Here is a 288,358-nt window from a genome sequence, read left to right as displayed (position 1 = left end):
AGATTTCAAGTAGGCCTCAAATACCACAAACTAGTTATTTTCAGAATGGCAAATTTGGGAATGCTTTTTCAACCCAGAACAAAAAGTCTGCTTTTACGGTCACTACAAATAACTTGACCAGCTAAAACTGTGCAGATTTGGTTGAATAGAAATGTCAGGTCTATTTTTTAGGCGCTGGTTGACAGGCTCAACTTGCCCCTGATGTAATATATGGCCAAAAAATAACCACACTGATGATGGTTAAATGCACTTCGGTGACACAGGCTCAGCCTGCAGCTGATGTAGGATATAGCACAAAATAACCACACTATCGATGGTTAAACACACTTGGTGATAGCTCGTGCTGGCGCATCACAAGTCACAAAATGGCTGCCGATCACCCCAGAAAAAAAGTGATCTAAAAACGCTCTGGGCAGCCTCAAAAAAGTGAGCAAGTCAATAATAGCACTTCAATGATCCACAGCTGCAGATCGATCACAGAATGAAGTCTTTTGGAGGAGTTAATCTGCCTAATCTCGCCCTAACGTCGCAGCTGCAACCTCTCCCTATACTGATCATAGCAGAGTGACGTGCGGCGCTAGGTGACTCCAGCTTAAATAGAGGCTGGGTCACATGGTGCACTGGCCAATCACAGCCATGCCAATAGTAGGCATGGCTGTGATGGCCTCTTGGGCCAAGTAGTATGACGCTTGTTGATTGGCTGTTTTGCAGCCTTTCAAAAAGCGCCAAGAAAGCGCCGAACACCGAACCCGAACCCGGACTTTTACGAAAATGTTCGGGTTCGGGTCCGTGTCACGGACACCCCAAAATTCGGTACGAACCCGAACTATACAGTTCGGGTTCGCTCATCCCTACCGCTGATATCATTCAATGGGCATCCTGTCACAACGCCGGGGGGTTCATGTGACCCCCCCGTATCGGCGTCAATTCAGACCTGCGGTTTGCAGCGCTTTCTGCAGTTTCTGATCCCCGCGGTCCCTGACCGCGGGGATCAGAAACTTTAAAATGCCCAAAGTATTGATTTTTCACCCCCCCTGCAACCCTGAATGATTTTTTTGCCGGCGGGTGGTGCAGGGGGTGGGGGGGTTACAGGTGGTGCGGGAGGCGGGCGGTGCGGCAGGCGGGATCGCTATCCTCCGCCCGCCTCCTCTTGAATATTCATTAGTGTCCAGTGGTTATACCAGAGTTTCAGCACATTGCTGACACTCTGGTATAAACGGCTGACATCTGTGCTGTGATGTCAGCCGTTTAACCCTTTCCATACCGTGGTCCGTACGGACCGCTGTATGAAAAAGGTTAACAGTCAGGGAGCTCCCTCCCTCTCCCATCGGGAGGCTGCTGTGCCTTTGCAGCCCCCAGACAGGATAAGGTCACAGAGGGAGGGAGCCCCTCTCCTTACCCTTCCCTGTATGCTCAGTTGTGGCAAAATGGGAAGGTTCCCATGGCAACAGGACGCCTTCGCAGGCATCCTGCTGTCTATGGTTCTGAACAGATCTGTGCTAAAGGCATAGATCTGTTCAGACAAAGTGTAAGTAAAATACAGTACAATACTCTATATAGTGTACTGTACTGTATTATACAGACATCAGACCCACTGGATCTTCAAGAACCAAGTGGGTCTGGGTCAAAAAAATTTAAAAATAAAAGTGAAAAAAGTAAAAGATAAAAAAAAAAACATTTATCACTGAATAAAAATTAAAAAAATAAAATACACCACACATATTAGGTATCGCCGCGTCCATAACAACCTGATCTATAGAAAGGTCATGTTACTTTCCCCACACGGTGAACGCCATAAAAATAAAAAAATAAAAACCATGAGAAAATTGAAATTTTGCCCACCTTACTTCCCAAAAAAGGTAATAAAAGTGATCAAAAAAGTTGCATGTACGCCAAAATAGTACCAATAAAACCGTCATCTTATCCCGCAAAAATCATACCCTACCCAAGATAATCGCCCAAAAACTGAAAAAACTATGGCTCTTAGACTATGGAAACACTAAAACATGATTTATTTATTTTTTAAATGAAATCATTGTGTAAAACTTACATAAATAAAAATAAAGTATATATATTAGGTATCGCAGCGTCCGTATCGACCGGCTCTATAAAAATATCACATGACCTAACCCCTCAGGTGACCACGGTAAAAAAATAAAAACGTCACAAAAATCTTACGTCACAAAAAGTGTAATAGCAAGCGATCAAAAAGTCATATGCACCCCAAAATAAAACCGTCATCTCATCCCACAAAAAAATGAGACCCTATATAAGATAATCGCCCAAAAACTGAAAAAACTATGGCTCTCAGACTATGGAGACACTAAAACATGATTTTTTTTGTTTCAAAAATGAAATCATTGTGTAAAACTTACATAAATAAAAAAATTGTATACATATTAGGTATTGCCGCGTCCGTGACAACCTGCTCTATAAAAATACCACATGATCTAACTTGTCAGATGAATGTTGTAAATAACAAAAAAAAACGGTGCCAAAAACAGCTATTTCTTGTTACCTTGCCTCACAAAAAGTGAGCAACCAAAAATCATATGTACCCTAAACTAGTACCAACAAAACTGCCACCCTATCCCATAGTTTCTAAAATGGTGTCACTTTTTTGGAGTTTCTACTCTAGGGGTGCATCAGGGGGGCTTCAAATGGGACATGGTGTCAAAAAAACCAGTCCAGCAAAATCTGCCTTCCAAAAACCATACGGTGCACCTTTCCCTATACGCCCTACTGTGTGCCCGTACAGTAGTTTACGGCCACATATGGGGTGCTTCTGCAAACTACAGAATCGGGGCAATAAATATAGCATTTTGTTTGGCTGTTAACCCTTGCTTTGTTACTGCAAAAAATGGATTAAAATGGAAAATTTGCCAAAATATCTAAATTCTGAAATTTTATCACCATTTGCCATTAACTCTTGTGGAACACCTAAAGGGTTAACGACGTTTTTAAAATCAGTTTTGAATACCTTGAGGGGTGGTTTCTATTATGTAAGCCTCACAAAGTGACTTCAGACCTGAACTGGTCCCTAAAAAGTGGGTTTTTGAAAATTTCAGAAAAATTTCAAGATTTGCTTCTAAACTTCTAAGCCTTGTAACATCCCCCAAAAATAAAATATCATTCCCAAATTGATCCAAACATGAAGTAGACATATGGGGAATGTAAAGTAATAACTATTTTTGTAGGTATTACTATGTATTATAGAAGCAGAGAAATTGAAACTTGGAAATTTGCAATTTTTTAAAAAAATTTGGTAAATTTCTTATTTTTTTCATAAATAAAAATGAATTTTTTTTACTTCATTTTACCAGTGTCATGAAGTACAATATGTGACGAAAAAACTATCTCAGAATGGCCTGGATAAGTCAAAGCGTTTTAAAGTTATCAGCACTTAAAGAGGACCTTTCACCGATTATGACAATGTGAACTAAGTATACAGACATGGAGAGCGGCGCCCGGGGATCTCACTGCACTTACTATTATCCCTGGGCACTGCTCCGTTCTCCCGCTATGCCCTCCGGTATCTTCGGTCACAAAGTTATGGTAGGCAGAGTCTGCCCTTGTTCTGCTGTAGCGCTGGCCAATCGCATTGCAGAGCTCACAGCCTGGGAGAAAATAACCTCCCAGGCTGTGAGCTCTGCGCTGCGATTGGCCAGCGCTATAGCAGAACAAGGGCAGACTCCGCCTATCATAACTTAGTGACTGAAATCTCCGCCTACTATAACTTACTGAGCGAAGATACCGGAGGGCATAACGGGAGAACGGAGCGGCGCCCGGGGATAATAGTAAGTGCAGTGAGATCCCCGGCCGCCGCTCTCCATGTCTGTATACTTAGTTCACATTGTCATAATCGGTGAAAGGTCCTCTTTAACCGCTTCATGTCCGCCCATAGGATATAAACGTCCTATGGGTGGACGTCTATTTCTGAAAGCACGTTTTAGAACGTCCTTTCAGAAATAGCAGCTGCACGCTAATCGTGCAGCTGCTGATCGGGTTGCCCGCTGTCAGTGACAGCAGGGCAACCCTAAGACAAGGCAGGGACAGTGCCCAGGTGTCCCTGCCTTCCGGATCGCTGCAGACCCAGCGCTCACCGAGCTTCTTGTTCCGGCCCGGCGGTCATGTGACCGCCGTGACCGGAGTGTGCAGGAGCTGTGTGAGGTCTCTCAGAGACCTCGATCAGCCCTGCTCTGAGGCTGTACAGCGCTGGATTGCTGCTGTACAGCCTCTCTAGGGGTGTATTTGTCCTGTAACTGGGGCTACTATGTCAGCCCCAGTTACAGGAGAAATCAACTGTGAAAAAAAATAAAAAAAGTGAAGTAAATGTCCCCCAGAGGTCTTGTATGACCTTATGGGGGACGAAAAGTGTAAAATAAAAAAAATTAAAATAAAAGGTTGAAAATAAAAAATAAAAAAAAAATTTACATGTAAAAAAAAAAAAGTCCCCAAGTAAGGAATGAAAAAAAAAAATTTAAAATAGAAAAAATTAAAAAAAGTATACATATTAGGTATTGCCGCGTCCGTAAAAACCAGCTCTATAAAAATATCACATGACCTAACCCCTCGGATGAACAACGTAAAAAAAAAAAAAAATGTGTCAAAACTAGCAATTTTTGTCACCTTGCATCACAAAAAGTGCAACACCAAGTGATCAAAAACGCGTATGTCCCACAAAATAGTACCAATAAAACCGTCACCTCATCCCGCAAAAAATGAGCCCCTACATAAGAAAATCTCTCAAAAAATAAAAAAACTATAGCTCTTAGAACATGGAGACACTAAAACATAATTTTTTTGGTTTCAAAAATGCTATTATTGTGTTAAAGTGAAACAAATAAAAAAAAGTATACACATTAGGTATTGCCGCGTCCGTAAAAACCAGCTCTATAAAAATATCACATGACCTAACCCCTCGGGTGAACACCGTAAAAAAAAAAAAAACTGTGTCAAAACAAGCAATTTTTGTCACCTTGCATCACAAAAGGTGCAACACCAAGTGATCAAAAACGCGTATGTCCCACAAAATAGTACCTATAAAACCGTCACCTCATCCCGCAAAAAATGAGCCCCTACATAAGAAAATCTCTCAAAAAATAAAAAAACTATAGCTCTCAGAACATGGACACATTAAAACATAATTTTTTTGTTTCAAAAATGCTATTATTGTGTAATACTTTAATAAATGAGAAAAAGTATACATATTAGGTATCGCCACGTCCGTAACGATCTGTTCTATAAAAATGTCACTTGACTGAACCCCTCAGGTGAACGCTGTAAAAATAAATAAATAGAAACTGTGCTAAAACAACCAATTTTTTGGTCACCTTGCCCCATAAAGTGTTATAATGAATGATCAAAAAATCATATGTACCCAAAAATAGTACTAATAAAACTGGCACCTTATCCCCTAGTTTCCAAAATGGGGTCACTTCTTGGGAGTTTCTACTGTAAGGGTGCATCAGGGGGCTTCAAATGGGACATGGCATCTAAAAACCATGTGGAGTTCATTTTCTTCTGCGCCCTGCCGTGTGCCCATACAGCAGTTTATGACCACATGTGGGGTGTTTCTGTAAACCGCAGAATCTGGGTAATAAATATTGAGTTTTGTCTGGCTGTTAACCATCGATGTGTGAAAGAAAAAAATTGATTAAAATGGAAAATCTGCCAAAAAAAAATTTGATCTCCATTTTCCTTTAATTCTTGTGGAACGCCTAAAGGGTTAACAAAGTTTGTAAAATCGGTTTTGAATACCTTGGGGGGTGTAGTTTCTACAATGGGGTCATTTATGGGGGTATCCACTATGTAGGCCCCACAAAGTGACTTCAGACCTGAACTGGTCCTTATAAAGTGGGTTTTGGCAATTTTCTTATAAATTTGAAGAATTGCTTCTAAACTTCTAAGCCTTCTAACGTCCTAAAAAAATAAAATGACATTTTCAAAATGATGCCAACATAAAGTAGACATATGGGGAATGTTAAATAATAAATATTTTATGAGGTATCACTTTCTGTTTTAAAAGCAGAGAAATTGAAATTTAGAAAATTGCAAATTTTTCAAATTTTTGGGTAAATTTGGGATTTTTTCGTAAATAAAGGTGAAATATTTTGACTCAAATTTATGATTATCATGAAGTACAATGTGTCACGAGAAAACAATCTCTGAATGACTTGGATAAATAAAGGCGTTCCAAAGTTATTACCACATAAAGTGAGATATGTCAGTTTTGCAAAATTTGGCCTGGTCAGGAAGGGGGCAAATGGCCCAGATGGAAAGTGGTTAAAGTGACACTGGTCAGATTTGCAAAAAATGGCCAAGTCCTTAAGGTGAAATAGGGCTGAGTCCTTAAGGGGTTAAAGAGGTTGTCCAGGATCAAACTCATTTTTTTTTAAAAGTAGCTTACTCACCATTAGTAGCCAAGTTTATGTTCCCAAGATGTTTTTAGGTAGCTTTTACACTGCTGCATTGCTCCTACAGTCCCCAACAGACTGTTTACATATCTGTTTATGTATGCCATGTCCCAATGCAGCTCAGCAGCAGGCGGTTTCTACAGTGTAAGATCACCTCCCTGCATCTGCCCCCCTCATACATATTCAGCCTCCTGCACATTATTCACTCCTCCATAGATCCGCCCCCCTCTTACATATTCATCCTCCAGCCTCATATTCCTCCCCCATAAACTCCTCCTTGCAAATGGCCCCTCATGATTCATGTCCATTTCTTGCCCCCCCATGTGCCAATATCATAGTGCCATCCTCTCCCCCTGCCCCCTAATGTGCCAGTATCAAGTGCCTCTCTCCTCCCCCCTCCATGAGCCAGTATCATGGTGCCAATAGCCCCCCCTCCCCCTCCCCAGTGGCAGTAAAGTAACAGTCCGGTATTTAAAAAAACAATAAACACTTTTATACTTACCTCCATGTCAGCGATGTGATGCAGGCCTCTTCCGGCCTGTGTTCCCACCAGCCTCTAGTGTTGAAGATTTGGTGCTCGTGTTCTTATTTAGCCTTTCTTTCAGAAAAGTTTATGCTGGGATTCGAACTCACAACCTTTCACATCTTTCACATCAGAGGTAAGGCACTTACCCACACAGCTATTAGAGCTGTATAGCCTGACCCCTACTGTAGATAACTTTGTACATCCATACACATTACAGCTGCCCCAACACACCCAGCTCTGCTACATCCATAGTATGGATGTACACTAGGTATCAAAGTTATCTACAGTAGAAGTCTTATTTATTTTTATTTATTTTTAAAGTAACTGGCTATACAGCTCTCATAGCTATGTGGGTAAGTGCCTTGCGTCTGATGTGAAAGGTCACGAGTTCGAATCCTAGGAGAAACTTTTCTGAAAGACATGCTAAATGAGATTTAAATACACCAGGGTCTCGTAGCTCACAGTGTGTGTGCTTTGTGTTGCTGCCTCAGCCTGTCAGCTGCGTGCCGCTCGCTCTGTGACTGTGACAGTGAGGGCCGGGTGGCAGCCGGGCTGCGTGGCACACAGGCTCAGCGGGACAAGTGTAAGTTAGCAAGTTAATTGTTTTCCGCCCCCCCTTCTCTGCGCCCTCAAGCCGCTGCTTGGGCTGTCTTATGATAGAGCCGGCCCTGCTAACACTCTCTCTGCAGATGTTAGCGGCTCCAGGGCAGCAGGAGCAGGAGCGGAGGAATATCGGATCGAGGACAATGGTGGCCCATACATGAGGGGGGATTTATTTGATGACCGGCACTGGGGTACATATGAGGGGGCTTTTTATTTTATAAAGGGAACTGGGGGAACTTACTCGCTTTCAGGCAGCGATCTCCACTCTGAGTGGAAATTGCAGCCTTAAACCAGCATTTTTACAGTACCACACTCCAATTGGTTGGTCTGCATAGACCAACCAATTGGAGTGAGCGTGGGCAAGGGTCCACTCTGATTGGTCCCTTGTTGGCACCCGGGTGACGTCACCGGACTGGAGGGGGCGGAGCTTAGCGGGATCTCGGCCAGGCTAGTTACCGCCCCTCCAACACTTTTGCATAATTAGCTAGGCTGGCAGTGACGTCACAGGGCTCCCTGAGCAGCGGAAGAGGAAGCTTTCCTCCTCTGCAAGGGACCCGGTACATCACTGAGTGAAAGAAAACCTTCACTTCCGGCAGAGAATTTATTGGAGCAAAAGGGGGCATTAGAAGTAAGTTCATCAGGTAGGACATGGGTGTTGTTGATGTGTGTGACACTGCAGTACTATAGGACAAAGGACCCAAATCCCAGACAACCCCTTTAAGTCTGCCAGATGGCTGACAACGTCGGAAAAAACATGCAGAGTAGCACAAAACTGTGAGTCCAACATTTTCTTCTGACAGTATTTAGTAGGGATGAGCGAACCCGAACTGTATAGTAATTTTGCGGTGTCCGTTACACGGACCCGAACCCAAACATTTTCGTAAAAGTTCGGTGTTCGGCGCTTTCTTGGCGCTTTTTGAAAGGCTGCAAAGCAGCCAATCAACAAGCGTCATACTACTTGCCCCAAGAGGCCATCACAGCCTTGCCTACTATTGGCATGGCTGTGATTGGCCAGTGCAGCATGTGACCCAGCCTCTATATAAGCTTGGGTCACGTAGCGCTGCACGTCACTCTGCTGATACAAGTGTAGGGAGAGGTTGCAGCTGCAACGTTAGGGTGAGATTAGGCAGTGATTAACTCCTCCAAAAGACTTCATTCAGTGATCGATCTACAGCTGTGGATCATTGAACTGCTGCTATTCAATTGCTCAGTGTTTTAAGGGTGCCCAGAGCGTTTTTCAGTCACTTTTTTCTGGGGTGATCGGCGGCCATTTTGTGGCTTGTGGTGCGCCAGCACAAGCTGCCACCAAGTCCATTTAACCATCAATAGTGTGGTTCTTTTTTGCTATATCCTACATCAGGGTCAAGCTTTCATCAAGTGCATTTAACCATCAATAGTGTGGTTATTTTTTGGCCATATACTACATCAGGGGCAAGCTGACCTTGTCACCCAAGTGCATTTAACCATCAATAGTGTGGTTATTTTTTGCTATATCCTACATCAGGGTCAAGCTTTCATCAAGTGCATTTAACCATCAATAGTGTGGTTATTTTTTGGCCATATACTACATCAGGGGCAAGTTGAGCCTGTCACAAAGTGCATTTAACCATCAATAGTGTGGTTATTTTTTGGCCATATACTACATCAGGGGCAAGTTGAGCCTGTCACCCAGCGCTTAAAAAATAGGCCTCACATTTATATTAATCCAAATCTGTCATTACTGTTTTAGCTGGTCAAGTTATTTTTAGTGACCGTCAAAGCACAGTTTTTGTTCTGGGTTGAAAAGCAATTCCCAAATTTGCAGTTCTCAAAATTAGTGGTTTCTGCTGTATCAGGCCTACTTTAAATCTATCCCTAAAAGGGTATATTAGATTCAAGGTGCTGATAGGGTAATTCTCAAAAACTTAACACACACGCTACAGTGCAGATCCAAGTCTAATTCTGTGATTAAACGTATACCTGTCACCCAGCGCCTAAATAATAGGCCTCACATTTATATTCATCCAAATCTGTACTGTTTTAGCTGGTCAAGTTAGTTTTACTGTCCGTCAAAGCACAGTTTTTGTTCTGGGTTGAAAAACAATTCCCAAATTTGCAATTCTCAAAATTAGTGGTTTCTGCTGTATCAGGCCTACTTTAAATCTATCCCTAAAAGGGTATATTAGATTCAAGGTGCTGATAGGGTAATTCTCAAAAACTTAACACACACGCTACAGTGCAGATCCAAGTCTAATTCTGTGATTAAAAGTATACCTGTCACCCAGCGCCTAAATAATAGGCCTCACATTTATATTCAGCTAAATCTGTCATTACTGGTGTGCGTGTATTAGTGTAATACGGTACCTAAATAGATAGCCAGATAGACTTAGTGTTAGGTGTCTGTAAAAAAAGGCCTGAATTTTAATTCAATACATTGGCCCGAATAATATTTTTCTTATTGTGGTGAACGATAACAATGAGGAAAACATCTAGTAAGGGACGCGGACGCGGACATGGTCGTGGTGGTGTTAGTGGACCCTCTGGTGCTGGGAGAGGACGTGGCCGTTCTGCCACAGCCACACGTCCTAGTGAACCAACTAGCTCAGGTCCCAGTAGCCAGCAGAATTTACAGCGATATTTTGTGGGGCCCAATGCCGTTCTAAGGATGGTAAGGCCTGAGCAGGTACAGGCATTAGTCAATTGGGTGGCCGACAGTGGATCCAGCACGTTCACATTATCTCCCACCCAGTCTTCTGCAGAAAGCGCACAGATGGCGCATGAAAACCAAGCCCATCAGTCTGTCACATCACCCCCATGCATATCAGGGAAACTGTCTGAGCCTCAAGTTATGCAGCAGTCTCTTATGCTGTTTGAAGACTCTGCTGCCAGGGTTTCCCAAGGGCATCCACCTAGCCCTTCCCCAGGGGTGGAAGAGATAGAATGCACTAATGCACGCACAACCACTTATGTTTCCTGATGATGTGGACATGGGAATACCACCTCAGCACGTCTCTGATGATGACGAAACACAGGTGCCAACTGCTGCGTCTTTCTGCAGTGTGCAGACTGAACAGGAGGTCAGGGATCAAGACTGGGTGGAAGACGATTCAGGGGACGATGAGGTCCTAGACCCCACATGGAATGAAGGTCGTGCCACTGACTTTCACAGTTCGGAGGAAGAGGCAGTGGTGAGACCGAGCCAACAGCGTAGCAAAAGACAAAGAGGGAGCAGTGGGCAAAAGCAGAACACCCGCCGCCAAGAGACTCCGCCTGCTACTGACCGCCGCCATCTGGGACCGAGCACCCCAAAGGCAGCTTCAAGGAGTTCCCTGGCATGGCACTTCTTCAAACAATGTGCTGACGACAAGACCCGAGTGGTTTGCACGCTGTGCCATCAGAGCCTGAAGCGAGGCATTAACGTTCTGAACCTTAGCACAACCTGCATGACCAGGCACCTGCATGTAAAGCATGAACTGCAGTGGAGTAAACACCTTAAAAACAAGGAAGTCACTCAGGCTCCCCCTGCTACCTCTTCTGCTGCTGCCGCCTCGGCCTCTTCTGCTGCTGCCGCCGCCTCGGCCTCTTCCTCCACCTCTGGAGGAACGTTGGCACCTGCCACCCAGCAAACATGGGATGTACCACCAACACCACCACCTGCGTCACCAAGCATCTCAACCATGTCACACGGCAGCGTTCAGCTCTCCATCTCACAAACATTTGAGAGAAAGCGTAAATTCCCACCTAGCCACCCTCAATCCCTGGCCCTGAATGCCAGCATTTCTAAACTACTGGCCTATGAAATGCTGTCATTTAGGCTGGTGGAGACAGACAGCTTCAAACAGCTCATGTCACTTGCTGTCCCACAGTATGTTGTTCCCAGCCGGCACTACTTCTCCAGGAGAGCCGTGCCTTCCCTGCACAACCAAGTATCCGATAAAATCAAGTGTGCACTGCGCAACGCCATCTGTGGCAAAGTCCACCTAACCACAGATACGTGGACCAGTAAGCACGGCCAGGGACGCTATATCTCCCTAACTGCACACTGGGTAAATGTAGTGGCGGCTGGGCCCCAGGCGGAGAGCTGTTTGGCGCATGTCCTTCCGCCGCCAAGGATCGCAGGGCAACATTCTTTGCCTCCTGTCTCCTCCTCCTCCTACTCAGCTTCCTCCTCCTCTTCTTCCACCTGCTCATCCAGTCAGCCACACACCTTCACCACCAACTTCAGCACAGCCCGGGGTAAACGTCAGCAGGCCATTCTGAAACTTATATGTTTGGGGGACAGGCCCCACACCGCACAGGAGTTGTGGCGGGGTATAGAACAACAGACCGACGAGTGGTTGCTGCCGGTGAGCCTCAAGCCCGGCCTGGTGGTGTGCGATAATGGGCGAAATCTCGTTGCAGCTCTGGGACTAGCCTGTTTGACGCACATCCCTTGCCTGGCGCATGTGCTGAATTTGGTGGTGCAGAAGTTCATTCACAACTACCCCGACATGTCAGAGCTGCTGCATAAAGTGCGGGCCGTCTGTTCGCGCTTCCGGCGTTCACACCCTGCCGCTGCTCGCCTGTCTGCGCTACAGCGTAACTTCGGCCTTCCCGCTCACCGCCTCATATGCGACGTGCCCACCAGGTGGAACTCCACCTTGCACATGCTGGACAGACTGTGCGAGCAGCAGCAGGCCATAGTGGAGTTTCAGCTGCAGCACGCACGGGTCAGTCGCACTGCGGATCAGCCCCACTTTACCACCAATGACTGGGCCTCCATGCGAGACCTGTGTGCCCTGTTGCGCTGTTTCGAGTACTCCACCAACATGGCCAGTGGCGATGACGCCGTTATCAGCGTTACAATACCACTTCTATGTCTCCTTGAGAAAACACTTAGGGCGATGATGGAAGAGGAGGTGGCCCAGGAGGAGGAGGAGGAAGAGGGGTCATTTTTAGCACTTTCAGGCCAGTCTCTTCGAAGTGACTCAGAGGGAGGTTTTTTGCAACAGCAGAGGCCAGGTACAAATGTGGCCAGACAGGGCCCACTACTGGAGGACGAGGAGGACGAGGATGAGGAGGAGGTGGAGGAGGAAGAGGATGAAGCAGGTTTACAGCGGGCTGGCACCCAACGCAGCTCGGGCCCATCACTGGTGCGTGGCTGGGGGGAAACACAGGACAATGATGATACGCCTCCCACAGAGAACAGCTTGTCCTTACCTCTGGGCAGCCTGGCACACATGAGCGACTACATGCTGCAGTGCCTGCGCAACGACAGCAGAGTTGCCCACATTTTAACGTGTGCGGACTACTGGGTTGCCACCCTGCTGGATCCACGGTACAAAGACAATGTGCCCACCTTACTTCATGCACTGGAGCGTGATAGTAAGATGCGTGAGTACAAGCGCACGTTGGTAGACGCGCTACTGAGAGCATTCCCAAATGTCACAGGGGAACAAGTGGAAGCCCAAGGCGAAGGCAGAGGAGGAGCAAGAGGTCGCCAACGCAGCTGTGTCACGGCCAGCTCCTCTGAGGGCAGGGTTAGCATGGCAGAGATGTGGAAAAGTTTTGTCACCACGTCACAGCTAAGTGCACCACCACCTGATACGGAACGTGTTAGCAGGAGGCAACATTTCAATAACATGGTGGAACAGTACCTGTGCACACCCCTCCACATACTGACTGATGGTTCGGCCCCATTCAACTTCTGGGTCTCCAAATTGTCCACGTGGCCAGAGCTAGCTTTTTATGCCTTGGAGGTGCTGGCCTGCCCAGCGGCCAGCGTTTTGTCTGAACGTGTATTCAGCACGGCAGGGGGCGTCATTACAGACAAACGCAGCCGCCTGTCTACAGCCAATGTGGACAAGCTGACGTTCATAAAAATGAACCAGGCATGGACCCCACAGGACCTGTCCATCCCTTGTGCAGATTAGACATTAACTACCTCCCCTTAACAATATATTATTCTACTCCAGGGCACTTCCTCATTCAATCCTATTTTTATTTTCATTTTACCATTATATTGCGGGGCAACCCAAAGTTGAATGAACCTCTCCTCTGTCTGGGTGCCGGGGCCTAAAAATATCTGACAGTGGCCTGTTCCAGTGGTGGGTGACATGAAGCCTGATTCTCTGCTATGACATGAAGACTGATTCTCTGCTGACATGAAGCCTGAATCTCTGTTATGGGACCTCTCTCCTCTGCCTGGGTGCCGGGGCCTAAAAATATCTGACAGTGGCCTGTTCCAGTGGTGGGTGACGTGAAGCCTGATTCTCTGCTATGACATGAAGACTGATTCTCTGCTGACATGAAGCCTGAATCTCTGTTATGGGACCTCTCTCCTCTGCCTGGTTGCCAGGGCCTAAATATGTGACAGTGGCCTGTTTCAGTGGTGGGTGACGTGAAGCCTGATTCTCTGCTATGACATGAAGACTGATTCTCTGCTGACATGAAGCCACATTCTCTGTTACGGGACCTCTCTCTTCTGCCTGGGTGCCTGGGCCTAAATATCTGACAATGGACTGTTCCAGTGTTGGGTGACGTAAAGCATGATTCTCTGCTACTACATGCAGACTGATTCTCTGCTGACATGAAGCCAGATTCTCTGTTACGGGACCTCTCTCCTCTGCCTGGGTGCCTGGGCCTAAATATCTGACAATGGACTGTTCCAGTGTTGGGTGACGTAAAGCCTGATTCTCTGCTAGGACATGCAGACTGATTCTCTGCTGACACATGAAGCCAGATTCTCTGTTACGGGACCTCTCTTCTCTGCCTGGGTGCCTGGGCCTAAATATCTGACAATGGACTGTTCCAGTGTTGGGTGACGTAAAGCATGATTCTCTGCTAGGACATGCAGACTGATTCTCTGCTGACATGAAGCCAGATTCTCTGTTACGGGACCTCTCTCCTCTGCCTGGGTGCCTGGGCCTAAATATCTGACAATGGACTGTTCCAGTGTTGGGTGACGTAAAGCATGATTCTCTGCTAGGACATGCAGACTGATTCTCTGCTGACATGAAGTCACATTCTCTGTTACGGGACCTCTCTACTCTGCCTGGGTGCCTGGGCCTAAATATCTGACAATGGACTGTTCCAGTGTTGGGTGACGTAAAGCATGATTCTCTGCTATGACATGCAGACTGATTCTCTGCTGACATGAAGCTAGATTCTCTGTTACGGGACCTCTCTCCTCTGCCTGGGTGCCGCGGCCTAAATATCTGACAATGGACTGTTACAGTGGTGGGTGACGTGAAGCCAGATTCTCTGCTATGGCATGAAGAGACTGATTCTCTGCTGACGTGAAGCCAGATTCTCTGCTATGGGACCTCTCTCCAATTGATATTGGTTAATTTTTATTTATTTTATTTTTATTTTAATTCATTTCCCTATCCACATTTGTTTGCAGGGGATTTACCTACACGTTGCTGCCTTTTGCAGCCCTCTAGCTCTTTCCTGGGCTGTTTTACAGCCTTTTTAGGGCCGAAAAGTTCAGGTCCCCATTGACTTTAATGGGGTTCGGGACGAAGTTCGGGTCGGGTTCGAATCCCGAACCCGAACATTTCCGGGAAGTTCGGCCGAACTTCTCGAACCCGAACATCCAGGTGTTCGCTCAACTCTAGTATTTAGCAATTGGATCGTTGTGTTTCTCTACTTGTTTGTTCCAATATGCAGGTAACACATTCAGATTTCTCATTACTGCCCATAAAGCTGTAAGGGTCAGCCCCTAGAATGACCAAGTTAGCTTTCATTGCTAGTGATAATGTTTTACACAGACTGTGATGACTTATTTCAACCACAAGAGGGCACTGTGTCTTTGAGTTAGAAAGAAATGAAGTTGTTTGTCCCAGAGGATGTAGGAGGCGTTTCAAGTTCCCGGGCTTTTGCTGGTGTGTGTTTTTCCTGGCTGATGTGAGCTGAGACACTGGCCGCTGTTGGACATAGCAACAGAGACTGCAAAGTGGTTCTTCCTGGCTGCTGTTGGACAGAGCAACAGAGACTGTAAAGTGTGTCTGAGAGTAGTGATATCGTCCAATTTAAAGGATGGGGATTCCTGGCAGAGCTGAACTATGTGGATGCCTGCACCTGCAATCTAAACAGAGAGAGGAAAGGACAACGCGACCGGATCAGGAGCCAGACTACACCTGCCCCCACGTACCAGACCAAGACAAGCAGCTACCTCGTGGGAGACTGTGACATGACTGATCTCTGCCCAGCTACCTACAGAACTGTGAGTGTGCACCGGTGCTAACCTGCGATAGGGCATAGAGCAGGATATTTTAGTCAGAGCGTTGTAGAAACGTGCCCTGGTTAGTAGAGGTGAGACAGGAAAATAGTAGAGGAGAGTAGACTGTATTTTTATGTGCTTGCTGGTTGGAGCACATTTGGTATATCACGGTTCAGTTACCCTTTCTGTAAACCTATGTAAACTTGTTAACACTGTTCCTGTTATTTGTCGATTGTGCCCCTTGTGTATCGGCACAATACTGTTAATCCAATTTTCCGGCCGTTATATTTTGTTATTTAATAAAGCCGGTTTCTGCTTTAGCCTCCTTGTCTGCTGTACTGTATTTAAACCCCGCCCTGCCGTCTCTTCCTCCCCTGACCGCTACAAGTGGCTCTGCGAGCAGGGTACGGTCACAGAGATGGAGGCGGCTGAAGGCAATGTGTATGATGCTAATGTGAGTACCTTAGGCAATGGTGGAACCCTTGCAAGGGCCCTCCCTATGGGCACGCTGTTTAACTTGCTGCCCAAATTTTATGGCCAGAATATGTCACTGTCGGACTGGGTGACAAGGTTACAGAGCGCTGCTAGGATTTACAATGTCAGCTCAGAACTACAAGTGGAAATCGCTTTGGCTGCCCTAGAGGGTGAGGCCCGAAGAAAATGTTCTCCTACAACCAGAAGCTACGTTGAAACGTTGAAAGAGATCGTGCGATTTCTGGAAGAAATATACGGTGAAACAGCTAGTGCAGGGCACCCCCGGGCAAAGTTTTTACCAGAATCAGCGGGAGGACGAAGGGGTCTCACAATATGCGACGGCGCTACAGGAAGTATTGGCCGAGGTACAGAAGAAAGAGGCAGACAGAGTAACCGGCATGGGACCCATAGACCGGATACTGCGGGAACAATTCATTCTGGGACTCTACAGCACTCCCCTAAGACCCTGCAGGAACGAGTCAGGGTGGACCCTACCCTAACCTTTAGACAAATATTGGCAGAGGCTGTGGCACGAAGCAAAGAAGAAAGTTATGCCTTTGGAGTTATACGGACCCAGACCGCCACACCCCTCGGGGTTACAAAGATTGAAGAGATCCTGATCAGGGTAGTACAAGACTTGCAGAGCTCCCTGAGTGCTATGCACGAAATGTTGACGCACATTGAAAGACGGATAGGGTCGTGCTATACCCCTGAGGCTGCCTATCCAGCCTGACAACAAACCTATCAGGCTGCCTCATGGGTTCCTACACCAGAACATCCTCACTCTAATTTACCTTCCCACCAAGTTCCTCAATATCCTCTACTGAGGCCTGCCAGTCAAGTTCTAAGGGCACCTCCCACATGCAGGCAAAGAGAAGGCCGTCAAGAGGCACATTGTTGGCGGTGTGGAAATTACGAACACTTTGCCAGAGGGTGTCAGAGTGATCCGTCTGGACACCCAGAACCGCTGTTAAACTTCCGGCCCCCGCAGTAGTGGGGCGTAGTGCGGGGGAAGTGGAGAGCCAAGTTACCCAGCAGGGCTTCGAAGGTGTTCCTGTCGACTACTTAGTGGATACCTGGTCACAGGTAACGACTATGCCTGAGTCATACTTCAACCGTTACTTTCAAGCGCTGGCCAAGCCAGAGCGAGAGACATTGGTCCGGGTTACAGCGGCTAATCAACAACAGATCCCTGTCACGGGAGTCGTGTGGATGAATCTACCGCTATGTGGACAAGAAGTGGGAAGAAAAGGTATCCCGCTGGTCCCCGAGACGTTCAAAGAGGATGTACCGGTGATAATGGGCATGAATATTCTGTGAGAATTGTACCAGATCATGTTCACTAAACGGGGACAAGCCACTTCGCATAAACCCACCCAAAAAGCGTTTCAACAGTTGATCCAATTCTGTGGGACACAGAAGAGTGTCCCAGCGCATCAGTCTGTGGGATCTATCCTAGTGCCAGGAAGGGCTACCCTCACCCTCCCTCCTGGCCGGGAGACTGTACACTGCCCGTGGGAATCTTCCGCAAACTTGAAGGTATGGAGGTGATCATTGAACCGGTGGGCCTAGGGGAGCTAGACCAGGATGCCCTGGTGGCCCGGACACTGGCAGTGGTCCAGAATGGATGAGTACCCATAAGAGCTGTGAATATGGGACATCTAGAAGTCTCTTTGACGCCAGGAATGGAACTGGCTCGTGTGTACCTACATCGGGGAGAAGTGTTGAGTTGGAGAGAAGAGACTCTAGCTCTGGTAGATGATGCTGTTTGGACCCTGGTAGTTATTGCCAGCGCAGAAGAGGTGCTGACCCCAGAATGGAATGGGAGAACCATTTTGGACCAAATGGAGATAGATGTGAAGGCTCTCAGTTCAGACCGCTTGCGAGTAGTTTAAACCATGCTGTGGGAAAATCAGACTGTGTTTTCCCGACATGCCAATGACTTTGGCTGCACAGATGCTATGACGCATGAGATACCAATGGGGGACACTCCTCCAATTCGGGAGACATATAGGCAGATTCCGCCCAAGCTGTACTAGGAAGTGAAGACATTGTTGAAACAGATGATATATTCCAGAGTGGTAGCTAGAGCCCTTGGGCAGCCCCAGTGGTGCTTGTCAAGAAGAAGTCGGCACTATTCGATTTTGTGTAGATTACCGGCAGTTGAATGCGTGCACCGCGCAAGACTCATACCCTCTGCCTCGCATCAAGGAGTCTCTGACGGCTCTAGGATGGGCAAAATACTTGTCCACCCTGGACCTAGCAAGCAGGTACTGGCAGGTACCGGTGGCAGAGCAGGACAGGGCAAAGACATCATTCATACGGCCCAAGAGACTATTTGAAGTCAACATGATTCCATTCGGGCTGTCTAATGCCCCGGGCACCTTCCAGTGGCCGATGTCTGGGAGACCTGAATTTTGAAGCCACTCTGATATACTTGGACGATATCATTGTGTACTCTGCTACTTTTCAAGAACACCTAAAACGACTAGGGCAGGTATTCGAGCGACTGCGATCCCATGGCCTGAAGATAAAGCCAAAGAAGTGTAATCTCTCCAAGAGGGAGATCGAGTACTTGGGCCATACTGTGTCCCAAGACGGAGTGCTGCCGTCCCAAGACAAAGTGTCTGCTATACGACAATGGCTAGTGCCCAGAACGCTGTGGGAGTTGGAGGCCTTCCTCGGACTTACCGGGTACTACCAGCGGTTCATCAAAGACTACGCAAAGATAGCGTGCCCTCTGAATGAGTTTTTGAGAGAAGCGGCTGGGAGACCCAAGGGGCAAAGTGTTCCCTGGGGACAGAAGCAGGAGGAGGCCTTCCAGGCCCTGAAAGAAGCCCTGACATTGGCCCCCATCTTGGCTTATGCCGACTTCGACAAACCGTTCCTCTTATCTACTGATTGCAGTCTCTACGGACTTGGGGCAGTCCTGTTGCAGGTACAAGATGGACACAAAATAGTTATCACCTATGCCAGTAGGTTCCTGCGGGATATGGAGCGAAACCCCCACAACTACAGTTCCTTTCGGCTGGAACTCCTTGCCTTGGTGTGGGCCATGACTGAGAAGTTTGTGGGATATCTGACAGGGGCTAAGATCTTTGTATGGACTGACAACAACCCCCTGGCCCATCGGGACACTGCCAAGCTGGGAGCCCTGGAGCAATGTTGGGCAGCTCGTCTTGCAAAGTATGATTTCTCGATTCGCTACCGTTCCACTATAGAAAACACTAATGCCAATGGTCTGTCGAGGGTCACTTTTGAAACTCTGGTAGGGGATCTCGATGAACAAAAAGAAGAGGATGAAACTCCATACTTCCGCAAGGAAGCACCTCCAGCAGTCGCGGCATAGACAAGTGGGGAGGCCCGTGCTCTACCCAAGACATTAGGGAGAACTAATGAAGAATGGGGCCGAATACAAGATGAAGACGTTGGACTGCAGCAGATGAAAGGCCAGAGAAGGAAACCCGACAGAGAAGAAAGGACTGACCTTGATGCCGAGAAGTCCATTCTACATCATTGGGACAGACTGGAAGTTCACGGAGCTGTTTTGTACCGCAAGTGGCAGCAGCCTGCTGATCTAGAGTCTAGGTGACAGGTAGTAATTCCCAGAAGTGTGGCATCGGAGATAGCCAAACAGGCCCATGAATTTGGAGCTCACTTCGGGACAGTCAAGACCTACCACTGACTGCAGCGTTATGTACATTGTCCGCGACTAAAGGCCACGGTTGAGGAAGTTTGCAGACAGGGTCGAGTGTGTAAACTCACTAAAATCACGGAACAGAGGGCTCCCCTACAGCCCATACAGACCAAAGAACCACTGGAAGTATTAATAATAGACTATCTCCACGTGGGACAATCAGCCAGAGGTCCACAATACTGCTTGGTCATGATTGACCACTTCTCCAAGTTTGCAGTGGTCACCCCGCTCGGGACCAGATGGCCGAGTCTGCATCTCGGGCTGTCTGTCAAGACTTCATCCGGGTTTATGGGTTTCCGAAGCGGATTCACTCGGATCAAGGAGCGTGCTTTCAAGGGAAAGTGATGGAGGAGCTACACTGACTGTATGGCATTGAAAAATCCAGGACAACCCGATATCATCCCCAAGGGAATGGGGCCTGCAAATACTTTAACCGGACACTGCTTCAAATGCTGAGGATGCTAGAGGAAGACAAGAAGACGCACTGGCCTGACTATCTGCATGAAATGGTCTGGGCTTACAATAATCGGGTCCACACCACCACCGGTTACACCCCATACATGTTACTGTTCAGAAGAGCTGGTCGGGAAATCGTTGAATTGAATCTAGAACAACCAGAGGACTTAATAGAACGATCAACCACCTCATGGGTGAAAGAACACCATCAGTGGCTCCAGACCATCTGCCGGTTAGCAGGTCAGCAGTTACAAGAAAGAACTCATACTGACCGTCCTCCAATCCAGAAGGTCCCGTTGCAGCCTGAGGACCGGGTACTGGTGCGAGAGAAACGTCCCAGAGGCAAGTTTAGGAGGGAGAGACAAGGAGAGCGGAGAGGGATGGACAAGGGACCCTTCAGCGACCTTAACCGACAGCGGGGGCCAAGAAGTCACTGCCGATCCAGGACTCATTCATTTTGATGAATGTCAGTCTGTTCAAGGATTAAGCCACCCCAGCATGGCAACCCAGTACTCTATGGGATCGTCGGTGCTCATGCTGTCGGAAGCACCAACGGACCCCATGTAGTCTGCCACCATGCGGGCCAGCCGCTGGTGGTGACTGCTGCTGCTGGTACTGGGTTGCGCAGACTGGTAGAACAACCTGATCTCACCCATAAGGTCACCTGCTCGGCTGGTGCTGCTGGGGCCAGCCACCTGCTGGGTGAGATGGGTGGGGAGAACTGGAGCCTGAGGCCAAGGGTTTGCCTGCTCCAGCCGGTTGATCAGACAGGCCCGCAGTTGATCCATCCGGGCCTGCCTCCGGCTAGCTAGGATGACCTGCTCCAGTTTCCCCTTGCAGTGAGGGTCTAAAAGGGTGGCCACCCAATAATCATCCCTCTCCTTAATTTTCCTGATCCGGGAGTCCCTCCTGAGGCATCGCAGCATGTGGGCAGCCATGGGGAAGAGGACAGCCCGCTGTGACTCTTCATGGCTGCCCGGGACCATGACCTCTTGGTCCTCTTCCTGCTGCTGTTGCTGCTGCTCCTGGTGGGAACTGCCCCACCCCCGGACTAACGGTGCCCCTAGTACCAACTCTCCCTTCTGACCATGCCCAGGCTCCTGGACATCAACAAATTCTTCCTCCTCCTCCTCGTCTTGAGCCTGGTGGAGCATTGTTGCCTCTTCTTGCTCCACCAAAGCACTCTTCCCAGCCTCGAGCAGGCGATCTAGTGTCCTGTCCAGTAGGAACACTATGGGGAGCACGTCATTGAGGCCGACATGTTCCCTGCTGACCATCTTGGTCGCCTGCTCAAATGGAGCCAACACTTGGCAGACCTGATATATCTGCCCCCACTCCGCATTAGTGATGTAGGGGAGTAGGTGTGATGGCCCTGGATTGCCTAGATCTATCAGGTATTCCCTCACCGCCCGTCGCTGCTCTCACAACTTCTCCAACATGTGGAGGGTGGAGTTCCATCGCGTCACGCTGTCCACAATCAGCCTGTGAGGGGCAGGCTGTGGTCCCGCTGCAGTTTAGACAGGGACGCGGCGGTTGGGGAGCATTGGAAGTAGCTGTTAATCCTCCGTACCCTTTGCACAATGTCACTTAACCTTGGATATGTGCGGAGGAACTTCTGTACCACAAGGTTGAGGACATGTGCCATGTAGGGCACGTGGGTAACACTGCCAGCATGGAGGGCAGCGAGTAGGCTGCTGCCATTGTCACAGGCAACCATACCGGCCTCTAGCCTGCGGGGTGTCAGCCACTTCTGTACCTGAGCCTGTAGTGCGGCCAGAACATCAGGTCCAGTGTATCTCCGTTCCCCTAAGCTCACAAGCTGGAGCGCAGCTTGGCAGCAGATATGCCCCACACTTGCATAGCTATGGGGACGCTTGCTGGGGGGCTCAGCAGCCGTGGAGACAGTGGCTTGCGGGAGAGCAGCAGTTCTCTCCTGGACACCCCGGGGCGGCACCTCAAACTAAGATGCCGCTGATCCCTCCCCGACACCACGGAGGGACACCCAATGGGCTATGAAACTGATGTATCGTCCCTGCCCATGTCTGATGGTTCAATCATCCATTGTCAGATGCACCCTGTCGCTGACAGCGTGATCCAGCGACAGGGATACATTCTGCACAATGTGCTGGTGTAGGGCAGGGACGCCGATCCTGGCAAAGAAATGGCGGCTGGGGACATGCCATCTGGGTTGGGCCTGCTCCAACATCTGCCTGAATGGATTGCTGTCCACAAGATTGAAGGGAAGCAGATGTTGGACAACTCTTGCCAGTAGCCCATTGAGTGAACGCATGCATCGGTCCCCGGGGGCGTAGGGCGCGGTGCGTTCAAATGCGTTGGCAACCGATGGCTGGTGCCAGACGGCAGAGGAGGAGGAGATAGAGGAGGGTGCAGTGGAGGCAGAGGTCTGTCTGCCGGTACAAGTACCTCTAGGAGAGGGAGCGGGGGAGTGGGAATGAATCTGTGGAAGGGGTTGGGGTGGCTGGAGTACAGTGGCAGGAGCTGCTGTCCCCTGCACACTGCTGGTGGCGCTGCTACGACCACCCTGCATCTGTTCCCACTCCCGCAAGTGGTTGACTCGCATGTTCTGGGTAAGGGCAGTGGTACCCAGCCGAGCCACAGACTTCCCTCTCCTCACCCTGGCATGGCACAGCTGACAGATGCCAATTGTGACATTGTCTGCTGCCAGGGTGAAGTAAACCCAAACAGACGACTTCCACACCGACCTCCTGTCAGATGGGTTGGTGCTGACTTGCGCCTGTTTGGGCTTAATGCGCACAGGTGGAGCTGGCTGCTGCTGCCTACTTCTGCTGCCATTACCAGTGAAGCTTCTAACACTGGGCTCCCTGGTGACCTGGCGCACCATTTGCCTTGGATGCCTACCTTCATTGGTGCTGCTGTCACCTGACAAAGGAGGTGGCACCCATTCTGGGTCACCCTCCTCTTCATCCCCTATAATGTCAAACCCAAAGCCAACCAGTGCTGGACTGAGGGGAACCGCAGACGTGGAGCCCCTGACCGGGCTCCGCTGTCCCCTTGCTGATCCTGGGTCTGACTAGGTGCATGGGTTGTGTGGCTGGCACCACCCGCACTAGTTGGAAGTGATGTCACTGGGGTATTGACAGGCGTTACCCCCTCCTCCTCCATCCCTTCCAAAAGGTCCTGCCCATCAGGAGGACTAAACTGCAATTCAGCCTCCTGCATTGCCTCCCCCAAGACATCCCTCTCAGTGTCGCTGTCGTCAAACAGGAGCAGGGTAGATTCTTGGGGTTGGTCCTGCAGGAGGCGGAGTGCTGCTTTTGTTGGAAGCTGGGGCAGAGGACTCCGTGGCACTGGAATGTGCCACGAGAGCCACCACTGCCTCAGCGTCTTTGGAACTAATGGGGCGGCTGCCACGCCCGAAGAAATCACGGATCAGGCGGACGCCCCTGACACCTGCGCCCACCTGTCCGTGGCTAGAGGAGCGGCCCTGTGCTGGCAGCGGTCCAGCACTGGAACCAACTCCCCTAGTACCCCTACCACGACCACGCCTGCCTACACGCCCGGTGCACTCATGCTGCTGATATATGGCCCCCCCCAAAAAAATATATAAATAAAATGTGAATTTGGTCAAACTTTATTGGGGTGGGGAAGATGGGGTAGCTTTTTTAGACACAGTGGATCATCTGTCTATGTGACGGTGGCTGGTACTGCAGCTGAGATCCATTCACCTCACTTTAAAGCAGTGAAAATATTTGTTCATGTTTCCAATCAGTTATGGAAAATTATTAGCGCTCTCACAGCTATCATAAGAAATATGGTGATCTGTACACAGTTGTTTTAAACGGAAGAATGGTTCAAACCTGTGTGATTATCTTAAAGAGGTTGTCTCACTTCAGCAAACCACATTTATCATGTAGATAAGGTTAATACTAGGCAGTGGGGCACTAGGTATTGTGATTGTCCATATTGCCTCCTTTGCTAGCTTGATTCATTTTTCCACTGCATTATATGCGGCTGATTTCCAGGGGTTACTGCCACCAAAGTAGCGCAGATACGAGGTGGTTGGGAAGGGAGCTACTGCATATGTGTGCCTATGGACGATCCTGGCCACCAGGGAGACTGGAGCTTTTTCCTATAGCGTGCAAGCATGACCACGTTGCATAACCACTGGAAACGAGCAGTGTATTATGTGATGAAAAATGAATCAAACCAGCAAAGAAGGCAAAATAAGCAATCATAATACTGTACAGGGTGGGCCATTTATATGGATACACCTTAATAAAATGGGAATGGTTTGTGATATTAACTTCCTGTTTGTGGCACATTAGTATATGTGAGGGGGGAAACTTTTCAAGATGGGTGGTGACCATGGCGGCCATTTTGAAGTCGGCCATTTTGAATCCAACTTTTGTTTTTTCGATAGGAAGAGGGTCATTTGACACATCAAACTTATTGGGAATTTCACAAGAAAAACAATGGTGTGCTTGGTTTTAACGTAACTTTATTCTTTCATGAGTTATTTACAAGTTTCTGACCACTTACAAAATGTGTTCAATGTGCTGCCCATTGTGTTGGATTGTCAATGCAACCCTTTTCTCCCACTCTTCACACACTGATAGCAACACCGCAGGAGAAATGCTAGCACAGGCTTCCAGTATCCGTAGTTTCAGGTGCCGCACATCTCGTATCTTCACAGCATAGACGATTGCCTTCAGATGATACGAGATGTGCAGCACCTGAAACTACGGATACTGGAAGCCTGTGCTAGCATTTCTCCTGCGGTGTTGCTATCAGTGTGTGAAGAGTGGGAGAAGAGGGTTGCATTGACAATCCAACATAATGGGCAGCACATTGAACACATTTTGTAAGTGGTCAGAAACTTGTAAATAACTCATGAAAGAATAAAGGTACGTTAAAACCAAGCACACCATTGTGTTTCTTGTGAAATTCCCAATAAGTTTGATGTGTCAAATGATCCTCTTCCTATTGAAAAAAACAAAAGTTGGATTCAAAATGTCCGACTTCAAAATGGCCGCCATGGTCACCACCCATCTTGAAAAGTTTCCCCCCTCACATATACTAATGTGCCACAAACAGGAAGTTAATATCACCAACCATTCCCATTTTATTAAGGTGTATCCATATAAATGGCCCACCCTGTATATTAGTAAGTGCCTTACAGTATTAACTTTCTCTACATGATAAAGGTAATTTACTGAAGTGATATAACCCCTTTAACTAGTTTAGATTCCATAAGGCTGGAAACCTTTGTGCTATTGGTTGGCTTAGTTTGGCAGTATTTTCCATCAGAATTGTGGTGCAATATTGGAGTAAAATGTTCAATCTTAGGCGATGCCCCTTTCTCACTAGGTGCCTACTGACTCCCATTATCTGGTAAGCCTTTGTGAGCTAAATGAAGAGAATTTCTCTAAAAACCAAATGTGCAAATTTGTGCAAAATTGTGCTAATTTTTGCTGTATTTTACAACAAAGTTTAGGTGCACTCACATTTGTAAATGTGGGCCTATTTGTTGTATATACAATTGGGTATTTATCTGTATATACACCTCCTCAACACTGAAACTACAACACCAAGAAGAGCAAACCATAAGGTTAGCAAATCAAGGAAGTAGCAGGTGTCACTAATAACTGCAAACAATCAAATTTTCAAGCACCTAGCTCCAGTCTGTGGCAAGTGCATAAAAGCCGGATTAAAAACAAAGTTTTTTTGCCTCATGAAACCTCAAAAAGTGCGTCAAAAGCACTTTTGATTCGAGTAGAATGAATTTATACCCAAATTGAATTTCTTGGGGCACAGAGGTGAAAATCTGCAAGGACAATTCATCTGATTAGAAGAAAAGCTCATAGCTGTCCATTCTGTACTGCAAGTGAAATTGGACATCACATCCAAAGCCATGGTCAGCAAACAGTGTCCACACAAACCATCAAAAGGTGTTTGCACGATATTAGACCACGAGTAGGATGTCCAGGTATAGGTGGAGATAGACATACTTTCATGTGCACACTGCAAAGAAAGAAAAACAAAGCTAATTAGCACATCCTTTTCCTTCTTGATGTCACAATTTCAAATGTTGAGGAGTGCAGTATTCAGTATCAAGGCTTGGGAGGATGGCAGGGTATGGGTCCAGGATGTGCTAGGTACCAGATGGCTACCAAGAAGCCTTATTACCTTAGCCAGGATATTTAAATATGGAATAAAAAAGGAAACTGAAAATTTTCTCCACTTGAAGGAAAGCCAAGCTAATGTACAGCTGCTTTATGTCTAAAACTTGCCATCACAAAATGGGATTTTTATTAGATTCACAGATACAATCAGTGGATGGCCAAACAAGGGCCAGTCTTTCTACAATACAGTATTATATCATATTTACAGAGGACTGGGTCATGCATTTTATATTGATGTTATCCTTAACAATACACTTTTGTTTTCCCAACAATATTCAGAAAAGCTATACTGTATTTGAATGTAATGAAATGATCATGTGTCTTGAATAGGTCAATGCAATGTTCAGCTGTAAGGGCTATTCAGACGGTGGCTGTTGACAGTGGAATTTTGGGTAGATTCCAATAAGCTTCCGGCAGCCATGTGGAATCCACCTGGTTTTTAATGGAATGCTGCAACTTACGACCGCACCAAGAAAGGACATGTCCTTTCTTAGCAAGGTTGCAGCTATAAACCACAGTTTCTCATTGAAAACAAAGGGTGGTGAATTTTGCGTAGCCACCAGCGGCTTTTTGATGTAGAAGGTGCACCCAGTTCTGCTGTTAAATGCCATGTGAACAGCTCCTAATTTTGAAGTTGCAGTTGCCATTGAATCTAGGTCTATCCTATAGGAGAGTTTGGAGAGAAGCTAAGGATATATGCATTTAGATCAATCCCGCATTAGAGTAGCAAATTAAAAGCAACAATGTTCCTTTCATGTTAGCCATGACAAATATATTGATCATTTATATCAGGGTTAGGGTCCATTCACACGCCCGTAAGTGTTTTGCGGATCCGCAAAACACGGACACCTGAGGGCCACTCTATCAGATTTTAACACTCTCAAAGACTGCAATAAAACTTATTGGGGTTGTTCCATTACGACAACTTATCCCCAATCCACAAGATGAGTGTCGTGTCTGATTGGTGAGGGTCAGACCACTGTTGGCTTCACCTCTCATGAGAATGATGGACTGTGCACCCAGTTTGAAACTAATGACAGACAAGCATGTGTTTTCCACTTTCTGGAGAGCCAAACAAGGAGTCAATGAACCTCCATTCCCCTGGTATGCAGATGTCCCAGAGATGGAACCCTCAATTATAGTTATTCCATAAATGTCTTAGATGAAAATACCCATTTAAAGGATTTTCTATAAGAATGATTTAAAATGGCCACAAGCAACCTGTTCTAGAATGTGAGCTACCTAGGGGGTGATGGGATGGGGCCTCATGACACACTATGCTCTGGCACTTGCATATACTACACATTGGTGAATGTTCCTGTCAGGCTGCTCAGCCAGGATAGGGGATAACTATTAGATCAATGGTGTCATACCATTGGGACCCCTACCAATCACGAGAACAAGGACCCCGTACCCAATGGAGGCCCCTTGAAATGAATGGAGTGGCTGGTTGGGTATGCGTGTAGCCTCTTCATTTATTTATATAGGAGTTCCAGGGATAGCTGAGTATATTATTCAGCTATGTCCAAAACTACCCTAGAAATAAAAGGAGCAGCCACACGCATGCCCGACCAGCCAGCCCATCATTTTAGGGGGCTCCATGGGGTACAGGACCCAGGTTCTCATGATCATGGGGATCTTAGATATAGAACTCCCACCAATCTAATAGTTATCCCCTATCCCCCTTAACCCTTTATATATTTCACAACTTTGTTTTACAATAAGCCATCATTTTTTTTCCAATTACCATCTGTCATGTTGGAATGAATGGTGGCCCAGAAGTAGAACCTAAAAGATCCTTTTACTTCTGTATTACACCGTAACCTGAGAGCTGCTGTGGTAAAGAAATACCACTTTATTAAAAGAACAAAAGGATTTAGCCAGTTCTATGAGCATAGAGCCCTGTTTTGTAATAAGTATCTGGGGTATGACAGGTCCTCTGTTGTGTTATTAGTAAAATTAGTTAGCACCTTTTTAGAAAAGACTATCAAATGATGAGGTAATTACAGGGCTGTACAAAGGTACTCAGCTTGTGTAATAAGCTTTAAGATATGAGAGGGGGATTTATTCAGGTTTACAGATGAGAAAACCTTTTAAAATTTGCTACGCAGGTGTCTATAGCTTTATGGCAATGAGATATGCCAGGAATGTAGGGGTCTTGGATATGGCTGACCTAATGTTCCCAAGGACGTTAAAGCGAAATGCTGGAAGTTCAGTACGTTATAGACTGCTTGACAGATCACGCATATGTACAATACCTTATGCCAAATTGTTTAATGGATAACTATGGTTAAGTACAGCTTCCAAAACAATGTACGTTCTTTTTTTCATGTCCATGTGTCCTCCTTCCCTTAGTTTCTTTGGTCATTCTAGATAACCTCACTTGAAAAATACCATGGGGGAGATGTATCAATACTGGCATGTGCTATGTGCCGCAGTCAGCCTGCTGGAGAGAGTGATATGAGGAGGATGGGAATGATAGTGGCACTGATAGAAGTAGTAGTGGTTCACAGTGGCTGTCCTCACTCCAGCACTTTCTGGGGCAGTGCAGCAGTAAATGGGGGGGTTCACCATTTCTTCCCTGGGGCCGCTCCATAACTCTTTGGGCCTCCTGCCTAGTGTTAGGTGGGGTGTCCTTGATGTTGTGAGCATAGGTGTAACTATACCCATAGCAGCCATAGCACTGGCTATGGGGCCCAGAGGTTGAAGGGGCCCAATTAGCTGCAAGAATGTTGCAACTTTTTGTCAGGAATAACAATATATTCTGAAGTACTGTATCAAAAGTCACATTTATTCACTGCACGCAAGGGGAGAACTCACCGCCGTGGCCCACGATTGGTTGCAGGCAGCGTCAAAATGGAAGATGACATTCGGGGACCTAAGCAGAGGTCTGAGAGCACCGGATCCGAGAGAGTCAGGAGGCAGGTAAGGCCCAGTTCACACTTCAGTTATTTCCATCAGTTATTGTGAGCCCAAACCAGTAGTGAAGCCTCCACAGATATAAGGTATAATGGAAAGATCTGCACCTGTTCTGTATTTTTGACATGCATCTGGTTTTGGCTTACAATAATTGATGGAAATAACTGAAGTGTGAACTCAGCCTAAGGGCTCGTGCAGACGGCCTGCAATTTATGGGCACCGACTGTGTGCCCACCATATCACGGATGCGGCCCCATTCACTTGAATGGGTCCGCAATTCAGAAGGAGCAGTGTGGAACGGAGGCACGGAACCCAACGGAAGCACTACGGAGTGCTTCCGTGAGGTTTCTCTCCGTGCCTCCGCACCACAAAAAAATAGAACATGTTCTGTTTTTTTGAAGTGCTGACCGATCACAGACCCATTCAAGTTAAATGGTTCTGGATCCGTCTGCGGCATCCGCGCAGATGTTGTCCGTGCATTGGGGACTGCAAATTGTGGCCCCCAACGCACGGAAGCGCTGACACACGTTTGTGTGCATTAGCCCTAAGTGTGCTTCTCTTAGCAAGTTTGCCCAGGAGACTTGCTTAACTCTCTTAAATAATCAGAAAACACCTGAAAATAGTCACATGGAGGTAATGTGTTTTCTGCATTCAAAGTAAAAAAGTAAATAACGAATAAAAAGAAATCTGGGGAAAAAAACGTAAAAAGAAAAAAAAAATGTATTTCTTTATTAACCCAAACACTCAATGGCATTAAGTGTTGGGTGAATAAAGGAAACCACTTGTTTTACTGAAGTCAGAATGCTGCTCTACTTCCATAATTTTTGATAGACAGACAGATAGATAGGAGATAGATATGAGATAGATAGATAGATAGCTAGATAAGTAAAAGATAGATATCCCAAAAAAATAAAACACAAGCGGCATAGCAGGGGCAATGTGAATGACGCTGTGCCAGCAGCTGTGGAAGTGATCCAGCATCCAAGTTATAGAAAATTCCACGCTGCACCCAAAAGTTGTTCAATGCAACGTTTCAGTTCTCTTACCAGGACTTTTCTCACTCAGTATGTTTGTAATGCTTGAGAAAAGTCCTGGTAAGAGGACTGCAACGTTGCATTGAACAACTTTTGGGAGCAGCGTGGAATTTTCTTTTCTAAATAGATACTGTAGATAGCTAGATATGAGATAGATAGATAGATAGATATGAGATAGATATGAGATAGATAGATAGATAGATAGATAGATAGATAGATAGATAGATATGAGATAGATAGATATGAGATAGATAGATAGATAGATAGATAGATAGATAGATATGAGATAGATAGATATGAGATAGATAGATAGATAGATAGATAGATAGATAGATATGAGATAGATAGATAGATAGATAGATAGATAGATAGATAGATAGATATGAGATAGATATGAGATAGATATGAGATAGATAGATAGATAGATAGATAGATATGAGAAATACAGATGATAAAGAAATATGTATAGATAGAGGATGCAGAAATAAAGATATTTGTGAGATAGGCAAGCATTAGATACATTATAAATATTAAATTATTTTTAGACAACTGTGTTCCAGGCAGCAAATAGTTAAAAAAAAACAGCTACAGTGGGGGAGAAGGGGGGTGCAGAAGACAGGCCCTGTATATTCTCTGCAGGCTGCCTCCCCTCCTGTTCATATCAGGTTATGTCCTGCAGCAAGCAGCCCTTGTCATTTATTGCAGCAAAGAGAGGAGAGAGGGGCCAGCAGCAAATATGTCCGGTCATTAGAGGGTGACACATTCTGAACCCACCAGTAAACCAGGGGAGCAGGCTAGAGGAGTCCATCACATTCACAGTGCAGGGCCTTGGTGGGAGAGAGAGGAAGGGGGCCGCGGCCAAGATCTGCCTGACTGCTGTGGATGCAGCACCCAGCTCCTCACTGCAGCATAAGGACCCTGTGGGCTACAGTGGGCGGGAGACCCGGGACCAGCGCTCCTTGCTGTGCTGTCTGTGCTCTTCTCAGGTGCGGCCACCAGCTCTTTTCCACATGGGTCTGGGCAGCTCAGCAGGGGGCCCCATTTAGGGATGGGGGCCCTGGGCAATTGCCCTGTTTGCTCCCCCCTAACGCCGGCCCTGGCCACATACAAAGACACTAGTATTACAAATAGCTCACGATAGGTAGAGGGCTTCCTTTCAGTTTTTGCATTGAAGACCCAGGACATTCGTTACACCCCTGGCTGACACCACCACTATATTTCCCTAGCATCAATGATGTAGAGTATAAAGGTGCCGGTGGCACAGGGCACTGTGACTAGTACTGGTTGAGGAATTCTGGCGGGAAGTTTTTAGAGGACAATATGGCGGTAACTGATGAAGCACTGTGGTTATTAATCATGAGAGCATTATGGCTGTTATTAATGGGTAAACTGTAGCTGAGAGCATAATAGCTCATATTCATGGCATCATTGTTGGTTGATATTATGACCGTAACTCATGGGAGCACCATAACTGCTACTGTCATGGGCATTACTGTTATGGGGGCACAGCGTCTGTTACTGTTCTGAAAAAGAAGTTATTTCTTTCTGATTGTTTCCATCTTCAGCTTGAGAACATCTGAGATACAAACGTAAAGGGATAATCCGGTTATATTAAGACATTCTCCATACACGGGATAGGGGATAATTATTAGATCGATGGGGGTCCTACCTCTGGGGCGTCCACCGAGCACAAGAATGGGGGCCCTGTCCCCCATGGAGCCCCCAAAATAAATGGAGCAGATAGTCAGGCATGCGCACAGCCGCTCCATTCATTTATATGGGAGCTTCGGAGATAGCTGAGTACAGCACTCCTTTGCAGCAAGTTCCTGTCATTCCTTCCCCTTCGTTCACAACTTTCTGGGTGATAGACTATAATCCAACAAGCTGCTCTGAACCTGTCCTCATAAGCATCTTTAAGATTCTGTGGATCTTCTTGGTTAATAACAGGGTTTGGCTAATGTGGCGTTTTTGGGAGCGATGCACACAGCCACCTCACAATTGATAGGTCGGGCAGACTGTCGCTTTTTCAGCAATTCTCTTGCATGTGATGGGGTGGCACTTCACCATTTTACTGCAAATACTATGCAATTGTGCTGCAGCGCCAATCCAAATGGTTAACCCCTTGTGGACTGGCCTGCTCACTGGAGCAGGCCTCAATTCAGTTACAGCAAGCGGCGTGAGTGTCAGTACCCGCAATAACACTATGCAGCACAGAGAGGTCGGCAACTCTACACAATATTAACTTTTAGCACAATAAAGGCTCTTTTAGGGATCTCAGTGGGACACAGTCAGGTGCAGACTGTGCACAGCAAGGCACAGTAAGGTGATCCTGTTCGTGACACCTTTTTAATTGACACAACCCCAGGGGGCGACCAGGGAGGAGGGATGTGATAGTTGTGGCACTGCTAGCAGTGGCAGCAGTTCATGGTGGCTGTCCTCACTCAGACTCTGTTGTGATCGCCGTGACACGGTTGCCGTGCATGCTGTTGCCAGCGGCAACATGTGTTTGTTGCAGCATATAGGTGCCTTCCCCTTTTAACCTGCTTCCCTCTTTGGTGCTAGAGAGAGGGGTTAACTATCTGGCTGGTGGGGATCTAGGTATGTCCTGGGTGTGACCTCCTGGCTTTTTATATCCTGGTGTTGTGAGTAGGAGGTCAGTTGCCCTCCAGCCTTTGTGTTAGCTGGAGTGTTGCTCCTTTCCTGGATATACCATCTGTCCAGTGGAAGGGCCTCCTAGCTAGACAGCAATGTCACCATGATGTCTCCCCTTTGTTCCCTCTGTCCTTTTCCCATCCTCATTTGTTGTATTGTTTGGTGTGGTTGGTGTTTTGGGTGTGTGTTTGTCTAGTTCTGTGTTCCATGTCTGGTTTGTTTGGTGTTGAATTCCAGCATGGCTGCTAGACATTTCCACTGTCTATCTGTCGTCCCTCCGGAAGGGGGTTTCTGGGTTCCCTGGAGGGGTAATCACAAGTCGGTGAGCAGCTCTGCCTGGGGCCACCATGCTTCCTTTCTGCATGGGGGTCCGGTGGTTGTTGTGGCCGTGGCAGGTAAGCGCATGTTGTTTCTGGGCTCTTACCTGCTGATCCAGTGGCTGTTCACTGGCTGTCCCTTTCCTTGTAGCTAGTTCAGTGGAAACTCCTGTTTTTCTGGGATGAACAGGTTGTCTCCTGCTCCTAACCTAATTGCAGGGATCTTCAGGCCGACTCAGGGTCTAAGGTTCCTGTGTATGAGCCCACCTACCATCTGGGTCTGCTCATACGGTTAGGAGTCAGCGCCAGGATTAGGGCGGCATTAGGAGGTGACCTGCTCCCTTTTCCTAGTGTCCAGGCCTAGCTGCTTCCCCGTTTTCCTATGCTATACGGTGGGGAGTTTTCCGCCACTGCCCACTGTGACACTTCCACAATAACCAGGTGCAACTCCATTCTCATTAACTCTTTCTGCAATTCCTAGGTTGCAGGGGTGCAGATCCAGATGGCCAACCCATCTCAAAGTGTGGTGTGTGCCGAAGAAAAATACAATTTTCACAAGCAGCCAGGGCCATATTTAAAAAAGGCACATGAGGGCACGCACCTTGGGTGCTAGGGTGTCAGGAAGGAGGGGGGGAGGTAGTTCACAGAGAAAATGAATGATTTATTTAGACTTTTTTCACCTTGTTGCTGGATAACCACTTTAAGGTCTGGCAGCATTAGAGAAAGAGGAGCAGGGCCTTAGTGGACAACTGCTGCCATAGCATTCACAGCTACTGCTATAGGGCGGTTTGTGTACTGATGTTTGCTTCAAACAAACAATGTCCTGATGCTGTCTCGTCCTGATGCAGAGTCTGGACTTTAGTCCAGAAGAAGAGTTCAGCAGAAGAGCACCACAGTCCTTGACACCATCAAAGTGAAATAGCAGGAGTCAGAAGGGTTTCAGCCAGGGTCAGTCTAAAGTCAGTCTGAACCCTACCTATCACACCAGAAATGTCCTACAACACAGTCCTTCTGTGTGGAGCTTCAGTGTAAAAGTTGTCAGTAAGGCTACATGCACACGATCGTTGTTTGTTTCCGTGTGTGTTCCGTTTTTTTTGCGGATAGGATGCGGACCCATTCATTTCAATGGGTCCGCAAAAAATGCGGACAGCACACCGTGTTCTATCCACATCCGTATGTCCGTTCCGTAGACCCACAAAAAAAAATAGAACATGTCCTATTCTTGTCCGTTTTAGGCATTGTTACAATGGAACCGTTTTTTTTTTTGCGGATCTGCAATTTGTGGACCGCAAAACACATACGGTCGTGTGCATGAAGCCTAACTGATATTTATGACCCTGACTCTAGGAGCACCTCGCCTCATATGCTCAGCTTCTTCTTTGTGCCACATTCCTCAGGGTGCCTGGGCATTGGCAGATAAGCAGAGCAGAGTCACCAGGGTGTAGCTGCTGCTGCTGGTGTTTTCAGGTACCTTTATGGTCATTTGTGATATATAGCGCTGCAGGTCCTGCATTATTCTATATTACTCCTATAGCTTTTCCAGCTAGAATGTATATTGGTTTATTAATGAGCATATCTCCCAAGTAAGTCTTTGAAGCAAGCAGTTTTTTTTCAGCTTACTGTATATTAGTCGTATCTGTGTGTGGGAAAGTTGAGTGGCAATGAATACAGACAATATTACAACACCCATATAGGTTGCCACACAGTGAATGGATGAAAAACTTGCCTATTTAGTTTATATAATATACCTTCTTTTATGTTCTTCAGCAACACAAGGAAGGCTTAATATAGGTGTCTGGGGGAGGATGGTGGCCAGGAATATAGGCATTATTATTGCATCCACAGGGGTTGCCACCCAGTTTTCCTAGAGTTCTGCCTGTCATTAGATCCTCAGCTTAAGGGGTAGCCAACCCTCCGGAGAAATGTAGAGAGTGTATGTAAGGGGGTGCAGGCGATAGATAGCCTGCACTGTTCTGACACTTACCACAGTAGGATGACACAAAAACTCATTTATTTTTTTTTAAAAAAGGGACAGCCAGTGGCATAGCTCAAGGCTCATGGGTCCCGGTGCAAGGGTTCAGCTCGGGCCCCCCTTTGCTCAGTGCTTTGTGGATAGGGGCAGGGAAGCACATAGCCTTCGTGCTGCCTGAGTCAAAAATTTTAATAGCAACCCCCCCCCATGCCACATTTTTGACCTAGCCCCTTCCTACAAGCCTGAGCTGTAACTTGACCAGCATGGACTTTCTATCATACCATTGCCTTCTTACCGTATGTGGCACAAGGGTCTTTGGGCCCCCTCAGGCTCCTGGGCCCGGTAGTGATTGCTACCTCTGCACACCCTACAGCTACATCCTTGGTGACAACGCATTCCGGAGTTGGAAACTCTTGTCAAGTCTAAAAAAGCCAATGAAAGAAGGTACAGAAGAATGTGCAAAAAATGGTGACATCCATATACACTACAAAAATCCAGAGAAGGCAGCACAGTTTAGTTGAGAGTAGTAAGGAATGCTTGGCGAGTATCAGAAGTTATGTGCCAATGCCATTTACAAACCATGTGGCACAAAGTTGCGACAGTGGTGAATCTGTGCATGGAACTACCAGTGCTGACTTACATAGTCAACATCAAACACAATGTGCCTCATCTGACATAATAAATCTAGCATATCCCCAATTATTGAACAACCTGACATTAATGTGCAAACTGAAAATTTCCCCCACTTGATTTTTTAAAACTTTTCATAACATCGGACAACTTCTTACGCCCTTCAATATTTGGCAAACAATCCAACATGATCTTAAGCAAATACTCAAATTTTTGAAGCAAACTAATGTGTCAGAAATAAATAAAAAATCCTTGCCTTAATTTTCAATATGGAAATAAACAAAAATGATCTGCTGAGATCCTACTGGTCTACACATCCCATATGCCAATTTTTACATCTGTGATGGCCAAGTCTCGTTACAAAATTTTGAAGAGATTTCTAGTTCCACATTTCAATGATATCTCCCTTTTTAGCATAGACAATCAAACTGGTAGAGGCAGACTTTATAAACTGAGGCCCCATATCCCATACCTTAATAGAAATTTAAATTTAGAGAAAAGTCACATTTCATGAATTCTTTATGCACTTTACCGTCCGACTGGCATTCAAGCAGTATTATCCAAATAAACATTATAGATATGGTGTCAAGATGTATAAGTTATGCAAAAGTGGCACCGGCTACACTTCTACATCAAGGGTGTATGAAGGAAAGGACAGCCAGTTGGATCTCCCTGATTGACCATCCTATATGGATACAAATGGGTGAATTGTCTTGGATCTAATGAATTTACTACTAAGACATTCACTACTCTATAAGCTTTCCACTGTTCAGACACTTGTAGAAGAGGGGTTCAATGTCCTAGCTCAATTGACAAGGCTTCCTACAGTCACTTGTCAATAACATTCTAAAGGGAGGAGAATCAGCGTCTTTGTCTAGCTCAGAATTGAGTGAAATTGTGAAATATAGAGATCAAAAACGTTTTCTGAGCACAATTAATTATAATTCTTTAGTCCCAGTACCTCTTAGTACATAGGGACAGTAGAATTCAAATGATGAAATTAGAAATGAACAAATTCGATTTGGCCGGTTCGCCCAATCTTCTGAAATTTATTTGTGGCGAATAGTGTAAAAAACAGCTATTTATTAGCTGCAGAGAGCCTTTATAGTGGTGTAGAACACTGTACCTTGCAGTAACACGCATAGGGAGTCTGCTGTGGTAGTGAAATAATACTGTGAGTCAGTATAACATGTAGATGACAGGTGTTGCTCTTAGAATCACTACACACTTCACTTATTTGGGCAGTTACGGGGAAAAAACGGACTAAATAACTTAAGTATGAACTTAGACTTACAGGTCGATGTTAGCGTCAAGAAGAAACGCACTCCTTTTGCACCGTCGTCATCTGATTCCACATAAAGGTCTACAGAACCTGTTCTATTAAACGCTTATACAAGTAGAGGCCCCCGACAGAGTGGAGAGGGTGTCAGCCGTAAGTTTGTGTTGACATCACTGATTATTTTGCCCTTCCTCTGATCCCTCAAAACAATAACCCCAAAAAAACTGATCCTGTCTGTGGATCATCTGCCTTCACAAGGTCAACATTTGGTCAGTAATCCATCAGTATTGCTAATGCAAAAAAAAAAAAACTGGAGTGGATCCAAAACAGAGATAACACGTGAATGGAATATTTGCATGTCTTCAGTGTTTTGTACCCACTCCTGTTTTTGGCTACCAAATCACAAGCCAATTCTAATGGGTCCATACAGGCCTTATAGCTGCTACACAGACAGGATCCGTTGTGCATCAAATTTTTCCTTCCTTCTGACACATCAGAAGGGTCAAATAAATGATGATGTCAGCCAGGCCAAAAGGCAAAATAATGGCCCAGTCATGAAGTGGGGAGGGTGGGTACAGCATGAGAAGTCTACAGAGTGGTCCTATGACATATGGTGAGGTGGAAGCAGCATGAGGAGGCCACATAGTGGAACAATGACAGTGTGGAGGTGGCATCAGCTGCATCAGGAGGCCTGTCACGAGTTGGAGGTCCCAGGAGAGACCACCGCGTCGTCAAGCAATAAACGGAAATCAGGTACAGACACATAAGAGTTTATTGCACAAACAAAAACATGAAAGGCAGTACAGAGAAAACATGAGCTCTATGTACCGTCAGCACAGTGGGAGAAAACCCCCACTGCGCCACTGTCTAGTAATACTCCAGAGGGGCGTGACTAAGCAACTCCTGGTTTTCACTAGGGCCTCAGAAGGTAAGGTTAGGCTTTGCCGCAGGAAGTTGCCAGGGTCCACTCTGGAGCGTGAACTAGACAGTGACAGCAGGAACGAATGGACAACAGGTACCAGAAGGTACCGACGGCACATAGGCAAACATAACAGACAGGTAAATACAAAACAGGGCAAATAATAACACAAGCAGGAGTTCATGCAAGGGAGCAGGAGTGGCAATGAACAGAGAAGGACTTGCTCCACCAGTAGTAAACTGCATGGCCTTGTCATGCCACTCTGCTGCAAAGGCTTGCTGAATACAGACATCAGAATAAACACAAAGTAACTAAAACATAACTGTCAGAACAGATAACAGAAAGACAGGAAAGAGGACATCAAAGAAGACGGGAGAGAACGTAAATGAACAAGTAGGGAAACCCACAGAGCACAGGCAGACAGACACGGATCCCATGGGTCAGCAGCATGGGAGAGAGAGTACAAACCAGGAGCAGGACAAGACAACACACACCAGGAGAGCTGACACAGAACTGAGGAAACCTCAGCCTTATATACAGGTTCCATGGGTGCAGCAGAGAAACCACACCCATGGAGCAGACAGAGGATTAACTCCTAATAGGCACACAGGGGAGTTAACCCATAAAGAACCACAAATGACACAGGAACGGAACTTCAGCGAGGAGTGCCGAACAAGCAATGACGGAAGGTCACAGCCAGAGATAGTGGCTGTGACAAGGCCACAAAGTGGCACAAAGACAGTGTGAAGGTGGCAGCAGTATCAGGAGTCCACAGAGTGGCAAGGTGACATAGTGTGGCAGTGGCAGCAGCATAAGGAGACCACAGAGTGACCCAGTGACAGAGTGTGGAGGTAGCAGCAGCATCAGGAGGCCACAGAGTGGCAAGGTGACATAGTGTGGAGGTGGCAGCAGCATGAGGAGACCACAGAGTGGCAAGGTGACATAGTGTGGAGGTGCAAGCAGCATGAGGAGAACCATACACAGAGTCTGTAGGTGGAGGCAACATCAGAAGGCCACAGAGAGGCACAATGACAGAGTGTGGAGGTGACAGCAGCATCAGGAGACCACAGAGTGACCCCTGTGACAATGGTGGGTGTAAGAAGGAGCACCTGGCATCCAATATGTGGCATCAGGCAGGTGGCAGCATCAGATTAGTACCTGAGGCAGGTAGCCAGAAGATACCAGTCTCTTTTGTCAAAGTATTGGTGTGGCACCATGGATGATCTAGTTTGATGAATCATGCATTTGCGGGTGGAAATCCTGGCCTATCCATGGCTGATTCATCTTGACAAAGGTCAGTCTCTCCACATTTGGGTGGACAGGCGAGTTCTTCTTGGGGTAACTATGGCCCCGCTGCACCAAACACCCTCTCTGATGGCACACTACTGGCCGGGCAGGCCAGCTTTTCCAGGGAAAATTCTGCCAGTTGCAGCCACAAATGCAGCTTGGGTGCCCAGTAGTCCAGCGAATCTTCAATGTGGGGTGGAGGGGTGCTCTACAAGTATGCCACCACCTGCTGGTTCAAGTTCTGCTCCAGGTCTAGCTACTACTGCTGCTGGTGAGTAGTTTCTTCACTGGGCATGTGAAGAAAGCTGCTCATCGGTGACTCTACACTCAGGCTGCTGATGGAGCTGGTACTGCTCCTGCCACCTAACCCCTCCCCAGCAGCGATTGCAGTGGAACGTGAGCGCAGCGGGCCCCCCCATCAGACCTGCGAAAGGATGGACGATGGCGCAGCGACCAACTAACTACATAGGATGTCTCTATAGTAGTTCAGTTTGTCCTCCCTCTCAGAAGGTGTAAAAAAGGCCCCCATTTTGGACCGGTAGCGAAGGTCCAACGAGGTGGAGTGCCAGAAGTCATCCATCTGCCGAATTCTGACAATTCAGCTGTCACTACCCAAGCAAGTGAGCATGCATCGGGCCATTAGTGACTCAGAGGGACTCCCTGCCTCCATCTCCACAGCATACTGCCACGGTGTGTCTGGGTCCTCTGCTTCCTCTTCCTTATTGTCCTGTAGCTCCTCTGGCTGTTCCTGCTCCTCTTCTCCTGTCACCTGTGCATAAAAAACACCCATTTCACTGCACATTGCTTGTGCTTCAATTTTGTCGTCCTCCTCCTCCACTTCAGCCCCCACAGGGCTCATGTGGCCGTGAGATGTAGGCGCCACGTCTCCAGTCCTCTGACCAACCAGATTTACCAGCATCTGTTCTGGGACATGAAGCAGTGGAATGACAACGTTCATCCCATACTCCTGGTGACTGACAAATAACGTAGCCTCCTCAAAAGGCCTGAGAAAATGCCAGGTGTCACGCATGAGCTGCCACTGGCTGACATCGTAGATATACAGGGGAGTACTCCTGTTCGCTTGGATCATCAGGAAATCGTTTATTGCCTTTCTCTGTTCGTATAGTCGGTCCAACATATGGAGGGTGGATTTCCAACTGGTGGAAACTTTGCATATCAGCCTATGTTGGGGGATGCCGTTCTGCCGCTGCAGCTCAAGGAGGGTGTTCTTTGCGGTGTACGAGTGGCTGATGTGCATTTTTAGAATGTCTTGCAGATAGGTGTAAGACTTCAAGAACCGCTTAACAACCAGATTGAACACATGTGCCATGCAGGGTGTATAGCTCAGCCCTCCTTGACGCAGCGCCGACACCATGTTCTTCCCATTGTTGGTCACTATGGTTCCGATTTTCAGTTGTCGCGGAGAAAGCAAAGATTCAATTTCTTGATGAAGGACACGGAGCAGTTCCTTCCCTGTGTTATTCCATTCGCCCAGGCAAACGAGGTGCAGAACAGCATGAAACTTTCTTGCCCTGCATGTGTGGTATGCTGGAGGGGCACTGTGAATTGTCCCTGCAGTGGAGGCTGAGGTCACGGTGGAGGATGAGGAGGTAGAGGCGGACATTGTTGCAGGACCAACGGCGTGAGAACGTGGAGGCGGAAGCGGCATCACCTTGCCAAGTTGCTGGTGTGACTGTGCAGGAACCACATTCACCCAGTGGACCGTAAAGGACATGTATTGTTCCTGACTGTAGTTATAGCTTCACATGTCGGCGCTGCCGTGCACTTTGGCAGACATAGACAGGCTCAAGGACTGGCCCACCTTTTGTTCTACCTACGAAGGCTGGTACTGCCTTTTTGCAAAGAAATGACGGCTTGGAACCCTCCACCTCTGCATGGCACAAGCCATCAGTTCTCTGAAAGGTGCAGAGTCTACCACTTGGAAAGGGAGGGACTACATCACCAGCAACTTGGACAGAAGCACGTTCAGCTTCTGCGCTGTTGGATGAGTGCACGCATACTGTTGTCTCTTGGCAATCGGTTCGGTGATCGATTGCTGACAGAATGACTGACGAGGAGTAGGAGAGCGAGGAGCAGGAGCATCAGGACCAGCAGATGATGGGAAGGACAGACAGCTCCCTTCGGCTGAGGTGGTGGAGCCTTGACTGCTTGAAATCGGCTGCGTGCCACTTTGTGATGCAGCGGTTGCTGCGGCAGGCTGGACCACCACATTGGAGCCACGGTTCTCCCAGGCCACTTTATGGTGACGCTGCAAATGTTGACGCAGGGCCGTGGTGCCAACATTGACACCCTGGCCATTCTTTACCTTCTGCCCATAGATTCTACATATGGCCATGTTCACCTCCTCCGACGGCTTAACAAAAAACTGCCATACCGCCGAGTAGGTGATTTTACACCCAACACTACGCACTGACTGACTGCTACCGATGCTGCCTCCATGAACCTCTGCACCGCTACTTCCCGGGCAGGTAGGCTCCTGCAAAGCGGGTGATCTACCCCGGGAACATTTGGCTTCTGACCTCCCACTGCTGCCACCCTGCTGACTACCGGACACACTAGTGACTTGCTGGCTCTGCTGCCTCACGGGCAAGCTGCCACCCTCTTCTCCCAATGATGATGAAGCCCCTTCGTCAACCTTCTCCCAAGTGCGATCAGCTACATCATCATCATCATCAAGTACTGTCTGCATGTCACTGATGTCCTCCACAGCCATCTCTGAGTCAGAAGCCTGACTGCTCGCAACACCAGCTCCCATGCCACTTTCCTCATCACTACTTGCCTGCCTAGTGGAGGAAGTGGCAGATGTCTTCTCCACATCTTGGCTTGCCAGTAGCTGCTGACTGTCTTCTAGTAGCTCGTTCTCACTGTATAGTGGAGCTGAGCCCACAGCATACAATACTTCTCTGGCTGAGGGAACAGAAAAGGACAGAGGCAGGCTGAAGACAGGTGAGGGCACAGGGCCTGCTCCCGGGCCATACCAACTAAGGGTTGTATCTGACAAACCCACTGACTCTTGGCTGGGGGTGTCTGATGTCACTTGCGATGAAGTCGAAGATCGAGTCAACCATTCAAGAACCTCTGGGTTTCTGGTTAAGACACCACTGTTAGCTGTCACTGGGAGTTCAGGCCTCTCAAAGTGACTCCTGCTGCCACGGCCCCTTACTCTGCTGCGACCTCTACCTGCGCCAGAAATATTTAGGCCTCTGCACTGCCCTGTGCAGGGCCTGGCACTTCTCTGTCTGACATACTGTTAGATCAACTAAATAAATAAAAAGGAATTTAAAACACCCCAAAAAAGTCAGTAATTTTCTCACTTCACCACACATCAGCTAATAAGCCCTTTTTTCACACTAATAAACACAAAAAAAGGCTTTCAAACATATAACTGCACCGCTGAATGGCAAATATATTTTTCTTTTGCCACTAATACACTCCACAAAAGGCTTTAGAACATATAACTGCACCGCTGAACGGCAAATATATTTTTCTTTTGCCACTATTACACGACAAAAAGGGCTTTAGAACATATAACTGCACCGCTGAACGGCAAATATATATATTTTTTGCCACTAATACATGCCACAAAAGGCTTTAGAACATATAACTGCACCGCTGAACGGCAAATATATTTTTATTTTGCCACTTATACACACCACAAAAAAGTCTTTGGAACATAACTGCACTGCAAATATATTTTTCTTTTGCCACTAATACAAGCCACAAAAGGCTTTTGAACATATAACTGCACTGCTGAATGGCAAATATGTTTTTCTTTTGCCACTAATACACAACAAAAAGTGCTGTAATTCTAGCACTTCACCACACAACGACTAATAAGCCATTTTTTCTCACTAATACAGTCCTTATCAAAAGTTTAAGACCACTTGAAAAATGGCAAAAAATCATATTTAGCATGGCTGGATCTTAACAAGGTTCCAAGTAGAGCTTCAACATGCAACAAGAAGAAATGGGAATGAGACAAAAAGAAATATTTGAGGATTCAATTTAATGAAAACAACGAATAAACTGAAACAGGCTGTTTTTCAGCTGATCAAAAGTTTAGGACCACACCTCCAAAAAAAAAAAAAAACCTCCCCAAAACAGAAATCCAACTTCCAAACATGAACTCAGTAATGAGTAGCTCTGTCCTGTTGAAAAACCCAGTCGTTACCACACAGGCGAGGGCCCTCAGTCATGAGGAATGCTCTCTGCAACATCTGGACATAGCCAGCGGCCGTTTGACGCCCCTGCACTTCCTGAAGCTCCATTGTTCCACTGAAGGAAAAGCACCCCAGACCATTATGGCGCCCCCTCCAATTTTTTTGGGTCTTCCACTTGACTTTTTTGTTCCATAACCCTCAGGATTAGTGTTGAGCGAACAGTTCGAGCATAGTTCGGGTCCGTACCGAATTTTGGGGTGTTCGTGACACGGACCCGAACCCGAACTTTTTCGTAAAAGTTCGGGTTCGGGTTCGTCGTTCGGCATGTATTTTGGCGCATTTTGAAAGGCTGCAAAGCAGCCAATCAACATGCATCATACTACTTGCCCTAAGATGCCATCGCAGCCATGCCTACTATTGGCAAGGCTGTGATTGGCCAAGTGCAGCATGTGACTCAGCCTCTTTATAAGCTTGTGCGCACGTCGGGACGTGCTCACTCCCGATGTGAATAGAACAGGGATAGACGCAGCTGATGCTAGGGCGAGAATAGGCAGGGATAATTGAATAACTGGAAGCAAATTTCTCTCCTCCACCTGTGATTCATCTGAACAACTGCAGCTGAGCTGCTTTTTTGATAGGGATTGGCTATTTTTAGAGTGGCCAGAGTGATTTTTCCATCCACATGTACCTGGGCTGACCGCCGGCCGCCATTTTGCGACTTGTAGTGCTGCAGCAGAAGCTGCCACAGTGTGCATTCCAAAGCTCCAAACAAGTCAGACATCTACACCTGGGATTCAGACCAATAGCGATTTAGCAGCACAGTCCAAGGCTATTTTTTTTAAAGGTTGTGCAGACCATTTTGTGGCACATGTTACTGGGCTGATAGGCGGCGGCCATCTTGGGACTAGTGCTGCAGCACAATCTCTCCCAACGTCCATTAATCACTTGTAATAGTGGTCTGTGCCATAGAAATCCTACATCAGGGACTTGGGTGTGCTTGTGTCACCCCTACTAATACCAGTCCACCTGTAATCCATACAGTGAAAAGCCATAAAGTATTCCAGTGAGGGAATTTTTTTTTTATTTAAAAAAGGCCAAGTTAGTTTATCTGGAGTTCAATATACTAGATACAGTTAGGCCTGCGTTTCATACATCTGGAATTAGCAAACTAATGTGCTGGGGTTGGGAAAACATATATGTACCCATACTAGAATCTGTCAAAGAAAGCGGTACTCACATATAACAGTCATTCCATCTGTAATCCATACAGTCAAAAGACTGAAAGTATTCCAGTGAGGGAATTTTTTTTATTTAAAAAAGGCCAAGTTAGTTTATCTGGCGTTCAATATACTAGATACAGTTAGGCCTGCGTTTCATACATCTGGAATTAGCAAACTAATGTGCTGGGGTTGGGAAAACATATATGTACCCATACTAGAATCTGTCAAAGAAAGCGGTACTCACATATAACAGTCATTCCATCTGTAATCCATACAGTCAAAAGACTGAAAGTATTCCAGTGAGGGGATTTTTTTTATTTAAAAAAGGCCAAGTTAGTTTATCTGGCGTTCAATATACTAGATACAGTTAGGCCTGCGTTTCATACATCTGGAATTAGCAAACTAATGTGCTGGGGTTGGGAAAACATATATGTACCCATACTAGAATCTGTCAAAGAAAGCGGTACTCACATATAACAGTCATTCCATCTGTAATCCATACAGTCAAAAGACTGAAAGTATTCCAGTGAGGGGATTTTTTTTATTTAAAAAAGGCCAAGTTAGTTTATCTGGCGTTCAATATACTAGATACAGTTAGGCCTGCGTTTCATACATCTGGAATTAGCAAACTAATGTGCTGGGGTTGGGAAAACATATATGTACCCATACTAGAATCTGTCAAAGAAAGCGGTACTCACATATAACAGTCATTCCATCTGTAATCCATACAGTCAAAAGACTGAAAGTATTCGAGTGAGGGGAATTTTTTTTATTTAAAAAAGGCCAAGTTAGTTTATCTGGCGTTCAATATACTAGATACAGTTAGGCCTGCGTTTCATATATCTGGAATTAGCAAACTAATGTGCTGGGGTTGGGAAAACATATATGTACCCATACTAGAATCTGTCAAAGAAAGCGGTACTCACATATAACAGTCATTCCATCTGTAATCCATACAGTCAAAAGACTGAAAGTATTCCAGTGAGGGGATTTTTTTTATTTAAAAAAGGCCAAGTTAGTTTATCTGGCGTTCAATATACTAGATACAGTTAGGCCTGCGTTTCATACATCTGGAATTAGCAAACTAATGTGCTGGGGTTGGGAAAACATATATGTACCCATACTAGAATCTGTCAAAGAAAGCGGTACTCACATATAACAGTCATTCCATCTGTAATCCATACAGTCAAAAGACTGAAAGTATTCCAGTGAGGGGATTTTTTTTATTTAAAAAAGGCCAAGTTAGTTTATCTGGCGTTCAATATACTAGATACAGTTAGGCCTGCGTTTCATACATCTGGAATTAGCAAACTAATGTGCTGGGGTTGGGAAAACATATACAGGGAGTGCAGAATTATTAGGCAAGTTGTATTTTTGAGGATTAATTTTATTATTGAACAACAACCATGTTCTCAATGAACCCAAAAAACTCATTAATATCAAAGCTGAATATTTTTGGAAGTAGTTTTTAGTTTGTTTTTAGTTTGAGCTATTTTAGGGGGATATCTGTGTGTGCAGGTGACTATTACTGTGCATAATTATTAGGCAACTTAACAAAAAACAAATATATACCCATTTCAATTATTTGTTTTTACCAGTGAAACCAATATAACATCTCAACATTCACAAATATACATTTCTGACATTCAAAAACAAAACAAAAACAAATCAGTGACCAATATAGCCACCTTTCTTTGCAAGGACACTCAAAAGCCTGCCATCCATGGATTCTGTCAGTGTTTTGATTTGTTCACCATCAACATTGCGTGCAGCAGCAACCACAGCCCCCCAGACACTGTTCAGAGAGGTGTACTGTTTTCCCTCCTTGTAAATCTCACATTTGATGATGGACCACAGGTTCTCAATGGGGTCCAGATCAGGTGAACAAGGAGGCCATGTCATTAGATTTTCTTCTTTTATACCCTTTCTTGCCAGCCACGCTGTGGAGTACTTGGACGCGTGTGATGGAGCATTGTCCTGCATGAAAATCATGTTTTTCTTGAAGGATGCAGACTTCTTCCTGTACCACTGCTTGAAGAAGGTGTCTTCCAGAAACTGGCAGTAGGACTGGGAGTTGAGCTTGACTCCATCCTCAACCCGAAAAGGCCCCACAAGCTCATCTTTGATGATACCAGCCCAAACCAGTACTCCACCTCCACCTTGCTGGCGTCTGAGTCGGACTGGAGCTCTCTGCCCTTTACCAATCCAGCCACGGGCCCATCCATCTGGCCCATCAAGACTCACTCTCATTTCATCAGTCCATAAAACCTTAGAAAAATCAGTCTTGACGTTTCAGCTTGTGTGTCTTGTTCAGTGGTGGTCGTCTTTCAGCCTTTCTTACCTTGGCCATGTCTCTGAGTATTGCACACCTTGTGCTTTTGGGCACTCCAGTGATGTTGCAGCTCTGAAATATGGCCAAACTGGTGGCAAGTGGCATCTTGGCAGCTGCACGCTTGACTTTTCTCAGTTCATGGGCAGTTATTTTGCGCCTTGGTTTTTCCACACGCTTCTTGCGACCCTGTTGACTATTTTGAATGAAACGCTTGATTGTTCGATGATCACGCTTCAGAAGCTTTGCAATTTTAAGAGTGCTGCATCCCTCTGCAAGATATCTCACTATTTTTGACTTTTCTGAGCCTGTCAAGTCCTTCTTTTGACCCATTTTGCCAAAGGAAAGGAAGTTGCCTAATAATTATGCACACCTAATATAGGGTGTTGATGTCATTAGACCACACCCCTTCTCATTACAGAGATGTACATCACCTAATATGCTTAATTGGTAGTAGGCTTTCGAGCCTATACAGCTTGGAGTAAAACAACATGCATAAAGAGGATGATGTGGTCAAAATACTCATTTGCCTAATAATTCTGCACGCAGTGTATGTACCCATACTAGAATCTGTCAAAGAAAGCGGTACTCACATATAACAGTCATTCCATCTGTAATCCATACAGTCAAAAGACTGAAAGTATTCCAGTGAGGGGATTTTGCTTATAAAAAATAATATATTTCATTGTGGTGCGAGTTGAATCGCAACAATGAAGAAAAATACTATTAAGGGACGAGGACGCGGTCGTGGTGGTGTCCGTGGAGCCTCTGTTGCTGGTAGAGGACGTGGCCGTTCGGCCCCAGGCGCACACAGTAGGGAACGAACTCCCTCAACTAGCCGGCAGAATGTACCGCAATATCTCGTGGGGCCCAATGCCGCTCTTAGGATGGTAAGGCCTGAGCAGGTACAGGCATTAATCGATTGGGTGGCCGACAGTGCTTCCAGCACGTTCACCACATGGTCTTCCACCCAGTCTTCTGCGGAAAGCGCACAGGTGGCACCTGAAAACCAAGCCCATCAGTCTGTCACATCACCCCCAAGCATATCAGGGAAACGGTCTGAGCCACAAGTTATGCAGCAGTCTCTTCTTCTGTTTGAAGACTCTGCTTCCAGGGTTTCCCAGGGGCGTCCACCTAGCCCTTCCCCAGTGGAGGAAGACATACCATGCACTGACGCACAACCACTTATGTCTCCAGATGAAGAGGACATGGGAATACCACCACAGCAGAGTCACCGACTCTCTGATGATGACGAAACACAGGTGCCCACTGCCGCGTCTTTTTGCAGTGTGCAGACTGAACAGGAGGAGGTCAGGGAGGGAGACTGGGTGGAAGACGATGCAGAGGACGATGAGGTCTTAGACCCCACATGGACTGAAGGTCGTGGCGATGACTTTCACAGTTCAGAGGAAGAGGTAGTGGTGAGACCGAGACAACAGCGAAGCCAAAGAGGGAGCAGGGGGCCAAAGCAGACGAGCCGCCGCCCCCAGAGTTCGCCTGCTACTGGACATCGCCAACAGGGACCCAGCCCCACAAAGGCAGCTTCAAAGAGTTCCCTGGCATGGCACTTCTTTAAACAATGTCCTACCGACAAGACCCGAGTGACTTGCACGCTCTGCCATCAGAGCCTGAGGCGAGGCATTAACGTTCTGAACCTCAGCACAACCTGCATGACCAGGCATCTACATGCAAAGCATGAACTGCAGTGGGGTACACACCTTAAAAACCAGGCACTCGCTGAGGCTCCCCCTGCTCCCTCTACCGCTGCTGCCTCGGCTTCCGCCTCGAGAGGAATGTTGCCACCTGCCGAGCATCAAACAGAGGATGTGCCACCGACACCACCACCACCGCCACCGTCAACTAGCGTCTCCACTATATCACACAGCAGCGTTCAGCTCTCAATATCTCAAACCTTAGAGAGGAAGCGCAAATTCCCCCCGAGTCACCCTCGAGCCCTTGGCCTGAACGCCAGCATTTCTAAACTGCTGGCCTTTGAAATGCTGTCATTCCGGCTGGTGGACACAGACAGCTTCAAACAGCTGATGGCCATGGCTGTCCCGCAGTATGTGGTTCCCAGCCGCCACTACTTCTCCAAGACAGCCGTGCCTTCCCTGCACATGCAAGTGTCCGATAAAATCAAGTGTGCACTGCGCAACGCCATTTGTGGCAAGGTCCACCTAACCACAGATACGTGGACCAGTAAGCACGGCCAGGGACGCTATATCTCACTAACTGAATGTAGTGGCGGCTGGGCCCCCGGCGGACAGTTCCTTGGCGCACGTCTTTCCGCCCCCTAGGATCGCAGGGCATCATTCTCTGCCTCCTGTAGCCTCCTCCTCCTACTCGGCTTCCTCCTCCACTGCTTCCACCAGCTCATCCGGTCAGCCACACACCTTCACCACCAACTTCAGCACAGCCCGGGGTAAACGTCAGCAGGCCATTCTGAAACTCATATGTTTGGGGGACAGGCCCCACAGCGCAAAGGAGTTGTGGCGGGGTATTGAACAACAGACCGACGAGTGGTTTCTGCCGGTGGGCCTCAAGCCAGGCCTGGTGGTATGCGATAATGGGCGAAATCTCGTGGCAGCTCTGGGACTAGCCGGTTTGACGCACATCCCTTGCCTGGCGCATGTGCTGAACTTGGTGGTGCAGAGGTTCATTCACCACTACCCCAACATGTCAGAGCTGCTGCATAAAGTGCGGGCCGTCTGTGCGCGCTTCCGCCGTTCACATCCTGCCGCTGCTCGCCTGTCTGCGCTACAGCGGAACTTCGGCCTTCCCGCTCACCGCCTCATATGCGACGTGCCCACCCGGTGGAACTCCACCTTGCACATGCTGGAGAGACTGTGCGAGCAGCAGCAGGCCATAGTGGAGTTTCAGCTGCAGCACGCTCGCGTCAGTCGTACTGCCGAACAGCACCACTTCACCACCAATGATTGGGCCTCCATGCGAGACCTGTGTGCCCTGCTGCGCTGTTTCGAGTACTCCACCAACATGGCCAGTGGCGATGACACTGTTATCAGCGTTACAATACCACTTCTATGTCTCCTTGAGAAAACACTTAGGGCAATGATGTTAGAGGAGGTGGCCCAGGTGGAGGAGGAGGAGGAGGATGAGGGCTCGTTTCTAACACTTTCGGGCCAGTCTGTTCGAAGTGGCTCAGAGGGAGGTTTGTTTAAGCAGCAGAGGACAGGTTCACAAGTCGCCAGCCAAGGCACTGTACTGGAGGACGAGGAGGATGAGGAGGAGGAGGTGGAGGGGGACGAGGATGACGCAAGTTCACAGCGGGGTGGCAGCCCAGGCCCATCACTGGTGCGTGGCTGGGGGGATACGGTGGACGATGACGATACGCCTCCCACAGAGGACAGCTTGTCCTTACCCATGGGTAGCCTGCCCACATGAGCGAATATATGCTCCAATGCCTGCGCAATGACAGCAGAGTTGCCCACGTTTTAACGTGTGCAGACTACTGGGTGGCCACCCTGCTGGATCCCCGGTATAAAGACAATGTGCCCACTTTAATTCCTGAACTGGAGCGCGACCGTAAGATGCGCGAGTACAAGCGCACGCTGATAGAGGCGCTCTTGAGAGCATTCCCACATGTCACAGGGGAACAGGTGGAAGGTGAAGGCAGAGGAGTGGCAAGAGGTCGCCAACGCAGCTGTGTCACGGCCAGCTCATCTGAGGGCAGGGTTAGCATGGCAGAAATGTGGAAAAGTTTTGTCTCCACGCCACAGCTATCTGCACCGACACCTGATACGGAACGTGTTAGCAGGAGGCAGCATTTCACTAACATGGTTGAACAGTATGCCTGCACACCCCTCCACATCCTGACGGATGGTTCGGCCCCATTCAACTACTGGGTTTCGAAATTGTCCACGTGGCCAGAGTTAGCATGTTATGCCTTGGAGGTGCTTTCCTGCCCGGCGGCCAGCGTTTTATCTGAACGCGTATTCAGCACGGCAGGGGGCGTCATTACTGACAAGCGCAGCCGCCTGTCCACAGCCAACGTGGACAAGCTGACCTTCATAAAGATGAACCAGGCATGGATCCCACAGGACCTGTCCCTCCCTTGTGCAGAGTAGTCCTTATTAACTGCCTAAAACATGTCTTGTTGTGCTACGGGCCACTTCTTTATTTGATACAAATTTTATGAAACCCACAGTTGAATGAAACTCTTCTCTGTCTGGGCGCCGGGGCCTAACCAGATGAAAGTGGCCGGTTAAACTAACGGGTGACATGAAGCCATAACCTCTGCCATGCTACCTCTGTCTTCTGTCTGGGTGCTGAGGCCTAAGTCAAATAAAGCGGTCTTCTGCTGTGCTGGGGGATATGAAGCTAATCTCTGACCTCTCTCCTCTGTCTGGGTCCAAAGGCCTAAATCACTGAAAGAGGCCTTCTCCTGTGGTGTGTGATATGATGCCAGAATATGTGCTGTGGGGCCTCTCTCCTCTTCCTGGGTGCAGGGGTCAAATAAACTAAATTGTGGCCTACTCCTGTGGTGGTTGATATGATGCCTGATTCTCTGATGTGGAACCTCTCTCCTCTGTTTGGGTGAAGGGGTCAAAGTAACTAAATGGTGGCTTCTCCTGTGGTGGCTGATATGATGCCAGAATATGTGCTGTGGTGCCTCTCTCCTCTTCCTGGGTGCAGGGGTCAAAGTAACTAAATGGTGGCTTCTCCTGTGGTGGCTGATATGATGCCAGAATATGTGCTGTGGGGCCTCTCTCCTCTTCCTGGGTGCAGGGGTCAAAGTAACTCAATGGTGGCTTCTCCTGTGGTGGTTAGTATGATGCCAGAATATGTGCTGTGGGGCCTCTCTCCTCTTCCTGGGTGCAGGGGTCAAAGTAACTCAATGGTGGCTTCTCCTGTGGTGGCTGATATGATGCCAGAATATGTGCTGTGGTGCCTCTCTCCTCTTCCTGGGTGCGGGGGTCAAAGTAACTCAATGGTGGCTTCTCCTGTGGTGGCTGATATGATGCCAGAATATGTGCTGTGGGGCCTCTCTCCTCTTCCTGGGTGCAGGGGTCAAAGTAACTCAATGGTGGCTTCTCCTGTGCTGATTGATATAAAGCTGATGGTTGTGCCATCTGACATGGTTGCCAGGGTCTGATTCAATGGGGGCCTACTCCTGTGGTGGGTGATCTAAATGCCTGATTCTCTGCTGTGAAACCTCTCTCCTCCGTCTGGGTGTAGGGGTCAAAGTCTTTCAAAGTCGCCTTCTCCTGTGCTGATTGATATGAAGCTGATGGTTGTGCCATCTGACATGGTTGCCGGGGTCCCATTAAATTGTGGCCTACTCCTGTGGTGGTTGATATGATGCCTGATTCTCTGATGTGGAACCTCTCTCCTCTGTTTGGGTGAAGGGGTCAAAGTAACTAAATGGTGGCTTCTCCTGTGGTGGCTGATATGATGCCAGAATATGTGCTGTGGGGCCTCTCTCCTCTTCCTGGGTGCAGGGGTCAAAGTAACTCAATGGTGGCTTCTCCTGTGGTGGCTGATATGATGCCAGAATATGTGCTGTGGTGCCTCTCTCCTCTTCCTGGGTGCGGGGGTCAAAGTAACTCAATGGTGGCTTCTCCTGTGGTGGCTGATATGATGCCAGAATATGTGCTGTGGTGCCTCTCTCCTCTTCCTGGGTGCGGGGGTCAAAGTAACTCAATGGTGGCTTCTCCTGTGGTGGCTGATATGATGCCAGAATATGTGCTGTGGTGCCTCTCTCCTCTTCCTGGGTGCAGGGGTCAAAGTAACTAAATGGTGGCTTCTCCTGTGGTGGTTGATATGATGCCTGATTCTCTGCTGTGAAACCTCTCTCCTCCATCTGGGTGTAGGGGTCAAAGTCTTTCAAAGTCGCCTTCTCCTGTGCTGATTGATATAAAGCTGATGGTTGTGCCATCTGACATGGTTGCCAGGGTCTGATTCAATGGGGGCCTACTCCTGTGGTGGGTGATCTAAATGCCTGATTCTCTGCTGTGAAACCTCTCTCCTCCGTCTGGGTGTAGGGGTCAAAGTCTTTCAAAGTCGCCTTCTCCTGTGCTGATTGATATGAAGCTGATGGTTGTGCCATCTGACATGGTTGCCGTGGTCCCATTAAATTGGGGCCTACTCCTGTGGTGGGTGATCTAAATGCCTGATTCTCTGCTTTGAAACCTCTCTCCTCCGTCCGGGTGTAGGGGTCAAAGTCTGTCAAAGTCGCCTTCTCCTGTGCTGATTGATATAAAGCTTATGCTTGTGCCATCTGACATGGTTGCCGGGGTCTGATTCAATGGTTGCCTACTCCTGTGGTGGGTGATCTAAATGCCTGATTCTCTGCTGTGTAACCTCTCTCCTCCGTCTGGGTGTAGGGGTCAAAGTAACTAAATGGTGGCCTACTCCTGTGGTGGGTGATATGATGCCTGGTTCTCTGCTGTGGGACCTCTCTCCTTTGTCTGGGTGCTGTGGTCAAAATAATAGTAAGTGACCTTCTCCATTGGTGGGTGACTTGAAGCCTGATTCTGTGCTATGGGACCTCACTCCAATTAATATTGTTTAATTTTTATTTATTTTATGTTAACTCATCATTTCCCTATCTACATTTGTTTGCAGGGGATTTAACTACATTTTGCTGCCTTTTGCAGCCCTCTAGCCCTTTCCGGGTGTGTTTTACAGCCTTTTTAGTGCCCAAAAGTTCGGGTCCCCATTGACTTCTATGGGGTTCGGGTTCGGGATGAAGTTCGGGTCGAGTTCGGATCCCGAACCCGAACATTTTTTCGAAAGTTCGGCCGAACTCGTCGAACCCGAACATCCAGGTGTTCGCTCAACTCTACTCAGGATCATTTAAGAAATTCCAAATGACTGTCTTACTGCGTCCCACCTCAGCAGCGATGGCGCGCTGTGAGAGACCCTGCTTATGCAGTTCAACAACCCGACCACGTACAAAAAGGGAGAGTTTTTTTGCCTTTGCCATCACAACGTGTGACTACCTGACAGAAAATGACAATGAACCCACATCTTTGCACAGATTTGGCCTTTTAAAGGGATGTGGTCCTAAAATTTGGATCAGCTGAAAAACAGCCTGTTTCAGTTTAATCGTTATTTTCAATTAATTGAATGCTCAAAAAATGTTTTGTCTCACTCTCATTTCTTCTTGTTGCATGTTGAAGCTCTACTTGGAACCTTGTTAAGATACAACAATGTAAAATATGATTTTTTGCCATTTTTCAAGTGGTCTTAAACTTTTGATCAGGACTGTACAAGCCAAAAATATTTCCTTGTAATAAACCCTGCTAATGGCTGTAACACCCCAATATCAAGAATGGTTTGCTGGAATTAGTGTACTTTCACACTAGCGTTTTTCTTTTCCGGCACTGAGTTCCGTCAAAAGGTCTTAATGCCGGAAAAGAACTGATCAGGTATATTCCCATGCATTCTGAATGGAGAGGACTGATCAGGCAAAAGATAAAACCGCAGCATGCTATAGTTTTATCTCCGGCGGAAAAAACTGAAGACTTGCCTGAATGCCTTTTTTTTCCATAGGAATGTATAAGTGCATGTATACCGGAATGCCGAATCCATCCTTCTGGTTTTTGCATGTGCAGACAGCAGACCAAAAAAAAGGTGAAAAAAATGAATGCCGCATCCGTTTTGCCGGATGAGACCGGAAAGACGGTTCCGGCATTTCAATGCATTTTTCTGACTGATCAGGCATTTTCAAGACTGATCAGGATCCTGATCAGTCTTACAAATGCCATCTGTTGGCATACGTTTTGCCGGATTCGGCAGCCAGTTCCGGCGACGGAACTGCTTGCCGGATCACTCTGCCGCAAGTCTTAAAGTAGCCTTACAGAGCTGTATAATGGCAATTTGGATCCCCAGTCAGTGCAGCAAGGTGTAATAGGATTGTTCCTATTACCCAGGCAGTAACCTCCCCTACTGAACCCTGTTCAACATAAATGCTGTGGAATGATTCCTCCCTATCTTTTCCTTACACCTTGAATAATCTTTCCCTGCACTTGCAAATAATTTTTTTAGCACAATGAAGTTTTTGTACAAGAAGATGCCTCTGTAACTGCTGCAGTTAGCAGTATACGATTCCTATGTGGTATGCAAAGAATCTGGAATTGAGGGCTCTTCAATTTTCAAGAGGTTATAACCTCACTGCTGTACTCATCAGATGATATTCCTGTGAGCTTTGGGTCTGAGTCATTTCAGTAGAAAGAGTGATTTACCTGGGGCCTTTCTCTTACTAGAAGCAAAAATACTCCTCAGAAGAGGTGCAGGGTTTGTTCAAATTGCATGAAATTTGAATAGACACCAGATATTGTCCCCAGTGTCCATCAAACGAAGGCCTCTGTATAATAAATTGCATTAGATAAGAACACACGTCATTACATTATTTGCCTGAATGTCACATATTTTTCCAAAATTGTGACCCATTGCCATAAAACATTTTTGTTTGATAATTTTCTAAGTTTTTCCTTCAATATTTATATAAAAAAAAATGATATCTGTTATTTAATGTGTGAAAAATAATATTAAATACTTGTTAGGTTTCCCACAGAAGTTAAATAATTATTTTAGTTAGATAGGCCCTTTGCTAAATCTGGTAAGGGGCAGGGGGTTAAAGTTGAACGCTCTGGAAAATAAGTTATTAACTAGAGTCACATAACAGAAATACATAGGAGGAGATTTATCATGAGGGAAATATTTAAACCCTGTTTTGCAGGAGTCTGCTGTAATGCATTTTTTGATACATTTGGTGCATGTCTAACACTTCTGCCTTGAGCTGTTGCTCCACTCTTTTCACCTCTCGTTTGCTGGAGTAGGATGGCAACAATATTTGCGACTTTTTAAATATGTTGCCGATGATAAAACTGGCTTATAGGAGCATTCAGTTAATTTGAAGCTATCCCCTATATACTGGATAGTAGTGTTGATCGCGAATATTCGTATTCCGAATTTGTATTGCGAATATCAGCACTTTGAGAATTCGCAAAAATTTAGACTATAGTGCTATATATTGGTAATGAGGAATATTGTTAATTGTTTATTTTTATTTTTTTAACACAGTACACATCAGGTGATCATCTGTCCCTTCTTCTAGCTTGTGGGCCAATGAGAAGGCTTTGTCACAGCTTAGCAACATCCCTAGCAACCAATAGAAAAGTTGCCTGCCCCTTACTATATAAGAACCTCCCCAGCAGCTATTTTTTAAAGTTTATTGCAGTTATGAAAGAGACAGCAGTGTCATTGCTGTGCTCTGTGCTATTACATTAGACAGTTAACTTATATATATATAATTCAGATAGTTAGGGGGAGATAGTCAGTGTAGGTTAGATTGATCTATAGTGGCTGATAGGTTCTGCTGTCCATACATACATGCTACAGACATAGTGCTGTGATGTCACAAGTAGCACGTATTGCGGAAAAATATGCACATCATTAACTACAGAAAATTCGCAAGCGCAAATATATTGGAGCACTCAATCTGCATATAAAACTATTCTAATTTTCTGCCGTGCCAACCATTTTCTCCAGTCTCAGGAAACTTATACCAGCTTGGAAAATGTAGCATAAGTGACCAAACGCCTGTATTTTGCGCGCATTACGCGAATATTACATTGCCGATTTTTGCAATGAAGAATATAATCTTGAATTCTCGAATTTCGCGAAATATATGACGAATATTCGACAAAATATTCGCAAAATATCGCGAATTCGAATATTGCCCCTGTCGCTCATGACTACTGGATAGGGGACATAGGTGGAGGTTCTACCACTGGGATCCCCACCAATCACAAGAATGGAAACTCAGTACCCTGCAGGGCCCCATGAAATAAACAAAGCTGGAGGTCATGCATATTGCCCTCCATTCATCCCTACGAGACTACTGGAGATCGCTAAGTACAGCGTTTGGCTATTTCCAGCAGGTCCCATAGAGATAAATGGAGAAGTGCTGCTCATGCTCGGCATGCTGTTCATTTTGGGGGGCCTGCAAGGCACAGGGTGCCAGTTCTCGTGATCAGTGGGGGTCCCAGCAGTTTAATAGTTATTCCCTATCTTGTGCTTAGGATAAAGCTTCAAATTACTGGAATACCCCTTTCAATCAGATTAACAGGCTAGCAACATCCACCTTCCCACCTACTTTTCAAAACTGGAGTGAGTGGTGCAAAAATGCAAAATGTCGCAAAAATATTTTAACAAATAAAATCAAAAAATCTCATAGAGCTGTTATTTTTTCGTGACTTTTTGAAGCCACTACAGAGTTTGATAAATTCTCAAAGACTGATATGGATCTAATTGAATCCACACAGCTGGAATCTGTAGTCCAACACAGCAGAATTCTCATTCTGCAACCCTTATTGTACTTAAAAAGGTTAATAGATGCACTAACTCCTAGTTTCATTTTTTTTCATTACAGGGAGGAGTCTGACATTGTTACTTGGCAAGATCTTTTACAAAATTATCGGCAGACCACAAGCTTCAGGGCTAGCAGCAGATACATATCCGGTCAAGGTTCTATACATTTCATATCCAGTCAAGGTTCTGTCCACTTCAAACCATCAAAAAAGAAAAGAAAATCTAATCTCCAGCAAGAGCAGCAAAAAGTAAGTAATAAAAGAATCAGATGCAAGTATGTACTCACTGTGTAGAGTTCGCTAGTTTTCTATCTTCCTAAATAATCTGAAGCTATCTAGTATATCTCACCCTAAACAAACCATGATATATATGACATTATTAGCATAAAAGTAGTCAGAGTAGCATGGTGCCAGCATTCTGTGTAGGCAAGGAAAGAAAAGCTTGACAACGCTTCCTTAAAACTCTAATAAAATAATGAATAGTTACAGTACAAGAGCAGGAGGAGTCATATCATAAACAATTTTATGCTGTCATTTTCTTTTATGTTACTGCTGTATGTTAGAATAGCATGTTGTTTGCTTTATTATTGAAACCCTATGCTTCAACAATTTACTTTTTCCAGATTTTAATGCATCGTTAGGTCGGTGTCACAGGGGTTGCTTTTTTGGTGTGTCCCCCCCATTTTTTTATGTGTATTTTTCGCTGCCTTTTTAACCTTTTTTATGCTGATGTTTCTTTAACATCTATAGTACATAGACAAACATTTTTTTCTGGATGTTTTTGGGATACATTTGGGGACTTTTAATGTTTTTTTATTATGCAGCATGTTCTATGTTTTTCTGGCATTCTTCCCATAGGTCTCTTAATGGTTGAAATACAGTAGAAAAACGCAGTTTATGGCACGCATGAAACTGTAAATTAATAGAAGGGTTTCGACCATTCTGTACCCGCATCCATTAGCCATAATGGAGAGCTTTTCTCGCTCTGTGGGACCAGACATGTCCAAATCAACTATAGCCACACACAGGACAATCTTCAGCTGTTTGCTGCGGAGCCTCACCAAGCCCCTGTTCAGAAAATGTATAATAAATTCAGCTCAGCAATCAAAAAGTTCATTCAATATATATTATTCATGACCACGCGGTACTGTTAAAGTGCTGTCATTTTTATTCAGTCCTCTGACTTTAAGGCCTCATGCACACGACAGTATTTTTTCACGGTCTGCAAAACGGGGTTCCGTTGGTCCGTGATCCGTGACTGTTTTTTCGTCCGTGGGTCTTCCTTGATTTTTGGAGGATCCACGGACATGAAAAAAATGTTGTTTTGGTGTCCACCTGGCCGTGCGGAGCCAAACGGATCCGTTCTGACTTACAATGCAAGTCAATGTGGACGGATCCGTTTGACGTTGACACAGTATGGTGCAATTGCAAACGGATCCGTTCCCCATTGACTTTCAATGTAAAGTCAGGAGTTAATATACCATAGGATCGGAGTTTTCTCCAATCCGATGGTATATTTTAACTTGAAGCGTCCCCATCACCATGGGAACGCCTCTATGTTAGAATATACCATCGGATTTGAGTTAGATCGTGAAACTCAGATCCGACAGTATATTCTAACACAGAGGCGTTCCCATAGTGATGGGGACGCTTCAAGTTAGAATATCCTACGAACTGTGTACATGACTGCCCCCTGCTGCCTGGCAGCACCCGATCTTTTACAGGGGACTGTGATCCGCACAATTAAAGACTCAGGTGCCGCACCTAAAGGATTAATTGTGCGTATCATAGCCCCCTGTAAGAGATCAGGTGCTGCCAGGCAGGAGGGGGCAGACCCCCTCCCTCCCCAATATTATATTCATTGGTGGCCAGTGTGGCCTCCCCTCTCACCCCCCAGTTAAAATCACGTTCCGAATCCCCCATCATTGGTGGCCAGTGCGGCCTCACATCTCCCCCCCTTGTTAAAATCACGTTCCGAATCCCCCATCATTGGTGACTAGTGCGGCCTCACATCTCCCCTCCCCCCCCCCAGTTAAAATCACGTTCCCCCATCATTGGTGGTAGTGGAGAGTTCCGATCAGAGTCCCAGTTTAATCGCTGGGGCTCCGATCGGTAACCATGGCAACCAGGATGCTACTGCAGTCCTGGTTGCCATGGTTACTTAGCAATTTTTAGAAGCATTATACTTACCTGCGAGCTGCGATGTCTGTGACCGGCCGGGCGCTCCTCCTACTGGTAAGTGAAAGGTCTGTGCGGCGCATTGCCTATAGCACAGACCTGTCACTTACCAGTAGGAGGAGCGCCCGGCCGGTCACAGACATCGCAGCTCGCAGGTAAGTATAATGCTTCTAAAAATTGCTAAGTAAATATGGCAACTAGGACTGCAGTAGCGTCCTGGTTGCCATGATTACCGATCGGAGCCCCAGCGATTAAACTGGGACTCCGATCGGAAATCTCCACTGCCACCAATGATGGGGGAACGTGATTTTAACTAGGTGGGGGGAGAGGTGAGGCCGCACTGGCCACCAATGATGGGGGATTCGGAACGTGATTTTAACTGGGGGGGGAGAGGGGAGGCCACACTGGCCACCAATGAATATAATATTGGGGAGGGAGGGGGTCTGCACCCTCCTGCCTGGCAGCACCTGATCTCTTAGAGGGGGCTATGATACGCCCAATTAACCCTTTAGGTGCGGCACCTGAGGGGTTAATTGTGCGGATCACAGCCCCCTGTAAAAGATCGGGTGCTGCCAAGCAGCAGGGGGCAGGAAGTGAAAACTCATATCTGAAAAGGCTTTTATGCAGACGGATCTGCGATCCGTCTGTGTGAAAGTTGCCAACGGCCACGGATCACGGACGCCAATCTTGTGTGCATCCGTGTTTTTTCTCACGGACCCATTGACTTGAATGGGTCCGTGAACCGTTGTCCGTCAAAAAAATAGGACAGGTCCTATTTTTTTGACGGACAGGAAACACGGATCACGGCCGCGGATGAACAACGGTGCATTTTCCGAGTTTTCAACAGACCCATTGAAAGTCAATGGGTCCGCAGAAAATCACGGAAAACGGAACAACGGCTACGGATGCACACAACAGTCGTGTGCATGAGGCCTAACTCATATTTAATAGTATAGCAGTTAGAGAATGCTGACTTTCCTGCTCCATCCGCGTGACATCAGGCATCAAACACATTATACAGGAGGCATTTCCTCCAAAAAGCTGCGCAAATAGGGCAGGAAAGTCAATGTTCTTTAAATTCTATACTATAGAAGTATGAATTTAAGTGAGAGGACTGAATAAAGATAACGGCACTTTAAAAGTACATTGTGGTCGTGAGTAATATATTGATGCTCACTTTTGATATAATGAATGAACTTTTTGATTGCTGAGCTGTGTTTATTATACACTGTGTGACCAGACATGTCCACACATTAAATGGACAGTTCACAAATTTCAGTGGAAATGGTGCAATCTCTTTTGCCTGCGGTGACTAGGGATGAGCAGAAACGTGGATGTTCAGGTTCGCTGGGTTCGGCCGAACTTCGGGTCAATGTTCTGGTTCGGGACCCGAATTTGACCTCAACGCGAACCCAAACTCCATTGAAGTCAATGGGGACCTGAACTTTGGTGCACTAAAATGGCTGTAAAATAGTCATAAGAAGGGCTAGAGGGCTGCAAAAGGAAGCAAAATGGGGGTAAGAGCAGGACAATTGCCATACAAACAAATGTGGATATGGAAATGACTTAAAATAACATAGACTAGAAAAAAATTCAAATATAATAATCTTGAACTAGGAGTAGGAGGTTGAGGAGGTGGTAGACGTTGCGGTGTAGGTGGAAGTGGCGGTGAAGGAGATAGCAAAGACTGTTTTTGTTTTTTAGTTTTTTTCCCTTTATTTATTTATTTATTAACTTTTTATAAATTTGAAAAGGCCAGAAATTATTGGAAAATGGAAAAGAGAACGCAAAGAGAAAGTGCGCTGGAGTATAACAATGGCTGGGTACGGCCGGTATACTTGTCTATTCAGCACAAGGTACGGACAAGTCGTGGGATCCATGCCTGGTTCATTTTAATGAACGTGAGTTTGTCCACTTTGGCTGTGGACAGGTGGCTGCGCTTGTCTGTGATCACCCCCCCTGCAGTGCTAAACACACGTTCGGATAATACACTGGCCGCAGGGAAGGCTAGCACCTCCAAGGCGTAAAGGGCAAGCTCAGGTCATGTGCCCAATTTGGAGACCCAGAAGTTGAAGGGGGCAGACCCATCAGTCAGTACGTGTAGGCGTGTGCGCACGTACTGGTCAACCATGTTGCTGAAATGCTGCCTCCTGCTAAGACATTCCGTATCAGCTGGTGGTACTGGTTGTTGTGGCGTGCTGACAAAGCTTTTCCACATTTCAGCCATGCTAACCCTCTCTTCTGAGGTGCTGGCAGTGCCCCAGCTGTGTTGGCGACTTCTTCCTCCTCCTCTGCCTTCACCTTGTGCTTCCACTGAGCCCCGCTGTCAGGTGGGAATGCCATCAGCAGCGCGTCTACCAGCGAGCGCTTGTACTTGCACATCTTCCGATGTAGCGGGGATCCAGCAGGGTGGCCACCCAGTAATCAGCACTGGTTAGAATGTGGGCAACTCGGCGGTCTTTGTGCAGGCAATGAAGCATGTAGTTGCTCATGTGTGTCAGGCTGCCCAGAGGCAATGACAAGCTGTCCTCTATGGGAGGTGTATCATCTGTGTCCTCTGTATCCCCCCAGCCATGCTCCAGTGATGTCCATGAGCTGCTTTGGATGCCACCCTGCTGTGAACACGGTTCCTCCTCCTCATCATCATCATCATCATCATCCTCCTCCTTATCCTCCAGAACTGTGTCCTGGCTGGACAGTTGTGCACCTGGCCTCTGTTGGTGCAGGAACCCACCCTCTCAGCCACTTTTGAATGACTGGCATGATAACCATGGAAATGATCCCTTTTCCTCTTCCAACAGTGCCACATCCTCTTCCATCATCACCCGAAGCGTTTTTTCAAGGAGACATAGTAGTGGGATAGTAATGCTGAGGATGGCGTCATCAGCACTGGCCATGTTGGTGGAGTACTCGAAACAGCTCAAAACGGCACACACATCCCGCATGGAGGCCCACTCGTCGGTGGTGAAGTGGTGCTGTCCCGCAGAGCGACTCACCCTTGCGTGCTGCAGCTGGGTACGTCGCATATGAGGCGGTGAGCGGGAAGTCCGAAGTTACTCTGGTTAGCAGCAGCAGGGTGAGAACGCTGAAAGAGCGCACAGACGGCCCACACTTTATGCAGAAGCTCTGACATATCGGGGTAATTTTTCAGGAACCTCTGCACAACCAAATTCAGCACATGCGCCAGGCAAGGGATGTGCGTCAAACCGGCTTGGCCCAGTGCTGCTACGAGATTTCGCCCGTTATCGCACACACAACCAGACCGGGCTTGAGGCTCAGTGGCACCAACCACTCATCGGTCCGTTGTTCCATGCCCGTCCACAGCTCCTGCGGTGTGGGGTTTGTCTTCCAAACAGATGAGTTTCAAAACAGCCTGCTGTCGTTTACCCCTGGCTGTGCTGAAGTTGGTGGTACAGGAGTTACGCTGACCAGATGAGGAGGTGGTAGAAGCGGAGTAGGAGGAGGAGGCAACAGGAGGCAAAGAGAAACATCCTGCAATCCTCAGAGGCGGAAGGACATGTGCCAAACTTCTATCCGCCTCAGGCCCAGCCGCCACTGCATTTACCCAATGTGCTGTTAGGGAAATATAACGTCCCTGCCTGTGCTTACTGGTCCACATATCAGTGGTTATGTGGACCTTGCAATAGATGCAATAGATGGCGTTGCGCAGTGCAAACCTGATTTTGTCCGCTACTTGATTGTGCAGGGCAGGGATGGCTTGCCTGGAAAAGTAGTGCTGGCTGGGAACCACGTACTGTGGGACAGCCTTCGCCATAAGGTTTTTAAAAGTCTCCGTCTCCACCAGACGGAATGACAGCATTTCAAAGGCCAGGAATTTTCGAAATGCTGGCATTCAGGGCCAGGGGTCGCTGGTGGGTAGGGAGGTACTTCCTCTTTCTCTCCAGTGTTTGGGAGATGGACAGTTGAACACTTCCATGGGACAGTGTGGAGATGCTTGGTGACGATGGTGGAGGTGGTGGTGTTGTTGCCACAATCTCTGTTTGCTGGGTGGCAGGTGCCACTGTCACTCCAGAGGGGGAGGAAGAGGCTGAGACCGCAGCAGAAGAGGGAGCAGGAGGAGCCTGAGATCTTTCATGGTTTTTGAGGTGTGTACTCCACTACAGCTCGTGCTTTGCATTTAGATGCCTGGTCATGCAGGTGGTGCTCAGGTTTAGAACATGTATGCCTTGCTTCAGGCTCCGATTGCACAGCGTGCCTTGTCGTCAGCACATTGTTTGAAGAACTGCAACGTCAGGGAACTCCTTGGAGATGACTTTGGTGTGCTCAGTCCCTGGGTGCGGTGGGCAGTAGCAGGCATACAGGCTAGGGGACGGCCACTCTGCTTTTGCACCCTGCTCTCGCTTTTGCTGTGTGGCTGGCGCTGAGTGACCACCACCTCTTCCCCCGAACACCACATGTCACTCGCATGACCTTGATTCCTTGTGGGGTCTAGGACCTCACCATCCTCCACATCATCTTCCACCGAATGTTCACCCCTGCCCTCCTTGCCGGTCTGCACACTGCAGAAAGCCGCAGCAGTTGGCAACTATGTTTCGTCATCAGAGACGTGCTGCGGTGGTCCTCCAATATCCACATCATCCTGAAAGATAAGTGGTGGGGCATCAGTGCACTCAATCACTTCCACTTCTGGGGCAGGGCTAGGTGGATGGCTCACGGACACCCCTCCAGCAGAGTCATCAAAAAGCATAAGAGACTACTGCATGACTTGGGACTCAGACTGCTTGGCGGATTTGCAAGGGGGGGGGGGGAGGTAAAAGACAGATGCCCATGGGCTGCAGATGCCAACTCTGCTCTTTCAGGAGGGGACTGGGTGGGAGACAATGTGAAGGAATTGGAGGCACTGTCAGCCACCCAATCTACTACCGCCTCTACTTGTTCTGGCCTCACCATTCGTACACCGGTATTCGGGCCTAAAATAACGCTGAATGTTCTGTCGCCTATGTGCACCTGAGGAAGGTGTTTCATTTGGGTGTGTATCTGGCACAGAACGACCATGTCCTCTCTTTGCAACAGGAGCTCCACCAACACCAGCAGCACCACGACCAGGGCCACGTCCCTTATTTGACGCTCTCCTCATTCTTTGAGGTCACCCACTGAACTAAAAGATGGATTAACTATATAAATTTCCCTGTCTCGTTTGCAGTGCAGGTGTACCTCACACCAAAAATGGGTATATGTCACCCACCGAACTAACAGACAAAATAACTATATTAATTTCTCTGTCATATATGCAGTGCAGGTGTATCTCACACCAAAAATGGGTATATGTTACCCACTCATCTAAAGACGGATTAACTATATTAATTTCCCTGTCACGGATGCAGTGCAGTTGTACCTCACACAAAAAATGGGTATATGTCACTAGCTGTTATGGCTTCTAAGTGCCCACAGCTTAAAAACTTGTTGATTGGCTGCCTTTCAACAAGCTTTATTAAATGCCCATGGAAACGAGCAGTATATAATTTTATGGAAAAATGAATCAAGCCAGCAAAGGAGGCAATATGGACAATCACAATACATTTGTAAGTGCCTTGTATTAACTTTCTCTACATGATAAATGCCATTTGCTGAAGTGAGACAACCTCTTAAAGGCTCAATGACAGGGTTCTAGCAGTTGGGCACCTTGTAATCAGCTTAAACTGGTTTATCAGGCTCCTGATATTGAGGACCTATCTGATTGGTGAGCGTGTGTCATCCCGCTCCCACACTCCCGCTCCCACACTTAACAGCTCCATTCAGAGCGTACTGGCCGTGCTTGGTTACTGCAGCCCATTTCCCATCTAAGTGAATGGGAGCTGAGCAGCAGTAACTGATCATGGCCACTATCACTGTCCCAATCATCAACTTGTGTGTAAAGGTCCTAAACATAAAAGGATTTCCAAAGTGGACTATGAGTTTAAATGAATCATTCCAATTAGACTTTTGTTAGTCAGATGACACACAGTTGGACTATCATCAGAGCTGGGCAGTGGAAGGACGTTCACCTTTTTATCATTTGACTTCCCTAATGTTATGTTGACCTTCTGTCACATATCATTCTGCTGAAAAGGTAATTTGACCTCTTACCTCCTTAGTGACCATGCACATTTTTTCAAAATTGCATTCCAAGAGCTATAACTTTTTAGTTTTTTCATCAATATACCTTTATGAGGCCTTATTTTTTGCAGGACAAGTTATAGTTTTTAATGCACCATTAATTTTGGGTACATATAATCATTGATTAACACCAGCTATCTGTCTTAACCTCTTGGGGACATATGACGTACTGGTACGTCATGATGTCCTGGAACTTAAGGACACATGACGTACCAGTATGTCATGTGTAGTTCCGATCACCGCCGTGCGGTGATTGGCACAGGGTGCCTGCTGAAATCAATCAGCAGGCACCCTGGGACAATGCGCAGGGGGTCCCGTGACCCCCCGTATCAGCGATCGCTGCAAACCGCAGGTCAATTCAGACCTGCGGTTTGCGGCGTTTACGGGTGGTTGCGGCGGTGATCGGAGGTGGCATCAGGTCCCAGTGCTGCTGTAATGGGGCCCCGATAGCATGGAAGGCAGCGCAATGCCTTCCTTAGGCATCGGCGCTGCATTCAGGTGAAGAGCCTGTGAGATCCAGCCCCCTGGATCTCACAAGCAGGAAGCTGTATGAGTAATACACACAGTATTACTCAAACAGCCAATGCATTCCAATACAGAAGTATTTGAATGCATTGTAAAGGGGATCAGACCCCCAAAAGTTGAAGTCCCAAAGTGGGACAAAAAAATAAAGTGAAAAAAAAGGTGAAACAATTTATTTCCCCCCAAAAAAATTACGTTTCAAGTAAAAAACAAAACAAAAACGTCATTTCCCTCAAATAAAGTAAAAAATAAAATTGGTAAAAAATAGATAAAAAAATATTAGGTATCGCCGCGTCCGTATCTACCGGCTCTATAAACATATCACATGACCTAACCCCTCAGATGAACACCGTAAAAAATTAAAAATAAAAACTGTGCTAAATAAACCATTTTTTTGTCATCTTAGAACACTAAAAGTGCAACAGCAAGCGATCAAAAAGGCGTATGCCCACCAAAATAGTACCAATCTAACCGTCACCTCATCCCGCAAAAAATGAGACTCTAACTAAGACAATCACCCAAAAAATAAAAAAAACTATGGCTCAGAATATGGAGACACTAAAACATCATGTTTTTTGTTTTAAAAAAGCTGTTATTGTGTATACATATTAGGTATAGCCGCGTCCGTAATAACCTGCTCTATAAAAATATCACATGATCTAACCCCGCAGGTGAACACCGTAAAAAAATTAAAATAAAAACAGTGTAAAAAAAGCTATTTTGTCACCTTACATCACAAAAAGTGTAATAGCAAGCGATCAAAAAGTCATATGCACCCCAAAATAGTTCCAATCAAACCGTCATCTCATCCCGCAAAAAATGAGACCCTACCTAAGATAATCGCCCAAAAACTGAAAAAACTATGGCTATCAGACTATGGAGACACTAAAACATGATTTTTTTTGTTTAAAAAATAATATTATTGTGTAAAACTTACATACCGGTAAATAAAAAAAAGTATACATATTAAATATCGCCGCATCCATAATAAACTTCTCTATAAAAATATCACATGACCTAACCCCATAGGTGAACACTGTAAAAAAATAAAAATAAAAACGGTGTTAAAAAAGTCATTTTTTGTCACCTTACTTCACAAAAAGTGTAATAGCAAGCGATCAAAAAAATCATACGCACCCCAAAATAGTGCCAATCAAACCATCATCCCATCACGCAAAAATCATACCCTACCCAAGATAATCGCCCAAAAACTGAAAAAAATATGACTCTCAGACTATGATTTTTTTTGTTTCGAAAATGAAATCATTGTGTAAAACTTACATAAATAAAAAAATTGTATACATATTAGGTATTGCCGCATCTGTGGCAACCTGCTCTATAAAAATACCAAATGATCTAACCTGTCAGATGAATGTTGTAAATAGCAAAAAATAAAAACGATGTCAAAACAGCTATTTCTTGATACCTTGCCTCACAAAAAGAGTAATATAGAGCAACCAAAAATCATATGTACCCTAAAATAGTAACAACAAAACTGCCACCCTATCCCGTAGTTTCTAAAATGGGGTCACTTTTTTGGAGTTTCTACTCTAGGCGTGCATCAGGGGGGCTTCAAATGGGACATGGTGTCAAAAAATCAGTCCAGCAAAATCTGCCTTCCAAAAACCGTATGGCATTCCTTTCCTTCTGCGCCCTGCAGTGTGCCCGTACAGCAGTTTACGACCACATATGGGGTGTTTCTGTAAACTACAGAATCAGGGCCATAAATATTGAGTTTTGTTTGGCTGTTAACCCTTGCTTTGTAACTGGAAAAAATAGATTCAAATTGAAAATCTGCCAAAAAAGTGAAATTTTGAAATTTTAATCTCTATTTTACGTTAATTTTTGTGGAACACCTAATGGGGTTAACAAAGTTAGTAAAATCAGTTTTGAATACCTTGAGGGTGTAGTTTCTAGAATGGGGTCATTTTTGGGTGGTTTCTATTATGTAAGCCTCACAAACTGACTTCAGACCTGAACTGATTCTTAAAAAGTCGATTTTCTTTTAAACTTCTAAGACTTGTAACATCCCCAAAAAATAAAATGTCTTTCGCAAAATGATCCAAACATGAAGTAGACATATGGGGAATGTAAAGTAAGAACTATTTTTGTAGGTATTACTATGTATTATGGAAGTAGAGAAATTGAAACTTGGAAATTTGCTAAGTTTTCCAAATTTTTGGTAAATTTGGTATTTTTTTATAAATAAAAATGATTTTTTTTTTACTCCATTTTACCAGTGTCATGAAGTACAATATGTGATGAAAAAAACTATCTCAGAATGGCCTGGATAAGTCAAAGAGTTTTAAAGTTATCACCACATAAAGTGACACTGGTCAGATTTGCAAAAAATTGCCCGATCCCTAAGGGTTTAAACCCCCTTTGTTTACTTCAGTAAAAAGTCGTATTGGTGGTCACTAAGGGGTTAATGCACCTTGATGTAGATGAACATCATGGAATGACTTTTCAGAAGGCACCATGGCATATATATGTAACCCTGTGAAGTTACACCGGCTGCGTTATCTGAAATGCCCAGTAGATGGACTCAGTATGCTGTTAATAAGACATTGAGCATTGATCACATGACTGGCTGAAATGAGTCACATGGTTAGTGACATCATCGCAGGTCCTAAAACGACGCGGGCTGCACAGCTCTAAAGAGGAAGGTCCTGGAAAAGTTTCTAGAAGCTACGATTTGCTCAGCCAGAGAGAGGACATGGACCGCTGGCAAAGACAAGCACTGAGTCCAGACGTCTGGTGAATCCAGTGAAAGGAGATTGCTGCGGACTGGCCTGGTAGATGGTGTTGTGAGGGTAAGTCAAACCTCTCCCTGTATCACCACAGGGCACCTGTCTCCTCACCACAATAAAGACTCTGAGGTCCAGTGACGGACATTACACAGCTCAGGCTGCTTCAGTGACCCTGCGGAGCAAGACTTATAAGGGCCCCAACTCTCCTATGTGCACCAACGGCCATTAGGGCGAAGATAGGGGGTGGGACGCAGGTGTGCTGATGGGTGGGTGAGGAAGAATCCACATTACCCTGTTATTTGTGTTACGCTATTGTATTTTCCTATGTTTGTTGGTTCATTTTGTTACGCATTATATAAAGTTAATTCCAGTTAGGCTGTGTCAGTCTCATTTGCACCAAGTATGTTCCCAGTGGAGCCTCACATCCCTACCCCGGATGCTCCACTGGGTGGAGGCACTGCCGCAGACATGTACCCCAACTCCCAGATAGCGGAGGCTCAGGATCCGCCTGTCAGGCATAGTGAGTTAACTAGGGTTAGGGACCCCATAGACACTAGGGGGCGCCACCAAAACCCCGTTACATATGGAGGCACTGCTGAGATCAATTGGGGTACAACCAGTGAGAATAGATTAAATCCTCAGGCCACTCCCTCCTTTGCAAAAGAGTGGGCCCAGCAAAGAAATGTACCATTGCAGCAAGCTGTGATGTTATGCAGAGTCCCATCCTGCTGTGAGATGAATCACGTCATCTTGTGTATAGAACTTCGATTGGGAATAGAAATGGCGACCGTCAGGGATATCCTGCAGGATTCTGAAGGCCAAACTTACATGTTAATATATTGTCATACGGACTTGGGAGACCATGAGATGCCTACCAACATTCATTTATATGGAGCCCCGGATGAAGGATGCTCTTTAGTGTACGCTCTACTTGAGAAGAAAGAAAGGGTCTCGCTGCAACAACCCTTTAAATTAGAACAGAGAGATTATGTCACAGAAAATTATTCTAAGCTCCTGACTCCCATCTCCGGAAAGGCCGGAGCCATTCCTAAACAAGCTGCCCATCCTCCTAGAGAACGGAGGATGATTACTCCTAAAGCAGAATTTCATCCATCTACAGCATTACTGAAACCAGACAACCCTGAAGTCCGCACCCCGCCTACAGGAGGTAGTGATGTATCGGACATACTCCAGAAACTCTCAGAAGCCATAGTGACGGCAAACCACACCCATAGTTACCGCAAACTAAAGGTGTTTTCTGGGAATCAGCCTGTTCCTTCAGGAGAAGAGCCTTTTGAGGTCTGGAAGGATAATGCTATGCAGTTGTTGGAGGAATGGTCTTGTACGGATACCATAAAGAAACAGCGGTTGGTGGAGAGTCTTCGGTTTCCCGCTACAGACATGATAAGACTGTACAAGGGAGTAAATGGGCAAGCTACTGTGCACGACTATCTACAAGTTTTGCAGGATGCTTATGGGAAATCAGAAGATTTGGATGATCTGCTGGTTAAGTTCCTAGCCACTAAGCAGAAGGAGCATGAAAAAGCCACTGACTATATCAACCGGTTACAGCTATCGCTTGGAAAGTTATTCCATAAAGGAGCAGTTCCTGCCTCTGAGTTGGATGCTCGGCTATCTAAGCAAATTCAGAGAGGTGGCTTAATCAATAATCCAATTATGATTCTGCTGAGAGCCAAGTTGGATGATAAAGTCCTGCCTTATTCCACCTTAATAAATACAGCCAGGAGATTGGAAGACCAGATGTGTCCACCCCTACAGAAGGAGAAAGAGGATACAGAACTGTCAGCTCTTAGGAAGAAGGTGGCTGAATTGGAGTTCTTATGCAAGTCACCACCAGAGAGAGCAGATCCTCCCCCTGGAAGTGGGGGGCAACACAGGAAGACTCAGAAAAAACTGTTTCCTGAGGATTCACCCCGTCGAGGGGATTGCTTTAAATGTGGAAAGTCAGGGCATTTTCAGCGGGAGTGCCCTGCGAACTCCATGGAGGTGGATGTGGAGGTGCTGGCAACCGAGCTTGAGGAGACTCAAATGACCAGGTCTTACAAGCGAAGGAAGACCAGGCCTACATATGGGTTATCTGTAGGAGCCAAGATTGGGCCTAAATCTTTGATACACGTGCAAGTAGAAGGAATTCAGGCTTCAGCATTGCTAGATACAGGTTCTCAAGTCACCATTATCTACCAAGACTTCTATGAACGTCATTTGAAACACATTCCTATGGAACCTGCAGGAGAGTTTCAGCTATGGGGCGTTGGTTCTCAAGCTCAACCTGTGGAGGGATGCATAAAAGTGACCATAACTATTCCCCAGTTAAACACTGGGATAATATGTCCTATGGAGCTGGAAGCTTTAATATGCCCTGCAGCCAGGAAAGTGTGTGCCCCAATAATATTGGGCACTAATGCAAAGATGGTACAGGATGTATTCAAGGCCTATCTGACAGAAGTGGGAGATGTCTCCTTAGACCGACTGATGGAGGTCAGCCCTGTCCTAGGGAAAGAGTGTAGACGACTAGCCCTTGAAACAAAACCAGGGTTGTGCCACTATTCAGGAACAGAACCTGCATTTGTGAAGCCTGGTGAGACCAAAACCTTACGAGCCATAGCCTCAATGCACCATGAAATGTTGGGGGGAACTGGACAATACCTTATTGAGTCTCTGCCTGAAGAGGATCAGAAGAAAGGGTGAACTCTCATACCTGAGGTAAAAGATTGGCGGAAAAGGTGGTGTCGGAGCTTTCCTGTGATGGTACAGAATTTAACCCCCACGGAAATCCGGATTGATCGTCATCAGAAGATTGGTGTGATACACCTTTTGGATCAAGTTTCGTCCATCATGTCTGTGAGTGCAGAACAGAAGGATCATGTGAAAGCACCTTTAGATTTTGATCTAGAAGATTCTCCTCTACCACAGGAGTGGAAAGACAGCCTTCGTTCAAAACTGGTCACCCGAGAGGGAGTGTTTTCCAGAGCAGAGATGGACGTGAGGTGTTCTAAGAGTGCCACCCATACTATAAGACTTGCTGATTCTACTCCTTTCAGAGAAAGGTCAAGAAGAATACCCCCTCGAGATGTGGAAGATGTCCGGGACATACTCCAGCAGATGGAAGGAGCAGGCATCATCACAGAGTCTCGGAGCCCCTATGCCTCACCTATTGTGGTAGTGAGAAAAAAGAAGGGTTCAGTTCGGCTATGTGTGGACTACCGTACTTTGAACAAGAGGACTGTGCCAGATCAGTACACTTTGCCCCGGATAGAGGATCTTCTGAACGCCCTATCTGGCAGCCAGTGGTTCAGTGTGCTTGACTTGAGGTCTGGATATTATCAGGTACCCATGAAGAAGGAGGATCAGGAAAAGACAGCTTTCATCTGCCCTTTGGGGTTTTTTCCAGTTTACCAGAATGCCACAGGGAGTCACAGGAGCTCCTGCTACTTTTCAGAGGCTGATGGAGAAAACTGTGGGGGATATGAATCCCAAAGAGTGTCTAGTGTATCTAGATGACCTAATTGTTTTCGGGAAGACACCAGAGGAGCATGAACAAAGATTGCTAAAGGTGTTGGATCGACTTCAAGCTGAAGGCCTGAAGCTATCAGTGGACAAATGCCGATTTGCCCAGAACTCTGTCACTTATGTGGGGCATATAGTCTCCGCTGAAGGAGTAGCCACAGATCCTGCTAAAATTGAAGCAGTGTTGAATTGGCCAAGACCAGATAACATCAGTGAGTTGCGGTCCTTTCTCGGATTCTGTGGTTACTACCGAAGGTTTGTGAAAGACTACTCAAAGATTGCTCGAGAGTTACATGACCTACTGAAGATTACCTCTGACCTAACGGGTGCTAAGGCACCATCTCCTAAAGACCCCTTTGGAGAGAAATGGACTTCAGGATGTGAAGATGCCTTTCTGACATTGAAGAAGAGACTTACAGAAGCTCCTGTCTTAGCCTATGCAGACCCTGAGAAACCATATATCCTCCATGTGGATGCCAGTATGGAAGGTCTAGGGGGTGTACTGCACCAAAGTTATCCAGAAGGATTGAGGCCGGTGGCTTACATAAGTAGAAGCCTTACAGGTGCAGAGAAGAACTATCCAGTCCATAAATTGGAATTTCTGGCACTCAAGTGGGCCATCGTGGATAAGCTACATGACTATTTGTATGGAGCAACATTCGAAGTAAGGACTGACAACAATCCACTTACCTACATTCAGACTACAGCTAAGCTGGATGCCACAGGACATAGGTGGTTGGCTGCCTTATCAAGCTACAGTTTCAGCCTGAAGTACAAGCCTGGGCCCAAGAATGTCAGTGCAGATGCCCTGTCCCGCAGACCTAGACTCCCTCCTCACCAAGAAGAAGAGGAGTGGGAAGAGATCCCTGGGCCGGGGGTAGGAGCCTTTTGTCAGATGTATGTGGTGGCCGAGAGTCAAGAAGAGTTTGCCGAGCTAAGGGGGATAGACTCCATTAGCCACTCTCCAGAAGCCGTGCCTGAGGTGTTCCATGCTCCAGTCATGCTTCAACAGTGGTCCAGTATAACCACAGAAGACAAAAAGAAGGCTCAAGCGCAGGACTGGTATATTGGGATAGTTATCAGAGCAATAAAGACTAAGAATCCTAAATTGCTGACTTCTCTACCTGTGAGTCAAAGAGAATTATACCGAAGGGAATGGAGCCGACTACATCTTGAAGATGGAGTACTCTATAGGGTCGTGAAGTATCATGATCACCCTGACAGAAAACAATTGGTACTACCCCACAGATACCGTGGCATGGTCCTGAGAGCTCTCCACGATCAACATGGGCATCTCGGGGTGGACAAGACCTATGGCCTAGTACAAGATCGGTTCTATTGGCCTCGCATGAGGGAACATGTCGAGCAACATGTAAAGACATGCAGGAGGTGTATCCAGAGGAAGACCCTGCCTGTGAGAGCTGCCCCTATGGGTCATCTGAAAAGTACGGGACCCATGGATCTTGTGTGCATGGACTATCTCGGCATTGAGAGCGATACAGCGGGAATTGGAAATGTGCTGGTGGTAACGGACCATTTCACCAGATATGCTCAAGCCTTCCCCACTAAAGATCAAAAAGCTGTGACTGTAGCCAAAGTCCTTTGGCAGAAGTATTTTATTCACTATGGACTACCCAATCGGATACACTCTGATCAAGGTAGAGACTTTGAGAGTAAGTTGATCAAGGAGCTGTTGGACATGTTGTAGGTGCAGAAGTCCAGAACCACACCTTATCATCCGGAGGGTGATGCACAGCCAGAACGGTTCAATAGGACCCTCCTAGATATGCTAGGGACTCTCAAGCAAGTCGAGAAGCGGTCTTGGAGTAAACATGTGGAAGCCATGGTCCACGCATACAACTGTACAAGGCATGAATCTACAGGGTTCTCACCCTATTTCCTAATGTTCGGAAGAGAAGCTCGATTACCGATAGATGTCCGTTTGGGAGTGTCTCCTGATGGAACAGATTCAACTTCACACTTTCAATATGTGAGGAACCTCAAACAAAACCTTCATCGGGCCTATGAGTTGGCCACCCAAGCGGCAGCAAAAATGGAAGAACGGAACAAAAGAAGGTATGATTCTAAGGTGAGATATCGGGAGATTCAAGCAGGGGATAAAGTTCTCCTCCGGAATCTAGGTGTGCCTGGAAAACACAAACTGGCTGACAGATGGAAAGATACCCTGTTTGAGGTTGTGTCCAAACTGGAAGGACTGCCAGTGTACAACATTAGGGGCCCGGAGGGCCGAATAAAGGCTTGGCATAGAAACCATCTGCTTCCAGTTGTGTATGCTGATGAAGAGGAAGAGAGTAGTGAAGAACTGGAGGAAAACCCAGCAGAGAGTCCTGGAAATGGGGCAGAGGAGACCCCGGGAACTCCCAGTGCAGAGGATCAGTGGTGGTCATCACCCGCAGAAGAAACACAGCAATTGCCTCCTTTAACTCCGGTGGTTCCACAAAGTCCCGGAACCTCTCCTGGGTCACAAAGTCCTCCAAGGTTGAATCCAGAAAGTCCATGTTTTGTGCCTGGAACTTCCCTTAGAGACTCTACTTCGAGGGCAGGAGTCGAAGTCCCACAGTTGATGTCCCAAGATCCTCTCCCACAGCGAGAACTGAGACACAGTACCAGAGTGCGGCAACCCCCTAGGGCCCTAGTTTATGATAATATAGGAGAGCCCAGTTATGCCCCGCTGACACAAGCAGCATCTAAAATGGCCACTTTCCTACATGCACTAGCTGAAGTGGTAAATGTTAGTGATTCTTTACCCTAAATAACTAGTTAGCTAGGATATTACTGTGCTAACTGTACTGTATGTATGCTAAACATTTTTCTGTTGAATTTTTGTTAAGCCCCCTGGCTCGGACTTGCCAGTGGAAGGCAAGTATTTTTCAAGGGGGAGCATGTAACCCTGTGAAGTTACACCGGCTGCGTTATCTGAAATGCCCAGTAGATGGACTCAGTATGCTGTTAATAAGACATTGAGCATTGATCACATGACTGGCTGAAATGAGTCACATGGTTAGTGACATCATCGCAGGTGCTAAAACGACGCGGGCTGCACAGCTCTAAAGAGGAAGGTCCTGGAAAAGTTTCTGGAAGCTACGATTTGCTCAGCCAGAGAGAGGACATGGGTCTGGCATTGAGAGACTGCAGCACAGAGATAGAACCTGGCGGAGAGAACTTACTTCACCCAAGATCACACCTGCTGAGAGGGGGACCGCTGGCAAAGACAAGCACTGAGTCCAGACGTCTGGTGAATCCAGTGAAAGGAGATTGCTGCTGACTGGCCTGGTAGATGCTGTTGTGAGGGTAAGTCAAACCTCTCCCTGTATCACCACAGGGCACCTGTCTCCTCACCACAATAAAGACTCTGAGGTCCAGTGACGGACATTACACAGCTCAGGCTGCTTCAGTGACCCTGCGGAGCAAGACTTATAAGGGCCCCAACTCTCCTATGTGCACCAACGGCCATTAGGGCGAAGATAGGGGGTGGGACGCAGGTGTGCTGATGGGTGGGTGAGGAAGAATCCACATTACCCTGTTATTTGTGTTACGCTATTGTATTTTCCTATGTATGTTGGTTCATTTTGTTGCGCATTATATAAAGTTAATTCCAGTTAGGCTGTGTCAGTCTCATTTGCACCAAGTATGTTCCCAGTGGAGCCTCACATCCCTACCCCGGATGTTCCACTGGGTGGAGGCACTGCCGCAGACATGTACCCCAACTCCCAGATAGCGGAGGCTCAGGATCCGCCTGTCAGGCATAGTGAGTTAACTAGGGTTAGGGACCCCATAGACACTAGGGGGCGCCACCAAAACCCTGTTACATATACATGGTCACAGAAGATGGAGCCCCATGGAGCCTGCTCCCACTGTGAAGCTTGGATCAGAGAAACTCTGACCCCAACCATTAAATCCCTTATCCCATGATTGATGTAAAAAATTAAAATCAGACATCATATAGTAGATGACATCTCTTTCTGACAAGATCTGGAGACAGTTGAAGGATAAAAACTGAAAATGTGCGAGCCGGGCAAAGAAATAAGAAAAAGAACAAACAGCAGATTTTATTGAATGACTCAGTGACTATACAATTTTTTTGATTACATGCAATTACAAAAGTATTAAGATGCTGGTTTGAAAACTGTAGAATATTTTTCATAGGACAACCGCTTTAAATGTTATTGTTACATCTATCAACATAAGCATAGCCTAATACATTGCATGTCAGTGTTACACAGAATGGCAATAAAGCCTTATAATACTAAATATTGGATTTGCAACGTCCCCTTTAACTTTACAAAACATATTTTGTTGTTAAATGAGATCAATTAGATTTTAAAATGAAGCTACTTTAGAATATTGATCTTTCACAAGATGGTGACGTGTCTTGAATGTATGGCTTTCTCTAATGCACACAGCTGTTTCCTGTATTAAGTGCAACTAATTTCACACGGGCGAGTATTCCGCGCGGATGCGATGCGTGAGGTGAACGCATTGCACCCGCACTGAATACCGACCCATTCATTTCTATGGGGCTGTTCACATGAGCGGTGATTTTCACGCATCACTGTGCGTTGCGTGAAAATCGCAGCATGCTCTATATCAGCGTTTTTTCACGCAACACAGGCCCCATAGAAGTGAATGGGGTTGCGTGAAAATCGCAAGCATCCGCAAGCAAGTGCGGATGCGGTGCGATTTTCACGCATGGTTGCTAGGTGACAGTCTATTCACTGTATTATTTCCCTTATAACATGGTTATAAGGGAAAATAATAGCATTCTGTATTCAGAATGCATAGTACAATAGCGCTGGAGGGGTTAAAAAATAAATAAAAATTAACTTACCTTCTCCTCTTGTTCGCATAGTTCCCGGTCTCTTCTTACTTCTTTAATGATGAACTACCGGCTAGGACCTGTGGTGATGTCAGATCACATGCTCCAATCACATGGTCCATCACCACGGTGATGGACCATGTGATTGGAGCATGTGATCTGACGTCACCAAAGGTCCTTTAGCCCACAGCTCATCATTAAAGAAGTAAAGAAGAGACCGGGAACTACGCAAACAAGAGGAGAAGGTAAGTTAATTTTTTTTATTTTTTTTAACCCTCAATTGATCACCTACTAAGCATTCTGTATTCAGAATGCTATTATTTCCCTTATAACCATGTTATAAGGGGAAATAATAAAATCTACAGAACAACCGATCCCAAGCCTGAACTTCTGTGAAGAAGTTCGGGTTTGGGTACCAAACATGCGTGATTTTTCTCACGCGAGTGCAAAACGCATTACAATGTTTTGCACTCGCGCGGAAAAATTGCGGGTGTTCCCGCAACGCACCCGCACATTTTCCCACAACGCCCGTGTGAAAGAGGCCATAGGCTGCCCGTATTAGACAAGAGCTCCTGTCCTTGGTTCAGCCTCTATGAGGTTCAATCTCAGACTGCCAATTCCCTGGAAAAAAATGACAGCATGCACACTGAAGACCTGTAAACCTGGCAATACTGTGTATGAATGACAGAACATAGCCGACAGATGAATAAAACCTCTGTCTCTTTGCGATACCTTTATTTGGCATGTGATGGAGCATGCTGCAGTTTCTATCTGGTAGATTCTCATGGAATCCATGAGAGGTACAGTACTATAGGTGCCTTATTAAAGCGTTGCACCTAGGGTTGTTGCGGGTATCGAAATTTCGATACCCAATCGATACTTTTGTCCCGGTATCGATACGATACCGGGATTTCCGTTTTTTCGATACTGGGCTGCGCTTCTGCGCAGTCTAGTATCTCTGAACATGAGCGCGCTGCTATCGGCGCGCTCATGTTCTCTCTCAGCAGCACGGGGAGAAGGAAGCTGTCCTCCCTCCCCCTGTGCTGCTGCCGCTGCCACCAATGAGAAGAGAGGGGCGGAGGAGGGGCGGCAATGAGAAGAGAGGGGCGGAGGAGGGGCGGCAATGAGAAGAGAGGGGGGTGGAGGAGGGGCGGCAATGAGAAGAGAGGGGCGGAGGAGGGGCGGGCGCACTGCGCCACCAATGATAGGATTACTATCGGAGCGATGGGAGGAGACATCAGCTTCACTAGTGGGCGTTCCTTTTCCCTGCGCTGCGATTGGACAGCGCTACAGCCAGGGAGAAGGAACGCCCACTAGTGAAGCTGATGTCTCCTCCCATCGCTCCGATAGTAATCAGCAGCATGTGGAGCAGGAGAGGAGACAGTAATGGGGCACTGCGGGCGAACGGAGCGGCGCCCAGGACTAAATGGTGAGTGCTGAGACATCGCTGGGCGCCGCTCTGTGTGGCCTAATAGTGAAAGTCTGGACTCATATACAGTAGTCAGTCTTTAACACATACAGGAGGCGGGTGCCGGCAGCAGAATCGCATTGCCGGCACCCTGCCCCTGACAGGGAGCTGCGATCAGCGGCAGTTAACTGCCGCTGATCTGCTAGTACCCGCCTCCTGTATAAAGGGGTAAAATCATTGGTGGTGCAGTGTGCCCCCCCCCCCCCTCAATCCCCCCATCCCATTAAAATCATTGGTGGCACAGTGCGCCGGCCCCTCTCAACCCTCCAGTATTAAAATCATTGGTGGCAGTGGCCACAGGGACCTCTCCACTCCCCCTCATTGGTGGTGCAGTGGCAGCTTCTGATCGGAGCCCCAGCTGTGTAAGCCTGGGGCTCCGATCGGTTACCATGGCAGCCAGGACGCTACAGAAGCCCTGGTTGCCATGGTAACATCCCTGATGCTGTGTGCACAAAGCACAGAGCAGCAGGGACAGTGTGGAGTCCTATTCACCCTGATAGAGATCTATCAGGGTGAATAGGACAAGGGATGAAAGATCCCAGGTTCTAGCCCCTAAGGGGGGAAATAGTTATTAAATAAAAAGTGAAAAAAAAAAAACACTAAAATATGAAGTATAAATCACCCCCCTTTTCCCAATTTCACATATAAAATATATAAATAAACATATTACATCGCCACGTCAGAAAAGTCCAAACTATTAAAATATAAAAAAAAAATCTAGGTGGTGAATGCCGGAACAGAAAAAATAAAATAAAAACTGCGCGATTCGCCATTTTTAAAAATGAGGAATGCACGTGGCTTTTTTTGTTTATTTTTTTCGCGTGGTATCGAATGGTATCGAGTATCGCAATACTTTTTCATGGTATCGAAACCGAATCAAAAATTTGGTATCGCAACAACTCTAGTTGCACCACACAGATCCATAATATGAGGTTCTCCGGGAATGATTTAAAATGGCCGCCAGAAACCTGCCCTAGGATTTGAATAGGACTGGTTCTGGTTGCCTTCACTTGCAGAGGTGCTTAGGGGGGACCGCACTAGACATTATGCTTTGATACTTGCAAATAGTACACCTTGGTGAGTTTACCTGTCAGGCTGCTCAGCCATTATGGCATATCCTAGGAAGGATCACATCATTACCATAGATTGTAGAGCAGTGTAGTGGGGTCCGACCCCTTCACCCCTTCCCCCCCAGGCAGCTCTGAAAGTGGAGGACATCAGTTCTAGTCACATATGAGGACAGGTGGCTGGCAGCCATTTTAAATCATTCCCAGAGAACCTCTTTAATGAGCCACAATGCTTGATGGGGGTTTCTGGAATCAGCATATCAATAGTTTATTCTTAGAATAGGTCATTAAAAAGGTTTGTTCAGGATGATATTGATGGCTTATCCTCAGGATAGGACATCAATATCAGACCAGAGGGGGTCTGACAGCGGGTGATCAGCTGTTTGGTTATAGCTCCTAGTCAGCAATGGAGCTACACACCTCTGCATACTTGCCAACGTTAAACTAGGTAAATTTGGAGAATATAAGCCCCTCCTTGGGATATCCCCAAACCCACAACCTCAAACCCACCCAGGACCACCCACATAAAGGTTGGGCTTATATAAGCCCCACCCATTTTGGCATGAGATAGTCTGAATTGCTGGGATTGGATCTAAAAATTAGTGACAATTCCTGCATATTTGGGAATGATGGTAATAATGTTACTGCCGCACTGCCCAGCAATAGGATGGGCCAGTGGTGGCGAACCTATGGCACGGGTGCCAGAGGCGGCATTCAGAGCCCTCTCTGTGGTCAACCACACCCTGGAAGAAGTCTATGGTGTACCAATCTGCCTTAGACTTTTCCCGCCATTCATCCGTGCAGGGTGCGCTATGAACAGCGCAGGCAGCGCATTGAATGTAGGCAGGCTATTATAGCTAAATAATAAAGTACACGGAAGATATACTGTAATTGGTGTTCAGGTTAAATTGCCGTGTTGGCACTTTGCAATAAATAAGTGGGTTTTGGGTTGCAGTTTAGGGACTCGGTCTGTAAAAGGTTAGCCATCACTAGAATAGGCCATCAATTGTTAAAATCCTGGACGATGAACAGTATAATCTTGAAATCTTGAAAAGGAAGTGGCACCTTTTCAAACAGTTGATCGGTAGGGGGGGCTGATACACCGCCAACCTGATGATGATGACCTTTCCTATAAGTCATCAATAGAAACCCCCTGCACAACCCCTTTAAGGCCTAGTTTACACCCACTGCAGATATATTACCTATTTTTTGTTGTTGTTAAAGCTGGAATAGATATGGCTGCTGATATATTTCTATATTTCAGTAAAGAGGGATATAGCAGAATTAAGACAAGACACAAGATCTGATTTATTAATCAAACCAAACATTACTGTACAAGAAATGAATGCATTAGAGAGTCTGTCCAAGAACCCCGATCTCACCATTAAACCCGCCGACAAGGGGGGTGGGATCGTGGTTATGGACAACTACGAGAACCAGGTACTTATGGACAATTGGGGAAAGACCCAAGATTTGATATTGCCAGAAAAATCGAAGGGTTATTAAATACAGCGGAGGAAAATGACATTATAGACAGACAACTTCAAGAATTTTGATAATGAGGTCTCCAACTACCCCAACGATGTATGTATTGCCCAAGATACATAAAAGGTTGATGGACCCTCCTGGACGGCCTATAATATCTGGCCAAAATTCTATTTTTTCCAATATCAATATTTTTTTAGATAAAATATTGAGAGAATACGCTATGGGTGCAAAATCATACATCAGGGATACTGGAGACTTTATTAACAAACTACGAGAGGTGCAAAAATATTAAAAGGGGCAATTTTAGCATAATTTTATATTGTACTAAGGGTCTATTGGCAGTGGAAGACATGCTACAGAACTCAGAGTATTCCATTCCAACTCACAAGATTATAGTGGCACTATTAGAATTGTCACTTAGGAATAATTACTTTACATTTCAAGGACAGTTCTATTTGCAGTTGGTGTGCGCTGCGATGGGCTCTAATGCCGCGCCCACCTATGCAAATATATTTGTACGGTCATTTGAGGAACGTCTCGTCTATGTATCTCCCCACTTCAACCATGTTTTGACGTGGTGGAGGTACATAGACGACATTTTCCTCATCTGGACGGGATCCATGGATGCATTGATGGAGTTCCATTTATTTTTGAACTCCATTGATGAAGAGATCCAATTTACACTAACGGCGTCAGAAGAAAGGGTACAGTTTTTGGATACTCAGGTATACATAGAGGAGGAGCAAATACATACGGATTTGAATATTAAACAAACTGATAAGAATACATTGCTACATTTTACCAGTGGAAGGATGATAAATTATCTACCATACAGTCAAATGTTGAGAGTAAGAAAGATAGTGGATAAGGAGGATCATGTGGATCAGGCTCTACAGAACATGGAAGAGTCGTTCAGAAATAGAGGTTACCCTAGGACTTGGTACGTAGACATGCGAATAGAGCTAAAAAAATACAGAGGGAGGAATTGTTAACAACAAAACAAAAACAAAAAAGTGACAGGTTACCTTTTGTATCATCCTATAACGAATTGAGTCCCAGTATTGAACGGATAGTGAGAAAACATTGGGGGATACTCAGGAGCGGCTATCCGAAAACAGCGGCCTTCAGAGATTCCAATGATGGCATATAAAAGAGCACGGCATATTAGAGATAAAGTAGTGAGTTCAAGAGTACCAGAAAGAGGCCAGGTAAGACAAACATTTTTGAAACGTACAGGGAGTGTGAATTGAAGACTTATGCATAAGGGGTCGGCATTTACACATCCAAAAACAAATGAGATCTTTGACATCAAACATTATCTCACATGTGAATCATCTTGGGTCATATATGTACTGTGGTGCCCGTGTAAAATGTTGTACGTGGGGGAAACCACGTGCGACATGAAAATTAATTAAGGTTAAATAATCATAGGCAATCTATCAGAAATAAAAGAAAAGACCTACCGGTATCAAAGCCTTTTGCTGAAAAAATTCATAAGGAGAATGAACTAAGATTTATGATCTTGGATCATGTGAAACCGCTGGAAAGGGGCGGAGATAGGCTAGTGTTGTTAAAGAAGAAATTAACTTAGATGGATTTTCCGTCTTGATACATTGAAGCCGAAAGGTTTAAATGTTGAGTTTAGGGTAACTGGGGGTATGGTAGGCTCAGGGGCGTAGCTAACGGCTCATGGGCCCTGGTGCAAGAGTTCAGCTTGGGCCCCCCTTCCCTCAGTGCGTTGTGTCTTCTTATGTGGCACAAGGGTCTTTGGGCCCCCTCCGGCTCCTGGGCCCGGTAGCGACTGCTACCTCTGCACCCCCTATAGCTATGCCCATGGGTAGGCTAATGCCCTATAACTCATTGTTTGTGATCTTGTGTATCTTTATTATTGTACCAAGTGAATTTAATAGATGTTACATAAGATTATGATTTTGAAAGTGATGTTATAATATGATTACTCTACAGTTGGAAACATAGAATTGCGCTACAGTTGGAAATATGGAAGCCGTTATGCTGGGACATATATTGGCTGAATAAAGGACTATGGAACAAGGAAGATCTCTAATATATCAAAATTTAGGATAATTATGCATTTGCCCACAAGTTTGCCCTTAAACAAGATGGTGGAGGTGAGGTGCGTGTTGCCCGGGATGAAGACGTTTGAATATGCACATGCGCGTTTTCTGTTGGTTTGTCTGCATACATACTGGTGCGCATCGGGCAGACCGACACCACGTAGGTGCCTAACATCGCGACAGCTCCTTCTCCATCCTGAGTGACGCCCACTCTTTACACTCCACCTGGGAGGAGGGAGATAGATTGACGCATGCGCACCGGGAGACGCCCAGAATATAGCGTGGAGCACGGTTACCTACGATGAGATTTAATCTTCCTTATGAATCATGTAAAGTACAGCCATATTGCCCCAGCAAGGTAGTTTTTAATATATATAATCGAGTTGTTTTTAAGCACGATGCACTTTATATAATCATGTCACTATTATAATACATGGATATTAAGATTAGTATCACAGATATGATCACTGATTGTTGTTGATCATGCACTTTGCACTTTTTGCTTCTGTTCACACCAAAGTGTGTTTTAGGCCTCATGCACACGACCCTTGTTGTGTTCCGTTCTGCAAAATGGGGTTCCGTTGTTCCGTGATCCGTTTCCATTTTTGTTTCCGTGTGTCTTCCTTTATTTTTGGAGGATCACCAGACCTGAAGGAAAGTAAAAAAAAGTCTAAGTCAAGTTTGCCATGCAAATGATAGGAAAAAAAACGGACGCGGACGCGAAACGACAATATTGTGTGCCTCCACGTTTTTTCACGGTCCCATTGACCATGAAAAAAATAGGACAGGTTATATTTTTTTGACGGACTGGAACCACGGATCACGGACGCGGATGACAAACGGTGCATTAGCCGAGTTTTCAACTGACCCATTGAAAGTCAATAGGTCCGCAGAAAATCACGAAAAACGGAACAAAGGACACGGAACACAACAACGGTCGTGTGCATGACGCCTTAGATTGAATGGATTGTAACATTGTTAAAGGAGTGTGCACAGTTTTTTATAGGATGACCAATCAGTCTTGATTGATTTCATGATGTATAAATGTAAGCACTGTTGCACTTTATGTTTCACTTGGCTTGAAAAAGGTTCTGAGAGAGAACCGAAACGTTGCTGTATGACGTGTGAATAAATAGCAATTTTTTTCACTTTTAAGGAGTGCCGTGGATTTTTACTACTTGTTCATCACCCTGAATCGAGGGGTCACCGCTGGCACCCATTTCTCAGTTGGCAAAGGAGTGCTGCCCTGCTTTTTATGCATGTGTATATATATATATATATATATATATATAAAAAAAAAAATTATATATATTTTTTTTAAAGCAGACAAAAGTAAATTATTGTACAAGCTGTTCACATGAGAACATAAATCAAGCACAGAAACAAATATTTATCAAGTACAAATTATACCTCACAGATGACGCAAGGAAATTTCAGAATAGTGCCTATCCTTGTGTAAGATTATTTGGCTCGCCAATTATCTAAGAAATTATTATATATAAATATATATTAAATATATACTATATACAATACACCCTCTTACTGGGTCTAATTCGAGTTTGGATGCAATAAATGAGACACAAGAGTTAAAAAAAGATATATTGTATAGTGTGGAAAATTGATATTGCATTATTATTATTGATGAGCATAGAATTACAATGGAACAAAAAGAAATAAATATTACGTAGAGAGAGAGAGAGACTTATACACACATAACAATAATTCCAAGATGACAAAACTTATACAACAGACAACTCTTTAAACCTTACAGTACATACTGTACTTACAACACATGGCCTTTTTAGGTCTGTACACCAGTCTCCTCTCCTGTCCCCTTCCAAGTTTCTCCCAGCCTCCTCCAGCTTCCCCAAAGCATGGATCTTTTATTCTTTGAAAGCTCTCAACCCCCATCCGTGACAACGCCCCATATCAGTTATCTGAGTCTCTGGGCCTGCCCAGAAACTGAATCTTGATCAACCAGTTATTTTAGCATTTTACGACACTTCTCTACTATTGACATATTTTGTTCTCTGCTAATCAGCATATGTAAGAGATACAGGATAGTACAAGGCCTTTATCTGTGAGAATCAGAGTAAGACAAAATGAGCTAGATACATACTAATGCGTACAGTCAGCTACCTGTCTCTGATTCACACAAATAAATCCCTCATAATCTATAAAATATAATACAACATAATGCATATATTATTTCCAAAACCTGTATTTCTTACACTTGTCCTATCTCACCACATAGAAATAGCATTTCTTGATGAGTATGTTAGAGCACCAGGCCTCACACCATATGAGCTTTTTAACCGCTTGCCGTCACACTAACGCCGATAGGTGTCAGTGCGGCGGCTCTCTCAGGTCTCGATGACGCCAATAGGCGCCATCTCGTGAGACCCGAGATTTCCTGTGAGCGCACGTTCACAGGATCGCAAAGTAAACAAGTTGATCTACAGCCTGCCAGCGGCGATCATTCGCTGGCAGGCTGTAGATGCGATTTTTTTAACATCAGAAAGGTATATTAGACGCTGTTTTGTTAACAGCGTCTAAAATACCTGCTATCTGGTCCTCTGGTGGTCCCTTTTGCTTGGATCGACCACCAGAGCACACAGGCAGCTCTGTAAGTAGCACCAAGCACCACACTACACTACCCCCCCTGTCACTTATTAACCCCTTATTAACCCCTGATCACCCCATATAGACTCCCTGATCACCCCCCTGTCATTGATCACCCCCCTGTCATTGATCACCCCCCTGTAAGGCTGCATTCAGACGTCCGTATGTGTTTTGCGGATCCACGGATCCGCGGATCCGCAAAACACGGACACCGGCAATGTGCTTTCCGCATTTTGCGGATCCGCACATTACCAGAACTATATAGAAAATGCCTTTTCTTGTCCGCAATTGCGGACAAGAATAGGACATGTTCTATATTTTTGCGGAAATGAAGTGCGGACCTGGAAGTGCAGATCCGCAATTCCGGATCCGAGCCGGACAAAGTCTGTCCCCATAGAAATGAATAGGTTCGCAATTCCGTTCTGCAAAATGCGGAACAGAATTGCAGACGTGTGAATGGGGCCTAAGGGTCCCTTATCACCGCCAGTTAGTTAGCTACTTGTTAGGTAGTTAGCGCCCAGCCCACCGCACCGCAGTCACTGATTAGTCGCTGATTAGCGTCATCACTGTCGCTAATCAGCACTAGTACTATACTGTATAGTATCTGTAAGTGATCAAGATGATCGCAATCAGATCTATATCAGTACATTAGGGTCACCTCAGGCCTGATCTTGTGCGCACACCTGCGTTCAGTCGGCCCCACCGCAGTGACAGAATTTTTTTTTTTCTGATCACTGCAAAAACACAGTAAAATCGCTGCGGCGCTACAAAGATCACTTTTGAGCTTTTTGGATCTTTATTAGCGATCGCAGGATTTTTTCATCCACATTGATCGATGCGAATGAAGAAATCTGTGTCGTTCATTTTTTCTTTCAACCCAGAGGCTGAACGAAAAAAAAAATCTCATTACCCGTATGCTCAATATAAGGCCTCATGCACACGACCGTGCCATTTTTTGCGGTCCGCAAAAAACGGAGGGCGCCCGTGTTGACTTCCGCAATTTGCGGAACGGAACGGGCGCCGGCAATATAAATGCCTATTCTTGTCCGCAAAGCGCGAACAAGAATAGGACATGTTATATTTTTTTAGCGGGGCCGCGGAACGGAGCCATGGATCTGGACAGCACACGTAGTGCTGTCCGCATCTTTTGCGGCCCCATTGAAATGAATGGGTCTGCATCCGAGCCGCCAAAACGGCGGCTCGGATGCGGACCCAAACAACGGTCGTGTGCATGAGGCCTAAGGAGAATAGCAGAAACTCCTAATGCTGGCCATACATGTAATGATTGCGGAGACCCTCAAATGCCAGGGCAGTACAAACACCCCACAAATGACCCCATTTTGGAAAGAATGCACCCCAAGGTATTCACTGAGGGGCATATTGAGTCCATGAAAGATTGATTTTTTTGTCACAAGTTAGCGGAAAGGGAGAATCTGTGAGAAAAAACAACCAAAAAAAAATTTCCGCTAACTTGTGCAAAAAAAAAAAATCTTCTATGAACTCGCCATGCTCCTCACGGAATACCTTGGGGTGTCTTCTTTCCAAAATGGGGTCACATGTGGGGTATTTATACTGCCCTGGCATTTTCGGGGCCCTAAAGCGTGAGAAGAAGTCTGGAATCCAAATGCCTAAAAATGCCCTCCTAAAAGGTACTCGTTGGACTTTCGGCACCTTTTGCGCATCTTGGCTGCAAAAAAGTGTCACACATATGGTATCTCCGTACTCAGGAGAAGTAGGGCAATGTGTTTTGCGGTGTATTTTTACATATACCTATACTGTGTGTGAGAGATATCTCTGTAAATTGACAACTTTGTATAAAAAAATGGAAAAAGTTGTCATTTACAGAGATATTTCTCACACACAGTATGGTTATATGTGAAAATACACCCCAAAACACATTGCCCTACTTCTTCGGCGATAAGACATGTGTGACACTTTTTTGCAGCCTAGGTGCACAAAGGGGCCCAAATTCCAATGAGTACCTTTAGGATTTCACAGGGCATTTTTACGCATTTGGATTCCAAACTACTTCTCACGCTTTAGTGCCAGGGCAGTATAAATACCCCACAAGTGACCCCATTTTGGAAAGAAGACACCCCAAGGTATTCCGTGAGGGGTATGGTGAGTTCATGTAAAAAATAATTTTTTGTCACAAGTTAGTGGAATATGAGACTTTGTAAGAAAAAAAAATATATCAATTTCCGCTAACTTGTGCCAAAAAAAAAAATCTTCTATGAACTCTCCATGCCCTTCACGGAATACCTTGGGGTGTCTTCTTTCCAAAATGGGGTCATTTGTGGGGTATTTATACTGCCCTGGCATTTTAGGGGCCCTAAAGCGTGAGAAGTAGTTTGGAATCCAAATGCGTAAAAATGCCCTGTGAAATCCTAAAGGTACTCATTGGAATTTGGGCCCCTTTGTGCACCTAGGCTGCAAAAAAGTGTCACACATGTCTTATCGCCGTACCTAGAAGTAGGGCAATGTGTTTTGGGGTGTATTTTTACATATACTGTGTGTGAGAAATATCTCTGTAAATGACAACTTTAAAAAAAATGTATACAAAGTTGTCAATTTACAGAGATATTTCTCTCACCCAGCATGGGTATATGTAAAAATACACCCCAAAACACATTGCCCTACTTCTTCTGAGTACGGCGATACCACATGTGTGACACTTTTTTGCAGCCTAGGTGCGTAAAGTGGCCGAAAGTCCAACGAGTACCTTTAGGCTTTACAGGGTTGCTCACAATTTAGCCCCACCCAAAATGCCAGAACAGTAAACACACCCCACAAATGACCCCATTTCGGAAAGTAGACACCCCAAGGTATTCACTGAGGGGCATAGTGAGTCTGTGGGAGATTTATTTATTTTTTGCCAGAAGTTAGCAGAAATGGAAACTTTATTATTATTTTTTTTCCTCAGAAAGTGTCATTTTCCGCTAACTTGTGAAAAAAAATTAAATCATACATGAACTCACCTTGCCCCTCCGCGAATACTTTGAGGTGTCTTCTTTCTAAAATGGGGTCATTTGGGGGGTATTTATACTATTCTGGCATTCTAGCACCTCAAGAAACATGACAGGTGCTTAGAAAGTCAGAGTTGCTTCAAAATGCGGAAATTCACATTTTTGTACCATAGTTTGTAAACGCTATAACTTTTGCGCAAACCAATAAATATACACTTATTGGATTTTTTTTAATCAAAGACATGTAGCACAATAAATTCTGACACAAACTTGTATAGAAATGTAATTATATTTGAACAATTTTACCAGAAAAAGTTAAAAATACACTTTTTTTGAGAAAATTGCGGTCTATTTAGATTAATATCAGAAAAACGAAAAATGTCAGCAGCAATCAAATACCACCAAAAGAAAGCTGTATTTGTAAAAAAGAAAAGGAGGTAAAATTCATTTGGGTGCCAAGTTACATGACCGAGCAATAAACCGTTAAAATTGTGAAGTGCCGATTTGTAAAAAAGGGCCTGGTCACTAGGTGGGTATAAACCTGTGGTCCTTAAGTGGTTAAAGGTCATTTCCTATTTTTTTTTTTTTTATATTAGATTTTACTATCGAATTATAGTATTTACCAATGCTTTCCACTTAGCAATATTTTACTGGGCCAAGAATTGTTCGATGGAGAAAACTGCAGGTATGGCGTGGCCATTGCTCCTCTTCAAGGAACCAAAAGATACATACTTAATGTTCCTTAAGGACCAGGCCATTTTCCATTTTTTCATTTTAGTTTTTTACTCCCAGCCTTCCCAGAGCCATAACTTTTATTTTATTTTTTCCATTCACTCAGCCGTATGAGGGCTTGTTTTTTGTGGGACAAGTTGTACTTTGTAATGGCACCATTTATGGTTGCATATGGTATTGATTGAGCACCATAGTGCTCGGGGGCTCGGCCCGAACACATCGGGATGCTCGGGTGCTCGTATAATGGAAGTCAATCTGAGAACCCGAGCATTAAACCAGGCACCCCCTGCTCTGAAGAGGGGAGAGTGCCTGGTTCATAGGAAAAGGTCAGAAATTGATGGAAACACCACCGAAATGGTTCGGGAACAGCATGGGGAGGTTGACTGGATGCATCTTGAACTCCTAGGTCGCTACTGGGAACGATATTGTCCGAGTAGTACGCCACTTTTACAGACTGACAATAATACGCACAAAACCGAAGATAAAATCGGTTTTAGATGAAAAATTATTAGGAAACATTCTTTCCTGTATATTTACTTGTATATAAAGTGCAAGTGCTGTCAAAAATTACAAGGAAGAGGCACTCCGAGACGACCTGCATATCACATAAAGGAGGGCCTCATTCAAAATTGTGGTACAATTTTTCATGTAATGGGACTCGTACACTCATAAAGCCTATGCAATAAGTGAAAGGGCTGCCAAAAATTACAAGGAACCGGCACTACAATACACCCTTTGTTACACATAAAGGAGGGCATCATACACAGCCTTGAAAAATTATGATTGATGGCCTGCTGGTGACCCTCAAAAACATTTGGAGCAAGCGCCTGCTGATCTGACCATCTAAAACATTATGGGTGAGGGGCTGCTGCCGCTTTGGTGACTCTAGATAACCTGGGGCCAATCGCACGTTCCCGTGACGGCGATGATCCATTCGGATGTCTGGCCTATTAACTTTCTATGTTATTGTCAGTGCAAACCATGGTGACTATGGGTAACGGTGAATCAGGGTTCCATTCCAGAGAGGGAGCCTGAGAAACAGCTACGGCTACCACATCTAAGCAAGGCAGCATGCGCGCAAATTACCTATTAAGTATAATTAGGTGAGGGCCTGCAGGTGATCTGACCGTGTAAAAGATTTTAGGTGCGGGCATGTAGGTGAGCTGACCCTGTCAAAGATTTTAGGTGCAAGCCTGCTGCTGAGCTGACCCTGTAAAAGATTGTAGGTGAAGGCCTGCTAGTGAGCAGACCCTTTAAAAAATTATATGCGAGGGCCTTCTGGTGAGCTCACCCTGCAAAAAATTATATGCGAGCGCCTACTGGTGAGCTGACCCTGTAAAACATTATATGCAAGGTCCTGCTGGTGAGCTGACCCTCTAAAAAATTATATGCGAGGGCCTGCTGGTGAACTGACCCTGTAAAACATTGTAGGTGAGGGCCTGCTGGTGAGCTGACCCTGTGAAACATTATATGCGAGGGCCTGCTGGTGAGCTGACCCTCTAAAAAATTATATGCGAGGACCTGCTGGTGAGCTGACCCTGTAAAACATTATATGCAAGTGCCTGCTGGTAAGCTGTCCCTCTAAAACATTGTAGGTGAGGGCCTGCTGTTGAGCTGACCCTGTAAAACATTATATGCAAGGTCCTGCTGGTGAGCTGACCCTCTAAAAAATTATATGCGAGTGCCTGCTGGTGAGCTCACCCTGTCAAACATTGTAGGTGAGGGCCTGCTGGTGAGCTGACCCTGTGAAACATTATATGGGAGGGACTGCTGGTGAGCTGACCCTTTAAAAAAATTATATGCGAGGGCCTGCTGGTGAGCTGACCCTGTAAAACATTATATGCGAGGGCCTCCAGGTGAGCTGACCCTGTAAAACATTATATGGGAGGGCCTGCAGGTGAGCTGACCCTCTAAAACATTATATGCGAGGGCCTGCAGGTGAGCTAACCCTGTAGAAATTTAGGTGCGGGCCTGTAGGTGAGCTGACCCTGTAAAAAATTTTAGGTGTGGGCCTGCTGGTGAGATGACCCTGCAAAAGATTTTAGACGCGGGCCTGTTCATGAGCTGACCCTCTAAAAGGTTGTAGGTGAGGGCCTGCAGGTGAGCTGACCCTCTTAAAAATTATATGTGAGGGCCTGCTGGTGAGCTGACCCTCTAAAAAATTATATGCGAGGGCCTGCTGGTGATCTGACCCTGTAAAACATATGCGAGGGCCTGCAGGTGAGCTGACCCTCTAAAACATTATATGCGAGGGCCTGCAGGTGAACTGACCCTGTAAAAGATTTTAGGTGCAGGCCTGCAGGAGAGCTGACCATGTAAAAGATTTTAGGTGCGGGCCTGCTGGTGAGCTGACCCTGTAAAAGATTTAAATGCGGGCCTGCTGGTGAGCTGAACCTGTAAAAGTTTGTAGGTGAGGGCCTGCAGGTGAGCTGACCCTCTAAAACATTATATGCGATGACCTGCAGGTGAGCAGACCCTCTAAAACATTATATGCGAGGGCCTGCTGGTGAGCTGACCCTGTAAAACATTATATGCGAGGACCTGCTGGTGAGCTGACCCTCTAAAAAATTATATGCGAGGGCCTGCTGGTGAGCTGACCCTGTAAAACATTGTAGGTGAGGGACTGCTGGTGAGCTGACCCTGTAAAACATTATATGCAAGGTCCTGCTGGTGAGCTGACCCTCTAAAAAATTATATGCGAGGGCCTGCTGGTGAGCTGACCCTGTAAAACATTGTGGGTGAGGGCCTGCTGGTGAGCTGACCCTGTGAAGCATTATATGCAAGGGCCTGCTGGTGGGCTGACCCTGTGAAACATTATATGCGAGGGCCTGCAGGTGAGCTGACCCTGTACAACATTATATGGGAGGGTCTGCTGGTGAGCTGACCCTCTAAAAAATTATATGTGAGGGCCTGCTGGTGAGCTGACCCTGTGAAGCATTATATGCAAGGGCCTGCTGGTGGGCTGACCCTGTAAAACATTATATGCGAGGGCCTGCTGGTGAGCTGACCCTGTAAAACATTATATGGGAGGGCCTGCAGGTGAGCTGACCCTCTTAAAAATTATATGTGAGGGTCTGCTGGTGAGCTGACCCTTTAAAAAATGATATGCGAGGGCCTGCTGGTGAGCTGACCCTGTAAAACATTATATGCAAGTGCCTGCTGGTGAGCTGTCCCTCTAAAACATTGTAGGTGAGGGCCTGCTGTTGAGCTGACCCTGTAAAACATTATATGCGAGGGCCTGCAGGTGAACTGACCCTGTAAAAGATTTTAGGTGCAGGCCTGCAGGAGAGCTGACCCTGTAAAAGATTTTAGGTGCGGGCCTGCTGGTGAGCTGACCCTGTAAAAGATTTAAATGCGGGCCTGCTGGTGAGCTGACCCTGTAAAAGTTTGTAGGTGAGGGCCTGCAGGTGAGCTGACCCCCTAAAACATTATATGCGATGACCTGCAGGTGAGCTGACCCTCTAAAACATTATATGCGAGGGCCTGCTGGTGAGCTGACCCTGTAAAACATTATATGCGAGGGCCTGCTGGTGAGCTGACCCTCTAAAAAATTATATGCGAGGGCCTGCTGGTGAGCTGACCCTGTAAAACATTGTAGGTGAGGGACTGCTGGTGAGCTGACCCTGTAAAACATTATATGCAAGGTCCTGCTGGTGAGCTGACCCTCTAAAAAAATTATATGCGAGGGCCTGCTGGTGAGCTGACCCTGTAAAACATTGTAGGTGAAGGCCTGCTGGTGAGCTGACCCTGTGAAGCATTATATGCAAGGGCCTGCTGGTAGGCTGACCCTGTAAAACATTATATGCGAGGGCCTGCAGGTGAGCTGACCCTCTAAAAAATTATATGTGAGGGCCTGCTGGTGAGCTGACCCTGTGAAGCATTATATGCAAGGGCCTGCTGGTGGGCTGACCCTGTAAAACATTATATGCGAGGGCCTGCTGGTGAGCTGACCCTGTAAAACATTATATGGGAGGGCCTGCAGGTGAGCTGACCCTCTTAAAAATTATATGTGAGGGCCTGCTGGTGAGCTGACCCTTTAAAAAATGATATGCGAGGGCCTGCTGGTGAGCTGACCCTTTAAAAAATTATATGCGAGGGCCTGCTGGTGAGCTGACCCTGTAAAACATTATATGCGAGGGCCTGCAGGTGAGCTGACCCTCTAAAACATTATATGCGAGGGCCTGCAGGTGAACTGACCCTGTAAAAGATTTTAGGTGCAGGCCTGCAGGAGAGCTGACCCTGTAAAAGATTTTAGGTGCGGGCCTGCTGGTGAGCTGACCCTGTAAAAGATTTAAATGCGGGCCTGCTGGTGAGCTGACCCTGTAAAAGTTTGTAGGTGAGGGCCTGCAGGTGAGCTGACCCTCTAAAACATTATATGCGAGGGCCTGCTGGTGAGCTGACCCTGTAAAACATTATATGCGAGGGCCTGCTGGTGAGCTGACCCTCTAAAAAATTATATGCGAGGGCCTGCTGGTGAGCTGACCCTGTAAAACATTGTAGGTGAGGGACTGCTGGTGAGCTGACCCTGTAAAACATTATATGCAAGGTCCTGCTGGTGAGCTGACCCTCTAAAACATTATATGCGATGACCTGCAGGTGAGCTGACCCTCTAAAACATTATATGCGAGGGCCTGCTGGTGAGCTGACCCTGTAAAACATTATATGCAAGGGCCTGCTGGTGAGCTGACCCTCTAAAAAATTATATGCGAAGGGCATATATGCGAGGGGATTATATGCAATAAATAAGCATGTGTTGATATGATGGAAGAGGAGAAGGAGGATGAAAAAAGGAAGATTTAACCATATACCCTTGTTTGTGGTGGAAGGGGTGCATGGGAATACAGTGTATTCAGTACATTATAAACAACACATTTAAAGTGCCTGTATGTTCATCAGCTTTCCTCTGGTGGACTCGAGAAGTCATGGTCAATCCAGGCCCTGTTCATTTTTATGAGTCAACCTGTCAGCATTTTTAGTTGACAGGCGTATACGCTTATCTGTTATAATGCCACCAGCAGCACTAATTACCCACTTAGACAAAATGCTGGCGGCAGGGCAGGCCAGCACCTCCAAGGCGTAGAGCGCCAGTTCGTGCCACGTGTCCAGCTTGGACACCCAGTAGTTGTAAGGCACTGAGGGATCATTAAGGAAGTTGACACGGTCTGCTATGTACTCCACCATCTTCCAAAATTTTTCTCTTCTTGTGACACTAGGCTATGCATCAGGGTGAGGGTGCTGGCGGAGTGTCATGAAACTGTCCCTGCCTCTGTTGGAACTGCTGTGTGTTCCCCTTGTCTCCACTCCTCGGTTGGCCAAGAATTTACGGACTCTGCCGCCAGCGTTGTCAGATGGAAATTTTTTGAGCAATTTTTCAACAAGGATCTTCTGGTATTGCACCGTTTTGATCTTCCTCTCCACCAGAGGAATGAGAGATGAGAAGTTCTCTTTGTAGCGATGCTCGAGAATGGTATAGAACAACCAGTTATCTGTGTTGTTCAAAATGCGTATAACGCACGGGTTGCGGGAAAGGCAGCCTAACATGAAGTCAACCATGTGTGTCAGAGTACCAACAGACAAGAATTTGCTGTCGTCATCAGGAGGATCACTCTCAATCTCCTCATCCTCTTCCTCCTCTTCTGCCCACCCACGCTGAACAGATGGAATTAAACTTCCATGGGTACTACCCTCTGTAGCGGAGTCAACCGTCTCCTGCTGCTCCTCCTCCTCTTCATTGTCCAATTTGCGCTGAGAAGACTTACTGAGGGTGGTCTGGATATCACCCTGTGTACTTTCTTCCCCCATTTCCACCTCTTCCACATGCAAAGCGTCGTCCTTAATTGTGAACAGCAAGCTTTTGAGTAGACACAGAAGTGGGATGGTTATGCTGATAAAAGCGTTATCGCCGCTCACCATCTGTGTTGATTCTTCAAAGTTTTGACCATGTTGCAGCTGGTATTCCACTACTTGCCTCTGCTGCTCACAAAGCCTGTCCAACATGTAGAATGTCGAGTTCCAGCGCGTGCTCACGTCGCACAACAGCCGGTGAGCTTGCAATTTCAAGTGCTGCTGCAGCGTTGACACACCGGCTGAAGCTGACGATGACTTGCGGAAAAGCCGCAACCAAGTTACAGCCATTATCAGACACAACCATGCCCTGGTTGTAGGTTGAGTGGCGAGAGCCACAGCTCACTCTGGTCTCTTATCCCCTGCTAGAGCTCTGCGGCGGTGTGTTGTCGCCTAAGCATATCAGCTTCAGCACGGCCTTTTGCCACTTCCCCACTGCAGTGCTACACTGCTTCCAGCTACCGACTGATGACTGACTGGTGCTGCACGCAGATAAATCGGAGGTGGAAGTGAAGGAGGAGGTGGAAGAGAAGAAGTGGGGTTTGGAGCCACTAACGTAGGTGCTGGCGGAAACCCTGATCGACAAAGGGCCTCGCAATCTAGTAGGCCTGAGGGCTATGCGGTAGTGAAATCCCGGCGCAGGCTTGCGTGATGACGTCATCGCGCATGCCTGTGACGGAACGCAGCAGCACAGTGAAGTGTGCGAGCCTTCCTCTGCGAGCAAGCTGCTGGACATAGGTGAGTATTTAGCTTTTATTTTTTTATTTTATTTATTTATTTTATTTTTTATGTGCCAACTTTTGGGGACATAGGAGGACATGTGGGGGGAAAATATTATAGTGGGATAATGTGTTTGTGTGGGGGAAAATTATTATGGGAGGGATTACTATGTGGGGGCAATAATTATGGGAGGGAATAGGGATTACTATGTGGGAGGCAAATTACAATATGGGGCAATGTGGAGGAAACTACTGTGTGGAGCAAATTAATAAATGTGGGTAGTGGGGGCAGTGTGGTGGAAATTACTGTGTGGGGGCAGTATGGGGGAAATTACCGTGTGGGGGCAATGTGGGGGAAATTAATATATGGGGGCAGAGTGGGGGAAATTACTATATGGGGCAGTGTGAGGGAAATTACTGTGTGGGGGCAGTGTGGGGGACACTACTGTATGGGGGGATTACTATGTGGGGGCAAATTACTATATGGGGCAATGTGGAGGAAACTACTGTGTGGGGCAAATTACTAAATGTGGGTAGTGGGTAGCAGTGTGGTGGAAATTGCAGTGTGGGGGAAATTACTGTGTGGGGCAGTGTGGGGGAAATTACTATATGGGGGCAGTGTGGGGGAAATTACTGTGTGGGGGAAATTACAATATGGGGGCAGTGTGGGGGAAATTACTGTGTGGAGGCAGTGTGGGGAGCACTTCTGTGTGAGGGCAGTGTGGGGGACACTACTTGATATGAAAACACAATGAAATTCCAGCACTCACGATTTTGGTAGCTAAAATCTTCGTCTTTTATTCAGGCATTAGACAAAATAGACAGGACATCCACCCACAAGTGTAGCAACTTTGACGCGTTTCGAACAATAGTTCTTAGTCGTAACAATGAGCAGTGTTTCCTCTGGTAGTTTTATGCTAGTCTGAAAAAGTAATTACTCTCCCCCCACCTGGAGGGCGGGGGAGCAGAGGAGGCAGAGAACACTTTAACCTCTTGTTTTCCAGGTGAGGCACTGCTCATATGTTTTACAATATGTATAGATAATTTATGCATCCATATAAAGTCATTGCTTAGATTTAAAGTGAAAATAACCATAAATAAAAACAGTGAACATGTTAAAATTATCATAAAGTATCAAGTGTCAGGGTAACAATAGAACACCACATTAATTATATATAACCAACTTATTTGCATGGATCCATATATGTTGGTGTTATACCGCTAATCCTGACATGGGCCCTATATCTCTACTAGTACTCTAAGTTGGAAAGTAAAAGTGAATATGATGGAAAGAATAGAAAAATAGAAAAATCTCGAGTCAAAAAAAATACATAAACTCATTTTTCATATTCAAGCCATTTGGATGTCTGGTGTTCAGCTTGAAAATCCAAAAAGCCTCTCTAAGGCTGGGTTCACACTTGAGCGTTTCACAGCGCGTTCAAACGCGCTGTAAAACACTCAACACATGAAAACCAATGCTTCCCTATGGCCCTGGTTCTCACTTGAGCGTTTTACAGCGCGTTTGAACGCGCTGAAAAACGCCCTACGCTCAAACAAGTTCTTGAGCTTCTTTGGGGCGTTTTGACGCGCGTTTGTAGCCATAGGACACTGCAGTCAATCACACAAACGCGCGTCAAACGCGTTTACTACTGCAAAAAACGCGCATAAAAACGCGTGACAAAAACGCGCGTTAAACACGCATATCAAAGACGCTCAGGTCTGAACCCAGCCTAAACGCGCATTTGACGCGCGTTTGTGTGATTGACTGCAATGTCCTATGGCCACAAACACGCGTCAAAACGCCTCAAAGAAGCTCAAGTACTTGTTTGAGCGTAGGGCGTTTTACAGCGCGTTTTTCAGCGCTGTAAAACGCTCAAGTGAGAACCAGGGCTATAGGGAAGCATTGGTTTTCATGTGTTGAGCGTTTTACAGCGCGTTTGAACGCTCAAGTGTGAACCCAGCCTAAGTCTCACCAGGCGTTTAAAATCTCCTCCTCTACTTGGTAATCTCACCTGTTCAATTGCAAAGGCTTTGAAATTGCGCACTTGGCTTTCGTGTTTGCAGATAAAGTGTTTAGCCGCATTGGATGTGTTCACACTGTGCAGATTTTTTATGTAGTTGAGATGCTCCAAAATTCGAACTTTGCATTTTCTGGTGGTGCATCCCACATACATAATGTCACAGGCTACACATTTTATGATATATATCACCCCTATTGAATTACAATTAATATATGATTTGATTGGATATATGTGGGAATTGTTTGCATCATGGAAGGTTTTCGTGTTTACTACATATGTACAGGTGCGGCAACGCAAACTTCCGCATCTAGTAAAACCTTTATATATGAGCCAGGGATCCCGCTTATGTTTAACCCGTTGTATATACATAGAGGGGGATAAATCATTTCCTATAGTTGTTGGCCGTCTTGACACAATTCTGCAGCCTTGTTTCAGCATACAGTGCAATGTTTCGTCATCATAAAGAATAGGTAAGTATTTTTTGATAATTTGTTGAATTTTTTCAAATTGCTTACTGTATGTTAGAACAAGTGTGGGTAAATTTTCATTTTTATTTTTACTTTTGTCTGATCTTTCAGTTTTTGATGTCTGTTTGAAAATATTTTTCTCTGAGGTTGAGAAGAGTAAATCTTTCCTATTTTTCTTTCTGGTTATAGCTAGACCTCTGGATATCATCCATTTAGGATATGCTCTCTGTTTTAATCTATCTTCAATAGTCTGGGCCTCTATTTCAAAAGCCGCTGCGGTACTGCAGTTTCTATAGGCACGTGTAAATTCTCCCACAGGGATTGATTTTATTGTGTGGGTAGGATAGTGGCTATTTGCACGTAGTAATGTGTTTCCTGTTATTTCCTTGCGATAGGTTTTGGTTTGTATGATCTGATCGGGTTTTCCCGAAAGTGTAACATCAAGGAAATTAATACTTTGTGGATGTTCCGTATATGTGAATTTTAAATTATATGTATTATTTTCGAGATATTGCATGAAGTGTTGTATGGCAGGCACATCGCCACTCCAAATAAGGAGCATATCGTCGATGTACCTGCCATACCAAACCACATGTTCTGCAAATGGATTTTTAATATTATATACATATGCCTCCTCCCAGTAGGACATTGTTAAATTGGCCAGGGAGGGTGAGTACTTCGCACCCAAAAACAGATGACGTACTGACGCCACTGACCACAGATGAACACAAACCTCATTCCACACAGAGTGAAAATCATAAATTTTTAGCAGACAGAACATGAACGAGTTTTACAATGCTAGCCTGAATATAGCCTTAGAGTGCTGCCACAATATGGTTTTATGGGCATTTTTGGCTTGTGCAACTTTTCAGTCTTTGCATTGCAAAGGGTTACATCTGCAGTGTGAATCCACAACATACATTGGCATGCTGCGTTGTGATACAAATGACCCTGAAAACACTCTAAAATCTATTACGTTTACTATATGTTTCAAGTAACATCTGGACACAGAGTTTTTCAACCAAAAAAAAATAATTGCAATTTGGAGATTTCTTTTGTGATGTGCCATGAACATCGTTCACCTTACCTTCCAGTAGAGAAAAGCCTGTCAGAGTTCTCTGGATCCAGCATTGCCGGATACTATCGCCTTTCTGCCAGACCCTATTGACTATAATGGAGTCCAGAAGATATCCTGGAGCTACCTGGCAAATATGCCGGGATTTGGCCGGACAAAAACATCTGTGTGTAGTATTTTTCATCCAGCCAATTCCTGGATTTGTCTGCCGGACCTGCTTGTCAGAACGCCTGGTCACAGGTGTGAAAGAAGTCTAAGGCTACTTTCACACTCGCGTTTGTTGCGGATCCGTCATGGATCTGCACAGACGGATCAGTTCAAATAATACAACCATCTGCATCCGTTCAGAACGGATCCGTTTGTATTATCTTCAACATAGCCAAGACGGAGCCGTCTTGAACACCATTGAAAGTCAATGGAGGACGGATCCATTTTCTATTGTGCCAGATAGTGTCATAGAAAAGGGATCCGTCCCCCATTGACTTACATTGTGTGTCAGAACAGATCAGTTTGGCTCAGTCTCGTCAGACGAAAAAACAAAACGCTGCAAGCAGAGTTTTGGTGTCCGCCTCCAAAGCGGAATGGAGACGGAACGGAGGCAAACTGATGCATTCTGAGCAGATCCTTTTCCATTCAGAATACATTAGGGCAAACCTGATTCGTTTTGGACCGCTTGTGAGAGCCCTGAACGGATCTCACAAACGGATAGCCAAAACGCGAGTGTGAAAGTAGCTTTAGTCTGAAACTTCCTGAAAGTAAACCACAAAGTCTCACAGAATCATTGGTGCCTTACCCCTCAGATTCCCTCAATGGATGGCTACTAGAAATTTAGAAAATATAACTGCACCGCTGAACACCGTTCACCTGATTTGGATGCAAATACCCTCAAATAAAAGCTGACAGTCTACAGTTAAAGCACATCTTGTTAGTTTTATTTCAAATCCATTGTGGTGGTGTATAAAGCCAAAAATGTTAGAATTGTGTCGATGTCCCAATATTTATGGACCTGACTGTATATTTGCCGTTCAGCGGTGCAGTTATATTTTCTAAAGCCTTTTGCGGCATGTATAAGTGGAAAAAAATAAGGGCCTATTTGCCGTTCAGCGGTGCAGTTATATATTCTAAAGACCTTTTTGGCCTGTATTAGTGAAAAAAAAGGGCTTATTAGCCGTTGTGTGGTGAATTGAGAAAATTACAGACTTTTTTGGGGTGTTTTATTTTCCTTTTTATTTATCTAACAGTTTGTCAGACAGAGAAGTGCCAGGCCCTGCACAGAGAAGTGGCAGAGGCCTAAATGTTTCTGGCGCAGGCACAGGTCGCAGCAGAGTAAGGGGCGTGGCAGCAGGAGTTGCAGCGAGAGGCCTGAGCTCCCAGTGTCATCTAGCGGTCGTGTGTTGACCAGCAACCCAGTGGTTCTTGAATGGTTGACTCGATCATCCACTTTGTCCCAAGTGACATCAGACACCCCCAGCCGGTGGGTTTGTCAGACACAACCCTTAGTTGGCATGGCCCAGGGACAGGTCCTGTGCCCTCACCTGTCCTCAACCTGCCTCTGTCCTTTTCTATTCCCTCAGCCAGACAAGTATTATATTCTGTTGGCTGAGCTCCACTATACAGCGAGGATGAGCTACTAGAGGACAGTCAGCAGCTACTGGCAAGCCAAGATGTTGAGGAGACATTCGCTGCTTCCTCTGAAAGGCGGGCAAGTAGTGATGAGGGGGCTTCATCATCATCGGGAGAAGAGGGTGGCAGCTTGCCTGTGAGGCAGCGGCAGAGCCAGCAAATCGCTAGCGTGGTATGGAGTCAGCAGGGTGGCTGCAGTGAGAGGTCGGTAGCCAAACGTGCCTGGGGTAGAAAACCCGCTTCGCAGGAGCCTATCTGCCTGGAAAGTAGTGGTGCAGGGGTTCACGGAAGCAGCGGCGGAGTCAGTCAGTGTGAAATGTTGGGGGTAAAATCACCTACTCGGCGGTGTGGCAGTTTTTTGTTAAGCCCCCAGAGGAGGTGAACTTGGCCAATTGTAGTATCTGTGGGCAGAAGGTGAAGCATCAACACATATGCAGTGTGGCCTGCGAGAACCGTGGCTCCGTTGTGGTGGTCCAGCCTGCCGCAGCAACGGCTACATCACTCAGGGGCACTCACCCGATTTCAGGCAGTCAAGGCTCCACCACCTCAGCTGAAGGGAGCTGTCTGTCCTTCCCATCATCTGCTGGTCCTGATGCTCCTGCTCCTCCTCCTACTGTTCGTCAGTCATTCCATCAGAAATCGATCACCGAAGCGATTGCCAAGAGACAACAGTATGCGTGCACTCATCCAACAGCGCAAAAGCTGAATGTGCTCCTGGCCAAGTTGCTGGTGCTGCAGTCCCGCCGTTTCCAAGTGGTGGACTCTGCACCTTTCAGAGAACTGATGGCTTGTGCGGAGCCGAGGTGGAGAGTCCCAAGCCGTCATTTCTTTGCCAAAAAGGCAGTACCAGCCCTGCACACGTATGTAGAACAGAATGTGGGCCAGTCCTTGAGCCTGTCAGTGTCTGCCAAAGTGCATGGCAGCGCCGACGTGTGGAGCTGTAACTACGGTCAGGGACAATACATGTCCTTTACGGCCCACTGGATGAATGTGGTTTCTGCAATGCCACACCAGCAACTTGGCCAGGTGACGCCGCTTCCGCCTCCACGTTCTCAAGCCGTTGGTCCTGCGACACTGTCCGCCTCTGCCTCCTCATCCTCCACCGTGTCCTCAGCCTCTACTGCAGGGACAATTCCAGCATACCACATGTGCAGGGCACGGCGGTGTCACACTGTTTTGCACCTCGTTTGCCGAGGCGAACGGAGTCACACAGGGGAGGAACTGCTCTGTTTCCTTCATCAAGAAATCTAATCATGGCTTTCTTCACAACAACTCAAAATCGGAACCATGGTGACCAACAATGGGAAGAACATGGTGTCGGCGCTGCGTCAAGGAGGGCTGAGCCATGCACCCTGCATGGCACACGTGTTCCATCTGGTTGTCAAGTGGTTCCTGAATTCTTCCACCCATCTGTAAGACATCCTAAAAATGGCCAGGAAACTTTGCATGCACTTCAGCCACTCGTACACCGCAAAGCACACCCTCCTTGAGCTGCAGCGGCAGAACAGCATCCCCCAACATAGGCTATTATGTGACGTTTCCACCCATTGGAATTCCACTCTCCATATGTTGGACCGACTATATGAACAGAGAAAGGCAATAAACGATTTCTTGATGATCCAAGCGGACAGGAGAACTCCCCTGTGTAACTTCGATGTCACCTAGAGGCAGCTCATGGCAGCTCATGCGTGACACCTGCCTTTTGAGGAGGCCACGTTATTTGTTAGTCACCAGGACTACGGGATGAACAACTTCAATCCACTGCTTCATGTCCTGTAACAGATGCTGGCAAATCTGGCTGTTCAGGGGACTGGAGACGTGGCACCTAGATCGCACGGCCACATGAGCCTTGTGGGGGCTGAACTGGAGGAGGAGGACATTGGAGCACAAGCAATGTGTAGCGAAATGGGTGTTTTTGCTACACAGGTGACAGGAGAGGAGGAGCAGCCAGAGGAGCTACCGTGTGATAAGGAAGAAGAGGCATAGGACCCAGACACACCGTGGCAGTATGCAGTGGAGATGGAGGCAGGGAGTCCTTCCGAGTCACTTGCACAAATGGCCCGATGCATGCTCACTTGCTTGCGTAGTGACAACCAAATTGCCACCATTCGGCAGAGGGATGACTTCTGGCACTCCACCTTGTTGAACCCTCGCTACTGGTCCAAAATGGGGGCCTTTTTTTACACCCGCTGAGAGGGAGGACAAACTGAACTACTATAGAGACATCCTATGTAGTCAGTCGGCCGCTGCCTATCTGCGCCATCGTCCATCCTCTCGCACGTCTGACCGGGGGGCCCTCTGCGCTCACGTTCCTCTGCCATGGCTGCTGTGGCAGGGGGGGGGGGGGGTAGGAGCAGTTCCAGCTCTATCAGCAGCAACTTGAGTCTAGAGTCGCTGATGAGCAGCTTTCTTCACCAGCCTAGTGAAGAAACTACTCACCAGCAGTAGCAGCAGCTAGACCTGGAGCAGGACCTGAACCAGCAGGTGGTGGCATACTTGGATAGCACCCTGACGCCCCACATTGAAGATGAATTAGGCGTGGATCAGCCAGGATTTCCACCCACCAATGCCTGATGCATCAGACTAGATCATCTATGGTGCCACACCAACACTTTAACAAAAGAGACTGGTTTCTTTTGACTACCTGCCTGAACTACTATTCTGATGCTACCACCCATCTGATGCCAAGTGCTCCTTCTTTCGCCCACCATCTTCAGCTGGTACTGGTATTGCCACCCACCTCACACTCTGATGCTGCTGCCACCTCCACACTATGTCATCTTGCCACTCTGTGGTCTCCTGATGCTGCTGCCGTCACCTCCAAACTGTCACCTTGCCACTCTGCGGTCTCCTGATGCTGCTGCCACCTCCACATTATGTCACCTTGCCACTCTATGGTCTCCTGATGCTGCTGCTACCTCAACACTATGTCACCTGGCCACTCTTTGGCCTCCTGATGATGCTGCTGCCACCTTCACACTCTGTCATTGTGTCACCCTGTGGCCTCCCTCTGATGCTGCTTCTGCTGCCACCTCCACACTCTCATTGTGCCACTCTGTGGCCTCCTGATGATGATGCTGCCACCTCCACACTATGTCATTGTGCCACCATGTGGCCTCCTCCTGAAACTGCTACTGCTGCCACCTCCACACTCTGTCATTGTGCCACTCTGTGGCCTCCTGATGCAGCTGCTGCCACCTCCAGACACTGTCATTGGGCCACTCTGTGGTCTCCTCATGCTGCTTCCACCTCACTACTATGTCATAGGGCCACTCTGTGGACTTCTCATGCTGTTCCCACCCTCCCCACTTTATGACTCAGCAATTTGGCAAGAGAGAAAAGAGAAGGGAGAGGCGCTCATAGGGTGGTGGGTGGCGGTTGTGTTTTGCGTAATGGTCGAAGTGTGCTCACCTTTTGGTGTTGTGCTGGTTGGAGCACACCTTCCGTGGAGGTAGGTACACGTGGAGAAATAAGGGGGCGTTGGTATTTTTGGGAGGGTCGGTGCTGCCAATACCCGTTCGGTCCCTTAGGGTGGAGTTGCCAGGACTCCTAGGGACTGTGAAGGAAGAAGTTGCTGGTTTGTGTGCGAATGCACACAGTAGGGTATTTGCTTGGCGCACAAAAGGACGACCTCAGTCAGCGGACTTTGGTGAAATAGCTGTTTTTATTGTTCAGTAGACAACGCGTTTCGGAGTTTATAACTCCTTTATCAAGTCTTAATCGGGAGTCAGCAGAGAGACTGGCCAGATGGCTGGAGCGTCTGGTTGTGCTGGAAGCGCCGCTCTCCAGCACAACCAGACGCTCCAGCCATCTGGCCAGTCTCTCTGCTGACTCCCGATTAAGACTTGATAAAGGAGTTATAAACTCCGAAACGCGTTGTCTACTGAACAATAAAAACAGCTATTTCACCAAAGTCCGCTGACTGAGGTCGTCCTTTTGTGCGCCAAGCAAATACCCCACTTTATGACTCGTCCACTATTTTTCCTTTCGGCCTGGCTGACATAATTTATTTGACCCTTCTTCTAATCTGTTAGAAGGAATGAAAAATGAGACGCACAACGGATCCTGTCTATGTAACAGCTGTAAGGCCTGCATGACATGGTCCCTATTTTGCATCAGAATTGGCTTATGATTTGGTAGCCAAAAGCAGGAGTGGGTACAAAACACAGAAGACATGAAAATATTCCATTCACGTGACATCTCTGTTTTGGATCCATTCTTGTTTTTTTTTTGGGCTTTAGCAATACTGATGGATTACTGACCAAATGCTGACCGAGTGAAGGCGGATGCTCCACAGACAGGATCCGTTTTTTGGGGGTTATTCTGATGGATCAGAGGAAGGGCAAAATAATCAGTGACGTCAACACTAACTTACTCTCCACTCTGTCGGGGGTGCTCTACTTGTATAAGCCTTTAATAGAACAGGTTCTGTAGACATCTATGTGAAATCAGCTGTCGATGGTGTAAAAGGAGTGTGCTTCTTCTTGACGCTAACATTGACCTGAAAGGCTGAGTTCACACTTGAGTTATTTGGTCAGTTTTGGCCCCGTAACTGCCAAAATAAGTGAAGTGTGCAGTGATTCTATGAGCGACGCCTGTCATCTGCATGTCATACGGACTCACAGTATTGTTTCATTACCACATCAGACTCCCTCTGTGTGTTACTGCAAGGCACAGTATTCTATAAAGGCTCTCTGCAGCCAGGAAATAGCTGTTTTTTAACACGATTCGCCGCGAATAAATTCGGCAAACCGTCCGAATCTAATTTTTTAGAAATTCGCTCATCTCTAATGGCTACCTAAGATACATTCAGGATTGCTTGCCTCAGTAAACTGTAACAAATAATTTACAAACAAATAAACCAGGGCTTCCCATCGTTGATAGCCTGAATTTTATTAAACTTAACAGAACAGGAGTGTTGATGGTATAGCCATAACTAACAGTGTGTATCACCAAAATTGGTACACTTAGAGAATCTGGAGGAACTTTATATGCTTTTTATTATTTTATTATCAAATATCTGACTGAGCCTAGTTGCTCCTTAGTTTGAGTTTTCAGAAATATACATTTTAATTTACAGTATATATGAAGATCAATGTGTAAGAATAGAAACATTTGAATAAGACAGAATTGCAATTTTCATGTATTTTTTAAACCCATTTACACAGGTCATGGCATCAACTGTAGCTATAATTGGCTCTGGTATAAGTGGACTTGCTGCTCTGAAATGCAGTTTAGAGGTTGGCCTTAATGCAACCTGCTTTGAGAAGAGTGACTGCGTTGGTGGCCTCTGGAATTTTATGGTAAGTTTTTAGGTGTATTTTCTTCTTCTGTGTCTCCACTAAATGTTTAGAAATAACAATACAACTCGATAACTTCTTTTAATATTAGGAATGAAATGCCACAAATATGCTAATGAGCCCTTGCCAGTTGAATCTAATGTTCTTGCTCCCATGTCGCTCCATGGCCTAATTGCAGAGAAAACTGTTTTTTGATCATATGATAATTAGTCCTTAGGTGTGATGGGGGCGCCTGGCAAGCTTCTTCCCTGCCCTGTGCGTGTGCCGAACACAGGGGCAATGAGCTACAATGCTTAAGGGCCAGGAATGCATAAGTCTACAACCCTGGCCCTGTCAATCAAAGAGAAGAGGTGCTGCATGTAGAAAGTGAGCAGTGCAACAATGCTCTCAATGCACCCAAGAACTAACTGACATATGATTAAAAGGCTGTTTTCTTTGCAATAAGGCCACAGAGCGACATGTGAGCATGAAATTTAGAATCAGCGGGCAAGGGCTCATAGGGCATGTAAGATGGTTTTAATAGGATGGATTTGATGACATATTAATTTTAAATGCTTTACCAGTGTACACGCATTGCAAATTCAGTCTCCAAAAAGTAGATCATGTGAATGGTGGTTGATGAAGTGGCTGACTTCTACATTACATAGCTGTGCCCATGTGCTTTTATGTAAGCAACTTAATACTCTATGACGTGATATGTCTATGCAGCTAGCACAGCCCACAGAAGGGGGTGTGCCATAAAGAGGAGGGGTTGGCAGTGCCATGGATGGTCATAGTTCTCATTGTGATGATTCCTACTCCGACTCTCCCCCAAGTCGCTGCTGCAGTGGTGGTCATCGTCCTCATGGTGGCTGCCTCCCAGGGCAATCTGGTCCCAGTGTTTAGGAATGCTGAGTGGTGATGCGGTCTTAATAGTTTGTGTCACGGTGCTCCTACCTGGATACTGTTGCTCTCCATGGTTAGGCTCCGTAGTAACATAGGAGTTGTAGTTAGTGAAGTATGTCGAGTCCAGACCTGGTAAAGTTTAACAGTTTTTAATTGAATAAACTTTCAATAAACTGGTTTCATCCAAACAATACGTGATCTTTCTCTTGGCTCCAGCAGGCTAACGGTAAACTGGAAGATACTCTTAAATACTTTGCTTTATCTCTCTGCTGTTGTGCTGATATCTGGCTTAAGCCTGGTTACTATCAGCTTCAGTTACTGTTTCTTATGAGAGTGAGGTATCCTGTGACCTGTTTTGCTGAGTAGGGTGTCTTTGGCACCATTTGCCTCTCAGAGGTAATAAGTATTTTTATATATCAGGAGTGGGCTACTCTCTGAGCTACTTTCCCAAAGCTTCTGCGGCAGTGAGGGGAAATGCTACCTCACCACACCATGCTGCTTTACTCTCTCGCTCCCACTCTCAACTCCACTCTCCAGATTCCTACAACCCCTCCCTTAGTAGAAAGCCCACTACTGCCCAAAAGGGGGGAGAATGGAATGGTAAGTTCTCTGCCAGATACACTACCATCTGCTGGTTAACCCAGGCACAGTGCATGAAATACAATACATAACAGTTACATAGCACCTAATAAACAGACCTGAAAACAGAAGGCATGTTGGTGGCACACATTGGTTAGGCATTTAAGACAGTAGCAGGTTGTAGGAATGGTAATGCACACTCTGGGGTACTACAACTGCTACTTCAACACTTTCCCAAGTCATGGCTGCAGTGGTTGGAGGAGTGCACCCTTTCCTACCCTTAGGTCAACACACTGAGTTTTGTGTCTTCCTACCTGGTGGTTTAAGGCAGAAGGACAGTGTAGGAGCAGATGATGGAGGTAAATGACAAGGCTAGCTGGACTTTAGCAGACAACCGTCTCTTTACTGGAGATGATAAGTAGTGCAAATATAAGTAGTAGACAAGTATTTCACAAGCCAGACATTTCCCAAAAGGCTTTGTATAGGGGGCAGGCATTATGGTGGTTCCTACTAAGTCTCTCTACAGATATTCCTTGCAATCCTTCCAAATGATCAAAGGCATGCAAGTCCTTTCTCAATATATTGCTGCAATGCCCAACTGTAGGGTGCAGTCCTAGATCAGATGCCCAGTCCATCTCAGTAGACTGGTGAGCCAAACCACTTGCAGTAAAGTCCAAAGCTGTAAACATGTATTACTTTTACTGTCTTTAATGTCCACACATGTCCCCTTCAATAGTCCTCAATCATCTTTAGAAATTAAATGCTTCCTTCAATTAGAGGTTGTCTCTCAGCACACTTGCTTTTCTGGTAGCTCGATATCTCACAGGGATGTTTTTTCCTGGATAATTCTACACAACAGCTTTTGGCTTGGCCTACTTGTCAGCAGCACTTACTAGACATGTCCTCTCTCTTGCTAGAAGGGTTACTGCAAAGGATTAATTGCTGTATTTCCATTTTATTGACTTAAATGTTGTGATTCTTTTTGTATCTATGTACTTAATGGCATTGTATGGACAATCTTGGCTCACCGTGTTAGGCTGCAACTTAGAATAGGAGTTCTGGCTGTGCTAAGTGAAGACCTACATGTGCAATCTCCTCAGAGCTGGGCCCAAGTTCAGAGAATCCTCATCTCTGAGACGTCTACAGCCAAGGAAGCAATTTTACTATCAACATGCTCCAGAGACAAGGAAATTAAAAGGTCTAGGACCCTCAGTGCCATGTATTGGAGTCAGACAAAGGTAATGTGTACGTTTATGGCCAAAAGACTTTGCTGCTGTGAGAGGGAACATTGCTAACGCAACCTTCCACCGTTTGAAATGGTTTAATCAACCATATCCTGTCTGCACCACTCAGCCGGGGAGTAGCAGGATTGTTAAACAAGAACCTTATTCCATGCTTATGGTCCTGCAAAGAGACTTTAAAGAGAGACAGGTCAAGGTCTATGTGCTTCTATTGGGGAATGATTGCGCTTTGGAACTAAGCCTTGTTTCTTTTGGACATACTACTACTCCCATTCTGAACTTTAATAAAGAGAGATTTATTTATTAGTACCAACTGGCCTGATTAGTGACTCCACCATCCACCGGCCTTTACACCTGCTCTCCTGCCTTGCACCCAGACAAATACCTAACATCAAAGGCTACCTACTCCAGCTACCTACAAGGAGGAGCCCCAACTTCAGGAAGTACCCTAGGGAAAAAAGGGTGCTTCGTCCTGCTTTGTCTCAGGGAGAGTTAGATGTGGAGATCACAACTGTGACCTGTGAGTACCAGAACCACCTTTCTGGCCATAAATACCACTCCCATTCTCCTCCATACACTCCCGTGTGGGTTGCTACACTTGTTCACCAGAGGATACATTCACCAGAGAACTTGCTCACCACAGGACTCATTAACTAGGGCAGGGCTGGCCAACCTGCGGCTCTCCAGCTGTTGTAAAACTACAATTCCCACCATGCCCTGCTGTAGGCTGAGAGCTGTAGGCAGTCTTTGCATGCTGGGAGTTGTAGTTTTGCAACAGCTGGAGAGCCGCAGGTTGGCCATCCCTGAACTAGGGGGTGGAGCCTGCCTGGTTTGAATTGTCAGTTAACTATTTCCTACATATACATAGCCCTTTTTTAATACATGGTGCATAATTAATACCACAGTAAACATTTTAACAACTTTAACAGTAACCCATAGCTTTAATTCCCTTTAGATTATAGTATTGACCCATATATTATTTTCTGTATAGGACCGTGCAGAGGATGGGAGGGCTAGCATCTACCATTCAGTATTCACAAATGCTTGCAAAGAAATGATGTGTTATCCAGACTTTCCTATACCAGATGACTACCCTAACTTCATGCATAACACTGTGTTCCTTGAATACCTGAAGCTATATGCCAAGAATTTTGATCTGTTGAGGAACATCAAGTTTAAGGTAAGTGCTTTGTAAAGTTTTATTTCTATATCATCATAAATAATGTGAAGCATAATGTGAAGCAATTGCTAACACTTTGCATTTTACATTGTGATAACATGTTCCCAGCTACAAAATGAATAGAGGAAGCTGTGAGCTTTAAGTTGCTCTTGGCAAGTAACTGCAAGGACAAACCTGCAAGATTCTGTTGCAGCAAGTCTCAAGGATGAGTCTACTGCAGTAGTACAAGCTCTCTCTGTTTCCCATGTTGATTCTGTATCAGTCTCAGCAGTGGCATAGCGCGGGTTGCCCGCCCTGGGGCATGCCAAGTATTGCATGCTCATTAATAACATTATATAAAGAACAAATAATACCACTTCAACATGATCTTACCCATATACTGTAGGTCCCATTCATTAATAATTCTGTGTAGGTCCCCACTCAGTGACTTATAGGTGATGTCTCCTTTGACTGGAGTCATTCTCATGACCAGAATCTGATTCTGCATCACTGGACACAGAGAACAGAACTATTTAGTAATAATGCCTCCTTTTATGCCCTTACACAGTAATCTTCTCCATTTAGGCTCCAGTCTCACTCGGCAGTAATTTACATTTAGGCCTCAGTAGATATAATGTCCCCTGTAGTGTCCTCTGTACATATGATGGCCCCAGTAGTGCCAACTGTACATTAATACCCCCAGTAGTGCTATTTGTACATTTAATGCCCCCAATAGTGCTTTCTGTACATATCCTGCCCCTGTAGTGCTATCTGTACCTATAATGCTGCCAGTAGTGGTATTTGTACATATAATGCTCCTAATAGTGCTATTTGTAGATATTATACCCCTCAGCAGTGCCTTCTTTACATATAATGCCCGCACAGTACCATCTGTACATAATGTTCCCCAGTAGTGTCCTCTTTATTTATAATGCCCCAAATAGTCTCATCTTCACATATAATATCCCCTTGTAGTGCCCTCTGTACATAAAATGTCCCCAGTAGTGGCCTTTTCACACATAATGCCCCCCAATATTGCCTCCCAGTAGTGCCTCTCTATATATAATATCCTCCTGGTAGTGCTGTCTTTACATATAATATCCACCAGTAGTGGCCCCTTCACATAAAATGCCCCCAATAGTGCTGTCTTTACATATAATGTTCCCTGGCAGCACCCCCTGTACATATAATGCCCCCCCCCCCCCCCCAGCAATTCCATTTGTACATAGATATAATGCCCCCAGTAGTCTCCTCTTCACATATAATACAGACCCCCAGTAATGGCCTCTTTACATATAATGTCTCCCGTAGTGGCCTCTTCACATATAATGCCCCCAGTAGTGCCCTCTCCAAATATAATTCCCCCCAGCAGTGGCTTCTTTACATATAATGATGCCCAGTAGGGGCTGCTTCACATCTAATGCCTTCATTAGTGCCCTTTTCACATATAATGCCCCCTAGTAGTCACCTCATTACATATAATGGTGCCCAGTAGTGGCCTTATCACATATAATGCCCTTTGTACATTTATTGTCTCCCCTCCATGGTGCCCACAAAAAAAAAATACTTACCTTACTCCCACCATGTGCGAATCACTGGGTATCACCATTGTGACCATCCTGCACTATTTCACTGCCTTCTCCAGTGTCCTCCTGTCAACTCCGGTGCCCCTTTCCAATTTGGTTCCCAGGGCAATTGAGCCTCCTCCATGCTATGCCACTGGTCCTCAGTAAAATTTTGCAAAGCAGGGGTGTACAGAAGCAGGATTATGGGGTTAAAATCTTTGTGTCCGTAGACCTTTACTCACTTCCCCGCAGCTCGCCTCCTTTGCTGATTAGACACTCTATATCATCTGCTATCTGCTGATGAAAGGATATTGCTGTGTGGTATTTGGTTAAATTTTGCCAGGAGAGGGCAGACAGCTTTGCAAACCTTAGTCCAGTCAAAGGGGGACGAAGAGATTTACGGCTCTGGTGTCTCCAAATCACTGCTGTCTGGAGCAGTCCTTTCCTGCTTCCCCAACCTCTGTCATAGTAACCATGAAAGCCTTCAGAGAATAGACTTGATGGCTTTCGTATATCTTGCCACGTGTAAACATAGTATACGACCACACGGCACAGTCGTGATGCAGTCATCATGCAGTTAGGAACCACGGCATTTCATTTTCCAATAGAAGTCAAAAGTAAAAATTTATTCTGAGACAGACCTGGCATTTTCAAAGTTGTGATGACTGCACCTGATTGATTGTGGATACGGGCTATCTTCCTATAACGGGAATGCTGTTTTAATCCTTCACTTTACTCAAATAGTAGTAACACCAATTTTCCTATTAGACAGCCGTGGTCAGTATACAGAAAAGACCAGACTTTGCAACAACTGGACAGTGGGATGTTGTTACAGAACATGATGGAAAACAGAAGTCGGCCATCTTTGATGCTGTGCTCATTTGTACTGGCCATCATGTTTATCCGAATCTTCCCCTTCGATCTTTCCACGGTATGCCATATTTCACAAATAATACTCTATTGAAGCACGTGACATTAGAAATCATTATATTACTGCATGTTATAATGTCTAGTTTTAGTATATATCATAGAGGCCATGCAACTGCTGTTGGGGCATTGGTTAGAGGAAGCTAAGCCCTGGTTGTTGAGATGCCCTTTGCTATTGGATGACAAGACCCTATGCAGAACTCCAGAAAACATGTATTTTTACCAGTTTCTTATGAAACAAGAATTGGCCCAACTGTATGGAAATGGTGTAGCTGGGAAACAAACCAGGCATCTCCCCCCTCTCTCAGAATCAGAATTTTTTTGAAAAATGTTAGAATTGATTTGCTAATCTTTAATTTTAAGTATTAGAGGATGTTAAACTTAATGGTGATAAACAGCCTTAAGGATGTGGTAATAGTAATGCCAGGGGTGCCTTAGCTGTTAAGGAGAGGAGTGAGGATCTTTGGCAGATTTTGGGAAATACTATATCTCCTTATGGAGAGAACCTAATCAGTGTGAGGAGTCTTATAGGCCAGGCAATATTCCACTGGAATTCTGGGAAGAGTGTATGCAAATGAGGTCTTTGCAAGCTCTGCCTCTAATGCCACCAGATGAAAGTTAGCTATCCTATAAGTCAATGTTCGACCTTTTAAACAGGCTTAATTATTATCCAAGTCATGTCTGAAGGCCTGTTTAAAAGGTTGAACATTGACTTATAGGATAGCTACCTTACATACGGATGCATTAGAGGTGGAGCTTGTTAAGAGCTCATTTGCTCTTGTTGCCCGAAAACAAGTAAGTGTAATATGTAGATCCAAGTATTTGGTGGGCTGCATTCCTATCAAAAATTTTAAAAGTGTTGCCAGATGGCACAGTTGTGTAAATGGGCAATCTTATGACGCTTGTACAGTATAAGAGAGCACAGATTAGTATGCTGGGGCTACACTTTAAGATGAAAAATGCTGGTGTTTACTGTCCCTTTAAAACTTTGTATAGCATCTACTTCTTCCATCTGTGAATGGTTTCTATTGGGCTTTCGTTCCAAAATACATTTTTCTACTTCCAAATTTAAAGATATATATATATATTCAGTATCATTATATAAACTGTACAATCTTGTAAATTTTTTAGGCATTGAGAAGTTCAAAGGCCAGTACATGCACAACAGAGATTACAAGCATCCTGAAAATTATACTGGAAAAAATATGCTCATTGTTGGTTTAGGAAACTCTGGAGCAGATATTGCTGTTGAGCTCGCCCGGACAGCTAAAAAGGTAAGTCAGTAAATTTCACCTTTCATGTAAGGCTTCTTTTACACTTGTAGTAAGCTCTGTGGCAGGCTGTTCTGGCAGAGAACTTTTGCTGGATCTCTCTGGATCCGGCATAGCCAGATGTTACCGCAATGCCCATTTGCCTCATTCACCATAATGGGGTTGAGGAATCAGATGGACAAAAACCTGTAACATCCGGCAATGCCGAGTCCAGAGAACTCCAGCAGGCTGTTCTCTGCCGGAACTATAACACTAGTGTAAAACTAGCCTGATTAAGCACTGTCAATCATTCAAAGTAGAGTTCAGTTGTATTTTTCCTGCCTTTCGAGGGTACAGCCCTTGAGAAGTGATCACTCACATGTTCTTGAAAACTTTACCCACACGTGGCATTATCCCAAATAGTCACAGTTTTCAAATTGATTGATAAGGGTACGGCGACACTGTTCACGCGACATCTGTAGCAACCAGGATAGCAGAGTAGCAATGATCCCATGGAAATGAATGGTATTGCTGCGCAAGTCACAAAAATTACACACCGCTGGATTTTTTTGCAACTCGCTCAGCAATCTCATTAATTTACATAGGATTACCACTACTCTGCAATACCGGCCGCTACAGATGTCGGCCAACCAGTGTTGCCGTGTAGCCATACCCTAATGGTGGCACAATTGTGCAGTTATTCAGCAGCTTATTCTGAAAAGCCATGCAGCCGTTCACAATTAAAGGAAGTCTGTCAGAACTTTTGACTGTGCTAAAATGCTGATAGCACTAGGTAGGTAGTTGACAAAACTCTGTGACGAGGAATCTATAGTCATACTCCAGGATGGGCCACCAATATCTGATCTGCAGGGATCCAACAAACACCCCACACTTCCTGCTGATCAGCTGTTTCAGAGTGGCTCCAGCATCATCTGTAGTGGACAGAGTTGGATACTTCAGTGCTGCGTTCGGTTCAATGCTGGAGCTACTCTGAAACAAGACCTAAGGATAGCTCATCAATATAAAAACCTGGAAAACTGGAAGTATGTGTACTGGAGAGGATCCTCAAACAGCTGAGCTGTTTCTGCTGTGCTAATTACTACTCAATAAGTGGACCACCACATGGTGTGGTTTCACTGCGGTCGAGCACCATATGGTTGCAGCAGGCAATATTAAACGAATAAAGACCACACTGTGCAATACAGTAGGTCTATATTGTTAATGGCCACACAGAATCTTTAAAACTGCGTGGTCATTAACAGTGCAGACTGAATAGACAGTTTGATCTTTATTAGTTGTACCGGAAAACGCTGAGGCCAAATCGCACTGGATTGAGTGCAGCTGCAACAGGACTGTTCCATGTGGTCCTACCCTAAAGCAATGTTCCTCAACTCCAGTCCTCAAGGCCCACCTACCGGTCACGATTTGAGAATATCCCTTAGAATGGATACCTGTGGTAAGTCCTGACTCACTGACACTAATTATATCACCTGCTCAATACTAAGGAAATCCTGAAAACATGACCGGCAGGTGGGCCCTGAGGACCGGAGTTGAGGAACCTTGCCCTAAAATGTCTTGAAATGCAGGATCAGAACCAGTAATTCCAAATAGAGCTGGTGTAGGAATTCTAACCAATGGAACACTGGGGCAGATTCACTAATCAGGTAAAGCGTAGACAGTGTACTTAGACAGGCAGTCTACACATAGCCAAATTTATCACAGTGGTTCAGAATGGACGATAAATTTGGTGCTGGACTTTTTTGTCTAACTTTATTAGGAGAATTCAAATTTGTGCCAAAATATTGGCAGAAAATGGTGCATCGTATGCCACTTCCCTTTTCAGGTAATGCATACTGTATTCGATTATTCTTTTTTAGTCACTTGCATCATAAATATGTCTAAAATGTGCCAAGTTTGGGACAGCTTTGCTTTTACTGTTTATTTTGGGCTAAATAAATTTGGGACTTTTTAAACTAGTAAAGTGCCATTGACACCTTTGCCCCCACACACAGATCCCGACAATATATAATATTCTATAGAAGCTGCTTGACAGCATTATGATGTGAAACAAATATACACTTGACATATCCTAGATTTAGGTGACTTCAGCAGAGATTTCAAGTATGTATTGTACGAGGGGTTTAAGCAAGACTTTCTGTCGACCAGATATCCACAACCTTTTCTTCTTCTGTTTCTTTCTCCTTTTTACTTCTTCTATATTCTCTATTGTTCTTCTCTATCATTATTTTTGTTTTAGGTTGTGCTAAGCACCAGAAGTGGCTCTTGGATTATGAGTCGTGTTTGGGATAAGGGTTATCCTTGGGACATGATTTATCTTACTCGATATCAGAGCTTTCTAAACCACATTCTACCAAGGGTAGTTTCCGACTGGCTCTATGAAAGAATGATGGAGAAAAGATTTAACCATAGCCACTACGGCTTGGTACCTGTGAACAAGTAGGTTAATATTTTTGATACATTTTACTCCTGTCCATATCCATGACTGTACATTGTGGAATATGATGGTGGTGTTTCTTTAAGTTAAAGGGAACCTGTCACCGGGATTTGATGTATAGAGCTGAGGACATGGGTTGCTAGATGGCCGCTAGCACATCTGTAATACCCAGTCCCCATAGCTCTGTGTGCTTTTATTGTGGAAAAAAAAAGATTTGATCGATATGCAAATTACCCTGAGAGGTGTCCTGTACGTGAGATGAGTCCAGCGTGAAGGAGCCCAGCACTGCCCCGCATCCTCAGAATCTCCTCCTTGCTCCCCTATGTCAGAAAGCCAGAGCGCCGTAATCTCGCGATGTGCGAGCTAGCGCATGCGCAGTGTCCTCAGTGTTCCTTCCCTGTGCTGGCATCAGCCTCAGGGAAGGAACTGCGCATGTGCTAGCTAGCGCATCGCGAGATTATGGCGCTCTGGCTTTCTGACGTCGAGGAGCAAGGAGGAGATTCTGAGGATGCGAGGCAGTGCTGGGCTCCTTCACGCTGGACTCATCTGACGTACAGGACACCTCTCAGGGTAATTTGCATATCGATCAAATCATTTTTTTTAACACAATAAAAGCACACAGAGCTATGGGGACTGGGTATTACGGATGTGCTAGCGGCCATCTAGCAATCCATGTCCTCAGCTCTATACATCAAATCCTAGTGACAGGTTCCCTTTAAACAAATCATCCATAAAAATAAAGGTGATACGGAAAGAACCAGAATAACATGCACAGCTTTTATGACAGATGAAGCACTTTTGGATTTACAGAACTTTGATATCTCTACTCAGGAGACTCTGCAAGGGGCTTGAAGTGAATGGGCTCCTGCCCATTTAAATAAGTATGCCTACTTACTTGAATAAAGTGTGCTTATATATGGCACTATGTCTGGCAAAAAATGAAGGAGATCCAGCACTTAGTGGAGTGCCACAGCTAGTGTTGAGCAAACCCGAACTGTAAAGTTCGGGTCCGTACCGAACCTTGCGAGTTCGGGTACCCGGACCCGAACTTTTCTGGAAACGTTCGAGCATTTAATAAAGCTTGGTGAAAGGCTGCAGGGCAGCCAATCAACAAGCTTTTAAGCTGTAGGCACTTAGAAGCCATCACAGCCATGCCTACTAATGCCGGTGCATCATGTGACCCAGCCTCTATAAAAGCTGGATCACGTGTAGCACCGCCCATCAGCTCTGAGTATTGCAAGAACAGCAGGCAGCTGAACTTAGGGAGAGAGTTAGGAATCTGGCTATTTGTTTTGTGGGTGACTTACAGTATAAAGATTTTTGTGGGTGCAATACACCAGCTTTGCACCCCTGACACATAAATATAATACTAAATTTGGCTGTTAATTCTGTGGGTGACCTATAGCGATATTTTGTGGGTGCAATGCACCATCTTTGTACCCCTGACACAAAAATATAATAGTTAATCTGTCTGTTAGTTCGGTGGGTGACATATTCCCATATTTTGTGTGAGGTACACCTGCACTGCATACGTGACAGGGAAATTAATATAGTTAATCCGTCTGTTAGTTCAGTGGGTGAAATATACCCAATTTTTTTCTGAGGTACACCTGCATTGCATACCTGACAGTGAAATTTATATAGTTAATTCATCTGTTAGTTCGGTGGGTGAAATATACCTAATTTTTGTGTGAGATACACCTGCATTGCATACGTGACAGTGAAATTGATATAGTTAATCCGTCTGTTAGATTGGTGGGTGACATATTTCCATTCTTGAAATAAATGAAATTGGGGGGCACTCAATACCAGTAATATATGGACCACTATAAGTTGCATTCTATTAATATATACCCAACAATAAAAACACTTAAATGGACCAATGGCCTGCACAAAAAAATAAAATAAAATAGCTATAAAAAATCCATAGCAGGCGCAAACAACTGTCCCCCTATATCTGGGTGTAGATTAATTGGTGGTGCACAGAAAGTTCGATTCTCTATGGATCGATACTCAAATTATGAATATGGTATTCCTCCAAATCCGTATAGGTATTTGGAATATCCCGCTGCACTGTCCCACTTCATATGACGTACACTGATTAAAGTCCCGACTTCATTAATAAACCATTACCATCCTCATTTGGATCCCCCTCATTTGATCCCAAACTGTGGCAAAAAGGCACATAATCAATTTCGTACTGTATTGAGTGGTGTACACTTATATCGGGCTATGCGCCTGCCACATGAATAAGAATACAGTCCCCCAGCTGGATGGAACAAATATGTAAATGTGCGTATTTGTACTTTACCACTCCACTCATATACTGACCATGGTCATTCGTCATTATCCTGTGCCGTCTTGGAGTTGTTCCTCCTCTTTGAGCTGCCAGGACCTGTGCGGCGTCCCACATGGTCCACCCGTCTCCTCTTGGCGTCCCACGTGATGGAGGCAGAGAGCGTCTTCTGGATCCTAGAATCCAGACACTCCGCTGTAATGGCAGTAAATGTTGGTATTCACCAATCTAGATCCTGCGGACTTCCGCCAGACGTAACTGTCATAGAGCCACAATTATGGAGTAGAAATTCTCACTGTACTATACCAAATGTGTTTCGGGGCTGAAGCATGGTATAGTACAGTGAGAATTTCTAATCCATAATTGCTGCTCTCTGGCAGCTCAAAGAGGAGGAACAACTCCAAGACGGCACAAGATAATCACGAATGACCACGGCCAGTATGCAAGTGGAGTGGTAAAGTACAAATACGCAAAATTACATATTTGTTCCATCCAGCTGGGTGACTGTATTCTTATTTATGTCCCATTCATGTATACCACTCAATACAGTACCAAATTGATTAAGTGCCTTTTTGCCACAGTTTGGAATCAAATGAGGAGGATCCAAGGAATTCCCTGGGGTGGCAGTTCTTCAGACAGTGTGTTGACGACAAGACGTGAGTGGCTTGCACGCTGTGCAATCGGAGCCTGAAGCGAGGCATAAATGTTTTAAACCTGAGCACCACCTGCATGACCAGGCATCTAAATGCAAAGCACGAGCTGCAGTGGAGTAAACACCTCAAAAACCACAAAAGATCTCAGGCTCCTCCTGCTCCCTCTTCTGCTGCAATCTTAGCCTCTTCCTCTCCCTCTGGAGTGACAGTGGCACCTGCCACCCAGCAAACAGAGGATGTGGCAGCAACGCCACCACCTCCATCATCATCACCAAGCATCTCCACACTGTCCCATGGAAACGTTTAGCTGTCCATCTCCCAAACACTGGAGAGAAAGAGCAAGTACCCCCCCTACCCACCAGCGATCCCTGGCCCTGAATGCTAGCATTTCAAAATTCCTGGCCTTTGAAATGCTGTCATTCCGTCTGGTAGAGACAGAGACTTTTAAAAACTTTATTGCGGTGGCTGTCCCACAGTACGTGGTTCCCAGCCGCCACTACTTTTCCAGGTGAGCCATCCCTGCCCTGCACAACCAAGTGGCGGACAAAATTGGGTGTGCACTGCGCAACGCCATCTGTGGCAAGGTCCACATAACCACCGATACGTGGTCCAGTAAGCACGGGCAGGGACGTTATATCTCCCTAACTGCACACTGGGTAAATGCAGTGGAGGCTGGGCCTGAGGTGGATAGCAGTTTGGCGCATGTCCTTCCGCCACCAAGGATTGCAGGACGTTACTCTTTGCCTCCTGTTGCCTCCTCCTCCTACTCCACTTCCTCCTCTACCACCTCCTCATCCTGTCAGCTTAACACCTTCACCACCAACTTCAGCACAGCCAGGGGGAAATGACAGCAGGCTGTTTTGAAACTCATCTGTTTGGGGGGGAAAAAAGCACACCGCGCAGGAGCTGTGGACGGGCATGGAACAACAGACCGAGGAGTGGTTGGTGCCACTGAGCCTCAAGCCCAGCCTGGTGGCTTGCAATAATGGGCAAAATCTCATAGCAGCTCTGGGCCTAACAGGTTTGACGCACATCCATTGCCTGGCGCATGTGCTCAATTTGGTGGTGCAGAGGTTCCTGAAAAATTACCCCGATAAAATTACCCCGATATGTCAGAGCTGCTGCAGAAAGTGCAGGCCGTCTGTGCGCGCTTTCGGCGTTCTCACCCTGCTGCTGCTCGCCTGTCTGCACTGCAGCGTAACTTCAGCCTTCCCGCTCACTGCCTCATATGTGACGTACCCACAAGGTAGAACTTCACCTTGCACATGCTGGAGAGACTGTGCAAGCAGCAGCAGGTGATAGTGGAGTTTCAGCTGCAGCACGCACGGGTGAGTCGCTCTGCGGAACAGCACCACTTAACCACCAACGAGTTGGCCTCCATGCGGGACGTATGTGCCGTGTTGCGCTGTTTTGAGTACTCCACAAACATGGCGGTGCCGATGACGCCGTCCTCAGCGTTACTATCCCACTTCTATGTCTCCTTGAAAAAACACTTCGGGTGATGATGGAAGAGGATGTGGCACAGGAGGAAGAGGAGGAGGAAGAGGGATCATTTCCACGGTTATCAGGCCAGTCATTCACAAGTGGCTCAGAGGGGGGGTTCCTGAACCAACAAAGGCCAGGTACACAACTGTCCAGCCAGGGCACAATTCTGGAGGATGTGGAGGAGGAGGATGATGGGGAGGAGGAACCGTGTTCACAGCAGGGCACCCAAAGCAGCTTATGGGCATCATTGGAGCATTGCTGGGGGGGGATAAAGAGGACACAGACGATACACCTCCCACAGAGGACAGCTTGTCGTTGCCTCTGGGCAGCCTGGCACACATGAGCGACTACATGCTGCAGTGCCTCCGCAATGACCGCCGAGTTACCCACATTCTAACCAGTGCTGATTACTGGGTGGCCACCCTGCTGGATCCCCGCTACAAGGACAATGTGCCATTTTTAATTCAGTCACTGGAGCGAGATAGGAAGATGCGCGAGTACGCTGGTAGACACGCTGCTGATGGCATTCCCAACTGACAGCGGGGGCTCAGTGGAAGCACAAGGCCAACACAGCTGGGGCACCGCCAGCACCTCAGAAAGGAGGGTTAGCATGGCCGAAATGTGAAAAAGTTTTGTCAGCACGCCACAACATCCAGCACTACCAGCTGATACGGAACATCTTAGCAGGAGGTAGCATTTCAGCAACATGGTGGAACAATATGTGTGCACACGCCTACATGTACTGACTGATGGGTCTGCCCCGTTCAAGTTCTACTGAATCTTTTCCCATAAAACTTTATATCCGTCTGCTTAGCTCCTCCTGCTATGTAGCATGCTGCCGGCAAATTGCATTTTCATGGTGACAGGCTCTGTTTAAAGGGGTTGTCTCACTTCAGTAAGTGGCATTTATCATGTAGAAAAAGTTAATACAAGCAACTTACTAATATATTGTTATTATGCATATTACTTCCTTTGCTGGCTCTATTCATTTTTCCATCACATTATACACTGCTCGTTTCCATGGTTACAGACCACCCTGCAATCCAGCAGCAGGGGCTGTGCTTGCACAATATAGGAAAAAGAACTAGCCTATGTGCGCTCCCATGGTCCCGGCCACCAGACAGGCTGACGCTTTTTTCTATAGTGTGCAAGCACGACCACCACTGATGGATTTGAGGGTGGTCTATAACCATGGAAATGAGCAATGTATAATGTGATGGAAAAATTAATCTAGCCAGCAAAGGAAGCAATATGGATACAAACAATATATTAGTAAGTGGCTTGTATTAACTTTCTCTACATGATAAATGCCACTTGCTAAAGTGAGACAACCACTTTAAGTACTGTATATGTAGGTATTGAAAAGTAGTTCCCTAAATCCTAGTGCCTTGCTAATCTAATTACAGAGCTAATTTTAATTAATTACTCTTTTCAGTGATCAGTTTTCTTCAACTTCCTTTTCTAGATCTCTAAGGAAAGAGCCTGTATTTAATGATGATCTACCAACTGCCATTACATGTGGCACCGTGATTGTAAAACCTAACATCAGAGAATTCACAGAATCCTCTGTAGTCTTTGAAGATGGTTCTGTGATGGAGAATGTGGACGTTGTCATATTTGCCACTGGTTACAGCTATGCCTATCCATTTATGGATGACTCCATTGTCAAAAACAACAAAAACAAGGTTTCACTTTATAAAGGAGTTTTCCCTCCAAAATTAGAAAAGCCAACACTGGCAGTCGTTGGATTAGTGCAGTCGTTGGGAGGGATACCACCAACTTCAGATGTGCAAGCCCGATGGGCTGTAAGAGTTATCAAAGGTACGTATGTTGACCATTACCATTACAAGTTCTTGCATTTCATCATCCCCCTATAGGAGCAAGAACAAAGATACCCTAAAGCAGAACATACATTTTAGATAGCTGTAAAATGAATACTTGTTTAGTTAACAGATTTCTCTCCTGACCCTTCCATGTACATGCACACTGAGTTTGGTCAAGGGTGCATGTGTTCTGAATGAGGAGAGGGGAAAAAGTAGGTGCCAGACACCTTATGGTGGCTTATCTCTCTGAGAACAAAAGGATAAGAAATGTTGGAAATCAACTGCCCAATCCTTCTCCCCACAACATATACTGTTGGGGATGAGTCGGGAGGCTCCTATTCTGACTCTTACCAGGTTCCCATCTATTTTGTACGTCCTGGCCCATCTTGACACACAGAAAATGACTGCTCAGCCAATGACTGGATGAAACAGGTTAAAAAAGGTGGTCCTGCCATTTATATTGATGAGCTATCATCAGGATTGGTCATCAATATCTGATCGGCGGGGATCCGACACCCAGCATCCTCACAGATCACCAGACACTGCTGAGGTCACACCCAATCTCCACCCTCAGACCAGGGAAGCACAGGTGAGGGCTAAGAGTGTGCAGAAGAAGGAACCTCCCACCACATATGAAAGTCAGGGGACATGATAACAGAGGTTCCCTGGCAACAGCTGACACTAGGGGTCCCAGGACCCCTGACAAGCATCAGCTCTGGGAATGACGGCGTCCCGTCTCCCAGCAGTACCAAGATTCGAAGTGGATCTCACAGAGTGATGCGCGCACGTAAAGCGCAAACTTTTACTAGCTCTGCCCTCAAGGGGCAACACCCCGACCCTCGTGGCCAGCGAGGGGTGAGGGATGTCCCACCTTAGATCTGGAGACCATCCTGGGAGAATGAGAGACACATCATCGTGTGGTGAAATGCTTCCAGTGAGACTGTGTCTGTCTCTCTGGCTGCCCAACAGTGACACCTTCTTGAGGAGAGACCTTCAGACTCTCACCACCCGGTTTGTCCGGGAACCTAGAATGGAATTCAGCAATCAACTTATCATCATGGAGATGCCTTTTAGGGACCCATGACCTCTTCTCTGGCCCATACCCTTTCTAATGCATTGGGTACTTACCAGAATTTTGCACCTTCCGGGTGTCAATAACCTGTTCAACCTCATACTCCTCCTGACTATCGACCAGAACCGGACCAGTAGAAGTATGGGATACCAGAGGCTCCCAGGCTTTTTTTAAGGAGGTATCTGTGAAACACGATAGGAATCTTTAACTTCTCAAGGAGTTTGATTCTAAAAGCAACTCGATTGATTACCTCCAGAACAGGAAATGGTCCGATGAACCTGGGGGCGAGCTTAAAGCAGTGCACCTTGAATTTAAAATTTTTGGTGGATACCCACACCAAGTCTTGAACGACTGGTTGGTTCTTTCCCTGAGACCGTTCGACTGAGGATGATATGCCAATGAGAAGGATAACTCCATCCCAATACGCCCACAGAAGGCTTTCCAAAACCTGGAAATGAACTGTGTGCCTCTGTCGGACACAATGTTACAAGGAACCCCATGCAACCTGACAACATTATTGATAAACACATTGACCATTTCCCGGGATGAAGGCAACTGAGGAAGACGGGTGAGGTGACACTGATGGGAAAACCGATCCACAATAACCCAAATAATGGTCATGCATTCAGAGACGGGGAGATCAATAATGAAATCCATTGAAATATGCGACCAGGGCTGGTCCAGGATGGAGAGGGGAAGGAGCTTCCCAGTCTAAGCGGACCAAGGTACCTTACTCCTGGTGCACACCCAGGGGTGGACTGACAACTCATGGGGCCCCTGGGCAATAGGAGATTATGGGGCCTCTATGTCACACCCACACACATCCCAACCCACATATTGCGCCGCCCACATCACCTACACTTGGTACAGAATTTCTCTTTACCATCCCCCCCACCTTCTCATACCACCTAGCACCCTTACTTACATAAAACAAGTAATATATATATATAATATAGCTTACAATAAATTACTGTAAATACTTACAGTTCTGAAGATTCCAGCAGGCTCAGGATCAGTGTTCTGGACAGGGGGCAGCTGGGCTCAGGGCTGGAAGTGGGCACCGCTCTGCAGTTCAGGAGACCTATAAGAGGCACCTAGGTTTTAGAGGGGGACAATAGGAAAAAATATATTTTTCATTACACCTCAGGTCAGACTACCAATCAGACCCCCAATGTTAATCAGACCTCAGCTGACAGCCCCAATCAGACCCCCAATGTAAATAAGACCCCAATAAGACCTCAAATCAGACCTCAGCTCAGACCCCAATGTAAATTTCCCCCAATCAGACCTCAGATCAGAGCCCCATGCCTCTCATCAGCCCCCATTATCAGCCCTAATGCCTCTCATCAGCCCCCATTATGCCTCTCTCAGCCCCCATTATGCTTCTCAGCCAGCCCTCATTATGCCTCTCAGTCCCCAGACTATGTGCCCCCCACAGTAGATATGCCCATATATGTGCCCCCTAACCGTAATCATGCCACATTATGTGCCCCCCACAGTTGATAAGCCCAGATATGTGCCCCCTAACGGTAGTATTGCTTGCACCTTGGCGGGATCCATCCGAAAGCCCGCAGGTGACAAAATCACCCGAAGGAACCCAATCTCCTCTACCTCAAAAGAACACTTGGGTAAATTTGCATTCAGAAAATTATCCCTAAGCCTTTTGAGAACTGTACGCACATGGTCCCTGTGGGACTGAACAGCTTTAGAAAATATCAAAATGTCATCAATGTACACAATGACGAATAATCCCAAAATATCCCTGAAGATGTAATTAACTAAAGCTTGAAAGACGGCAGGGGCATTGCAAAGTCCAAAAGGCATCACTAAGTTCTCAAAATGCCCTTCTTTGATACGGACGAGGTTGTAGGCCCCCCTTAAGATCTAATTTAGTAAAGATCTTGGCCCCAATAAGCAGGCTGTACAAGTAAGGAATGAGAGGAAGAGGATATTGATTCCTAATAGTGATCTTATTTAGTTCACAATAGTCAATACATGGCCTTAATCCCCCATCTTTTTTAGACACAAAAAAGAAACCGGCTCCTACAGGAGACTTAGAGGGGCAAATAAAACCTTTGGAAATATTCTCCCGGACATAATCTCTCATGGCTGCCCTCTCGGGTTCCGGGGGATTAAGGATTCTTCACTTAGGCATAGGTGCCCCAGGAATAAATTGAATATAACAATCATAGGGTCGATGAGTTGGTAAAATCGAACTGCCCCCCCTCCGAAAACACCTTAGGAAACTCCTTTATGTACCATGGGACCTGTGTAAAGCAGCATCCAATTTGACTGATCTTTTGAAAACATTCACCCTGACTCTCTTACTACAACTAGTAACATCCCACTGGCCCAATCAATACAGGGATTATGTTGTCTGAGCCAGGGGAGGCCCAAAACCATAGAGGCAAGGAGAGAATGAATAACCCAAAAGGTAATCTCTCCCTTGTGAAGACAACCCACCTGAAGGGATACTGGTCTGTCAGTAACCGCCTCTGCACTTTGGGCAAGAAAGGAACCGTCAAGTGAGGTGAGTGTAATACCTGACTCCAAGGCGTATGGGGCACCAGAGATCCTTGACTATGACAGAGTCCAAAAAATTAACCTCAGCCCTGTAGTCTACAAATGCACGCCCCTTCACCACCCGCCCCTGGAAATCAATCATAATAGGAAATAACACTTTTTTAAATAGGGGTACCTGGGTGCCTAGTTGGGAAGCCCCTGCTCCAACTAGGAGCGGTCATTTCCTGACTGCTCCAGAAGAGGGCAATCCCGCACCAGATGTTTAGGTGAGCCACAGAGCAGACACTGTCTCCGTTCCCAGCTACGTCGCCTTACATCAAGTGAAAGGGCGGTCTTTCAAAAGCTGCATAGTTGTTGACTAGGGATGAGCGAACCCGAACTGTATAGTTCAGGTTCGTACCGAATTTTGGGGTGTCCGTGACACGGACCTGAACCCGAACATTTTCGTAAAAGTCCGGGTTCGGGTTCGGTGTTCGGCGCTTTCTTGGCGCTTTTTGAAAGGCTGCAAAGCAGCCAATCAACAAGCGTCATACTACTTGCCCCAAGAGGACATCACAGCCATGCCTACTATTGGCATGGCTGTGATTGGCCAGTGCAGCATGTGACCCAGCCTCTATTTAAGCTGGAGTCACGTAGCGCCCCACGTCACTCTGCTCTGATCAGTGTAGGGATAGGATGCAGCTGCTGCTGTTAGGGCGAGATTAGGCAGTGATTTATTAATAAAAGTGATCGATATACAGCTGTGTATCATACAACCTCTGCTATTCAATTGCTCACTGTTTTAAGGCTGCCCAGAGAGTTTTTCAGTCACTTTTTTCTGGGGTGATCGGCGGCCATTTTGTGGCTTGTGGTGCGCCAGCACAAGCTGCCACCAAGTCCATTTTTAACCATCAATAGTGTGTTTTTTTTTTTTTCTATATCCTACAGCAGGGGCTTGGCTGTGCTTGCTATTTTATTGAGGGGTAAAATACAATTGCCAAAATAGCAGTAACCTAAATCTGGTGTTTCAGCTGTGGCTAGCCAATTGTAATACTGTCTGCTGTCTGCCGAAGCACAGTTTTTGTTCTGGGTTGAATACAATTCCGAACTTAGCAATTCCCTAAATAATTGTTTTCTGCTGTATCAGGCCAAGTTTAAATCTATCCATAAAAGGGTATATTAGATTGAAGGTGTTGATAGGGTCATCCTCAATAACTTCACACGCTACCGTGCATTTCCAAGTCTAATTCTGTCCGTAAACGTATACCTGTCATCCAGCGCCTAAATAATAGGCCTAAAATTTATATTCAGCTAAATCTGTGTTTATTGCTGAGGCTGGTCAATTCATTTAGTGTCTGCCAAAGCACGGTTTTTGTTCTGGGTTGAAATACAATTCCCAACTTAGCAATTCCCTAAATCAGTGGTTTCTGCTGTATCAGGCCTACTTTAAATCTATCCATAAAAGGGTATATTAGATTGAAGGTGCGGATAGGGTCATTCTCAATAACTTCACACGCTACCGTGCATTTCCAAGTCTAATTCTGTACGTAAACGTATACCTGTCATCCAGGGCCTAAATACTAGGCCTACAATTTATATTCAGCTAAATCGTTACTGCTGTGCCTGTATTAGTGTAATACGGTACCTAAATAGATAGCCAGATAGTGTTAGGTGTCCGTAAAAAAAGGCCTGAATTTGAATTCAATACATTGGGCAAAATAATTTTTTTCTTATTGTGGTGAACAGTAAAAATGAGGAAAACATCTAGTAAGGGACGCGGACGCGGACATGGTCGTGGTGGTGTTAGTGGACCCTCTGGTGCTGGGAGAAAACGTGGCCGTTCTGCCACAGCCACATATCGTAGTGAACCAACTACCTCAGGTCCCAGTAGCCGCCAGAATTTACAGCGATATTTGGTGGGGCCCAATGCCGTTCTAAGGATGGTAAGGCCTGAGCAGGTACAGGCATTAGTTAATTGGGTGGCCGACAGTGGATCCAGCACGTTCACATTATCTCCCACCCAGTCTTCTGCAGAAAGCGCACAGATGGCGCCTGAAAACCAAGCCCATCAGTCTGTCACATCACCCCCATGCATATCAGGGAAACTGTCTGAGCCTCAAGTTATGCAGCAGTCTCTTATGCTGTTTGAAGACTCTGCTGGCAGGGTTTCCCAAGGGCATACACCTAGCCCTTCCCCAGCGGTGGAAGACATAGAATGCACTGACGCACAACCACTTATGTTTCCTGATGATGAGGACATGGGAATACCACCTCAGCACGTCTCTGATGATGACGAAACACAGGTGCCAACTGCTGCGTCTTTCTGCAGTGTGCAGACTGAACAGGAGGTCAGGGATCAAGACTAGGTGAAAGACGATGCAGGGGACGATGAGGTCCTAGACCCCACATGGAATGAAGGTCGTGCCACTGACTTTCACAGTTCGGAGGAAGAGGCAGTGGTGAGACCGAGCCAACAGCGCAGCAAAAGAGGGAGCAGTGGCAAAAGCAGAACACCCGCCGCCAAGAGACTCCGCCTGCTACTGACCGCCGCCATCTGGGACCGAGCACCCCAAAGGAAGCTTCAAGGAGTTCCCTGGCATGGCACTTCTTCAAACATTGTGCTGACGACAAGACCCGAGTGGTTTGCACGCTGTGCCATCAGAGCCTGAAGCGAGGCATTAACGTTCTGAACCTTAGCACAACCTGCATGACCAGGCACCTGCATGCAAAGCATGAACTGCAGTGGAGTAAACACCTTAAAAACAAGGAAGTCACTCAGGCTCCCCCTGATACCTCTTCTGCTGCTGCCACCTCGGCCTCTTCCTCCGCCTCTGGAGGAACGTTGGCACCTGCCGCCCAGCAAACAGGGGATGTACCACCAACACCATTACCTCCGTCACCAAGCATCTCAACCATGTCACACGGCAGCGTTCAGCTCTCCATCTCACAAACATTTGAGAGAAAGCGCAAATTCCCACCTAGCCACCCTCGATCACTGGCTCTGAATGCCAGCATTTCTAAACTACTGGCCTATGAAATGCTGTCATTCAGGCTGGTGGACACAAACAGTTTCAAACAGCTCATGTCGCTTGCTGTCCCACAGTATGTTGTTCCCAGCCGCCACTACTTCTCCAAGAGAGCAGTGCCTTACCTGCACAACCAAGTATCCGATAAAATCAAGTGTGCACTGCGCAATGCCATCTGTGGCAAGGTCCACCTAACCACAGATACGTGGACCAGTAAGCACGGCCAGGGACGCTATATCTCCCTAACTGCACACTGGGTAAATGTAGTGGCGGCTGGGCCCCAGGCGAAGAGCTGTTTGGCGCACGTCCTTCCGCCGCCAAGGATCGCAGGGCAACATTCTTTGCCTCCTGTTGCCTCCTCCTCCTACTCGGCTTTCTCCTCCTCTTCTTCCACCTTCTTATCCAGTCAGCCACACACCTTCACCACCAACTTCAGCACAGCCCGGGGTAAACGTCAGCAGGCCATTCTGAAACTCATATGTTTGGGGGACAGGCCCCACACTGCACAGGAGTTGTGGCGGGGTATAGAACAACAAACCGACGAGTGGTTGCTGCCGGTGAGCCTCAAGCCCGGCCTGGTGGTGTGCGATAATGGGCGAAATCTCATTGCAGCTCTGGGACTAGCCAATTTGACGCACATCCCTTGCCTGGCGCATGTGCTGAATTTGGTGGTGCAGAAGTTCATTCACAACTATCCCGACATGTCAGAGCTGCTGCATAAAGTGCGGGCCGTCTGTGCGCGCTTCCGGCGTTCACATCCTGCCGCTGCTCGCCTGTCTGCGCTACAGCGTAACTTCGGCCTTCCCGCTCACCGCCTCATATGCGACGTGCCCACCAGGTGGAACTCCACCTTGCACATGCTGGACAGACTGTGCGAGCAGCAGCAGGCCATAGTGGAGTTTTAGCTGCAGCATGCACGGGTCAGTCGCACTGCGGAACAGCACCACTTCACCACCAATAACTGGGCCTCCATGCGAGACCTGTTTGCCCTGTTGCGCTGTTTCGAGTTCTCCACCAACATGGCCAGTGGCGATGACGCCGTTATCAGCGTTACAATACCAGTTCTATGTCTCCTTGTGAAAACACTTAGGGCGATGATGGAAGAGGAGGTGGCCCAGGAGGAGGAGGAAGAGGGGTCATTTTTAGTACTTTCAGGCCAGTCTCTTAGAAGTGACTCAGAGGGAGGTTTTTTGCAACAGCAGAGGCCAGGTACAAATGTGGCCAGCCAGGGCCCACTACTGGAGGACGAGGAGGATGAGGAGGAGGTGGAGGAGGATGAGGATGAAGCATGTTCACAGCGGGGTGGCACCCAACGCAGCTCGGGCCCATCACTGGTGCGTGGCTGGGGGGAAACGCAGGACGATGAAAATACGCCTCCCACAGAGGACAGCGTGTCCTTACCTCTGGGCAGCCTGGCACACATGAGCGACTACATGCTGCAGTGCCTGCGCAACGACAGCAGAGTTGCCCACATTTTAACGTGTGCGGACTACTGGGTTGCCACCCTGCTGGATCCACGGTACAAAGACAATGTGCCCACCTTACTTCCTGCACTGGAGCGTGATAGGAAGATGCCCGAGTACAAGCGCACATTGGTAGACGCGCTACTGAGAGCATTCCCAAATGTCACAGGGGAACAAGTGGAAGCCCAAGGCGAAGGCAGAGGAGAAGCAAGAGGTCGCCAACGCAGCTGTGTCACGGCCAGCTCCTCTGAGGGCAGGGTTAGCATGGCAGAGATGTGGAAAAGTTTTGTCACCACGCCACAGCTAACTGCACCACCACCTGATACGGAACGTGTTAGCAGGAGGCAACATTTCACTAACATGGTGGAACAGTACCTGTGCACACCCCTCCACATACTGACTGATGGTTCGGCCCCATTCAACTTCTGGGTCTCCAAATTGTCCACGTGGCCAGAGCTAGCCTTTTATGCCTTGGAGGTGCTGGCCTGCCCGGCGGCCAGCGTTTTGTCTGAACGTGTATTCAGCACGGCAGGGGGTGTCATTACAGACAAACGCAGCCGCCTGTCTACAGCCAATGTGGACAAGCTGACGTTCATAAAAATGAACCAGGCATGGATCCCACAGGACCTGTCCATACCTTGTGCAGATTAGACATTAACTACCTCCCCTTAACCATATATTATTGTACTCCAGGGCACTTCCTCATTCAATCCTATTTTTATTTTCATTTTACCATTATATTGCGGGGCAACCCAAAGTTGAATGAACCTCTCCTCTGTCTGGGTGCCGGGGCCTAAAAATATCTGACAGTGGCCTGTTCCAGTTTTGGCTGACATGAAGCCTGATTCTCTGCTATGACATGAAGCCTGAATCTCTGCTATGGGACCTCTCTCCTCTGTCTGGGTGCTGGGGCCAAAATATCTGACAATGGACTGTTCCAGTTTTGGCTGACGTGAAGCCTGATTCTCTGCTATGACATGAAGACTGATTCTCTGCTGACATGAAGCCTGAATCTCTGTTATGGGACCTCTCTCCTCTGTCTAGGTGCCGGGGCCCAAATATATGACAATGGACTGTTCCAGTTTTGGCTGACGTGATGCCTGATTCTCTGCTGACATGAAGCCTGATTATCTGCTATGGGACCTCTCTCCAATTGATATTGGTTAATTTTTATTTATTTTATTTTTATTTTTATTCATTTCCCTATCCACATTTGTTTGCAGGGGATTTACCTACATTTTGCTGCCTTTTGCAGCCCTCTAGCCCTTTCCTGGGCTGTTTTACAGCCTTTTTAGTGCCGAAAAGTTTGGGCATGGGGTTCGGGTTCGGGACGAAGTTCGGGTCGGGTTCGGATCCCGAACCCGAACATTTCCGGGAAGTTCGGCCGAACTTCTCGAACCCGAACATCCAGGTGTTCGCTCAACTCTAGTCACAGAAAACAACACACTATGGACACTAGATTAGGCCCAAATTATTGGAATTTACGCTAATTAAATGGTTTTCGGATGGCGTACTGTATATGTCACAGAAAACAACACACTATGGACACTAGATTAGGCCTAGATTATTGGAATTTATGCTAAAGAAACAGTTTTCAGATGGCGTACTGTATATGTCACAGAAAACAACACACTATGGACACTAGATTAGGCCCAGATTATTGGAATTTGCCCTAAAGAAACAATTTTCGGATGGCGTACTGTATATGTCACGGATGTGTATTACATGCACACACTACAGAGACAGTAGATGAGGACTGGCCCCTGATTATTTAAATTTACGCTAAAGAAACAGTTTTCGGATGGAGTACTGTATGTGTCACGGATGTGTATTAAACGCACACTATAGACAATAAATGTGGCGCTGATTATTTGAATTTACGCAAAAAGACAGTCTGCGGATGATGTACAGTATATGTCACTAATAGGTATTAAAGAAAAATATCTTGCTGCTGTCAAACACACACAGTAGTCCTTAAAAGGACTTTTGGGTCTTTGTAAAGCTTTCTTCGAATAATAACTTCGCTCCCTACACTGCCTTTCCTTTCCTACCCTCTGCTCTCCCTGACTATGACATGGCTACTGGCATTACAGTGATGGCAGTACTTACCTGCACGTTTATTGGCTGCTTAGCAGCCGCGAAACGTGTGGGGAGGAGACTCGAGCATGGCACTCGAGTACATGCGGTACTCTAGTACCGCGTGTGCAGAGCATAGCGATGCTCGAACCGAACCAGTATTCGGCCGAGCATGCTCGCTCATCACTAGAAACTGGCCATTATTTAAATACTACAAAATCAATGAAACAGTTAGATAAATAATAGTGGGTGTGTATACTGTATTTTTCAATGTAGAATAAACCTACTTAAAACAATAACTTTTAATTAATGCTGTTAAGATAAGTCCTACTAGACAAACAACAAACATATAGCGATAAAAAGTATTATTCACTCTAGGAATAATCTCAAATCTAAGTTCAGGAAGAGAGAGTGTTGGTAAATACTCTGATTTCACTGGAATCATGCCACATTTAGAATAGGAGGAGCCACCAATAAGTGGGGCCGCCCTTTTTGGGGTGATTCCTTCGCTTTTAGGCAGGGTATACCTGTTCACTTATGGTAAGAATTCCCCAAACCCAGCCTAAAAAAGCAAAAATATCATCTGATGGCAACGTGGTACCTGGATGGACACCCAAGGCATCTGATTTTCCAGACCTTAGAACATTGGAACCACCATACTTCATTGTTACTCATCAAGCAACAAAACTGTGAGTGACCACAAATGTGGCATGATTCTAGTGAAATCTGAGTATTTACCAAAGCTCTCTCTTCCTGAACTTGTATTTGAGAGTATCCCTAGAGTGAATAATACTTTTTATAGATATATGTTTGTTGTTTGTCTAGTGGAACTTATCTTAACAGCATTAATTAAAAGTTATTTTAAGTAGGTTTATTCTACAGTGAGGAATACAGTATACACACCTACTATTATTTATCTAACTGTTTCAGTGATTTTGAGACGTCTGTCTACCATCATCCTGGCTACCTTATCTTTATTAGACCTCATGCAAGGGCCTAATGTCAGAAATTGAATATCCATTTCAGAGCCATGCTACAGATTTCATTCTAGCACATCTTGTTACAAGTAGCTAAAGTTCAGTTACACACTTACATACATTCTAAAAAATATTAGCTATTGATTATTAGATAATCATCACGATTCTATCGATTTGCTCATTAGATTAGATTCAGTCCTAATAAATTGGACCCAAATTGAAAATGCCCCAATGACGCTTTGAGGTCTTCTAGAACTGTATCCAACTCCTTTAAAGCTACTTAACATTAAGACAAACTTAGTAATGACAAAATGAGAGCAACAATTATGGCTATGGACAGAGGGATGGTAGCTGGTGTTTAAAAACACACCACACTTCCAGCTTTTATTTTTAAAAAATCAGCTATGGTCTACAATGTATCCTTTTTTGGTGGCAGATGCCTTCTTTTCTGTCTTTTGACCTGTAAAAATAGAGTCCTCCATTTTGAGATTTTCTTTGTCACAAGTCTATCGATTCAGCCATCAGATTAGTTTCATTTAGAATAAATTTGACTAGAATTGAAATTGCCGCAATGACACTTTGAGGTCTTCTAGAACGATATCCAACCCCTTCAAGCTATTGGACGTCAAGACAAAAATTAGCATTTGGCTGGAATCTGAATTTTTGGGAATTTGTAACAAATTTGGTTTGTCTAGAATCGATTTACTCATCTCTAGTAATCAAAGCTCTGACACAGATGTGAACACAGCCTTAGTTTGCTATTATTTTTGTTATCATTTTTATTAATACTATTGTGCTAATACTATATTATCATTCCAGGAACATGCAAACTGCCACCAAAAAAGACGATGATTGATGAATTAAATGAAGAGGAAGGGGAAAAAAAGAACTGGTAGGCTGCAGTTTTTTTGTTCTGTTTTTGCTAGTTTTTTGGAAAAGAACTGTAACATTAATTTCCACTTATTACTCATAGACATATTGCAAATATGTTAATACTTTCTGTTAAGCTTATACAGTATGTCCCCCATAAGCTTGCATGTAAATACAAGAAACACATAGCACCACATCTGAAAAAAAGGAATACATTGAACATAGCTTGAGAGTCCTACTCAGTGGTACGCTTGTTTTGTAGTATGCACTCACAAACTACTGGAAATATACATCATTCTCTCTTTCTGTACATTCCAGGTTTGGTCGTAGTGAGACGCTGTCCACTGACTATGTCAATTACTTGGATGAATTAAGTTCTTTTATTGGATGCAAGCCAAATCTTCGTCGTCTCTTTCTTACTGATCCAAAACTGGCATTGGAGGTATTCTTTGGGCCTTGTAGCCCTTATCAGTTTCGCCTCCATGGACCAGGGAAATGGGATGGAGCCCGGAAGGCTATATTAAACCAGTGGAATAGAACCATTGCCGCAACAAGAATGAGGGTTGTCCCCTCTCATCAAGAATCATCTTCAGTTGTTGCTTTGTTTAAAATTCTGTTTTTGCCCTTGTTGCTCCTCGCATTGTTTTGGGCATGGGCTTAGGCTCTCGAGCTTTTATGTGTTTTTATGGTAATATTTTGATTTACCATGAGATAGCTGCATTTTATATCATAGAAACTGATCATTTTATTTTTTTAAATTTTTATTTCTATTAGATTTTTATTATAGCGATTAACCTTTTGTCATGATGTAACTTTTTGGAGGTCTCTGTTAACTAGATTGTGTAAAAGTGGCCCTCTTTACTTATCACAGAGGAGAGCCACTAACAAAAACTTGCTTCTCGTTCTGATTTCTTGATTTGACCCAGATATCAATTGCATATGCAACAATCCAGGGGTTGTGGGGAGTGTGAGGAGAATGGGAGTTGTAGTAGACAGGATGGAGGTGGTAATCCTTGGTCTGGGTCTGATCTGATCACAATGTTCATGCTGGCTGGGCGTCTCTCAATGAAACCTCCCTTATTCCTAGGGTTGGTGCAGTGATGAGGGGGTTGTACTTGTGATGAAGCTGAAAGTAATTCCTCCAAGGCACACCCTGTTAGGGTCTGCTGGTTGGTGGAAGGTGGGGTGCCTTTGGTGTTGATTAGGGATGAGCGAATCGACTTTGGATGAAACATCCGAAGTCGATTCACATAAAACTTTGTTTCAATACTGTATGGAGTGAACGCTCCGTACAGTATTAGAATGTATTTGCTCCGATGAGCTGAAGTTATTACTTTGCGTAGTCTTGCGAGACTTCGCATAATAACTTCATAAATTGATTTCCCGAACTCGGGTTCGATTCCAAGTTCGCAAAGTAATAACTTCGGCTCATCGGAACCAATACATTCTAATACTGTACAGCATGCTCACTCAGTACAGTATTGAAACGAAGTGTTGATAGGTAGTTTAACAAGTAACATAACTAACTAAGAGGGAGTCATTTATCATGCCTTACACTAGTTTTCTGGCATAAAAAAGTTTGTGACTTTTTAAACACCATTGCACCTAAATCTAGGCACAAGTGGTGTTCTATGCTGCCCTCACTACTTTCTGAGAAGGGGGCAGGGCCAGTGGGCCCAACAAATGTATCTTCTTATACACCAGTTTTCTGGAGTAAAAGAAGGTGAAATCTACAGCAGCTTCCATAGGTTTAATTCTAGGCACACAGACTCGTCGTAAATTAAGTGCCACCTCTGGCAGTGCAGGGGATATCAAAGGCCAATGTAGAACACCAGTCAGTAATAAATTTCAACCACAGCTTCTTTACTTGGCAGCAAGTTGCAGAACACTTCCAAATGAGATGGAGGTATACAATCTAACAAGACAGTTTTCCACCAATGCTTGGGGTTAGCAAAAGCTGCTAAGCCAGGTAAGAATCCTAAGGCCTAGTCAAACCTGAGAGGCCCATGCTCCATGTTCTCTCTTCACAAAAAAGATATAGCTGAGCTCAAGATTGCCTTACTTGTAGAAAAATCTAAAAGGAAAACACACAGACCTGCTCCAGCCACAGCAATACACACCCAAGCCAGATTGGCATATTACAACTATTCTAAGCAAGTAAAAGCAAACAGTGCAAAGAACAGTGCAAACAATAGAGCATACTACCGTGAATATAAAAATAAATTACGACATATAAAACAGTATAAAATATTAACCATTTATCCACTAGTAGTGTTTTAATCGGACACTACAGTTGGTGGCTCTTTCATTTGCATGGCCAGTCTATAGTAGGCTTTTATATATTTGACAAGCTGCATCATTCACTGGTCATATCAACTGCTCATAAGCTGTGTGAATTGTGTACTGTATATACAGTGAAATGCCATTTTTGGCTTTGTGATAAACCCTAAATGAGTTATTTTGGTGCTCCCCTTGCATTCACCCTTTAAACCCTGTGCAGTGATCTGACTTTGGCTGCAGAGAAGCAATTAGACTGCTAATTCCTGGGATAGTTCCGGTGTAGTTGGCAGCTGACCCACAGGGCCGGGGACTCTGATGTAAGCACCAGAAGCTCGGGATACAGAATATGCACCAAAAACCACAGGTATAGTTTGAACAGTTACTGTAAGGGCCGTAATGTAAGTTTCTGAGATCCAGACATCACACTTGAAGTGCAGATGGATGGTCGGAGGCACAAGATAAGCAGCCAGGCAGTGTAATACTGAAAATAAAGATGAGGCAGGCAGACTGGATACTTGGCAGGAACACGGATAAGGCAGATGGACAGAGTTAACTAAACACAGACAAAACTGAAACTGGAACAGGAAGTGCTGGAACACCAGGCAGGGCAGGTACAAGCTGGAGCACAGATAGAAACAAACGCATGTAAAACACAATAGCAAAAGACTATCAGAACAGCTTTGCTGGTCACCGGGGAACCTAAAGCTCAGGTACCCTATACCTGAAGAGGGTACCTTAAATATTCAGAAACCTCCAACGATTGGCTGGGGAAGGATTTACTAGCAAGCACACGGGCACCGGGTCACTCTGTGGTCTCCTGATGCTGCTGCCACCTCCACACTATATCACCTTGCCACTCTGTGGTCTCCTGATGCTGCTGCCACCTCCACACTGTCATTGTGCCACTCTATGGCCTCCTCCTGATGCTGCTGCTGCCACCTCCACACTCTGTCATTGTGCCACTCTGTGGCCTACTGATGCTGACACCAACTCCACACTGTCATTGTGCCACTCTGTGGCAGCCTCCTGATGCTGCCGCCACCGCTACACTCTGTCATTGGGCCACTCTGTGATCTCCTCATACTGCTTCCACCTCACCACTATGTCATAGGGCCACTCTGTAAACTTTTCATGCTGTTCCCACCCTCCCCACTTAATGACTGGGCCACTTTTTTGTCTTTCGGCCTGGCTGACATCATCATTTATTTGACCCTTCTGATCTGTCAGAAGGAAGGAAAAATAAGACTCACAATGGATCCTGTCTGTGTAGCAGCTGTGAGGCCTGTATGGTTCTATCAGAATTGGCTTGTGATTTGGTAGCCAAAAGCAGGAGTGGGTACAAAACACAGAATACATGCAAATATTCCATTCACGTGTCATCTCTGTTTTGGATCCACACCAGTTTTTTGGCATTAGCAACAGACAGGATCCGTTTTCTGGGGGTTATCGTTCTGACGGATCAGAGGAAGGGCAAAATAATCAGTGACGTCAACACAAACTTACTGCTGACACCCTTTACACTCTGTCGGGGGGCTCTACTTGTATAAGCATTTAATAGAACAGGTTCTGTAGACATCTATGTGGAATCAGCTGACGATGGTGTAAAAGGAGTGCGCTTCTTCTTGACACTAATGTTATGGACTATTGATACAAAATGGATACTTGCTTGTTGAGGACTATGTTTAGCTAAGATGGCGGCCAGGCATTCAGCCAACACCTATAAACTAGAACCTTACTTTGTGTTTTATCATGTGTTTCTTTGTGGTTTCCGTTCAGCTCAAGCAAGCAGTTACAAAGAAAGAAGAAGTAACGGTTTCACCCACGAGCAAGGGGGGAGGGGGGAGGAATTTCCTCTGGCCGTCAAGGTTACAGAAAAGTATAGAGTTCGTAGCCAATAGAAAAGATATACTCTATCTTTCACCCCCCCCTCCCACTTCTTCCTGTCGTAAAACCTATGTATTGTCTGCTGTTTTCAGAAAATAAACCAGAGATACTGTTTTAACTCCGTGCTGTGGGTTGTTCAGTTTTGATCTCTCCATGCACGTACATTAATTAATTTGGAGCAGTACATCAACCGAACTGGCAGCTTGGCCAGAACCAGAACACTAACATCAGAACAGAAAAGAGTAGTTTCCAAAATGGGGTAACTTTTAAGGGGTTTCCACTGAAGTCGTACCTTAGGGTCTCTTCAAATTTGACATGACACACAATAACCATTCCATCCAAATCTGCTCTCAAAAGCCATATGGTGCTCCTACCCTTTTGATCCCTGCTGTGTGCCCAAACAGCAATTTATAACCACATATGGGGTATTGCCATGTTCAGAATAAAATGCTTAACAACATTTTCAGTGTTTTTTCTCTTTTTACCACTTGTGGAGCTTATGCAACATTTCATTGGAAGAAATAAAATGTTTCATGTTCACAACCAAGTGTTTCTAAATTCGATGAACAGTTTGTCAGGTCAAAGATGTCAGTACACCTCTCAATAAATTCTTTGAGAAATGTAGTTTAAAAAATGGGGTCACTTTTTGAAGGTTTCTACTGTAGGGGTACCTTAATGTTCCTTAACTCCAGTCCTCAGCGCCCACCTGCCGGTCATGATTTGAGAATATCCCACAGAATATATACCTGTGGTAAGTCCTGATGCATTGAAACTAATTCTATCACCTGCTCAATACTAAGGAAATCCTGAAAACATGAACGACAGATGGGCCCAATAAAATCTGTTCTCCAAAAACCATATAGTGCTCCTTGCCTTCTGAGCCGTGTCGTGTGCCCATATAGCAGTTTACAAACATGTATGGGGTGTTTCTGTAAACTGTAGAATCAGGGTAATAAAATGTTGAGGTTTGTTTTGCTGTTAACCTTTGCAGTTAAATTTTGTAAAATGGTTCAGGCTCACAAAACAGGAGAAAGCTATAAGAAGATAGCAAAGTGTTTTCAGGTTGCCATGTAGGTCAAGAGAAGGAATTTTCTGAGACAATCTGCTCATAGGATTGCTAGGAAGGAAAATCAGAACCCCTGTTTGACTGCAAAAGACCTTCAGGAAGATTTGGAATAGTCTGGAGAAGTGGTACATAGTTCTACTTTTCAGTGACACGTGCACTAATATGGCTTTTATGGAGTCATCAGAAGAAAACCTCTGCTGTGTCCTCACCACAAAAATCATCATCAGAAGTTTACAAAGGACAATCCCTCGTCCTCATACTGTGAAAGAGATCACTGTATGTAAATGCAGCAGCCTCCTTCACTGAAAGAGCAGTCGGCTGCCAGGAAGGAACGCTTCCTTCCTGACAGTCCACCGCTCAGCTTAAGGATACTTTCTATCCATTTATGATCTACTCCTTTTCGCATAAAAAACTGCATCAAGAAACTTGAACGTGTAGCCGTACCCCAAGCTTAGCCACATCTATTAGGCTCAGTGCACACAGCTTCTGATCTCTACGTTTAGTGTATATAGTATGTCAGTAAAAGCTCCTAGTGTATACGTTTGATAGATCTATAGGGATCTATTCACCTGATGCATCCCAAAAGAGTGTGCTTGTTATTGCAGTATACATCGGTATACAGCACTTCAGCTGTATAGGAAGCACTCCAGACTGCGCTTTTCTAGACAGAGTCACCACACAAAAAAATAAAATAAGAAAGTATACCCTGTGATACATATTTTACTACAATGGAATGCTATCGGTAATGTATCTGACAGTCACAGGTAAACAAGGGGGAATCTTTCTTAAATATGCAGCAGGCTGCCTCCCAGGGGCGATCGGGTCCCAGTGTTTAGGAATGCCAAGTGGCGATGCAGCCTTAATAGTTTGTGTCATGGTGCTCCTACCTTGATACTGTCGCTTCCTGGAGTTAGGCTCCGTAGCAATAAAGGATCTGTAGTTAGTGAAGTAAGTAGAGTCCAGACTTTGTGAAGTTTAACGGTTTTTACTTGAATAAACTTGTAATAAACTGGTGTCATCCAAACAATACTTAATCTTTCTCTTGGCTCCAGCAGACTAAGGGTAAACTGCCAAGTACACTTGAAAACTTTGCTTTATCTCTCTGCTGTTGTGCTAATCTCTGGCTTCAGTCTGGTTTCTATCAACTTCAGTTACTGTTTCTTATGAGAGTGAGGTATCCTATCCGACCCATTTTGCTGAGTAGAGTATCTTTGGCACTGTTTTTCCTCTCAGAGGTACTAATGGGGTCATTTATCAAACTGGTGTAAAGTAGAACTGGCTTAGTTGCCCATGGCAACCAGATTCCACATTTCATTTTCCAAAGGAGCTGTCAAAAATGAAATGTGGAATTTAATTGGTTGCTATGGGCAACTAAGCAAGTTCTACTTTACACCAGTTTGATAAATGATCCCATAAGTCCTTTAATATATCAGGCGTTGACTGCTCTCTGAGCTAATTTTCTAAAGCTCCTGCAGCAGTGAGGTGAAAACGTTCCCTTACTGCACCATGCTGCTTCACTCTCTAGCTCAAACTCCAACTACAGCTTCCTGCAAACCCCTTTCTTGGTAGGAAGAGGGACTAGCCCACTACTGCCCAAATGGGAGAGAATGGAATGGTTAGTTCCATTTTGACTAAAGATCTCTATGTAAGATACACTGCCACCTGCTGGTGAGCAGGCACAGTACATGTAATAACAGTTTTTGCATATAACAAAATTACACTTTGCTGATGGTTGGTGGTGCAAAACCATACAATGGCAGCAAACAGGCTAGCAATTGGAATTTAGGAGTGGTAGTGTCCCTCTGGGCCACTACACATATATTGTCAATGAAAGGTTTAGATGCAATGAGCACAAACCTTCCTTGAATAATTGGAAAGTTCAATACATTACCTCTATCAGAAAAGAGAATCATGAGAACAGAAACTATTACTTTGTATTTTTTTTTATATATATAATTTACAAAATTTAACCCCAAACTGCATTTTTTTGGGTGGTTGTGTTCCTAAAAAAGCACAAGATAACAATAACAGTGGACTGGCAAGGTAGTTCACATAATACAACTATAAAACCATACTCACTCAATGAAAAATGTTTAAGTAGGTATAATCAGTCTGGTTCTTCTTAACAGTTTTCATTGCTGGTTACTGACGTGTTTACTGTTCTACTTGTCTTCTTATTTGATTGCTGGTTATGATTAAATATTTACCAAACTTTAGTAAGCCAACTGTTCATATAAAGTTACAACAAAGAGCTATGAGGAGTGAACTGTTTATCATTCAAAAATAATAATTTGTATCAAGCAAGTAGTTTTATGTAAATTTTTATTATTTTAATGTGATCATTACTTTTTTTCCTAATATGAATATGTGATATTTTTGATGAATGAAGCAAATACTATGCAAACCTCTTTAGGCAAACATTTTAAAAGCACAACAAAAGATTTGTCTAATGATCCATAATCTAGGCTAGAGATGAGTGGGCTTCTTGAAATATGTTTCAGGTCCGATTAGACTGAATTGGTCTAAACATTTGATTTGGGTATGAATTCATTCTATCCTAATCAATAGTGCTCCAACTGGCCTAAAAATTGGTATATGACACTCTGAGGTCTCCAGGGAGTGATATTTCTTTCTCTCTTTTCTTTTTTTTTTTTTTTTTTCAAACGTTTCTCTTCCCTTTCTCCTCCTTTTAAGCTCCTTAAAGCAGTGAAAGCAATGGTAAACAATGTCAAAGTGAAACGGACATGCAGCTTTGGGTAAACACATGGTTGATGGTGTTAACAGTTTTTCCCTATTTTCCCACTAGATCTGGTGATGCCACTTGATGTGCTGCAATAGAGCTGTGGTGCCTATGTTTGTGTTTGAATGCCCATGTCTTCTTTTCATTTTGCAGATCTTTTACATTGCAATTATTTTGTCTCCTAGTACTATGGAGAAAAACTAGCAGATGGGAGATGCCCAATGTCACGGATCAGCGGCTGTGAATCCACTATGCCACTGACTGGCTATATTCTGGAGGGGCGTGTCTAAGCAACTACCTGGTTTTCACTAGAGCCTCTGATGGTGAGGATAGAATTGAGCCATTAGGGTAGTTGCCAGGAGCTACTCCAGAGCAGTCACCGAGTCAGAGGCAGCTGGTCCGGGTGGACCAGGAGATACCTGATTAGGTGCCAGCAGTATAGGGTAGTCAGGCAGGCGTGGTTGTTATCAGGAGCAACAGTGCAGGATCAAGGATGAAGCAGAGGCGTAGTCAGACAGGCAAAAGGTCAGGCAGGCGGCACAGGTATAGGTCAGGCAATCCGGATCGGCAACAGGAGAGTCAATGCAAGCAGGCAGGGAACAGACGAGAAGCAGAGTCCAAGAATGAAGCGTAAATCAGGAGCACGCGAGAGTATCAGGAACTTAGCAAGCACAAGGACCTTGACACTGAGGCATCTGGGAAGAGGGCTGATCCACTGAAATACCTGCAAGGAGAGCCAAGATTGGTCAGTGAGGTCACCTGACCTTACCCACACAGCCCAGGGAGTGATGCGCTCCGCCCTTAGAGCAGTGAAACATGAAACCAGCCGAACACAGGCTGTGTCCAGGGCTGAGTGGAAGCTGTGGAGCAGAATCCTCAGAAGCAATAGCAGTGAGCAGTGAGCCCCGCAGCCACTGTTACAGTCACACAGAGCTAGCAGCAGCCAAGCTTGGCCTAGATCTGGCACATTTTGAGCCTGCACCCATAGTATCAGTGGCATCATCAGTTCCAAAGCTGACATAATAGAAGCAGATTTGGCCCTGGCATATTTTTTTTTGGCCATATATTTCCTCTTTATTGCCGCTACAGCCACCACCATCCTCCTCTGAAGTCACCTCTTCTTCAGCACCCGGATCCGGCTCCCAGGTCCTATCTAACACGCAGTAATCATCATAGCCCCTGCCTTCCCTACCATTTTTATCACACTATGTTATGTAATCCTGGGATCCCCATGATTCCCTCCTCTGTTTTTGACCTGAGTGCCACTGTCACTACCACTGCCCCTACCACCACCACTGCAGCAACAAGTGCAGACATTTTATTATTAGGCCTATAAATGAAAAGAAATGCAACCAGATGTCTGCGAGGAGGGCTCAGGCGCCCTCCCTGGGCATCAGCCCACTGGGAGGTTTCCCTGTAGGGTCTATGGCCAATCTGCCCCAGCCAACACACAAGGCGCACACCTCCTCTCCCATGGGAGTCTGACCTCAGAATGACATCTGTGCTTTACACAAAGCTAAAGGACCTTCCAAAATCCTTCCCCCTGATTGGCTTACAAGCTGTCAGCCTGTTAGCCAATCAAGGCAAGCCCCCTCTCTCCCAGGGTCATATGATTCCCCATCTTCTTCCTCTCTGCCCTGCTTCTCTTCAGGCATGGTTTTGTGTGTTTCCTCCAAAGTCAATCAACAAAACTTCAAATTAGTTCAGCTGCAGAATTTTTGTGAAATTACACTGCGTGCAGAATTATTAGGCAAATGAGTATTTTGACCACATCATCCTCTTTATGCATGTTGTCTTACTCCAAGCTGTATAGGCTCGAAAGCCTACTACCAATTAAGCATATTAGGTGATGTGCATCTCTGTAATGAGAATGGGTGTGGTCTAATGACATCAACACCCTATATTAGGTGTGCATAATTATTAGGCAACTTCCTTTCCTTTGGCAAAATGGGTCAAAAGAAGGACTTGACAGGCACAGAAAAGTCAAAAATAGTGAGATATCTTGCAGAGGGATGCAGCACTCTTAAAATTGCAAAGCTTCTGAAGCGTGATCATCGAACAATCAAGCGTTTCATTCAAAATAGTCAACAGGGTCGCAAGAAGCGTGTGGAAAAACCAAGGCGCAAAATAACTGCCCATGAACTGGGAAAAGTCAAGCGTGCAGCTGCCAAGATGCCACTTGCCACCAGTTTGGCCATATTTCAGAGCTGCAACATCACTGGAGTGCCCAAAAGCACAAGGTGTGCAATACTCAGAGACATGGCCAAGGTAAGAAAGGCTGAAAGACGACCACCACTGAACAAGACACACAAGCTGAAACGTCAAGACTGGGCCAAGAAATATCTCAAGACTGATTTTTCTAAGGTTTTATGGACTGATGAAATGAGAGTAAGTCTTGATGGGCCAGATGGATGGGCCCGTGGCTGGATTGGTAAAGGGCAGAGAGCTCCAGTCCGACTCAGACGCCAGCAAGGTGGAGGTGGAGTACTGGTTTGGGCTGGTATCATCAAAGATGAGCTTGTGGGGCCTTTTCGGGTTGAGGATGGAGTCAAGCTCAACTCCCAGTCCTACTGCCAGTTTCTGGAAGACACCTTCTTCAAGCAGTGGTACAGGAAGAAGTCTGCATCCTTCAAGAAAAACATGATTTTCATGCAGGACAATGCTCCATCACATGCGTCCAAGTACTCCACAGCGTGGCTGGCAAGAAAGGGTATAAAAGAAAAAAATCTAATGACATGGCCTCCTTGTTCACCTGATCTGAACCCCATTGAGAACCTGTGGTCCATCATCAAATGTGAGATTTACAAGGAGGGAAAACAGTACACCTCTCTGAACAGTGTCTGGGAGGCTGTGGTTGCTGCTGCACGCAATGTTGATGGTGAACAGATCAAAACACTGACAGAATCCATGGATGGCAGGCTTTTGAGTGTCCTTGCAAAGAAAGGTGGCTATATTGGTCACTGATTTGTTTTTGCTTTGTTTTTGAATGTCAGAAATGTATATTTGTGAATGTTGAGATGTTATATTGGTTTCACTGGTAAAAATAAATAATTGAAATGGGTATATATTTGTTTTTTGTTAAGTTGCCTAATAATTATGCACAGTAATAGTCACCTGCACACACAGATATCCCCCTAAAATAGCTAAAACTAAAAACAAACTAAAAACTACTTCCAAAAATATTCAGCTTTGATATTAATGAGTTTTTGGGGTTCATTGAGAACATGGTTGTTGTTCAATAATAAAATTAATCCTCAAAAATACAACTTGCCTAATAATTCTGCACTCCCTGTAGTAACAAATCTGATTTGTTTAGAATTGATTCGCTCATCTCTAATCTAGGCTTGAAGTCTCAGTGTTTAAAATTTCACACAATAGAACCCTATGAAAATTGCTGTTGTCAATCCACACAGGAGAAAAAGGCATCTAACCATTGGTCTAGAGTCTGTAGATTTCTGGACAACACGGGTCCTGGCTGGGTTTAAAGTTCGGCTCCACTGTGTTAGAATTGCATTCTTTGCGCCACTCCATTTGCCCGGGCCTGTAAGACGATACTGGTATGGTGTGCATGGACCAAAGAAAACCATCAAACCTAGTTTAGGATCTGTGATTAAAAGACGCATAATATTGGGTCGGATGCCAATCTCCATTGCCACTTCATCCATGTACTCAATAAAGTATGTTTGTAAAGCCTGATTTTTGCCTTTTCCAAAACTGTGAAAAGATCATTGGGATATGTTATTTAACAGGTAGAATACAATGTTGGTTTTAGGATAATGCAATTATTTTTGTGTGTTTTTTCTATAACGTAAAATGTCTACACTTTGGGTTCAAAGAGCACAATCTTTAAAGGGGTTTGTTCACCCCTTGGGGCTTTTCGGGCAGATCCCCCAACATGGCCAGACCTTGGGAGGGACTCATACTTATCTGACCCTTGCAGCTGGGTTCTGGTGCCTTTATTTCTGTACCGTCGATGCTGCTCTCCGGTCTCCCCGTAACAACATCATATCCCCCAATGTATTATGTCACTTGGTCAGGTAACTCATGGGGACAAGTCACCGCTCCAGCCAGTCTTTATCTGCAGCAATGATGTGACCCACATCAAATCGATGTTGACACGGGGAGACCGAAGAGGTGCGGAGGTGATGAGGGAAAGAATTATCCACAACCCAGTGTAGAGATTAGGTAAGTATGACTCCCTCTGCAGGTATGGCCACATTGGAGGGAGGAGTGCCTACTTCTTTAAGGGCTCATTTAGACTAGCAATGGTTAGTTCCAGGTGTTGCCAAGTATAGGATGGACAGGATCTGGATAGAACATTGACCCATTATAGTCAATGGGCCACTGCATACTGTATGTGTGATTTCCTACATGGACCAGCGGTTCAGTGTTCAAACAGTACTACAAACACAAACACATCTGCCATAGACAACCATTAAAAAGAATACCACGCACTTTTTTTATGCAATTATACTGAAAGTGCAGCATTTATCATACTTTTGTGTATTAAATTCTATGGGCATGATGAGGTGTATGTTGAAAGTACACTACAATTTAGCCTTAGATGAAAAGGCTCTGCACCGACTGTCACTGCTGATATGCTATATGTTCTGGGATAATTGTACAGAGGTGTCCATCCGTAGGCGTCATGCATATAACCATATCCGTTTTGCCATCGAAAAATTTACAGCCATGTGCATTGCATCATTTTCTTTCTCCTTTCTGTAGAAATTGCCTCTCCTTGTTCAAAAAAGGGAATAGGACATGTTTTATTTTTTGTGGGATGGCCATATAAAATGCAGATCGGATGTGGAACAAAAATATGGTTGTGTGCATGAGACTTTACCTTAACTCAAATTCAGTTAAGGACTCGAATTTCTCACAGAACAAATTCAACAGAATATTGTGAAAATCTAGCAAATCCTTTGACAGACTGCAGTTCTAAACACAAATACTAGTTGACCATCCATAGACCTATAGAGGATAGACTTATCGTGACAAAATATTGTCAGATATAGTGAGAAATCATGTGTTTTTTTTTAAGTTGGTACCCTCACACCACTAATCTTGGGCTATTTGGAGCCATGAGGAAAGAAATGTAAGAATACATCTTTATGTTAATCTCTAGATGAAAACCACTTCATATATTATATTCAGAAGATAATTGAACTGATGGGCATCAATAGAATTAAGTCCAGACAAAAGAAAAATAATATTTTCCAATGATACTAATACAGGTCGAACATTTTGGTCTACTTAAGGCCCTATTACATGAGCAGATTATTGTTAAGATGATCGCTAATGAGCGTTTGTACGAACGCTCGTTAGTGATCATCTGGCAGTGTAATACTTCTGCCGATTACCCGATGAATGAGCAACATGTTAAAAAAATCCTGTGTAATAGACACTCTGCTGCCGGCAAACAATGAGACAGTATAGGGACAAGCGCTGCATTAGCGATCGCTCGTCCCTATACTGAAGAGAAGATCACTGTATGTAATTGTATCTGCATCCAGACCGCATATATAATGGAGCAGTATGTTCAGGGCTGGAATGAGGGGTAGGCAAGCTAGCTGTGGGGAGAAGAACCTGTGTGATGTCATCATCATGTGACTAGTGCAGAACGAAAGAGCTCAGCAGTGCAGAGGAGAAGTGGTGGAGAAGTATCTGTGTGAGTGTGATGTCATGATGTGAGAGGACAGCGTTCCTGTGCGGCACGTGGAGGAGAGATTAGTGGTTTCTCTTCTAGGAGTTGTAGTTCTTTCCTTATACCCTCCCTGTAATGTCCTCTGATAGTCTATAATAACATTCTAGCAATGCTAGAAGTTGTAGTTATCTCCTATTTTTTATCTTCATATTATGTCCACTGTCCCATAATAGCCTGGAACATGCAAGGAATTGAGATTCTATCTGTTATATGTAATACTGGTTATAGTGTTATACGGCAGAGAGGTCTTTGGTCCCACAGGCCCAGATACGACTGATACTTTTTAAACTCCTAAAGCTATGTAACTGGCCAAAGAGATTCTGCAGTCTTGGGGAGAACGTTTCATGGCAATTGGGACGAATGGAGAACAAAAAAAAAGCAAACCACATCAGTCAGAGAAACATCAGTTATGAGCGACTGGATTAAATACTGTGTGCACCTTAGAAAATGTTTTTACATTTATTTTATTAGCTAATAAGGTAGTTTTTAATTAATTCTAGTAAGGAGGCTACATTTGTTTAATCGACCTATGGCACCAAACTTCCCTCCCAGCATACCTTTATACCTGTCCACTACAACTACAACTACAACTCCCAGCATACCTTTATACCTGTCCAGGCCATACTGGGACCTGCATTGCCACACTTTACATACTTATATGGCAAGGGCTAACCTGAATATCTAAATAATGGGGGTCATTTACTATTCTGAAAAATAAGCCTAAATTAGATTAGGCGTATATCATGCGCAGATGGGGGCACAATGGTAAGTTGCGCTGCTATCTGCGACTTCACCCCGCTCACGCCAGGTCTAAAATTGTGAACGTAGCATGGGCGGGGAAAGGGACAGGCAGAGAGGCACGTCTCATTCACCATTTTCTACGCCTGTTTTAGGCATAGAAAATGGTATAAATGTAAGACAGCTTGGAAGCTGTCTTACATTTAGAACTGGCGCTGGTCTTAATAAATGTGCCTCAATGTCTGTATTGAGTTGTTTTTCAGCTGGTGCTGTATATATTTACCTTCCTTGAGTCTGGTGCATGGTATTTATGTACCATGTTTGGTTCTGGTGCTGTATGTATGTACTGTGTCTGGTCCTGCTGATGTATGTATGTATTGTGCTTGGTTCTGCTGCTGGATTTATGTAATGTGCTTGGTTCTGGATTTATATACTGTGTTTAATTATTGAGCTATATTTTTGTACTGTGCTTGGTTCTTGTGCTGTAATTATGTAATGAGCTTAGCATGGCACCACTAGTACTGTGCATGCACAGGGTCCTCTCCATTCACTGTTATGGGACTTCTGAAATAGCCAAACCAGCACTTAAATATTTTCGGAAGTCACATAGTGGCAAATGGAGGGGCAGCCATGCATGTATGGCTAGCTCTCCATTCACTTCGGGACCCTATTCTTGACATACAGTACGTAGAAGCAGTTCCCAGAGATGGGACTTGCACCATCGGACATTTACGGTATATCCTATTGAAATTCCATAAATGTGCCAAGCGGGACAACCCTCTAAAGGGGTTGACTCACCTCCTCCTTTTTTCCTATGGCCTCTGGTTGCTAGGCTAAACTTTCTGTGCTGTAGGGGGTCGGTTCCTGTTAGTAAGAATGAAGGCACATGCAAGCACGCTGAGATGATGTAATCCCACCCTTGCCTATGGGTGCTCGCTCCCAACGCTGCTAGTATATCATATTAATTACCAGCTTTGGCAGAGCAGGACCTGACAGCCAGCACTGACAAGTTGTACTACAGGTCCAGCGCTATTTTGAGCAAGCCTTGGACCTGTAATATTTCTGTCCTTGCGCTGAGAATGCTCTCACAATGATATTCCAAGCGCTGGGAACGTTCTCCCAGCGATATATCCTTAGGTGCTATAGATGTGTAGAACAGCTCCAAGGCTTCTGCGCATGCCCTAGAACTGTTCTTCACAAACTGGGCGGGACATAAGAGACTGCGCACACATCGTTATGTGCGCTCCCGCAATTCCAGCCACCACAGAGGAAGGTTCTTCTTCTACTGAGCAAGCGCGGCCACAGCTGCTTGAACTGCAGTGGTGGCCGTAGAAGCAGGCATGGTATAATGGGAGACAAAAAGGATTAAAACAAGAAGGGGAGACAATTAGTGTTGAGCAGCAGGGGCAATATTCGAATTTGCGATATTTCGCGAATATTTGGGCGAATATTCGCCATATATTCGAGAATTCGAGAATTCATGATCTCTAAGCATTATTTTCTTGATTGTGAAAATTCGCATAAAATTCGCCCAAAAAAATTTGCATAAAAATTTGCATGAACTGGTATTTAAAAAAAAAATTTAATATTCGCGATTACGAATATATTTTGCGATATTCTAAATATTCACGAATTCTCGAAGTGCCGATATTCGCGATTAAAATTCGCAATTCGAATATTCGTGATCAACACTAGAGACAATATGGACAATGAATGTGCATTGGTAAGTGAATTATATTACATATAACGATACGTACATGATAAATATAATTTTCTCAAGTGAGACAGCCCTTTAAAGCATTAGCTGTGCATTTTTTTCTCAATAAAATTAGGTTACTTTTAAAAATTGATGTTTTTAATATCCTATAATGGTGGCAGAGGTGTGTGTGTTGGGGCCGGGGGGGATGGCACCAAAAAGACTCGCAGAGGGTGCCATGTAACCTAAATCTAGCCCTGCTATGGATGGTGTAACTAGCCTCTGGATGGTGCATTAGTGCAGCACTCAATTGTGTTACAAATTCTTTCTGAAATATGAATTACTTATATTATTATTACTATTTACCTAGGAAGTTTCCTGTTTATGATCTCCTTGTTATTCCATAGAATAATGTAACATACTGAAGAAACTCACCGTTTTGTTCTGAGCTCTAAACTCCTCTTAAAGTGGGCTTCCATTTTTGCCACAGGAGGTAACCGTGCAGCACCTGTAAAAAAAAAATAAGATGTCGTAAACCAAAGAGAACTATTTGAAATTCATCTTTCACTGTGCAGTTGATGTGGTATTTCAATTATGGTCGCATATGTAATACAACTTAAGGCCTCCTGCACACGAACGTATTTTTTTGCGGTCCGCAAAAACGGGTCCCGTTTTTCCGTGATCCGTGACCGTTTTTTCGTCCGTGGGTCTTCCTTGATTTTTGGAGGATCCACGGACATGAAAAAAAAGTCGTTTTGGTGTCCGCCTGGCCGTGCGGAGCCAAACGGATCCGTCCTGAATTACAATGCAAGTCAATGGGGACAGATCCGTTTGACGTTGACACAATATGGTGCCATTTCAAACGGATCCGTCCCTATTGACTTTCAATGTAAAGTCTGGAGTCCCTTTTATACCATCAGATCGGAGTTTTCTCCAATCCGATGGTATATTTTAACTTGAAGCGTCCCCATCACCATGGGAACGCCTCTATGTTAGAATATACTGTAGGATATGAGTTAGATAGTGAAACCTCATTTCCGACAGTATATTCTAACACAGAGGCGTTCCCATGGTGATGGGGACGCTTCTAGTTAGAATATACTACAAACTGTGTACATGACTGCCCCCTGCTGCCTAGCAGCATCCGATCTCTTACAGGGGGCCGTGATCAGCACAATTAACCCCTTAGGTGCCGCACCTGAAGGGGTTAATTGTACTATCATATCCCCCTGTAAGAGATCACGGCTGCCAGGCAGCAGGGGGCAGACCCCCCCCCCCCTCCCCAGTTTGTAGTATATTCTACAAACTGCGGCCCCCCCCGCCCCCTTCCTCCGTCTATTGTAATATTTCGTTGGTGGCACAGTGTGCGCCCCCCCCGCCCCCCCCTTCCTCCCTCTATTGTAATAATTCGTTGGTGGCACAGTGTGCGCTCCCCCCCTTCCTCCCTCTATTGTAATAATTCGTTGGTGGCACAGTGTGCGCCCCCCATCGGCCCCCCCTCCCTCTATAGCATTAACAACATTGGTGGCCAGTGTGCGGCCTCCCATCTCCCCCCCCCCCCCGATCATTGGTGGCAGCGGGTTACTAGCAATAGTACAATAGTAAAAGTATCATACTTACCTGGAAGCTGCGATGTCTGTGTCCGGCCGGGAGCTCCTCCTACTGGTAAGTGACAGTTCATTTAGCAATGCGCCGCACAGACCTGTCACTTACCAGTAGGTGGAGCTCCCGGCCGGACACGAACATCGCAGCAGCCACCAGCAGGTAAGTATGAATCTTCTACTATTGTACTATTGCTAAGTAACCATGGCAACCAGGACTGTAGTAGCGTCCTGGTTGCCATGGTTACCGATCGGAGCCCCAGCGATTAAACTGGGACTCCGATCGGAACTCCGCTGCCACCAATGATGGGGGGGGGGGGGGAGATGGGAAGCCGCACACTGGCACCAATGTTGTTAATGCTATAGAGGGAGGGGGGGCCGATGGGGGGCGCACACTGCCACCAACGAATTATTACAATAGAGGGAGGGAGGGGGGGGCGCACACTGTGCCACCAACGAATAATTACAATAGAGGGAGGGGGGGGGCCGCACTGGCCACCAATGATATTCAAACTGGGGAGGGGGGGGTCTGCCCCCTGCTGCCTGGCAGCCCTGATCTCTTACAGGGGGATATGATAGTACAATTAACCCCTTCAGGTGCCGCACCTGAAGGGGTTAATTGTGCTCATCACAGCCCCCTGTAAGAGATCGGGTGCTGCCAGGCAGCAGGGGGCAGTCTTGTACACAGTTTGTAGTGCATTCTAACTAGAAGCGTCCCCATCACCATGGGGACGCCTCTGTGTTAGAATATACTGTCGGTTCTGAGTTTTCACAAAGTGAAAACTCAGCTATGAAAAAGCTTTTATGCAGACGGATCTTCGGATCCGTCTGTATAAAAAGTAACCTACGGCCACGGATCACGGACACGGATGCCAATCTTGTGTGCATCCGTGTTCTTTCACGGACCCATTGACTTGAATGGATCCGTGAACCGTTGGCCGTGAAAAAAATAGGACAGGTCATATTTTTTTCACGGCCAGGAAACACGGATCTCGGATGCGGCTGCAAAACGGTGCATTTTCCGTTTTTTCCACGGACCCATTGAAAGTCAATGGGTCCGCGAAAAAAAACGGAAAACGGCACAATGGCCACGGGTGCACACAACGGTCGTGTGCAGGAGGCCTAACTTAAGGGGTGCTTGTCACCAGGAACTGCTCTGTTAAAACATGCACAATATCTTGTAGGGCCAGCACTGCTGAATGTGATGAAACCTCAATTAGTGATCATTTGCTCCATTCTGGAGAAAAACATCCTTGTTTAGTCAATATGCCAATAGTCAGCTAAGTTTATGGAGGGTGGACCCAAGCCACTCTGTGCACCTTTTGCTCCTCCTTCATCTTCTTCTCCCCCCCCCCCCCCCCCCTTCCCTATCTCCATCTTAATTTACAGGTACTTGTGAGATGCAGGAACCAGCCAGAGTAATTTCCTGTACTATGCATGTGCCATTGTTGTGTATCGAATGGCACAGGTAGGAGATTTCAGCGTCAGGTGAGATGGCAATTCAGAAGTCTGGTCCTCTCAATCATCTACGAGAGAGAGGGAGTGGCTGGCAAAGAAAAGGATCAAAACTAGGGTGCACTGACAGGCTCGAACTGGCTCCCAAAGCACTTAACAGATTATTTGCATAAAGATTATAAACATCATCTCATGATCTCTGATCATCTCATGAATGCAACAGATCAAAGAATTACTGTTGGACTATGCCCTACCAGGCATTGTGCCTGGTTTAACACTCATTTTCCTGCAGACAGACTATGTTTAAATTAACCCTTTCATGAAACATTACTCTTTTTTGACATTTAAGCCTTGACATTTAAGCCTTAGGCTTGTTTCACCCTGGTGTTACTGGTTTCAGCAGGCTGTTCCAGCAGGAGAACAGCCTGCCGGATCTGTAACTACCGTGTCCAGCTGTGCATCCCACCCAGATGACATCGAGATGGAGTAGGAACTAGAACACTGCCAAAGACTTCAGCTGCAGGTCCATGACTTTTAAGACTCCTTTACACAGGCCAATGTTTGAGGCAATTATAGGGATTGAGCAGTCCTAGGAACGCTCATTTCTGATAATTGCCTTGTCTAAAGGTGGTTCTGCGAATCACCCAATGAATGAGAAAATGCTTGTTGATTGGGTGAAAGCATCGCTGGTACAGACACTAAAATCATTGTTTCTTGTGCTGCCTAAACAGTGATTTCATGCTCAGAAACAATGAATGTACAGTCGTGGCCAAAAGTTTTGAGAATGACAAAAATATTAGTTTTCACAAAGTTTGCTGCTAAACTGCTTTTAGATCTTAGTTTCAGTTGCTTCTGTGATGTAGTGAAATATAATTACATGCAAATATATTGGAGCACTCTAAATGCATATAAAGCCATTTTTAATGTTCTGCCGTGCTAACCATTTTCTCCAGTCTCAGGAAACTACTAGCAGCTTGGAAAATGTAGCAAAAGTGACCCACACCTGTATTACATTGCCGATTTTTCGCAATCAAGAAAATAATCTTGAATTTGCGAATATATGACGAATATTCGCCCCTGCCGCTCATCACTAATTACCAAGCGAGTGTTGGCCCTTCTTTTTCAGGACTTCTGCATTTGGACTGGGCATGCTCTCAATCAACTTCTGGGCCAATTCCTGACTGATAGCAACCCATTCTTTCATAATCACTTCTTGGAGTTTGTCAGAATTAGTGGGTTTTTGTTTGTCCACCCGCCTCTTGAGGATTGACCACAAATTCTCAATGGGATTAAGATCTGGGGAGTTTCCAGGCCATGGACCCAAAATGTCAACGTTTTGGTCCCTGAGCCACTTAGTTATCACTTTTGCCTTATGGCACGGTGCCCCATCGTGCTGGAAAATGCATTGTTCTTCCCCAAACTGTTGTTGGATTATTGGAAGAAGTTGCTGTTGGAGGGTGTTTTGGTACCATTCTTTATTCATGGTTGTGTTTTTGGCCAAAATTGTGAGTGAGCCCACTCCCTTGGATGAGAAGCAACCCACACATGAATGGTCTCAGGATGCTTTACTGTTGGCATGACACAGGACTGATGGTAGCGCTCACCTTTTCTTCTCCAGACAAGCCTTTTTCCAGATGCCACAAACAATCGGAAAGAGGCTTCATCGGAGAATATGACTTTGCCCCAGTCCTCAGCAGTCCATTTACCATACTTTCTGCAGAAGATCAATCTGTCCCTGATGTTTTTTTTGGAGAGAAGTGGCTTCTTTGCTGCCCTTCTTGACACCAGGCCATCTTCCAAAAGTCTTCGCCTCACTGTGCGTGCAGATGCGCTCACACCTGCCTGCTGCCATTCCTGAGCAAGCTCTGCACTGGTGGCACTCCGATCCCGCAGCTGAATCCTCTTTAGGAGACGATCATGGCGCTTGCTGGACTTTCTTGGACGCCCTGAAGCCTTCTTAACAAGAATTGAACCTCTTTCCTTGAAGTTCTTGATGATCCTATAAATTGTTGATTGAGGTGCAATCTTAGTAGCCACAATATCCTTGCCTGTGAAGCCATTTTTATGCAACGCAATGATGGCTACACGCGTTTCTTTGCAGGTCACCATGGTTAACAATGGAAGAACAATGATTTTAAGCATCACCCTCCTTTTAACATGTCAAGTCTGCCATTTTAACCCAATCAGCCTGACATAATGATCTCCAGCATTGTGCTCGTCAACATTCTCACCTGAGTTAACAAGACGATTACTGAAATGATCTCAGCAGGTCCTTTAATGACAGCAATGAAATGCAGTGGAAAGGTTTTTTTTGGGATTAAGTTAATTTTCATGGCAAAGAAGGACTATGCAATTCATCTGATCACTCTTCATAACATTCTAGAGTATATGCAAATTGCTATTATATAAACTTAAGCAGCAACTTTTCCAATTTCCAATATTTATGTAATTCTCAAAACTTTTGGCCACGACTGTACATGAGGACAAGCAATCACTCTAGCCTTCACTCATTCTCATACATTGGAGGTGATTGTTACATGTAAATGCACCTTTCACCTCCCATAACTAGAAGGCAATTATTGGAAAGAAAAAACAGTTCATTCCGATTATTCCCTACTGTATCGTCTCATGTTTGATAACTCAATGTTAAAAAGTACTAAGAAGACTATGGAGCTATCATTCTGATAAACACATTGCAATTTTGAGATTATGATGAATGTCTTGTATTACAAAGGTACCTTTAAATATTCTGGTAGCCCAACGGACCTGAAGCTCCGATACTGGAAGTAGAGATCCAAGAGGTTGGACAAGCCCTATAAATGCCAGAGTAGGTTTCTCATGGTGAGGAGGGAAAACATTCTTGTACATGGTAACATTGTTATTATTCACTCTGACGATGGAGTCATCCAGAAATGGAAAGGAGATGCTGTATCCTGTTGCAAAGATAACTTCATCCAAACCATCTACTATAGAGCCATCCTCAAACACGACAGATGATTCAGTGAACATTCTGATGTGTGGTTTTATCCTTATTGCTCCACATAAAATTTGGCTGGGGAAATGGTCATTAACCATCGGTTCTTTTAAAAAGGACCTGTATATTCAACATATATTTGAAAAAAATGAAAATGATTTACATAATCTACATAATCTATTATGCATACAGTAGATACATTTGAGTATGCCCTTTAGAATTGATACATTTTTATTTCAGCAAAGAACAATCCCTTTTGACAGATTACCACTAGTGTTGGGCGCGAATATTCGAATTGTGAATATGAATCGCGAATATCGTCACTTCGAGAATTCGCAAATATTTAGAATATAGTGATATATATTCATAATTTCGAATATTCTAGATTTTTTTTTTCATCAGTAACCTCCCTTCTTGCTTGTGGGCCAAAGAGGAGGCTGCAATGTCTTTGTCTGAGCTTAGCAACATCCCTAGCAACCAATAGGAAAGTTGCCTACCCCTTGCTATATAAGAACCTCCCCAGCAGCCATTTTCTAATGTTTTTTAAAGTTCTGAGAGAGACAGCAGTGTCATTGCTGTGCTCTGTGCTTTCCACACTATATTAGATAGTTAGATAGCTTATATATATATAATACAGATAGTCAGTATAGGTTATATCCCGATATAGTGTAGCTGTTGCAGTGCAGAGTGTTAGGTAGTGTGATAGGTTCTGCTGTCCATACATACATGCAGACCTGCTAAAATGTGAATTTTCACATATTGCGCCAAAATACTTACCTCATTAGTGCCGATTAGCGCAATCGCAAATATATTGGAGCACTCTAAATGCATATAAAGCCATTTTTAATGTTCTGCCGTGCCAAGCATTTTCTCCAGTCTCAGGAAACTACTAGCAGCTTGGAAAATGTAGCAAAAGTGACCCACGCCTGTATTACATTGCCGATTTTTTCGCAATCAAGAAAATAATCTTGAATTTGCGAATATATGATGAATATTCGCCCCTGCCGCTCATCACTAATTACTAAGCGAGTCACAATGGGCTCAAATTAACTTATTAGGACTGAATTGTTTATTTGGTTTTCATTGTTAATAGGAGCATGGTTTTGTGGGTACTGCGCTGACATATTGAAACTGTGGCTTGCCCGCTCCACATGGTTGTACCCTTAAAGCCTTCAACAACAAAACTAAATATCCGAAACTAAATTGCCACTGGTTAAAAGGGTTGAGCCTTAGCTCCTATCCAGCCGTTCACCCCCCTGCAATCACCAAAATGAGGTTCCGCAAGTGCTGCCGGACTGACCCATGAGAATGTAGCAGTGGATGACATGTGTGTCCTCCATTCCATTCAGTTCTATGGGACTTCTACGAGCACTGTATGCAAGTGAATGGCGCAGAGTTGGCACATACTCCATTCTTATGGGTCACTTCAGCAGCAATTGCAGACCCCCATTTTTGTGATCATAGGGTGGTCCCAGCTGTCAAACCCTCAGTGACCAAATCCTTATCCCTATACTATGGATATCAGATAAGTGTTATTTGTAACACAATGTCTTTAAATATATTGAATTTACACGTTTCAGTACAACACTCCAGGCAAAACTAATACAGTGGGGTAGATCTGCTAATACTGTCTACTATATAGAAAGTATTAACTTAAAGGGGTTGTACCATGAAAAAATATTTTACATATTTCAAAACAGCAACTGGATCTCAATACTTTTGGATGTACGGTAATGAAATATTTAATACAGCGACTGAGGAACTTAATAAAATACATTTGTGTAATGCCAACTGCTGCTTCCCTTCTCCTTATTTTTCATTACCTTATTGAGGTGGTCACACATGCTCAGTTCCATCCTTTAACTGCCGTATCTTCTGTTAGAAACTGTGATAGTTACAGGGAGAGATGGCCTTGCGGTTCGCCCGGTGGTCGCTTTGCGGTGAACTTTGCTGTTCGCTGTTCGCCGAACAGGCGAACATATGGCGATATTCGAGCCCGCCATATTCTTTTACATTGTGAAGAACCTTGACCCATGACACATCCATCAGGTGGTACAGGACAGCCAATTGAGACGTTTTAGCACATGGACGTACACCCTACCTTATAAATAAACCTGATCTGGCCGCCATTTTACATTAAGTCTTTTGCCAGTGTAGGGAGAGGTTGCTGTGTGGAGCAGGGACAGGCTGTTACGGACACAAACCGCATCTACACAGAGTGACAAACACTATTGGAACCAATAATTTCTACTGGTGTGATATACCAGTTGCCCCCCCAAAAAAACTGATTGAGGCATTTGTATTGTGCAGCATTTGTGTGCGGTTCTGCTGAGATACCGCAGCTATACAGAGGGACAAACGCTATTGGAACAACTAATTGCAACTGTTGTGAGATGAGCAAATCGAAGCTGACGAAGTAGAATTCATTCCGAATTTCAGGAAAAATTTGATTCTGAACGAATGCGAATTTCCTCACGCTTTGTGGCTGGTAACAAATCGCATTATTAACAAGAGTTTAAAGTGCCCACATATAGCACATAGTGGGACACTGCATCAAGATGAATCAGGCGTGGATCAGCCAGGATTTCCACACACCAATGCCTGATGCATCAGACTAGATCATCCATGGTGCCACACCAACATTTTGACAAAAAGAGACCATTTTCTTCTGGCTACCTGCCTCAGCTACTATTCTGATGCTGTTACCTGCCTGATGCCACACATCTGATGCCAAGTGCTCCTTCTTTCACCCACCATCTTCAGCAAGTACTAGTATTGCCACCCACCTCTACACTATGTCACCTTGCCACCCTGTGGCCTACTGATGCTGCCATGTCCACACTCTCACCTTGCCACTCTGTGGCCTCCTGGTGCTGCCATGTCCATACTATGTCAGAGTGCCACTCTGTTGTATCATGCTGCTGCTGCCATGTGCACACTATGTTACCTTGCCACTCTGGCCTCCTGATGCTGCCATCTCCACTCTATGTAACCTGGCCACTCGTTGGCCTCCACATATTGCTGCCAACTACATACTGTGTGATTGTGCCACTCGGTGGCCTCCTCATACTGCTGCCACCTCCACACTGTCATTGTGCCACTCTCTGGCCTCCTGATGCTGCCGCCACCTCCAGACTTTGTCATTGGGCCACTGTGTGGTCTCCTCATGCTGCTTCTGCAGTGTCTCACTCATGATCATTGGCACCGCAAACTAGTTTGATTGTGTTTTATTGTCATATATTATGCCTGTATGCTGTACTTCATCTCATGTCATATTCTCCCATGTCACTATGTGATTTTATGTGTAAGATCCTTTATACAGGTCTAGTTAGTGTGCACTACACGAGATTCTCCACTAGATGGGGCAGTGTTACAGTGTATATATAGCTTAGCTCAGGCCTAGTTAGGTAGAGTATGTGTTGAGGTTCTTTCCTAAAGTCTAGTCAGTGAGCAGCCATGATGTAGCTGCCTGCTGGCTCCACAGTCCAGGGTTAAAGCCTACAAGATTCAGCCTAGAGGTGAGAAATCTACTTCTACAGCTTGCTCCTCTGGGGTGACCAGTGATAAGCTGCAAACAGCAAGTATTCAAGTGGACTAGTATATTTTATTCAAGTCAAAGGATAGCAAACGGCTGCACTCAACGGCTTCCCAGGCACCTTTCCAATTAGGTGTAGGACACAGCTTCCGGCATTCACACCTCCAGTTTAAATCATGAGTACAGTTAGGCCAACTGTCAGAAAAGCACTGGAAATAGAGGTTCAAGGATTCAGGTTAGAATAAGGCAAGAGTTAATACCAGCCTAAGACTTTTTATACTTCAAAAGCCTAATCTGAAGCAGTAGCTTTCATATATGTAAAAGACTAAGAGCCTGTTTTATCTGAGGACTTACAATATCCTAACCCAGTATGCATGAGAGACTGTATTTCATATCTGGATGTACTAGAGACTGTTTTATACTTGGATGTAACCGTTACCAGGAGCAATGTTCAGTAAAAGTTATAAGCTGGATTGCACCATCCCTGTCTCAGTCTCCAATTCCTCAGTTAACACTGCAGTAAATGGTTGTACCACCATAAAAGGTACTGGCATCATGACTACAAGGGACCTTGCCATAGGCACATTAATACAGACCATCAAGGGCACCTCGAACACCCATCTGGCCTGTGTCCCTTAAACCAGAGTGTGCCCCAGAGAATTCCTGTGCTGTTCTCCTCATCACTTGTGCAGGCCTGCCCAGGGATGACATAACCGTGAGTAACCAGAACTGTATTTACCTCGGCACACCTAATGCTCACACCGTGACCTCACATATAATTCCCCTGTCAGTCTGGCTCACTGCACTTCCACCTCACCACTCTGTCATAGGGACACTCTGTGGACTTCTCATGCTGTTCACACCATCCCCACTTCATGACTGGGCCACTATTTTGGCTTTCGGCCTGGCTGACATCATCATTTATTTGACCTTTCTTCTGATCTGTCAGAAGGAAGGAAAAATGAGACACATAACAGATCCTGTCTGTGTAGCTGATTTAAGGCCTGTATGGTCCCATCAGAATTGGCTTATGATTTGGTAACCAAAAGCAGGAGTGGATACAAAACACAGAAGACATGCAAATATTCCATTCACGTGTCTCTATTTTAAATCCACTCCTGTTTTTATTGGCATTAGCAATACTGAGCAAATGATGATCGGGTGAAGGCGTATGCTCCAAAGACAGGATCCGTTTTTTGTGGGTTATTGTTCTGGCGGATCAGAGGAAGGGCAAAATAATCAGTGACTTCAACACAAACTTACTGCTGACACCCTCTCCACTCTGTCAGGGGGGCTCTACTTGTATAAGCGTGGAATAGAACAGGTTCTGTAGACATCTATGTGGAATCAGCTGAAAAGGGTGTAAAAGGAGTGCGCTTCTTCTTGGCGCTAACATCGACCTATAAGGCAGAGTTCATACTTGAGTTATTAGGCCAGTTTTGGCAAATTTAAGTATACTTTCTTATCATTTCAATTAAGTTTTGGTTTAATAAAATCAATGCTAAAATATTTAATAAATTTAATAATAAAAATTAAATGTTGCGTAAGACAGGAGAGAATCTGCCAGTCTTCTGTTTATTCCACAACGTGGTGTTGCGATGGAGAAAGAATTAAAAAAAATACCGTATTTTTCGCTTTATAAGACGCACCTGATTATAAGACGAACCTAGGTTTTTGAGGAGGAAAATAAGAAAAAAAATATTTTGAACCAAAAGGTGTGCTTTTGGTGGATTTTGAACTAATGGTCTGGGGATGACACTGTTATGGGGCTCTGTGGATGACGCACTGTTATGAGGGATCTGTGGATGACGCACTGTTATGGGGGATCTGTGGATGACGCACTGTTATGGGGGATCTGTGGATGACGCACTGTTATGGGGATCTGTGGATGACACACTGTTATGGGGGATCTGTGGATGACACACTGTTATGGGAGCTCTGTGGATGACACTGTTATGGGGCTCTGTGGATGACACTGTTATGGGGGATCTGTGGATGACACACTGTTATGGGGGGGGAATCTGTGGATGACGCACTGTTATCACTTCTTTGTATGTAAAATCTTTCTTTAATCCTGAAGGCAACTCACAGCGGGGCCCGATTCAGTCACTGTATTATACCGGGCCTCGCGCACAGAAGTCTCTTTGTATGTAAAATCTTTCATTAATCCTGAATCAATCGCTCTCCTTTTGATAAACTAGCCTAATCACCTGCATCAGTACTCACTATGAATGCAGCGTGCGGTCCGGCCGGCGTGTGACTGACGTCACTCAGTCAGTCACGTTCCTCCCACTTCATTAATGAAGCAGGAGCAGGATGAAGTCATGCGCCGGAGGGACCGCACGCTACATTCATAGTGAGTACTGATGCAGACAATTAGGCTAGTTTATCAAAAGGAGAGCGATTGATTCAGGATTAATGAAAGATTTTACATACAAAGAGACTTCTGTGCGCGGGGCCTGCTGTGAGTTGCCTCCAGCCCCTCCTCCCTCCCCGCACTGTAATTGATGTATCGACGGCCACGCTGTGCAGCATAGCGGCCGGCGATATATCAGTGTCAGCCCTGTAAAAAAAAGTCAACCATCGTTTTATAAGACGCACTGTCATTTCCCCCCCTCTTTTGGGGGAAAAAAAGTGTGTCTTATAAAGCAAAAAATACGGTAATTACTCTCCATCTGGAGCCGAATCCTGTCAAGATTGATGCAAGTGCGGTATTGGCTGCTCATCCAGCAAAACACTTCTGGGGGAACCTGCCTGGCATTCTTAGGCCTCTACTAGTGACAGACAATGAGAAGAAGACAAAGCTTCAAGAGTGCTTGGAGCCCGGAAGAGTTGCGAATTTAATCACGATTCAAACCAACCAGTCTCTTCGTCAGGGGTTCCCAGTCATCATGGAATGGAAAGGAGGGCATCCCTATTTTATTTAATAAATTTAATAATAAAATGTTTAAAAAAAATTATAATAAAAATTAAATTTTTCCTAACATAGGAGGAGGAGGAGATCCTGTGGTGCACGGAGATGGAGAGGGTCTTCAGGTTCCCACATAGACGTCTCAGAAATGAACCGCGGCTCCCAAAAGCCTGAAGATCATCCGTAATCTATTCGCCCCACTTGATTTTGGAAGTGTGTAGAACCCATGTGCGACCCCCACGCTGAAGATTGATCATGGAGACACCGAATTTTATAATATATATGGAATAAATTTCATAATAAAATGTTCAATAAATTTAATAATAACATTAAAAAAAAATCTTAGGAGAGAATCGGCCAGTCAGTTTATTCAACCACGTGGAGGGTGTTGCAAGTGCGGTATTGGCTGCTCATTTGCTGATCATCCAGCAAGATACTTCTGGGGGAACCTGCCTGTCATGCTTAGGCCTCTACTAGCGACAGACAATGAGAAGAAGACAAAGCTTGTTCTTTTCTGTACATTGAATGAATAATTTTTGGGGGCTGTACTCCACTGGCCTGCAGTAAAATTGATATCTAATGACCGTCTAATATACCTCCAGCCACATAATCACTTGATGTTTTCTGTCCGGTGAATGCCTAATGTTTGGGGCCTGTACTCCCGTGGCCTAAAATAAAAATTTTCTAGGCTCCAGCAGGGCACATTTTTTAGAGTTTCAATTTAAGACGCATAAAAATGGCCCCTGATTAAAATACATATTTTTGGTGGGAATTTTTGCCATTGATCCCCCTCTAGTATGTCACTGTCCATGTTGTGGGACGATTTGTGCACTTCTTGTAAGTATTTGGTGGCTGCAAATATGAGCTGAAGGTTTTTCAGGTTCGCCTGCCGTTAAAGTTAATGGGGCCCGTCCATCACTAGTTACAGGAAGAAAGCTGCAGCAGAAAGAACAAACCCCCTGAGTGTCATGGTCTTACCTGCTTGCTGCTCTCCTTCGTTTGACATGTGCTGGCGGCCATCTTGGTTTCTGGGTTTCTTGTAGCCTTCCACCCTGCGGCTCCTCCTTCCCCTGGGAGGAGCTGGATGCCTAGCTCATATATATAGGAGGTCTGTGGCTTCAGTTCCTTGCTTGGTCCTCTTATGTTCACATGCTTCTAAGACTGCTGCTGCTTCTGGTTCCTGATCCTGGCTTCGTCTGACTACCCTGCTGGTTCCTGATCCTGGCTTCGTCTGACTACCCTGCTGGTTCCTGATCCTGGCTTCGTCTGACTACCCTGCTGGTTCCTGATCCTGGCTTCGTCTGACTACCCTTCTGGTTCCTGACCTCTGGCTTCGCAAAGACTCTGCTCGGTTTCACCATCCGTTTGGACTTTTGCTTTACAGCTTTATTTTCAATAAAGCCTTCTTATTTTCACTTATCTCTTGTTGTACGTCTGGTTCATGGTTCCGTGACATTAGGACCAAGCCATGAATTCTGACGGTACAGGGCCATCCTCGCTACCCACGCTGGTTGCCAGACTTGATCAGCAGGATCACCTGTTGGGTCGGTTCGCTGTGGCGTTGCAAACCCTGCTTGAACGCACGGCTCATTTCGCTCCCGTTGCCGATGGGTCGGTTGTCGCTCCTGGGCTCGCTCCTACTGCCGCTCCGGTTGTTGCGCCAGAGTCTACCCCGACACCTGTTGCGCCTGCGGTGTTTCGGGGTATGACCGGTTCTGCCCCTCTTCCACAGCGCTTTGGGGGAGAGCCAACTCAGTGCCGAGGTTTCCTTAACCAGGTGGGCATTTATTTCGAGTTGCTGCCACATGCCTTTCCTACTGAGAGATCAAAGGTGGGCTTCTTGATCTCGCTGCTCTCGGACAAGGCCTTGGCCTGGGCCAGCCCTTTATGGGAGAACAACAATCCGGTGGTTGCCGAGTTTTCCGGTTTTGTTGCTTCTCTTCGGAAGGTATTCGATGTGCCGGCTCGTGCTGCCTCTGCTGCGAAGCTCCTTATGTCCATCAGACAGGGTTCACGATCCGTAGCTGAATACGCCATTGAGTTTCGTACCCTGGCAGCAGAGGTGGGCTGGAATAATGAGGCTCTGGTCGCTGCTTTCTCTCATGGTCTCTCGGATGCCTTGAAGGATGAGGTTGCAGCTAAGGACCTACCAGTTGAGCTCGAGTCTCTTATTTCTTTCCTGATTTTGATTGACACCAGACTCAGGGAGAGACCTTCCTTTAAGGAGAACCTGCGGAGGTCTTCTAACAGATTGGTGCCTACGTTTGCTGTCCCACCCGTGCCTCCCTCTCCTCCCACGCCTCCTGGGGATGACTTGTCTGGGGGTGAACCCATGCAGCTGGGGTTTGCTCGCCTGTCCGAGGGGGAGAGGGCACTCCGGAGACGCGAGGGCCGATGCATGTACTGTGGTCTCGGTGGGCATTTTCGGTTGGCATGTCCGAACCGTCCGGGAAACGCTCGTACCCTGACATCCTGTCGGGGGCAGATCTTGGGTGGAGTCTCCTCGTCCCCGGTTTCCCGTGTTGACAAACCACTGATCACTGTTGTCCTCTCCTGGGTCGGGGGCTCGGTGACGACCCAGGCGTTGGTGGACTCTGGTGCTGGTGGTTTGTTCATTGATAGTGTGTTCGCTGCCGCCAATTCCATTCCTCTGCAGGCTCGAGGTTCCCCACTGGCTCTTGAGGCGATAGACGGCAGACCCCTTCTGCCGCCACACGTGACTCATGAGACCCTTCCAGTGGGGATAGCCATTGGTGCCGTTCACAGAGAGTCGGTCTGCCTCCAGGTTATTTCGTCTCCACACTACTCGGTGGTCTTGGGGTACCCCTGGCTCCAGAAGCATAATCCGACTTTCGATTGGAGATCGGTCGAGATCCTCTCGTGGTCACCGCAGTGTGGGGCTAGTTGCATCCATGGGTCTGTCAAGTTGCTGTGTACTTCCTCGGACTCTCTGTTGCCTCCTGAATACGAGGAGTACCGGGATGTATTCGATAAGGTGCGCGCGGTTGCCCTACCTCCGCACCGCCCATACGATTGTGCCATAGAGTTACAATCTGGTGCCGTTCCTCCTCGTGGCAAAGTCTATCCACTGTCGGTAGCGGAGAATGAGGCCATGGAGGAGTACGTGAGGGAGGCACTTTCACGCGGACACATTCGCAAATCTTCGTCCCCGGCAGGGGCTGGATTTTTCTTTGTGAAAAAGAAGGGCGGTGAGTTGAGGCCTTGCATCGATTACAGGGGTCTCAATCGCATCACGATCAAGAACGCTTACCCGATACCCTTGATTTCCGAGCTGTTCGATCGCCTTAAAGGGGCCACGGTCTTTACCAAACTCGACCTGAGGGCGGCATATAACCTGGTAAGGATCAAGGCGGGCGATGAGTGGAAGACCGCGTTTAACACCAGGACATTACGAATCCTTGGTTATGCCCTTTGGGTTGTGCAATGCGCCCGCAGTCTTTCAGGAATTCATCAACGATGTTTTCCGTGACCTGTTGCAGCAGTGTGTGGTAGTCTATTTGGATGACATCTTGGTATATTCTGAATCCATGGAGGCCCACATTCTGGATGTCAGACGAGTGTTGCAACGGTTACGAGAGAACAAGCTGTTCGGTAAGCTTGAGAAATGCGAATTTCACCGATCCCAGGTAACCTTCTTAGGTTACATCATTTCCGCTGAGGGGTTCTCCATGGATCCTGAGAAGGTTTCGGCTGTCTTACAGTGGCCCCAGCCCAGTGGTCTTCGTTCCCTGCAGCGCTTTTTGGGCTTCGCCAATTATTATCGGAAGTTCATCAGGGACTTTTCCATGCTGGCCAAGCCTCTCACGGATCTGACCAGGAAGGGCAGTAATTCCCAGGTCTGGCCGCTCGAGGCCATCCGAGCTTTTGAGGCCCTAAAGTCCGCCTTTGTGTCGGCTCCGATTCTGTCGCATCCCAACCCTGGGTTGCCCTTTGTCCTCGAGGTGGACGCGTCTGAGACGGGAGTAGGCGCCCTTCTGTCTCAGCGTAGAACACCAGAGGGTCCTCTGCTTCCTTGTGGGTTTTACTCCCGGAAACTGTCTTCCGCGGATTGCAACTATCAGATTGGTGACAGGGAGTTATTGGCCATCGTGCAGGCCCTTAAAGAATGGAGGCACTTGCTCGAGGGTTCGGTGATTCCGGTTCTCATCCTGACGGACCACAAGAATCTGACCTACCTTTCTGAGGCCAAGAGATTGACACCACGTCAGGCCAGATGGGCTCTGTTCTTGTCACGTTTTAATTACGTGGTCTCCTACCTACCCGGTTCCAAGAACATCAGGGCGGATGCCTTATCACGGCAGTACTCCGAGCTGTCCAGGGAGGAGTCGATTCCGACTTCGGTCATACCTCCGAATCAGATCCTGGCCGCCATTCGCACCAGCCTGACCTCTCCCCTGGGTGAGCAGATTTTGGAGGCTCAATCTGGTGCTCCCTCTGGGAGACCCAACGGCAGATGTTTTGTGCCTGAGGAGTTGCGCACTCGGTTGTTGCGAACCTACCATAACTCCAAGACCGCGGGGCATCCTGGAAAGAATCAGCTGTCCTGGGCTGTTTCACGTCTGTTCTGGTGGCCTTCCCTACGTTCCGACATCGCCGCATATGTAGCGGCATGCTCCGTTTGTGCCCAGAGTAAGTCCCCTCGGCACCTTCCGTTGGGCCTTCTGCAACCCATAGCCACCGGGGAGCGCCCATGGTCACACCTGGGGATGGATTTCATTGTGGACCTCCCTGCATCCCGAGGCCATACGGTCATTCTCATGATTGTGGATCGGTTTTCCAAAATGTGCCACTGTGTTCCTCTCAAGAAGTTACCCTCTGCACAAGAGTTGGCCACGATTTTTGCCAGGGAGGTCTTCCGGTTGCACGGTTTGGCTAAGGAGATTGTGTCGGATCGGGGGAGTCAGTTTGTGTCCAGGTTCTGGCGCGCCTTTTGCTCCCAGTTGGGGATTCATCTCTCCTTCTCCTCGGCCTACCACCCTCAGTCCAATGGGGCCGCAGAACGATCCAATCAGGCCTTGGAGAAATTCCTTCGTTGCTATGTCTCCGATCACCAAGACAATTGGGTTGACCTCCTGCCTTGGGCTGAGTTTGCCAGGAACACGGCGGTGAACTCTTCCTCTGGGACGTCTCCCTTCATGGCCAATTATGGGTTCCAACCTGCCGTGTTACCGGAGGTATTCTCTCCCCAGGATATTCCGGCTGTGGAGGATCACCTTTCCGTCCTACGTGCTTCTTGGGTACAGATCCAGAAGTCCCTTGAGGTCTCTGCGCAGCGCCAGAGACTCCAGGCTGATCGCAGACGAGCGCCTGCTCCTTCCTACCAGGTCGGAGACCGTGTATGGTTGTCCACCCGCAACCTCAACCTTCGAGTGCCCACTCCCAAGCTGGCGCCTCGCTTTGTTGGTCCCTTCCGAGTGCTTCGCAGGGTAAACCCGGTAGCCTATGCCCTTGCGCTTCCTCCTGGCATGCGGATCTCCAACGTGTTTCATGTCTCCCTGTTGAAGCCACTGGTGTGTAATCGTTTCACTTCCTCGGTTCCTCGGCCTCGTCCGGTCCAAGTGGGCAATCGTGAGGAATATGAGGTGAGCAATATCCTGGACTCACGCCTGGTCCGCGGTCGGTTGCAGTTTTTGGTCCATTGGCGTGGTTATGGTCCAGAGGAGCGTTCCTGGGTTCCCTCCGCAGATGTCCATGCTCCTGCCTTGCTCCGAGCCTTCCACGCACGCTTCCCTCAGAAACCGTTTTGTGCTCCGCGGAGGAGGGGCCCTTGAGGGGGAGGTACTGTCATGGTCTTACCTGCTTGCTGCTCTCCTTCGTTTGACATGTGCTGGCGGCCATCTTGGTTTCTGTGTTTCTTGTAGCCTTCCACCCTGCGGCTCCTCCTTCCCCTGGGAGGAGCTGGATGCCTAGCTCATATATATAGGAGGTCTGTGGCTTCAGTTCCTTGCTTGGTCCTCTTATGTTCACATGCTTCTAAGACTGCTGCTGCTTCTGGTTCCTGATCCTGGCTTCGTCTGACTACCCTGCTGGTTCCTGATCCTGGCTTCGTCTGACTACCCTGCTGGTTCCTGATCCTGGCTTCGTCTGACTACCCTGCTGGTTCCTGATCCTGGCTTCGTCTGACTACCCTGCTGGTTCCTGATCCTGGCTTCGTCTGACTACCCTTCTGGTTCCTGACCTCTGGCTTCGCAAAGACTCTGCTCGGTTTCACCATCCGTTTGGACTTTTGCTTTACAGCTTTATTTTCAATAAAGCCTTCTTATTTTCACTTATCTCTTGTTGTACGTCTGGTTCATGGTTCCGTGACACTGAGAAAGGACTCACCCTGTCAGCTGACAACTTTTTGGAGCAACTGGAGCAATGAATGATCTCTGGTTCCATGTAAGGAACGGTAAATGGCTGGTTCTAGCTTTGTTAGAAAGAGCTTGCCATGTACTATATGGTTTTTATCTTTTTGTTTCATTATTTATGGGATAACCCCTTCAAGATCTCCTTGAATTGGATAATTATTTGGCCCATTATGGGGAATAATCATTTGTACAAATGTTCATTAGAGATGGCCTTGCGGTTCGCGTTTTGCCGAACATGCGAACATATGGCGATGTCCGCCGGCGCCATATTCTTATGCATTGTGCCGAACTTTGACCCATGACAAATCCATCAGGTGGGACAGGACAGTCAATTAAGATGTTTCAGCACATGGACACACCCCTACCCTATAAATAAACCTGATATGGCCGCCATTTTACATTCAGTCTTTTGCCAGTGTAGAGAGAGGTTGCTGTGTGGAACAGGGACAGACTGTTAGAGACACCAAACGCTAGCTAATAGGGCCATAAAAGTCCTTTTAAGGACTGGTATAGGTGTGCTATCGATAGGTGTGACATACAGAGGGGTGTGATATACGTAGAACATACAAAGTATATTATAGTGCATTTGTATTGTGCAGCAGTTGTGTGCAATTCTGCTGCGATACTGCAGCTACACAGAGTGACAAACGCTATTGGAACAACTAATTGCAACTGGTGTGATATACCAGTTGCCCCCCAAAAAAACTGATTGAGGCAGGGGTGTGATATACCTAAAATATACATCCTATATAGTGCATTTGTGGTCAGGACCTAAACGAGTGGAAGATGCCCAACCACCACCCCCCTACCTAATTGGCCTGAGGTGTGCCTTGGCCTCACTAGGTCGGTATGCCTGAAAAAGGGGGCATACCCTGAATGTGATGGTTGAATGACTGAATGAAGAATGGGAATGGGTGGGCAGGGGACGTCCGAATGCCGACGTGCTGCCTGGGAGAGCCAGACTGCTTAAGACAGGTACCGGCCCCTCCCACAAATCCAGGCTGCCTGGGAGAGCCAGACTGCTTAAGACAGGTACCGGCCCCTCCCACAAATCCAGGCTAGCCTGCGGCCAGCCTTAACACTTGTGGTCAGGACCTAAACGAGTGGAAGATGCCCAACCACCACCCCCCTACCTAATTGGCCTGAGGTGTGCCTTGGCCTCACTAGGTCGGTATGCCTGAAAAAGGGGGCAAAACCCACCAGTGAGGGAAGGATAGGCCTGAGGTGCTAGGTGCTGAATGCTTGGACCAGCTCCGCTTGTGGCTCCGGGATATACCGTACAAAGCACCCCGAGCGCCAGCGCCCCAAGTGTTTAATGATATGCACAGGGACTCCATGCTTGGACGCTGCGGATGCCGCACCGATGCGGAAAGAATGCCCCGAGAATTGAGCCAGATTCAATCCTACACTGGTCAACAGGATGCGAATATGTTTGATGAACTGGCTGGACGTCAGTGGACCAACAGGGAATGGAAGTAATGGGTCGGTGGGGCTGTGAAGACTAAGGGCCAGCAAGAGGTTGTCCAAGACTGTCACTGGACACCATGCGTTTGTGGTCTGGAAGAACTTAACTACATGGCCGGGACCTACCTGCCTTGTTTTGTTGTGAGGCAACTGCAATGAGTTACTGCCCATCCTGACTAAATCTCCCTTGCGGAGAGCCACCGCCCCTTGTCTGGCCTGTGTCACTTCACCTGGTCTTAAAACCCGTAAAACGCCAAGTACATCGCCGCCTTGATCACCAGGCTGGGAAGGACTCTGAATGGTGAGAATGTGAGAACTTCCGACAGGCTAAGAAACGTGTCCCCCTTAATAGGTCGACGGACCGACTTGACCGTGACCTGGCTCTTTTGAATGCCTCTGAGGATGGCCTTGATCGGGTGAGCTGAAAATATAGAGGGTCTGTCTGGCTCTTGAAGTGCCAAAAAATGCAGCACCCCAGCCAAATATAGCCTAATGGTGTTGTAGGATAAAGCCAATACCGAATGACAATAAGGCACGAAAGCCACCATATACTTGACCTGACCTGTGTCACCTCTAGGATATGCCAACTTAAAGTTCGAAAAAAAAACACCCACGCTCGGCGGTACGACCGCAACGTACTGGCCGACAAAGACTTGGTAATGAGTGAACTGGCGACCATCATCAGAGAGTCTAATCCAAGACCAGCAGCCGCCAGTCCGGTACCGGGGTGCCCACTGAGTCTGCTTCTGGGTTCTGTAAGAAAAAGCGAGAAAAATCAAAACGAGATAAAGCATCAGCTGCAACGTTGCTGACCCCGTCCAAAAACCGGGCATGAAAATGAAACCCCTGTTCCAGAGCTATCCAGGTCAATCTACGCATGAAAGACATGATAAGTAACGATTTAGATCTGCCCTTGTTAATGATCTCTGCGGTCGCCATGTTGTCAGTGTGGAAACCACCGTGTGACCCGACCACCTATGCCCCCAGACTATAGCAGCTGCCACGATAGGATAGATCTCGAACAATGCCGACATCTGAAAAAACCCCGGCAACTGTAGCACGCGTGTGGGTCATGAGCCGGCGAACCAATGTGAGCAGATATGGCCGCGAAACCTACCGAGGCAGCTGCGTCTGAAAATACGTGTGGAGAATCAGAAGTGGCCCTCGGAATAAACATGGAAATGCCGTTCCACCCACTGAGAAATCTGTCCCACATGAACAGATCTTCTCGGGCGTTAGCATTAAGATGCACTGATGCGTCCAAATCACTGGTCTGTTGTAATAAGACTAGCAATCTTGAAATGAATGATCTACCCTGAGGAATGATCCTCATGGCAAAGTATAACATGCCCAACAGAGACTGCAATTCTCTCTTGGTGCAAACCTGAGACATGAGCAAGGAACGGACACCTGATTTGATTGGGGCACTCGTGTGTCTGCTGAGGCAAGGCTATGAGCCCAGTGTGGAATCCCCGTAGGAAACCTTCCACCAGAAAAGCGCGGAACGGCTGAACGGGATGAAGCCGCAGCAGGCGGTCAAGGACCTCGACATTCACCCGGCTCAGTCATGCCGGCTTCACGATGCAGACCGTGACAGGGCAGCCCGTTTAAGCCGACAGACAACTGACAGAAGCCAACCCCCCTCCCCCGACAGTATGAACGTATGAGGAGCGGTCGATGAGGCTCACGTGAAGTATGATAGTCGTTTCCACTGACGGATGAAGCGAGCCCGAGTTTAACTGAATCTGTGGCGTGGCAGACTGATTAAAAACGAATACTGCGGGCTAACGAACCTACAGACGTGGTAGGTGAATGTATGTAAGAATAGGAGTCGTGGAAAACAGACCGTATGACGTATGACACTATACTACGAGATGAAACGAAGTGTCTCTGACTGTCGTGCGAGAGTGTGACAGTGGTTGGTGAATGTATCTATGCTAGTGGTGTATGCAAAAGGCTAGTGGAAAGATTACCACCAGGACAACATGAAAATCCTTCCTTTAGAAAGCCCCCTTTTTTTTTTTTTTTTTTTTCTTTAATTAATAGTAACCACGCCCCCTAAAGGAAGAACTTTCATTTCATTTTTTTTTTTTTTTTTTTTTTTTTTTTTTTTTTACGCCGCTGTCATATGTGCAGACTACCTGTATGGGGTAAGTAGGTGGTATATGTACGTGAAGTCAATGTGTGCCCATGACTAAAGACACAACAAAAGAAAGAAAACACCAAACAAACAAACAACAAATAAAATAAAAAAAAAACGTGGAAAGAAAGAAGAGGGGAAAGAAAAAAGAAAAGGGAAAAAAAAAAAAAACAACCTGTTAACCCTACGACCTGCTGCCCGTAAGCTGACAAACAAGATGACGGAATCTAAGCCCCCCCCCTTCCCCCCCCCCCCCACCCCCCCAGCAGCGTGAAACGATTGAACGAAAAGCCTTCGAGGCTGACAGGGAGTATGATAGTCGTTTCCACTGACGTATGAAGCGAGCCCGAGTTTGTGTGAATCTGTGACGTGGCAGATTAATTAAAACGAATACTGCGGGCTAAAGAACCTACAGACGTGGTAGGTGATGTATGTAAGTATAGGATTTGTGGAAAACAGACCGTATGACGTATGACACTAGTCTACGAGATGAAACGGGGTGTGTATGTCGTGCGAGCGTGTAGCTGTGTTGGTGGATGAACCTGTGCTAGAGGTGTATGGATGCAGCTTGGTGGATAAAGTTTTTTTTTTTTTTTTTTCTTTCTTTATTTGAACAACCCACTTTTTTTTTTTTTTTTTTTTTTTTTTTTTTTACTTTATTTAACAATCCACTTGTACCCTTTTTTTTTTTTTTTTTCGTCAAACTGCCTGATGTGCGAACTATGTGTCTAAGGTATGTATGTAGTGTATGTGATGAGTGTCAAACATGTGCACAAGCAGCAACCTTGTAAGTAATCAACTCAGTAATGGCACCAGCACCCAGCTGCCAGAGTTTAACCTGCTGAGCCCAGATGACTCGCAGCCCCTGTATGAACTTAGATACAGGTTATGCTGAGACTATGTGACAATGCTGCCCATTGGTGCCAAAACTTGAATTGCATGTGCCTGAACGCAGTGAGGAGAAGCGATCCTCCGGCACACTTCCCCCTCTCTACACACCCTCCTACCCTCCTCCACGATGCCACGCTCCCCAAACAAAGCAGTTATCATGGAAAACGACCTGAACAGCTTGCAGACTGAAGTGAAAGGTACACCCGCTTCTCTGAGATCCGACTTGTGCAGGACGCTTGCTGATGACGTCACACCCGGAAGTAGCAGACGTCCGAATGCCGACGTGCTGCCTGGGAGAGCCAGACTGCTTAAGACAGGTACCGGCCCCTCCCACAAATCCAGGCTGCCTGGGAGAGCCAGACTGCTTAAGACAGGTACCGGCCCCTCCCACAAATCCAGGCTAGCCTGCGGCCAGCCTTAACACTTGTATTGTGCAGTATTTGTGTGCGGTTCTGCTGAGATACCGCAGCTTCACAGAGGGAGAAACACTATTGGAACAACTAATTGCAACTGGTTTGATATACCAGTTTCCCTCCGAAAAAACTGATTGAGGCAGGGGTGTGATATACCTATAATATACTTTTTATATAGTGCATTTGTATTGTGCATCATTTGTGTGCGGTTCTGCTGTGATACCGCAGCTATACAGAGGGACAAACGCTATTGGAACAACTAATTGCAACTGATGTGATATACCAGTTGCCCCCTTCCCAAAAAAACAACTGATTGAGGCGGGACTGTGATATACCTATAATATACTTTCTATATAGGGCATTTGTATTGTGCAGCATTTATGTGCGGTTCTGCTGAGATACCGCAGCTATACAGAGGGACAAACGCTATTTGAACAACTAATAGCAACTGGTGTGATATACCAGTTGCCCCCCCCGAAAAAAAATGATTGAGGCAGGGCTGTGATATACCTATAATATACTTTCTATATAGTGTATTTGTATTGTGCAGCATTTGTGTGCGGTTCCGCTGAGTTACTGCAGCTATACAGAGGGACAAACGCAATTGGAATAAACTAATTTCCACAGGTGTGATATACCTGTTGCCCCAAAATAAACTGATTAAGGGGTTCTATACACTGCGTGCAGAATTATTAGGCAAATGAGTATTTTGACCACATCATCCTCTTTATGCATGTTGTCTTACTTCAAGCTGTATAGGCTCGAAAGCCTACTACCAATTAAGCATATTAGGTGATGTGCATCTCTGTAATGAGAAGGGGTGTGGTCTAATGACATCAACACCCTATATTAGGTGTGCATAATTATTAGGCAACTTCCTTTCCTTTGGCAAAATGGGTCAAAAGAAGGACTTGACAGGCTCAGAAAAGTCAAAAATAGTGAGATATCTTGCAGAGGGATGCAGCACTCTTAAAATTGCAAAGCTTCTGAAGCGTGATCATCGAACAATCAAGCGTTTCATTCAAAATAGTCAACAGGGTCGCAAGAAGCGTGTGGAAAAACCAAGGCGCAAAATAACTGCCCATGAACTGAGAAAAGTCAAGCGTGCAGCTGCCAAGATGCCACTTGCCACCAGTTTGGCCATATTTCAGAGCTGCAACATCACTGGAGTGCCCAAAAGCACAAGGTGTGCAATACTCAGAGACATGGCCAAGGTAAGAAAGGCTGAAAGAAGACCACCACTGAACAAGACACACAAGCTGAAATATCAAGACTGGGCCAAGAAATATCTCAAGACTGATTTTTCTAAGGTTTTATGGACTGATGAAATGAGAGTGAGTCTTGATGGGCCAGATGGATGGGCCCGTGGCTGGATTGGTAAAGGGCAGAGAGCTCCAGTCCGACTCAGACGCCAGCAAGGTGGAGGTGGAGTACTGGTTTGGGCTGGTATCATCAAAGATGAGCTTGTGGGGCCTTTTTGGGTTGAGAATGGAGTCAAGCTCAACTCCCAGTCCTACTGCCAGTTTCTGGAAGACACCTTCTTCAAGCAGTGGTACAGGAAGAAGTCTGCATCCTTCAAGAAAAACATGATTTTCATGCAGGACAATGCTCCATCACACGCGTCCAAGTACTCCACAGCGTGGCTGGCAAGAAAGGGTATAAAAGAAGAAAATCTAATGACATGGCCTCCTTGTTCACCTGATCTGAACCCCATTGAGAACCTGTGGTCCATCATCAAATGTGAGATTTACAAGGAGGGAAAACAGTACACCTCTCTGAACAGTGTCTGGGAGGCTGTGGTTGCTGCTGCACGCAATGTTGATGGTGAACAGATCAAAACACTGACAGAATCCATGGATGGCAGGCTTTTGAGTGTCCTTGCAAAGAAAGGTGGCTATATTGGTCACTGATTTGTTTTTGTTTTGTTTTTGAATGTCAGAAATGTATATTTGTGAATGTTGAGATGTTATATTGGTTTCACTGGTAAAAATAAATAATTGAAATGGGTATATATTTGTTTTTTGTTAAGTTGCCTAATAATTATGCACAGTAATAGTCACCTGCACACACAGATATCCCCCTAAAATAGCTAAAACTAAAAACTACTTCCAAAAATATTCAGCTTTGATATTAATGAGTTTTTTGGGTTCATTGAGAACATGGTTGTTATTCAATAATAAAATTAATCCTCAAAAATACAACTTGCCTAATAATTCTGTACTCCCTGTATACCTGCTTCCACAAATACTGCTCTTCTATAGGGACTTTGTCACAGGGAAATTTTGAAAATGACAGGCAGAGGAAGAGGCAGGCCATTCCGCAGGGGTGGTAGGAGTCAGGCAAGTGCACCAGGCCGGAGCCTAAGTGGGAAGTTGGAGAAGGTGCGTGCGATTACGTCAAAGAATGCACCAGAGTTGGTTGAGTGGCTCACTCAGCCTTCCGCTTCTGCACCCTACTCATCCTCTGTATCAGCACCCTCCTCACTCTCTGCTGTCTGCACCCCCAAAGACAACATAGCCCCTCCACTCGAGTCAGAGGAATTATTTTCCTATCCATTCACAGACCTTACCGATGTGCAGCAATTCTTGGCATCAGATCAGGAAGAGGAGGTATCAACGGCTGCCATCCAGCGGTCTGACGACAGTACCCAGATTAGCCAAAGGAGGGTGGTCTCCGCTGTTGCTGCCTACTCCGAGATCTTTAAAGAGAACCTGTCACCGGGATTTTGTGTATAGAGCTGAGGACATGGGTTTCTAGATGGCCGCTAGCACATCCGCAATACCCAGTCCCCAAAGCTCTGTATGCTTTTATTGTGTAAAAAAACCTGATTTGATACATATGCAAATTAACATAAAAGAGTCATATCTTACTTGTGTGACCAGAGAAGAGTCATATTTTCAAGCTCTGACTCATCTCAGGTTAATTTGCATATGGATCAAATTGTTTTTTTTACACAATAAAAGCACACAGAGCTATGGGGACTGGGTATTGCAGATGTGCTAGCGGCCATCTAGCAACCCATGTCCTCAGCTCTATACCCAAAATCCAGGTGACAGGTTCCCTTTAATGTCAGTGGTGGTGAAGGTGACGATGATGACGTGTCGATGGACGTCACGTGGGTGCCCACAAGAAAGGAAAAGGAGGGGAGTTCAGAGTGGAGACGGAGCAGCAGATAGGGAGGAGAAGGAGGAGAATCAGGCAGAACTCGCAGTGCACAGGAGGCAAAAAGCAGACTGCAAATGTATCTGGAGCGAGCCATCCACCATGCACGGTCACATCTGGCGCTCCCAGGACGCCGGCACATGGGCTTTTTTAATGTGCCAGTTTCTGACAATTGTGTTGCCATCTGCAGCCTGTGCTGTCAACGCATAAGTCGCGGAAAGCCCAACACTCACCTAGGGACGACCGCCTTAAGAAGGCACCTGGCTTCACATCACCGAGTTCAGTGGGAGCAACACCCACAAAGCCACGTCCTGCCTCTTCTCCTTCTCCTTCTCCTCTCTCCTCTCATTTGTCCTCCACTCCACCTTCCACCGTGCCGTTGTTGCGTTTATCTGCCAAAAGAGAGGCTTCCATGGCCCAAATGTTCGAACCTGAAAAGTTGATGACGCCGAATAACCCTCTTCCCCAACGGCTGACCAACGGCCTGTCGGAACTGCTGCCATATACACTGGTGGACTTGGAGGCCTTTAGAAAATTTGTGGCCATTGGCACACCGCAATGGAAAGTCCCCGGAAGGAAATATTTCTCCCAGAAGGGCATCCCAGAGCTACATGGCCATGTTCAGCGGCAAGTGAATGTATCTCTGGCACACAGTGTCGGTACCAAGATACATCTGACCACAGACACATGGTCTAGCAAACACGGGCCGGGAAGGTAGATCACTTTTACTGCCCACTGGGTGCACCTTCTGACGCTGTCAAGCATGCAACCCGTGGCACCCGCATGGATTTGGTGTTACCACCAAGGATTGCATGCAGGCCTGCCTCTTCTTTTCCTTCTCCTACTCCATCTTCCATCTCCTCCTCGGCTGACTCCTCCTTTTCCACTGCTACCGCCTCTTCCGCTGCACTCCCCAGCTCCCCAGAACCTATTCAACTTGCCAGGTGAGACGTTGCCATGCTGTGCTGCGGCTGTCGTGCCTGGAAGCCAAGAGCCTCACCGGTCCTGCACTGCTTTTAGCTCTGCGGTCACAGGCCGATCAGTGGCTAACCCCGCTCAATTTGACAGTTGGTAAAGTGATATGCGATAACGGTGCCAATCTGCTGAGTGCGCTGGAACAGGGCAAAATTACACATGTGCTGTGCATGGCACATGTCCTGAACTTTGTCGTGTAGCGATTCGTTGCCAAATACCCCGGGGTCCAGGAAAATCTTTGGCCATTTTAGAAGATCATACACGGCCATGGCTCGCCTTGCTGACGTTCAGACATCTGATTTGTGACTGCCCAACATGCTGGAACTTCTCCCTGTATATGCTTGATAGGCTGCCCCAGCAAAAATGTGCCGTTAACGACTACCTGTACAAACTCTGCGGCAGGACAGGTTCTGGGAAGCTTGTTTTTTTTTCACAGCGCCAGTGGCTGCTCATGCGCGACGCATGCAGACTTCTGCAGCCATTTGATGAGATCACCAAACTGGTCAGTCACAGCCAGGACGCCATCAGTGACATCGTACCTTACGCATTCTTTCTGGAGCATGCACCGCGTCGTGTCATTGATCAAGCCGTCGAGGAGCAGGAGCTGGAAGATGAGGAAGTAGCAATGCTAAATGAATTCCCAGGGGGGGCTTCTCCATCTGAGACAAGTCAGCAGGAGTCTGAAGAGGAGTCAGAGGAGGATGGTGCCTGGGAGGAGGAGGAGGAGGACCAAGAAGAGTAGGCTTTAAACTTTTCTGGGATCTCTGGTGTTGTCCGTGGATGGGGAGAGGTGACCAAGGACGACATTATCCTGGGCGATGAGCAGGAGCCAGGCCGCTCCACCGCTTCCAATTTAGTGCAAATGGGGGCCTTCATGATCCAGTGTTTGAAGAAGGACCCCCGTATAAAAAGCATAAAGGGCAAGGACCAGTACTGGGTGGCGAAAACTTAGACCCCTGGTACAAACACAAAATGACAGACATGTTACCAGCATCACAGAGGGCTGTCAGAATCCAGCCTCAGGGAACGCCTAGACTGACAGGTGTCCTACTTCATTGGGTTAGAGGCCGATGTGGATGCTCTGAAAAGCAAGGAACCCCTTGACTACTGGGTGTGCAGGCTTGACCTGTGTCCAGAGCTGGCACAATTTGCCATGGAACTGTTGGCTTGCCCCTCGTCCAGTGTCCTGTCCGAAAGGACGTTCAGCGCAGCAAGGGGGATCATGACCGATAAGTGCACTCGCCTAGCTCACGACATTGTGGACTACCTCACATTTCTAAAAATGAATGAGGCATGGATCTCGGAGGAATTCAACACCTGTGACGACCACGTTTAATTGAATTTCCTCATGCCAGCCCACACATATCCGCCACCACACAGAACAAATAATGGTGCCTGTTTTATGTAAATACTGCGGCATAAAAGGCCTTTTCTGTCCAGTCAATGCCTAATGTTTGGGACCTCGGAGGAATTCAACACCTGTGACGTCCACGTGTTATCGAATGTGAACTATTATCATTTGGGGGTTTTCAAGAGGGGGGATTTTGTTAACCATGTTTTTAATCTACTTTTATATTTTTAGTTTTTTTTAAACATATGTATTTGACATGTATTTGCATTGACCTGCAGTAAAATTGATATCCAATGACCATCTAATATACCTCCAGCCACATAATCACTTGATGTTTTCTGTCCGGTAAATGAATAATTTTTCGGGCCTGTAGTCCACGGGCCTGCAGTTAAATTGATATCTATTGACCGTCTAATACCTCCAGCCACATAATCACTTGATCTTTTTTGTACGGTGAATGCATAATTTTTGGGGCCTGTAATCTAACTGGCCAACAGCAAAATTGTTATACGGTGACCGCCTAATGTACCTCCAGCCATATCATCAATTGTTCTTGTCGGTACGGTGAATGAATAATTTTTGGGGCCTGTAGTCCACTGGCCTGCAGTAAAATTGATATCCATTGACCATCTAATATACCTCCAGCCACATAATCACTTGATCTTTTCTGTCTAATTGCCTAATTGTTGGGGCCTCGGAGGAATTCAACACCTGTGACGACCACGTGTTATCGAATTTCACCTATTATCATTTGGAGTTTATTCAAGAGGGGGCATTTCGTTAGCCATGTTTTTAATAAAATGTTATATTTTTAGTTCTTTTAAACATATGTATTTGACATTTATTTGTACTGGCCTACAGTAAAAGTGATATCCAATGACCATCTAATATGAAATATTTAAATTATCTGTTAAACAAACTCCAGCTAGGACTGCTGCAATGCCACTGCCACAGAGGACCCCCAGAAATGGCAGATGGGTTACTGTAGGTTCTGGAAGTCTTAGAGTGGTGGATAGAAGACATGTCCCACAGTCGGTGGTTCTCCATAATTCATTTGCAGCACTCTCAGAATGTAAGGACAACATGGATATGGACTCAAGCACAGAGGGTGAGAAACCATCGACTCCTATGTCTAATGTATGCAACAAAAAAGATAAAGTGAAGTCTCAAAGGAAGCAGCTGTTGCTGGGTGATTCAATCATAAGAAGTGTGGAGCTTTAAGAAAATGGTTTTGTGAGATGTCTCCCTGGGGCTACTGCTAGAAGAGATAGAAGACGTATTATTAATATTGTTAAGCAAGCAAAGCAGGAAGGGGACGTGGATGTTCTTGTCCATCTAGGGACAAATGACCTGGCTTGCAATGAAGTGTCAGAGGTGAAAAAATCTTTTATCACACTTGGTAATGACGTACAGGATTTTGCATCCACCATTTCATTTTCTGAAGTTCTGCCTGTGCATAATGTTCAGAATGATAGGCAGAGGCGCATAAAGGAGTTCAACATATGGCTTGGTAAATGGTGTCAAGAGCAAGGATTTGGCTTTGTTTCTCATGATAGCTCTACTTGGAATAGAAAGGAACTGTACAAAAAAGATGGTTTGCATCTTTGTCTCAAAGGAACAAATGTACTTAGTGAACAACTCCAAGAATTTTCGAAAGAGTATTTAAACTAGGAAGGGGGGGCAAAAGAGTGAAAATAAAAGAGTCCAATTGCCCCCCGAAACAATGCCAGAACAGGTCAGAAGCACAGAGGTTAAGAAATGATAAGCTCAGAGTCCTGTCTACAAATGCTCGCAGTTTAGGTAAAAAAATCAATGAACTTGGGTCAATAATGGCATCTGAGAATGTAGATTTAGTGGCTGTTACGGAGACATGGTTTAATGAAAGAAATGACTGGGACATAACCATACCAGGGTACTCTTTATACAGAAGAGACAGAGAAGGCAAGAAAGGAGGAGGAGTGGCCCTGTATGTGAAAGATAGCATTAAATCTAACCTAATACAAGTTGGTGAGGCCAACATAGAGTCAGTTTGGGTTACGTTGCAGTTTGCTAACCATGCAGTAACTCGTGTAGGTGTGATATATAGACCACCTGGTCAAGTTAAAGAACTAGATGATCTACTAGTTGAAGAAATAGCTAAAATGACAATGAAAGGAGAAGTTATCATTATGGGAGATTTCAATCTTCCAGATATAAACTGGAAAACCAAAATAGCAAGTTCTACCAGGAGTACAGATATTCTAAATTCCCTACTGGGGTTATCTCTACAACAAGTGGTTGAGGAGCCAACCCGGAGGGAGGCCATTTTGGATTTGGTATTCACAAATGGGGATTCGGTATATGATGTCATTGTAGGCGAAACCTTGGGATCTAGTGATCACCAGTCAGTGTGGTTTAATATAAGAACTGTGAAAGAGTCCCACCACACAAAAACAAAAGTTTTAGATTTTAGAAAAACAGACTTTTCAAAAATGAAATTAGTCATAAATGAGTCCTTATCAGACTGGAACGGATTACATGGAGTCCAGGAGAAATGGGACTACTTAAAAGGTGCATTATTGAAGGTAACAGAAAATTGCATTAGACTTGTCAGTAAAAGCAAAAAAAGGAGGAAACCACTGTGGTACTCAGCAGAAGTGGCCCAAATCATTAAAAATAAAAAGCTAGCATTTTGTAATTATAAAAAAACCCAGAGCAATGAAGATAAGGAAATCTACAAGATTAGGCAGAGAGAGGCCAAGCAAGTTATAAGAACTTCTAAAGCGCAGGCAGAAGAAAAACTAGCTCAGTCTATGAAAAAAGGGGATAAGACATTCTTCAGATATATAAATGAAAAAAGGAAATTAAAACAAGGAATAACTAAATTAAAAACAAAGGACGGAAGGTATGTAGAAGAGATTAAAGGGCTAGCCGACTGCCTTAATGAATACTTCTGTTCAGTTTTTACAAAAGAAAAAGGAGAAGGACCTCCACTAGAAAGAATGACTAATAAATCGTTTGATGCATGTATCTTTACAGAGGAAGATGTTCTAAGTTTGCTGTCTAAGGTGAAGACGAATAAGTCACAGGGGCCTGATGGGATACACCCAAAATTATTAAAAGAGCTTAGTGGTGAGCTGGCAAAACCGTTAACAGATTTATTTAACCAATTATTAGTAACAGGAGTCGTCCCGGAAGATTGGAAATTGGCAAATGTCGTGCCCATTCACAAGAAAGGTAGTAGGGAGGAATCGAGCAACTATAGACCAGTGAGTCTGACATCAATAGTAGGCAAATTAATGGAAACCCTATTAAAGGATAGGATTGTGGAACATCTAAAATCCCATGGATTGCAAGATGAAAAACAACATGGGTTTACTTCAGGGAGATCATGTCAAACAAATCTTATAGATTTTTTTGACTGGGTGAATAAAATAATAGACGGTGGAGGTGCAGTAGACATCGCATATCTAGATTTTAGTAAGGCTTTTGACACTGTCCCACATAGAAGACTTATCAATAAACTGCAGTCATTGAGCATGGACTCCCATATTGTTGAGTGGATTAGGCAGTGGCTGAGTGACAGACAACAGAGGGTTGTAGTCAATGGAGAACATTCAAAACAAGGTCATGTTACCAGTGGGGTTCCACAGGGATCTGTACTGGGACCGATTTTGTTTAATATCTTCATAAGTGATATTGTAAAAGGCCTCGATGGTAAGGTTTGTCTTTTTGCTGATGACACAATGATATGTAACAGGGTTGATGTTCCTGGAGGGAAACGCCAAATGGAAAAGGATTTAGGAAAACTAGAAGAATGGTCAGAACTCTGGAAACTGAAATTTAATGTGGATAAGTGCAAGATAATGCACCTGGGGCGTAAAAACCAAAGGGCAGAATATAGAATATTTGACACAGTCCTGACCTCAGTATCTGAGGAAAGGGATTTAGGAGTAATTATTTCAGAAGACTTAAAGGTGGGAAGACAATGTAATAGAGCAGCACGAAATGCCAGCAGAATGCTTGGATGTATAGGGAGAGGTATAAGCAGTAGAAAGAGTGAAGTGCTTATGCCGCTGTACAGAACACTGGTGAGACCTCACTTGGAGTATTGTGCTCAGTACTGGAGGCCATATCTCCAGAAGGATATAGATACTCTAGAGAGAGTTCAGAGAAGAGCTACTAAACTAGTACATGGATTGCAGGATAAAACTTACCAGGAAAGGTTAAAGGACCTTAATATGTATAGCTTGGAAGAAAGAAGAGACAGAGGGGATATGATAGAAACTTTTAAATACATAAAGGGAATCAACTCGGTAAAGGAGGAGAGCATATTTAAAAGAAGAAAAACTACCACAAGAGGACACAGTTTTAAATTAGAGGGGCAAAGGTTTAAAAGTAATATAAGGAAGTATTACTTTACTGAGAGAGTAGTGGATGCATGGAATAGCCTTCCTGCAGAAGTGGCAGCTGCAAATACAGTGAAGGGGTTTAAGCATGCATGGGATAGGCATAAGGCCATCCTTCATATAAGATAAGGGCCGGGGGCTATCCATAGTATTCAGTATATTGGACAGACTAGATGGGCCAAATGGTTCTTATCTGCCGACACATTCTATGTTTCTATGTTTCTATGTTTCTAATATACCTCCAGCCAGATAATCACTTGTTCTTTTCTGTACATTGAATGAATATTTTTGGGGGCCTGTACTCCACTGGCCTGAAGTAAAATTGTAATCCAATGACCGTCTAATACACCTCCAGCCACATAGTCACTTAATGTTTTCTGTGCGGTGAATGCCTAATGTTTGTGGCCTGTACTCCCGTGGCCTAAAATAAAAATTTTCTAGGCTCCAGCAGGGCACATTTTTGACAGTTTCCCTTTAAGGCGAAATTTTTGGTGGGAATTTTTGCCATTGATCTCTGGTATGTCACTGTCCATGTTGTGGGACGATTTGTGCGCTTCTTGTAAGTATTTGGTGGCTGCAATAATGACCTGAAGGTTTGTTAGGTTCGCTTGCCATTAAAATGAATGGGGCCCGCTGCGTACTTGCGGTTTGCAAACATTTTATCGCGTTTGCGCATAGTCCTGGCCGATGTTCTTCCATTACTAACGCTCATTGTCGTTAATTGGCCCTTGTAAAGTTGCGACCAATCGCTCCATGAAGGATCGTTGATGTGAACATCTGTGATGTCATATTTATCACAGTGGCTTATGCTGGATGATAAATTTGGTTCATTTTTAGACTGTGGTGCTTTTGCATTAATAAATCTGCCCCACTGTATTTAGCCTAGACAGGACCTGAGAGGGATGTTCAAGACCCTGTCTTTTACTTCTTAGTGTTGGAGACTGGAGTGGACTGAGGATGCTCAAGCTCCCTTCTCCATCCACAGTGAATGGATGCCTCAGATGAATGATACCCTTTATAAGCATCCATTTTTAGAGCTTAGCACCAGGAAGCAGGCGAACCAAGCTGCAAGGAAATAAAAATTAGACATATTAAACCATTGGATATTGGTTCCAGTGATTTAATAATGCCTATTACTAGGGGGAGATGGGTGATTTGATTGATATAAATATATATAAATGTGAAGTCTATTGGAAGTGCTGCGGTCTTTTTTTTTTGTATGCTTTGACGCTAGGTCACGTCCAAACTGCGGGCACTCCTGACTGGCTACGGTTTGTGCTGCATTGGATTTTTCCATTTTGTATATATATAAATATATATAAATATATATATATATATATATATAAACTTTTTTTTAAATACATTTTAGTTCTCATAGGGGACTTTAACCGTCAATCGTCTGACCATTTTTCCCATAGACTGCAATGAGTTAACATTGCAGTCTATGAGCGATTCAGTATGTACCTATCCAGCACACAGGCAGGGCCTGATAGGAACTTCGCTGTGGCAGGCATCAGACCAGAGGCTGCCATTGCAACTGAACGGCTCCCTTAAAAGTCTGTAATCGGTGTGATCGTTACTTGTTCAGCTCCTAACATGTACAGCAGACCTAACATCTTCTGTTCATGTATGGCAGATTTCGGAAAGACGTTAATACGAGATATCAGAAAACAGCTGGGGCGATTAACTTTTTGCTAAGGGTATGTCACCAGTTAATGCTGCACTTAGTTATGACACCATTAAACTGGTTTAAGATTCCCTTTAATGGAACATCAAACAGCTCCATGCAGAGACCTTAAGGCTCTGTAGCATGGATTACCATGGGACTCATAAAGCCTCCTGCAAAAATCTCTCTAAGTCGTTGCACACCTTTATCGACAGCGTGGTGACTTGCTGTACAGTATATGGCTAACTTGGCCACAATGGTTTCAGTATTGGGCAAAACAAAAACAATCTGAAACAGTATAATGTTGAATTGACATGAATTACAAAAGGCGAGATTTATTGTCTCCTTGCACCAGTTTTCTGACAGAAAAAATCCTCTAAGTGCAACTTTCTAAATGCCATTGCAACAAAATATTGTCGCAAGTGGTGTTTGTAGACTGCCCTTGCCACTTTCCAAAAAGGGATGGGGGAAGGGGTTGGAGCCAACAGGCTGGGCACTTTTATCTTCATTACGCCAATTCTCTGGTGCAAATGAAGAACAAAATCTACGGTAGCTCAGAGATCCTGTACTATAGATTTTATTTAGGTGCAAGGGCTGCCAGAGGATACCCCTAATGTATGACAAGGCCTGTGCCTTAGCATAAATTAGGCACATCTCCTGGCAGCAGAGGGGATATCATAGACCAGCATAAAATGACCACACTTTTTATCTTGAACTTACGTGTCTTCAGGTTGTAAGCCATAATTTGCATGGTCGAACCAGCTGTTCATCTGCTTTTGATGCAGTTTGTGTAAAAGTCCAGCAGGTAAAGAGCTGCTGATCCAGAAACCACAGCGTGTCGTGAGGGCCATGTCTATGGGTAGACCATCATGGTAAATGCGGCTTAATACCCAGCTTCCCTTTCTGGTACTCACATACACCTGAAACAAAATCCAGATATTGAATCTATACAACAAGTTGTAATAAATATAAGCCAAAACCCATTCTTATCTTGAGCTAACGTTTCTGATTTCCTATATTTTCTAAAGAAAAAAACTAAGATGGGTACTTGCATTTTCTGTCAACAACTGTTAAATATTTTTAATTATTCTGCATAGATGAAATGTTTTCAGTGTTTTTAATTTAAAACTAAGGTAGGTCTAGGATGGGTTCACACAAGCACTTCTCATTTGTATCATCCCTGCTAAAAGTTAATTGCAAAAAGTTGAATGTTGTGGTTTAATATTAAAAACATTTATCTTTCCCATAGCTGACAACTGTCCTGAATATGCCGGGACTGTCCCTGATTTTCAGAGACAGTCCCAGAAAATTTGAGCTGTCCTGGGCTAAAAATGGGAGGGGTTAACATAAACCCCACCTACAAGTGGGTTTTTCCTTCCTAGTATCTTTATTGAATTCTAGGACTGATGTAATGTATAGTGTTGATCACGAATATTCGAATTGCGAATTTTAATCGTGAATATCGGCACTTTGAAAATTCGCGAATATTTAGAATATCGCTAAATATATTCGTAATCACGAAAATCCGATTTTTTTAAAAAAATACCAGTTCATGCGAATATTTTATGCGAATTTTATGCGAATTTTCGCAATCAAGAAAATAATGTCTGGAGATCATGAATTCGCGAATTCTCGAATATATGGCGAATATTCGCCCAAATATTCGTGAAATATAGCAAATTTGAATATTGCCCCTGCTTCTCATCACTAGTAATGTACTTTAAGGTCAGAAATATAGAACAATTTGATGGGTTCACAAACTTTAAAGCATCACTATAATTGTAGTTTTTATATCCTCAGCATAAGGGAGTATACCAGGATTTTTTCTAAATTCCTGATGGAAACCGTTCACATTTCAAAGCTACCGTAAGTAAATTGAATATTTCATACCCCATTTACTGTACAATGAGAAAAAATTCTGCATGGCACTGCAGATTTTAAAATCTATATCATGTTCATTATTTCGCAAAGAAGAGCCACAGCTTAGTGCCATTGAATAAAAAAATAATTTTTGTAATGCAGTGGGTCATTCATTTTTTGCTATATTATTTTACTGTACATTCCCTGGGGTAAAGCTAACCCTACACTAGAGATTTTGGATGGCCAGCAAAACTATTTACAACATTTTATGGTAACTATTACTGCCAAGCATGAGAGATGCTGAATGAAGGAAGGTAAAAAGTATCTGTGCAAAGGTAGATCTGCCATGTTGTATTTTTTGGTTGATTCCAGGTGTCGTCGTTGAAAAGTCATCCATGTCAAAAGACAAACCTGCCTCCTATCAACAGAAAGCCAGACCAAGCCAAAGATTATGGCAGGGATTCAGTTGAAAATTTTAACTCAAGGATTTTTTTTTTTTGTCTAAAATATAAACCTTTACATACTATCAAAGACAAATCATTCAGAAAATGTATATCTAAAATCCCTGTTCACTTAAGGACTTCTTGAATATGTAAGGGCTCTTTCACACTTGCGTTGTTCTGTTCCGGCATAGAGTTCCGTCGTCGGGGCTCTATCCTGGAAGAATCCTGATCAGGATTATCCCCATGCATTCTGAATGGAGAGAAATCCGTTCAGGATGCATCAGGATGTCTTCAGTTCCGGTCCGGAACGTTTTTTGGCCGGAGAAAATACCGCAGCATGCTGCGCTTTTTGCTCCGGTCAAAAATCCTGAACACTTGCCGCAAGGCCGGATCCGGAATTAATGCCCATTGAAAGGCATTAATCCGGATCCGGCCTTAAGCTAAACCTCGCTTCGGCGCATTACCGGATCCGACGTTTAGCTTTTTCTGAATGGTTACCATGGCTGCCAGGACGCTAAAGTCCGGTTTGCCATGGTAAAGTGTAGTTGGGAGCGGGGGAGCAGTTGTCACGAGGGTATCGAGAACCACGCCTGACTCCGTTATACCCGGGGTCAGGAAGTCGCAGCGGTTGGCTGCACGCTCTATGTAAGATAGGGCTGTTTTCCTTATGGTAGCTTTCTGGGTTTGCTTTGCAAACCCTTTTGGCTCACTCAGGGATCCGTAACTCCTTCTCCTCAGCTGTTCCTTGTCCAGCACTCCCAAACCTCCTTATATTCCTCTCTCACACTTCTCTGGTTGCCAGAGATAGAACTTCCTGCCTGGACATCTATTCTGACCTTCTGGAGCTGTGTTGCTGCGTTCTCTGGTAGTTGGTCCAGAACGCTACCCTCCGGATCCCTGTTGGACCTTTGTGGTCTGCTGTGGTCACCCACCTGGGTGTATGTGTTTGTCTGTATTGTCTGTCCTCTCCCTGGTGTTTCCCTCTTAGTGTCAGTAGTGCGGACTAGCGATCCCACCGGCCCGTTCACTATCTAGGGCTCATTTTAGGGAAAGCCAGGGTTTAGGCACGTGATCGCCGCACGGGTGAGGAACCCGTCTAGGGACGTCAGGGCAGTCAGGTGCCAGCCGCAAGGTGAGTCAGGGGTCACCACCTTTCCCTTTCCCTTGGGCAGGGCTTTCCCTTTTATCCTCCCTGTGCGTGACGTCGATCATTACAGCAGTATACTTACCGTCCGTGCGGCTCCCTTGGCGCTTCAGAGTGACGTCAGGGTGCCCCACGCGCATGGATGACGTGATCGCATGGATCACGTCATCCATGCGCATGGGGTGCTCTGACGCCATTCTGGAGCGCCCCGGGAGCCGCATGGACAGTATGTATACTGCTCCCCCGCTCCCCACTACTACTATGGCAACCAGGACTTTATTAGCGTCCTGGCTGCCATAGTAACACTGAACGCATTTTGAAGACGGATCCGTCTTCAAATGCTTTCAGTTCACTTGCGGTGTTACGGATCCGGCAGGCACTTCCAGCAAATGGAGTACACGACGGATCCGGACAACGCAAGTGTGAAAGAGGCCTAAGGCCCCTTTCACACGAGCGTGACGGATTGGCTCCGGATGCGTTCAGGGTGCGTTCAGTGAAACTCGCACTATTTTGCAAGCAAGTTCAGTCAGTTTTGTCTGCGATTGCGTTCAGTTGTTCAGTTTTTTCCGCGCGGATGCAATGCGTTTTGATGCGTTTTTCACGCACGTGATAAAAAACTGAAGGTTTACAAACAACATCTCTTAGCAACCATCAGTGAAAAACGCATTACATCCGCACTTGCTTGCGGATGCAATGCGTTTTTCAGGCAGCCCCATTCACTTCTATGGGGCCAGGGCTGCGTGAAAAATGCAAAATATAGAACATGCTGCGATTTTCACGCAACGCAGAACTGATGCGTGAAAAAAAACGCTCATGTACACAGGCCCATTGAAATGAATGGGTCAGGATTCAGTGCGGGTGATATGCGTTCACGTCACGCATTGCACCCGCGCGGAAAACTCGCTCGTGTGAAAGGGGCCTAAGAGGGTTGAAACGAAGTACAACTCCTCTTGCAAAAACAAGGAAATCCCAGCCGGGCTACCACAAAAAAGGTACTGCATATGTGCCTGCTGTAAAGAACACTTAGACAAGAATTCTCTGGGGCACACTCTGGTGTAAGGGACACTGGCCAGATGGTGATTCAAGGTGCCCTTGATGGTCTGTATTAATGTGCCTATGGCAAGGTCCCTTGTAGTCGTGACGCCAGTACCTTTTGTGGTGGTACAACCATTTACTGTAGTGTTAATTGAGGAACTGAAGACTGAGACAAGGATGGTGCAATCCAACTTATAACTTTTACTAAATGTTGCTCCTGGTAACATTACATCCAAGGAATAAACAGTCTGTTGGTACATCCATGTATGGGATACAGTCTCATGCATACAGGAGTAGGGTGATGTAAGTCCTCAGAAGAAACAGGCTCTTCGTCCTATATATATATATATGTGAGAGCTACTGTTTCAGACTAGGCTTTGAAGTACTTAAAGTCTTTTGCTGGTAAAAACTCTTGCCTGATTCTAACCTGACTTGAAAGTGTTTTTCTGAATCCTTGAACTTCTATTTTCCAGTGTTTTCTGACATATGGCCTATCTGTCCTCAGGGTTTAAACTGGAAGGTGTGGATGCCGGAAGCTGTGTCTTACACCTGGTTGCAAAGGTGCCTGGGAAGCCTTTAACCACCTCAGCCCCCAGTGCTTAAACACCCTTAATGACCAGGCCACTTTTTACACTTCTGCACTACACTACTTTCACCGTTTATTGCTCGGTCATGCAACTTACCACCCAAATGAATTTTACCTCCTTTTCTTCTCACTAATAGAGCTTTCATTTGGTGGTATTTCATTGCTGCTGGCATTTTTACTTTTTTTGTTATTAATCGAAATTTAAAGATTTTTTTTGCAAAAAAATTACATTTTTCAATTTCAGTTGTAAAATTTTGCAAAAAAAACGACATCCATATATAAATTTTGCTCTAAATTTATTGTTCTACATGTCTTTGATAAAAAAAAAATGTTTGGGTAAAAAAAAAAAATGGTTTGGGTAAAAGTTATAGCGTTTACAAACTATGGTACAAAAATGTGAATTTCCGCTTTTTGAAGCAGCTCTGACTTTCTGAGCACCTGTCATGTTTCCTGAGGTCCTACAATGCCCAGACAGTACAAACACCCCACAAATGACCCCATTTAGGAAAGTAGACACCCGAAGGTATTCGCTGATGGGCATAGTGAGTTCATAGAACTTTTTATTTTTTGTCACAAGTTAGTGGAAAATGATGATTTTTTTTTTGATTTTTTTTTCTTACAAAGTCTCATATTCCACTAACTTGTGACAAAAAATAAAAACTTCTATGAACTCACTATGCCCATCAGCGAATACCTTGGGGTGTCTTCTTTCCAAAATGAGGTCACTTGTGTGGTAGTTATAGTGCCCTGGCATTCTAGGGGCCCAAATGTGTGGTAAGTAGTTTGAAATCAAAATGTGTAAAAAATGACCGGTGAAATCCGAAAGGTGCTCTTTGGAATGTGGGCCCCTTTGCCCACCTAGGCTGCAGAAAAGTGCCATACATGTGGTATCGCCGTACTCAGGAGAAGTTGGGGAATGTGTTTTGGGGTGTCATTTTACATATACCCATGCTGGGTGAGATAAATATCTTGGTCAAATGCCAACTTTGTTTAAAAAAAATGGGAAAAGTTGTCTTTTGCCAAGATATTTCTCTCACCCAGCATGGGTATATGTAAAATGACACCCCAAAACACATTCCCCAACTTCTCCTGAGTACGGAGATACCACATGTGTGACACTTTTTTGCAGCCTAGGTGGGCAAAGGGGCCCATATTCCAAAGAGCACCTTTCGGATTTCACCGGTCATTTTTTACACATTTTGATTTCAAACTTCTTACCACACATTTGGGCCCCTAGAATGCCAGGGCAGTATAACTACCCCACAAGTGACCCCATTTTGGAAAAAAGACACCCCCAGGTATTTCGTGATGGGCATAGTGAGTTCATGGAAGTTTTTATTTTTTGTCACAAGTTAGTGGAATATGAGACTTTGTAAGGAAAAAAAAATAAATCATCATTTTCCGCTAACTTGTGACAAAAAATATAAAATTCTAGGAACTCGCCAAGCCCCTCACGGAATACCTTGGGGTGTCTTCTTTCCAAAATGGGGTCACTTGTGGGGTAGTTATACTGCCCTGGCATTTTCCAGGGGCCCTAATGTGTGGTAAGTAGGTAAATGACCTGTGAAATCCGAAAGGTGCTCTTTGGATTGTGGGCCCCTTTGCCCACCTAGGCTGCAAAAAAGTGTCACACATGTGGTATCGCTGTACTCAAGAGAAGTTGGGCAATGTGTTTTGGGGTGTCATTTTACATATACCCATGCTGGGTGAGATAAATATCTTGGTCAAATGCCAACTTTGTATAAAAAAATGGGAAAAGTTGTCTTTTGCCAAGATATTTCTCTCACTCAGCATGGGTATATGTAAAATGACACCCCAAAACACATTGCCCAACTTCTCCTGAGTACAGCGATACCACATGTGTGACACTTTTTGCAGCCTAGGTGCGCAAAGGGGCCCACATTCCAAAGAGCACCTTTCGGATTTCACCGGCCATTTTTTACAGATTTTGATTTCAAACCACTTCTCACGCATTCGGCCCCTAAAATGCCAGGGCAGTATAACTACCCCACAAGTGACCCCATTTTGGAAAGAAGACACCCGAAGGTATTTCGTGATGGGCATAGTGAGTTCATGGAAGTTTTTATTTTTTGTCACAAGTTAGTGGAATATGAGACTTTGTAAGGAAAAAAATAAATAAATAATAAATCATCATTTTCCGCTAACTTGTGACAAAAAATATAAAATTCTAGGAACTCGCCATGCCCCTCACGGAATACCTTGGGGTATCTTCTTTCCAAAATGGGGTCACTTGTGGGGTAGTTATACTGCCCTGGAATTTTTCAGGGGCCCTAATGTGTGGTAAGTAGGTAAATGACCTGTGAAATCCTAAAGGTGCTCTTTGGAATGTGGGCCCCTTTGCCCACCTAGGCTGCAAAAAAGTGTCACACATGTGGTATCGCCGTATTCAGGAGAAGTTGGGCAATGTGTTTTGGGGTGTCTTTTTACATATACTTATGCTGGGTGAGAGAAATATCTCGGCAAAAGACAACTTTTCCCATTTTTTTATACAAAATTGGCATTTGACCAAGATATTTATCTCACCCAGCATGGGTATATGTAAAATGACACCCCAAAACACATTGCCCAACTTCTTCTGAGTACGGCGATATCAGATGTGTGACACTTTTTTGCAGCCTAGATGCGCAAAGGGGCCCACATTCCTTTTATGAGGGCATTTTTAGACATTTGGATCCCAGACTTCTTCTCACGCTTTAGGGCCCCTAAAATGCCAGGGCAGTATAAATACCACACATGTGACCCCATTTTGGAAAGAAGACACCCCAAGGTATTCAATGAGGGGCATGGCGAGTTCATAGAAATTTTTTTTTTTTGGCACAAGTTAGCGGAAATTGATTTTATTTATTTATTTCTCACAAAGTCTCCCTTTCCGCTAACTTGGGACAAAAATTTCAATCTTTCATGGACTCAATATGCCCCTCACGGAATACCTGGGGGTGTCTTCTTTCCGAAATGGGGTCACATGTGGGGTATTTATACTGCCCTGGCATTCTAGGGGCCCTAAAGCGTGAGAAGAAGTCTGGAATATAAATGTCTAAAATTTTTTACGCATTTGGATTCCGTGAGGGGTATGGTGAGTTCATGTGAGATTTAATTTTTTGACACAAGTTAGTGGAATATGAGACTTTGTAAGAAAAAAATAATAATTTCCGCTAACTTGGGCCAAAAAAATGTCTGAATGGAGCCTTACAGAGGGGTGATCAATGACAGGGGGAGTGATCAATGACAGGGGGGTGATCAGGGATTCTATATGGGGTGATCACCCCCCTGTCATTGATCACCCCCCTATAAGGCTACATTCAGATGTCCGTATGTGTTTTGCGGATCCGATCCATGTATCCGTGGATCCGTAAAAATCATACGGACATCTGAATGCAGCCTGACAGGTGGGGTGATCAATGACAGGGGGGGGTGATCAATGACAGGGGGGTGATCAGGGAGTCTATATGGGGTGATCACCCCCCCTGGAAGGCTCCAGGGAGACGCCTGTATGTGTTTTGCGGATCCGATCCATCTATCAGTGGATCCGTAAAAATCATGCGGACGTCTGAATGGAGCTTTACAGGGGGGTGATCAATGACAGGGGGGTAATCAATGACGGGGGGTGATCAGGGAGTCTATATGGGGTGATCACCACAGTCATTGATCACGCCCCTGTAAGGCTCCATTCAGACGTCCGTATGCGTTTTGCGGATCCGATCCATCTATCAGTGGATCCGTAAAAATCATGCGGACGTCTGAATGCAGCTTTACAGGGGGGTGATCAATGACAGGGGGGTAATCAATGACAGGGGGGTAATCAGGGAGTCTATATGGGGTGATCAGGGGCTAATAAGGGGTTAATAAGTGACAGGGGGGGTGTAGTGTAGTGTGGTGCTTGGTGCTACATATTGCTGAGCTATCTGTGTTCTCTGGTGGTCGATCCAAACAAAAGGGACCACCAGAGGACCAGGTAGCAGGTATATTAGACGCTGTTATCAAAACAGCGTCTAATATACCTGTTAGGGGTTAAAAAAATCACATCTCCAGCCTGCCAGCGAACGATCGCCGCTGGCAGGCTGGAGATCCACTCGCTTACCTTCCGATCCTGTGAACGCGCGCGCCTGTGTGCGCGCGTTCACAGGAAATCTCGCGTCTCGCGAGAGGACGCACTGGCGCGTCCACCCAGAAGAGCAGGGCCGCCGCAAAGACGCAATCCTGCGTACGGCGGTCCTGAGGTTAAATATGGCCATTTGCTATCCTTTGACTTTAAGACCGTATAAAAATCCCCTTGAATACTTGCTTTAGTAGCTGGACACTGGTCACCCCGGAATAGTGTGCTGTAGAAGTGGACATCTCACCTCTGGGTGGAATCTTGTGGCTTTAACCCTGGGCTGTGGAGCCAATAGGGAGAGAGCAGAGAGGCAGGAGGCCTCCCTCCAGCAAGCAGCTACTTCATGGCTGCTCTCTGTCTAAACTTGTCCAGACTAGAACTGCCTAACTTGGGCCTGAGCTAAGCTATATATACCCTGTAACACTGCCCCCTCTTGTGGAGAAACTAGTGTAGTGCACCCTAACTAGGCCTGTGTAAAGGATCTTATATATAGAATCACATTGTGACATGGGAGAATATGACATGAGATGAATTACAGCATACAGGTATATGCTGTAGTGGGACACTGCAAATTGCTCAACCTGATGATTTTTTTTTTCCTACGAAACATGTTGTTTATATTTCTAAAATAAAACAAGAAGATCTACTTCACTTTATTTCTGTGTCCCCTTCTGGTTCCTTGCATCAGCATCTCCGTTCAAGAAGTTTTAACTTCTATGGCTGAATACCAGACACTTTTGGGTATTATTACCCATGCAAAATTACAATAGAGTTGTGCCTATTATACCACAACCCTAAAAGGTGATCATCCATTTGGAGTTTCATACAATTTTGTTTGTACTGGACGTACTGACCCCATGCTGCGCCTTTATTCTCTGCATCTACAGTGAATTTGCCTTTTATTTGTGATTAATAGGCCTCTCACCAAGAACAGCCAGCCTGCCGCATGTCAGCAACCTTGTGTCAGAGTCTGTATGCTGTACCGAGTAAAAAATTGTGAAGCAGTGACAGGCCTCATATACGAAGGAAGGTATGGGTCCCCGAGAATGGTGCAGGAAGCATATTAGAGGGGATGCTCCTGAGACATGCCACCAAGGTACACAGCCTTGGTGGAGTGGAAGCCACTAACTAGAGTGTCCACTAAGATAGATAGTGGACACTGTTTCTACCTAGTATAGCTGGTATCAGCTAATCCGGGCCTGGCTTTTACTGGTAGTAAGCAAAGAGCTGGGTGGGTGCTTACTCCCCACCATCCACTCTGGGGTTTATACGTGGCTCATGTCCACGATTATGTTTTAAAAGTGAGCAGCAGGAAGCAGGGTGTGTCTGTTGTGTGAGAGGCTGCAGATCACACACTGCAAGGCATGTAGTGAAGCAAACACTGGCCTGTGGACTGATTACCTGACCCGGCTGTAACTGAGCTGTAAGTTGGCTAGAACAAGCAATAAACCATGTTAAAGAGACTTTGTTGTGTCCCTTTCTTCAAAACTAGTCATAGGAGCCCACGGCATTACAGTATTTACAAAGTTACTCACGTTTTTATGATTAATAATATCTGTAAGCTGCAAAAGGTGGACATTCACTGTACACGTAACTTTTTGACTGTTTATTACAATTACCTGTCTGTGCCTTCATCTACTTTTTCTGTGTCTCATGGTCACACAGTGGCCATATTACACAAGTTTTCAGTAAATCAGAACAGAAAATGTTAAAAGACATTAAGAATTTTATTTAGTTAGCATTCACTAAAAGTGCATTTTCACACACAGTAGGGGAAATTTATCAAACTGGTGTAAAGTAAAACTGGCTTAGTTGCCCATAACAACAAATCAGATTCCACCTTTCATTTTTCGCAGCTCCTTTGGAAAATGAAAGGTGAAATCTGATTGGTTTCTATGGGCAACTTAGTCAGTTGTACTTTACACCAATTTGATAAATCTCTCCCAGTGTTTTTAGGAATAACATCAGAGAAGTTTTTGATTCAGCTTTTCAAGTGGATTAAAAGGAATGGGAATTATAAATGAAGGAATTCAACTTCTTGCTGGATCCACATCTGGCTTTGCTCTAAAAAGTTTTAAAATCGAAGATTTGCTCTAAAAAGACCATAAAAAGCTTCTGTCATGGGGTTCCGAAGGTGCACTCGGTCCCCCATTGCCCGCAGAACTGTTGCTTAGCTTTTGGAATGAGGTTCTGTGTTTGACCTCATTCCCAGGGCGGCTTTACTAGCTGGGTGGCTCCCTGCTCCTAGTCTGCCTTGAGCGCCGAGCTGATCACTCGGTGCTCGACTGGTTGGTCTGTCGGTCATGTGACGCTGGCCACGTCACATGACCCTCACTCCCCACTATAAATACAGGCAGCCTGCTGGCTACAGGTTGCCTGTTAATTTCTAGGTTCCTGGCTATTTGTTGGACTGCTGAATACTTACCTGATCCTGTTCCCTGACCATCCTTTTGCCTGCTCCTCCTGTACTGCGCTTCCGTCCTGGTATTGTGACCTCGGCTCCCACCTGACTACTCTCTTAGGACTCCTCTTGTACTTCTCTGCTTCTCCTGACAATTCTCTGCTTGCTCCATTTGTACTTTGCAGCTTTCCTGGTATTGACTCGGTCCGTTCACGTCCTGTTGTTTGTCTGTCTGTCATCCCTGCACTTACTCCAAGTTAGGGATTGCCGTCCAGTTGTCCCCTGTCATTAGGACTCGCGAGGCAAGTAGGCAGGGCCAGGGGTAAGGGTGGAGCGCAGTGGTCACTTCCCTCCCCCCTGTGTGTGTGTGTACGCGACCGTTACAGATTAACAGGCCCAATAACCACTGTATAATGAATCCTCTGGTGACCCTGACTGACCATGTCTCTAATATGACGCAGATGGTGCAGGAGTTAGGGGAAAAACTCAGTTCTTTTGAGTTAGGGCAAGGTTCTTCCACTCCTCAGGCCTCCAGTCCGCATTTTGAGCCCCAGATTAAGCTCCCAGAACCCTTTTCTGGAGACCGGAGGAAGCTTCTCTCTTTTAAGGAGAGTTGCAAACTTTACTTCCGTTTGCGCCCCGTGTCCCCTGGCCCCGAGAGTCAACGCGTGGGCATTATCATTTCCCGATTACAGGGTGATCCCCAGGACTGGGCGTTCTCTTTACCTGCTGGCACCAGTTGTTTATATTCTGTGGAGGGGTTCTTTCAGGCCTTGGGTACCCTCTATGATGAACCAGACAGGGCTCTAGTAGCCGAGACGGCTCTAAAGGCACTGGTTCAGGGCAATTTACAAGCGGAGGATTATTGCACCCAATTCAGAAGGTGGTGTGTCCCCTCAGGATGGAACGAACCAGCCCTGAAGAGTCAGTTCAGGTCAGGTCTGTCTGATAAATTAAAGGATCTTCTGGTCAGTTATCAACTTCCAGAGACCTTAGAGGAGATGATGACCCTTGTTGTCCGACTTGACCGACGGGTTAGAGAGAGACGACAGGAACAACAGTTCTTTTCCCAGATGGTGGTCCAGCCAGAGGCCTATCCCAGAGACAATGCTGAGGTCTCCACCGAGGAACCCATGCAGGTTGGCATGACCCGAGGGAATCTTCGCCTCAGACGTGGAGAATGCTTTTACTGTGGAGATCCTGACCATTGGATCAACCAGTGTCCTAAGAGGGTCCTCTCTGTCAAGTCTCCTAACACAAGGCAACCTAAAGACCAGGTACACCCTGAATTTTCTAAATGTAAGCTTTCGGTACCCATTACGATTTCTCTGGGAGTAGATAAATGGCCGGGTAAGGCCTTTATTGATTCTGGCTCAGCGGCTAGCTTTATTGACTCTGAGTATGCTGTAAGATTGGGTATTCCTATGTTTGCCTTACCAACTCCTATCCATGTCATGGCTATTGATGCTACTCCTCTTATTGGTGGTACGGTGAGCTTATGTACCTCGGAGATTTCTCTAACCGTGGGTGTGTGCCACTCAGAGAGATGTTCGCTTCTAGTCCTGGAGAACCTACCTGCTGAGGTGGTACTAGGGTTGCCTTGGCTCCGACTACATAACCCCACTATAGATTGGTCCAATGGGGAGTTGGTGAGATGGGGGCCTAAGTGTGACTCATGCTTGTCCGTGGTACAGGCTGGGGTCTCAGTAAAGTCTGATACTTTACCCTCTGTTGTTAGAGAATATTCTGATGTATTCTCATCACCAACCCCGGAGGTTCTACCCCCCCATAGACCTTATGATTGTACCATAGAGCTAGTAGAGGGGGCCAAGTTTCCTAAAGGACGAATTCATAATCTTTCTATGCCCGAACGCAAGGCCATGGAAGATTAAAAAAGGCATTTAGTAGCCCTCCCATTCTGATCCAGCCTGATCAGGAGAAACCTTTTATTGTGGAGGTGGATGCGTCCGAGGACGGCGTAGGAGCAGTCCTTTCACAAGGTCCTGCTAGCCTCACTAATCTGAGACCATGTGCCTTCTTCTCCAGGAAATTCTCTCCCACGGAGAGAAACTACGACATAGGGAATAGGGAGCTGCTGGCCATTAAATGGGCATTTGAGGAGTGGAGGCATTTCCTGGAGGGGGCAAGACATTGTGTAACTGTTGTCACTGACCATAAAAACCTTATGTTTCTCAAGTCTGCTAAGAGGTTGAATCCCCGTCAAGCCAGATGGGCTCTGTTTTTTACTCGTTTTGATTTTTCCATCACGTTCAGGCCGGGAAGTAAAAATGTGAAGGCGGACGCATTATCTCGGAGCTTCCAGGCTTTTCAACCTACTGAGGTACCACCTGAATCCATCCTACCAGCAAAAATCTTCTTAGCAGCTCTTACCCAGGATATCTCGGCTCGCATTAGGTCTGAACAACATCTGGCACCGGTATCCACCCCAACAGATAAGTTGTTTGTTCCCGTACAATTTCGTCTCCAGCTGTTGAGTGTCACGATTCTGCCTTTTGTGGACATCCGGGTGTTGAGGGCACTAAGGATCTGGTTTCTAGATCTTATTGGTGGCCCACTCTAACTAGGGATGTCAAGTCCTACGTGTCAGCCTGTGAGGTTTGTGCCAGGTCCAAGACACCTAGGACTCGCCCTGCTGGTAACCTACGACCCCTACCCATTCCCAGTAGACCCTGGTCCCATATCTCGATGGACTTTATAACTGACTTACCGCTGGCGGAGGGTAAGACTGTGGTTTGGGTAGTGGTCGATAGGTTTAGCAAGATGGTTCATTTCATTCCCCTGTCTAAACTTCCGAATGCTAAAACCCTGGCGTCTATTTTTGTGAGAGAGATTGTTCGTTTACATGGCATCCCGGAAAATATTGTTTCTGACAGGGGTGTGCAGTTTGTGTCCAAATTCTGGAGGGCCTTCTGTCAAAGATGTAAAATTTCATTATCTTTTTCTTCCGCCTACCATCCTGAGAGTAATGGGCAGACTGAACGCCTTAATCAGTCTGTGGAACAATTCTTGAGGTTGTATGTTGCTGATGACCAGCAATTATGGGTCAAATTCCTTCCGTTGGCTGAATTTGCTTTGAATAACCGTGTCAATTCTTCTGCTGGGGTCTCCCCTTTCTTTTGTAACCATGGTTTTCATCCCCGTTTTCATTCTGGGTCGTCCGTCTCCTCCTCTAACCCTGAAGCGGATAAACTCTCCTCCGAACTGTGCACAGTTTGGGCCCGGGTTCAATCGAACCTAGAAAAGGCTCAATGTTCTCAAAAACTCAAGGCCGATAGGAGACGTTCAAGGGGGGTAAACTTTCAGGTTGGGGATAAAGTATGGTTGTCCTCCAAAAATCTATCTCTCAAGGTAACTTCTAAAAAATTAGCTCCTCGTTTTATTGGACCATATAAGATCACGGAAGTGATTAACCCGGTATCTTTTAGGTTGGAGCTGCCTGAGTCATTCCACATTCATAATGTGTTCCATAAATCTCTGCTTAAAAAATATTTTGAACCGGTAGTACCATCAAAAGCCTCGACTCCGCCGGTTCTTGTTAATGATGCTGTCGAGTATGTGGTGTCTAAAATAGTGGATGTCAGGAAGGTGCGTAATTCCTTGCAGTACCTGATTCACTGGAAGGGGTATGGACCTGAAGAGAGATCTTGGGTACCTGCCAGGGAGGTTCATGCTCCTAGACTTGTTCGTAAATTTCATTTAGAACACCCTGAAAAGCCATCGCCTGAAGTCTTGGGTCCGGTGGCCCCTCGTAAAAGGGGGGGTACTGTCACGGGGTTCCGAAGGTGCACTCGGTACCCCATTGCCCGCAGAACTGTTGCTTAGCTTTTGGAATGAGGTTCTGTGTTTAACCTCATTCCCAGGGCGGCTTTACTAGCTGGGTGGCTCCCTGCTCCTAGTCTGCCTTGAGCGCCGAGCTGAACACTCGGTGTTCGACTGGTTGGTCTATCGGTCATGTGACGCTGGCCACGTCACATGACCCTCACTCCCCACTATAAATACAGGCAGCCTGCTGGCTACAGGTTGCCTGTTAATTTCTAGGTTCCTGGCTATTTGTTGGACTGCTGAATACTTACCTGATCCTGTTCCCTGACCATCCTTTTGCCTGCTCCTCCTGTACTGCGCTTCCGTCCTGGTATTGTGACCTCGGCTCCCACCTGACTACTCTCTTAGGACTCCTCTTGTACTTCTCTGCTCTCCTGGTATTTATGACCCCGGCTTCTCCTGACAATTCTCTGCTTGCTCCATTTGTACTTTGCAGCTTTCCTGGTATTGACTCGGTCCGTTCAGGTCCTGTTGTTTGTCTGTCTGTCATCCCTGCACTTACTCCAAGTTAGGGATTGCCGTCTAGTTGTCCCCTGTCATTAGGACTCGCGAGGCAAGTAGGCAGGGCCAGGGGTAAGGGTGGAGCGCAGTGGTCACTTCCCTCCCCCCTGTGTGTGTACGCGACCGTTACAGCTTCTGTCAGAAGCTCACCTGTCTAGGCTTCAGCAGCGCAATTTCCGACTTTGGCGCGGCTGTGCCAGCAGAGACGCACTGCTGAGCCACGCCCCCTGGTGGCGCAACAGCATCCTTAGCAACAGGGTGCAATGCTTTGTTTCTCCCCACAGCGGGCATGTGCTGGGGGAGATTTGTAGTGGCCTCATTGCGAAGCTGCTCTCTTCCTATGTGCTAGTGTCCTGACTAATGGAGCTTTAAGTCATGACCTATCAGGTTCTGATTCTGGGACTCGGTGATCTATTTGAACCCCTTCCTGGCCATACACCAGTGTCAGTGATAGTTTCTGACTCACTAGCTGTGTTCTTGTACTTATTGTATTGCTCGGATTATCTTCCTACCACTCTCTGTCTCTCGTTTGGTACTGCTTTGTCTATTCTGATCTCAGCTTTTCTTCTGACCACTCATTGTCTCTCGTTTTGTACTTCACAGCCTGTCTGGTTCTGACCCATTTACATATGACCCTGTTTTTGTGTTGTTTTGTCTCTTGGTGTCTGTCTGTCTCTGCACGTAAGTTGCACAGGGGCTATCGACCAGTTGCGATATTGCTACCTAGGGCTGGGTAACAGGTCAGGGCTCACTGTCCATGTCTGTCCCTACCTACTGGCGTTACAGCTGACTGGCGCTTTTCTGAAAAACGATATTTGTGAAACCACCTTAAGAATTAATAGCCTAAACTTCATAGATGAAAACTCATTAAAATGGACTCTGCACACAGGGCTGATTATTAAAGGCATTAAAAATATTCTGCAGTTTTCAAATCAGCACCTTGATCTGAATACTTTTGTAATTGCATGTAATAAAAAAAAAAAGCCCTTGAGTTATTCAATAAAATGTATTTGTGTAGCTCCACCTGCTGATCTTTTTCTTATTTCTCTGTCCACCTCAGTAACATTGCTGAGGTGGTTGCACACACTCAGTAACATCCTACTACTGCCACCAGTCTACTGTTAGAAGCAGTGACAGCTACAGGGAAGAGCTGCAGCAGAAAAGAAATACCCCCTGAGCTGCTAGCATAAAATAAATCTACCAGAGCATGTGGAGCACTGAATGGGGGAAATTCTGGATCCATGTGTGGTACAGAGCTGGCTCTAGTTTGTTAGAAAGGGATTATCATGTACTATAACTGCATTCCTTCCATGATTGTAGACCTCATAGGAATATTTCACAATATTTCAAGTATTTTGCCTAAGTAGTTTATATAGATTAGCAATGACTATTTTAAGTCATTCCACAGGATAGGGGATAACTATTAGATTAGTGGTGGTCCTATCGCTGGGCCCCGCACCGATCATGATAACATGTGTCCGCTCCATTCATTTCTATGGGAGCTTTATGGGGGAGATTTATCAAAACCGGTTCTTTCTGTGCTGGCCTTGGTATTCTCTACGCTGCCGAACGATGCACCTAATTTATGATGAGTCGGATACCTTGTCATAAATTCACTTTGTCATCACTCTTTGTCACTTTGTCATCACTGCCTACTGATCATCACCCAATTCTCTCATCTCCAGGTATGTCTTGACTGAAGCTTACTGCTGCACCCAGCTTTTCCACAGTCTGATATTGTCCACCCCTCTCATCTTTCCTTCTAAATCCTGGTATGTCTTAACTGAACTTTAATGTCTCTTTCCCTGCTGGATTTATTGAGTATTTGTTTACATTGACTATTTCACCCCTGTATCTGGTCCTCCTTGATTAGGCCAAATGTAGCCGCCTCCCCTCTTGGTCACACCTGACTGAACACTGAGTGGTATAAATCTAAGTTCCTAGGTCTTCCAGACCTTGGTCTTTCCAAATGCAACATCTCTCAAGTGCAACTCTTAAGTGCACATACTGAATTATACCAGAATGGGACCATACGGGGACCACAGGTGATTACATACATAGTTACTGCAAACAATGTTTAAATTTTTCAACTTACTCTTCCCACTTTTCCACAACCTCCTGAAATATCCCCACATCCATTTACTCAGCAAGGAACTATTCATCTCTCCCTCCACCTTACCTTCTCATCTGACAGCTTGCACAAACCTGTTTGCCAACATAAAACACTTCCTTCCCAAACACACACACAGATACCTCCTGCCCTTTCTTATTCTCACCTATTAACACTTTCTCTGCTTCTCCTTATTGCTGGTGATATCTCTCCAAATCCAGGCCCCCCTCAGCAAATCCCCACTATCACATCCATGTCCCAGTACAAATCTCCTTCTACACATTTCTGCAACCACTTAAAACTAATAACTATTCCTCTGACCCCTGCTCCTTTGGTTCCTCTTGCAGGAGCAGTATGGAATGCACGCTCTGTCTGTAACAAACTGTCCTACATTCATGAACTTTTCATTTAAAAAACTTTCATTTCTGGGTCTCACAGAAACATGGCTGACACCCTCTGACACCTCCTCCCCTGCTGCACTCTCATATAGTGGATTTCAATTCACTCACACACCCCGCCCCGGCTTCAAACATGGTGGAGGAGTTGGTCTTCTCCTACAGCCCAACTTCACTGCCACCCTCCATTACGCTCCCCTCGTTTGAAGTACACTCTGTTCGCATCTACTCTCCCTCCAACCTTCAAGTAGCCGTCATTTACCGCCCCCCAGGCCCAGCCACCATCTTTCTTGACCATTTTAACATCTGGCTACTAGACTTTTTTTCTGCCGACATCCCCACTATCATCATGGGTGACTTCAACATCCCTATTGACACCTGCCACTCGGCCGCCTCTAAACTCCTATCACTCTCTTCCTCCTTTGGCCTATCACAGTGGTCTTCAGCTCCCACCCACAGATATGGTCACACTCTGGATCTTATCTTTACCTGTCTCTGCTCCCTGTCTAACCTTTCTAATTCGCCTCTCCCCCTATCCGACCACAACCTACTCTCCTTCTCTTCATTGGTCTCTTCTGCTGCTCCCCCAGTCCACACACTAGCACACCCCCGCAGGAACCTCAAACATCTCGACTTTCACTTGCTTTCTGGCTCTCTTCTCCCGGTCTCTACCATCTGTACCCTCCAAGACCCAGATGCTGCCACCACACTATATAACACCACAATAAGTACAGCTCTGGACACTGTTGCCCCACTGACACACAACAAAACCCGAAAAATTAAGACAAGCTTCCAGGGCTGCTGGAAGCAATCCCTCCTCATACAAGCAATCCCTCCTCATATTCAAATCCTCACTCGCTGATGCAAAACAGGCCTACTTCTCATCTCTCATATCTTCCCTGTCCCACAGCCCTAAACAACTTTTCAACACTTTTAACTCCCTTCTCTGTCCCCCAGCGCCCCCACCCGCTCCTCTCTTCTCAGCCGAGGACTTTGCCAAATACTTCAAACAAAAGATAGTCAACATCAGAGAAAGCTTCACTAGACAGTCCCCACAGACCCTCTACACAACTGCTCGGTCCTCTTCTCCCAAAACCCGCTTCTCCACCATTACAGAAGAAAAACTCTTCACTCTACTGTCCAGATCTCATCTGACCACCTGTGCACTTGACCCAATCCCATCCCACCTCATCCCTAACCTCACCACAGTGTTTATCCCAGCCCTAACTCATCTCTTCAACCTATCACTAACCTCTGGTGTCTTCCCCTCTGCTTTTAAACATGCTACCATTACACCCATCCTCAAAAAGCCTTCACTTGACCCATCTTCTTTGTCCAGTTATCGCCCCATATCACTTCTTCCGTATGCCTCAAAGCTACTTGAACAACATGTCCATTCTGAACTGTCCTCTCACCTCTCCTCCTGCTCCCTCTTTGTCCGCCTACAATCTGGCTTCCGAACCCACCACTCGACTGAGACTGCGCCACCAAAGTCACCAATGACCTACTAACAGCCAAAACCAAGAAACAATACTCTGTCCTCCTTCTCCTTGACCCGTCCTCTGCCATCGACACTATTGAACATTCCCTTCTGTTACAAACTCTCTCATCTCTTGGCATCACTGACCTGGCCCTCTCCTTGATCACATCATACCTCACAGACCAGACGTTTTGCATCTCTTACTACCGCACCACCTCCTCGTCTCATTCCCTCTCTGTTGGTGTCCCACAAGGCTCTGTCCTAGGACCCCTGCTCTTCTCTATCTACACTTTTGGCCTGGGACAGCTCATAGAGTCCTACGGCTTTCAGTATCACTCTTATGCTGATGAAACACAAATCTACCTCTCTGGTCCAGACATCACCACCTTACTATCAAGAATCCCACAATGTCTATCTTCTATATCATCCTTTTTCGCCTTTCGCTTTCTAAAACTTAACATGGATAAAACAGAATTCATCATCTTTCCCCATCTTGCTCAACCCCCCCAACAGACCTATCTATCACGATCAATGGCTGCACACTCTCCCCGGTCAACCAAGTCCGCTGACTTGGAGTGACCTTGGATTCTACCCTTTCCTTCTGACCGCACATCCAAGCCCTTTCCACCACCTGCCGCCTCCAACTCCTTAACTTTTAATCTGCCAAAATGCTTGTACATGCCCTCATCATCTCCCGCCTAGACTACTGCAACACTCACCTCTGTGGCCTTCCATCTAGCACTCTCGCACCCCTCCAATCTATCCTCAACTCTGCTGCCCGACTAATCCACCTCTTACCCTATTACTCCTCTGACTGTCCCCTCTGCCAATCACTTCACTGGCTCCCCATTGCCCAGCGAATTCACTTCAAAGTACTAACAAATACATACAAGGCCGTCCATAACCTGTCCCCTCCCTACATCTCTGAGCTACTTTCCCGATACATCCCCACACGCACTCTCTGATTCTCACAAGACCTCCTTCTCTCCTCTCCTCTCCTCTTATCGCCTCTTCTCACAATAGACTCCAAGATTTCTCCCATGCATCCCCCATACTCTGGAACTTGCTACCCCAACATATCAGACTCTCACCTACAGTGGAATTCTTCAAAAGAAACCTGAAAACCCACCTCTTCAGACAAGCCTACAACCAGTGACTCTGCTGCCTCTATACCGCCATGACCAACTTCACCCGCACCTACTGTGTCCTTCTCCCATACCATGTAGATTGTAAGCCCTCACTGGCAGGGCCCTCTCTCCTTCTGTACCAGTTTGTAACTCGTCTTGTTTATGATTAGTGCAATTGTCTGTATTATGTATGTATACCTCTTTTCATATGTACAGCGCTATGGAATGAATGGTGCTTTAATAATAAATAATAATAATAATAACAATAATAATAAATAATAAATTAGGCGCATACTCTAGCAGTACGTGCGCCTTAACAGAAATGTACAACAGTTCAGAGCTGCTGTAGAATTCTGCTTTATTTGCACCAGAAAACTGGTGTAAATGAAGATAAATTTGTTTTGGATGTTAGTCACGCCACTTTCTCATCTTTGCCATGCCCCTTTTAGAAAAGTAAAGAAAGTGACGTAAATAGAGGCACTTCCAACTATTTTAAAAAAGTTGCATTTAAAAAGTCACAAACACACAGCTTGGGACTTTTTAAAGCCACTTTTGTGGCACAACGAGTTATTTCAGAGCACAGAACTATAAAACACTCAGGCCTTCTTAAAGAAACATTGCCCTAATCGAGAACACTTTCCTGTTCTTGCATAGGACCCTCAACCTCCAGCGTGGTCACCTTTGTTATTATAGAAAAGCTGATTGCATGTTTTTTTTTCATGTGTCACCAGTACTTCCTCAAACTGTACTCTGCAAAACCAAAATGGTTGGTCAGGAGGTCAGAAGTCAGGTTCATTAATCTGTTGTTTCCTATGTTTACAAAATATGATCGAGTTATGGAAAGTAGAGAGTTTACCTGCTTAGCTATGCCACTAATTTCCACAGCAATGTCTCCTGCTGAATTCCCAATTCCTACGATCAATACAGTTTTCCCACAATAATCTTCAGATTTCTTATAAAACCGGCTGTGGATGTAACATCCTTTAAATTTATCAATACCTGACAGCAGTACAGAAAATTAAAGTCAGTCCAAAGAAGAAAAAACATTTTGTAATAACTCTTGTCGATGATTAATCAAACCTTTGTAACAGAACTCAGGACCTTTTATTTTATAGTGTTTTTGTTTCTTTTATTAACCCCTTAAGGACCGGGCTTTTTTTCACCTTAAAGGGTTTCTGTCATCAGTAATAACGTTATGTAGCTGACTGACATTAGCGATGTGCTAATGTCAGCAGTACATAACAGTGTGCTTTATAACTCCCTGCCTGCTGCCGTTAAATAAAGACTTTTAAAATATGCTAATAAGCCTCTAGGTGCTACTAGGGCGTTGCTTCAGCACCTAGAGGCTCGGTCTACTCACCCTTTGGCACGCCCAGGTCCCGTTGATTGACTGTCGAGTTCTCGTCATCATCACGTAAATCCCGCGCCTGTGCCTTGCCGTTGAGTATTCGGCGCAGGCGCAGTGAGTGAAGTATGCGCTCCTGGTGCCTGCTTCCTTCCTTCGGCGCAGGCGCAGTGAGTATGTCGGCAGCAGGAATGCGTCCTTTACTGCTAAAGCAACGCCCCAGTAGCATCTAGAGGCTCATTAGCATATTTTAAAAGTCTTTATTTTAAGAGAACGGCGGCAGGCAGGGAGTTATAAAGCATACTATTATGTACTGCTGACATTAGCACATTGCTAATGTCAGTCAGCTACATAACGTTATTTCTCATGACAGAAATTTTGTAAAACCCACTTTTTCAGGACCAGTTCAGGTCGGAAGTCACTTTGTGAGGCTTACATAATAGAAACCACCCAAAAAATGACCCCATTTTACAAACTACACCCCCCAAGGTAATCAAAACTGATTTTACAAACTTTGTTAACCCTTTAGGTTTTCCACAAGAATTAATGGAAACTAGAGATGAAATTTCAGAATTTCACTTTTTGGCAGATTTTCAATTTTAATACATTTTTTCCAGTTACAAAGCAAGGGTTAACAGCCAAGCAAAACTAAGTATTTATGGCCCTTAATCTGTAGTTTACAGAAACACCCCATATGTGGTTGTAAACTGCTGTACGGGCACACAGCATTGCGCAGAAGGAAAGGAACGCCAAATGGTTTTTGGAAGGCATATTTTGCTGGACTGGTTTTTTGACACCATGTCCCATTTGAAGCCCCCCTGATGCACCCCTAGAGTAGAAACTCCAAAAAAGTGACCCCATTTTGGAAACTACGGGATAGGGTGGCAATTTTGTTGGTACTATGTTAGGGTACATATGATTTTTGGTTGCTTTATATTACACTTTTTGTGAGGCTGTTTTAGCACTGTTTTTATTTTTTGTTATTTACATCGTTCATCTGACAGGTTAGATCATGAGCTATTTTTATAGAGCAGGTTGTTATGGACACGACAATACTAAATATGAGTACTTTTTTTTGTTTGTTTCAGTTTTACATAATAAAGAATTTTTGAAAAAAAATTTGAAAAGCCATAGCCATATTCTGAAAGCCATAGTTTTTTTTTTTTTTTTGGGCGACTGTCTTATATAGGGGCTCATTTTTGGCGGGATGAGATGACAGTTTGATTGGTAGAATTTTGGGGTGCTTATGACTTTTTGATCGCTTGGTATTACACTTTGTGTGATGTAAGGTGACAAAAAAATGGCTTTTTTGATACCGTTTTATTTTTATTTTTTTACAGTGTTCACCTGAGGGGTTAGGCCATGTGATATTTTTATAGAGCAGGTCATTACAGATGTGGCAATACCTAATATGTATACTTTTTTTATTTATTTAAGTTTTACACAATAATATCTTTTTTGAAACAAACAAAAAAATCATGTATTAAGCCTCTTTCAGACGGGCGTTGCGGGAAAATGTGCGGGTACGTTGCGGGAACACGCGCGATTTTTCCGCGCGAGTTCAAAACATTGTAATGCATTTTGCACTCGCGTGAGAAAAATCGCGCATGTTTGGTACCCAAACCCGAACTTCTTCACAGAGGTTCGGGCTTGGGATCGGTGTTCTGTAGATTGTATTATTTTCCCTTATAACATGGTTATAAGGGAAAATAATAGCATTCTGAATACAGAATGCATAGTAAAATAGCGCTGTAGGGGTTAAAAAAATAAAAATTAAATTTAACTCACCTTAGTCCACTTGATCGCGCTGCCGGCATCTCCTTCTGTCTCCTTCTATGCTGATTGTAGGAACAGGACCTGTGGTGATGTTACTCCGGTCGTCACATGGTCCATCACATGATCCATCACCATGGTAAAAGATCATGTGATGGATCATGTGATGACCGGAGTGACGTCACCACAGGTCCTGTTCCTACAACCAGCATAGAAGGAGACTGAAGGAGATGCCGGCAGCGCGATCAAGTGGACTAAGGTGAGTTAAATTATTATTAGTTTTTTTTAACCCCTCCAGCGCTATTTTACTATGCATCCTGTATTCAGAATGCTATTATTTTCCCTTATAACCATGTTATAAGGGAAAATAATAATGATCGGGTCTCCATCCCGATCGTCTCCTAGCAACCGTGCGTGAAAATCGCACCGCATCCGCACTTGCTTGCGGATGCTTGCGATTTTCACGCAACCCCATTCACTTCTATGGGGCCTGCTTTGCGTGAAAAACGCAGAATATAGAGCATGCTGCGATTTTCACGCAACGCACAAGTGATGCGTGAAAATCACCGCTCATGTGAACAGCCCCATAGAAATGAATGGGTCGGTATTCAGTGTGGGTGCAATGCGTTCACCTCACGCATCGCATCCGCGCGGAATACTCGCCCGTGTGAAAGAGGCCTTAGTGTCTCCATATTCTGAGAGCCATATATTTTTTAATTTTTTGAGCGATTTTCTTAGCCAGGGTAGCATTTTTGCGGGATGAGGTGACTGTTTGATTGGCACTATTTTGGGGTGCATATGACTTTTTGACCACTTGCCATTACACTTTTTGTGATGTAAGGTTACAAAATGGCTTTTTGATACCATATTTTTTTTTTTTTTTTTTTACGGTGTTCACCTGAGGGGTTAAATAATGTGATATTTTTATAGAAAAGGTTGTTACGGATGCAGCGATACCTAATATGTATACTTTTTTTTATTTAAGCTTTATACACTAATATCATTTTTGAAACAAAAAAAAAAATCACGTTTTAGTGTCTCCATAGTCTGAAAGCCATAGTTTTTTAAATTTTTTAAGCGATTGTCTTAGGTAGGGTATAATTTTTGCGGGATGAGATGATGGTTTTGGGGTGCGTATGACTTTTTGATCGCTTGCTATTACACTGTTTGTGATGTAAGGTGACAAAAAAATAGCTTATTTGACACCGTTTTTTTTTTTACGGTGTTCATCTGAGGGGTTAGGTCATGTGGTATTTTTATATAGCAGGTTGTTACGGACGCGGCAATACTTAATATCTATACATTTAATTTTTTTTTTACATTTAACACAATAAATGCATTTTTGAAACAAAAAAAATCATGTTTTAGTGTCTCCATAGTCTGAGAGCCATAGTTTTTTAAATTTTTTAAGCGATTGTCTTAGGTAGGGTATAATTTTTGCAGGATGAGATGATGGTTTTGGGGTGCGTATGACTTTTTGATCGCTTGCTATTACACTGTTTGTGATGTAAGGTGACAAAAAAATAGCTTATTTGACACCGTTTTTTTTTTTACGGTGTTCATCTGAGGGGTTAGGTCATGTGGTATTTTTATATAGCAGGTTGTTACGGACGCGGCAATACTTAATATCTATACATTTAATTTTTTTTTTACATTTAACACAATAAATGCATTTTTGAAACAAAAAAAATCATGTTTTAGTGTCTCCATAGTCTGAGAGCCATAGTTTTTTTTATTTTTTTGGCGATTGTCCTAAGTAGGGGTTAATTTTTTGCAGAATGAGATGACTGTTATATTGGTACTATTTTGGGGAGCATACGCCTCTTTGATCGCTTGGTGTTGCACTTTTTGTGATGTAAGGTGACAAAAATGGCTTTTTTTACACATTTTTTTTTTATGGTGTCTATCGGACGGGGTGTATCATGTAATATATTTATAGACCCGGTCGTTACGGATGCGGCTATACCTAATATGTGTGTTTTATCTTTTTTTTTCTATTTTTTATTTTAAAATCAGGGGAGATGGGCATTTTTTTAAATCTTTTTTTAACTTGAAACTTTTTTTTTTTTATTGAAAACACTTTTTTTACCTTTTTGTTAAAACTTTATTTCTGTCCCACTCTGGGACTTCAACTTTTTGGTGTCTGATCCCCTCTGCAATGCATTACAATACATCTGTATTGTATTGTAATACATTGCCTGTTAGTGTATTACAGAGTAATACACTAACAGGTTGCCTAGGAGACGCAGCCTGAGGCTGGATCTCCTGGGCACCTGTAGAAGGCAGGTCCCAATGCCGTGCAAGGCATTGGGCAGCCTCTGCACGGCATCAGGCTGCCTTGTCACACATTGGGTCCAAGCCACAGCAGCGCGGGGACCCGATGCGCTCCATCACCCGCCGCTAACCACTTCTATGTCGCAGTCAGCGCTGACCGTTGCATAGAAGGGATTAATCCGCCGGCATCGCTGTAAACAGCGATGTCGGCGGATACAGCAGGGGCCCAGCTACCAGGGATTGCCGGCCCCCGCAGTGATCAAGCGGGCACAGCTACTGCACTCGCCTGATCAGCCCGCCGTGCATGTACTGCGGAATGCAATCTGGCACAGCATCCGCCGCCATACATGCACAGCGTTTTGCGCTAAGGGGTTAATTTGTAAGTAGCATTGACCTCCCCAGCGCCCCACCCCCATAAAAGTGACTTCCACAGGACCCTGCCCCCTTAATAGTGACCTGAAGAGCAGCCCGCTCCTTTAACAGTGACCTCCTCAGTAGCCCGTCCCCTTAAAAGTGACCTATACAGTAGCCCACCCCCTTAACAGTGACCTCCATAGCAGCCCTTCCCTTTAACAGTGTCCTTCACATCATCCCCCTCTTAATAGTCACCTTCACAACGCCCTGCTCCCTTTAAAATGTGACCTCCACAGCAATCTGCCCCCTTAACAGTGACCTCCACAGGGCTATGCCCCCTTAACATTGACCTCCACAGTATCTCAACCCCTTAACAGTGATCTCCCCATAACTTCCTGCCCACAGCACCCTGCCCCCTTAACAGTGACCCTCCACAGCAGCTCACCCCTGTAACAGTGACCTCCACAGCGCACCGCTCCCTTAAAATGCACCCCATCCCTTTAACAGTGATCCTACAAAGCAGACCACTCCCTTAACAGTCACATTCACAGGGCCCCACCCCCTCAACATTGACCTCCACAGCAGCCCACCCCCTTAACAATGACCAACCCACAGTGCCCCGCCGCTTAAAATGTGACTTCGGCAGCACCCTGCCCACTTAACAGTGACCTCCACAGCACCCTGCCCCCTTAACAGTAACCTACATATAAGAGAGTACCAAATGGCATCTGTCAGCAGATACCTATTAAACTGCCTGATCTGTTGCATGTACACTTGGCATCTAAAGGAATCTGTGTTGGTCCCATGTTCAAATGTGCCCACATTGCTCAGAAAAATAGTGTTTTAATATATGCAAATAAGCCTCTTGGAGCAGCGTGTACTTGCCGTTACTCCTGGAAGCTCTGCTCTCTCCACAACTGCCGTGTCCTCCGCACTTTGATTAACAGGACCAGTCATTGAAAAAATCATCACGTCAGGCCCTATCGCGTAAAGTGCAGGGGGCGCGAAAGTTGCAGAGAGAGAAGAGCATCGAGGTGTAATGGCAACACCCCTGTTGCTCCTAGAGGCTCATTTACTTATATTAAAACATCATTTTTCTCACCAACGCAGGAACACATGAACATGGGACCAACACAGATGCCTTCAGCTCCCAAGCGCATATGTAACTGGTCAGCCAGTTTCAAAGGTACAAATCTGCTGACAGATGCCCTTTAATAAGTTATGTAGCCCCAAGTAGGAGTCACACAACTACTATAGACCTTCTTTGTGGTTCAGAAATGTTTACGTTGGGACATTGGTGCCCTGTGGGTAGCCTGTATTTTTTAATGTAGGCCCATGCATATACAGTCAGGTCCATATATATTGGGACATTATCACAATTCTAACATTTTTGGCTCTATACACCACCACAATGGATTTGAAATGAAACAAACAAGATGTGCTTTAACTGCAGACTGTCAGCTTTAATTTGAGGGTATTTACATCCAAAATCAGGTGAACGGTGTAGGAATTACAGCAGTTTGCATATGTGCCTCCGACTTGTTAGGGGGCCAAAAGTAATGGGACAACTGGCTTATCAGCTGTTAGCTGGCCAGGTGTGTGTTATTCTCTCATTATCCCAATTACAATAACAAGATAAAAGGTCCAGAGTTCATTTCAAGTGTGCTATTTGCATTTGGAATCTGTTGCTGTCAACTCTCTAGATGAGATCCAAAGAGCTGTCACTATCAGTGAAGCAAGCCATCATTAGGCTGAAAAAACAAAACAAACCCATCAGAGAGATAGCAAAAACATTAGGCCTGGCCAAAACAACTGTTTGGAACATTCTTAAAAAGAAGGAACGCACCGGTGAGCTCAGCAACACCAAAAGACCCGGAAGACAACAGAAAACAGCGGTGCTGAATGACTGAAGAATTATTTCCCTGGCGAAGAAAACAGCCTTCACAACAGTTGGCCAGATCAAGAACACTCTCCAAGAGGTAGGTGTATGTGTGTCAAAGTCAACAATCAAGAGAAGACTTCACCAAAGTGAATACAGAGGGTTCACCACAAGATGTAAACCATTGGTGAGCCTCAAAAACAGGAAGGCCAGATTAGAGTTTGCCAAACGACATCTAAAAAAGCCTTCACAGTTCTGGAACAACATCCTATGGACAGATGAGACAAAGATCAACTTGTACCAGAGTTATGGGAAGAGAAGAGTATGGAGAAGGAAAGGAACTGCTCATGATCCTAAGCATACCACCTCATCAGTGAAGCATGGTGATGGTAGTTTCATGGCGTGGGCATGTATGGCTGCCAATGGAACTGGTTCTCTTGTATTTATTGATGATGTGACTGCTGACAAAAGCAGCAGGATGAATTCTGAAGTGTTTCGGGCAATATTATCTGCTCATATTCAGCCAAATGCTTCAGAACTCATTGGACGGCGCTTCCCAGTTCAGATAGACAATTACCCAAAGCATACTGCGAAAGCAACCGAAGAATTTTTTAAGGGAAAGAAGTGGAACGTTATGCAATGGCCAAGTCAATCGCCGGACCTGAATCCGATTGAGCATGCATTTCACTTGCTGAAGACAAAACTGAAGGGAAAATGCCCCGAAAACAAGCAGGAACATAAGACAGTTGCAGTAGAGGCCTGGCAGAGCATCACCAGGGATGAAACACAGCATCTGGTGATGTCTATGCGTTCCAGACTTCAGGCTGTAATTGACTGCAAAGGATTTGCAACCAAGTATTAAAAAGTGAAAGTTTGATTTATGATTATTATTCTGTCCCATTACTTTTGGTCCCTTAACAAGTGGGAGGGCACATATGCAAACTGTTGTAATTCCTCCACCGTTCACCTGATTTGGATGTAAATACCCACAAATTAAAGCTGACAGTCTGCAGTTAAAGCACATCTTGTTTGTTTAATTTCAAATCCACTGGGGTGGTGTATAAAGCCAAAAATGTTAGAATTGTGTCGATGTCCCAATATTTATGGACCTGACTGTAGACTTGCATGTTTCATGTGTTCTACTATTGAAAGCAATTAAATAAATCAGATTGTAGCACTGTCGCTTACACATTACCAGTTTCATAGATAGAAACAATTACCGGTAAATGGGAGAAGCAACAAAATGTATAAATTCTCAGAAACATGGACCAGTACAGAGATGTGGCATGTTAACAGCTGTGTCCTAGTCACTTACCCGGGAAAGACTCTAAAGGTAAATATGGATCCACGTGATGGCCATTGCAGACCAAAACAGCATCAAAGCACTCCTCCTTCTTTACACCACTCTTCTTTGTTATGACCTCCCATTGACCTGTCTTGAAGTAATCTGGACTCCTTGTCACAATGCAAACTTCAGTCTTGAAGAAATCAGAAATAATAACACTGTTGGTTGGAAATTGCTAGCTAAGAAAATTATAACCTTAGTATTAGAAATCTAATTCTGATGATTGAAACACGTTTATAAGAACATGAAACGTGATGAGTTACTATGGTCCAAAAAAGCTGTATTAGTCAAAATTGTTATATTCTAATTCAGGCCTATCAGACACTGCAGAACCAGCACACACCATACAATATAAAGTTTTGATTCCTTTTATATTAAAGCTAATGTATTGTAACATTTATATGTATGACTATTATAATACTGGTAGATGATAATCCTTTTAGCAAGACAGTTATAGTTACCCCTTTATTCGATACTGATGTTGTACCTATTTGTAGTTCGATTAATTTGATTGAACTTATGCATTCAGCTTCTTTACAGGAGATGCCTACCAAGCCGGCTGACCATGAACTGGTTAATAAATCATTATTGTTCAAAACTAGCAATAGGGATTTTTATCCCCTGCAGTCCAGGTCGCCAGCTTTGGACCGCTTCCAAGAACTTGTTGAAAGGGACCTTTGTGCCCTGAATGACAAGGTAATAGGTCAGGTACAATCAGGTGTTCGCAAAGGTACACGGCGGATAAATTTGTCTGCTGAAGAAAAAAAGGCATTGCGGGTTTTGGAAGACAGGGATGACCTGATTATAAAAAACGCAGATAAGGGTGGAGCGGTAGTTGTTCTAGACATCTCAGTGTATAAGACACAGGTCTCTACTATGTTACAGAATAACGCAATATACGCTGAGCTGAGGAGTAACCCCCTCCCCTCTTTTCAAGTAGAACTTGGTAGAATTTTAACCCTAGGAATGGAGTCAGGATTTCTGACTAAAAAAGAACGTGATTACATATTCGTGTTAAATCCGGTCATCCCTGACTTCCATGCCTTACCTGAAATCCATAAGGGCTCGTTTCCTCCGCCACTGAGACCTATAGTGGCGGGCATTGGATCCTTTTCAGAAAGGATGTCAGAATAGCTGGATTCACTTTTACAGCCATTGATTCCAATGATACCAGGTTTCATAAAGGAGACTGTATCAGTTGTAATAGGATAAGGCAGGTGTAATAGTTGTATAGATGAGGTCTGGCAGTGTCCATAATTTTTAGATATAGGGCTGGGGTGGCCAACTGAATTTTTGTTCGAGGTAAAGAAAAGCTCAGCCACCATGGTGATGGACCATGTGATGGACCATGTGATGGACCATGTGATGAGCGCAGTGACGTCATCAAAGGTCCTTTACCCAGGTCCTGAAGAAAGAAGAGGAGATCCGCTACGCGACCAAGTGGATGGGGTAAGTTAAATTTGTTTATTATTTTTTAACCCCTCCATCCCTATTTTACTAAGCATTCTGTATTAAGAATGCTATTATTTTCCATTATAACCATGTTATAAGGGAAATTAATAAAGATTGGGTCCCCATCCCGATCGTCTCCTTAGCAACCATGCGTAAAAATCGCTCCGCATCCGCATCCTAAAAACGCAGAATATAGAGCATGCTGCAATTTTCACGCAACGCACAAGTGATGCGTGAAAATCACCGCTCATGTGCACAGCCCCCTAGAAATGAATGGGTCCGGATTCAGTGGGGGTGCAATGCGTTCACCTCACGCATTGCACCCGCAAAGAAGACTCGCCCGTTTGAAAAAGGCCTTAGGCTTCTAAAACTGCATCCGGAAACCTGATTGTGGCAAACCTAGCCACTTACAGAATGTCTTTCTTGTCTGTACCTCTTCCCCTCCCCCCTTTTCCTTGTACCATAGTAATCTATGTATTGTATGTAAATGAGGCTGTTGGCAGTTTGAAACCAGGTGCGCATGCCTAGTAAAGTCAGTTGACTCCCAAACTGTGTGTCGTCCAGTCACTAGGGAAATTGTCTCTTCGATATTGACCTGCTTATTCAGCTACAAGGGATTTAAGTGAAGATATTAAGGGTATACCGTGAAGCTCCGCAACAATTGGTGGCAGCGGTGGGATACAAGCCTTGCAGCACAGCAAAGCAGCAGTTCGTTGAAACAGCCATTCGGATATACCGGAGTTCGAGAATATGTGCAGTCATTCGAACGAACGGTGAATGGAGACGAATTATACAACATTGAAACGAACTACGTTAAAGGAATTATTGGAAGCAAGGGGAAGAATAGCCAGCAACAAAACTATAGCTACTCTTGTGGCCGAACTCATGGAGGGGGACAGAGCGACCACTGCAGCAGCTCCACAGGAGACAGAGCCAACAGAATTTACAAGAGAGCTCAACAGCAGGTTAGCTTTTTACCCAAACACCCCCTCCATGGAGACACTGGAAAGACTGATAGCAGATGTACATGAGTACATTGTAGCGAAGCAAAACGCTATTCAGCGAGTCAGGGAAGGAGCCCCAGCGCCCACCAGCACTACCCAGGGAAAAGCTAAGATTCCCTACCAAGCTTTTATAAATTACACAGAAGGAGAAAGTGATATTGACGAATACCTACAGGATTTCGAAAGGTTGTGCCAGCTACACGACATCAGCCCAGCCGACCAAGTACCCCTGCTGGCTGGTAGATTGTCAGGCCGCGCCGCAGAGGCATACCGGACCGTCCCAGACGAAGACATCAGGAATTATCACAAAGTCAAACAAGCCATCCTAGCACGGTATGCCATTACCTCTGAGGCATACCGACTCAAATTCCGGGACATCAAGAAACAAACAAAAGACTCACACACTGAATGGGCACACCGACTACAGCGAGCCGCCAAGGGGTGGATGGAAGCGGCACGGGTCACCACTATGGAAGAGATGTTCCAGTTAATAGTAATGGAGCAGTTTTTTAATGGACTAACCACAGAACTTCAAAATTGGGTACGAGATCGCAAACCCCGTACCCTACCAGAGGCAGCCAAGCTAGCTGACGAGTTCCAAGACACCAGGCGAGATCAACGCACACCACACTGGACCACGTATGGATCTACCACCCCTCTGCCAGCAGTGACTACCTTGGCTCACCCACGACCAGCCGCGAGTCACAACCCGTACCCTCCTAGGTACAATACCCGACCACCGATCCGCTGCCACACCTGCAACCAACAGGGGCACATCCAGAGAGACTGCCCATGTAACCGACCTCGCCAGAACTGGAACCACCAGGGTCCTCCTCCCCCCAATCGGGCTGCAGTACACTGCTGCCAAAGAGAATCTGTGCTCCCAACATCCACAGTCACCTCAATAGAAGAGCCTCTGGGGATCCTACACGAGGTAAACCCCATACAAGCTGCCTCAGACAACCGCCAAGGGCACCGCCAGGTGGTACACATGGAGGGGAAGAATATACAAGGATTACGTGACTCTGGGGGCACGTTAACCCTGGTCCGAAATCATTTGGTGCCTAAGCACACCCTCACCGGAGACTGTGTAGCTGTACGGGTGGCAGAGGGAGCAATTTACAAAGTTCCCACTGCCAAGGTGCATTTGAATTGGGGGGGCAGGGCATGGAAACGTGGAGGTGGGAATTATGCAGGATTTGCCCACTGATGTTATTTTGTGCAACGACTTGGGGGAGCTCACCTCTGCTTTTGTCCCTCAACCAACTATCCAAGAGGCCTACCCGGTTGTTACCCGGCAGCAAGCACGCACCACGGCTCCTTCCGATCACTCTGAGGCTCAGGTAAACAATATGCCACACACCCCTCCTATTCTACCCTGGGATGCCCCCCTGGAATTTGGCAGTGAGGTGGCCCTAGATCCCTCCCTGCAGGTATATAAAGATAGGATAAATAAGGACCAAGGAGGGTTGGAGGGAGAGAGATATGCTTGGGACAAAGGTCTCATATACCGCTATGCAGAGAAGGTAGTAGCAGGGTCCATACCCGTGCCCACTAAGCAGTTAGTGGTACCCCGAAAGTATAGACAAGAGTTGCTACGCATCGCGCACGATATACCATTATCAGGGCATTTAGGAATCAGCCGAACGAAACATCGGCTGACGCAGAACTTCTTCTGGCCAGGTATCTCGAAGGATATTAGACAATAGTGTCAAACATGCGATACCTGCCAGAGGGTAGGGAAGAGAGGGGATCGCTTTAAAGCCAAACTCAGATCCCTGCCCATAATTGAAGAACCCTTCAGTCGAGTAGCAGTAGACATAATAGGACCCCTAGCGAAACCCAGTCACTCCGGCAAGAAATACATCTTGACCGTAGTAGACTACGCCACTAGATACCCAGAGGCAGTGGCGTTGACCAACGTACATGCAGAGACTATAGCCGATGCCCTTATGCGAATATTCTCCCGTATGGGATTTCCCCAGGAGATTATATCGGATAGGGGCACCCAGTTCACTGCAGAGGTCACCCACCAACTCTGGAAAGTGTGTGGGGTGAAACCGATCTTAAACTCCGCCTACCACCCCCAGTCCAACAGGCTCTGTGAACGGTTTAACGGAACACTTAAACAGATGATCCGCACGTTCATAGACACTCAAAAAGACTGGGAACGGTTTTTGCCCCACTTGCTCTTTGCCTATAGGGAAGTACCCCAAGAATCCACGGGATTCTCCCCTTTTGATTTATTGTTCGGGAGGAGAGTGAGGGGCCCCTTAGACCTTATCAGAGAACACTGGGAGGGAGGGGTAACTACGAATGGTACCCCTATTGTCCCATACGTGCTGGAGTTTAGGGAACGCTTGGAGGCTCTGACCGAGACGGTACGTACTAACCTCCAAGCGGCCCAACAACGACAGCGCAGATGGTACGATAAGGGGGCCAGGGACCGCAGCTTTCAGGTCGGGCAGAAGGTGTTAATCCTACGGCCAGTCCCTAATGACAAGCTGCAGGCCTCCTGGCAGGGCCCATACAAGGTGGTGGAGCAAATCTGCGATACCACCTATGTGATCGGCCCGTGCGCTGGAGCAGGGGGCAGACGCATGCTCCATGTGAACATGCTGAAGCCCTACTACGAGCGCATAGAAGAGGTGACCGCTATTTGCCCTCTGCCGCAGAGGACTTGGACAATTTACCTCTCCCAGACCTCCTAGAGAAAGAGGGCCAGAAAGCGGACCTGGAAGAGGTTCAGTTAGGCGAACAGCTGAGTCCCCAGGAAAGGGCGCAGGCTCATAGTCTAATAAGGGAAAAAGGAACCACTTTTTCTAATCTCCCCGGGTACACCCCGTTAGCCACCCACAGAGTAGAAACACCAGGGCAGACCCCTCTCCGCCAACCTCCTTACCGCATACCTGAATCCGTAAAGGATAATATGCGCAAGGAAATAGAAGAAATGCTACAACTAGGAGTCATAGAGCACTCTGAAAGCCCATGGGCTTCCACAGTAGTTCTGATGCCGAAGCGGGATGGGACTACCCGCTTCTGCGTAGACTACCGGAGGCTTAATGATAAGACCGTATCCGATGCCTACCCTATGCCCCAGATAGACGAGCTCCTGGACAAAATGGCCAGGGGCCAATACCTCACCACAATAGATCTTTGTAAGGGGTATTGGCAGATTCCCCTAGCTGAAGACGCCATCCCTAAGTCGGCGTTTGTCACCCCGTTTGGCCTGTACCAGTTTAAGGTCATGCCATTCGGGATGAAAAACGCTCCGGCTACTTTTCAGAGGATGGTGGATCGGCTATTGGATGGGTTCCAGGAGTACGCTTGCGCCTATCTAGATGATATAGCGATCTTCAGCCACTCCTGGACTGAACACCTGACCCACATAGGAGCCGTACTAGACCGTATTAGGGAGGCAGGATTAACTCTGAAACCCAGTAAGTGCCATATAGGGATGGCAGAAGTCCAATACCTAGGACACCGGGTAGGGAGCGGCCAACAAAAACCTGAACCAGCTAAGGTAGAGGCTGTAGCCAAATGGCCAACACCTCGTATCAAAACTCAAGTACTGGCATTCCTAGGTACCGCAGGATACTACCGTAAATTTGTACCCAACTACAGTACCCTGGCCAAACCCCTCACCGATTTGACCCGCAAGAATCTCCCTAAGATAGTAGTCTGGACCCCAGAGTGTGAGCAGGCATTCCAGCAACTAAAAACGGCTCTTGTGAATTCACCTGTACTTGCCGCCCCTGATCCAACTAAACGCTTTCTCGTCCACACAGACGCTTCTATGTTTGGATTGGGGGCAGTACTGAGCCAAGTCGGAGAAGATGGCGGCGAGCATCCAGTGGCTTACTTAAGCAGAAAACTTTTACCCCGGGAAGTAAGCTTCGCCGCCATAGAAAAAGAATGTCTGGCCGTGGTGTGGCCCTTAAAAAGCTGCAGCCCTATTTGTCTGGACAACCCTTTTCCTTACTCACAGATCACAACCCGTTGGTGTGGCTGAACAGGGTGTCAGGAGACAATGCCCGGCTGCTGCGCTGGAGTTTGGCGCTGCAGCCTTTTGACTTTACCATCCACTACCGCCCTGGGAAGCAAAATGGCAACGCCGACGGGTTATCCAGACAAACTGAACTTGAAAAGTGATCTGTGAGCGCTCCTCCGGACATCCCCAAGCCGATCCGTTGGGATCAGACTGTGTATGCTGGCTTGGTTCTGGGGGAGCATTGTGGCAAACCTAGCCACTTACAGAATGTCTTTCTTGTCTGTACCTCTTCCCCTCCCCCCTTTTCCTTGTACCATAGTAATCTATGTATTGTATGTAAATGAGACTGTTGGCAGTTTGAAACCAGGTGCGCATGCCTAGTAAAGTCAGTTGACTCCCAAACTGTGTGTCGTCCAGTCACTGGGGAAATTGTCTCTTGGATATTGACCTGCTTCTTCAGCTACAAGGGGATTTAAGTGAAGATATTAAGGGTATACCGTGAAGCTCCGCAACACTGATCATGTGGCCAAACCTTTACTCTAAACACTCATGTGGATTATGTGTTAGGTAATATGGTGGGTTAAATTGCAGTCTGTTTCTCATGACTTTGCAATGTATTTTTTTTATTTTAAGGTGTAGTCCATCTGTGGCAATTTGGATTCTATGGCCGGCAAAAATGTGTATAGACAACCTTAATTTAGTCTCAAAGATTATTTCCAGCAATAGGAAGCATTGTAAAACTCTTACCTTGAACTGTATGTACTTTAGGAGTCTAAAATGCTCAGCATAAAGTCTTAGGTACTCCAGGACCTTTGAATTGTGCAGATAAGCTGGAAAATCTTCTGGCATTGGGAAATCTGTGTAACACATCATCTCTTTGGAAATGTTGGTTACCACAGAGCTATATAAACTTGCTCTTCCATCCTCCACCATTTCCTGTAAGTAAATAAATGGGAAATTACCAGATTTTAATGAGTTTCCACTATATATAGTAAGGATTTATTTTTATATATAGTTATAGATATAGCATAGAGACTGAAGGCCATAGTATCAATATTACTGAATGGGTAAATATTTACATTCATGGTGAAAACATTAATGATTTCTGACAAATGGAAGTCAGAAATGAATTAAAATTTTCCTGATTTCCTTATTTGTTTTTGTTTTTTAATTGCCCCCCCAAACAAATTCGGTATCTGTGAAGAGATATCTAATTGCCTGCTCACAAATGCTGTTCCAGTCCAGCTTCATGGCCCCCAGGCTGTCCTTACTGGACTTCAGATTCTTGACTGTCAACTTCAGCATAGATAAAGTCATTACTGGCTGGATCATGTGCTGTCATGACTCCATCCATGCTGGACACGTCACCTTTTTGGCCAGTCATTGGGTGTAGCGGCACACAAGACCCTGTCCATGTGGGAGTGGAAAGGTGGGGACTGGATGTCGAGTAAAAACTGCTTATGAGCCAAAGAACTGGAATGGAGTGGTGGTGGGGAGAAGGTAAGTATAGATCTCTTCACATGCATGGCTGGAGGTGGGGGATTAAAAAAAAATCTGGACAACCCCTTTCCATTGGACAGCTGCACTGAGGTATAATCTTGAAATGCATGTGGTCTGTGGGCGTAGGTCTCCCTAGGTGGAAGGAGTTGTGGCTGCCACACTGCAGCTTCTCCAGTGGAATCCATGATGACCATGTTGATAATGAAAATCTTGGCCAGTTTAAAGAGGTCTTCCCACTATAGGCATTTATGGAATATTGATAGAATATCTCATCTGTGAGTGTAAGATCTCTCAGACCTCTATGAATGCCTACCACACTAACGAGCATAGTGTAGATGTCTATCGGCTTTAACAAGTCAGTAATGCATTTCTCCAGTTAAATCTTATTTATAATGATGCCTGCAGTGGAAGGCTAGAAGAAGGAGATAAGCAAGCCTGTGTCAGACATTAGCTGGGTACATAATTTAGACTATAATATCCAAGGTTTTTAAAGCTTTTCCACAGCTTGCTACATTCAACGCATTCCACAACTTTATAAGCCACCGTCAGCTAAAAAAATAGAGGAGAGACATTTTAAAAGTAGAGAATCATGAAACTGTAGACATTGGCTGATTAATATTTCATTGCTAAATTTGACTCTAATACTAATCCATCCAATTTAGCAATGACTGGGGGTTAGATTACATCTGCAATATTGTCAATGTAGATGTAAAATTGTCATTGTCAATGCATTACCATAGCTCAGGAACTCCTTTAATGAGCCACATTGCTGAGGGTCATGAGCCACATGTTGCTCCCAAGCCATTGGTTGTGGAGCACTGTGGTAGATATTTGGAGGATTTCATAAGTATGTAAATTTAGCAATAACTTTTCACCCTGTCTTGGTGTGTACAGTAGTGTACATCATCTCCCACTTACAGTATAGCAAGTGTTTTATTTATTCTCCCACAAACTACACCCATTGTAAATTTATTGTAATATAGAGCACGCTGGTAAAAGGTTTGAACCTAAAACTTGTTTTTGCTCAAGGATATTATTCAACATGTGGCCAACTTTTCTAGCAAATATGCTTCTCCCTTCACTTTATGCCATAAACCCCAGAAATAGGACATTTAATTGAATGGAATATTGTGAGTAGAGATGAGCGAAGTTTGGAAAAATTCAATTCGGCAGCTTCGTCGAAGTTCCCCAAGAAATTCGATTTGTAACAAATTATTTCATCACAAAGCGCTATAAATCACTCCCCATGTGGTCATTCACCGCACCCAGGGCCACGGCATCTGCGTGTACCATAAGCAGCACGGCCACTTCCCCGTCCCTTACTGCTCGCCTTCTGCATATTGAATGGTATATATGCTTGCAAGTATGTCACACGTACAGTAGCACAGGTTTTGTAAGTGTATGCGCAAATAAATTAAACTGAATGTCACTGATATTTAGGATGTGTAAACATTATGCAGGAGATATAGCGCAAGTAATGTCGCTGTCACCAGCGGCTAATAAAAAATTACAGGGAATGTTACAGCTATTTGGGATGCGCAAACGTTATACAGAAGATGTAGCGCAGGTAATGTCGCTGCTGTCACCAGCTGCTAACGTTATACAATAGATGTAGCGCAGGTAATGTCGCTGCTGTCACCAGCGGCTAACGTTATACAGGAGATGTAGCGCAGTTAATGTCGCTGCTGTCACCAGCGGCTAACGTTATACAGGAAATGTAGTGCAGGTAATGTTGCTGCTGTCACCAGCGGCTAACGTTACACAGAAGATGTAGCGCAGGTAATGTTGCTGCTGTCACCAGCGGCTAACCTTATACAGAAGATGTAGTGCAGGTAATGTCGCTGCTGTCACCAGCGGCTAACATTATACAGAAGATGTAGCGCAGGTAATGTTGCTGCTGTCACCAGCGGCTAACGTTATACAGAAGATGTAGTGCAGGTAATGTTGCTGCTGTCACCAGCGGCTAACCTTATACAGAAGATGTAGTGCAGGTAATGTTGCTGCTGTCCCCAGCGGCTAACATTATACAGAAGATGTAGCGCAGGTAATGTTGCTGCTGTCACCAGCGGCTAACGTTATATAGGAAATGTAGCGCAGGTAATGTCGCTGCTGTTATCGGCTGCTAACGTTATACAGGAGATGTAGGGCAGGTAATGTGGCTGCTGTCACCAGCGGCTAAGAAAAAAATACAGTCAATGTCACTGATATTTGGGATGCGGAAGCGTTATACAGGAGAGGTACCACAGGTAATGGCGCTGCTGTCACCAGCGGGTAAGAAAAAATTACAGTCAATGTCACAGATATTTGGGATGTGGAAACGTTATACAGGATATGTAGCGCAGGTATTGTCACTGTCCGCAGCGTCTATTGAAAAAGTACACTGGATGTCACAGATATTTTTAGGAAGCGCAAACGTTACACAGGATATGTAGCGCAGGTAATGTCACTGTCTGCAGCGTTTATGGTAAAAGTACACTGGATGTCACACATATTTTTAGTATGCGCACATGTTAAACAGGAGATGTAGCGCAGATATGTTGCTGTCCGCAGCTTCTACGGAAAAAGTACACTGGATGTCACAGATATTTTTAGGCTGCGCACATTTTACACAGGAGATGTAGCGCAGATAATGTCGCTGTCTGCAGCAACCAAACAATTGCAAGCTATTTAGCGCAGGTTGCGCTAAAAATATATATTGCTGCCATATACAACAATAGTCCTTAAAATTACTTTTGGGTCTCTACAATTGCATGCAATTTAGCGGTAGGTTGCGCTAAAAATATATATTGCTGCCAGACACAACAATAGTTCTTAAAAAGACTTTTGGGTCTCTAAAACTAACCCTGCCTAACAAAAAAAAAAAATTCACTTCCCTACACTATCTGTCCCATCTACAGCTCTCCCTGACTAAGACTGAGCCAAGCCACATGTCATTCCGGCCAGCCAATCACTGTAATGCCAATAACCAACATGGCTATGGTATTACAGTGAGTGGCAGTACTTAACCGCACTTGCGGGGAGGAGACTCGAGCATTGCGCTTCGAGCACACAAAGTATTCGGCCAAACACCGCGATGTGCCGAGCATCGTGATGCTCGAGCCACTGGTGTTAGGCCAAGCATGCTCGATCAACACAAATTATCACCTATCATCCGTGGGCAAAAAATACCAAAGCTGATGCGTTATCCCGAGGTTTTCCTGGAGGGGGTGATGTTGACGATCCAGTGCCGATTTTACAAAAGGGGGTGGTTGCCTCTGCGTTACACTCAGACCTGGAGGGGATGGTGTTGGAGGTTCAGGGGGGTGTTGGTCTCTTGCCCCCCAGAAAAGTTGTTTCTGCCTTTGAATTTGCACCTTAAAATATTAGAAGAACACCATAACTCTGCACTCGCTAGGCACCCTGGTAATAGCGCAACCTCGGAGCTAAGGTCTCGTCGTTTCTGGCATCCGAAGTTGCACCAGGATGTAATTGATTTTGTGTCTACCTGCACGACCTGTGTACACGCTAAAGTCACTCATACTCATCTGGCGGGGTCTCTGTTGCCACTGGTCATTCCCAACAGACCGTGGACACACCTGTCGATGGATTTTATTAGTGACCTACTTTTATCTGCGGGTAAAACTCTTATCCTGGTAGTAGTAAAGAGGTTCAGTAAAATGTTGCATTTCATTGCCTTACCCGCGTTGCCAAATGCAACCCGTGCCTCTGCTCACATACTCTCTGCGGCTCATTAAGAAACGTCCGGGACGGACCGAAACATCTGAAATCAAGTCGCACATTCTTTCTTTTTGAAGAACCACACAATTTTGAGATTTAGTTTTTTCCTTTATTGGAAACATGAAAAGCTGTATTTGGGCACTATATGCTGGAATGTTATACTCAACTCAACTCCAATTGACACAAAAATGTGAGATATAATAAACATTTAACTGCATTCTAATAGAGCGTGTGTGGAAACTCTTTTTAAACTGTTTGGGGGTCCATCCCTGTTATTCACTGCACTTTGTATTAAAAAGAATGTGCACATTCTCCATCTTCTTTTTCATTAATTCAAAGGAGGACATCACAGGATGATGTTAACACTAAACATTTATTTCTCTGCAGGACCTGATGATATTTTATTAGTGGATATTTTGCATTTTATTTATATTAATGCTTCAGGCTTACTATTTTCCTGCTTCTGGTCTTTTTAAATATGTTTGTATTGTTCAATAGTAATATAGGCTGGCTCACAGTATTTTTGCATAAAATTTTATTAATGCACTAAATCAAACAAAAACTAACTTGATGTCAGCATATCAGCATACATACATGAAATGTGTAAGATAGGTGTATATATAGTGCGGAGCTCACGCACAAACCTAAACACTGAAGTACTCCTAAAAATAAGACCTGATGGCTAGAGTGAGGCTGCAAGAGTTATTCAATTAGACCGCTCAAATGTCCAAAACATTAAATGCCGGTTTACCGGATAGTTGGAACCGGAGAGGTTCAAAAGCGTCCTTGCTATAATCTCCCACAAGGGAAACTCAGTATTCAGGTGTCATCTGGCAAATAATGACCGCACCTCCTCCGATCGGCAGTGCTCCACTTACTTGTTCCTGCGGAGCAAAACTTCAGACCCGTTCCCCCAGCGTCCCACGTGTCCAGCTGGACAATCAATCGCTGGTTAGTGACGTAGGCGCTTGGAGCCGTCGGGCTGACAGAAGCTGATGCAGCTGAGTTGGTAGTTGCCTGAACCTGTCGGACCAGGGGAAGTAGACACAGCAGAGTTTGCCTTGTATTTTCGGCAACGTTGAATATATCAACACAGATTTAGTCCACCTTGTCAATGGTTGGTAAATGGAATCTTTTAAAGCGGTATATAACGTCTTCCAATGGTTGAAGAAAATTGAAAAGTTGGATTAGCAGAAATCCTCTTCTTGCATATTTGTAAAAACCGCACCGATAGCCAGGTCTTTGTACACACTAGACGCGTTTCGGAAACAAGTTCCTTCCTCACTAGATAATTATGGAATGCTGAATGAAGACACAAGTCATGTCTTTAAATACCCTTTTGGGTTTGATATAAAATATGGATCGGATTGCGGACCGTGCTGACTGCACAGTCTCAATCTTCACCATATATAGCATAGATGGTCAATAAACACCAGTATATTGCAACATATTGGTGTTTATTGACCATCTATGCTATATATGGTGAAGATTGAGACTGTGCAGTCAGCACGGTCCGCAATCCGATCCAACTATCCGGTAAACCAGCATTTAATGTTTTGGACATTTGAGCGGTCTAATTGAATAACTCTTGCAGACTCACTCTAGCCATCAGGTCTTATTTTTAGGAGTACTCCAGTGTTTAGGTTTGTGCGTGAGCTCCGCACTATATATACCTATCTTACACATTTCATGTATGTATGCTGATATGCTGACATCAAGTTAGTTTTTGTTTGATTTAGTGCATTAATAAAATTTTATGCAAAAATACTGTGAGCCAGCCTATATTACTATTGATTTATTCTTTTTCTTTCAGCTGGTAACTGAAAGGCTGAGCTCCAGTAGTTTGCTGGTGGAGCCTTTCTAAATATTTAATATTATGTTTGTATTGTTATTTGCTAAACTGTCATTCTGTGTTGAGTAAATAATCATATTTATGCTGATTGTGTGCACGCTATAGTGGGCTGGCTTACCTCATATATAAGCAGGGTAAGTGTATGTATATTAAGACCGCTTGTCATTTGAAATGCATCAGATCACAGCGGGGATGTGCATTTTTTTATGCAATATATTACAATAAGGCCTCATGCACACGACCGTGTCTGCTTTGTGGTCCATAAATTGCGGATCTGCAAGACACGGATACCGGCCGTGTGCGTTCCGCATTTTGCGAAACAGTACATCCTGCCCTCAGTAGAACAGTCCTATTATTGTCCGTGATACGGACAAGAATAGGACATATTCTTTTTTTTTTTTTTTTGGCGTGGCTGTGGAACAGACGTGCGGATCCGGCCCCATTGAAGTAACATAGCACATAAGGCCGAAAAAATACATTTGTCCATCCAGTTCGGCCTGTCATTCTGCAAGTTGATCCAGAGGAAGGCAAAAAAAAAACCTGTGAGGTAGAAGCCAATTTTCCCCACTTTAGGGGAATAAAAAATTCCTTCCCGACTCCAATCAGGCAATCAGACTAACTCCCTGGATCAACGACCCCTCTCTAGTAGCCATAGCCTGTAATATTATTACACTCCAGAAATACGTCCAGGCCCCTCTTGAATTCCTTTATTGTACTCACCATCACCACCTCCTCAGGCAGAGAGTTCCATAGTCTCACTGCTCTTACCGTAAAGAATCCTCTTCTATGTTTGTGTACAAACCTTCTTTCCTCCAGACACAGAGGATGTCCCCTCGTCACAGTCACAGTCCTGGGGATAAATAGATGATGAGATAGATCTCTGTACTGACCCCTGATATATTTATACATAGTAATTAGATCTCCCCTCAGTCGTCTTTTTTCTAAAGTGAATAACCCTAATTTTGATAATCTTTTAGGCTACTGTAGTTGCCCCATTCCAGTTATTACTTTAGTTGCCCTCCTCTGGATCTTCTCCAGCTCTGCTATGTCTGCCTTGTTTACAGGAGCAAAGAACTGTACACAGTACTCCATGTGTGGTCTGACTAGCGATTTGTAAAGTGGTAGGACTATGTTCTTATCACGGGCATCTATGCCCCTTTTGATTCAACCCATTATCTTGTTGGCCTTGGCTAGAGTTGAGCGAACCCGAACTGTAAAGTTCGGGTTCGTACCGAACTTTAGGGTTTTCGGCACCCGGACCCGAACCCGAACATTTACGTAAAAGTTCGGGTTCGGTTTCGGTGTTCGCCGATTTTTATGGCGCTTTTTGAAAGGCTGCACAGCAGCCAATCAACAACAAGCGTCGTACTACTTGCCCCAAAAGGCCATCACAGCCATGCCTACTATTGGCATGGCTGTGATTGACAAACTGCAGCATGTGACCCAGCCTCTATTTAAACTGGAGTCACGTAGCGCCGCCCGTCACTCTGCTCGGATTAGTGTAGGGAGAGGCTGCAGCTGCTGTGAGGGAGAGATCAGGGAGAAATCTTATCAAGAACTGTTTTTTGTACTCAGCGATCTACAGCAAAAGTGTTTTGTGGGTGCAGTGCACAATTTTTTTAAGCCTGCCCTAAGCCAACTACTGCTAAAAACGAACTTTTTTCTTCAGTTAGTCAATATCAATACATGATCGGCAGCCATTTTATGCAATGATAGTGCACCAGCATAGGCTATCTGCATGTCTGCAAGTCCAGAAATACAGCTTTGGCATACTGGGGTGAAAAAAGCCTCTGATATACTGCACATCTGGGATTAGACAAGCATAAGTGACTGTCACATTTAGGACAGAAATACAGCTTTTTGGTTAGGGTGAAAAAATCCTCTAATATACTGCACATCTGGGATTAGACAAGTATAAGTGACTGTCACATTTAGGCCATAAATGTGGCTTTGGCATACTGGGGTGAAAAAAGCCTCTGATATACTGCACATCTGGGATTAGACAAGCATAAATGACTGTCACATTTAGGCCATAAATACGGCTTTTTGGTTACTGGGGTGAAAAAAGCCTCTCATATACTGCACATCTGGGATTACACATGCATAAGTGACTGTCACATTTAGGACACAAATACAGCTTTTTGGTTAGGGGGAAAAAACCCTCTAATATACTGCACATCTGGGATTAGACAAGCATAAGTGACTGTCACATTTAGGACAGAAATACAGCTTTTTGGTTAGGGTGAAAAAACCCTCTAATATACTGCACATCTGGGATTAGACAAGCATAAGTGACTGTCACATTTAGGCCATAAATGCGGCTTTGGCATACTGGGGTGAAAAAAGCCTCTGATATACTCCACATCTGGGATTAGACAAGCATAAGTGACTGTCACATTTAGGCCATAAATACGGCTTTTTGGTTACTGGGGTGAAAAAAGCCTCTAATATATTGCACATCTGGGATTACAAGTGCATAAGTGACTGTCACATTTAGGACAGAAATACAGCTTTTTTGTTAGGGTGAAAAAACCCTCTAATATACTGCACATCTGGTATTAGACAAGCATAAGTGACTGTCACATTTAGGCCAGAAATACGGCTTTTTGGTATATATTGCACATCTGGGATTACACGTGCATAAGTGACTGTCACATTTAGGCCAGAAATACGGCTTTTTGGTTACTGGGGTGAAAAAAAGCCTCTAATACAGTACAGACCAAAAGTTTGGACACACCTTCTCATTCAAAGAGTTTTCTTTATTTTCATGACTATGAAGGCATCAAAACTATGAATTAACACATGTGGAATTATATACATAACAAACAAGTGTGAAACAACTGAAAATATGTCATATTCTAGGTTCTTCAAAGTGGCCACCTTTTGCTTTGATTACTGCTTTGCACACTCTTGGCATTCTCTTGATGACCTTCAAGAGGTAGTCCCCTGAAATGGTCTTCCAACAGTCTTGAAGGAGTTCCCAGAGATGCTTAGCACTTGTTGGCCCTTTTGCCTTCACTCTGCGGTCCAGCTCATCCCAAACTATCTCGATTGGGTTCAGGTCCGGTGACTGTGGAGGCCAGGTCATCTGGCGCAGCACCCCATCACTCTCCTTCATGGTCAAATAGCCCTTACTTTCAAAGATTTCCCAATTTTTCGGCTGACTGACTGACCTTCATTTCTTAAAGTAATGATGGCCACTCGTTTTTCTTTACTTAGCTACTTTTTTCTTGCCATAATACAAATTCTAACAGTCTATTCAGTAGGACTATCAGCTGTGTATCCACCTGACTTCTCCTCAACGCCACTGATGGTCCCAACCCCATTTATAAGGCAAGAAATCCCACTCATTAAACCTGACAGGGCACACCTGTGAAGTGAAAACCATTTCAGGGGTCTACCTCTTGAAGCTCATCAAGAGAATGCCAAGAGTGTGCAAAGCAGTAATCAAAGCAAAAGGTGGCTACTTTGAAGAACCTAGAAAATGACATATTTTCAGTTGTTTCACACTTGTTTGTTATGTATATAATTCCACATGTGTTAATTCATAGTTTTGATGCCTTCAGTGTGAATCTACAATTTTCATAGTCATGAAAATAAAGAAAACTCTTTGAATGAGAAGGTGTTTCCAAACTTTTGGTCTGTACTGTATATTGCACATCTGGGATTACACGTGCATAAGTGACTGTCACATTTAGGACAGAAATACAGCTTTTTGGTTAGGGTGAAAAAACCCTCTAATATACTGCACATCTGGGATTAGACAAGCATAAGTGACTGTCACATTTAGGCCAGAAATACGGCTTTTTGGTTACTGGGGTGAAAAAAGCCTCTAATATATTGCACATTTGGGATTACACGTGCATAAGTGACTGTCACATTTAGGCCAGAAATACGGCTTTGGCATACTGGGGTGAAAAAAGCCTCTAATATACTGCACATCTGGGATAAGACGTGCATAAGTGACTGTCACATTTAGGCCACAAATACCGCTGTCATATAGAGTTTAAAAAAACTCGAGTGCAATACCCTACATCAGGGTTTTTATTGGCGGTTAATTATTTTTAACAGACTTCACTTTGTAAACGCTAACTATGAGGAAAACATCTAATAAGGTGGAGCCTCTGTTGCAGGGAGAGGACGTGGCCGTTCTGCCACAGCTACACGTCCTACTGAACCTACTACCTCAGGTCCCAGTAGCCGCCAGAATCTACAGCGATATTTGGTCGGGCCTAATGCCGTTCTAAGGATGGTAAGGCCTGAGCAAGTACAGGCGCTAGTCAATTGGGTGACCAACAGTGGATCTAGCACGTTCACATTATCTCCCACCCAGTCTTCTGCAGAAAGTGCACAGGTGGCGCCTGAAACCCATGCCCATCAGTCTGTCACATCACCCCCGTGCATATCGGGGAACCTGTCTGAGCCTCAAGTCATGCAGCAGTCTCTTATGCTGTTTGAAGACTCTGCTGGCAGGGTTTCCCAAGGGCATCCACCTAGCCCTTCCCCAGGGGAAGGACATGGGAATACCACCTCAGCACGTCTCTGATGATGACGAAACACAGGTGCCAACTGCTGCGTCTTTCTGCAGTGTGCAGACCGAAAAGGAGGTCAGGGAGGAAGACTGGGTGGAAGACTATGCAGGGGACGATGAGGTCCTAGACCCCACATGGAATGAAGGTCGTGCCACTGACTTTCAGAGTTTGGAGGAAGAGGCAGTGGTGAGACCGAGCCAACAGCGTAGCAAAAGCGGGAGCAGGGTGCAAAAGCAGAGCAGCCGTCGCCAAAACACTTCGCCTGCTACTGGCCACCGTTACCAGGGACCAAGCACACCAAAGGCAGCTTCAAGGAGTTCCCTGGCATGGCACTTCTTCACACAATGTGCTGACGACAAAACCCGAGTGGTTTGCACGCTGTGCCATCAGAGCCTGAATTGAGGCATTAACGTTCTGAACCTTAGCACAACCTGCATGACCAGGCATCTACATGCGAGACACGGGCTGCAGTGGAGTAAACACCTTCAAAACCAAGAAAGGGCTCCCTCTTCTGCTGCTGCCTCGGCCTCTTCCTCCGCCTGCTGGAGGAACGTTGCACCTGCCGCCCAGTAAACAGAGGATGTGCCACCAACAACACCACCTCCGTCACCAAGCATCTCCACCGTGTCACACGGAAGCGTTCAGCTCTCCATCTCACAAACCTTTGAGGGAAAGCGTAAATTCCCACGTAGCCACCCTCGATCCCTGGCCCTGAGTGCCAGCATTTCTAAACTACTGCCCTTTGAAATGCTGTAATTCAGGCTGGTGGAGACAGACAGCTTCAAACAGCTCATGTCGCTTGCTGTCCCACAGTACGTCATTCCCTGCCGCCACTACTTCTCCAGGAGAGCCGTGCCCTCCCTGCACAACCAAGTATCGGATAAAATCAAGTGTGCACTGCGCAACGCCATTTGTGGCAAGGTCCACCTAACCACAGATACGTGGACCAGTAAGCACGGTCGGGGACGCTATATCTCCCTAACTGCACACTGGGTAAATGTAGTGGCGGGGATGGGGATGAAGCATGTTCACAGCGGGGTGGCATCCAATGCAGCTCGGGCCCATCACTGGTGCGTGGCTGGGGGATACGGAGGACGCAGACGATGCGCCTCCCACAGAGGACAGGTTGTCCTTACCTCTGGGCAGCCTGGCACACATGAGCGACTACATGCTGCAGTGCCTGCGCAACGACTGAAGAGTTGCCCACATTTTAATGTGTGCTGACTACTGGGTGGCCATCCTGCTGGATCCCCGTTACAAAGACAATGTGCCGTCCTTAATTCCCTCACTGGAGCGTGATCGGAAGATGCGTGACTACAGGCGCACGCTGGTAGAAGCGCTCCTGAGAGCATTCCCGACTGACGCCCGGGGACAAGTGGAAACACAAGGCGAAGGCAGGGGAGGAGGAAGAGGTCGCCAACGCAGCTGTGTCAGTGCCAGCACCTCAGAAGGCAGGGTTAGCATGGCCGACATGTGGAACAGCTTTGTCACCTCGCCGCAACAACCGGCCCCAACTGCCGATATGGAGCGTGTTAGCAGGGGGCAGCATTTGAACAACATGGTGGAACAGTACCTGTGCACACGCCTACACGTACTGACTGATGGTTCTGCCATATTCAACTTCTGAATCTCCAAATTGTCCACATGGCCAGAGCTTGCCCTGTATGCCTTGGGGTTGCTGGCCTGCCCTGCAGCCAGTGTACTCTGTGAACGTGTATTTAGCACGGCAGGAGGCGTCATTACAGACAGACGCAGCCGCCTGTCCACAGCCAACATGGACAAGCTCACGTTCATTAAAATGAACTAGGCTTGGATCCCACAAGACTTGTCTGTACCTTGTGCAGAATAGACATTTATACCACCATCAAACATACATTCTTGTACTCAAGTCAAGTGCAATGATTCTTTGTTTTCTTTTTTTTATTTGTCCCATTATTTTGGGGGCTACCTACCCCAATAAAAAAAAAAAAAAAACATTGTTGGCTACCTCCTCCACCATTGCTGCCTCCACCTACAACACCACATTCACCGCCTCCTCAACTTTCGACTCCATATCCACCTCCTTCTCTGAGTTGCAGGTTAATAATTTGTAATTTTTCGTTATTTTATTTCATTTTAAGTTATTTCCCTATCCACATTTGTTTGCAGAGCAGTTGTCATGCTCTTAAGCACATTTTACTGCCTTTTACATCCCTCTAGCTTTTTCAAGGACTATTTTAGAGCCATTTTAATTTAAAACAGTGCCAATTTTAGTGCCCTAAATTTAAAAATTTTTTATTTTCAATTGTCGGGTGACATTTTACCATTTTTGGTGTATACAAACCCCTGCTGTGCCTGGGTGACAGGGGCCAAAATCTCTCAAAATCCTCTGTTGTATATTTGGGTGACATGAACCCCCTTTTGCCGTGAATGAACCCCTGCTGTGCTTGGGTGACAGGGGCCCAAATCTCTCAAAATCCTCTGTTGTATATTTGGGTGACATGAACCCCCTTTTGCCGTGAATGAACCCCTGCTGTGCCTGGGTGACAGGGGCCAAAATCTCTCAAAATCCTCTGTTGTATATTTGGGTGACATGAACCCCCTTTTGCCGTGAATGAACCCCTGCTGTGCCTGGGTGACATGGTCCTAAATCTCTCAAAATCCTCTGTTCTATTGCTGGATGACAAGAACCCCCTTTTGCCGTGAATGAACCCCTGCTGTGCCTGGGTGACAGGGGCCAAAATCTCTCAAAATCCTCTGTTGTATATTTGGGTGACATGAACCCCCTTTTGCCGTGAATGAACCCCTGCTGTGCCTGGGTGACATGGTCCTAAATCTCTCAAAATCCTCTGTTCTATTGCTGGATGACAAGAACCCCCTTTTGCCGTGAATGAACCCCTGCTGTGCCTGGGTGACAGGGGCCAAAATCTCTCAAAATCGTCTGTTCTATTACTGGGTGACATGAACCCCCTTTTGCCGTGAATGAACCCCTGCTGTGCCTGGGTGACAGGGGCCTAAATCTCTCAAAATCGTCTGTTGTATTACTGGGTGACATGAACCCCCTTTTGCCGTGAATGAACCCCTGCTGTGCCTGGGTGACAGGCGCCTAAATCTCTCAAAATCCTCTGTTGTATATTTGGGTGACATGAACCCCCTTTTGCCGTGAATGAACCCCTGCTGTGCCTGGGTGACAGGGGCCTAAATCTCTCAAAATCCTCTGTTCTATTGCTGAGTGACAAGAACCCCCTTTTGCTGTGAATGAACCCCTGCTGTGCCTGGGTGACAGGGGCCAAAATCTCTCAAAATCCTCTGTTGTATATTTGGGTGACATGAACCCCCTTTTGCCGTGAATGAACCCCTGCTGTGCCTGGGTGACATGGTCCTAAATCTCTCAAAATCCTCTGTTCTATTGCTGGATGACAAGAACCCCCTTTTGCCGTGAATGAACCCCTGCTGTGCCTGGGTGACAGGGGCCAAAATCTCTCAAAATCCTCTGTTGTATATTTGGGTGACATGAACCCCCTTTTGCCGTGAATGAACCCCTGCTGTGCCTGGGTGACATGGTCCTAAATCTCTCAAAATCCTCTGTTCTATTGCTGGATGACAAGAACTCCCTTTTGCCGTGAATGAACCCCTGCTGTGCCTGGGTGACATGGTCCTAAATCTCTCAAAATCCTCTGTTCTATTGCTGGATGACAAGAACCCCCTTTTGCCGTGAATGAACCCCTGCTGTGCCTGGGTGACAGGGGCCAAAATCTCTCAAAATCGTCTGTTCTATTACTGGGTGACATGAACCCCCTTTTGCCGTGAATGAACCCCTGCTGTGCCTGGGTGACAGGGGCCTAAATCTCTCAAAATCGTCTGTTGTATTACTGGGTGACATGAACCCCCTTTTGCCGTGAATGAACCCCTGCTGTGCCTGGGTGACAGGCGCCTAAATCTCTCAAAATCCTCTGTTGTATATTTGGGTGACATGAACCTCCTTTTGCCGTGAATGAACCCCTGCTGTGCCTGGGTGACAGGGGCCTAAATCTCTCAAAATCCTCTGTTCTATTGCTGGGTGACATGAACCCCCTTTTGCCGTGAATGAACCCCTGCTGTGCCTGGGTGACAGGGGCCAAAATCTCTCAAAATCCTCTGTTCTATTGCTGGGTGACATGAACCCCCTTTTGCCGTGAATGAACCCCTGCTGTGCCTGGGTGACAGGGGCCTAAATCTCTCAAAATCCTCTGTTCTATTGCTGTGTGACATGAACCCCCTTTTGCCGTGAATGAACCCCTGCTCTGCATTGCTGACAGGGAACTAAATTTAGTGAAAACATCTGTTACTGATCGGAAGATGCGCGACTACAAGCGCACGCTGCTGATGGCATTCCCACTTGACAGAGGGAGCTCAGTGGAAGCACAAGGCGAAGGCAGAGGAGGAGGAAGAGGTCGCCAACGCAGCTGGGGCACCACCAGCACCTGAGAAGGCAGAGTTAGCATGGCCAAAATATGGAAAAGCTTTGTCAGCCCTGGAGGTGCTGACCTGCCCAGCAGCCAGTGTATAGTGTGAACGTGTGTTTAGCACGGCAGAGAGCATTATCACAGGCCGCAGCCAATGTGGACAAGCTTACGTTTATTAAAATGAACCAGGCATGGATCCCACAGGACTTGTCCGTACCTTGTGCAGAATAGACATTTATACCAGCCTCAACCATCCATTCTTGTACTCAAGTGCACTTATTCTTTGTTTTATTTTGTTTTATGTCCCAATATTTTGGGGGATACCCCAATTTAAAAATAAAAAATAACACAAATCAGTGTTGGCTACCTATTCCTCCTTCACTGCCACTTCCACCTACACTGCCACGTCAACCTACACCGCCACATCCACCCATCCACCGCCTCATCAACCTCCTACTCCTAGATCCAGATTGTTATTTTTATTTTTTCTGTATTTTATGTTATTTTAAGTCATTTCCCTATCCACATTTGTTTGCAGAACAGTTGTCATGCTCTTAAGCACATTTTGATGCCTTTTGCAGCCCTCTAGGACTATTTTAGAGCCATTTTAGTGCCCAAAAGTTCGGGTCCCCATTGACTTCAATGGGGTTCGGGTCAAGTTCGGGTCAAGTTCTGGTCCCGAACCCGAACTTTTTTTTCAAGTTCGGCCGAACCCGAACTTCCAGGTGTCCGCTCAACTCTAGCCTTGGCAGCAGCTGCCTGACACTGGTTTTTGCAACTTAGTTTGCTGTTTATTAAAATTCCTAGATCCTTTTCCATGTCAGTGTTACCGAGTGTTTTACCATTTAGTATGTACGGGTGACTTGTATTATTCCTTCCCAAGTGCATAACTTTACATTTGTCCGTGTTAAACCTCATCTGCCACTTATCTGCCCAAGCCTCCAATCTATCCAGATCCCTCTGTAGTAGTATACTGTCAGTGTTAATTACTTTACACAGTTTAGTGTCATCTGCGAAAATTAATACTTTACTATGCAAGCCTTCTACAAGATCATTAATAAATATATTGAAGAGAATAGGGCCCAATACTGACCCCTGAGGTACTCCACTAGTGACAGTGACCCAATCTGAGTGTGTACCGTTAATAACCACCCTCTGTTTTCTATCATTGAGCCAGTCACTTACCCACATACAGACGTTTTCTCCCAGTCCGAGCATTCTCATTTTATATACTAACCTTTTATGTGGTACAGTGTCAAATGCTTTGGAGAAGTCCAGATATACGACATCCATTGATTCACCGCTGTCAAGTCTAGAACTTACCTCCTCATAGAAACTGATTAAATTAGTTTGGCATGACCGATCCCTCATGAAGCCATGCTGATATGGCGTTATTTTCTTATTTCCGTTGAGATGCTCTAAGATAGCATCTCTCAGAAAACCTTCAAACAGTTTACCCACAACAGATGTTAAACTTACCGGCCTATAGTTTCCAGGCTCTGTTTTTGGACCCTTTTTGAATATTGGCACCACATTTGCCATGCGCCAATCCTGTGGGACATTCTCTGTCAGTATAGAGTCCGCAAATATCAGAAATAAGGGTCTGGCTATAACATTACTTAATTCCCTTAGGATACGGGGGTGTATGCCATCCGGTCCTGGCGATTTGTCTATTTTAATCTTTTTAAGGCTACTTTCACACTAGCGTTGGGGCTCCGCTTGTGATCTCTGTTTGAAGGCTCTCACAAGTGGCCCCTAACGCATCCGTCCAGCTACTAATGCATTCTGAGTGGATGCGGATCCGCTCAGAATGCATCAGTCTGGCAGCGTTCAGCCTCAGCTCCGCTCAGCAAGCGGACACCTGAACACTGCTTGCAGCGTTCGGGTGTCCGCCTGGCCGTGCGGAGGCAAACGGATCCGTCCAGACTTACAATGTAAGTCAATGGAGACGGATCCGTTTGAATTTGACACTATATGGCTCAATTTTCAAACGGATCCGTCCCCCATTGACTTTCAATGTAAAGTCTGGACGGATCCGTCTGAAGCTACTTTCAGACTTAGAATTTTTTCTACAATATAATGCAGACGGATCCGTTCTGAACGGATCCAAAGTCTGCATTATATGAGCGGATCCGTCTGGGCAGACCCCAGACGGATCCGCTCTGAACGCTAGTGTGAAAGTAGCCTAAGTCACTGATGTACTTCTTCCTGGGTCAGACAGGACACTTTTAATGGGGAATTTATTTTTACATTCTGCATGTCATCTGACAGTTTATGTTCCTCAGTGAATACATTGGAGAAAAAAATATTTAACAGCTTTGCTTTCTCCTCGTCGCTCTCTGCGACTCCCCCTCATTACTCTTTAAAGGACCGAAAACTTCAGATTTATACTTTTTAACATTTATATAATTGAAGAACATTTTAGGTTTAGTTTTGCTCTCTTTGGCAATTAATCTCTCGGTCTCTAGTTTGGCCGCTTTTATTTGTTTTTTACATATTCTATTTTTTTCCTTATCGTTTTTTAGTGCTTCCGTGCCACCCTACTGTTTTAGTGATTTATATGCTTTCTTTTTGTCATTTATTGCTTTCTTTACAGTTCTGTGAATGGGTCCGCATCCTAGCCGCATTTTGTAGCTGCAACCCATGGTCATGAGGCCTAAATGATTGATTTTTATTTACAACACACTGTATTTAGGGACCATTTAAAGGGGTTGTCCAGGTTCAGAGCTGAACCTGGACATACCCATATTTTCACCCAGGCAGCCCACCTGATGTTAGTATCGCACAGGGCAAGGGCTCCTTTGTTTATAATAACACACTGCCGGGTGGAGGCTTTAGCCCAACACTGTGTTCGGTGACATCACCGACTCTGATGGGCGTGCTTTAGTGCTGACCTAGCCGTTTTACTGGCTAAGGCAGCGATAAAGCCCGCCCATCAGTGCCGGTGACGTCACTGGGCTTCCTGGCAGCCCCATGGAGAGCGTGTTTCGTCACCAGAACTCCTGAAAATGCCTTTGCCCTGCGCGATTTAGCACAGGGCAAAGGAGAGCATCGGAGCATGAACTGCTCCGATGCTCAAGTCAGGGGGGCTGCCTGGGTGAAAACGGAGGTATGTCCGGGTTCAGCTCTGAACCAGGACAACCCCTTTAAGCTTATATACAAAAACAGGTTAATGATACATCCACTAAATGGAGGAAAAGAGCTAAGTATTGCAGACCTACTGTATACGAACTGATAAGTGCAAACAGATTTGTATAGCTCATTTCTTCTAAACACGGTGACAGAATGCTTTTTCAGCTGTGATTTATTTAATTTTTTTCATTAAATGTGTATGTGTTGGGTTTTGAGTGACAGGCGTTGACTATACTTTTGTATTTAGAAATAGGAATGTTTGCATCCCCAGGACTGTGATTTGAGACTGTGTTTTTGGTCAAATTTACTGTAACTGTTACCTTTGTTCATTGATCTGACTTGTTTCATTTCCACCAACATGGAAACTAGAGATTGTGCCAGATCAGGTACTCTTTCAAGGTCCACCTGCTGAAATTGGCAACTTTTTCTTTAACCTTCACTCTGGGTAATCTCATTGAAATCTTGATAAAAACTGAACTTCCAGATTTAGTTTAAAAGCTTAATCATGTACAAATAAAAGTTCACACACCTTTTCAAAAATTAATAGTACAGGTGACTATTAGAAACTTTGCTCTATAAATTATCAGAGAAAATTGCTCTTTCTCCACATATAAGACAGGGGGAAAAAAAAGGTCAGTCACTCCTTCCCCTTCCCTCCCCAAACACTTCTATGAGCAGCATGTCACCTGACTCTTCAGTGTGTTGACAATCCACCTTGCTCTCTCAAGATGAAGAATATTAGTTTAGGGGGGAGGAAGATTCTGATCCGGAAGTGGAGAAAAAGCTATTTTTTTTCTAATAAAATATGTTACAAAGTTACTTACATTCACCTGTACTAATGATTTATACAATGTTCTGTAAAAATGTATGGACCATTTAAGCTTATATACAAAAACAGGTTAAAGATTAGTGTCAGGGGCACTATTTGCTGGGAGCAGTTATTTTAGGGCACTGTGTGCCAATAATTATTGAAGGGCACTATCTGCATGGTACTACTATTATCAGGGGGTTTATCTGTTTCTGCAATATAGTTTTGGGGAGCACAGTGGCACAGTATTGGGGGTGGTAGGATGATTTGTCCAGAAGATGGGAGGATGATGGAAAAGTAGTAAACTAAGATTTTGTTTGTCAAACTGCAGAGATGAAAAATGTCTGAAAATGGTGGTCTGGTCTGAAGGTCTGAAAGGAGAAGATGTGGAAAGAGAACCTCTAAATGTCACGATCAGTGTGGGGGGACGACGACTGGGCCTGGAAACTAGGGAACAAACAGGTCACCTCCTAGACAACCCTAATCCTGGCCCTGACTACCTATCAATATGAATAGACCTTGAAGTTAGGAATATTCATAAGCAGGATACCTAGGCCCTGATTTCCCTATAAGGCCCTGTAATAAGTATAGGACCAGAGACAACCCTTTCCTCCCCAGATGGACGAACGGAAGTCTCTGTCTCAGGCACAGATACAACAACAGGGAATATAAAAAATACAAACAAATGCAACACATAACTTCTGTAGAGATGGATGAACGGGAACACCAGAGACGACCTCACACCAGCTCAGCCAAACCCAAATGAAGCTATTAACCACATAGTCAGAAGGGTGGGGTGAGACTATAAAGGGTAGAAGTGATGACCACTGAGCTACAGCTGAGAAAAGGGAAGTGGTCATAACCCTATCAACACTGAATGAAGAGAAATTAAGGAGGCTGTTAGATTCCTCCACGTTCAGCCAATCTCCGGGATTTCCTGACATCAGTCATCTGAGGGACTGTAACACTACATCAAAGAGACGTCACTGGATGTAAGAGGTATGTGGTGCTGTATTACGCTGTATGTAGGGGTGGATGGAGAGGTTAGTAGTACAGTACTATGTGCACATTGTAAAAAAATAAAAAAAAATAATCAGCAAAATACTATCTATTTGTGTCAGAAGTTGTGCTTTTTTAATTTTTAGAATAATGATACAGCCATTTTATTTGATACTTTTGTGCTGATTCTTTTTTCCCCCCTCTATATTAAGGGACACTATAGTCACCAGAACCACAACAGCTAAATGTAGTAGTTCTGGTGTCTATAGCATGTCTCTGCAAGCTTTTTAAGGTAAATAGAGATGGCCTTGCTGTTTGCCCGGCGGTCGATTCACGGCAAACTTTGCTCGTTCGCGGTTCACAGAACGGACGAACATATGGCGATGTCCGCCGGCGCCATATTCTTTTACATTGTGAAGAACTTTTACCCATGACACATCCATCAGGTGGTACAGGACAGCCAATTAAGATATTTCAGCACATGGACATACCCTCTACTTTATAAATAAACCCGATCTGGCCGCCATTTTACATTCAGTCTTTTGCCAGTGTAGGGAGAGGTTGCTGTGTGGAGCAGGGAAAGGCTGTTAGGGACACCAAACGCTAGCTAATAGGGCCACAAAAGTCCTTTTAAGGACTGGTATAGATGTGCTATCGATAGGTGTGACTTACTGAGGGGTGTAATATACTTATAATATACTTTCTAACATAGAAAGTATATTATAGTGCATTTGTATTGTCGTGATATACCAGTTGCCCCCCCCAAAAAACTGATTGAAGCAGGGGTGTGATATACCAATAATATACTTTCTATATAGTGCATTTAGGTAGTGCAGCCTTTGTTTGTGGTTTTGCTGCGTTACCTCAGCTACAGATAGTGACAAATGCCATTGGAACAAATAATTTCTACTGGTGTGATATACCAGTTGCCCCCAAAAAAAACTGATTGAAGCAGGGGTGTTATATACTAATTATATACTTTCTATGTAGTGCATTTGGGTAGTGCAGAATTTTTTTGCGGTTTAGCTGCGTTACCTCAGCTACACAGAGTGACATACGCCATTGGAATAAATCATTTCTACTGGTGTGATATACCAGTTGCCCCCCCAAATTTTTTTATTGAAGCAGGGGTGTTATATATCAATTATATACTTTTTATATAGTGCATTTACGTAGTGCAGCATTTGTTTGCGGTTTTGCTGCGTTACCTCAGCTAGTGACAAACGCCATTGGAACAAATAATTTCTACTGGTGTGATTTACCAGTTGTCCCCCAAAAAAACAGATTGAAGCAGGGGTGTTATATATCAATTATATACTTTCTATATAGTGCATTTGAGTAGTGCAGCATTTTTTTGCGGTTTAGCTGCATTACCTTAGCTACACAGAGTGACAAACGCCATTGGAATAAATATTTTCTACCGGTGTGATATACCAGTTGCCCCCCCAAAAAAATGATTGAGGCAGGGGTGTGATATACCTAAAATATAATTTATATATAGTGCATGTGCAGCATTTGTGTGCCGTTCTGCTGAGATACCGTAGCTATACAGAGGGACAAACGCTACTGGAACAACTAATTTCAACTGGTGTGATATACCAGTTGCCCCCCAAAAAAACTGATTGAGGCAGGGGTGTGATATACCTATAATATAATTTCTATATAGTGCATTTGTATTTTGCAGCAGTTGTGTGCGGTTCTGCTGAGATACCGCAGCTATACAGAGGGACAAACGCTATTTGAACAACTAATTGCAACTGTTGTGATTAGAGATGAGCGAATCGAAACTGACGAAGTCGAATTCGTTCTGAATTTCCTCACTAATGCGAATTTCCTCACGCTTCGTGGTAACGAATTGCATTATTTCCTAAAATTGCGGCTACACGTGTGAGGACATGGGGCAAGGAATTCTGGGAAGGCGGGATGACCCATAATGCCATGTATGCAGCCAATCAGCATCCAGACAGCCCGGTGATGTCACAGCCTTATAAATACGGCGGCCATCTTAGATGCTGCCATTCACCATCGTACATTGTTCACGGACAGACGTGTATGCAGGCGCTAGGGAGAGTGAAAGAAAAACTGTTTAAGAAAAAAGGAAAGACACGATTTTACTAGTGCAGAGAAAGGATACGTGAGATTAATCATTTCACAGTCAGGGAGAGACATCGGAATTTCCTCATTGTGAAAACCAGCGATTTTCAAGTGCAGGGAAAGGACAGTGAGAGGAATCATTTCACAGTCAGAGACAGGGAGAGACATGTGCAGATGCTAGGGAGAGTTATAGTGAATTCCTCATTGTGAAAACAATCGATTTACAAGTGCAGGGAAACATTACATGGGGATCCAGATAGTCTCATAATACCTCTCTGTCATTCCAGCAATTAGTTATTGGGGAACAAGTGCTATGTTGAAAATCTTTTAGTGGCTTTTATCGCTGGAAAAAGATAAATATATATGCCACCTACCTCCACACTATGTCACCTTGCCATTCTGTGGCCTACTGATGCTGCCATGTCCACACTATGTCACCTTGCCACTCTGTGGCCTACTGATGCTGCCATGTCCACATTATGTACCCTTGCCACTCTGTGGCCTACTGATGCTGCCATGTCCACACTATGTCCCCTTGCCACTCTGTGGCCTCCTGGTGCTGCCATGTCCACACTATGTCACCGTGCCACTCTGTTGTATCATGCTGCTACGTCCACACTATGTCACCATGCCACTCTGTTGTATCATGCTGCTGCTGCCATGTGTACACTATGTCACCTTGCCACTCTGGCCTCCTGATGCTGCCATCTCCACACTATGTAACCTGGCCACTCGCTGGCCTCCACATACTGCTGCCAACTACATACTCTGTGATTGTGCCACTCAGTGGCCTCCTCATACTGCTGCCACCTCCACACTGTCATTGTGCCACTCTGTGGCCTCCTGATGCTGCCGTCACCTCCAGACTTTGTCATTGGGCCACTGTGTGGTCTCCTCATGCTGCTTTCACTTCACCACTCTGTCATAGGGACACTCTGTAGATTTCTCATGCTGTTCACACCCTCCCCACTTCATGACTGGGCCACTATTTTGGCCTTCGGCCTGGCTGACCTCATCATTTATATGACCCTTCTTCTGATCTGTCAGAAGGAAGGAAAAATGAGACGCACAACAGATCCTGTCTGTGTAGCAGCTGTAAGGCCTGTATGGTCCCATCAGAATTGGCTTATGATTTAGTAGACAAAAGGATGAGTGGGTACAAAACACAGAAGACATGCAAATATTCTATTCACGTGTCATCTCTGTATTAGATCCACTCCTGTTTTTATTGGCATTAGCAATACTGAGCAAATGCTGACCAAGTGAAAGCGTATGCGCCAAAGACAGGATCCATTTTTTGTGGGTTATTTTTCTGATGGATCAGAGGAATGGCAAATTAATCAGTGACGTCAACACAAACCTACTGCTGACACCCTCTCCACTCTGTCAGGGGGGCTCTACTTGTATAAGCGTGTAATAGAACAGGTTCTGTAGACATCTATGTGGAATTAGCTGAAAAGGGTGTAAAAGGAGTGCACTTCTTCTTGACACTAACATCGACCTATAAGGCAGAGTTCATACTTGAGTTATTAGGCCAGTTTTAGCAAATTTAAGTATACTTTCATATAATTTTAATCAAGTTTTGGTTTAATAAATTTAAATTAAATGTTGCGTAAGACAGGAGAGAATTGGCCAGTCTTCTGTTTATTCAACGACGTGGTATTGGAGAAAGCATTCCAAAAAAAAAATTACTCTCCACCTGGAGCTGAATTTAATCACGATTCAAACCTACCAGGGCCCAGTCTCTTTATCAGGGGTTCCCAGTCATCATGGAATGGAAAGGAGGGCATCCTTATTATATTTAATAAATTTTATAATCAAATGTTTAATAAATTTTATAATAAAAATTTCATTTTTCCTAACACAGGAGGAAGAGGACATCCTGTGGTGCACGGAGATGGAGATGGTCTTTGGATTCCCACACTGACGTCTCAGAAATGAACCGTGGCTCCCAAAAGCAGCTCCTGGGAAGATCATGGAGCGTCCCGATCATCCGTTATCTATTTGCTTCACTTTATTTTTGAAGTGTGTAGAACCAGTGTGGGACCCCCACGCTGCAGATTGATCATGGAGACACCGAATTTTATAATATATATTGAATAAATTTCATAATAAAATGTTTAATAAATTTAATCATAACATTTTGTTTTTTTCTTAGGAGAGAATCTGCCAGTTTTCAGTTTATTCAACGATGTGGAGGGTGTTGCGATGGAGAAAGCATTCCAAAAAAAACTATTCCACTACACCTGGAGCCAAATCCTGTCAAGATTGATGCAAGTGCGGTATTGGCTGCTCATCCAGCAAGATACTTCTGGGGGAACCTGCCTGCCATGCTTAGGCCTCTACTAGTGACAGACAATGAGAAGACAAAGCTTGTTCTTTTCTGTACATTGAATTAATAATTTTTGGGGCCTGTACTCCACTGGCCGTTTTTTGCGTTCCGTATACGGAACCATTAATTTCAATGGTTCCGCAAAAAAAAAAACGCAATGTACTCTGTGTGCATTCCGTTTCCGTATTTCCGTTCCGTTGAAAGATAGAACATATCCTATTATTGCCTGCAAATCACGTTCCGTGGCTCCATTCAAGTCAATAAGTCTGCCAAAAAAAATGGAACACATACGGAAATGCATCCGTATGTCTTCCGTATCCGTTCCGTTTTTGCGGAACCATCTATTGAAAATGTTATGCCCAGCCCAATTTTTTCTATGTAATTACTGTATACTGTATATGCCATACGGAAAAACGGAACGGAAATGGAAACACAACGGAAACAAAAAAACGGAACAACGTATCTGTGAAAAACGGACCGCAAAACACTGAAATAGCCATACGGTAGTGTGAAAGAGGCCTAAGACTCATAAAAATGGCCCCTGATTAAGGCCTCATGCACACGACAGTATTTTTTTGCGGTCCGCAAAAAGCTGTTCCTTTGCTCCGTGATCCGTTTCCGTTTTAGTTTCCCTGTGTCTTCCTTGATTTTTGGAGGATCACCAGACATGAAAAGTGAAGAAAAAATCTAAGTCAAGTTTGCCTTGCAAATGATAGGAAAAAAACGGACGCGGACGTGGATGACAATCTTGTGTGCCTCCGTGTTTTTTCACGGACCCATTGACTTGAATGGGTCAGCGAACCGTTGTCCGTGAAAAAAATAGGACAGGTCATATTTTTTGACGGACTGGAAACACGGATCACGGACGCGGATGACAAACAGTGCATTATCCGAGTTTTCAACGGACCCATTGAAAGTCAATGGGTCCACAGAAAATCACGGAAAACGGAACAACGGACATGGAACACAACAACGGTTGTGTGCATGAGGCCTAAGGGAGCATTCACACGACCGTGTTTTTCTTCCGTGTCTGTCCCGCGTCCGTTCCGCAATTTTTGTGGGCAATGCACGGACCAATTCATTTCTATGGATCCGCAAAAATTGCGGAATGCCTTTCATTGTCATCCATGTGCTGTCCGTTCCGTGTGTCCGTTCCTTTTATTTTAGAACATGTCCTATACTTGGCTGCAAATTGCGGTCCGTGGCCCCATAGAAAGTCATTGGGTCCATAAAAAACGGATATCACACGGAAATGCATCCGTATGTCATCCGTTTTTTGCTGACCCCTGGACTGAAAACATTCTAGGAAACCCCATTTCAGTCCCATTTCAGTTTTTTGCGGACCGTGAAAAACGGATGACACACGGAAGCACCACGTCCGTATTATACGGACTTACGGAACGGAAAGATAACTGAAGACATACGGAACACACAGATCCGTGATTTGCGGACCGCAAAACCAACACAGTCGTGTGAATGCTCCCTAAAATACATATTTTGTGTGGGAATTTTTGCCATTGATTCCCCTCTGGTATGTCACTGTCCATGTTGTGGGACGATTTGTGCACTTCTTGTAAGTATTTGGTGGCTGCAAATACGACCTGAAGGTTTTTCAGTTTCGGATGCCTTTAAAGTGAATGGGGCCCGCCGCAAAATTGCGGTTCGCGAACATTTGAATGCGTTTGCGCGATCGTGTTTGCGAACCGCCTCGGCCGATGTTCGTCCATCACTAAATGTAAACACTGCCTTTTCCGATAAAAAGGCAGTATTTACATTACTGCCAAGGAACCCCTCTAGTGGCCACTCATCATTATTAAAGTTTACTACTCTACGAGGTGTGTGGATTTTTTTTGTGTGTGTTGAGGTGGAGGGTGTGATTGCATGCTAGGGTTTGGGAAGGCGAGATCCAGGGGGCCCAAGTAAATTCTTGCCCAGGGTCCAATCAATATTAAAGACGGCCCTGGATCTGTCAGTTTTGCCAAACTGAAAGTACTGCCCATGCTGCCCACCCGCTTCACTACGGGCTCCTAGGCAGTCGGCAGCCAAGTGAATCTTCCCCCGCCCACCTCAGCTGCTATTGGCTGGGAGAAAGAGGCAGCACTGCCATTGGCTGCCTGTGTATTTCAGCCGAGCAGGGACTACAGAGGCAGAAAAGAATGTGGCTTGGGGATTTAACATCTGGAAACATTGTTGCACGCCCCTTCCCCTGCCATCACGCCTAGAGGAAGAAAGCACGAGGACAGAGCACATCAGAACTGTAAGTACCTTTTCTATCTGCGATGCACCCCTGACCAGCGCCCCCTGCATTACATGCACCCCTGACCAGTGCCCCCTCTGTTACATGCACCCCTGACCATCACCCCCTGCGTTACATGCACCCCTGACCAGCGCACCCTGCGTTACATGCACCCCTGACTAGCGCACCTTGCGTTACAAGCACCCTTGACCAGCGCACCCTGAGTTACACGCACCCCTGACCGCCGCACTCTGCGTTACATGCACCCATGACCGCCGCATTCTGCGTTACAAGCAGAATAAGTAGTATTAGTTGCACACACAACAACAAAAGGGTGAAGATTTTGGAGAAGTGTACAATATAGGACAACATAGCTAATTTGAAACAAATTCTCCAATTCAGCTCACTTTCCTATTCAGTTATGTTGTCCTAGATTATCTGTAAAGAATAAATCAAGGCAACTGGACTAACTGTAGATTTCTTGAAAACGTTTCACTCGTTCTTCCAACGAGCTTTCTCAATTCTGAGTGACTGTACAAGAATTCTCTGGGAATAAATATTGAACTGATGCAAGATCTGGTAATTATACCCAGCATGGGGTCAAAGGTGTTGATTCCATTATCCTAATTGCAGTCAGTAGGTGATAATGTCCTCCCAGAAAAAGGTGTCAAGACAGCATTGTATGTGGCAGACAATAGATTTCTAGCCCCCCCCCCCCCCCCCCACCTCAACACTTGGGTTAAAATAATGACCTCTGACCCCATGCTGGGTATAATTACCAGATGTTGATTCAGTTACATATTTATTCCCAGAGAATTCTTCTACAGTCACTAAGGGCTCTTTCACACCTGCGTTCTTGTCTTCCGGCATAGAGTTCCGTCGTCGGGGCTCTATGCCGGAAGAATCCTGATCAGGATTATCCTAATGCATTCTGAATGGAGTGAAATCCGTTCAGGATGCATCAGGATGTCTTCAGTTCCGGAACGGAACGTTTTTTGGCCGGAGAAAATACCGCAGCATGTTGCGCTTTTTGCTCCGGCCAAAAATCCGGAACACTTGCCGCAATGCCGGATCCGGAATTAATGCCCATTGAAAGGCATTGATCCGGATCCGGCCTTAAGCTAAACGTCGTTTCGGCGCATTGCCGGAGCCGACATTTAGCTTTTTCTGAATGGTTACCATGGCTGCCGGGACGCTAAAGTCCTGGCAGCCATGGTAAAGTGGAGCGGGGAGCGGGAGAGCAGCATAATTACCGTCCGTGCAGCTCCCCAGGCGCTCCAGAGTGACGTCAGGGTGCCCCAAGCGCATGGATCATGTGATCGCATTGGACACGTCATCCATGCGCATAGGGCGCTCTGACGTCATTCTGGAACGCCCCGGGAGCTGCACGGACTGTAAGTATACCGCTCCCCGCTCCTACTATGGCAACCAGGACTTTAATAGCGTCCTGGGTGCCATAGTAACACTGAAAGCATTTTGAAGACGGTTCCGTCTTCAAATGCTTTCAGTACACTTGCGTTTTTCCGGATCCGGAGTGTAATTCCGGCAAGTGGAGTACATGCCGGATCCGGACAACGCAAGTGTGAAAGAGGCCTTAGAATTGAGAAAGCTTGTTGGAAGAACGAGTGAAACTTTTTCAAGAAATCTACAGTAAGTCCAGTTACCTTGATTTATTCTTTACAGATATACCATGACCTGGATAAATGAGAACCTTCACAGACACGTTGTCCTAGATTGTTCCCTTCTCCAAACTCTTCACCCTTTTGTGAAGGTTGCTGGTCAAGACACAACGGCTAGCTGACACCGGGAGCTAAGGCCTCTCGAAGTGACCCCTGCTGCCACGGCCCCTTACTTTTCTGTGACCTCTGCCTGCGCCAGAAACATTTAGGCCTCTGCCACTCCCCTGTGCAGGGCCTGGCACTTCTCTGTCTGACATACTGTCTGACATAAATAAATAAATAAATAAATAGGTAATTAAAGCACCCCAAAAAAGTCTGTAATTTTCTCACTTCACCACTCAACGACTAATAAGCTCTTTTATTCTCACTAATACTAACAATAAAGGGCTTTAGAACATATAACTGCACTGCTGAACAGCAAATATATTTTATATTCCCACTATTACACGACCAAAAAGGGCTTTAGAACATATAACTGCACCGCTGAACGGCAAATATATTTTTATTTTGCCACTAATACAAGCCACAAAAGGCTTTAGAACATATAACTGCACCGCTGAATGGCAAATATATTTTTCTTTTGCCACTAATACACGACAAAAAGGCTTTAGAACATATAACTGTACCGCTGAACGGCAAATATATTTTTCTTTGTCCACTATTACACGACAAAAAGGTCTTTAGAACATATAACTGCACCGCTTGATAGTGTTGATTTTATCGCGAATATCGGCACTTCAAGAATTTGCGAAGATCTAGAATATATTGCTATATCTTCATAATAGCAAATATTCTAGATTTTTTTTATCACCAGATAAACCTATAATTTTTTTTTCACTTATTATGCTATCATCCATACCTATTTTTTTATAATTATTATTTTACCTATCGTTAATTACCTTTAATTATGAGCATTTTCCTACCTATTATTAATTTCTTTTTATAGATGCTATATTATTTTAAAAATAAATCACTACCTATAACTTACAATAAACAACATTTAACAGACAATCACACAAAGGCTGTATGCCAAAAGCCAGGCATATGCAAGCTAACAACCTATCCATGAGACAGGTACAGTCAGCATACCTTACAATGGCAGCCTTATGTGCAAAGGGACATTCAAGACCATCTTTCACCTGACTGAGAGCCAGTAAGCCTCAAAGCTGCTGGATTTTTGTTGGATTGCTTGGGGGACCTGCACACCTAGATCATTATCATTAGGGTGACAAAAATGTAAAATTGATTCTTTGGATGTCAGCTAACTGTTCTCTCACTGCTTAGGAGGGCTGCAGACAAATTTTCAGTTTTCTAATTGTCCTAACATTTATATTCAATAACCTTTCTATAATTGCTATATTCAATAACCTTTCTATCATTTACATGGGCATATGGGAAAGACATGCAAATAGTGTTTCAGCTGAAAAACAAGGCAGATTCTGCTAATTTGCATGTTTTTCCCGTATACCCATGTTTATGTAAATGAGTTTACATGACAAAATAGTATAGAAAGGTTATTGAATATAAATATTAGGACAATTAGAAAACTGAACATTTGTATGCAGCCCTCCTAAGCAGTAAGAGAAGAGTTAGCTGGTATCCCCAATTTTTTTTACCATTGTTGTCACCCTAATGATAATGATCTAGGTGCACCGGTCCCCCAAGCCATCCAACAAAAGTCAAGCAACTTTGAGGCTCACTGGCTCTCAAGTAGTGATGAGCGGGAGGTGCCATATTCGATTTCGCGATATTTTGCGAATATTCGAATAAATATTCTTATTATTTTCGTCGAAATCGAATATTTGTAATTATTTAATTTTTGCGAATAATATGCGATTAAAATAATCGTACGATTTTTTATTTTTTTTTCTGTATAAGGCAATGTTACTATGACTATGGCTAGGCTAATATGTGTATTTTACGAAATTTCTTAATATTGCTCTAACTTCGTCTTTTAGAATATTCGTAATATTGCTCTAACGAATATTCTAAAAGACGAAGTTAGAGCAATATTAAGAAATTTCGTAAAATACACATATTAGCCTAGCCATAGTCATAGGAAAAAAAAAAAAATCATAAGATTAAAATAATCGTACGAATTTTTTTTCGAAAAAAATACGAATATTCGATTTCGCGAATATTTGGAACTATATTCTAAATATTCGCGAAATCTCGAAATTGCGATATTCGAGAAAAAAATTCGAAATTCGAATATTCGCGCTCAACACTACTCTCAAGGCTGTGTGGATAGAGAGCTGGTCTTGAATGTCTCATAGTGCACAAGACTGCCATTGTAAGGTATGCTGACTGTACCTGTCTCATGGATAGGTTGTTGGCTTGCACATACCCAGCTTTTGGCATATAGCCTTTGTGTGATTGTATGTTATAGGTAATAAAATTATGTGTGCAACATGTGCATATTACATTGATTTTTGCAATTGTGATTTTTTGGCAAATATTGTGAATTTAAATATTGCTTATGCCGCTCATCACTACTGCTTAACACCTTAAGGACCAGGTCGTTTTTTGGAAACTTGACATGTGTCACTTTATGTGGTGATAACTTCGGAATGCTTTTACTTATCTAAGCCCCTTATCCAAGATTGTTTTCTCGCGACACATTGTACTTCATGATAGTGAAAAATTTACAGAAAATTTTGAAAAATTAGCAATTTTCTAAATTTGAATTTCTCTGCTTTTAAGGCAGATAGTGATACATCATAAGAGAGTTATTACCTTACATTCCCCATATGTCCACTTTCATGTTTGCATCATTTTGTAAATGTAATTTTATTTTTTAGGATCTTATAAGGGTACTTTCACACTTGCGGCAGAGGATTCCTGCCGGACCCGGCAATCCGGACGCCAACGGATGGCATTTGTCAGATGGATCCGGATGCGGATCCGTCTGACAAATGCATTGAAATATCAGATCCGTCTCTCCAGTGTCATCTGGAAAAACGGATCCGGTATTTATTTTTCTCACAGATTTAAAGGTCTGTGCATGCGCGGATCGGAAGAACGTAGGAGGGACTGAACTGATGCATCCTGATGCATACTGAACGGGATGCTCTCCATTGAGAATGCGTTAGGATAAAACTGATGAAAAACGCTAGTGTGAAAGTACCCTTAGGCTGGTTTCACACGGTCGTTGCGGGAAAAGGTGCGGGTGCGTTGCAGGAACAGCGCAATTTTTCCGCGCGAGTGCAAAACATTGTAATTTTTTTTACCCCTCCAGCCCTATTTTACTTAGCATTCTGTATTCAGAATGCTATTATTTTCCCTTATAACCATGTTATAAGGGGAAATAATAATGATCGGGTCCCCATCCCGATCGTCACCTAGCAACCGTGTGTGAAAAGCGCAGCGCATCCGCACTTGCTCGCGGATGCTTGCGATTTTCATGCAACCCCATTCACTTCTATGGGGCCTGCGTTGCGTGAAAAACGCAGAATATAGAACATGCTGCGATTTTCACGCGTGAAAATCACCGCTCGTGTGCACAGCCCCATAGAAATGAATGGGTCATGATTCAGTGCGGGTGCAATGCGTTCAACTCACGCATTGCATCCGCGCGGAATACTCGCCCGTGTGAAAGGGGCCTTATGGTTAGAATTTTAGAAGCAAATTTTTAAATACATTTCCAAAACCCACTTTTTTAAGGAACACTTTAATTCTAAAGTCACTTTGTGGGGCTTACATAGTGGAAAACACCCATAAATTACCCCATTGCAGAAACTACACCCCTCAATTTATTCAAAACTGATTTTAAACATTTCCACAAGAATTAAAAGAAAAGGAGATGACATTTTTAAATTTAACTTTTTGGGCAGATTCTCCATTTTAATTAATTTTTTACAGTTTTTTACACATCTGGGTTAACAGCCAAATAAAACTCAATATTTATTACCCTGATTCTGCAGTTTACAGAAACACCCCATATATGGTTGTAAACTGCTGTACGGGAACATGGCAGAGCACACGATTTTTGAAAGAAAAACAATCATGTTTTTATGTGTCTATTTTCAGAAAGCCAAATCTTTTTTATTTTTTGGGCGATTGTCTTAGGCTCTAATTTTTTGCGGGATGAGATTACGGTTTGAATGGTACTAATTTGTGGTACATACTACTTTTTGATCGTTTGGTATTACATTTTTTGTGATGTATGGTGACAAAATAATATTATTTTTTTGGCACGGTTTTTATTTATTTTGTTTTACGGTATTTACCAGACAGGTTAGCTCGTGATATTTTTATAGAGCAGGTTGTTACGGATGTTTTTATGTCTCCATTTTCTGAAAGCCATATCTTTTTTATTTTTTGGCCAATTGTCTTATGTAGGTACTCATTTTTTGCGGGATAAGATTATGGTTTAATTGGTATTATTTTTGGGTACATATGACTTTTTAATCACTTGGTATTACACCTTTTGAGATGTAAGGTGCTAAAAAAGGGCTTTTTGGCACACTTTTTATTTTTTATTTATTACGGTGTTCACCAGGCAAGTTACTTCATGTGATATTTCTATAGAACAGGTCGTAACGACCGCGTCCGTAACGGACGCGGCGATACCTAATATGTCAGATTTTTTAAATATATTTTGGTTTTAAACAATAAAAGCATTTTTGAAACAAAAAAATTATGTTTTTATGTCTCCATTTTCTGAAAGCCATTACTTTTTTCTTTTTTGGCCGATTGTCTTATGTAGGGACTCATTTTTTGTAGGATGAGATGATTGTTTGGTTGGTATTATTTTTGGGTACATATGACTTTTTGATCGCTTGGTATTACACTTTTTGAGAAGTAAGGTGATAAAAAATGGCTTTTTGGCACAGTTTTTTTTATTTTTTTTACGGTGTTCACCAGACAGGTTACCTCATGTGATATTTTCATAGAACAGGTCGTTACGGACGCGGCGATACCTATTATATCTGTTTTTTAAAATATATTTTGTTTTTAAACAATAAAAGCATTTTTGAAGCAAAAAAATTATGTTTTTATGTCTCCATTTTCTGAAAACCATTTATTTTTTATTTTTTGGCTGATTGTCTTATGTAGGGACTCATTTTTTGTGGGATGAGATGACGGTTTGATTGGTATTATTTTTGGGTACATATGACTTTTTGATCGCTTGGTATTACACTTTTTGTGATAAAAGGTGACAAAAATGGCTTTTTTTAGCACAGTTTTTTACAGTGTCGACCAGGGTTTGATCATGGGATATTTTTATAGAGCAGGTTTTTACAGACGCGGCGATATTTAATTTGTGTGTTTTTTATTTATTTTTTCTAGTTTTTACGGTCTCTTTTTATGGGGAAGTTTTTTTTTATTGAAACTTAATTTTTTTTATTGTTGAAAACACTTTTATTTCACTTTAAAAAAAAAATGTTTGTCCCACTATGGGACTTCAACATTTCAGGGTCTGATCCCTGTTTCAATACAGCACAATACATCTGTATTGTGCTGTATTGAACTGTCAGTCCTTTACACTGTAAGACACTGACAGTTGCCTAGGAGACACAGCCCTGGGTCTGGATCTCTTGGGCTTCTGTAGCTGGCAGTCCCAATGCCTGTGCAAGGCATCAGGGCTGCCATACTAACCATCTATCACCACAGCATGGGGACCCAATGGGGATGTACAAGCTGCCATGACCGCGGCATACAAGGGGTTAATCCGCCGGCATCTGTGTTTTCACCGAAGCTGGCAGATACAGCAGGGGCCCGGCTGTCAGTATCAGCCGGGCCCCTGCTGCTGATTGGGCAGCGCGTGTGGAGCAGCTGGTTAACCCTAAGACGAGAATGCTCGTCCTAAGGCATTAAGTAACGGCCAGTTAGGACGAGCATTCTCGTCCAAGGTCCTGAACATGTTAACGGCAAATAGGCCCTTATTTTTTCCAACTTATACAAGCCACAGAAGGCTTTTGAATATATAACTGCACCGCTGAATGGCAAATATATTTACATTTTGCCATTATTACACAACAAAAAGGGCTTTAGAACATATAACTGCACCGCTGTGCTGCAAATATATTTTTATTTTGCCAATATTACACGATAAAAAAGGCTTTAGAACATATATCTGCAACGCTGAACAGCTAATAGGCTCTTATTTTTTTCACCTATACACGCCACAGAAGGCTTTAGAACATATAACTGCACCGCTGAACGGCAAATATATTTTTATTTTTGCCACTAATACATGACAAAAAGGGCTTTAGAACAAATAACTGCACCGGTGAACGGCAAATATATTTTTATTTTGACACTACAGGGAGTGCAGAATTATTAGGCAAATGAGTATTTTGACCACATCATCCTCTTTATGCATGTTGTCTTACTCCAAGCTGTATAGGCTCGAAAGCCTACTACCAATTAAGCATATTAGGTGATGTGCATCTCTGTAATGAGAAGGGGTGTGGTCTAATGACATCAACACCCTATATTAGGTGTGCATAATTATTAGGCAACTTCCTTTCCTTTGGCAAAATGGGTCAAAAGAAGGACTTGACAGGCTCAGAAAAGTCAAAAATAGTGAGATATCTTGCAGAGGGATGCAGCACTCTTCAAATTGCAAAGCTTCTGAAGCGTGATCATCGAACAATCAAGCGTTTCATTCAAAATAGTCAACAGGGTCGCAAGAAGCGTGTGGAAAAACCAAGGCGCAAAATAACTGCCCATGAACTGAGAAAAGTCAAGCGTGCAGCTGCCAAGATGCCACTTGCCACCAGTTTGGCCATATTTCAGAGCTGCAACATCACTGGAGTGCCCAAAAGCACAAGGTGTGCAATACTCAGAGACATGGCCAAGGTAAGAAAGGCTGAAAGACGACCACCACTGAACAAGACACACAAGCTGAAACGTCAAGACTGGGCCAAGAAATATCTCAAGACTGATTTTTCTAAGGTTTTATGGACTGATGAAATGAGAGTGAGTCTTGATGGGCCAGATGGATGGGCCCGTGGCTGGATTGGTAAAGGGCAGAGAGCTCCAGTCCGACTCAGACGCCAGCAAGGTGGAGGTGGAGTACTGGTTTGGGCTGGTATCATCAAAGATGAGCTTGTGGGGCCTTTTCGGGTTGAGGATGGAATCAAGCTCAACTCCCAGTCCTACTACCAGTTTCTGGAAGACACCTTCTTCAAGCAGTGGTACAGGAAGAAGTCTGCATCCTTCAAGAAAAACATGATTTTCATGCAGGACAATGCTCCATCACACGCGTCCAAGTACTCCACAGCGTGGCTGGCAAGAAAGGGTATAAAAGAAGAAAATCTAATGACATGGCCTCCTTGTTCACCTGATCTGAACCCCATTGAGAACCTGTGGTCCATCATCAAATGTGAGATTTACAAGGAGGGAAAACAGTACACCTCTCTGAACAGTGTCTGGGAGGCTGTGGTTGCTGCTGCACGCAATGTTGATGGTGAACAGATCAAAACACTGACAGAATCCATGGATGGCAGGCTTTTGAGTGTCCTTGCAAAGAAAGGTGGCTATATTGGTCACTGATTTGTTTTTGTTTTGTTTTTGAATGTCAGAAATGTATATTTGTGAATGTTGAGATGTTATATTGGTTTCACTGGTAAAAATAAATAATTGAAATGGGTATATATTTTTTTTTTGTTAAGTTGCCTAATAATTAAGCACAGTAATAGTCACCTGCACACACAGATATCCCCCTAAAATAGCTAAAACTAAAAACAAACTAAAAACTACTTCCAAAAATATTCAGCTTTGATATTAATGAGTTTTTTGGGTTCATTGAGAACATGGTTGTTGTTCAATAATAAAATTAATCCTCAAAAATACAACTTGCCTAATAATTCTGCACTCCCTGTATTTCATGACAAAAAGGGCTTTGGAACATATATCTGCACCGCTGAACAGCTAATTGGCCCTTATTTCTTTTCACCTATACACGCCACAGAAGGCTTTAGAACATATAACTGCACCGCTGAATGGCAAATATATTTTTATTTTTGCCATTAATACACAACAAAAAGAGCTTTAGAACATATAACTGCACCACTGAACGGCGAATATATTTTTATTTTGCCCCTATTACACGACAAAAAGGGCTGTCATTTTCTGACTTCACAACACAGCAGCTATTAAGACCTTTTTTTACCACTAATACAAGCCAAAAAATGCTTTAGAACATATAACTGCACCACACAAGAGCAATTAAGACATAGAAATATCTACTTGTAATAAACCTTGTTAATGGCTGTATCAAACAGCACTTGCACCCCAATAACAAGAATGGTTTGCTGGAATTACAGAGCTGTATAATGGCAATTTGGATCCCCAGTCAGTGCAGCAAGGTGTAATAGGATTGTTTCTATTACCCAGGCTGTAACTTCCCCTACTGAACCCTGTTCAACATAAATGCTGTGGAATGATTCCTCCCTATCCTTTCCCTACACCTTGAATAATCTTTCCCTGCACTTGTAAATCGTTTATTTAGCACAATGAAGTTTTTCCTATCACTGTCCCTAGCGCCTGCTGACGTTTCTCCCTGCACTAAAGTACACTGGAAAATGGAAGAATCTAAGATGGCTAAAGCTATTTATAGGGCTGTGACATCACAGGGCTGGCTGGCTGCTGATTGGCTGCATGCATGGCATTGTGAGTGATCCAGCCTTCCCAGAGTTCCTTGCTCCATGTCCTCACACATGCAGCAGCCATTTTAGGAAAAAATGTGAGTCGTTACCACGAAGCGTGAGGAAATTTGGATTCGGTGCAAATCAAATTTTTCCTAAAATTCGGATCGAATTCCACTTTGTCAATTTTGATTCGCTCATCTCTAACAGTTACATTTGTTCATTGATCTGACTTGTTTAATTTCCACTACAATAGAAACTAGAGATTGTCCCAGATCAGTTACTCTTTCAATGTCCACCTGCTGAAATTGGCACCTATTTCTTCAACCTTTACTCTGGGTAATCTCATTGAAATCTTGATAAAAACTGAACTTCCAGATTTAGTTTAAAAGCTTAATCATGTAAAAATTCCATGGTTCTTAATGTACAATTCTACTTACTGTGTATCGCCATAGCCCACCAATGTCCTCACTTTTCTCAAAGCATGTGGGTGTAAGACCGTCTTCCAGGCAACATTTAATGGCTGCAAGTCCACTGCAACCTGCACCAATTATAGCCACTGTCTTAGCCATAGTGTTCTGAAAATAAAGAAATACAGCAAATTCTTTAATGAATAGTTTACACACTAGCCGCAATAAACTCAAACATATTAACAGGGGGGGGCTAATAAAGCCTAACCCTGGTAAATGTAAACTTATACTGTGAAAAACCACTTGGTAAAATTGACATACAAAGGAACTATTCACAGCGCTGACATTATCCAGTGCTTCACACAGAATGCATTTCCTGATATGGTTCCTATGTCCCCAATGAGGGGAACAATGCATATAAGAATAACTTTTAAAGGGATCTACTTAACCTGTCAATACAATGAGGGGGACACTTATTTAAGGTCCTATGCCTGATGTAGAAAAGTTTGCCACTTTTTATCATCTTATGCCATGTTTTCCCCTTTTGTAAAAAAAATATTAAAATTAAAGGATGAGGGTGTGAAGGGCAGAGCCTTAAAAGATTTAAGACTACTAATACCAGTTTTCTGGTTCAGGTTGCATCTGAAATGTATGCCAGCTACTGGAGTATGGAACTGCTGATCACGCCACCACAAACTAGATCAAGGCATGTCAGTTGATAAATTCCCTCTTATTGAACTTTGGTTGATTGTAATTCAGCTAAGAAGATCAGGAGAGGGGCGGGGGGGGGGGGGGGGGGGGGATTGGTGACTCAGTTGTCATACTGTGGATGGCATAGATGAACATTTTTCTTGAAATTCGTTTTAAGTTCAATTTGCATGAGTCAATAGTCAGATTCGATTTGGGTCTGAAGTTCAACCTGAATTGAAAGTGCCTCAATTGCCATGAAAAGTCAAACATACCAATCTGAGGTCTCCTAGGACTGTATCCAACCCCTATCAAGCTCTTTAAAAGGGTTTTCTATTACTTTAATACTGATGATGACCTATTCTCTGGATAGGTCCTCAGTATCGGATCATTGGGGGTCCAGGACACCCGCCAATCAGCTGTTTGCGAAGGCAGCGTCACTTCTGTGAGCGTCGCGGCATTCTCACAGCTTAGGCTACTTTCACACTGGCGTTTCTGGGTCCACTTGTGAGATCCGTTTCAGGGCTCTCACAAGCGGCCCAAAACGGATCAGTTCAGTCCCAATGCATTCTAAATGGATAAGGATCTGTTCAGAATGCATCAATTTGGCTGCGTTTGGTCTCTGTTGCGCCTGTATTTCGCTTTTGAGACAGACACTAAAACGCAGCTTGCAGCGTTTTGTTGTCCGCCTGACGATGCAGAGCCAAACGGATCCGTCCTGACTTACAATGTAAGTCAATGGGGACGGATCCGTTTTCACTGACACAATATGGTGCAATTGAAAACGGATCTGATCTCCCATTGACTTTCAATGTAAGTCAGGACGGATCCGTTTTGACTTAGACTTTTTTTTTAATGAATAATGCAAACGAATCCGTTATGAACGGATACAAGCGTTTGCATTATCGGTGCAGATCAGTCTGTGCAGATACAAGACGGATCCGCACCGAACGCAGGTGTGAAAGTAGCCTTACCAAATACATTGCCGAACATTATATAGCAGCTGTGCTTGATATCATGCTCAACCCCCTTTATTTAAATGGGGCTGAGCTGCGCCTAGATCGCGTGACCGATGAGCGTGTAATCACTGGCCTAGGAAAGGCTGATAGAAGAATCCAGTCTTAGGGATCGCAGAGGTCACAGTTATGAACTGAACTGCTAATTACTTATTTTTCATTTTATAAGATGCAGTGCATCTTATAAAGCGAATACTAGTGTATGCTTCCATTATGCAAGCGCTCACTAGTCTGCAGGAGGTGGGGGAGAGAAGAGCTGTCATTGCTTTATTCTCCCCATCTCTTTGGTTTGCTCCAGGCTGTGCTCAGGGTTGTGCTACCTGGGCAGTTTCTTCTCCTGCATGGGATGCCTCTCCTCCAGATCCAGCAGCAAGACCCTCCCCCAGCAATCCAGCAGTGAGCTTAGGACTGGACAGTGGGCAGGGCTACAAGCTGTACACAGCAGAAACCTGCAGGACCTTTGGTGATGTCACAGTCACCTGCTCAAAGTCCTTCAGCCAAGCAGGGCACAGGAGGAGGACTGAAGTGGGTGTGGAGAGGGTAAGTGTCATCAATGTGATGTGTGTGCAGTGACCTCAGGCACACAAGGCCCGGCCTGGGGTATCTCTTGCATACAAAATATGTCCCTTTTATAGAGCAAGTAAACGTGATGCCAGCTGCGGTTCAGCAGCGGAAGCACAAGGCTCCCTTTTGTAGATGGTAATGTTGGTACCCAGGGTAGGAATTCCAGAGTGGTGCAGGGTGGCCTACAGTCTCTGCAGATGTTATATACCTGTGTCACGGTGTTCCTACCTGGATATCTGTGGATCCCAAACGTGGTGTGGTCCGAAGCAGTGCAAAAGGGTAAGTGAACTTGGATGAGGAATACGTAGAATAAATGGATTCCATACTTTGTAGTAACGTTGAACAGTTGCTTCTACTTGGCATGAACTGGTAATCCAAACAGTTTACAAACGATATCTTGGTCATCAGCAGGTATTGGCTTAACTCTGGCAGTTAAATGCTTCTCTGCAACAATCTCAGCTCTGCTATGCTTTGGCTGGATAAATAGGAAACTCTTCCTCTTCTCCTGGAACTTAGGTTAGCTGTAGTCTGTCTCTTACTTTATCTTTAATCCTAGGAACTTCTTGTCCTGGCTTTGGAGTACCTTAAGCTCTAGCTTCAGCTTGGATGTGCCCAACCTCTAGTGATAAGGCTGGTGTAGGACTAACAGTACCTGTCCAGATAGGACCAGGCCTGCTGCCTTCCCCTAGCAGGGGTTAAGTCAGACAAGACTCCTCACACAACCCCTACTCACTAACTAAACTCCTCCCTCTCTAAAGAGGGCTGGAAGGAACCAGAAGGTTCATCTCCAGAGAAACTATCTCTGCCAATGCTGCCGCCATCTTCTGATGGACCAGGTAATTGCATGAACATAAGCAGTTTCACGAATGAATATGCACATTATTAGGCGATGACATAAATTATATTAGATGTTATGCATTACCACATAGGAGATGGTAGCAAGGTGCCAAAAAAGTAGTAATGGCACTCCGGGAAATTACATGTGTATAGGGTACATCGTTATGTGTGGGATGTGTATATAGGGGTCATCTCTATGTGTGTGTATAGGGGTCATCTATATATTGTGTGATATGTGTATAAGGGTAATCTCTATACTGTGTGATGTGTGTATAGGGGTCATCTATATACTGTGTGATGTGTGTATAAGGGTCATCTATATACTGTGTGGGGTGTGTGTATAGGGGTCATCTATATACTGTGTGGGGTGTGTGTATAGGGGTCATCTATATATTGTGTGATGTGTGTATAGGGGTCATCTATATGCTGTGTGATGTGTGTATAGGGGTCATCTATATACTGTGTGATGTGTGTATTGGGGTCTGTGATGTTTGTGTATAGGGGTCATCTATATACTGTGTGGAGTGTGTGTATAGGGGTCATCTATATACTTTGTGGGGGGTGTATAAGGTCATCTATATACTGTGTAGGGTGTGTATAAGGGTCATCTATATACTGTGTAATTTGTGTATAGGGGTCATCTATATACTTTGTGATGTGTGTATTGGGGTTATCTACATACTGTGTGATGTGTGTATAGGGGTCATCTATATACTGTGTGATGTGTTTATGGGGGGTCATCTATATACTGTGTAGGGTGTGTGTATAGGGATCATCTTTATACAGGGAGTGCAGAATTATTAGGCAAGTTGTATTTTTGAGGATTAATTTTATTATTGAACAACAACCATGTTCTCAATGAACCCAAAAAACTCATTAATATCAAAGCTGAATATTTTTGGAAGTAGTTTTTAGTTTGTTTTTAGTTTTAGCTATTTTAGGGGGATATCTGTGTGTGCAGGTGACTATTACTGTGCATAATTATTAGGCAACTTAACAAAAAACAAATATATACCCATTTTAATTATTTATTTTTACCAGTGAAACCAATATAACATCTCAACATTCACAAATATACATTTCTGACATTCAAAAACAAAACAAAAACAAATCAGTGACCAATATAGCCACCTTTCTTTGCAAGGACACTCAAAAGCCTGCCATCCATGGATTCTGTCAGTGTTTTGATCTGTTCACCATCAACATTGCGTGCAGCAGCAACCACAGCCTCCCAGACACTGTTCAGAGAGGTGTACTGTTTTCCCTCCTTGTAAATCTCACATTTGATGATGGACCACAGGTTCTCAATGGGGTTCAGATCAGGTGAACAAGGAGGCTATGTCATTAGATTTTCTTCTTTTATACCCTTTCTTGCCAGCCACGCTGTGGAGTACTTGGACGCGTGTGATGGAGCATTGTCCTGCATGAAAATCATGTTTTTCTTGAAGGATGCAGACTTCTTCCTGTACCACTGCTTGAAGAAGGTGTCTTCCAGAAACTGGCAGTAGGACTGGGAGTTGAGCTTGACTCCATCCTCAACCCGAAAAGGCCCCACAAGCTCATCTTTGATGATACCAGCCCAAACCAGTACTCCACCTCCACCTTGCTGGCGTCTGAGTCGGACTGGAGCTCTCTGGCCTTTACCAATCCAGCCACGGGCCCATCCATCTGGCCCATCAAGACTCACTCTCATTTCATCAGTCCATAAAACCTTAGAAAAATCAGTCTTGAGATATTTCTTGGCCCAGTCTTGACGTTTCAGCTTGTGTGTCTTGTTCAGTGGTGGTCATCTTTCAGCCTTTCTTACCTTGGCCATGTCTCTGAGTATTGCACACCTTGTGCTTTTGGGCACTCCAGTGATGTTGCAGCTCTGAAATATGGCCAAACTGGTGGCAAGTGGCATCTTGGCAGCTGCACGCTTGACTTTTCTCAGTTCATGGGCAGTTATTTTGCGCCTTGGTTTTTCCACACGCTTCTTGCGACCCTGTTGACTATTTTGAATGAAACGCTTGATTGTTCGATGATCACGCTTCAGAAGCTTTGCAATTTTAAGGGTGCTGCATCCCTCTGCAAGATATCTCACTATTTTCCTTCTCATTACAGAGATGCACATCACCTAATATGCTTAATTGGTAGTAGGCTTTCGAGCCTATACAGCTTGGAGTAAGACAACATACATAAAGAGGATGATGTGGTCAAAATACTCATTTGCCTAATAATTCTGCACGCAGTGTACTGTGTGGGGGGTGTATAGGGGTCATCTATATACTGTGTGGTGTGTATAAGGGTCATCTATATACTGTGTGATGTGTGTATAGGGGTCATCTATATACTGTGGGATGTGTGTGTATAGTGGTCATCTATATACTGTGTGGTGTGTATAAGGGTCATCTATATACTGTGTGATGTGTGTATAGGGGTCATCTATATACTGTGGGATGTGTGTGTATAGTGGTCATCTATATACTGTGTGGAGTGTGTGTATAGGGGTCATCTATATACTGTGTGATGTGTGTATAAGGGTCATCTATATACTGTGTGATGTGTGTATAGAGGTCATCTATATACTGTGTGTCGTGTGTATAGGAGTCATCTATATACTATGTGATGTATGTACAGGGGGTCATCTATATACTGTGTGTTGTGTGTATAGGGGTCATCTATATACTATGTGATGTGTGTATAAGGGTCAACTATATACTGTGTGATGTGTGTATTGGGGTCATCTATATACTGTGTGGAGTGTGTGTATAGGGGTCATCTTTATACTGTGTGATGTGTGTATAGGGGTCATCTATATACTACGTGATGTGTTTATAGGAGTCATCTTTATACTGTGTGATGTGTGTATAAGGGTCATCTCTATACTATGTGGTATGTGTATAGGGGTCATCTAGATACTGTGTGATGTGTGTATAGGAGTCATCTATATGCTGTGTGATGTGTGTACAGGGGTCATCTATATACTGTGTGACGTGTATATAGGGGTCATCTATATACTGTGTGATGTGTGTTTAGGGGTCATCTATATACTGTGTGATGTGTGTACAGGGGTCATCTATATACTGTGTGGGGGGGGGTGTATAGGGGTAATCTATATACTGTGTGATGTGTTTATGGGGGTGTGTGGGGTGTGTGTATATATCATCTATATATAGATTTAGTAGAGTTAACACACATGCTTTATGAGACGTGATATCTAATCAAAATAACAGGATGAGTCAAGAAATGTAAGCTGAGAGTTTGTGTGTTAACTCTGCTACATCTGTACTGTGTGGAGAGGGTGTATAGGGGTCATCTATATACTCTGTGATGTGTGTATAGGGATCATCTATATAGTGCTGTGTGTATATAGGGTGTCATCTATAGTGGGGAGTGTGTACATAGGGTGTCATCTATAGTGCGGTGTATCTGTGTATATATGTAGGGTGTCATCTATATTGTGTGGTGTGTGTATATAGGGTGTCATCTAGATCATTGAAATTAGATCATTATGTACCTTGCCTGCGGCCATCAAAAGGGCTTGAGTGGCCCCCTGGGTATCGGCTCACTGGCAAATTTCCCTGTTGGGACTATGGCCAATCTGCCCCTAGCTATCCCCCTGCTGATGACATATTGAGAGGGTAGGTCATCAGTATTAAAGTCTCGGAAAACCCCTATGAAACCAAGACAGCATTAGTTATGTCAAAGTAACAGCAACATATATACCTTTTCTTGAAAGGATGGTAGCTGGTCATAACAGTCTGATTAACCACTGCACTGTTTTTTAATGCTTTTTATGTATTTTAAAATTTTCACAAAAATTTGTCTGCCAAACAAATCGGAAATTCTGGTGATTTGTTTTGAATGAATTGAGTTAAAATGGCGCCCAGCGCCATTTTACTGTGAGAATTGCCAGAGAAAACCACAGCATGGAAGAAATGGAGGATCACATGACCCTGGGAGGACCTGCCCTAATTAGCTCAGATGCTGACAGCCTGATCTGGATCTGGGAGCTGGATTGGGGTGCTAAGGAGAAGATGACATCAGAGAAGGAGGGTGATGGCAGCAGCAACCATAAAAAGGCCAGGTCCTTTTCACACTCCATGTCTTTCATGGCCCACTGGCAATATACTGCCAGAACCTCCCAAAAACTGTCAGGGCCAGATGTGCTTATATTCTGGTCAGCTCAGGAAGCAGTCATGACACTGATACTATGAGCGCAGGCTCAAAACAAGTCAGACCTACTCCAAATTCAGCTGCCTCTAGCTCTGTGCACGAAACTCTGGTATGATGTTTTTCTGCACAAGGCTGACAAACAAAACCACAGCCATGTGCGAGATATGCAAAATTAAAATATTATGAGTCGTGGACGTTCAAACACAAACATGGGTACCAGGGCTCTATTGTAGCTGATGAAGCAGTAGTATCAGATCATGTGGGAAAATAGAAATGGCCAGTAGTGTTGATCGAGCGCCAAAGTGCTCGGGTGCTATGGCCGAACACATCGGGATGCTCGGGTGCTCTAATGAGCACCCGAGCACAATAGAAGCAAATGGGAGAACCCAAGCATTAAACCAGGTACCGCCTGCTCTGAAGAGGAGATGGTGTCTGGTTTACAAAAAAAGGTTAGAAATTTATGGAAACTTTTTGTCACCCTAATGATAATGAGCTAGGTGCGCAGGTCCACCCAAGCCATCCAACAGTTATGAAGCAACTTTGAGGCTTACTGGCTCTCAGTCAGATGAGAGCTGGTTTTGAATGTCTCATAGTGCACGAGGCTGCCATTGTAAAGTATGCTGACTGTATCTGTTTCATGGATAGATTGTTGGCTTGCACATACCTGGCTTTTGGCATATAGCCTTTGTGTGGTTGTCTATTGTATGTTATAGGTAATGGGAGTCCAAGATGCATCCAGACATCCTTCCCATGCTGTTTTCAAACCATTTTGGTGGAGTTTCCATCAATTTCTAACCTTTTTCTGTGAACCAGACACCCTCGCTTCTTCAGAGCATGGGGTGCCTGGCTTAATGTTTGGGTATCCCATTGATTTGCAGTGTTCAATTGTGCTCAAGCATACACAGTATTCGGCCGAACACTGTGATGTGCCAAGCATAGCGATGCTCAAGCTGAACTTCTGTTCGGCCGAGCATGCTCGCTCAACATTAATGGCCAGCATTCCGAATTAAACAAGTCTGCCCTGCTTCTCCTGGTCTTCTTTGTGGCAGCCAACCTGCATCCATGTGCAGTACAGTGTTTTTGTCATCATCATTCTCCTTTTCTTTGTTCTCCACTCCATCGTGAGATATCCATAATGGAATGTATAGCCGTGAGATAACTATTCTTGACCAGCTGTGTGCAAGTTGAACCCCCACCTGGCCAAGTAGCTAACGGTGTAGTTACTGCCATACCACTTAGTGCAGTTGTGCACTTTCACCAAAATTTTATTATCTTGTATGATAATCATACTTCTGCCCAGCTGTTAATTTTTAAAAAAAATTCTTTAAAATTGAAATTATCTGTGTCTTTTGTGGCTCACTGGGGTAGCACCACAGCAACAATGCCAGGTCCTTTTCACACCTTCAGATTTGTGTCATTCTGGTTCCCACACCAGGTGTTTATCTGTCTCCTCCACATCATCTTCCATGGACAATAAAATAAATTGAGATCAAGACACTTTCCAGGCACGGTGGATTCATATACAGTGGGGGAAATAATTATTTGACCCCTCACTGATTTTGTAAGTTTGTCCAATGACAAAGAAATGAAAAGTCTCAGAACAGTATCATTTCAATGGTAGGTTTATTGTAACAGTGGCAGATAGCACATCAAAAGGAAAATCGAAAAAATAACTTTAAATAAAAGATAGCAACTGATTTGCATTTCATTGAGTGAAATAAGTATTTGAACCCTCTAACAAAAAAGACTTAATACTTGGTGGCAAAACACTTGTTTGCAAGCACAGAGGTCAAACGTTTCTTGTAATGATGACCAAGTTTGCGCACATTTTAGGAGGAATGTTGGTCCACTCCTCTTTGCAGATCATCTCTAAATCCCTAAGGTTTCGAGGCTGTCTCTGTGCAACTCTGAGCTTGAGCTCCCTCCATAGGTTTTCGATTGGATTAAGGTCCGGAGACTGACTAGGCCACTCCATGACCTTAATGTGCTTCTTCTTGAGCCACTCCTTTGTTGCCTTTGCTGTATGTTTTGGGTCATTGTCGTGCTGGAACACCCATCCACGACCCATTTTCAGTTTCCTGGCAGAGGGAAGGAGGTTGTCGCTCAGGATTTCACGATACATGGCTCCGTCCATTTTCCCGTTTATGCGAATAAGTTGTCCTGTGCCCTTAGCAGAAAAACACCCCCAAAGCAAAATATTTCCACCCCCATGCTTGACGGTGGGGACGGTGTTTTGGGGGTCATAGGCAGCATTTTTCTTCCTCCAAACACAGCGAGTTGAGTTAATGCCAAAGAGCTCTATTTTGGTCTCATCAGACCACAGCACCTTCTCCCAGTCACTCTCTGAATCATTCAGGTGTTCATTGGCAAACTTCAGACGGCCTGCACATGTGCCTTCCTGAGCAGGGGGACCTTGCGAGCCCTGCAGGATTTTAATCCATTGCGGTGTAATGTGTTTCCAATGGTTTTCTTGGTGACTGTGGTCCCTGCTAATTTGAGGTCATTAACTAACTCCTCCCGTGTAGTTCTAGGATGCTTTTTTCACCTTTCTCAGAACCATTGACACCCCACGAGGTGAGATCTTGCGTGGAGCCCCAGAGCGAGGTCGATTGATGGTCATTTTGTGCTCCTTCCATTTTCGAACAATCGCACCAACAGTTGTCACCTTCTCTCCCAGCTTCTTGCTAATGGTTTTGTAGCCCATTCCAGCCTTGTGCAGGTCTACAATTTTGTCTCTGACATCCTTGGACAGCTCTTTGGTCTTTCCCATGTTGGAGAGTTTGGAGTCTGCTTGATTGATTGATTCTGTGGACAGGTGTCTTTTATACAGGTGACTAGTTAAGACAGGTGTCCTTAATGAGGGTGACTAATTGAGTAGAAGTGTCTAACCACTCTGTGGGAGCCAGAACTCTTAATGGTTGGTAGGGGTTCAAATACTTATTTCACTCAATGAAATGCAAATCAGTTGCTATCTTTTATTTAAAGTTATTTTTTCGATTTTCCTTTTGATGTGCTATCTGCCACTGTTACAATAAACCTACCATTGAAATGATACTGTTCTGAGACTTTTCATTTCTTTGTCATTGGACAAACTTACAAAATCAGTGAGGGGTCAAATAATTATTTCCCCCACTGTATCTGAATTTTTGCAGTGACTTTTTAAGATTTCTGCCATTTGTTTTTGTCTGTTGGCATTTTATTCAAATTATTGCATGCTCTGGATGTGGTGCTTTTCTTCTACCTCTGCTCAGGGCTTCTGTAGAAGATTCCACCAAAAACAGCAGAGAAAAAATTCCTGTATGCAAGCTGAAATAAGCACCAAGATAAAAAGAAAAAAAAAAAGCTTGGCAGCACTTGGAGGCTGTTTGAAAACTTGCGGGATATGTCTAAAGGAAAGATTGAGTGGGTCATTTATTAAGAGCGGCATTTTAGAGGCTGGCCTTAATAACCCCTTGCCCTGACGGTGGATCGACTGAAGTTATGAAGAGGTGCCGGCCTCGAATCCACCGCCAGTCTAAATGTAAGCCAGTTTCCTTGCTGGCTTAAATTTAGACCATTTTCTATGCCTAAAACTGGTGTACAAAATAATAAGGCTGGGTTCAGACCTGAGCGTATTTGATATGCGCGATTAACGCGCGTTTTTGTCGCGCGTTTTTGTCGCGCGTTTTTTTGCAATAGTAAACGCGCGTTTGACGCGCGTTTGTGTGATTGACTGCAGTGTCCTATGGCCACAAACGCGCATCAAAACGCCCCAAAGAAGCTCAAGAACTTGTTTGAGCGTAGGGCGTTTTTCAGCGCGTTCAAACGCGCTGTAAAACGCTCAAGTGAGAGCCAGGGCCATAGGGAAGCATTGGTTTTCATGTGTTGAGCGTTTTACAGCGCGTTCGAACGCGCTGTAAAACGCTCAAGTGTGAACCCAGCCTAAATGAGACGGGTATGCCGACGCATCGCTTTCCACGCCCCGCCCGTTTTTTAGTCCTTGTATGAGCGGGGAAAAGTCGCAGATAAATGCGAGGAAATTGGCGTATATCCCATAGTAAAGGACTCCCGAGTTTTTTAGTTTTTTTTTAATCACCTCCTGACTTTGGCATCAAAAACTGCATAAAAAACTTAAATGTGAAAACTCAGCCTTAGGGCTCATGCACACGGCCGTTGCCATGGCCATATTGTGGCCCGCATACAGTGTGTCCGCAATACACAGGCACCGGCCGTGTGCACCCTGCATCACGGATGCAGACCCATTCACTTGAATGGGTCCGCAATCCGAGAGATGCAGTGCGGAACGGAGGCACGGATCTGAACCCCACAGAAGCACTATGGAGTGCTTCCGTGGGTTTTCTGTCCGTGCCTCCGCACCGCAAAAAATTAGGGCATGCACTACCGGCATGCAGCGGCCCCACAGTTGTCACAACCAGACAGTTGAGAAGCTCTGACAGGAGCTTTCCAGATCCTCCTCCTTGAGTTTCTTTGTTTTGGTTAAGTTCCTCATCTCGTTAGTCTATCTCAGCTGTCATGCAGTTGGACTGATTGCTGCCCTTTAAGTTCCTCCCCAGAATGCAGTAGTGTGCGGCTTATACAACTTCCTGGAGTGTGTGTGCATGCTGTTCCTAGTTCTCAGTCCACAGTCCCCAGTCGTCTGCAAGATAAGTTCTGTTTATGTATTTAGTATTTTCTGTTTTCTGGATCCAGGTGACCCTGACTCCCTCCGTGTCTGTGTAGGGAGCCGGTGCCGTGTCCCTTCACTATTGTAGGGTCATCAGGTGTAAGATAGTCGAGGTACGTGGATATGCGCCCATCCACCTTTGGGGTGGTCGCATAGGCTGAGCAATAAGGGAGAGCGGCAGGTCTCTTGCAGGGGTCTCCCTTTTGTTCCTTAGTTGTGGATCCAGTGAGTCATTGTTCATATTGTATTGTCTTGTTTCCTGTACACCATCCGTGACAACAGTTGGTGCCTGTGCATTGTGGACCGCAATTTTCAGTCCGCAGCACGGGACCAGCCAGCACATGGTTGTGTGCATGAGCAAAAAACTAGAGAGTGGTGTAAAGGGTATGCGTCCTATTGAACAAATGAATAAATATATGTATGGAAAAGGACGCTAAAACAAAATAACAAAATCTTTATTATAATGTCTCAGTAAAATATAGGGGTGTCTACCCAAACTGCACGGAGAAGCTACTTGTACCGTCACTGATTTATGGGACCACCATCATAATAACCACACTAGTAAAGGCGGAACTGCACTGGAGCAGAGTGAACGGTGGATCCCACAAACTAAAACCCACCAACACTGAGGGGGCAACACACCACAGGGTCCTAGGTGTGAGAACTGGGTGAAGTACTGTATAGCTGGATATCTGGTACCAAATATAGCACCAGGTATCACTCCTAACAGTGGTTGTCAGCACGCAGACATCCACTGCACTGACACGATACAGGTGCAGGACTATGACAGGGTAAGAGCCACTGACTCCGACTGGTGTGTCTAGAGCACCGATTCCCCTGACACTATCCTCAATGGTTAGTGCTCAAAGCGTTTCCATGCACTAAACGTGCACTTCATCAGGAGCAACATGCACCATGAATGGAGCCCACAGCCTCTAATATTGATGTTTACTTGAGGCTATGACAATGGCTGCCAATTACAGCGCCGATGTGTTTGCACACCAGCACGCTGCCCCTCAACCTAGAGGTGGACGGCCTAGGCAGGACCGTAGGTTCCAGTGACGATATCGTGCCTCACACTAGAGGAAGTCGGTTATAGGCAGGTCACCCTACCTCTGCCTCCTTGTCATAGCCTATATACTGAGACATTATAATAAAGATTTTGTTGTGTGCATGAGCCCTTAAAGTCTAAGCTGCTAACAAATAACCATGGCAAACATTAGTACTAATACAGATCAATGCAAAGGAGACACAAACATATCACTATAATTTGATGACAACACCATCAAATTTTGTTAAAATCTCACAAAATAAAGCATTTTTAAAAGGTAAAAATACAGAGGTGATTTTCAAGACCTTACCTTAGTTGCTTGCGGTTGGTCTGTCAACACAATGAATGCCTAACTCTTTGAATTGTAAAAGCACATTATTTGATTCTATCTTCTATAGCTCTTGTACACCATCTAGTGCAGATAATGTGAAATCATTCTAAAGCTTCGTTCACATCACCGTTCAGCCTTTCCGTAGGAGAACGGAATGCACGGAAAAGGCACATAACTGAGCAGAACGGAGCCTAAGGACCCCATAGACTATAATGGGGTCCGTTATGTTTCCGCTCAGAAGATGATTTTGAAGCGGAGACAAAAGTTGTGCATGCAGGACTTTTGTCTCCACTTCAAAATCATCTTCTGAGCGGAAACATAACGGACCCCATTATAGTCTATGGGGCCTGTGGGCTCTGTTTTGCTCAGTTATATGCCTTCTCCGTCCTTTCCATTCTCCTGCTCCTAAACGGAGAATAGAAAGGCTGAACCATGTGAACGAAGCCTAATATGTCTTTACTCCATAGAAATAACTTTCTGTAGTAAAATACTTTGTGATAAGCTATTAAACTGTAGCCAGATGTCAAGATCAGTTGAGGAAATTTATTATGTGCAACATTTTGGAACATTTTGATTTATCATTTGGTCTTTTCTTAGTATACATGAAGGAAAAGCAAAAAAAAATGACCAACATAAAAGGTGCACATTGTAAAGCAAGGTTTTTAATTGGTTACTCCTAGAGATGACAAAACCAGTCGAGGTTCGTCTTGGGTCCGGTTTGCCGAATTTTTGAAAGAGTTCACTTTGGACCCGAATCGCTTCAGGCCAAACCGAAGTTGCTTCAATTGCCCTGAAAGTTGGTGTATAACCCCCTCTAGCCCCCTAGGACTCATAATTTTTTTTTGTTCGTTAATTTTTTTATGAATTCTTTTTCTTCCCCCCTTCCCCAAGCTCTGGAACACTATGTCAGCAATAGTAAGTGCTGTCTGACTTGACACTGACATACATAGCTATGGGTAATTGCATATTTGACAGTGTTGACATACAGCATGTTTTAAAATACACCGACACATGTCTTATGCTTTTTCATTCTGTATTCCAAAGTTTCCAAAAATTGTCCCTTATCGGCGGCAAATGTTAAAAAAATAATAATAATTAAAAAGTGGCTTGGGGGAACATGATAGTTGGCAAGTGGCATTAGTGGCATGATGCAGGCCGCAGCAGCCATACAGAACATTATGGTTGGAAAGTGGAATAAGTGGCATGATGCAGGCCGCAGCAGCAGCCGCCGTACAGAATGTGATGTTAGTTAGACAGACAGCAACAGTGACAAGATGGGGCACCGGCAGCAAGATCATGTATTCATCGCAATCAGCTTGAGCTATGAGAAAATATCAGGTTTGATTCAGTAATGACGTGTGTCATTATTTCAATCATGTAGAAACTGTATATATGTAAATTAACGATTGAGGCGTTAGTGGTAAGATGCAGAACGTGATGGTAGGCAGACAGACAGCAACCGTGGCAAGATGGGGCACCGACAGCAAGGTGAGGTCTATTCATCAGAATCAGCCTAAGCTGTGAGAAAATGTATTTATTGATGCAGTAATCACATACATATGCTGCTTAATGAAATTTAATTGCCCCCAAAAATTTAACATTTTAACCATGTGGAAAGTGAACACATGTAAACAGATGATTTAGGCATTAGTGGCTTGATTCAGGCCGCAGGAGGAGCAGCTGTACAGAACATAATGGTAGGCAGACAGACAGACAACAGCAGTGGCAAAATGGGCCAATTCTGGCAAGTTGGGACCTATTTATCTGGAATCAATCTGCCTGAGCTGTGAGAAAATGTCATTGTTAATGCAATAATAACATACATTTATGCTGATTAAAGAAATTTAACCCCCCCCCCCCCCATTTTGTTTTCAAACCTCAACCATTTGAAAACTGAATCTAGTACATGTAAATTTAGGATTGAGAGGCATTAGTGGCATGATGCAGGCTGCAGCAGAAGCCATACAAAATGTGATGGTAGTTAGTTAGACAGACAGCAACAGTGGCAAGATGCGGTACCTCCAGCAAGGCGAGGTCTATACATCGGAATCAGCTTGAACAGTGAGAAAATCCTCCTGAATCCAGGCTTGGTTCATTTTGACAAACCCCTGTGGTGCTGAAAACCCTCTCCGAGATGACAAGGACAAGAAAGAAGATAGAGAGTGTGCTGTGCCAGTTCGGGCCACTATTCCAGTCTGCCTGCCCAGAAATCGATTAGGTCAGGGAACTGGGTATGTGACAGAGACTGGCCATAAATTAGGTAGGCATGAACCTGGGTGTTGAGGTGGGAGCTTTTGGCTTGATGACTGGTTGGGCACAGCACATGAAAAAACTGTTCCATCATGTTGAGGAGACTGAAATGGCTGCTGCTGCTCATGGTGGTACGAGGAAGGTGACACTGCAGGGTGCAGAGAGGTGCCTACCTTATAGACAGAAGACGTCTGGTAGCCGTAAGCTGCAGCAAGCTGCGTACACAGTGTTTCCTGGTAGTAACGTAATTTGCCCACCCTTTCTGCCAGAGGAAGACATTACTCCATTTTGCCCTGGTAGCATGGGTCTAAAAGCATGGCTATCCAGTTATCATCAGACTGCTTGATGTCAACGATACACCTGTCACTGTGTGGTGATTCTGAACAGCGTATCCACTTCTTTCCGGCTCTTCCCCTTACTGGGTGTCTTGGCTGCTGCCATCCTCATCATCATCCTCTTGCTCCTCCTCCTCTTGCAGTCGCAGATTCTCATCCTCATCTTCATCATCCTCATCCTTGTTGTCGTCCTCCTCCATGGAAGATTCCCTTTGTGTGTCCCCAACAGCTATAGGACAGATAGCAAGATGCATCAGCTGCTCTTCTTCTACCAGTTTCCCCTGCTGCATGAGTGCCAGAGTGTTTTCTAGGATAAATATGATAGGAATGATGTCATTCCTGCCGCAGTTGTCCCTGCTGACAAACTTTGTGGCATCTTGAAAGGGCTTCAGCACCCGACAGGAGTCTTGGATGAGCTGCCACTGCCTGACCTCGAAGCAACATATGCTCCCTGCTGCTGAGGCTCAATGGTGCATGACAAAATTGTTCACGGCTTTCCATTGCTCGTACAGATGCTCGAGCATGTGCAATGTTGAATTCCATCGAGTTTGCACATCGCAGATTAAGCAGTGTAGTGACAGGCCATTCTGTCGTTGCATGTCCAGAAGAGTGTTCATCGCCATGAAAGAAGGGCTGAAGTGGTTGGACAGTCTTCTGGACTTTTCACAAGCGAGTGTACGTATTTAGAAAGAGCTGCACGACTAGGTTGATGATGTGTGCCATGCAGTAACATATGTTATTTCACCTAGGTTTAGGATGGCACCGATGTTGCACTGTTTGACCCGCTGATCACCTTGCCCAGTTGGAATCGACAGGGTGACAGCCAGCAGGGTGACAGCTCGTCGGGGTGGCTGCTCTCTCCCAGGTCGATCAGCTCCAACACGGTATAGCAATGTTTGACCTGACACATGTGATAGGAAGGAGGAGTAGTACGAGCAACCCTGTGACCAGCTGCTCTTGGGTACAGGAACATGTCCATGGATGAGGAGGCAGATGCGTACCTGGTGTGGGAGCCAAGCTTACACAATAGTGGGGTAGTCAAAAGGACCTAGCCTCATTGCCAGGTTGCCGCCTCTCCACTGCCGGAAAAAACATTAACCCAGTGGGCCGTGAAAGACATGTACTGTATCTGCCTGTAAGAGCTGCTCCACCAGATGTAAAGAGTCAGCAGACTTGACTAAATGCTAAGGCAGCAACTTTACTGCCAGCAACTTGGCCAGGTGGGAATTCATCTTGAGCACCATTAGATTGCTGCTCGCGTAGAGTTGTTTCCTGGCCGCACATTCCGTTATTGATGGTTGACGATAGAGTGGAGGAGGAAGGGTCTGAGTGGGAGAAGCAGAAAGGGATGATGACGATGTGAAAGACAACATACTGTCTTGGATGCTGCTAGGCCGGTGCAAGGTGGACAAGGAGAAGGAGGCTACTCCTGCTGCGGTGGCTGGCTGCCACCTTTGTTTGCCCATGGGACGAGGTGATGATGTTTCATGTGGTCCAATAGAGCTGTGGTGCCTACTTTTGTGTTTGCTTGTCCACGTCTTGTTTTGCTCTTGCACAGCTTGCAGAAGGGAATGTTTTTGTCTTCTGGCAGCGTGGAAAAAAAAATGCCAGACAGGAGATACTCACACAGCAGAAGTAGAGGCAGCTGAACTGGGCTTAGTTCTAGCACTTTTAGGGTCTAACCCAGTCCACACCCTCCCATTTGCTTCTATCAGACTGTGGAAAATCATTTCATATCATTTAAGGGAGGTGAGAAGCACCCAAGTGTCATGTCAGACCATTCAAAAACATTTAGATCAGTGTGGTCTGCGTGCTACACAAACTGCAAGGGTACCTGACCACAGGTGTCATCATCTTGCAAGGGCCAGGGAGCATCTACGCTGGACGAGGGACCTATAGGTCTCAGTGCTGTTCACTGAAGAAAGTCGATTCATGCTGAGCAGAAATTATGGCAGCCAACGATGTTGGAGACATCAAGGAGAGCACTATGCATCAGTCACTGTTTGCCTTTGGTGGTGGTGGTATTACAGTGTGGACAGGTGTGTCTAGTCAATACAGAACTGCCTTACACGTGGTGAATGGTACAGTGTCAAGCCCATACTACTTGAATAACATCATTAATCCAGTCATTGTGCATGAACAACACAGGCTTTATTTCTTCTTCCTGGATGACAATGCGCTAGTTCATCGAGGTCACATCATTAGGGAACGGCTGCTGGAGACTGGGGTACCTAAAATTGACTGGCCTGCACTTTCTCCAGACCTAAATCCCATTGAAAACCTAACAGCTCAGTTGCTGTCTAGCGGCTCGTAAATTTGTACCCAGAACCTCAATGACCTGAAGGCTGCCCTTAAAGAAGAGTGGGATGCCATGCCTCAGCAGACAATAAGTTGACTTATGAAAAGCATGAGACGTTGTTGTCAAGCTGTAATTGATGCTCAAGGCAACATGACAAAGTTTTTTTGTGGGGGTATACCCAGAGGTGTATCTATCACGAGGCAAACAAGTCACTTGCCAATGAGGCGGCAAAATGTCTTGTTTGCTTAGTGATAGTTACACAATATGCTAAATATTTTTTTTGCCCCTTGTCCGATCCGATCCTTCACTATGCGAGCGGCATCGCCGGCGCAGCATAGTGAAGGAGTTGAAAGACTTACTTCCTCTTCCTCCTGACTTCCTCCCGACCTCCCCTGCCTTTTGCGTCCGCGCATTGCCATCGTGACGTCACACGGAGGTGGAGTCACGGGTCGGCAACGCTAGGATGAGCCTTATCTCCTCCAAGTGCAGAACGGATCCTGCACACAATCACCGTGAACACTGAGGCCAGGCCCCGGCCACCAATGCACTGATCCCTGAGCCTGCTGTCTTCAAAAACTGTAAGTACTTAAATTACAGTAATTCACAAAAAATCAATTACTTAGTTGTTTTATGGGGTAAGGGGGTTGGGACCCGTTGGGTGGTTAGAATTAATTAAGGAGGGGTTAATACTGTACTATCTCTAGCTAAAAAAATAAAAAATAAAAAGTAATCTGTAAAATTCATTTGAGTTCGAAGTTGTGCTTTTTAAATTTTTAGAATAATGATACAGCCATTTTATTTAATGTATTTGTGCTAATTTCTGTGCTGTTGGAGGGGGGGGGGGTGAGGGGCAGTATTACACAATCTTTATATATATTTTTTATACATATACAGATTGTGCAATACTGGCCCTCACCCCCTCCAACCAACACAGAAATTAGCACAAATGTATTAAATAAAATGGCTGCCTGTATCATTATTCTAAAAATTAAAAAAGCACAACTTCTGACACATACTTTGTATTTTACAGATTTTTATATATTTTTTATACATCTGCAAAATACAAAATATTTGTGTTAAACTAGGAATGTGCATAGTTTATTTTTGGGTGGAGCCTAAAGAGGAAGGGGTGGGTTTACAGAGGAAGGGGTTTGGCCTTGACAGGAAGGGGTGGGTCAAATTTATATTATGGGGGTGCCCGAGTTTAGTCTCGCCTAGGGCAGCACAAAACCAAGATACACCACTGGGTATACCCACCACTGTTGTTGGCTTTTGTTTCAATAAATTGTTTGAGATGGGGATATCACCATTGCATGCTTCTACTTACCTGCCCTACTCTTGTATTTCAACAAATTTCACCCTAAAACCAAGTATGCCTAACCTTTTGTGAGTATATGCTGGTTTAATTTACATTTAGGCTACATGCACACGACCGCATGTGTTTTGCTGTCCGAAAATGGCGTATCTGCAAAAAAAATGGATGAAGTCCGTATGGCATCCGTTTTTTTTGCAGATCCATTGTAACAATGCCTATTCTTGTCTGAAAAACGGACAAGAATAGGACATGTTCTATTTTTTTTTGCGGGTGCTACGGAACGGACATATGGATGCGGATAGCACACGGTGTGCTGTCCGCATTTTTTGCGGACCCATTGAAATTAATGGGTCTGCATCCTATCCGCAAAAAAAACAGAATGGACACGGAAACAAAATACTATAGTGTGCATGTAGCCTTAGCAAATTAAAAATGTTTTTGAATTTAAACCGTGTGGAATACACAGTAAGCAAACGGATGATTGAGGATCAATGCTAAATTTCACCTTAATACACACAGGTAAATTGCTGCCACACCAGAGGTATTGCTGCAGTAATCACATATACACTGTGTACAGAATTATTAGGCAAATGAGTATTTTGACCACATCATCCTCTTTATGCATGTTGTCTTACTCCAAGCTGTATAGGCTCAAAATCCTACTACCAATTAAGCATATTAGGTGATGTGCATCTCTGTAATGAGAAGGGGTGTGGTCTAATGACATCAACACCCTATATTAGGTGTGCATAATTATTAGGCAACTTCCTTTCCTTTGGCAAAATGGGTCAAAAGAAGGACTTGACAGGCTCAGAAAAGTCAAAAATAGTGAGATATCTTGCAGAGGGATGCAGCACTCTTCAAATTGCAAAGCTTCTGAAGCGTGATCATCGAACAATCAAGCGTTTCATTCAAAATAGTCAACAGGGTCGCAAGAAGCGTGTGGAAAAACCAAGGCGCAAAATAACTGCCCATGAACTGAGAAAAGTCAAGCGTGCAGCTGCCAAGATGCCACTTGCCACCAGTTTGGCCATATTTCAGAGCTGCAACATCACTGGAGTGCCCAAAAGCACAAGGTGTGCAATACTCAGAGACATGGCCAAGGTAAGAAAGGCTGAAAGACGACCACCACTGAACAAGACACACAAGCTGAAACGTTAAGACTGGGCCAAGAAATATCTCAAGACTGATTTTTCTAAGGTTTTATGGACTGATGAAATGAGAGTGAGTCTTGATGGGCCAGATGGATGGGCCCGTGGCTGGATTGGTAAAGGGCAGAGAGCTCCAGTCCGACTCAGACGCCAGCAAGGTGGAGGTGGAGTACTGGTTTGGGCTGGTATCATCAAAGATGAGCTTGTGGGGCCTTTTCAGGTTGAGGATGGAGTCAAGCTCAACTTCCAGTCCTACTGCCAGTTTCTGGAAGACACCTTCTTCAAGCAGTGGTACAGGAAGAAGTCTGCATCCTTCAAGAAAAACATGATTTTCATGCAGGACAATGCTCCATCACACGCGTCCAAGTACTCCACAGCGTGGCTGGCAAGAAAGGGTATAAAAGAAGAAAATCTAATGACATGGCCTCCTTGTTCACCTGATCTGAACCCCATTGAGAACCTGTGGTCCATCATCAAATGTGAGATTTACAAGGAGGGAAAACAGTACACCTCTCTGAACAGTGTCTGCGAGGCTGTGGTTGCTGCTGCACGCAATGTTGATGGTGAACAGATCAAAACACTGACAGAATCCATGGATGGCAGGCTTTTGAGTGTCCTTGCAAAGAAAGGTGGCTATATTGGTCACTGATTTGTTTTTGTTTTGTTTTTGAATGTCATAAATGTATATTTGTGAATGTTGAGATGTTATATTGGTTTCACTGGTAAAAATAAATAATTGAAATGGGTATATATTAGTTTTTTGTTAAGTTGCCTAATAATTATGCACAGTAATAGTCACCTGCACACACAGATATCCCCCTAAAATAGCTAAAACTAAAAACAAACTAAAAACTACTTCCAAAAATATTCAGCTTTGATATTAATGAGTTTTTTGGGTTCATTGAGAACATGGTTGTTGTTCAATAATAAAATTAATCCTCAAAAATACAACTTGCCTAATAATTCTGCACTCCCTGTATAAGCAGCTTAATTGAATGGAACCCTCCCAAACAAAATTAAATTGCAACCGAGTGGAAACTGAATAAACGTAAACAGATGATTGAGACTTAACACTCAATTTCTCGTTAATATATACAGGTAGCTTGCTGCCATACCTTGTGTCTTGTAGGAATCACATTTAACAATCCCCAAAAATTTTAATTCTAACCATGTGGAAACTGAATATACGGATGATTGAGGCTTGATGCTCATTTTCAACCTAAATTGCTGCTACACCGTGCGTATTTCTGCAATAATTATGTATATATGTAGCTTAATAAAATGGAACCCACAAATAAAAAATTTCAATTGCGACCATGTGGAAACTGAATACATGTAAACGGACGATCGAGGCATGATGCTCAATTTCTCATTGATATACCATATACAGGTAGCGTGCTGATATACCTTCTGTCTTGTAGTAATCACATTTAACAATCCCCAAAAATTGTAATTCTAACCGTGTGGAAACTGAATATACGTAAACGGATGATTGAGTCTTGATGCTCATTTTCAACCTAAATTGCTGCCACACGATGCGTATTTCTACAGTAATGAGGCATATATGTAGCTTAATTAAATGGAACCCACAAATAAAAAATTTCAATTGCGACCATGTGGAAACTGAATACATGTAAACGGACGATCGAGGCATGATGCTCAATTTCTCATTGATATACCATATACAGGTAGCGTGCTGATATACCTTCTGTCTTGTAGTAATCACATTTAACAATCCCCAAAAATTGTAATTCTAACCGTGTGGAAACTGAATATACGTAAACGGATAATTGAGTCTTGATGCTCATTTTCAACCTAAATTGCTGCCACACCATGCGTATTTCTACAGTAATGAGGCATATATGTAGCTTAATTAAATGGAACCCACAAATAAAAAATTTCAATTGCGACCATGTGGAAACTGAATACATGTAAACGGACGATTGAGGCATGATGCTCAATTTCTTATTAATATACCATATACAGGTAGCGTGCTGATATACCTTGTGTCTTGTAGTAATCACATATATATGTTGGCTAAATTACATTTAACAATCCCCAAAAAAATTCCAACCGTGTGGCGCTCAATTTCAACTTAACACACACAGGTACTGTAGATTACTGCCACACCTTGGGTATTGCTGTAGTAATCACATATAGAGATGGCCTTGCGGTTCGCCCATGCAGTCATTTTCCGGTGAACTTTGCGCGTTCGCAATTCGCCAAACATGCGAACATATGGCGATGTCCGCCGCCGTATTATTCTATAGCATTGCGCTGAACTCTTACCCATGACACACAAATCAGGTAGGATAGGACAGCCAATTAAGACGTTTCAACACATGGACACAAAATACAGATTGAGAGTTGCCATATACCTGCTTCCACAAAATATTAAGGGGTCCTATATACCTGCTTCCACAAAATACTGATTAAGGGGATTGATATACCTGCTTTCACCAAATATTGATTGAGCCTGCAATACACCTGCTTCTACAAAATGCTGATTAATGGGATTGATATGCCTGCTTCCACCAAATATTGATTGAGGCCTGCGATACACCTGCTTCCACAAAATACTGATTGAGGGGTGCGATATACCTGCTTCCAAGAAATATTGATTGAGGCAGGCGATAGACCTGCTTCCACAAAATGCTGAATAAGGGGATTGATATACCTGCTTCCACCAAATATTGATTGAGGGATGCGATATACCTGCTTCCACCAAAAATTGATTATGGGGTTCTATATAACTGCTTCCACAAAATTCGGATTGAGTGGTGCGATATACCTGCTTCCACAAAATACTGATTAAGGGGTTTGATATACCTGCTTTCACAAAATAAAGATTGAGGGGTGCGATATACCTGCTTCTACCAAATATTAAATAATGGGTTCTATATACCTGCTTCCACAAAATACTGATTGAGGGGTTTGATATACCTGCTTCCACAAAATACTGATTAAGGGGTTTGATATACAGGCTTTCACAAAATAAAGATTGAGAGGTGCGATATACCTGCTTCTACCAAATATTGAATAAGGGGTTCTATATACCTGCATCCACAGAATACTGATTGAGGTGTGTGATATACCTGCTTCCACAAAATACTGATTAAGGGTTTTTTATATACCTGCTTCCACAAAATACTGATTTAGGGGTGCGATATACCTGCTTTCACAAAATACTGATTAAGGAGTTTGATATACCTGCTTCCACAAAATACAGATTGAGGGGTGCAATATACCTGCTTCCACAAAATACTGATTAAGGGGTTTGATATACCTGCTTCCACAAAATACAGATTGAGGGGTGTGATATACCTGCTTCCACCCAATATTGATTAAGGGGTTCTATATACCTGCTTCCACAAAATACTGATTGAGGGGTGCAATATACCTGCTTTCACAAAATACTGATTGAGGGGTGCGATATACCTGCTTCCACAAAATACTGATTAAGGGGTTCTATATACCTGCTTCTACAAAATACTGATTGAGGGGTGTGATATACCTGCTTCCACAAAATACTGATTGAGGGGTTCTATATAGCTGCTTCCAAAAAATACAGATTGAGGGGTGCAATATACCTGCTTCCACCGAATAATGATTAAGGGGTTCTATATGCCTGCTTCCACAAAATACTGATTGAGGGGTGTGATATACCTGCTTCGACCAAATATTGATTAAGGGGTTCTATATATCTCATTCCACAAAATACTGATTGAGGGGTGCAATATACCTGCTTCCACAAAATACTGATTAAAGGGGTTTGATATACCTGCTACCACAAAATATTGATTGAGGCCTGCGATACACCTGCTTCAACAAAATACTGATTAAGGGGATTGATATGCCTGCTTTCACCAAATATTGATTGAGGCCTGTGATACACCTGCTTTTATAAAATACTGATTAAAGGGATTGATATGCCTGCTTCCACTAAATATTGATTGAGGCCTACGATACACCTGCTTCTAAAAAATACTGATTAAGGGGTTTGATATACCTACTTCCACAAAATACAGATTGAGGGGTGCAATATACCTGCTTTTACAAAATACTGACTAAGGGTTTTTTATATACCTTCTTCCACAAAATACTGATTGAGTGGTGCGATATACCTGCTTCCACCAAATTTTGATTAAGTGGTTCTATATACCTGCTTTCACAAAATACTGATTGAGGGGTGCGATATACTTGCTTCTACAAAATACTGAAAAAGGGGTTTGATATACCTGCTTCCACAAAATATAGATTGAGGGTTGCGATATATCTGCTTCCACCAAATATTAATTAAGGGGTTCTATATACATGTTTCCACAAAATACTGATTAAGGGGATTGATATACTTGCATCCACTAAATATTGATTGAGGCCTGCGATACACCTGCTTCTACAAAATACTGATTAAGGGGATTGATATGCCTGCTTCCAACAAATATTGATTGAGGCCTGCGATACACCTGCTTCCACTAAATACTGATTGAGGCAAGTAATACCACTTGCCCGTCAGACATCTGAATTGTGACTGCCCGACGCTCTGGAACTCCACCTTGTCTATGCTTGATAGGCTGCTCCAGCAGAAACGTGTCGTTAACGACTACCTGCATGAACTCTGTGGCAGCAGAGGTTCTGGGGAACTTGTTTTTTTTCACAGCGCCAGTGGCTGCTCATGCGCGATGCATGCAGACTTCTGCGGCAATTTGATGAGATCACCAAACTGGTTAGTTGCAGCCAGGGCACCATCAGTGACATTGTACCTTATGCCTTCTTTCTGGATTGCTTTGCATTGATCAAGCCGTCGAGGAGCAGGAGCTGGAAGATGAGGAAGTTGCAATGCTGAATTAATTCCCAGGGGGGCTACTCCATCTGAGACAAATCAGCAGGGGTCTGAAGAGGAGTCAGAGGAGGATGGTGGCCGGAGGGAGGAGGAGGCGGAGGTGGAGCAAGAAGAGCAGGTTTTGAACTTTTCGGGGATCCCTGGTGTTGTCTGTGGCTGGGGGGAGAAGACCGAGGCCGACATTCTCCTAGGCAATGAGCAGGAGCCAGGGTGCTCCACCGCTTCCAATATAGTGCAAATGGAGGCCTTTATGCTCTAGTGTTTGAAGAGGGACCCCCGTATAAAAAGCATAAAGGTCAAGGACCTGTACTGGGTGGCAATGTACCTAGACCCCCGATACAAACACAAAATGGCGGACATGTTACCAGCATCACAGAGGGCTGTCAGAATACAGCATTTCCAGGCCTTGCTGCGAGAGATGCTGCATTCTGCTGTTGCAGGCACTGGCAGAGGAATTTCCACCCACAGTGAAACCGGTGCGGGTACCAATCCTACCATGCCTGCAAAAAGAGGGCGGTTTGAAGATGTGTTGGTCACTTCGGATATGAGATCATTCTTGCAGCCAATCCATCGACAGCCGCCCTCAGGATCCAGCCTCAGGGAACGCCTAGACAGACTGGTGTTCGACTACCTCGGGTTAACAGCCGATGTGGACGCTCTGAGAAGCGAGGAACCCCTTGACTATTGGGTGTGGCCAGAGCTTGCACAATTTGCAATGGAACTCTTGGCTTGCCCCTCGTCGAGTGTCCTGTCCGAAAGGACGTTCAGCGCAGCAGGGGGAATCGTGACCGATAAGTATACTCGCCTAGCTCTGTGCCATGACAGTGTGGACTACCTCACATTTTTAAAAATGAATGAGGCATGGATCTTGGAGGAATTCAACACCTGTGATGACCACGTGTAATTGAATTTCCTCATGCCAGGCCACACATATCCGCCACCACGCAGAACAAAGAATGGTCCTTGCCTTATGTATATACAGCAGCATAAAAGGCCTTTTATGTCAGATGAATGCCTAATTTTTGTGGCCTGTAATGGCCGACAGTTACATATTTATCCTGTGACCGCCTAATGTACCTCCAGCCACAGAATCCAAAGTTCTTTGCTGTCAGGTGAATGCCTATTGGCTAATTTGTGGGGCCTGTACTAGCCGACAGTTACTTTTTTATCCTGTGACCACCTAATGTACCTCAAGCCACAGAATCCAAAGTTCTTTGCTGTCAGGTGAATTCCTATTGCCTAATTTTTGGGTACTGTACTGGCCGACAGTTACAGGTTTATCCTGTGACCACCTAATGTACCTCCAGCCACAGAATCCAAAGTTCTTTGCTGTCAGGTGAATGCCTATTACCTAATTTTTGGGGCCTGTACTGGCCGACAGTTAA

General features: G+C 45.0%; 2 protein-coding genes across 2 annotated transcripts; one reads left to right on the top strand and one right to left on the bottom strand.

Annotated features, from left to right (window-relative positions):
- The first annotated feature begins 57,664 nt into the window (after window positions 1-57,664).
- Window positions 57,665-136,049, top strand: LOC120978777 (dimethylaniline monooxygenase [N-oxide-forming] 3-like). The gene is made up of 9 exons (XM_040407116.1): window positions 57,665-57,843; window positions 106,862-106,996; window positions 110,690-110,878; window positions 113,191-113,353; window positions 114,481-114,623; window positions 116,857-117,056; window positions 122,954-123,309; window positions 135,247-135,319; window positions 135,616-136,049. Exons 2-9 carry the CDS (start codon window positions 106,865-106,867, stop codon window positions 135,956-135,958), a joined length of 1,599 nt encoding a protein of 532 aa, XP_040263050.1. The 5' UTR covers window positions 57,665-57,843; window positions 106,862-106,864; the 3' UTR covers window positions 135,959-136,049.
- A 6,966-nt stretch (window positions 136,050-143,015) lies between these two features.
- Window positions 143,016-274,786, bottom strand: LOC120978817 (dimethylaniline monooxygenase [N-oxide-forming] 2-like). Its single transcript, XM_040407181.1, has 10 exons — window positions 274,760-274,786; window positions 261,504-261,641; window positions 223,909-224,097; window positions 216,685-216,847; window positions 208,601-208,743; window positions 187,426-187,625; window positions 157,203-157,558; window positions 151,844-151,916; window positions 146,560-146,981; window positions 143,016-144,994 (listed from the first exon to the last, which is right to left on the bottom strand). Exons 2-9 carry the CDS (start codon window positions 261,633-261,635, stop codon window positions 146,627-146,629), a joined length of 1,611 nt encoding a protein of 536 aa, XP_040263115.1. The 5' UTR covers window positions 261,636-261,641; window positions 274,760-274,786; the 3' UTR covers window positions 143,016-144,994; window positions 146,560-146,626.
- Window positions 274,787-288,358: the final 13,572 nt, after the last annotated feature.

Source organism: Bufo bufo, chromosome 9, assembly GCF_905171765.1.
Source record: "Bufo bufo chromosome 9, aBufBuf1.1, whole genome shotgun sequence".
NCBI lineage: Eukaryota > Metazoa > Chordata > Amphibia > Anura > Bufonidae > Bufo > Bufo bufo.
Note: the sequence above shows the minus strand (reverse complement) of the source record. Positions and strands in the feature narration are given on the sequence as shown.

Excerpts from the sequence above, each read along its gene's own strand:
- LOC120978777 (XM_040407116.1), top strand. The coding sequence starts at position 106,865 with ATGGCATCAACTGTAGCTATAATTGGCTCTGGTATAAGTGGACTTGCT. Across the intron at positions 113,354-114,480 it reads TCCCCTTCGATCTTTCCACG|GCATTGAGAAGTTCAAAGGC; the intron begins GTATGCCATATT and ends TAAATTTTTTAG. Across the intron at positions 117,057-122,953 it reads GGCTTGGTACCTGTGAACAA|ATCTCTAAGGAAAGAGCCTG; the intron begins GTAGGTTAATAT and ends TTCCTTTTCTAG.
- LOC120978817 (XM_040407181.1), bottom strand. The coding sequence starts at position 261,635 with ATGGCTAAGACAGTGGCTATAATTGGTGCAGGTTGCAGTGGACTTGCA. Across the intron at positions 157,559-187,425 it reads GGCTTACAACCTGAAGACAC|GTCCTTTTTAAAAGAACCGA; the intron begins GTAAGTTCAAGA and ends TTGAATATACAG. Across the intron at positions 151,917-157,202 it reads GGCTACCAGAATATTTAAAG|GTGCTGCACGGTTACCTCCT; the intron begins GTACCTTTGTAA and ends TTTTTTTTACAG.